General features: G+C 45.7%; 1 pseudogene; it reads left to right on the top strand.

The window, feature by feature from the left end:
* Positions 1-245,132: 245,132 nt before the first annotated feature.
* On the top strand, positions 245,133-245,466 carry LOC121269224 (annotated as a pseudogene).
* The last annotated feature ends 42,892 nt before the right edge of the window (positions 245,467-288,358 follow it).

The raw sequence follows: 288,358 nt of genomic DNA, 5'->3' as shown, positions 1-288,358 counted from the left end.
AGTGTGCTTGCAAAGTGTGCTAATTCAATGCCCCAGTTCCGTACACTTGCTTAGTGTGCTAGTTCAATTTACTAGCTCAGTGTGCTAGCTGAGTGTGCTAATTCAACGTACTAGCTCAGTGTGCTAGCTCAGTGTGCTAATTCAATGCACTAGCTCAGTGCGCTAGCTCAGTGTGCTAACTCAATGTGCTAGCTCAGTGTGCAAGCTCAGTGTGCTAATTCAATGTACTAGCTCTGTGCACTTGCTCAGTGTGCTAATTCAGTGTACTAGCTCAGTGCGCTAGCTCAGTGTGCTAATTCAATGTACTAGCTCAGCGTGCAATCTCATTGTGCTAATTCAATACACTAGCTCTGTGTGCTAATTCAATGTACCAACTCAGTGCACTTGCTCAGTGTGCTAATACAATGTACTAGCTCAGTGTGCTAATTCAATGTACCAGCTCAGTACGCTTGCTCAGTGTGTTAATTCAATGTACCAGCTCAGTGTGCTAGCTCAGTGTGCTTATTCAATGTACCAGCTCATTGTGCTAGCTCAGTGTGCTAATTCAATGTATCAACTCAGTGCACTTGCTCAGTGTGCTAATTCAATGTACTAGCTCAGTGTGCTAATTCAATGTACCAGCTCAGTATGCTAGCTCAGTGTGCTAATTCAATGTACCAGCTCAGTACGCTTGCTCAGTGTGTTAATTCAATGTACCAGCTCAGTGTGATAGCTCAGTGTGCTAATTCAATATACCAGCTCAGTGTGCTAGCTCAGTGTGCTAATTCAATGTATCAACTCAGTGCACTTGCTCAGTGTGCTAATTCAATATACTAGCTCAGTGTGCTAATTCAATGTACCAGCTCAGTATGCTAGCTCAGTGTGCTAATTCAATGTACCAGCTCAGTGTGCTAGCTCAGTTTGCTAATTCAATGTACTAGCTCAGTGCGCTAGCTCAGTGTGCTAATTCAATGTACCAGCGCAGTGTGCTTGCTCAGTGTGCTAATTCAATGCACAAGTTCCGTACACTTGCTTAGTGTGCTAGTTCAATGTACTAGCTCAGTGTGCTAGCTGAGTGTGCTAATTCAACGTACTAGCTCAGTGTGCTAGCTCAGTGTGCTAATTCAATGCACTAGTTCAGTGCGCTAGCTCAGTGTGCTAACTCAATGTGCTAGCTCAGTGTGCTAGCTCAGTGTGCTAATACAATGTACTAGCTCAGTGCGCTAGCTCAGTGTGCTTGCTCAGTGCGCTAGCTCAGTGTGCTAACTCAATGTACCAGCTCAGTATGCTAGCTCAGTGTGCTAATTCAATGTACCAGCTCAGTGTGCTAGCTCAGTTTGCTAATTCAATGTACTAGCTCAGTGCGCTAGCTCAGTGTGCTAATTCAATGTACCAGCGCAGTGTGCTTGCTCAGTGTGCTAATTCAATGCACAAGTTCCGTACGCTTGCTTAGTGTGCTAGTTCAATGTACTAGCTCAGTGTGCTAGCTGAGTGTGCTAATTCAATGTACCAGCTCAGTGCGCTAGCTCAGTGTGCCAATTCAATGTAATAGCTCAGTGTGCTAGCTCAGTGTGCTAATTCAATGTACTAGCTCAGTGTGCTAGCTCAGTGTGCTAATTCAATGTAATAGCTCAGCGTGCTAGCTCAGTGTGCTAATTCAATGTACTAGCTCAGTGCGCTAGCTCAGTGTGCTAATTCAATGTATCAGCTCAGTGCGCTAGCTCAGCGTGCTAGCTCATTATGCTAATTCAATATACTAGCTCAGTGTGCTAATTCAATGTACCAGTTCAGTGCACTTGCTCAGTGTGCTAATTCAATGTACTAGCTCAGTGCGCTAGCTCAGTGTGATAATTCAATGTACTAGCTCAGTGTGCTAGCTCAGTGTGCTAATTCAGTATACTAGCTCAGTGTGCTAGCTCAGTGTGCTAATTCAATGTACTAGCTCAGTGCGCTAGCTCAGTGTGCTAATTCCATGTACCAGCTCAGTGTGCTAGCTCAGTGTGCTAGCTCAGTGTGCTAGCTCAGTGCGCTAGCTCAGTGTGCTAACTCAATGTACTAGCTCAGTGTGCTAGCTCAGTGTGCTAATTCAGTGTACTAGCTCAGTGCACTTGCTCAGTGTGCTAATTCAATGTACTAGCTCAGTGTGCTAATTCAAAGTACCAGCTCAGTGCGCTAGCTCAGTGTGCTAATTCAATGTACTAGCTCAGTGCACTTGCTCAGTGTGGTGATTCAGTGTACTAGCTCAGTGCGCTAGCCCAGTGTGCTAATTCAATGCTCTAGCTCAGTGCACTTGCTCAGTGTGCTAACTCAATGTACTAGCTCAGCGTGCTAGCTCATTGTGTTAATTCAATATACTAGCTCTGTGTGCTAATTCAATGTACCAACTCAGTGCACTTGCTCAGTGTGCTAATTCAATGTACTAGCTCAGTGTGCTAAAACAATGTACCAGCTCAGTACGCTTGCTCAGTTTGTTAATTCAATGTACCAGCTCAGTGTGCTAGCTCAGTGTGCTAATTCAATGTACCAGCTCAGTGTGCTAGCTCAGTGCGCTAATTCAATGTATCAACTCAGTGCACTTGCTCAGTGGGCTAATTCAATGTACTAGCTCAGTGTGCTAATTCAATGTACCAGCTCAGTATGCTAGCTCAGTGTGCTAATTCAATGTACCAGCTCAGTACGCTTGCTCAGAGTGTTAATTCAATGTACCAGCTCAGTGTGCTAGCTCATTGTGCTAATTCAATATACCAGCTCAGTGTGCTAGCTCAGTGTGCTAATTCAATGTATCAACTCAGTGCAATTGCTCAGTGTGCTAATTCAATATACTAGCTCAGTGTGCTAATTCAATGTACTAGCTCAGTATGCTAGCTCAGTGTGCTAATTCAATGTACCAGCTCAGTGTGCTAGCTCAGTTTGCTAATTCAATGTACTAGCTCAGTGCGCTAGCTCAGTGTGCTAATTCAATGTACCAGCGCAGTGTGCTTGCTCAGTGTGCTAATTCAATGCCCCAGTTCCGTACGCTTGCTTAGTGTGCTAGTTCAATTTACTAGCTCAGTGTGCTAGCTGAGTGTGCTAATTCAACGTACTAGCTCAGTGTGCTAGCTCAGTGTGCTAATTCAATGCACTAGCTCAGTGCGCTAGCTCAGTGTGCTAACTCAATGTGCTAGCTCAGTGTGCAAGCTCAGTGTGCTAATTCAATGTACTAGCTCTGTGCACTTGCTCAGTGTGCTAATTCAGTGTACTAGCTCAGTGCGCTAGCTCAGTGTGCTAATTCAATGTACTAGCTCAGCGTGCAAGCTCATTGTGCTAATTCAATACACTAGCTCTGTGTGCTAATTCAATGTACCAACTCAGTGCACTTGCTCAGTGTGCTAATACAATGTACTAGCTCAGTGTGCTAATTCAATGTACCAGCTCAGTACGCTTGCTCAGTGTGTTAATTCAATGTACCAGCTCAGTGTGCTAGCTCAGTGTGCTTATTCAATGTACCAGCTCATTGTGCTAGCTCAGTGTGCTAATTCAATGTATCAACTCAGTGCACTTGCTCAGTGTGCTAATTCAATGTACTAGCTCAGTGTGCTAATTCAATGTACCAGCTCAGTATGCTAGCTCAGTGTGCTAATTCAATGTACCAGCTCAGTACGCTTGCTCAGTGTGTTAATTCAATGTACCAGCTCAGTGTGATAGCTCAGTGTGCTAATTCAATATACCAGCTCAGTGTGCTAGCTCAGTGTGCTAATTCAATGTATCAACTCAGTGCACTTGCTCAGTGTGCTAATTCAATATACTAGCTCAGTGTGCTAATTCAATGTACCAGCTCAGTATGCTAGCTCAGTGTGCTAATTCAATGTACCAGCTCAGTGTGCTAGCTCAGTTTGCTAATTCAATGTACTAGCTCAGTGCGCTAGCTCAGTGTGCTAATTCAATGTACCAGCGCAGTGTGCTTGCTCAGTGTGCTAATTCAATGCACAAGTTCCGTACACTTGCTTAGTGTGCTAGTTCAATGTACTAGCTCAGTGTGCTAGCTGAGTGTGCTAATTCAACGTACTAGCTCAGTGTGCTAGCTCAGTGTGCTAATTCAATGCACTAGCTCAGTGCGCTAGCTCAGTGTGCTAACTCAATGTGCTAGCTCAGTGTGCTAGCTCAGTGTGCTAATACAATGTACTAGCTCAGTGCGCTAGCTCAGTGTGCTTGCTCAGTGCGCTAGCTCAGTGTGCTAACTCAATGTACCAGCTCAGTATGCTAGCTCAGTGTGCTAATTCAATGTACCAGCTCAGTGTGCTAGCTCAGTTTGCTAATTCAATGTACTAGCTCAGTGCGCTAGCTCAGTGTGCTAATTCAATGTACCAGCGCAGTGTGCTTGCTCAGTGTGCTAATTCAATGCACAAGTTCCGTACGCTTGCTTAGTGTGCTAGTTCAATGTACTAGCTCAGTGTGCTAGCTGAGTGTGCTAATTCAATGTACCAGCTCAGTGCGCTAGCTCAGTGTGCCAATTCAATGTAATAGCTCAGTGTGCTAGCTCAGTGTGCTAATTCAATGTACTAGCTCAGTGTGCTAGCTCAATGTGCTAATTCAATGTAATAGCTCAGCGTGCTAGCTCAGTGTGCTAATTCAATGTACTAGCTCAGTGCGCTAGCTCAGTGTGCTAATTCAATGTATCAGCTCAGTGCGCTAGCTCAGCGTGCTAGCTCATTATGCTAATTCAATATACTAGCTCAGTGTGCTAATTCAATGTACCAGTTCAGTGCACTTGCTCAGTGTGCTAATTCAATGTACTAGCTCAGTGCGCTAGCTCAGTGTGATAATTCAATGTACTAGCTCAGTGTGCTAGCTCAGTGTGCTAATTCAGTATACTAGCTCAGTGTGCTAGCTCAGTGTGCTAATTCAATGTACTAGCTCAGTGCGCTAGCTCAGTGTGCTAATTCCATGTACCAGCTCAGTGTGCTAGCTCAGTGTGCTAGCTCAGTGTGCTAGCTCAGTGCGCTAGCTCAGTGTGCTAACTCAATGTACTAGCTCAGTGTGCTAGCTCAGTGTGCTAGCTCAGTGTGCTAACTCAAAGTACTAGCACAGTGTGCTAGCTCAGTGTGCTAGCTCAATGCACTAGCTCAGTGTGCTAACTCAATGTACTAGCTCAGTGCGCTAGCTCAGTGTGCTAATTCAATGTACTAGCTCAGTGCGCTAGCTCAGTGTGCTAGCTCAATGTGCTAGCTCTTTTCGCTTGCTCAGTGTGCTAACTCAATGTACTGGCTCAGTGCGCTAGCTCATTGTGCTAATTCAATGTACTAGCTCATTGCTCTCGCTCAGTGTGCTAGCTCAGTGCGCTTGCTCAGTGTGCTAATTCAATTTACTAGCTCAGTGTGCTAATTCAATGTACCAGCTCAGTGCGCTAGCTCATTGTACTAATTCAATGTACCAGCTCAGTACGCTTGCTCAGTGTGTTAATTCAATGTACCAGCTCAGTGTGCTAGCTCAGTGTGCTAATTCAATGTACTAGCTCAGTGCGCTAGCTCAGTGTGCTAATTCAATGTACCAGTTCAGTGTGCTTGCTCAATGTGCTAATTCAATGTACCAGTTCCGTTCGCTTGCTTAGTGTGCTAGTTCAATGTACTAGCTCAGTGCGCTAGCTCAGTGTGTTAATTCAATGTACTAGCTCGGTGCGCTAGCTCATTGTGCTAATTCAATATACTAGCTCAGTGTGCTAATTCAATGTACTAGCTCAGTTTGCTAGCTCAGTGTGTTAACTCAATGTACTAGCTCAGTGTGTTAGCTCATTGTGCTAATTCAATTTACCAGCTCAGTGCGCTAGCTCATTGTGCTAATACAATGTACAAGCTCAGTGCGCTAGCGCAGCGTGCTAATTCAATGTACCAGCTCAGTGCGCTAGCTCAGTGTGCTAATTCAATGTACCAGCTCAGTGCGCTAGCTCAGTGTGCTAATTCAATGTACTAGCTCAGTGTGCTAGCTCAGTGTGCTAATTCAATGTACTAGCTCAGTGCGCTAGCTCAGTGTGCTAATTCAATGTACCACTTCAGTGTACTTGCTCAGTGTACTAAATCAAAGTAACAGCTCAGTGCGCTAGCTCAGTGTGTTAATTCAATGTACCAGCTCAGTGCGCTAGCTCAGTGTGCTAATTCAAAGTACCAGCTCAGTGCGCTAGCTCAGAGTGCTAATTCAAAGTACCAGCACAGTCCGCTAACTCAGTGTGTTAATTCAATGTACTAGCTCAGTGTGCTAATTACATGTACTGCTCAGTGTGCTAATTCAATGTACTAGCTCAGTGTGCTAGCTCAGAGTGCTAATTCAATGTACTAGCTCAGTGCGCTAGCTCAGTGTGCTAATTCAATGTACCAGTTCAGTGTACTTGCTCAGTGTGCTAATTCAATGTACCAGCTCAGTGTGCTAGCTCAGTGTGCTAATTCAGTGTACTAGCTCAGTGTACTTGCTCAGTGTGCTAATTCAATGTACCAGCTCAGTGTGCTAGCTCAGTGTGCTAATTCAGTGTACTAGCTCGGTGCACTTGCTCAGTGTGCTAATTCAATGTACTAGCTCAGTGCACTTGCTCAGTGTGCTAATTCAATGTACTAGCTCAGTGTGCTCATTCAATGTACTACCTCAGTGTGCTAATTCAATGTACTAGCTCAGAGTGCTAGCTCAGTGTGCTAAGTCAATGTACTAGCTCAGTGTGCTATCTCATTGTGCTAATTCAATAAACTAGTTCAGTGTGCTAATTCAATGTACTAGCTCAGTGTGCTAATTCAATGTACTAGCTCAGTGTGCTAATTCAATGTACTAGCTCAGTGTGCTAGCTCAGTGTGCTAAGTCAATGTACTAGCTCAGAGTGCTAGCTCATTGTGCTAATTCAATAAAGTAGCTCAGTGTGCTAATTCAATGTACCAGCTCAGTGTGCTAGCTCAGCGTGCTAATTCAATGTACTAGCTCAGTGCGCTAGCTCAGTGTGCTAATTCAATGTACTAGCTCAGTGTGCTAGATCAGTGTGCTTGCTCAGTGCGCTAGCTCAGTGTGCTAACTCAATGTACCAGCTCAGTATGCTAGCTCAGTGTGCTAATTCAATGTACCAGCTCAGTGTGCTAGCTCAGTTTGCTAATTCAATGTACTAGCTCAGTGCGCTAGCTCAGTGTGCTAATTCAATGTACCAGCGCAGTGTGCTTGCTCAGTGTGCTAATTCAATGCACAAGTTCCGTACGCTTGCTTAGTGTGCTAGTTCAGTGTACTAGCTCAGTGTGCTAGCTGAGTGTGCTAATTCAATGTACCAGCTCAGTGCGCTAGCTCAGTGTGCCAATTCAATGTAATAGCTCAGTGTGCTAGCTCAGTGTGCTAATTCAATGTACTAGCTCTGTGTGCTAGCTCAGTGTGCTAATTCAATGTAATAGCTCAGCGTGCTAGCTCAGTGTGCTAATTCAATGTACTAGCTCAGTGCGCTAGCTCAGTGTGCTAATTTAATGTATCAGCTCAGTGCGCTAGCTCAGCGTGCTAGCTCATTATGCTAATTCAATATACCAGCTCAGTGTGCTAATTCAATGTACCAGTTCAGTGCACTTGCTCAGTGTGCTAATTCAATGTACTAGCTCAGTGCGCTAGCTCAGTGTGATAATTCAATGTACTAGCTCAGTGTGCTAGCTCAGTGTGCTAATTCAGTATACTAGCTCAGTGTGCTAGCTCAGTGTGCTAATTCAATGTACTAGCTCAGTGCGCTAGCTCAGTGTGCTAATTCCATGTACCAGCTCAGTGTGCTAGCTCAGTGTGCTAGCTCAGTGTGCTAGCTCAGTGCGCTAGCTCAGTGTGCTAACTCAATGTACTAGCTCAGTGTGCTAGCTCAGTGTGCTAGCTCAGTGTGCTAACTCAAAGTACTAGCACAGTGTGCTAGCTCAGTGTGCTAGCTCAATGCACTAGCTCAGTGTGCTAACTCAATGTACTAGCTCAGTGCGCTAGCTCAGTGTGCTAATTCAATGTACTAGCTCAGTGCGCTAGCTCAGTGTGCTAGCTCAATGTGCTAGCTCTTTTCGCTTGCTCAGTGTGCTAACTCAATGTACTGGCTCAGTGCGCTAGCTCATTGTGCTAATTCAATGTACTAGCTCATTGCTCTCGCTCAGTGTGCTAGCTCAGTGCGCTTGCTCAGTGTGCTAATTCAATTTACTAGCTCAGTGTGCTAATTCAATGTACCAGCTCAGTGCGCTAGCTCATTGTACTAATTCAATGTACCAGCTCAGTACGCTTGCTCAGTGTGTTAATTCAATGTACCAGCTCAGTGTGCTAGCTCAGTGTGCTAATTCAATGTACTAGCTCAGTGCGCTAGCTCAGTGTGCTAATTCAATGTACCAGTTCAGTGTGCTTGCTCAATGTGCTAATTCAATGTACCAGTTCCGTTCGCTTGCTTAGTGTGCTAGTTCAATGTACTAGCTCAGTGCGCTAGCTCAGTGTGTTAATTCAATGTACTAGCTCGGTGCGCTAGCTCATTGTGCTAATTCAATATACTAGCTCAGTGTGCTAATTCAATGTACTAGCTCAGTTTGCTAGCTCAGTGTGTTAACTCAATGTACTAGCTCAGTGTGTTAGCTCATTGTGCTAATTCAATTTACCAGCTCAGTGCGCTAGCTCATTGTGCTAATACAATGTACAAGCTCAGTGCGCTAGCGCAGCGTGCTAATTCAATGTACCAGCTCAGTGCGCTAGCTCAGTGTGCTAATTCAATGTACCAGCTCAGTGCGCTAGCTCAGTGTGCTAATTCAATGTACTAGCTCAGTGTGCTAGCTCAGTGTGCTAATTCAATGTACTAGCTCAGTGCGCTAGCTCAGTGTGCTAATTCAATGTACCACTTCAGTGTACTTGCTCAGTGTACTAAATCAAAGTAACAGCTCAGTGCGCTAGCTCAGTGTGTTAATTCAATGTACCAGCTCAGTGCGCTAGCTCAGTGTGCTAATTCAAAGTACCAGCACAGTGCGCTAGCTCAGAGTGCTAATTCAAAGTACCAGCACAGTCCGCTAACTCAGTGTGTTAATTCAATGTACTAGCTCAGTGTGCTAATTACATGTATTGCTCAGTGTGCTAATTCAATGTACTAGCTCAGTGTGCTAGCTCAGAGTGCTAATTCAATGTACTAGCTCAGTGCGCTAGCTCAGTGTGCTAATTCAATGTACCAGTTCAGTGTACTTGCTCAGTGTGCTAATTCAATGTACCAGCTCAGTGTGCTAGCTCAGTGTGCTAATTCAGTGTACTAGCTCAGTGTACTTGCTCAGTGTGCTAATTCAATGTACCAGCTCAGTGTGCTAGCTCAGTGTGCTAATTCAGTGTACTAGCTCGGTGCACTTGCTCAGTGTGCTAATTCAATGTACTAGCTCAGTGCACTTGCTCAGTGTGCTAATTCAATGTACTAGCTCAGTGTGCTCATTCAATGTACTACCTCAGTGTGCTAATTCAATGTACTAGCTCAGAGTGCTAGCTCAGTGTGCTAAGTCAATGTACTAGCTCAGTGTGCTATCTCATTGTGCTAATTCAATAAACTAGTTCAGTGTGCTAATTCAATGTACTAGCTCAGTGTGCTAATTCAATGTACTAGCTCAGTGTGCTAATTCAATGTACTAGCTCAGTGTGCTAGCTCAGTGTGCTAAGTCAATGTACTAGCTCAGTGTGCTAGCTCATTGTGCTAATTCAATAAACTAGCTCAGTGTGCTAATTCAATGTACTAGCTCAGTGTGCTAGCTCAGCGTGCTAATTCAATGTACTAGCTCAGTGCGCTAGCTCAGTGTGCTAATTCAATGTACTAGCTCAGTGTGCTAGATCATTGTGCTAATTCAATATACTAGCTCATTGTGCTAATTCAATGTACTAGCTCAGTGCGCTAATTCAATGTAATAGCTCAGTGTGCTAGCTCAGTGTGCTAATTCAATGTACTAGCTCAGTGCGCTAGCTCAGTGTGCTAATTCAATGTACTAGCTCAGTGTGCTAGATCATTGTGCTAATTCAATATACTAGCTCAGTGTGCTAATTCAATGTACTAGCTCAGTGTGCTAGCTCAGTGTGCTAATTCAATGTACTAGCTCAGTGTGCTAGATCATTGTGCTAATTCAATAAACTAGCTCTGTGTGCTAATTCAATGTACTAGCTCAGTGCACTTGCTCAGTGTGCTAATTCAAAGTACCAGCTCAGTGCAATTGCTCAGTGTGCTAATTCAATGTACTAGCTCAGTGCGCTAGCTCAGTGTGATAATTCAATGTACTAGCTCAGTGTGCTAGCTCAGTGTGCTAATTCAGTATACTAGCTCAGTGTGCTAGCTCAGTGTGCTAATTCAATGTACTAGCTCAGTGCGCTAGCTCAGTGTGCTAATTCCATGTACCAGCTCAGTGTGCTAGCTCAGTGTGCTAGCTCAGTGTGCTAGCTCAGTGCGCTAGCTCAGTGTGCTAACTCAATGTACTAGCTCAGTGTGCTAGCTCAGTGTGCTAGCTCAGTGTGCTAACTCAAAGTACTAGCACAGTGTGCTAGCTCAATGCACTAGCTCAGTGTGCTAACTCAATGTACTAGCTCAGTGCGCTAGCTCAGTGTGCTAATTCAATGTACTAGCTCAGTGTGCTCATTCAATGTACTACCTCAGTGTGCTAATTCAATGTACTAGCTCAGAGTGCTAGCTCAGTGTGCTAAGTCAATGTACTAGCTCAGTGTGCTATCTCATTGTGCTAATTCAATAAACTAGTTCAGTGTGCTAATTCAATGTACTAGCTCAGTGTGCTAATTCAATGTACTAGCTCAGTGTGCTAATTCAATGTACTAGCTCAGTGTGCTAGCTCAGTGTGCTAAGTCAATGTACTAGCTCAGTGTGCTAGCTCATTGTGCTAATTCAATAAACTAGCTCAGTGTGCTAATTCAATGTACTAGCTCAGTGTGCTAGCTCAGCGTGCTAATTCAATGTACTAGCTCAGTGCGCTAGCTCAGTGTGCTAATTCAATGTACTAGCTCAGTGTGCTAGATCATTGTGCTAATTCAATATACTAGCTCATTGTGCTAATTCAATGTACTAGCTCAGTGCGCTAATTCAATGTAATAGCTCAGTGTGCTAGCTCAGTGTGCTAATTCAATGTACTAGCTCAGTGCGCTAGCTCAGTGTGCTAATTCAATGTACTAGCTCAGTGTGCTAGATCATTGTGCTAATTCAATATACTAGCTCAGTGTGCTAATTCAATGTACTAGCTCAGTGTGCTAGCTCAGTGTGCTAATTCAATGTACTAGCTCAGTGTGCTAGATCATTGTGCTAATTCAATAAACTAGCTCTGTGTGCTAATTCAATGTACTAGCTCAGTGCACTTGCTCAGTGTGCTAATTCAAAGTACCAGCTCAGTGCAATTGCTCAGTGTGCTAATTCCATGTACCAGCTCAGTGTGCTAGCTCAGTGTGCTAGCTCAGTGTGCTAGCTCAGTGCGCTAGCTCAGTGTGCTAACTCAATGTACTAGCTCAGTGTGCTAGCTCAGTGTGCTAGCTCAGTGTGCTAACTCAAAGTACTAGCACAGTGTGCTAGCTCAGTGTGCTAGCTCAATGCACTAGCTCAGTGTGCTAACTCAATGTACTAGCTCAGTGCGCTAGCTCAGTGTGCTAATTCAATGTACTAGCTCAGTGCGCTAGCTCAGTGTGCTAGCTCAATGTGCTAGCTCTTTTCGCTTGCTCAGTGTGCTAACTCAATGTACTGGCTCAGTGCGCTAGCTCATTGTGCTAATTCAATGTACTAGCTCATTGCTCTCGCTCAGTGTGCTAGCTCAGTGCGCTTGCTCAGTGTGCTAATTCAATTTACTAGCTCAGTGTGCTAATTCAATGTACCAGCTCAGTGCGCTAGCTCATTGTACTAATTCAATGTACCAGCTCAGTACGCTTGCTCAGTGTGTTAATTCAATGTACCAGCTCAGTGTGCTAGCTCAGTGTGCTAATTCAATGTACTAGCTCAGTGCGCTAGCTCAGTGTGCTAATTCAATGTACCAGTTCAGTGTGCTTGCTCAATGTGCTAATTCAATGTACCAGTTCCGTTCGCTTGCTTAGTGTGCTAGTTCAATGTACTAGCTCAGTGCGCTAGCTCAGTGTGTTAATTCAATGTACTAGCTCGGTGCGCTAGCTCATTGTGCTAATTCAATATACTAGCTCAGTGTGCTAATTCAATGTACTAGCTCAGTTTGCTAGCTCAGTGTGTTAACTCAATGTACTAGCTCAGTGTGTTAGCTCATTGTGCTAATTCAATTTACCAGCTCAGTGCGCTAGCTCATTGTGCTAATACAATGTACAAGCTCAGTGCGCTAGCGCAGCGTGCTAATTCAATGTACCAGCTCAGTGCGCTAGCTCAGTGTGCTAATTCAATGTACCAGCTCAGTGCGCTAGCTCAGTGTGCTAATTCAATGTACTAGCTCAGTGTGCTAGCTCAGTGTGCTAATTCAATGTACTAGCTCAGTGCGCTAGCTCAGTGTGCTAATTCAATGTACCACTTCAGTGTACTTGCTCAGTGTACTAAATCAAAGTAACAGCTCAGTGCGCTAGCTCAGTGTGTTAATTCAATGTACCAGCTCAGTGCGCTAGCTCAGTGTGCTAATTCAAAGTACCAGCACAGTGCGCTAGCTCAGAGTGCTAATTCAAAGTACCAGCACAGTCCGCTAACTCAGTGTGTTAATTCAATGTACTAGCTCAGTGTGCTAATTACATGTATTGCTCAGTGTGCTAATTCAATGTACTAGCTCAGTGTGCTAGCTCAGAGTGCTAATTCAATGTACTAGCTCAGTGCGCTAGCTCAGTGTGCTAATTCAATGTACCAGTTCAGTGTACTTGCTCAGTGTGCTAATTCAATGTACCAGCTCAGTGTGCTAGCTCAGTGTGCTAATTCAGTGTACTAGCTCAGTGTACTTGCTCAGTGTGCTAATTCAATGTACCAGCTCAGTGTGCTAGCTCAGTGTGCTAATTCAGTGTACTAGCTCGGTGCACTTGCTCAGTGTGCTAATTCAATGTACTAGCTCAGTGCACTTGCTCAGTGTGCTAATTCAATGTACTAGCTCAGTGTGCTCATTCAATGTACTACCTCAGTGTGCTAATTCAATGTACTAGCTCAGAGTGCTAGCTCAGTGTGCTAAGTCAATGTACTAGCTCAGTGTGCTATCTCATTGTGCTAATTCAATAAACTAGTTCAGTGTGCTAATTCAATGTACTAGCTCAGTGTGCTAATTCAATGTACTAGCTCAGTGTGCTAATTCAATGTACTAGCTCAGTGTGCTAGCTCAGTGTGCTAAGTCAATGTACTAGCTCAGTGTGCTAGCTCATTGTGCTAATTCAATAAACTAGCTCAGTGTGCTAATTCAATGTACTAGCTCAGTGTGCTAGCTCAGCGTGCTAATTCAATGTACTAGCTCAGTGCGCTAGCTCAGTGTGCTAATTCAATGTACTAGCTCAGTGTGCTAGATCATTGTGCTAATTCAATATACTAGCTCATTGTGCTAATTCAATGTACTAGCTCAGTGCGCTAATTCAATGTAATAGCTCAGTGTGCTAGCTCAGTGTGCTAATTCAATGTACTAGCTCAGTGCGCTAGCTCAGTGTGCTAATTCAATGTACTAGCTCAGTGTGCTAGATCATTGTGCTAATTCAATATACTAGCTCAGTGTGCTAATTCCATGTACTAGCTCAGTGTGCTAGCTCAGTGTGCTAATTCAATGTACTAGCTCAGTGTGCTAGATCATTGTGCTAATTCAATAAACTAGCTCTGTGTGCTAATTCAATGTACTAGCTCAGTGCACTTGCTCAGTGTGCTAATTCAAAGTACCAGCTCAGTGCAATTGCTCAGTGTGCTAATTCAATGTACTAGCTCAGTGTGCTAGCTCAGCGTGCTAATTCAAAGTACCAGCTCAGTGTGCTAGCTCAGTGTGCTAATTCAATGTACCAGCTCAGTGTGCTAGCTCAGTGTGCCAGCTCAGTGCACTTGCTCAGTGTGCTAATTCAATGTACCAGCTCAGTGCGCTAGCTCAGTATGCTAATTCAGTGTACTCGCTCAGTGCGCTAGCTCAGTGTGCTAATTCAATGTACTAGCTCAGTGCGCCACCTCAGTGTGCTAATTCAATGTACTAACTCTGTGTGCTAACACAATGTACAAGCTCAGTGTGCTAGCTCAGTGTGCTAACTCAATGTACTAACTCAGTGCGCTAGCTCAGTGTGCTAATTCAATGTACCAGCTCAGTGCACTTGCTCAGTGTGCTAATTCAATGTACTAGCTCAGTGTGCTGGCCCAGTGTGCTAATTCAATGTACCAGCTCAGTGTGCTAGCTCAGTGTGCTAATTCAATGTACTAGCTCAGTGTGCTAGCTCAGTGTGCTAATTCACTGAACTAGCTCAGTGTGATAGCTCAGTGTGCTAATTCAATGTACTAGCTCAGTGTGCTAATTCAATGTACTAGCTCAGTGCACTAGCTCAGCGTGCAAGCTCAGTGCACTAGCTCAGTGTGCTAACTCAATGTACAAGCTCAGTGCGCTAGCTCAGTGTGCTAACTCAATGTGCTAGCTCAGTGCGCTAGCTCAGTGCGCTAGCTCAGAGTGGTAATTCAATGTACCAGCTCATTGTGCTAGCTCAGTGTGCTAATTCAATGTACTAGCTCAGTGTGCTAGCTCAGTGTGCTAATTCACTGTACTAGCTCAGTGTGCTAGCTCAGTTTCCTAATTAAATGTACTATCTCAGTGTGCTAGCTCAGTGTGCTAATTCAATGTACTAGCTCAGTGCACTTGCTCAGTGTGCTAATTCAATGTACGAGCTCAGTGTGCTAGCTCAGTGTGCTAATTCAATGTACTAGCTCAGTGCGCTAGCTCAGTGTGCTAGCTCAGTGCACTAGCTCAGTGTGCTAACTCAATGTACTAGCTCAGTGCGCTAGCTCAGTGTGCTAACTCAATGTGCTAGCTCAGTGCGCTAAATCAATGTACTAGCTCAGTGTGCTAGATCAGTGTGCTAGCTCCATGTGCTAGCTCAGTGTGCTAGCTCAGTGTGCTAGCTCGGTGCGCTAGCTCAGTGTGCTAACTCAATGTACTAGCTCAGTGCGCTAGCTCAGTGTGCTAATTCAATGTACTAGCTCAGTGCGCTAGCTCAGTGTGCTAATTCAATGTACTAGCTCAGTGCGCTAGCTCAGTGTGCTAATTCAATGTACCAGTTCAGTGTTCTTGCTCATTGTGCTAATTCAAAGTACCAGCTCAGTGAGCTAGCTCAGTGTGTAAATTCAATGTACCAGCTCAGTGCGCAAGCTCAGTGTGTTAATTCAATGTACCAGTTCAGTGTCCTTGCTCAGTGTGCTAATTCAATGTACCAGCTCAGTGTACTAGCTCAGTGTGCTAATTCAATATACCAACTCAGTGCACTTGCTCAGTGTGCTAATTCAATGTACTAGCTCAGTGTGCTAATTCAATGTACCAGCTCGGTATGCTAGCACAGTGTGCTAATTCAATGTACCAGCTCAGTGTGCTAGCTCAGTGTGCTAATTCAATGTACTAGCTCAGTGCGCTAGCTCAGTGTGCTAATTCAATGTACCAGCTCAGTGTGCTTGCTCAGTGTGCTAATTCAATGTACCAGTTCCGTACGCTTGCTTAGTGTGCTAGTTCAATGTACTAGCTCAGTGTGCTAGCTCAGTGTGCTAATTCAATGTACCAGCTCAGTGTGCTTGCTCAGTGTGCTAATTCAATGTACCAGTTCCGTACGCTTGCTTAGTGTGCTAGTTCAATGTACTAGCTCAGTGTGCTACCTCAGTGTGCTAATTCAATGTACTAGCTCAGTGCGCAAGCTCAGTGTGCTAATTCAATGCACCAGCTCATTGCGCTAGCTCAGTGTGCTAATTCAATGTACTAGCTCAGTGTGCTAGCTCAGTGTTCTAATTCAATGTACTAGCTCAGTGCGCTAGCTCAGTGTGCTAATTCAATGTACCAGTTCAGTGTACTTGCTCAGTGTTTTAATTCAAAGTACCAGCTCCGTGCGCTACCTCAGTGTGTTAATTCAATGTACCAGCTCAGTGCGCTAGCTCAGTGTGCTAATTCAAAGTACCACCTCAGTGCGCTAGCTCAGAGTGCTAATTCAATGTACTAGCTCAGTGTGCTAATTCAATGTACTAGCTCAGTGTGCTAATTCAATGTAGTAGCTCAGTGTGCTAGTTCAGTGTTCTAATTCAAAGTACCAGCTCAGTGCGCTAGCTCAGATTGCTAATTCAAAGTACCAGCACAGTGCGCTAGCTCAGTGTGTTAATTCAATGTACTAGCTCAGTGTGCTAATTCAATGTACTAGCTCAGTGTGCTAATTCAATGTACTAGCTCAGTTTGCTAGCTCAGTGTGCTAATTCAATGTACTAGCTCAGTGCGCTAGCTCAGTGTGCTAATTCAATGTACCAGTTCAGTGTACTTGCTCATTGTGCTAATTCAATGTACCAGCTCAGTGTGCTAATTCAGTGTACTAGCTCAGTGCACTTGCTCAGTGTGCTAATTCAATGTACTAGCTCAGTGTGCTAATTCAAAGTACCAGCTCAGTGCGCTAGCTCAGTGTGCTAATTCAATGTACTAGCTCAGTGCACTTGCTCAGTGTGATAATTCAGTGTACTAGCTCAGTGCACATGCTCAGTGTGCTAACTCAATGTACTAGCTCAGCGTGCTAGCTCATTGTGCTAATTCAATATACTAGCTCTGTGTGCTAATTCAATGTTCCAACTCAGTGCACTTGCTCAGTGTGCTAATTCAATGTACCAACTCAGTGCACTTGCTCAGTGTGCTGATTCAATGTACTAGCTCAGTGTGCTAATTCAATGTACCAGTTCAGTGCCCTTGCTCAGTGTGCTAATTCAATGTACCAGCTCAGTGTACTAGCTCAGTGCGCTAATTCAGTGTACTAGCTCAGTGCACTTGCTCAGTGTGCTAATTCAATGTACTAGCTCAGTGTGCTTATTCAAAGTAGCAGCTCAGTGCGCTAGCTCAGTTTGCTAATTCAATGTACTAGCTCAATGCACTTGCTCAGTGTGCTAATTCAATGTACTAGCTCAGTGTGCTAATTCAATAAACCAGCTCAGTACGCTTGCTCAGTGTGTTAATTCAATGTACCATCTCAGTGTGCTAGCTCAGTGTGCTAATTCAATATACCAACTCAGTGCACTTGCTCAGTGTGCTAATTCAATGTACTTTCTCAGTGTGCTAATTCAATGTACCAGCTCGGTATGCTAGCACAGTTTGCTAATTCAATGTACTAGCTCAGTGTGCTGGCTCAGTGTGCTAATTCAATGTACTAGCTCAGTGCGCTAGCTCAGTGTGCTAATTCAATGTACCAGCTCAGTGTGCTTGCTCAGTGTGCTAATTCAATGTACCAGTTCCGTACGCTTGCTTAGTGTGCTAGTTCAATGTACTAGCTCAGTGTGCTACCTCAGTGTGCTAATTCAATGTACTAGCTCAGTGCGCAAGCTCAGTGTGCTAATTCAATGCACCAGCTCATTGCGCTAGCTCAGTGTGCTAATTCAATGTACTAGCTCAGTGTGCTAGCTCAGTGTGCTAATTCAATGTACTAGCTCAGTGCGCTAGCTCAGTGTGCTAGCTCAGTGTGCTAATTCAATGTACTAGCTCAGTGCGCTAGCTCAGTGTGCTAATTCAATGTACCAGTTCAGTGTACTTGCTCAGTGTTTTAATTCAAAGTACCAGCTCCGTGCGCTACCTCAGTGTGTTAATTCAATGTACCAGCTCAGTGCGCTAGCTCAGTGTGCTAATTCAAAGTACCACCTCAGTGCGCTAGCTCAGAGTGCTAATTCAATGTACTAGCTCAGTGTGCTAATTCAGTGCACTAGCTCAGTGTGCTAATTCAATGTACTAGCTCAGTGTGCTAGTTCAGTGTGCTAATTCAAATTACCAGCTCAGTGCGCTAGCTCAGATTGCTAATTCAAAGTACCAGCACAGTGCGCTAGCTCAGTGTGTTAATTCAATGTACTAGCTCAGTGTGCTAATTCAATGTACTAGCTCAGTGTGCTAATTCAATGTACTAGCTCAGTTTGCTAGCTCAGTGTGCTAATTCAATGTACCAGTTCAGTGTACTTGCTCATTGTGCTAATTCAATGTACCAGCTCAGTGTGCTAATTCAGTGTACTAGCTCAGTGCACTTGCTCAGTGTGCTAATTCAATGTACTAGCTCAGTGTGCTAATTCAAAGTACCAGCTCAGTGCACTTGCTCAGTGTGCTAATTCAGTGTACTAGCTCAGTGCGCTAGCTCAGTGTGCTAATTCAATGTACTAGATCAGTGCACTTGCTCAGTGTGCTAACTCAATGTACTAGCTCAGCGTGCTAGCTCATTGTGCTAATTCAATATACTAGCTCTGTGTGCTAATTCAATGTACCAACTCAGTGCACTTGCTCAGTGTGCTAATTCAATGTACCAACTCAGTGCACTTGCTCAGTGTGCTGATTCAATGTACTAGCTCAGTGTGCTAATTCAATGTACCAGTTCAGTGCACTTGTTCAGTGTGCTAATTCAATGTACTAGCTCAGTGTGCTAATTCAATGTACCAGCTCAGTACGCTTGCTCAGTGTGCTAATTCAATGTACCAGCTCAGTGTGCTAGCTCAGTGTGCTAATTCAATGTACTAGCTCAGTGCGCAAGCTCAGCGTGCTAATTCAATGTACCAGCTCAGTGTGCTTGCTCAGTGTGCTAATTCAAAGTACCAGTTCCGTATGCTTGCTTAGTGTGCTAGTTCAATGTACTAGCTCAGTGCACTTGCACAGTGTGCTAATTCAGTGTACTAGCTCAGTGCGCTAGCTCAGTGTGTTAATTCAATGTACTAGCTCAGTGCACTTGCTCAGTGTGCTAACTCAATGTACTAGCTCAGCGTGCTAGCTCATTGTGCTAATTCAATATACTAGCTTTGTGTGCTAATTCAATGTACCAACTCAGTGCACTTGCTCAGTGTGCTAATTCAATGTACCAACTCAGTGCACTTGCTCAGTGTGCTGATTCAATGTACTAGCTCAGTGTGCTAATTCAATGTACAAGTTCAGTGCACTTGCTCAGTGTGCTAATTCAATGTACTAGCTCAGTGTGCTAATTCAATGTACCCGCTCAGTACGCTTGCTCAGTGTGTTATTTCAATGTACCAGATCAGTGTGCTAGCTCAGAGTGCTAAATCAATGTACCAGCTCAGTGTGCTAATTCAATGTACCAACTCAGTGCACTTGCTCAGTGTGCTAATTCAATGTACTAGCTCAGTGTGCTAATTCAATGTACCAGCTCAGTATGCTTGCTCAGTGTGCTAATTCAATGTACCAGCTCAGTGTGCTAGCTCAGTGTGCTAATTCAATGTACTAGCTCAGTGCGCAAGCTCAGCGTGCTAATTCAATGTACCAGCTGAGTGTGCTTGCTCAGTGTGCTAATTCAATGTACCAGTTCCGTACGCTTGCTTAGTGTGCTAGTTCAATGTACTAGCTCAGTGTGCTAGCTGAGTGTGCTAATTCAACATACTAGCTCAGTGTGCTAGCTCAGTGTGCTAATTCAATGTACTAGCTCAGTGTGCTAGCTCAGTGTGCTAACTCCATGTACTAGCTCAGTGTGCTAATTCAATGTACTAGCTCAGTGCGCTAATTCAATATACTAGCTCAGTGTGCTAGATCAGTGTGCTAATTCAATGTACTAGCTCAGTGCGCTAGCTCAGTGTGCTAATTCAATGTACCAGTTCAGTGTACTTGGTCAGTGTTTTAATTCTAAGTACCAGCTCCGTGCGCTAGCTCAGTGTGTTAATTCAATGTAACAGCTCAGTGCGCTAGCTCAGTGTGCTAATTCAAAGTACCAGCTCAGTGCGCTAGCTCAGAGTGCTAATTCAAAGTACCAGATCAGTGCGCTAGCTCAGTGTGTTAATACAATGTACTAGCTCAGTGTGCTAATTCAATGTACTAGCTCAGTGTGCTAATTCAATGTACTAGCTCAGTGTGCTAGTTCAGTGCGCTAATTCAATGTACTAGCTCAGTGCGCTAGCTCAGTTTGCTAATTCAGTGTACAAGCTCAGTGCACTTGCTCAGTGTGCTAATTCAATGTACTAGCTCAGTGTGCTAATTCAAAGTACCAGCTCAGTGCGCTCGCTCAGTGTGCTAACTCAATGTACTAGCTCAGTGCGCTAGCTCAGCGTGCTAACTCAATGTACTAGCTCAGTGCACTTGCTCAGTGTGCTAATTCAATGTACCAGCTCAGTGCGCTAGCTCAGTGTGCTAATTCAATGTAATAGCTCAGTGTGCTAATTAAATGTACCAGCTCAGTGCGCTAGCTCAGTGTGCTAATTCAATGTACTAGCTCAGTGCGCTAGCTCAGTGTGCTAATTCAATGTACCAGTTCAGTGTTCTTGCTCATTGTGCTAATTCAAAGTACCAGCTCAGTGAGCTAGCTCAGTGTGTAAATTCAATGTACCAGCTCAGTGCGCAAGCTCAGTGTGCTAATTCAATGTACCAGTTCAGTGTCCTTGCTCAGTGTGCTAATTCAATGTACCAGCTCAGTGTACTAGCTCAGTGTGCTAATTCAATATACCAACTCAGTGCACTTGCTCAGTGTGCTAATTCAATGTACTAGCTCAGTGTGCTAATTCAATGTACCAGCTCGGTATGCTAGCACAGTGTGCTAATTCAATGTACCAGCTCAGTGTGCTAGCTCAGTGTGCTAATTCAATGTACTAGCTCAGTGCGCTAGCTCAGTGTGCTAATTCAGTGTACAAGCTCAGTGCACTTGCTCAGTGTGCTAATTCAATGTACTAGCTCAGTGTGCTAATTCAAAGTACCAGCTCAGTGCGCTCGCTCAGTGTGCTAACTCAATGTACTAGCTCAGTGCGCTAGCTCAGCGTGCTAACTCAATGTACTAGCTCAGTGCACTTGCTCAGTGTGCTAATTCAATGTACCAGCTCAGTGCGCTAGCTCAGTGTGCTAATTCAATGTAATAGCTCAGTGTGCTAATTAAATGTACCAGCTCAGTGCGCTAGCTCAGTGTGCTAATTCAATGTACTAGCTCAGTGCGCTAGCTCAGTGTGCTAATTCAATGTACCAGTTCAGTGTTCTTGCTCATTGTGCTAATTCAAAGTACCAGCTCAGTGAGCTAGCTCAGTGTGTAAATTCAATGTACCAGCTCAGTGCGCAAGCTCAGTGTGCTAATTCAATGTACCAGTTCAGTGTCCTTGCTCAGTGTGCTAATTCAATGTACCAGCTCAGTGTACTAGCTCAGTGTGCTAATTCAATATACCAACTCAGTGCACTTGCTCAGTGTGCTAATTCAATGTACTAGCTCAGTGTGCTAATTCAATGTACCAGCTCGGTATGCTAGCACAGTGTGCTAATTCAATGTACCAGCTCAGTGCGCTAGCTCAGTGTGCTAATTCAATGTACTAGCTCAGTGCGCAAGCTCAGTGTGCTAATTCAATGTACCAGCTCAGTGTGCTTGCTCAGTGTGCTAATTCAATGTACCAGTTCCGTACGCTTGCTTAGTGTGCTAGTTCAATGTACTAGCTCAGTGTGCTAGCTGAGTGTGCTAATTCAACATACTAGCTCAGTGTGCTAATTCAATGTACTAGCTCAGTGTGCTAGCTCAGTGTGCTAACTCAATGTACTAGCTCAGTGTGCTAATTCAATGTACTAGCTCAGTGCGCTAATTCAATGTACTAGCTCAGCGTGCTAATTCAATGTACTAGCTCAGTGTGCTAGCTCAGTGTGTTAACTCAATGTACTAGCTCAGTGTGCTAGCTCATTGTGATAATTCAATGTACTAGCTCAGTGCGCTAGCTCAGTGTGTTAATTCAATGTGCTAGCTCAGTGTGCTTGCTCAGTGTGTTAACGCAATGTACTAGCTCAGTTTGCTAACTCATTGTGCTAATTCAATGTACTAGCTCAGTGCGCCAGCTCAGTGTGTTAATTCAATGTACTAGCTCAGTGTGCTAGCTCAGTTTGCTAACTCAATGTCCTAGCTCAGCGTGCTAGCTCATTGTGCTAATTCAATATACTAGCTCTGAGTGCTAATTCAATGTACCAACTCAGTGCACTTGCTCAGTGTGCTAATTCAATGTACCAACTCAGTGCACTTGCTCAGTGTGCTGATTCAATGTACTAGCTCAGTGTGCTAATTCAGTGTACCAGTTCAGTGCACTTGCTCAGTGTGCTAATTCGATGTACTAGCTCAGTGTGCTAATTCAATGTACCAGCTCAGTACGCTTGCTCAGTGTGTTAATTCAGTGTGCCAGATCAGTGTGCTAGCTCAGTGTGCTAATTCAATGTACCAGCTCAGTATGCTAGCTCAGTGTGCTAATTCAATGTACCAGCTCAGTGTGCTAGCACAGTGTGCTAATTCAATGTACTAGCTCAGTGCGCTAGCTCAGTGTGCTAATTCAATGTACCAGCTCAGTGTGCTTGCTCAGTGTGCTAATTCAATGTACCAGTTCCGTACGCTTGCTTACTGTGCTAGTTCAATGTACTAGCTCAGTGTGCTAGCTGAGTGTGCTAATTCAACGTACTAGCTCAGTGTGCTAGCTCAGTGTGCTAATTCAATGTACTAGCTCAGTGCGCTAGCTCAGTGTGTTAATTTAATGTACTAGCTTAGTGTGCTGGCTTAATTTGCTAACTCAATGTACTAGCTCAGCGTGCTAGCTCATAGTGCTAATTCAATATACTAGCTCTGTGTGCTAATTCAATGTACCAACTCAGTGCACTTGCTCAGTGTGCTAATTCAATGTACTAGCTCAATGCACTTGCTCAGTGTGCTAATTCAATGTACTAGCTCAGTGTGCTAATTCAATGTACCAGCTCAGTACCCTTGCTCAGTGTGTTAATTCAATGTACCAGCTCAGTGTGCTAGCTCAGTGTGCTAATTCAATATACCAACTCAGTGCACTTGCTCAGTATGCTAATTCAGTGTACTAGCTCAGTGTGCTAATTCAATGTACTAGATCAGTGTGCTAGCTCAGTGTGCTAATTCAATGTACTAGCTCAGTGCGCTAGCTCAGTGTGCTAATTCAATGTACCAGTTCAGTGTACTTGCTCAGTGTTTTAATTCAAAATACCAGCTCCGTGCGCTACCTCAGTGTGTTAATTCAATGTACCAGCTCAGTGCGCTAGCTCAGTGTGCTAATTCAAAGTACCACCTCAGTGCGCTAGCTCAGAGTGCTAATTCAATGTACTAGCTCAGTGTGCTAATTCAATGTACTAGCTCAGTGTGCTAATTCAATGTACTAGCTCAGTGTGCTAGTTCAGTGTGCTAATTCAAAGTACCAGCTCAGTGCGCTAGCTCAGATTGCTAATTCAAAGTACCAGCACAGTGCGCTAGCTCAGTGTGTTAATTCAATGTACTAGCTCAGTGTGCTAATTCAAAGTACTAGCAGAGTGTGCTAATTCAATGTACTAGCTCAGTTTGCTAGCTCAGTGTGCTAATTCAATGTACTAGCTCAGTGCGCTAGCTCAGTGTGCTAATTCAATGTACCAGTTCCGTGTACTTGCTCATTGTGCTAATTCAATGTACCAGCTCAGTGTGCTAATTCAGTGTACTAGCTCAGTGCACTTGCTCAGTGTGCCAATTCAATGTACTAGCTCAGTGTGCTAATTCAAAGTACCAGCTCAGTGCGCTAGCTCAGTGTGCTAATTCAATGTACTAGCTCAGTGCACTTGCTCAGTGTGCTAATTCAGTGTACTAGCTCAGTGCACTAGCTCAGTGTGCTAATTCAATGTACTAGCTCAGTGCACTTGCTCAGTGTGCTAACTCAATGTACTAGCTCAGCGTGCTAGCTCATTGTGCTAATTCAATATACTAGCTCTGTGTGCTAATTCAATGTACCAACTCAGTGCACTTGCTCAGTGTGCTAATTCAATGTACCAACTCAGTGCACTTGCTCAGTGTGCTAATTCAATTTACCAGTTCAGTGCACTTGCTCAGTGTGCTAATTCAATGTACTAGCTCAGTGTGCTAATTCAATGTACCAGCTCAGTACGCTTGCTCAGTGTGTTAATTCAATGTACCAGATCAGTGTGCTAGCTCAGTGTGCTAATTCAATGTACCAGCTCAGTGTGCTAGCTCTGTGTGCTAATTCAATGTACCAACTCAGTGCACTTGCTCAGTGTGCTAATTCAATGTACTAGCTCAGTGTGCCAAAACAATGTACCAGCTCAGTATGCTTGCTCAGTGTGCTAATTCAATGTACCAGCTCAGTGTGCTAGCTCAGTGTGCTAATTCAATGTACTAGCTCAGTGCGCAAGCTCAGAGTGCTAATTCAATGTACCAGCTCAGTGTGCTTGCTCAGTGTGCTAATTCAATGTACCAGTTCCGTACGCTTGCTTAGTGTGCTAGTTCAATGTACTAGCTCAGTGGGCTAGCTGAGTGTGCTAATTCAACATACTAGCTCAGTGTGCTAGCTCAGTGTGCTAATTCAATGTACTAGCTCAGTGTGCTAGCTCAGTGTGCTAACTCAATGTACTAGGTCAGTGTGCTAATTCAATGTACTAGCTCAGTGCGCTAATTCAATGTACTAGCTCAGTGTGCTAATTCAATGTACTAGCTCAGTGTGCTAGCTCAGTGTGTTAACTCAATGTACTAGCTCAGTGTGCTAGCTCATTGTGATAATTCAATGTACTAGCTCAGTGCGCTAGCTCAGTGTGTTTATTCAATGTGCTAGCTCATTGTGCTTGCTCAGTGTGTTAACTCAATGTACTAGCTCAGTGTGCTTACTCATTGTGCTAATTCAATGTACTAGCTCAGTGCGCTAGCTCAGTGTGTTAATTCAATGTACTAGCTTAGTGTGCTAGCTCAGTTTGCTAACTCAATGTACTAGCTCAGCGTGCTAGCTCATTGTGCCAATTGAATATACTAGCTCTGTGTGCTAATTCAATGTACCAACTCAGTGCACTTGCTCAGTGTGCTAATTCAATGTCCCAACTCAGTGCACTTGCTCAGTGTGCTGATTCAATGTACTAGCTCAGTGTGCTAATTCAATGTACCAGTTCAGTGCACTTGCTCAGTGTGCTAATTCAATGTACCAGCTCAGTACGCTTGCTCAGTGTGTTAATTCAATGTACCAGATCAGTGTGCTAGCTCAGTGTGCTAATTCAATGTACCAGCTCAGTGTGCTAGCTCACTGTGCTAATTCAATTTACTAGCTCAGTGCGCTAGCTCAGTGTGCTAATTCAATGTACCAGCTCAGTGTGCTAGCTCAGTGTGCTAATTCAATGTACCAACTCAGTGCACTTGCTCAGTGTGCTAATTCACTGTACTAGCTCAGTGTGCTAATTTAATGTACCAGCTCAGTATGCAATTCAATTTACCAGCTCAGTGTGCTAGCTCAGTGTGCTAATTCAATGTACTAGCTCAGTGCGCAAGCTCAGTGTGCTAATTCAATGTACCAGCTCAGTGTGCTTGCTCAGTGTGCTAATTCAATGTACCAGTTCCGTACGCTTGCTTACTGTGCTAGTGCAATGTACTAGCTCAGTGTGCTAGCTGAGTGTGCTAATTCAACATACTAGCTCAGTGTGCTAATTCAATGTACTAGCTCAGTGTGCTAGCTCAGTGTGCTAACTCAATGTACTAGCTCAGTGTGCTAATTCAATGTACTAGCTCAGTGCGCTAATTCAATGTACTAGCTCAGTGTGCTAATTCAATGTACTAGCACAGCGCGCTAGCTCAATGTACTAGCTCAGTGTGCTAGCTCAGTGTGTTAACTCAATGTACTAGCTCAGTGTGCTAGCTCATTGTGATAATTCAATGTACTAGCTCAGTGCGCTAGCTCAGTGTGTTAATTCAATGTGCTAGCTCAGTGTGCTTGCTCAGTGTGTTAACTCAATTTACTAGCTCAGTTTGCTAACTCATTGTGCTAATTCAATGTACTAGCTCAGTGCGCCAGCTCAGTGTGTTAATTCAATGTACTAGCTCAGTGTGCTAGCTCAGTTTGCTAACTCAATGTACTAGCTCAGCGTGCTAGCTCATTGTGCTAATTCAATATACTAGCTCTGTGTGCTAATTCAATGTACCAACTCAGTGCACTTGCTCAGTGTGCTAATTCAATGTACCAACTCAGTGCACTTGCTCAGTGTGCTGATTCAATGTACTAGCTCAGTGTGCTAATTCAATGTACCAGTTCAGTGCACTTGCTCAGTGTGCTAATTCAATGTACTAGCTCAGTGTGCTAATTCAATGTACCAGCTCAGTACGCTTACTCAGTGTGTTAATTCAGTGTGCCAGATCAGTGTGCTAGCTCAGTGTGCTAATTCAATGTACCAGCTCAGTGTGCTAGCTCAGTGTGCTAATTCAATGTATCAACTCAGTGCACTTGCTCAGTATACTATTTCAATGTACTAGCTCAGTGTGCTAATTCAATGTACCAGCTCAGTATGCTAGCTCAGTGTGCTAATTCAATGTACCAGCTCAGTGTGCTAGCACAGTGTGCTAATTCAATGTACTAGCTCAGAGCGCTAGCTCAGTGTGCTAATTCAATGTACCAGCTCAGTGTGCTTGCTCAGTGTGCTAATTCAATGTACCAGTTCCGTACGCTTGCTTAGTGTGCTAGTTCAATGTACTAGCTCAGTGTGCTAGCTGAGTGTGCTAATTCAACGTACTAGCTCAGTGTGCTAGCTCAGTGTGCTAATTCAAAATACTAGCTCAGTGCTCTAGCTCAGTGTGTTAATTTAATGTACTAGCTTAGTGTGCTAGCTTAATTTGCTAACTCAAGGTAATAGCTCAGCGTGCTAGCTCATAGTTCTAATTCAATATACTAGCTCTGTGTGCTAATTCAATGTACCAACTCAGTGCACTTGCTCAGTGTGCTAACTCAATGTACTAGGTCAGTGCGCTAGCTCAGTGTGCTAACTCAATGTACTAGCTCAGTGCACTTGCTCAGTTTGCTAACTCAATGTACTAGCTCAGCGTGCTAGCTCATTGTGCTAATTCAATATACTAGCTCTGTGTGCTAATGCAATGTACCAACTCAGTGCACTTGCTCAGTGTGCTGATTCAGTGTACTAGCTCAGTGTGCTAATTCAATGTACCAGTTCAGTGCACTTGCTCAGTGTGCTAATTCAATGTACTAGCTCAGTGTACTAATTCAATGTACCAGCTCAGTACGCTTGCTCAGTGTGTTAATTCAATGTACCAGATCAGTGTGCTAGCTCAGTGTGCTAATTCAATGTACCAGCTCAGTGTGCTAGCTCAGTGTGCTAATTCAATGTACCAACTCAGTGCACTTGCTCAGTGTTCTAATTCAATGTACCAGCTCAGTATGCTATCTCAGTGTGCTAATTCAATGTACTAGCTCAGTGTGCCAGCTCAGTGTGCTAATTCAATATACTAGCTCAGTGCGCAAACTCAGTGTGCTAATTCAATGTACCAGCTCAGTGTGCTTGCTCAGTGTGCTAATTCAATGTACCAGTTCCGTACGCTTGCTTAGTGTGCTAGTTCAATGTACTAGCTCAGTGTGCTAGCTCAGTGTGCTAATTCAATGTACTTGCTCAGTGTGCTAGCTCAGTGTGCTAACTCAATGTACTAGCTCAGTGTGCTAATTCAATGTACTAGCTCAGTGCGCTAATTCAATGTACTAGCTCAGTGTGCTAATTCAATGTACTAGCTCAGTGCGCTAATTCAATGTACTAGTTCAGTGTGCTAATTCAATGTACTAGCTCAGTGTGCTAGCTCAGTGTGTTAACTCAATGTACTAGCTCAGTGTGCTAGCTCATTGTGCTAATTCAATGCCCTAGCTCAGTGCGCTAGCTCAGTGTGTTATTTCAATGTACTAGCTCAGTGTGCTAGCTCAGCGTGCTAATTCAATGTACTAGCTCAGTGCGCTAGCTCAGTGTGCTAATTCAATGTACTAGCTCAGTGTGCTAGATCATTGTGCTAATTCAATATACTAGCTCATTGTGCTAATTCAATGTACTAGCTCAGTGCGCTAATTCAATGTAATAGCTCAGTGTGCTAGCTCAGTGTGCTAATTCAATGTACTAGCTCAGTGCGCTAGCTCAGTGTGCTAATTCAATGTACTAGCTCAGTGTGCTAGATCATTGTGCTAATTAAATATACTAGCTCAGTGTGCTAATTCAATGTACTAGCTCAGTGTGCTAGCTCAGTGTGCTAATTCAATGTACTAGCTCAGTGTGCTAGATCATTGTGCTAATTCAATAAACTAGCTCTGTGTGCTAATTCAATGTACTAGCTCAGTGCACTTGCTCAGTGTGCTAATTCAAAGTACCAGCTCAGTGCAATTGCTCAGTGTGCTAATTCAATGTACTAGCTCAGTGCGCTAGCTCAGTGTGATAATTCAATGTACTAGCTCAGTGTGCTAGCTCAGTGTGCTAATTCAGTATACTAGCTCAGTGTGCTAGCTCAGTGTGCTAATTCAATGTACTAGCTCAGTGCGCTAGCTCAGTGTGCTAATTCCATGTACCAGCTCAGTGTGCTAGCTCAGTGTGCTAGCTCAGTGTGCTAGCTCAGTGCGCTAGCTCAGTGTGCTAACTCAATGTACTAGCTCAGTGTGCTAGCTCAGTGTGCTAGCTCAGTGTGCTAACTCAAAGTACTAGCACAGTGTGCTAGCTCAGTGTGCTAGCTCAATGCACTAGCTCAGTGTGCTAACTCAATGTACTAGCTCAGTGCGCTAGCTCAGTGTGCTAATTCAATGTACTAGCTCAGTGCGCTAGCTCAGTGTGCTAGCTCAATGTGCTAGCTCTTTTCGCTTGCTCAGTGTGCTAACTCAATGTACTGGCTCAGTGCGCTAGCTCATTGTGCTAATTCAATGTACTAGCTCATTGCTCTCGCTCAGTGTGCTAGCTCAGTGCGCTTGCTCAGTGTGCTAATTCAATTTACTAGCTCAGTGTGCTAATTCAATGTACCAGCTCAGTGCGCTAGCTCATTGTACTAATTCAATGTACCAGCTCAGTACGCTTGCTCAGTGTGTTAATTCAATGTACCAGCTCAGTGTGCTAGCTCAGTGTGCTAATTCAATGTACTAGCTCAGTGCGCTAGCTCAGTGTGCTAATTCAATGTACCAGTTCAGTGTGCTTGCTCAATGTGCTAATTCAATGTACCAGTTCCGTTCGCTTGCTTAGTGTGCTAGTTCAATGTACTAGCTCAGTGCGCTAGCTCAGTGTGTTAATTCAATGTACTAGCTCGGTGCGCTAGCTCATTGTGCTAATTCAATATACTAGCTCAGTGTGCTAATTCAATGTACTAGCTCAGTTTGCTAGCTCAGTGTGTTAACTCAATGTACTAGCTCAGTGTGTTAGCTCATTGTGCTAATTCAATTTACCAGCTCAGTGCGCTAGCTCATTGTGCTAATACAATGTACAAGCTCAGTGCGCTAGCGCAGCGTGCTAATTCAATGTACCAGCTCAGTGCGCTAGCTCAGTGTGCTAATTCAATGTACCAGCTCAGTGCGCTAGCTCAGTGTGCTAATTCAATGTACTAGCTCAGTGTGCTAGCTCAGTGTGCTAATTCAATGTACTAGCTCAGTGCGCTAGCTCAGTGTGCTAATTCAATGTACCACTTCAGTGTACTTGCTCAGTGTACTAAATCAAAGTAACAGCTCAGTGCGCTAGCTCAGTGTGTTAATTCAATGTACCAGCTCAGTGCGCTAGCTCAGTGTGCTAATTCAAAGTACCAGCACAGTGCGCTAGCTCAGAGTGCTAATTCAAAGTACCAGCACAGTCCGCTAACTCAGTGTGTTAATTCAATGTACTAGCTCAGTGTGCTAATTACATGTATTGCTCAGTGTGCTAATTCAATGTACTAGCTCAGTGTGCTAGCTCAGAGTGCTAATTCAATGTACTAGCTCAGTGCGCTAGCTCAGTGTGCTAATTCAATGTACCAGTTCAGTGTACTTGCTCAGTGTGCTAATTCAATGTACCAGCTCAGTGTGCTAGCTCAGTGTGCTAATTCAGTGTACTAGCTCAGTGTACTTGCTCAGTGTGCTAATTCAATGTACCAGCTCAGTGTGCTAGCTCAGTGTGCTAATTCAGTGTACTAGCTCGGTGCACTTGCTCAGTGTGCTAATTCAATGTACTAGCTCAGTGCACTTGCTCAGTGTGCTAATTCAATGTACTAGCTCAGTGTGCTCATTCAATGTACTACCTCAGTGTGCTAATTCAATGTACTAGCTCAGAGTGCTAGCTCAGTGTGCTAAGTCAATGTACTAGCTCAGTGTGCTATCTCATTGTGCTAATTCAATAAACTAGTTCAGTGTGCTAATTCAATGTACTAGCTCAGTGTGCTAATTCAATGTACTAGCTCAGTGTGCTAATTCAATGTACTAGCTCAGTGTGCTAGCTCAGTGTGCTAAGTCAATGTACTAGCTCAGTGTGCTAGCTCATTGTGCTAATTCAATAAACTAGCTCAGTGTGCTAATTCAATGTACTAGCTCAGTGTGCTAGCTCAGCGTGCTAATTCAATGTACTAGCTCAGTGCGCTAGCTCAGTGTGCTAATTCAATGTACTAGCTCACTGTGCTAGATCATTGTGCTAATTCAATATACTAGCTCATTGTGCTAATTCAATGTACTAGCTCAGTGCGCTAATTCAATGTAATAGCTCAGTGTGCTAGCTCAGTGTGCTAATTCAATGTACTAGCTCAGTGCGCTAGCTCAGTGTGCTAATTCAATGTACTAGCTCAGTGTGCTAGATCATTGTGCTAATTCAATATACTAGCTCAGTGTGCTAATTCAATGTACTAGCTCAGTGTGCTAGCTCAGTGTGCTAATTCAATGTACTAGCTCAGTGTGCTAGATCATTGTGCTAATTCAATAAACTAGCTCTGTGTGCTAATTCAATGTACTAGCTCAGTGCACTTGCTCAGTGTGCTAATTCAACTTACCAGCTCAGTGCAATTGCTCAGTGTGCTAATTCAATGTACTAGCTCAGTGTGCTAGCTCAGTGTGCTAATTCAAAGTACCAGCTCAGTGTGCTAGCTCAGTGTGCTAATTCAATGTACCAGCTCAGTGTGCTAGCTCAGTGTGCCAGCTCAGTGCACTTGCTCAGTGTGCTAATTCAATGTACCAGCTCAGTGCGCTAGCTCAGTGTGCTAATTCAGTGTACTCGCTCAGTGCGCTAGCTCAGTGTGCTAATTCAATGTACTAGCTCAGTGCGCCACCTCAGTGTGCTAATTCAATGTACTAACTCTGTGTGCTAACACAATGTACAAGCTCAGTGTGCTAGCTCAGTGTGCTAACTCAATGTACTAACTCAGTGCGCTAGCTCAGTGTGCTAATTCAATGTACCAGCTCAGTGCACTTGCTCAGTGTGCTAATTCAATGTACTAGCTCAGTGTGCTGGCCCAGTGTGCTAATTCAATGTACCAGCTCAGTGTGCTAGCTCAGTGTGCTAATTCAATGTACTAGCTCAGTGTGCTAGCTCAGTGTGCTAATTCACTGAACTAGCTCAGTGTGATAGCTCAGTGTGCTAATTCAATGTACTAGCTCAGTGTGCTAATTCAATGTACTAGCTCAGTGCACTAGCTCAGCGTGCAAGCTCAGTGCACTAGCTCAGTGTGCTAACTCAATGTACAAGCTCAGTGCGCTAGCTCAGTGTGCTAACTCAATGTGCTAGCTCAGTGCGCTAGCTCAGTGCGCTAGCTCAGAGTGGTAATTCAATGTACCAGCTCATTGTGCTAGCTCAGTGTGCTAATTCAATGTACTAGCTCAGTGTGCTAGCTCAGTGTGCTAATTCACTGTACTAGCTCAGTGTGCTAGCTCAGTGTCCTAATTAAATGTACTATCTCAGTGTGCTAGCTCAGTGTGCTAATTCAATGTACTAGCTCAGTGCACTTGCTCAGTGTGCTAATTCAATGTACGAGCTCAGTGTGCTAGCTCAGTGTGCTAATTCAATGTACTAGCTCAGTGCGCTAGCTCAGTGTGCTAGCTCAGTGCACTAGCTCAGTGTGCTAACTCAATGTACTAGCTCAGTGCGCTAGCTCAGTGTGCTAACTCAATGTGCTAGCTCAGTGCGCTAAATCAATGTACTAGCTCAGTGTGCTAGATCAGTGTGCTAACTCCATGTGCTAGCTCAGTGTGCTAGCTCAGTGTGCTAGCTCGGTGCGCTAGCTCAGTGTGCTAACTCAATGTACTAGCTCAGTGCGCTAGCTCAGTGTGCTAATTCAATGTACTAGCTCAGTGCGCTAGCTCAGTGTGCTAATTCAATGTACTAGCTCAGTGCGCTAGCTCAGTGTGCTAATTCAATGTACCAGTTCAGTGTTCTTGCTCATTGTGCTAATTCAAAGTACCAGCTCAGTGAGCTAGCTCAGTGTGTAAATTCAATGTACCAGCTCAGTGCGCAAGCTCAGTGTGCTAATTCAATGTACCAGTTCAGTGTCCTTGCTCAGTGTGCTAATTCAATGTACCAGCTCAGTGTACTAGCTCAGTGTGCTAATTCAATATACCAACTCAGTGCACTTGCTCAGTGTGCTAATTCAATGTACTAGCTCAGTGTGCTAATTCAATGTACCAGCTCGGTATGCTAGCACAGTGTGCTAATTCAATGTACCAGCTCAGTGTGCTAGCTCAGTGTGCTAATTCAATGTACTAGCTCAGTGCGCTAGCTCAGTGTGCTAATTCAATGTACCAGCTCAGTGTGCTTGCTCAGTGTGCTAATTCAATGTACCAGTTCCGTACGCTTGCTTAGTGTGCTAGTTCAATGTACTAGCTCAGTGTGCTAGCTCAGTGTGCTAATTCAATGTACCAGCTCAGTGTGCTTGCTCAGTGTGCTAATTCAATGTACCAGTTCCGTACGCTTGCTTAGTGTGCTATTTCAATGTACTAGCTCAGTGTGCTACCTCAGTGTGCTAATTCAATGTACTAGCTCAGTGCGCAAGCTCAGTGTGCTAATTCAATGCACCAGCTCATTGCGCTAGCTCAGTGTGCTAATTCAATGTACTAGCTCAGTGTGCTAGCTCAGTGTTCTAATTCAATGTACTAGCTCAGTGCGCTAGCTCAGTGTGCTAATTCAATGTACCAGTTCAGTGTACTTGCTCAGTGTTTTAATTCAAAGTACCAGCTCCGTGCGCTACCTCAGTGTGTTAATTCAATGTACCAGCTCAGTGCGCTAGCTCAGTGTGCTAATTCAAAGTACCACCTCAGTGCGCTAGCTCAGAGTGCTAATTCAATGTACTAGCTCAGTGTGCTAATTCAATGTACTAGCTCAGTGTGCTAATTCAATGTACTAGCTCAGTGTGCTAGTTCAGTGTTCTAATTCAAAGTACCAGCTCAGTGCGCTAGCTCAGATTGCTAATTCAAAGTACCAGCACAGTGCGCTAGCTCAGTGTGTTAATTCAATGTACTAGATCAGTGTGCTAATTCAATGTACTAGCTCAGTGTGCTAATTCAATGTACTAGCTCAGTTTGCTAGCTCAGTGTGCTAATTCAATGTACTAGCTCAGTGCGCTAGCTCAGTGTGCTAATTCAATGTACCAGTTCAGTGTACTTGCTCATTGTGCTAATTCAATGTACCAGCTCAGTGTGCTAATTCAGTGTACTAGCTCAGTGCAATTGCTCAGTGTGCTAATTCAATGTACTAGCTCAGTGTGCTAATTCAAAGTACCAGCTCAGTGCGCTAGCTCAGTGTGCTAATTCAATGTACTAGCTCAGTGCACTTGCTCAGTGTGATAATTCAGTGTACTAGCTCAGTGCACATGCTCAGTGTGCTAACTCAATGTACTAGCTCAGCGTGCTAGCTCATTGTGCTAATTCAATATACTAGCTCTGTGTGCTAATTCAATGTTCCAACTCAGTGCACTTGCTCAGTGTGCTAATTCAATGTACCAACTCAGTGCACTTGCTCAGTGTGCTGATTCAATGTACTAGCTCAGTGTGCTAATTCAATGTACCAGTTCAGTGCCCTTGCTCAGTGTGCTAATTCAATGTACCAGCTCAGTGTACTAGCTCAGTGCGCTAATTCAGTGTACTAGCTCAGTGCACTTGCTCAGTGTGCTAATTCAATGTACTAGCTCAGTGTGCTTATTCAAAGTAGCAGCTCAGTGCGCTAGCTCAGTTTGCTAATTCAATGTACTAGCTCAATGCACTTGCTCAGTGTGCTAATTCAATGTACTAGCTCAGTGTGCTAATTCAATAAACCAGCTCAGTACGCTTGCTCAGTGTGTTAATTCAATGTACCAGCTCAGTGTGCTAGCTCAGTGTGCTAATTCAATATACCAACTCAGTGCACTTGCTCAGTGTGCTAATTCAATGTACTTTCTCAGTGTGCTAATTCAATGTACCAGCTCGGTATGCTAGCACAGTTTGCTAATTCAATGTACTAGCTCAGTGTGCTGGCTCAGTGTGCTAATTCAATGTACTAGCTCAGTGCGCTAGCTCAGTGTGCTAATTCAATGTACCAGCTCAGTGTGCTTGCTCAGTGTGCTAATTCAATGTACCAGTTCCGTACGCTTGCTTAGTGTGCTAGTTCAATGTACTAGCTCAGTGTGCTACCTCAGTGTGCTAATTCAATGTACTAGCTCAGTGCGCAAGCTCAGTGTGCTAATTCAATGCACCAGCTCATTGCGCTAGCTCAGTGTGCTAATTCAATGTACTAGCTCAGTGTGCTAGCTCAGTGTGCTAATTCAATGTACTAGCTCAGTGCGCTAGCTCAGTGTGCTAATTCAATGTACCAGTTCAGTGTACTTGCTCAGTGTTTTAATTCAAAGTACCAGCTCCGTGCGCTACCTCAGTGTGTTAATTCAATGTACCAGCTCAGTGCGCTAGCTCAGTGTGCTAATTCAAAGTACCACCTCAGTGCGCTAGCTCAGAGTGCTAATTCAATGTACTAGCTCAGTGTGCTAATTCAGTGCACTAGCTCAGTGTGCTAATTCAATGTACTAGCTCAGTGTGCTAGTTCAGTGTGCTAATTCAAATTACCAGCTCAGTGCGCTAGCTCAGATTGCTAATTCAAAGTACCAGCACAGTGCGCTAGCTCAGTGTGTTAATTCAATGTACTAGCTCAGTGTGCTAATTCAATGTACTAGCTCAGTGTGCTAATTCAATGTACTAGCTCAGTTTGCTAGCTCAGTGTGCTAATTCAATGTACCAGTTCAGTGTACTTGCTCATTGTGCTAATTCAATGTACCAGCTCAGTGTGCTAATTCAGTGTACTAGCTCAGTGCACTTGCTCAGTGTGCTAATTCAATGTACTAGCTCAGTGTGCTAATTCAAAGTACCAGCTCAGGGCGCTAGCTCAGTGTGCTAATTCAATGTACTAGCTCAGTGCACTTGCTCAGTGTGCTAATTCAGTGTACTAGCTCAGTGCGCTGGCTCAGTGTGCTAATTCAATGTACTAGATCAGTGCACTTGCTCAGTGTGCTAACTCAATGTACTAGCTCAGCGTGCTAGCTCATTGTGCTAATTCAATATACTAGCTCTGTGTGCTAATTCAATGTACTAGCTCAGTGTGCTAGCTCAGTGTGCTAATTCAATGTACTAGCTCAGTGTGCTAGATCATTGTGCTAATTCAATAAACTAGCTCTGTGTGCTAATTCAATGTACTAGCTCAGTGCACTTGCTCAGTGTGCTAATTCAAAGTACCAGCTCAGTGCAATTGCTCAGTGTGCTAATTCAATGTACTAGCTCAGTGCGCTAGCTCAGTGTGATAATTCAATGTACTAGCTCAGTGTGCTAGCTCAGTGTGCTAATTCAGTATACTAGCTCAGTGTGCTAGCTCAGTGTGCTAATTCAATGTACTAGCTCAGTGCGCTAGCTCAGTGTGCTAATTCCATGTACCAGCTCAGTGTGCTAGCTCAGTGTGCTAGCTCAGTGTGCTAGCTCAGTGCGCTAGCTCAGTGTGCTAACTCAATGTACTAGCTCAGTGTGCTAGCTCAGTGTGCTAGCTCAGTGTGCTAACTCAAAGTACTAGCACAGTGTGCTAGCTCAGTGTGCTAGCTCAATGCACTAGCTCAGTGTGCTAACTCAATGTACTAGCTCAGTGCGCTAGCTCAGTGTGCTAATTCAATGTACTAGCTCAGTGCGCTAGCTCAGTGTGCTAGCTCAATGTGCTAGCTCTTTTCGCTTGCTCAGTGTGCTAACTCAATGTACTGGCTCAGTGCGCTAGCTCATTGTGCTAATTCAATGTACTAGCTCATTGCTCTCGCTCAGTGTGCTAGCTCAGTGCGCTTGCTCAGTGTGCTAATTCAATTTACTAGCTCAGTGTGCTAATTCAATGTACCAGCTCAGTGCGCTAGCTCATTGTACTAATTCAATGTACCAGCTCAGTACGCTTGCTCAGTGTGTTAATTCAATGTACCAGCTCAGTGTGCTAGCTCAGTGTGCTAATTCAATGTACTAGCTCAGTGCGCTAGCTCAGTGTGCTAATTCAATGTACCAGTTCAGTGTGCTTGCTCAATGTGCTAATTCAATGTACCAGTTCCGTTCGCTTGCTTAGTGTGCTAGTTCAATGTACTAGCTCAGTGCGCTAGCTCAGTGTGTTAATTCAATGTACTAGCTCGGTGCGCTAGCTCATTGTGCTAATTCAATATACTAGCTCAGTGTGCTAATTCAATGTACTAGCTCAGTTTGCTAGCTCAGTGTGTTAACTCAATGTACTAGCTCAGTGTGTTAGCTCATTGTGCTAATTCAATTTACCAGCTCAGTGCGCTAGCTCATTGTGCTAATACAATGTACAAGCTCAGTGCGCTAGCGCAGCGTGCTAATTCAATGTACCAGCTCAGTGCGCTAGCTCAGTGTGCTAATTCAATGTACCAGCTCAGTGCGCTAGCTCAGTGTGCTAATTCAATGTACTAGCTCAGTGTGCTAGCTCAGTGTGCTAATTCAATGTACTAGCTCAGTGCGCTAGCTCAGTGTGCTAATTCAATGTACCACTTCAGTGTACTTGCTCAGTGTACTAAATCAAAGTAACAGCTCAGTGCGCTAGCTCAGTGTGTTAATTCAATGTACCAGCTCAGTGCGCTAGCTCAGTGTGCTAATTCAAAGTACCAGCACAGTGCGCTAGCTCAGAGTGCTAATTCAAAGTACCAGCACAGTCCGCTAACTCAGTGTGTTAATTCAATGTACTAGCTCAGTGTGCTAATTACATGTATTGCTCAGTGTGCTAATTCAATGTACTAGCTCAGTGTGCTAGCTCAGAGTGCTAATTCAATGTACTAGCTCAGTGCGCTAGCTCAGTGTGCTAATTCAATGTACCAGTTCAGTGTACTTGCTCAGTGTGCTAATTCAATGTACCAGCTCAGTGTGCTAGCTCAGTGTGCTAATTCAGTGTACTAGCTCAGTGTACTTGCTCAGTGTGCTAATTCAATGTACCAGCTCAGTGTGCTAGCTCAGTGTGCTAATTCAGTGTACTAGCTCGGTGCACTTGCTCAGTGTGCTAATTCAATGTACTAGCTCAGTGCACTTGCTCAGTGTGCTAATTCAATGTACTAGCTCAGTGTGCTCATTCAATGTACTACCTCAGTGTGCTAATTCAATGTACTAGCTCAGAGTGCTAGCTCAGTGTGCTAAGTCAATGTACTAGCTCAGTGTGCTATCTCATTGTGCTAATTCAATAAACTAGTTCAGTGTGCTAATTCAATGTACTAGCTCAGTGTGCTAATTCAATGTACTAGCTCAGTGTGCTAATTCAATGTACTAGCTCAGTGTGCTAGCTCAGTGTGCTAAGTCAATGTACTAGCTCAGTGTGCTAGCTCATTGTGCTAATTCAATAAACTAGCTCAGTGTGCTAATTCAATGTACTAGCTCAGTGTGCTAGCTCAGCGTGCTAATTCAATGTACTAGCTCAGTGCGCTAGCTCAGTGTGCTAATTCAATGTACTAGCTCACTGTGCTAGATCATTGTGCTAATTCAATATACTAGCTCATTGTGCTAATTCAATGTACTAGCTCAGTGCGCTAATTCAATGTAATAGCTCAGTGTGCTAGCTCAGTGTGCTAATTCAATGTACTAGCTCAGTGCGCTAGCTCAGTGTGCTAATTCAATGTACTAGCTCAGTGTGCTAGATCATTGTGCTAATTCAATATACTAGCTCAGTGTGCTAATTCCATGTACTAGCTCAGTGTGCTAGCTCAGTGTGCTAATTCAATGTACTAGCTCAGTGTGCTAGATCATTGTGCTAATTCAATAAACTAGCTCTGTGTGCTAATTCAATGTACTAGCTCAGTGCACTTGCTCAGTGTGCTAATTCAAAGTACCAGCTCAGTGCAATTGCTCAGTGTGCTAATTCAATGTACTAGCTCAGTGTGCTAGCTCAGCGTGCTAATTCAAAGTACCAGCTCAGTGTGCTAGCTCAGTGTGCTAATTCAATGTACCAGCTCAGTGTGCTAGCTCAGTGTGCCAGCTCAGTGCACTTGCTCAGTGTGCTAATTCAATGTACTAGCTCAGTGCGCCACCTCAGTGTGCTAATTCAATGTACTAACTCTGTGTGCTAACACAATGTACAAGCTCAGTGTGCTAGCTCAGTGTGCTAACTCAATGTACTAACTCAGTGCGCTAGCTCAGTGTGCTAATTCAATGTACCAGCTCAGTGCACTTGCTCAGTGTGCTAATTCAATGTACTAGCTCAGTGTGCTGGCCCAGTGTGCTAATTCAATGTACCAGCTCAGTGTGCTAGCTCAGTGTGCTAATTCAATGTACTAGCTCAGTGTGCTAGCTCAGTGTGCTAATTCACTGAACTAGCTCAGTGTGATAGCTCAGTGTGCTAATTCAATGTACTAGCTCAGTGTGCTAATTCAATGTACTAGCTCAGTGCACTAGCTCAGCGTGCAAGCTCAGTGCACTAGCTCAGTGTGCTAACTCAATGTACAAGCTCAGTGCGCTAGCTCAGTGTGCTAACTCAATGTGCTAGCTCAGTGCGCTAGCTCAGTGCGCTAGCTCAGAGTGGTAATTCAATGTACCAGCTCATTGTGCTAGCTCAGTGTGCTAATTCAATGTACTAGCTCAGTGTGCTAGCTCAGTGTGCTAATTCACTGTACTAGCTCAGTGTGCTAGCTCAGTGTCCTAATTAAATGTACTATCTCAGTGTGCTAGCTCAGTGTGCTAATTCAATGTACTAGCTCAGTGCACTTGCTCAGTGTGCTAATTCAATGTACGAGCTCAGTGTGCTAGCTCAGTGTGCTAATTCAATGTACTAGCTCAGTGCGCTAGCTCAGTGTGCTAGCTCAGTGCACTAGCTCAGTGTGCTAACTCAATGTACTAGCTCAGTGCGCTAGCTCAGTGTGCTAACTCAATGTGCTAGCTCAGTGCGCTAAATCAATGTACTAGCTCAGTGTGCTAGATCAGTGTGCTAACTCCATGTGCTAGCTCAGTGTGCTAGCTCAGTGTGCTAGCTCGGTGCGCTAGCTCAGTGTGCTAACTCAATGTACTAGCTCAGTGCGCTAGCTCAGTGTGCTAATTCAATGTACTAGCTCAGTGCGCTAGCTCAGTGTGCTAATTCAATGTACTAGCTCAGTGCGCTAGCTCAGTGTGCTAATTCAATGTACCAGTTCAGTGTTCTTGCTCATTGTGCTAATTCAAAGTACCAGCTCAGTGAGCTAGCTCAGTGTGTAAATTCAATGTACCAGCTCAGTGTGCAAGCTCAGTGTGCTAATTCAATGTACCAGTTCAGTGTCCTTGCTCAGTGTGCTAATTCAATGTACCAGCTCAGTGTACTAGCTCAGTGTGCTAATTCAATATACCAACTCAGTGCACTTGCTCAGTGTGCTAATTCAATGTACTAGCTCAGTGTGCTAATTCAATGTACCAGCTCGGTATGCTAGCACAGTGTGCTAATTCAATGTACCAGCTCAGTGTGCTAGCTCAGTGTGCTAATTCAATGTACTAGCTCAGTGCGCTAGCTCAGTGTGCTAATTCAATGTACCAGCTCAGTGTGCTTGCTCAGTGTGCTAATTCAATGTACCAGTTCCGTACGCTTGCTTAGTGTGCTAGTTCAATGTACTAGCTCAGTGTGCTAGCTCAGTGTGCTAATTCAATGTACCAGCTCAGTGTGCTTGCTCAGTGTGCTAATTCAATGTACCAGTTCCGTACGCTTGCTTAGTGTGCTATTTCAATGTACTAGCTCAGTGTGCTACCTCAGTGTGCTAATTCAATGTACTAGCTCAGTGCGCAAGCTCAGTGGGCTAATTCAATGCACCAGCTCATTGCGCTAGCTCAGTGTGCTAATTCAATGTACTAGCTCAGTGTGCTAGCTCAGTGTTCTAATTCAATGTACTAGCTCAGTGCGCTAGCTCAGTGTGCTAATTCAATGTACCAGTTCAGTGTACTTGCTCAGTGTTTTAATTCAAAGTACCAGCTCCGTGCGCTACCTCAGTGTGTTAATTCAATGTACCAGCTCAGTGCGCTAGCTCAGTGTGCTAATTCAAAGTACCACCTCAGTGCGCTAGCTCAGAGTGCTAATTCAATGTACTAGCTCAGTGTGCTAATTCAATGTACTAGCTCAGTGTGCTAATTCAATGTACTAGCTCAGTGTGCTAGTTCAGTGTTCTAATTCAAAGTACCAGCTCAGTGCGCTAGCTCAGATTGCTAATTCAAAGTACCAGCACAGTGCGCTAGCTCAGTGTGTTAATTCAATGTACTAGCTCAGTGTGCTAATTCAATGTACTAGCTCAGTGTGCTAATTCAATGTACTAGCTCAGTTTGCTAGCTCAGTGTGCTAATTCAATGTACTAGCTCAGTGCGCTAGCTCAGTGTGCTAATTCAATGTACCAGTTCAGTGTACTTGCTCATTGTGCTAATTCAATGTACCAGCTCAGTGTGCTAATTCAGTGTACTAGCTCAGTGCAATTGCTCAGTGTGCTAATTCAATGTACTAGCTCAGTGTGCTAATTCAAAGTACCAGCTCAGTGCGCTAGCTCAGTGTGCTAATTCAATGTACTAGCTCAGTGCACTTGCTCAGTGTGATAATTCAGTGTACTAGCTCAGTGCACATGCTCAGTGTGCTAACTCAATGTACTAGCTCAGCGTGCTAGCTCATTGTGCTAATTCAATATACTAGCTCTGTGTGCTAATTCAATGTTCCAACTCAGTGCACTTGCTCAGTGTGCTAATTCAATGTACCAACTCAGTGCACTTGCTCAGTGTGCTGATTCAATGTACTAGCTCAGTGTGCTAATTCAATGTACCAGTTCAGTGCCCTTGCTCAGTGTGCTAATTCAATGTACCAGCTCAGTGTACTAGCTCAGTGCGCTAATTCAGTGTACTAGCTCAGTGCACTTGCTCAGTGTGCTAATTCAATGTACTAGCTCAGTGTGCTTATTCAAAGTAGCAGCTCAGTGCGCTAGCTCAGTTTGCTAATTCAATGTACTAGCTCAATGCACTTGCTCAGTGTGCTAATTCAATGTACTAGCTCAGTGTGCTAATTCAATAAACCAGCTCAGTACGCTTGCTCAGTGTGTTAATTCAATGTACCAGCTCAGTGTGCTAGCTCAGTGTGCTAATTCAATATACCAACTCAGTGCACTTGCTCAGTGTGCTAATTCAATGTACTTTCTCAGTGTGCTAATTCAATGTACCAGCTCGGTATGCTAGCACAGTTTGCTAATTCAATGTACTAGCTCAGTGTGCTGGCTCAGTGTGCTAATTCAATGTACTAGCTCAGTGCGCTAGCTCAGTGTGCTAATTCAATGTACCAGCTCAGTGTGCTTGCTCAGTGTGCTAATTCAATGTACCAGTTCCGTACGCTTGCTTAGTGTGCTAGTTCAATGTACTAGCTCAGTGTGCTACCTCAGTGTGCTAATTCAATGTACTAGCTCAGTGCGCAAGCTCAGTGTGCTAATTCAATGCACCAGCTCATTGCGCTAGCTCAGTGTGCTAATTCAATGTACTAGCTCAGTGTGCTAGCTCAGTGTGCTAATTCAATGTACAAGCTCAGTGAGCTAGCTCAGTGTGCTAATTCAATGTACCAGTTCAGTGTACTTGCTCAGTGTTTTAATTCAAAGTACCAGCTCCGTGCGCTACCTCAGTGTGTTAATTCAATGTACCAGCTCAGTGCGCTAGCTCAGTGTGCTAATTCAAAGTACCACCTCAGTGCGCTAGCTCAGAGTGCTAATTCAATGTACTAGCTCAGTGTGCTAATTCAGTGCACTAGCTCAGTGTGCTAATTCAATGTACTAGCTCAGTGTGCTAGTTCAGTGTGCTAATTCAAATTACCAGCTCAGTGCGCTAGCTCAGATTGCTAATTCAAAGTACCAGCACAGTGCGCTAGCTCAGTGTGTTAATTCAATGTACTAGCTCAGTGTGCTAATTCAATGTACTAGCTCAGTGTGCTAATTCAATGTACTAGCTCAGTTTGCTAGCTCAGTGTGCTAATTCAATGTACCAGTTCAGTGTACGTGCTCATTGTGCTAATTCAATGTACCAGCTCAGTGTGCTAATTCAGTGTACTAGCTCAGTGCACTTGCTCAGTGTGCTAATTCAATGTACTAGCTCAGTGTGCTAATTCAAAGTACCAGCTCAGGGCGCTAGCTCAGTGTGCTAATTCAATGTACTAGCTCAGTGCACTTGCTCAGTGTGCTAATTCAGTGTACTAGCTCAGTGCGCTAGCTCAGTGTGCTAATTCAATGTACTAGATCAGTGCACTTGCTCAGTGTGCTAACTCAATGTACTAGCTCAGCGTGCTAGCTCATTGTGCTAATTCAATATACTAGCTCTGTGTGCTAATTCAATGTACCAACTCAGTGCACTTGCTCAGTGTGCTAATTCAATGTACCAACTCAGTGCACTTGCTCAGTGTGCTGATTCAATGTACTAGCTCAGTGTGCTAATTCAATGTACCAGTTCAGTGCACTTGTTCAGTGTGCTAATTCAATGTACTAGCTCAGTGTGCTAATTCAATGTACCAGCTCAGTACGCTTGCTCAGTGTGCTAATTCAATGTACCAGCTCAGTGTGCTAGCTCAGTGTGCTAATTCAATGTACTAGCTCAGTGAGCAAGCTCAGCGTGCTAATTCAATGTACCAGCTCAGTGTGCTTGCTCAGTGTGCTAATTCAAAGTACCAGTTCCGTATGCTTGCTTAGTGTGCTAGTTCAATGTACTAGCTCAGTGCACTTGCACAGTGTGCTAATTCAGTGTACTAGCTCAGTGCGCTAGCTCAGTGTGTTAATTCAATGTACTAGCTCAGTGCACTTGCTCAGTGTGCTAACTCAATGTACTAGCTCAGCGTGCTAGCTCATTGTGCTAATTCAATATACTAGCTTTGTGTGCTAATTCAATGTACCAACTCAGTGCACTTGCTCAGTGTGCTAATTCAATGTACCAACTCAGTGCACTTGCTCAGTGTGCTGATTCAATGTACTAGCTCAGTGTGCTAATTCAATGTACCAGTTCAGTGCACTTGCTCAGTGTGCTAATTCAATGTACTAGCTCAGTGTGCTAATTCAATGTACCCGCTCAGTACGCTTGCTCAGTGTGTTATTTCAATGTACCAGATCAGTGTGCTAGCTCAGAGTGCTAAATCAATGTACCAGCTCAGTGTGCTAATTCAATGTACCAACTCAGTGCACTTGCTCAGTGTGCTAATTCAATGTACTAGCTCAGTGTGCTAATTCAATGTACCAGCTCAGTATGCTTGCTCAGTGTGCTAATTCAATGTACCAGCTCAGTGTGCTAGCTCAGTGTGCTAATTCAATGTACTAGCTCAGTGCGCAAGCTCAGCGTGCTAATTCAATGTACCAGCTGAGTGTGCTTGCTCAGTGTGCTAATTCAATGTACCAGTTCCGTACGCTTGCTTAGTGTGCTAGTTCAATGTACTAGCTCAGTGTGCTAGCTGAGTGTGCTAATTCAACATACTAGCTCAGTGTGCTAGCTCAGTGTGCTAATTCAATGTACTAGCTCAGTGTGCTAGATCAGTGTGCTAACTCCATGTACTAGCTCAGTGTGCTAATTCAATGTACTAGCTCAGTGCGCTAATTCAATATACTAGCTCAGTGTGCTAGATCAGTGTGCTAATTCAATGTACTAGCTCAGTGCGCTAGCTCAGTGTGCTAATTCAATGTACCAGTTCAGTGTACTTGGTCAGTGTTTTAATTCTAAGTACCAGCTCCGTGCGCTAGCTCAGTGTGTTAATTCAATGTAACAGCTCAGTGCGCTAGCTCAGTGTGCTAATTCAAAGTACCAGCTCAGTGCGCTAGCTCAGAGTGCTAATTCAAAGTACCAGATCAGTGCGCTAGCTCAGTGTGTTAATACAATGTACTAGCTCAGTGTGCTAATTCAATGTACTAGCTCAGTGTGCTAATTCAATGTACTAGCTCAGTGTGCTAGTTCAGTGCGCTAATTCAATGTACTAGCTCAGTGCGCTAGCTCAGTGTGCTAATTCAGTGTACAAGCTCAGTGCACTTGCTCAGTGTGCTAATTCAATGTACTAGCTCAGTGTGCTAATTCAAAGTACCAGCTCAGTGCGCTCGCTCAGTGTGCTAACTCAATGTACTAGCTCAGTGCGCTAGCTCAGCGTGCTAACTCAATGTACTAGCTCAGTGCACTTGCTCAGTGTGCTAATTCAATGTACCAGCTCAGTGCGCTAGCTCAGTGTGCTAATTCAATGTAATAGCTCAGTGTGCTAATTAAATGTACCAGCTCAGTGCGCTAGCTCAGTGTGCTAATTCAATGTACTAGCTCAGTGCGCTAGCTCAGTGTGCTAATTCAATGTACCAGTTCAGTGTTCTTGCTCATTGTGCTAATTCAAAGTACCAGCTCAGTGAGCTAGCTCAGTGTGTAAATTCAATGTACCAGCTCAGTGCGCAAGCTCAGTGTGCTAATTCAATGTACCAGTTCAGTGTCCTTGCTCAGTGTGCTAATTCAATGTACCAGCTCAGTGTACTAGCTCAGTGTGCTAATTCAATATACCAACTCAGTGCACTTGCTCAGTGTGCTAATTCAATGTACTAGCTCAGTGTGCTAATTCAATGTACCAGCTCGGTATGCTAGCACAGTGTGCTAATTCAATGTACCAGCTCAGTGTGCTAGCTCAGTGTGCTAATTCAATGTACTAGCTCAGTGCGCTAGCTCAGTGTGCTAATTCAGTGTACAAGCTCAGTGCACTTGCTCAGTGTGCTAATTCAATGTACTAGCTCAGTGTGCTAATTCAAAGTACCAGCTCAGTGCGCTCGCTCAGTGTGCTAACTCAATGTACTAGCTCAGTGCGCTAGCTCAGCGTGCTATCTCAATGTACTAGCTCAGTGCACTTGCTCAGTGTGCTAATTCAATGTACCAGCTCAGTGCGCTAGCTCAGTGTGCTAATTCAATGTAATAGCTCAGTGTGCTAATTAAATGTACCAGCTCAGTGCGCTAGCTCAGTGTGCTAATTCAATGTACTAGCTCAGTGCGCTAGCTCAGTGTGCTAATTCAATGTACCAGTTCAGTGTTCTTGCTCATTGTGCTAATTCAAAGTACCAGCTCAGTGAGCTAGCTCAGTGTGTAAATTCAATGTACCAGCTCAGTGCGCAAGCTCAGTGTGCTAATTCAATGTACCAGTTCAGTGTCCTTGCTCAGTGTGCTAATTCAATGTACCAGCTCAGTGTACTAGCTCAGTGTGCTAATTCAATATACCAACTCAGTGCACTTGCTCAGTGTGCTAATTCAATGTACTAGCTCAGTGTGCTAATTCAATGTACCAGCTCGGTATGCTAGCACAGTGTGCTAATTCAATGTACCAGCTCAGTGCGCTAGCTCAGTGTGCTAATTCAATGTACTAGCTCAGTGCGCAAGCTCAGTGTGCTAATTCAATGTACCAGCTCAGTGTGCTTGCTCAGTGTGCTAATTCAATGTACCAGTTCCGTACGCTTGCTTAGTGTGCTAGTTCAATGTACTAGCTCAGTGTGCTAGCTGAGTGTGCTAATTCAACATACTAGCTCAGTGTGCTAATTCAATGTACTAGCTCAGTGTGCTAGCTCAGTGTGTTAACTCAATGTACTAGCTCAGTGTGCTAGCTCATTGTGATAATTCAATGTACTAGCTCAGTGCGCTAGCTCAGTGTGTTAATTCAATGTGCTAGCTCAGTGTGCTTGCTCAGTGTGTTAACGCAATGTACTAGCTCAGTTTGCTAACTCATTGTGCTAATTCAATGTACTAGCTCAGTGCGCCAGCTCAGTGTGTTAATTCAATGTACTAGCTCAGTGTGCTAGCTCAGTTTGCTAACTCAATGTCCTAGCTCAGCGTGCTAGCTCATTGTGCTAATTCAATATACTAGCTCTGAGTGCTAATTCAATGTACCAACTCAGTGCACTTGCTCAGTGTGCTAATTCAATGTACCAACTCAGTGCACTTGCTCAGTGTGCTGATTCAATGTACTAGCTCAGTGTGCTAATTCAGTGTACCAGTTCAGTGCACTTGCTCAGTGTGCTAATTCGATGTACTAGCTCAGTGTGCTAATTCAATGTACCAGCTCAGTACGCTTGCTCAGTGTGTTAATTCAGTGTGCCAGATCAGTGTGCTAGCTCAGTGTGCTAATTCAATGTACCAGCTCAGTATGCTAGCTCAGTGTGCTAATTCAATGTACCAGCTCAGTGTGCTAGCACAGTGTGCTAATTCAATGTACTAGCTCAGTGCGCTAGCTCAGTGTGCTAATTCAATGTACCAGCTCAGTGTGCTTGCTCAGTGTGCTAATTCAATGTACCAGTTCCGTACGCTTGCTTACTGTGCTAGTTCAATGTACTAGCTCAGTGTGCTAGCTGAGTGTGCTAATTCAACGTACTAGCTCAGTGTGCTAGCTCAGTGTGCTAATTCAATGTACTAGCTCAGTGCGCTAGCTCAGTGTGTTAATTTAATGTACTAGCTTAGTGTGCTGGCTTAATTTGCTAACTCAATGTACTAGCTCAGCGTGCTAGCTCATAGTGCTAATTCAATATACTAGCTCTGTGTGCTAATTCAATGTACCAACTCAGTGCACTTGCTCAGTGTGCTAATTCAATGTACTAGCTCAATGCACTTGCTCAGTGTGCTAATTCAATGTACTAGCTCAGTGTGCTAATTCAATGTACCAGCTCAGTACCCTTGCTCAGTGTGTTAATTCAATGTACCAGCTCAGTGTGCTAGCTCAGTGTGCTAATTCAATATACCAACTCAGTGCACTTGCTCAGTGTGCTAATTCAGTGTACTAGCTCAGTGTGCTAATTCAATGTACCAGCTCGGTATGCTAGCACAGGGTGCTAATTCAATGTACCAGCTCAGTGTGCTAGCTCAGTGTGCTAATTCAATGTACTAGCTCAGTGCGCTAGCTCAGTGTGCTAATTCAATGTACCAGCTCAGTGTGCTTGCTCAGTGTGCTAATTCAATGTACCAGTTCCGTACGCTTGCTTAGTGTGCTATTTCAATGTACTAGCTCAGTGTGCTACCTCAGTGTGCTAATTCAATGTACTAGCTCAGTGCGCAAGCTCAGTGTGCTAATTCAATGCACCAGCTCATTGCGCTAGCTCAGTGTGCTAATTCAATGTACTAGATCAGTGTGCTAGCTCAGTGTGCTAATTCAATGTACTAGCTCAGTGCGCTAGCTCAGTGTGCTAATTCAATGTACCAGTTCAGTGTACTTGCTCAGTGTTTTAATTCAAAATACCAGCTCCGTGCGCTACCTCAGTGTGTTAATTCAATGTACCAGCTCAGTGCGCTAGCTCAGTGTGCTAATTCAAAGTACCACCTCAGTGCGCTAGCTCAGAGTGCTAATTCAATGTACTAGCTCAGTGTGCTAATTCAATGTACTAGCTCAGTGTGCTAATTCAATGTACTAGCTCAGTGTGCTAGTTCAGTGTGCTAATTCAAAGTACCAGCTCAGTGCGCTAGCTCAGATTGCTAATTCAAAGTACCAGCACAGTGCGCTAGCTCAGTGTGTTAATTCAATGTACTAGCTCAGTGTGCTAATTCAAAGTACTAGCAGAGTGTGCTAATTCAATGTACTAGCTCAGTTTGCTAGCTCAGTGTGCTAATTCAATGTACTAGCTCAGTGCGCTAGCTCAGTGTGCTAATTCAATGTACCAGTTCCGTGTACTTGCTCATTGTGCTAATTCAATGTACCAGCTCAGTGTGCTAATTCAGTGTACTAGCTCAGTGCACTTGCTCAGTGTGCCAATTCAATGTACTAGCTCAGTGTGCTAATTCAAAGTACCAGCTCAGTGCGCTAGCTCAGTGTGCTAATTCAATGTACTAGCTCAGTGCACTTGCTCAGTGTGCTAATTCAGTGTACTAGCTCAGTGCACTAGCTCAGTGTGCTAATTCAATGTACTAGCTCAGTGCACTTGCTCAGTGTGCTAACTCAATGTACTAGCTCAGCGTGCTAGCTCATTGTGCTAATTCAATATACTAGCTCTGTGTGCTAATTCAATGTACCAACTCAGTGCACTTGCTCAGTGTGCTAATTCAATGTACCAACTCAGTGCACTTGCTCAGTGTGCTAATTCAATTTACCAGTTCAGTGCACTTGCTCAGTGTGCTAATTCAATGTACTAGCTCAGTGTGCTAATTCAATGTACCAGCTCAGTACGCTTGCTCAGTGTGTTAATTCAATGTACCAGATCAGTGTGCTAGCTCAGTGTGCTAATTCAATGTACCAGCTCAGTGTGCTAGCTCAGTGTGCTAATTCAATGTACCAACTCAGTGCACTTGCTCAGTGTGCTAATTCAATGTACTAGCTCAGTGTGCTAATACAATGTACCAGCTCAGTATGCTTGCTCAGTGTGCTAATTCAATGTACCAGCTCAGTGTGCTAACTCAGTGTGCTAATTCAATGTACTAGCTCAGTGCGCAAGCTCAGAGTGCTAATTCAATGTACCAGCTCAGTGTGCTTGCTCAGTGTGCTAATTCAATGTACCAGTTCCGTACGCTTGCTTAGTGTGCTAGTTCAATGTACTAGCTCAGTGTGCTAGCTGAGTGTGCTAATTCAACATACTAGCTCAGTGTGCTAGCTCAGTGTGCTAATTCAATGTACTAGCTCAGTGTGCTAGCTCAGTGTGCTAACTCAATGTACTAGGTCAGTGTGCTAATTCAATGTACTAGCTCAGTGCGCTAATTCAATGTACTAGCTCAGTGTGCTAATTCAATTTACTAGCTCAGTGTGCTAGCTCAGTGTGTTAACTCAATGTACTAGCTCAGTGTGCTAGCTCATTGTGATAATTCAATGTACTAGCTCAGTGCGCTAGCTCAGTGTGTTTATTCAATGTGCTAGCTCATTGTGCTTGCTCAGTGTGTTAACTCAATGTACTAGCTCAGTGTGCTTACTCATTGTGCTAATTCAATGTACTAGCTCAGTGCGCTAGCTCAGTGTGTTAATTCAATGTACTAGCTTAGTGTGCTAGCTCAGTTTGCTAACTCAATGTACTAGCTCAGCGTGCTAGCTCATTGTGCCAATTGAATATACTAGCTCTGTGTGCTAATTCAATGTACCAACTCAGTGCACTTGCTCAGTGTGCTAATTCAATGTCCCAACTCAGTGCACTTGCTCAGTGTGCTGATTCAATGTACTAGCTCAGTGTGCTAATTCAATGTACCAGTTCAGTGCACTTGCTCAGTGTGCTAATTCAATGTACCAGCTCAGTACGCTTGCTCAGTGTGTTAATTCAATGTACCAGATCAGTGTGCTAGCTCAGTGTGCTAATTCAATGTACCAGCTCAGTGTGCTAGCTCACTGTGCTAATTCAATTTACTAGCTCAGTGCGCTAGCTCAGTGTGCTAATTCAATGTACCAGCTCAGTGTGCTAGCTCAGTGTGCTAATTCAATGTACCAACTCAGTGCACTTGCTCAGTGTGCTAATTCACTGTACTAGCTCAGTGTGCTAATTTAATGTACCAGCTCAGTATGCAATTCAATTTACCAGCTCAGTGTGCTAGCTCAGTGTGCTAATTCAATGTACTAGCTCAGTGCGCAAGCTCAGTGTGCTAATTCAATGTACCAGCTCAGTGTGCTTGCTCAGTGTGCTAATTCAATGTACCAGTTCCGTACGCTTGCTTACTGTGCTAGTGCAATGTACTAGCTCAGTGTGCTAGCTGAGTGTGCTAATTCAACATACTAGCTCAGTGTGCTAATTCAATGTACTAGCTCAGTGTGCTAGCTCAGTGTGCTAACTCAATGTACTAGCTCAGTGTGCTAATTCAATGTACTAGCTCAGTGCGCTAATTCAATGTACTAGCTCAGTGTGCTAATTCAATGTACTAGCACAGCGCGCTAGCTCAATGTACTAGCTCAGTGTGCTAGCTCAGTGTGTTAACTCAATGTACTAGCTCAGTGTGCTAGCTCATTGTGATAATTCAATGTACTAGCTCAGTGCGCTAGCTCAGTGTGTTAATTCAATGTGCTAGCTCAGTGTGCTTGCTCAGTGTGTTAACTCAATTTACTAGCTCAGTTTGCTAACTCATTGTGCTAATTCAATGTACTAGCTCAGTGCGCCAGCTCAGTGTGTTAATTCAATGTACTAGCTCAGTGTGCTAGCTCAGTTTGCTAACTCAATGTACTAGCTCAGCGTGCTAGCTCATTGTGCTAATTCAATATACTAGCTCTGTGTGCTAATTCAATGTACCAACTCAGTGCACTTGCTCAGTGTGCTAATTCAATGTACCAACTCAGTGCACTTGCTCAGTGTGCTGATTCAATGTACTAGCTCAGTGTGCTAATTCAATGTACCAGTTCAGTGCACTTGCTCAGTGTGCTAATTCAATGTACTAGCTCAGTGTGCTAATTCAATGTACCAGCTCAGTACGCTTACTCAGTGTGTTAATTCAGTGTGCCAGATCAGTGTGCTAGCTCAGTGTGCTAATTCAATGTACCAGCTCAGTGTGCTAGCTCAGTGTGCTAATTCAATGTATCAACTCAGTGCACTTGCTCAGTGTACTAATTCAATGTACTAGCTCAGTGTGCTAATTCAATGTACCAGCTCAGTATGCTAGCTCAGTGTGCTAATTCAATGTACCAGCTCAGTGTGCTAGCACAGTGTGCTAATTCAATGTACTAGCTCAGAGCGCTAGCTCAGTGTGCTAATTCAATGTACCAGCTCAGTGTGCTTGCTCAGTGTGCTAATTCAATGTACCAGTTCCGTACGCTTGCTTAGTGTGCTAGTTCAATGTACTAGCTCAGTGTGCTAGCTGAGTGTGCTAATTCAACGTACTAGCTCAGTGTGCTAGCTCAGTGTGCTAATTCAAAATACTAGCTCAGTGCTCTAGCTCAGTGTGTTAATTTAATGTACTAGCTTAGTGTGCTAGCTTAATTTGCTAACTCAAGGTAATAGCTCAGCGTGCTAGCTCATAGTGCTAATTCAATATACTAGCTCTGTGTGCTAATTCAATGTACCAACTCAGTGCACTTGCTCAGTGTGCTAACTCAATGTACTAGGTCAGTGCGCTAGCTCAGTGTGCTAACTCAATGTACTAGCTCAGTGCACTTGCTCAGTTTGCTAACTCAATGTACTAGCTCAGCGTGCTAGCTCATTGTGCTAATTCAATATACTAGCTCTGTGTGCTAATGCAATGTACCAACTCAGTGCACTTGCTCAGTGTGCTGATTCAGTGTACTAGCTCAGTGTGCTAATTCAATGTACCAGTTCAGTGCACTTGCTCAGTGTGCTAATTCAATGTACTAGCTCAGTGTACTAATTCAATGTACCAGCTCAGTACGCTTGCTCAGTGTGTTAATTCAATGTACCAGATCAGTGTGCTAGCTCAGTGTGCTAATTCAATGTACCAGCTCAGTGTGCTAGCTCAGTGTGCTAATTCAATGTACCAACTCAGTGCACTTGCTCAGTGTTCTAATTCAATGTACCAGCTCAGTATGCTATCTCAGTGTGCTAATTCAATGTACTAGCTCAGTGTGCCAGCTCAGTGTGCTAATTCAATATACTAGCTCAGTGCGCAAACTCAGTGTGCTAATTCAATGTACCAGCTCAGTGTGCTTGCTCAGTGTGCTAATTCAATGTACCAGTTCCGTACGCTTGCTTAGTGTGCTAGTTCAATGTACTAGCTCAGTGTGCTAGCTCAGTGTGCTAATTCAATGTACTTGCTCAGTGTGCTAGCTCAGTGTGCTAACTCAATGTACTAGCTCAGTGTGCTAATTCAATGTACTAGCTCAGTGCGCTAATTCAATGTACTAGCTCAGTGTGCTAATTCAATGTACTAGCTCAGTGCGCTAATTCAATGTACTAGTTCAGTGTGCTAATTCAATGTACTAGCTCAGTGTGCTAGCTCAGTGTGTTAACTCAATGTACTAGCTCAGTGTGCTAGCTCATTGTGCTAATTCAATGCCCTAGCTCAGTGCGCTAGCTCAGTGTGTTATTTCAATGTACTAGCTCAGTGTGCTAGCTCAGTGTGCTAACTCAATGTACTAGCTCAGTGTGCTAGCTCATTGTGCTAATTCAATATACTAGCTCAGTGTGCTAATTCAATGTTCAGCTCAGTGCACTTGCTCAGAGTGCTAATTCAATGTACTAGCTCAGTGCGCTAGCTCAGTGTGCTAATTCAACGTACGAGCTCAGTGCACTAGCTCAGTGTGCTAATTCAATGTACTAGCTCAGTGTGCTAATTCAATGTACTAGCTAAGTGCGCTAGCTCAGAGTGCTAATTCAATGTACCAGCTCAGTGTGCTAGCTCAGTGTGCTAGCTCAGTGTGCTAACTCAATGTACTAGCTCAGTGCGCTAGCTGTGTGCTAGCTCTGTTTGCTAATTCAATGTACTAGCTCAATGCGCTAGCTCAGTGCGCTAGCTCAGTGCGCTAGCTCAGTGCGCTAATACAATATACTAGCTCAGTGTGCTAATTCAATGTACTAGCTCACTGCGCTAGCTCAGTGTGCTAATTCAATATATTAGCTCAGTGTGCTAATTCAAGGTATTAGCTCAGTGCGCTAGCTCATTGTGCTAATTCAATATACCAACTCAGTGTGCTAATTCAATGTAAAGCAGTGTGCTAGCTCAGTGTGTTAATTCAATGTACTAGCTCAGTGTGCCTGCTCAGTGTGCTAACTCAATGTACTAGCTCAGTGCGCTAGCTCATTGTGCTTATTCAATATACTAGCTCAGAGTGCTAATTCAATCTACTAGCTCAGTGTGCTAGCTCAGTGTGCTAAGTCAATGTAATGGCTTAGTGTGCTAGCTCATTGTGCTAATTCAATATACTAGCTCAGTGTGCTAATTCAATGTACTAGCTCAGTGTGCTAGCTCAGTGTGTTAATTCAATGTACTAGCTCAGTGCGCTAGCTCAGTGTGCTAATTCAATGTATTAGCTCAGTGTGCTAGCTCATTGTGCTAATTCAATATACTAGCTCAGTGTGCTAATTCAATGTACTAGCTCAGTGTGCTAGCTCAGTGTGTTAATCAATGTACTAGCTCAGTGTGCTAGCTCAGTGTGCTAACTCAATGTACTTGCTCAGTGTGCTAGCTCATTGTGCTAATTCAATATACTAGCTCAGTTTGCTAATTCAATGTTCTAGCTCAGTTTTCTAGCTCAGTGTGCTAACTTAATGTACTTGCTCAGTGTGCTACCTCATTTTGCTAATTCAATAAACTAGCTCAGTGTGCTAATTCAATGTACTAGCTCAGCGTGCTAGCTCAGTGTGCTAATTCAATGTACTAGCTCAGTGCGCTAGCTCAGTGTATTAACTCAATGTACTAGCTCAGTGTGCTAGCTCATTGTGCTAATTCAATATACTAGCTCAGTGTGCTAATTCAATGTACTAGCTCAGTGCGCTAGCTCAGTGTGCTAATTCAATGTACTAGCTCAGTGCGCTAGCTCAGTGTGCTAATTCAATGTACTTGCTCAGTGCGCTAGCTCAGTGTGCTAGCTCAGTGCACTAGCTCAGTGTGCTACCTCAATGTACTAGCTCAGTGCGCTAGCTCAGTGTGCTAATTCAATGTACTAGCTCAGTGCTCTAGCTCATTGTGCTAATTCAATGTACTAGCTCAGTGCGCTAGCTCAGTGTGCTAGCTCAGTGCACTGGATCAGTGTGCTAACTCAATGTGCTAGCTCAGTGCGCTAGCTCAGTGTGCTAGCTCAGTGTGCTAGCTCAGTGCGCTAGCTCAGTGTGCTAACTCAATGTACTAGCTCAGTGCGCTAGCTCAGTGTGCTAACTCAATGTACTAGCTCAGTCTGCTAATTCAATGTACTAGCTCAGTGTGCTAGCTCAGTGTGCTAATTCAATGTACTAGCTCAGTGCGCTAGCTCAGTGTGCAAACTCAATGTACTAGCTCAGTGCGCTAGCTTAGTGTGCCATCTCAATGTACTAGCTCAGTGCGCTAGCTCAGTGTGCTAGCTCAGTGTGCTAACTCAATGTACCAGCTCAGTGCGCTAGCTCAGTGTGCTAATTCAATGTACTAGCTCAGTGCACTTGCTCAGTGTGCTAATTCAATGTACTAGCTCTGTGCGCTAGCTCAGTGTGCTAATTCAATGTACTAGCTCAGTGCACTTGCTCAGTTTGCTAACTCAATGTACTAGCTCAGCGTGCTAGCTCATTGTGCTATTTCAATATACTTGCTCTGTGTGCTAATTCATTGTACCAACTCAGTGCACTTGCTCAGTGTGCTAATTCAATGTACCAACTCTGTGCACTTGCTCAGTGTGCTGATTCAATGTACTAGCTCAGTGTGCTAATTCAATGTACTAGCTCAGTGTGCTAATTCAATGTACCAGCTCAGTGCGCTTGCTCAGTGTGCTAGCTCAGTGTGCTAATTCAATGTACCAGTTCAGCGCACTTGCTCAGTGTGCTAATTCAATGTACTAGCTCAGTGTGCTAATTCAATGTACCAGCTCAGTACGCTTGCTCAGTGTGTTAATTCAATGTACCAGCTCAGTGTGCTAGCTCAGTGTGCTAATTCAATGTACCAGCTCAGTGTGCTAGCTCAGTGTGCTAATTCAATGTACCTACTCAGTGCACTTGCTCAGTGTGCTAATTCAATGTACTAGCTCAGTGTGCTAATTCAACGTACCAGCTCAGTATGCTAGCTCAGTGTGCTAATTCAATGTACTAGCTCAGTGCGCTAGCTCAGTGTGCTAATTCAATGTACCAGCTCAGTTTGCTTGCTCAGTGTGCTAATTCAATGTACCAGTTCAGTACGCTTGCTTAGTGTGCTAGTTCAATGTACTAGCTCAGTGTGCTAGCTGAGTGTGCTAATTCAACGTAGTAGTTCAGTGCGCTTGCTCAGTGTGCTAATTCAATTTAGTAGCTCAGTGTGCTAACTCAGTGTGCTAATTCAATGTACTAGCTCATTGTGCTAACTCAGTGTGCTAATTTAATGCACTAGCTCAGTGTACTAGCTGCTATGACCACAGGTGATCTTAATTGCTGCACAGACCAAATCTGAGAGGGAAACTTGGCTTAGGGGCCATACCCCTTTTTGGTATTCTGAAAATGAGAAGATGACATATCAACCTCAGTAGTAAGAGGTCCTGTAACACTTTTAGGATTTTCAAAATTAAAATATAAGCTTTATTAACAAGAATAAAAGTAAACTTAAGCACACAAGATTACAGCTGTACAATTCAGGGTAGTCTTATAAAACAATCCCCTAAAAAGACTCTCCACTTGGTCAAACCCACAAGTAAACACCTTCCCTTATAGAAGTTTAACTATAAAAAATCCAGTAATAACGGCCAGAGTAAGCTGCTGCAGCTTCAATAAAGGCACACCACATGACCTGTGACTCTCTTCCACTCTGCTGTGGAATCCAAACTTCAGAATAAAACTGAGATAAAAACAAAAAAACTGCGGATGCTGGAAATCCAAAACAAAAACAGAATTACCCGGAAAAACTCAGCAGGTCCGGCAGCATCGGCAGAGAAGAAAAGAGTTGACGTTTCGAGTCCTCATGACCCTTCGGCAGAACTTGGCTCAAGCTCTGTCGAAGGGTCATGAGGACTCGAAACGTCAACTCTTTTCTTCTCCGCCGATGCTGCCGGTCCTACTGAGTTTTTCCGGGTAATTCTGTTTTTGTTTCAGAATAAAACTGCTTGTTGCAGCCGAAGACTTTTCTGGCTTGAGTGCATGACTGATTCAAACCTTCATCCTCTCTAAGCCCAGAGCTAACAGCTCCCAATTCAGCTCCAGCTGTGACCAACAGCTCAAACAGCTACAGCACAACACCTCCAAACAACTCTCCACAGTACCTCTAAAATACCATTTTCACTTTCATCTCAGATTCCATTGTTTTCTCATACCTCTTTGAAACCTTTCAAATATAAAATCTTTCATGTCTCTATCTTGTCTTTGCTTTCGGGTCAATGAAATATAATATTCCTACTTCTATTTATCTATGGAACTCCTGCAAGATGTAAACATGTTTCTTGGTACCTCTGACTTCCCTTTGATATCCAAACTCTCCACTTATCTAAACATGTACATGTTATATCTAATCTATTCACTTGTACCTCAAAACTAACACCTCTACCCTTTTCATGTTTTACAACCCCTAGACAAACTGTCTCCTATTAATCACTGCCCAACTTAATTAAATTATACACACAGACACAGAGACATACACAGCCTTTTCACAGAATAACACAATATTCCACAAAAATATGAAAAAACCCATTTCTCACAAAGTCCATTGCACTTGCTCAGTGTACTAGCTCAGTGTGCAGCTCATTCTACTGGCTCAGTGAACAAGGTACTGCTCAGTGTACTAGCTCATCGTACAGCTCAGTGTACTAGCTCAGTTTATTAGCTCAGTGTACAAGTTCAGTGTACTAGCTCAGTGCAGTATCCTAGCACAATGTAGTATCCTAGCTCAGTTTAGTGTTCTAGCTCAGTGTACCGCTGCATATTAGCACAGTGTATTAGTTCAGTGTACTGCTCAGTATACTAGCACAACTTACAACAGTGTACGACTCAATGAACAAACCAGTGTACTTGCTCAGTGTACTAGCTCATCATACAGCTCAGTGTATAAACTTAGTGTACTAGTTCATTGTGCTAGCTCAGTGTACTAGCTCAGTGTACTAGCTCACTGCACTTGCTCAAGGTATCAGCTCGGTGTACTAGCTCATCGTATCAGCTCAGTGTACGAGCTCAGTGTGAAGCCCAGTGACCTACCTCAGTGTACTAGCTCAGTGTGCTAGCTCAGTGTGCAGCCCAGTGTACTAGCCCAGTATAATACCTCAGTGTCCTAGCTCAGTATAGTATCCTAGCTCATTGTAGTACCCTAGCTCAGGATGCTACCACAGTGTACTAATCAGTGTACTAGCTCAATGTACTAGTTGAGTGTACTGCTCAGTGTACTAGCTCATCATACAACACAGTGTACAGATCAGTGTGCTAGCTCAGTGCCATATCCTAGCACAATGTAGTGTCCTAGTTCAGTGTACTGCTCAGTATACTTGCAGATCGTATAGCAAAGTGTACAACTCAGTGTACAAACCAGTGTACTTGCTCAGTGCACTAACTCATCATATAGATCAGTGTATGAGCTTAGTATACTAGCTCAGTGTGCCAGCTCAGTGTACTAGCTCAGTGGGAAGCTCGGTATGCTAGCTCAGTGTACTAGTTCAGTGTACTTGCTCAGTGTACCAGCATGGTGTACTAGCTCAATGTGAAGCCCAGTGTACTAACTCAGTGTGCTATCTCAGTGTACTAGCTCATCGTACTAGCTCAGTGTGCTAGCTTAGTGTACTGGCTCAGTGTACTAGCTCATTGTACTAGCTCAGTGTGCTGGCTCAGTTACTAGCTCAGTGTACTAGCTCAGTGTGAAGCCCAGTGTACTAACTCAGTGTGCTAGCTCAATGTACTAGCTCATCGTACTAGCTCAGTGTGCCAGCTCATTGTGCTAGGTCAGTGTGCTGGCTCAGTGTACTAGCTCAGTGTGAAACCCAGTGTACTAACTCAGTGTACTAGCTCCGTGTACTAGCTTATTATACTAGCTCAAAGTGCTAGCTCAGTGTACTGGCTCAGTGTGCAGCCCAGTGTACTAGATTAATGCACTAGCTCAGTGAACAGCTCAGTGTACTAGCTCAGTATACTAGCTCAGTATACTAGCTCAGTGGATGAGCTCAGTGTACTAGCTCAGTGTGCAGCCTAGCCCAATGTAATACCTCAGTGTACTAGCTCAGTGTAGTAGCTCAGTGTGCAGTCCACTGTACAAGTCCAGTGTACTAGCTCAGTGTGCTAGATCAGTGTACTAGCTCAGTGTGCAGACCAGTGTACTAGCCCAATGTAACACCATAGTGTACTAGCTCAGTGTGGAAGCTCAGTGTACAAGCTCAGTGTGGTATCCTAGCTCTGTATACCAGCTCATTGTACTCGCTCAGTGCACTAGCTCAGTTTGTAGCTCAGTGTACCAGCCCATCGTACTGCTCAGTGTATTATCTCAGTGTACTGAGTGTACCAGCTCAGTGTACTAGCTCATCGTACATGTCAGTGTACTGCTCAGTGTACTAGATCAGTGTACTCGCTCATCATACTAACTCAGTGTACTAACTCAGTTTGCAGCTCAGTGTACCAGCCCATCATACTGCTCAGTGTATTACTTCATCGTACTAGCTCAGTGTGCTAGCTCATTGTGCTAGGTCAGTGTGCTGGCTCAGTGTACTAGCTCAGTGTGAAACCCAGTGTACTAACTCAGTGTACTAGCTCCGTGTACTAGCTTATTATACTAGCCCAAAGTGCTAGCTCAGTGTACTGGCTCAGTGTGCAGCCCAGTGTACTAGATTAATGCACTAGCTCAGTGAACAGCTCAGTGTACTAGCTCAGTATACTAGCTCAGTGGATGAGCTGAGTGTACCAGCTCAGTGTGCTAGCTCATCGTATAGCTCAGTGTACTAGATCATTGTGCAGCTCATTGTATTAGCTCAGTGTATTAGCTCATCGTACAGCTCAGTGTACTATATCAGTTTACAAGCTCAGTGTACTAGTTCAATGTGCTAGCTCAGTGTACTAGATCAGTGTGCAGATCAGTGTACTAGCACTTCAGACAGCAAAGTGTACGAATCCGTGTACTAGCTCAGAGTACTAGCTCAGTGTACTAGCTCAGAGCACCAGGTCAGTGTATCAGCTCAGTATGCAGCTCAGTGTACTGGCTCATTGTGCTGGTTCAGAGTACTTGCTCAGTGCACTTGCTCATCGTACTAGCTCAGTGTACTAGCTTAATGTACTAGCTTAGTGGACTACCTCAGTGTGCAGTTCAATGTATTAGGTTAATGTACTAGCTCATTGTACTCACTCAGTGCATTAGTTCACTTTGCAGTTCAGTGTACAAGCTCATTATACATCTCAGTGTATTATCTCAATGTACTATCTCAGTGTGCAGCTCAGTGTACTAGATCATTGTTTAGGTCAATATACTAGCTCAGTGTACCAGCTCAGGATCCTAGCTTAGTGTACTACCTCAGTGTGCAGCTCAGCGTACTAGCTCAATTTACTAGCTAAGTATACTAGGTCAGTGTGCAGCTCAGTGTACTAGCTCAGCGTAAAAGCTCAGTGTACAACCTCAATGTATATGCTCAGTGTAATAGCTCAGCGTAAAAGCTCAGTGTACAACCTCAATGTATATGCTCAGTGTACTAGCTCACTGTAATTCTCGGTGTATTAACTCAGTTCACTAGCTGTTTGCAACTCATTGTACTAGCTCATCATACAACTCAGCGTTCTAGCTCAGTGTACTAGCTCCATGTACTAGCTCAGTATACTAGCTCCGTGTATTAGCTCAATGTACTACTCAGTGAGCTAGCTCAGTTTACTAGTTCAGTGTACTAGCTCAGTGTGCTAGCTCATTGTACTAGCTCAGTGTACTAGCTCAGAGTACTACCTCAGTGTCGTGTACTACCTCAGTGTGCAGCTCAGCGTACTAGCTCAGTTTACTAGCTAAGTATACTAGGTCAGTGTGCAGCTCAGTGTACTAGCTCAGTATACAGCTCAATGCATATCTCATTGTACTGGCTCAGTTACTCGCTCAGTTAACCAGCTGTTTGCAGCTCATTGTACTAGCTTATCATACAACTCAGTGTACTAGTTCAGTGTACTTTTTCAGTGTACTATCTAGGTGTACTATTTAGTGTACAGCTCAATGTGCAGCTCAGTGTACCAGCTCAATGTACTAGCTCAGTGTACTAGCTCAGTGTACCATCTCAGTGTACTCTGTGCTGCACCTCTAGCCAAGCTGTTCCAGTACAGCTACAACACTGGCATCTACCCGGCTATGTGGAAAATTGCCCAGGTATGTCCTGTACACAAAAAGCAAGACAAATCCAATGTAGTCAGTAACTGCTCCATCAGTCTACTCTCGATGAACAGTAAAGTGATGGGAAGGAGTCATCAACAGTGCTATCAAGCGGCACTTGCTTAGCAATAACCTGCTCACTGATGCCCAGTTTGGGTTCCACTAGAACCACTCAGCTCCTGCCCTCATTGCAGCCTTGTTTCAAACATGGACAAAAGAGCTGAAATCCCGAGGTGAGGTGAGTGTGACTGCCCTTGACAACAAGGCCACATTTGACCGAATGCTGCATCAAGGAGCTCCAGAAAAACTGGAGTCAATGGGAATCAGGAGGAAAACGCTCTGCTGTTTGGAATCATACCTAGCAGAAAGGAAGATGGTGAGGTTATTGGAGGTCAGTCATCTAAGCTCCAAGACATCACTGCAGCAGTTCCTTGTGTTAGTGTTCTCAGCTAAACCATTTTCTGCTTCATCAATGACCTCCCTTCCATCATAAGGTCAGAAGTGAGGATATTCGCTGATGATTGCTCAATGTTCAGCACCGTTCGTGACTCCTCAGATACTGAAGCAGTCCATGTCCAAATGCAGCAAGACCTGGACAATATCCAGGCTTGGGCTGACAAGTGTCAAGTAACATTCGCATCACACAAGTGCCAGGCGATGACCATCTCCAACAAGAGAGAATTCAAGCATCGCCCCTTGACACTCAATGGCATTACCAGCACTGAATCCCCCACTATCAACATCCTGGGGCTTACCATTGATCAGAAACTGAACTGGACTAGTCATATAAATACTGTGGATACAAGGGCAGGTCAGAGGCTTGGAATTATGCAGTGAGTAACTCACCTCCTGACTCCCCAAAGCCTGTCCACCATCTACAAGGCACAAGGCAGGAGAGTGATGGAATATTCTCTACTTGCCTGGATGAGTGCAGCTCCCACAACACTCAAGAAGCTGGACACCATCCAGGACAAAGCAGCCTGCTTGATTAGCCACCACATCCACATACATTCAGTCCCTCCACCACTGACACACCGTAGCAGCAGTGTGTACCATCTACAAGATGCACTGCAGGAATTCATCAAGGCTCCTTCGACAGCACCTTCCAAACCCACGACTACTGCCACCTAGAAGGACAAGGGCAGCAGATAGATGGGAGCACCACCACCTGGAAGTTCCCCTCCAAGCCACTCACCATCCTGACTTGGAAATATATCGCTGTTCCTTCACTGTCGCTGGGTCAAAATCCTGGAATTCCCTCCCTAACAGCACTGTGGGTATACCTACACCACATGGACTGCAGCAGTTTAAGAAGGCAGCTCACCAACACCTTCTCAAGGGCAACTAGGGATGGGCAATAAATGTTGGCCCAGCCAGCATAGCCCACATCCTGTAAATGAATTTTAAAAACCTATCTCACCATGCCAGCTCAGTGTGCAGCTCAGTGTACTCGCTGATCATACAGCTCAGTGTACTATCTCAGTGTACCAGCTTAGTATTCAGCTCAGTGTTCAGCTCAGTGTAACTAGCTCAATGTACTAACGCAGTGTACAAGCTCTGTGTAAAGGCTCAGTGTACCAGCTCATAATACTTCTCAGAGTACCAGGTCAGTGTACTATCTCAGTGTACCAGCTGAGTATGCAGCTCAGTGTGCAGCTCAGTGTACTAACTCAGAGCACTAGTTCAGTGTACTAGCTGATCATACGGCTCAGTGTACTAGCTCAGTTTACTAGCTCATTATACAGCTCAGTGTACCGGCTCAGTGTACTGGCTCAGTGTACTAGCTCAGTGCACTGCTCAGAATACCAGCTCAGAATACTCACTGAGTGCACCAGCTGAGGGCACTAGCTCAGTGTAGCGTGCTAGCGCACTGTGCTAGCTCATTGTACAGCACAGTGTACCAGCTCAGTGCACTAGCTCAATATACTAGCTCAGAGTACTAGCTCAGTGTTTTGTTCTAGCTCAGTATACTGTACTCACTCAGTGTACAATCTCAGTGTACCAGATCAGTGTGCTAACTCAGTGCAGTGGTTCAATGTACTAGTCGAGTGTACTGCTCAATGTACTAGGTCATTGTAGGTCAGTGTATAGCTCAGTGTACAAATCAGTATACTAGCTCAGTGTTTTGGCCCAATGTGCAGTTCTGTGTACTAGATCAGTGTGCAGCCCAGTGTACTAGCCTATTGTACCAGCCCAGTGCAGTAGCTCAATGTACTAGCTCAGTGTACGTGGTCAGTTTAGTGTCCTAGCTCAGTGTAGTGGTCTACCTCAGTGTACTGTCCCAGCTCAGTGTGCAGTTCAGTTTACGGCTCAGTGTAGTAGCTCAGTGTACTAGCTTAGCCTGCTTGCTCAGTGTGAATTAGCTCATCATACAGCTCAGTATAATATCACAGTGTGCTGGCCTAGTTTAATAGCCCAGTGTACTATTCAGTCTACAAGCTCAGTCTACTAGCTCCGTGTACAAGCTCAGTGTACTATATCATCGTACTACTCACTGAACTAGCTCAGTGCACTAACTCAGTGTACTATCTCATTGTACAGCTCACTGAACTAGCTCAGTGCACTAGCTCATCATACAGCTCAGTATACTAGCTCACTGTACAAGCTCACTGTACAAGCTCAGTGTACTGCTCAATGTACTAGATCATCGTACTACTCAGTGTACTAGCCCAGTATTCTAGCTCAGTGTACAAGCTCAGTGTACTTGCTCAAGGGACTACCTCAGTGTAGCGAGCTAGCTCACTGTACAACTCAGTGTACTAGCACAATGTACTTGCCCAGTCTACTAGTCCTGTGTTCTAGATCAGTGTACGAGCTCAGTGTACTAGCTCATCGATGTCCTGGACCAAGGTCTCCATGGCGACTGCAATCCTGTCAGTGTTGACTTCAGTGTGTTGGCATGCCGGCGCTATCACCTCAGCCTGAAGGTGGATGGACTCCTCCCTTGTGTTTTGCAATCTCAGGAGTGCAGCGGACATCCCTTCCTGATGTTCCCAAGCTTGCCTTTGCAGTTCCAGCAACTGAGGTGTGACTGAGTCCAAAGGCTCCTCATCTGAATGGGACTCAGCAGATTTCTGGCCTCCAGCAGTCCTCCGAGTGCCTGTGAAGACCCTGCTGCCAACTGCTGTGGATCAGACAGTGTGGTGTGCTCAGCAGATTGTGACCATGAGGTGCTCTTAAGCTAGGTCACACCAAGGTGTGTGTCTCTGTGCTGGTGGATGGTGTGGGTGATGCTGTGATTCTTCAATGAGGGTGTCATCAGATTCTTCTTCTGAGATTTCTTCAGGTCTTGAGTCAAGTATCTGGTCTGTGGACCTCCTCAGCTGCTTTCCAGATGTACTTGTGAAAGCAAGGAGAGATAATTAGTGTATGGCAGGGAACTGCATCACAGGGGAATTCACTCACAGCATGATTGTCTGATGGATGATACACTGCTGGATCCTCTCTTGGTTGAGTAATGTCTACCTCACTGTCAGCACAGGAACGGTTCAGATCTTCACAGGTCACCTGGATGACTCTATTTTCAAAGTCTGTGAGGACCTTGATGTCGGGCATTCCTCCACCAGTCTGAGATCTCCCCCTCTTGTTGTGTGCCAGTTTGTTCTGCATGAATGCAGATGGAGACAGTGTAAGCAGGATGCCTGCCAGGCCAGATGAGAAGGATGCCTGGCATGTGTGGCTGGTGTGTGGTGCCATGGACAGGATGAGGACAATGAATTTGTGTGTGAGAGAGTGAACGGTGATGTCCCTTGAACTGGTAGTGAATGAGATCCCTGTGGATGGGTGATGGGTTTGTGAGTGTGTGATTTGAGAGTGATGAGAAGAGCGACTTACCCTGGCGGAACAGAGGAGATCATTCATCCTCTTTCGGCACTGGGTGGCTGTCCCCTTTCGCGTTGGCACTGACCACCGCTGCTACTGCCTCCCATGCGGGATTAGTGACCTAGCTTGCTGGTCTTTGCCCAGAGCCGGGGTAGAGGACATCGCAGCGGGCACCTACTGCATCCAGCAGGTGCCTGAGGGAGGTGTTGCTAAATCTGGGGGCAGCATGTTTCCTCCCTTTGGTGGCCATCAGTTCATACCAGCTTCCTATCCCTTGAAAAAGGCAGCCTTTAAATGTGGCTTCTGGTTTACTGAAGCCCTGAGGGGAAGTTGGGGTGGGTGAAGCAGAGGCTGCCCCACCAGCAACCCGGCATGTTTCCCCGGAATACATTATTGGCTAGGAGTGAATGGGATGATATGGCTTGAAAACCCACCATTGCGGACAGTGGGTAAAACATCCTTTTTCCCACCCGCTACCACACTTAGGGCAAATCTAGGATGATATTACCCTCAGTGTACTGCTCAATGTACTAGCTCTGTGTACTAGCCTAGTGTATTGCTCAGTGTAATAGTTCAGCCTACTAGCTCAGTGTACTAACCCAGTGTATTAGCTCAATGTACTAGCCCAGTGTACTGCTCAGTGTACGAGCTCAGTGTACTAGCTCATTTTACAGCTCAGCGTATTGCTGAGTGTACTAGCTCATTTTACAGCTCAGTGTACTAGTTCAGGGTATTGTGTGTTGCTGAGATAGTAGATGCATTGGTTTTAATTTTCCAAAATTCCCTAGATTCTGGAAAGTTCCCATCAGATTGGAACGTATCAAATGTAACTCCTCTATTCAAGAAAGGAGAGAGGCAGAAGTCATGAAACTACAGGTCAGTCAGCCTAACATCTGCCATAGGGAAAACACTGGAATCTTATTATTAAGGAGGTTATAGCAGAGAACTTAGAAAATCTGAAAGCAATCAGGCAGAGTCAACTTATCTTTGTAAAAGGAAAATCCTGCTTGACTAACTTATTAAAGCTCTTTGAGGAAATAATGAGCAAGGTGGATAAAGGGGAACCTGTAGATGTGCTGTACTTTGATCTCTAAAAAGCATTTTACAAGGTGCTGTATCAAAGGTTACCATTACAAAATAAGGGGATCATGGTTTAGGGGGTAATATATTAGCATGGCAGAGGATTGGCTAGTTAACAGGCAACAGGGAGAAGGGGTATATAGGTCACTTTAGGGGTGGCAGGAAATAACTGGTAGAGTGCCACGGCAATCAGTTCTAGGGCCTCGACTATTTACACTCTACATCAATGACTTGGATGAAAGGACCGACTGTATTGTTGCTAAGTTTGCTGATGACACAAAGGTAGGAGAGTAAGTTGTGAAGAGGACATAAGGAGTCTGCAAAGGCACTTAGGTAGGTTAAGTGAGTGGCAAAAATTTCACAGATGGTATATAATGTGGGAAAATGTGAACTTTTGTCCACTTTGGCAGGCAGATTAGAAAAGCAACATATTATTTAAATGGAGAGAGATTGCAGAACTCTGAGGTTCAGAGGGATCTGGGTGTCCTGGTACATGAATCAGGAAAAGTTAGTATGCAGGTACAGCAAGTGATTAGGAAAGCAAATGGAAAGTTATCATTTATTGTAAGGGGAATAGAATATAAAAATAAGGGAGTTTTGCTACAACTGTTGATGAGACTAAATCTGGAATACTATGTACTGTTTTGGTCTCTAAGTTTAAGAAAGCATATAATTGTGTTAGAAGCAGTTCAGAGAAGATTCACTTGTCTGATTCATGCAATCAAGGGATAGTCTTATGAGGAAAGCTTGAGCAGGTTGGGCTTACACTCATTGGAGTTTAGAAGATTAAGAGGTGACCTTACTGAAATATATAAGATCCTGAGGAGGCTTGACTGGGTGGATGCTGAAAGGATGTTTCCCCTTATGGGACCAAACTAGAACTGGGGTCACAGTTTAAAAGTAAGGGGTCTCCCATTTAAGATGGAGATGAGGAGATAATTTTTCTCTCTCAGAGGGTCGTTAGTCTGCGGAATTAAATTCCTAAAGGAGAGCAGGCCATTGAATATTTTAAGGCTGAGTTAGCTAGATACTTGACTGACAAGTGAGTCAAAGGGTATAGAGGTTAGACAGGAAAGTAGAGACCACAACCAGATCAGCTATGACCTTATTGAAGGGGGGAGCTGGCTCAAGGTGCCTACTCCTGCTCCTAATTCGTATGGTCTAATGTTCACACAGATCAATGTACTGCTCAATGTAATGCTCAAACATAGACAAAAGAGTTGAACCCAAGAGGTGAGGTGAGGGTGACTGTCCTTGACATCAAGGCAGTATTTGGCCAAAAGTAGCATTAAGGAGCCCTAGCTAAACTGGAGTCAATGGGAATCAGCAGGAAAACTCTCCACTGGTTTGAGTCATACCTAGCATAAAGGAAGATGGTTGTGGTTGTTGGGGGTCAATTATCTCAGTCCCAGGACATAGCAAAGGAGCTCCTCAGGGTAGTGTCCTAGGCCCAACCATCTTCAGCTGCTTCATCAGTGATCTTCCTTCCATCATAATGTCAGAAGTGGGGACAATTTCTGACGATTTCACAGTGCTCAGCTCCATTTGTAAGGCTTCAGATACTGACGCAGTTCATGTCCATTTGCAAAAAGACATGGACAAAATTCAGCCTTAGGCTGACAAGTGGCAAGTAACATTCACATCACATAAGTGCCAGGCGATGTCCATCTTCAACAAGAGTGAATCCAACCATCGCCCTTTGATGTTCAATAGCATTATCATCACTGAATCCCCCACTATCAACATCCTGGGGGTTACCATTGACCAGAAACTCAACTGGACTAGCCATATAAATACTGTGGCTACAAGAGCAGGACAGAGTCTGGGAATCCTGCAATGAGTAACTCACCTTCTGACTCCCCAAAGCCTGTCCACCATCTACAACGCATAAGTCAGGAATGTGATGGAAAACTCTCCACTTGCTTGAACAAGTGAAGCTCCAACAACATCCAGCCATCTGGATCAGCCCCCCATCCATCCACCACCTTAAGCACTCACTCCCTCCACCACCGATGCCTGTGGCAGCAGTGTATACCATCATTTTTTTTTATTCATTCATGGGATGTGGGCATCACTGTCTTGGCAACCTGGGACTCAAACCCTGGTATCCAGAGCATTACCCTGGGTCTCTGGATTACTAATCCAGTGACAACACCACTATGCCATCACCTCCCCAAGATGCACTGCAGGAATTCACCAAGGCTCCTTCAGCAACGTCCACCAAACCCACAACCGCTACCACCTGGAAAAACAAGAGCAGCAAACACATTGGAGCACCACCATCAGCAAGTTCCCCTCCAAGTCACACACCATCCTGACTTCAAACTATATTGCCATGCTTCACTATCACTGGGTCAAAAACTTGGAACTTCCTCCCTAACAGCACTGTGTGTGCACTTACACCACATGGACTGCAGTGCTTCAAGAAGGCGGCTCACCACCACCTTCTCAAGAGCAACTAGTGATGGGCAATAAATGTTGGCCTAGCCAAGGACACCCATGAATGAATAAATAAAAAAACAATACCTGCCGTTCTTATGACCACCTGTAACCCACAGCCCCCACCCCAGTCCCATAGTCCAAGTGTTCCTTATTTTATGCTCTAGGAGTTGCGGGGGTCAGTTAGCACAGTTGGCTGGTTTGTAATGTAGGGCGATGCTAACAGCGCTGGTTCAATTCCTGTGTTGGCTGAGGTCATCTGTGAAGGCCCCACCTTCTCAACCTTGTCTGAGGTGTGGAGACTGTCAGGTTAAACTCACCACCAGCCGTCTATCTCTAGTGAGAGAGTAGCCCATGGAAACCTTCTTTACACTAGGAGTTGGTCACTGTGGCTGGGGATCTCCTCTCATTGTCGGTGGTTCATGTCTTCCACAGCACAGCGACCCTCTCTACTTTACCAGATTTCTCATGCTCCCTCGCCTATTCTGCACTAATTATTTACACCGTCTCTAGAGCCATATTTTGTTTATATCCAGGCTCTATGGTCAGCTCCAGTTGTCTTACACCAGCATCACTTTTATCAATTAATCACTTCTGTCTTCACCTGATCTCTGACCTTTCTTTTTGTGTTTATTAGCCTGTCATCTTTCCCCCGGCTCTGCATTAATTGAAATTGTTCATTTCCAACACCTTCCAATTTTGATGAAAGGTCATTGGCCTCAAACATTGACCCTGTTTCTTTCTCCACAGATGCCGCTAGACTTGCTGAGTATTTCCAGCATTTTCTACTTTCTATATTTATTTCAGATTTCCAGCGATGGCAGCATTTTGCTTTTGTTTCAGCGGCTGCTCTGATGTCTGACAGAGAGAAGGCCAGGCTTTGAATAGGAAGGCCAACCCACCAGGAATATCCGGGAGTTTCCAGAAATCAAAGATTAATCTCCAGGAGACTGCTGGCCTGGAAACCCAGGAAAATAATCAAAGGAGCGTTGAAAATGAGTGTTTCATTTTTTAATTTGTTTTGAACACTTTCATACAAACGCACGAATTAGGAACAGGAGTAGGCCACTCAGCCCTTTGAGCCTGCTCCACCATTCAATGAGATTATGGCTGATCTGATTGTAACCGCTACCCCACATTCCTGCCTTCCCCCGATAACCTTTCACCCCCCTCTTGCTTATGAAAAATCTATCCACCTCTTTCTTAAAAATATTCAAAGACTCAGCTTCCACCAGCTTTTGAGGAAGAGAATTCCAAAGACTCACCACTCTCTGAGAGAAAAAATTTCTCCTCATCTCTATCGCAAATGGGTGACACCTTACTTTTAAATGATGACCCAGTGGTGTTTATTAGTAATTAAAATATTAGAAGATTGGGATAAAAATAGCTACTTGATAGGCAGTTAAGGATCATCCAAATGGAATCTGAGGCTGGAATTTTCCAGCCCCCCGCCCCCCCCACCAACCACGGCGGGTTCCCCCATGGCGGTGCCAACAAGCCATTGAAATCTCCATTCACATTGGCGCGAATGGAAGACCCTGCTGGCGTCAGGGCTCAAAAGTTCCAGCCTGTGGGCAGAATCAACCCAGATTTGCACTAAGCGCGGTTGTGGGTGGGTAAAACGATGTCTTACCCACCGGCCACGATGGCGGGTTTTCACACCGTATCATCCCAAACCCGACACATTACTTATGCATTCCCAGGAAACAAGCCGTTTCCATAGTGGGTGGACTCTCATTACCTCGCTGCACCATCACCTCGCCGCTTCAGTACACCGGGCACCATATTTAAAGTCCAGCTGCACACACACCTCTCAGTGCTTCCAGCCCACGACTGCTGTAGGGAAGATGCCCATGAAAGGCAAAAAGACTGCAGCCCCAGGATTAGCAACCTATCTGGATACCGTGGAGGTCCGCCTTGATGTCCTCTACCCCCACCCTGGCAAGAGGGTGAGCAATGGTGTGATCAACCAGGCTTGGGAGTCAGTGGCAGCTGAGGTCAACACCAACGCCCTTCAAAAGAGGACAGCCATCCAGAGCCACAAGAGGATGAATGATCTCCTCCATTCCGCTAGGGTAAGTCACTCTTCCCACACCTTCAACTCTCACACTCACAAACCCACTACACATTCACAGGGCCCTCACTCATGTCCAGTTCAAGGGACACAATCATTCACTCTCTCACTCACATCTTTATTGTCCTCATCCTGTACATGGGAACACACACCACCCACACATGGCAGCCATACTTATCATCTGGCCTGGTAGGCACCCTGCTTACACTCTCTCCATCTTTATTCATGCAGGTTTAGCTGCCACACAACAACAGGGAGAGGTCACAAAACGGTGGAGGAATTCCTGAAATCAAGGTCCCAATGGACTTCAAAAGCAGACCCATCCAGCTGGCTGGCAAGGATCTGGACCGTTCCTGTGCTGACAGTGAGGTCGGCGTTGCTCTACCAAGTGAGGATCCAGCAGTGCAACATCCATCAGACAACCATGCTGTGAGTGATGTGTCCTGTTTCACAGGCCCCTGCCATACACTAATTATCCCCCTTGCTTTCACAGGCACATCTGACAAACAGCCAACAGGGTCCATGACCCAGGGCCTCCAATCAAGTCCCAAAGAAACCTCTGAAGAGGAATCTGAAGACACCCTCCTTGAAGTCCCGTCACAGCGCTCACCTAAACCCTCCACCAGTGCAGAGACACACACCTCAGTGGGACCTAGCTTTAGAGTAGCCCTGGGATCACAATCTGGTGAGCACATTGTACTGTTTGATACACAGCAGGCAGCCCAGGGACTTCCCAGGCATCCAGCACTTGGAGGACTGCTGGAGGCCAGAATTTGCTGAGCCCAAGTCAGGCCAACTCTGAGCCTGGGCTTGGTCATGTCACAGTTGCTGGAGCTGCAAAGGCAAGCTCAGGAACCTCAGGAAGGGATGTCCGCTGCACTCCTCAGATTGCAAGGCACGATAGAGGAGTCCATCCACCTTTAGTCTGAGGTGATAGTGCCGACATGCCAATGCACTGAGGTCAAAACTGGTAGGATGGCGGCCGCCAAGGAGACCTTGGTTCAGGACATCACTCCTACACTGGTGCGCAGGCTGAACTCCATCATTGATGGCATAGTTGGTCTTCAACAGTGTCAATGCAAGAGGGGTGTTGGGCAGCTCAATCTCACTCCAGCTACCCTTTCTCCTGGACACGGGTGTTAGTCACTTATACATACTGTTCACTATTGTCAATAAATTCCCAAGAATGTCTCCCTGCTCCTTGTTCTGATGAGCAAGGTCAGATGTGAATCCTTTTTGCACAAGATAAAGGCAGGTGTCTTAGTCCAGGACCTCTTCCCTGTGCTTTGTGCAAGTTAACACAAATACCCACTTGACAGTGGAATTCTAAATGGCTTTTCCGCAACTTCAATTTTGTTACATAGCACACTTATGCACAAATGCTGGAGGCTTCATTAAGGCTATTCGCATACTCCTGTTAGTTCTACATGACCTTCTGACACATAGCCTTTCATTCTTCTTTATATATGTTGCTCTCTTTTTAATTTGTAAATTCTATTGTTCCATATAGTCTGAGGTCGCCGCACGTGTGTCATGAGCCACGTCCTCTGTGGGCAGCTCTTATCCCCAAGGAGCCATCCCTGCAGCTTTTGTGGACCCTGGAATACACCAGGGATCTGTGACCAACTGAGAATGCAGGAGTCACGCACAGTCCCTAGAAACCATGCAAGGACCTGCAGGATGCGTTTCTGATGGTCTCACACCAGCTGCCCATTCTGTGAATGGAAGCCCTTGCAATAGTTGACTGTTTGTTGTGATGGCGATCTGAGCACTGCACGAGTACAGTCATTGGCACCTTGCATCTGCAGGGAACCCAAGATCTGGGAAAATCCAATCGCTCTTGCATCCTGGCTGTCCTGGTCCCCCAGGAAAAATGTGAAGATGGCACCCATGACCTCATGGATGAGTTTGTGATGTTGTGACTTGGCAGATGATGTGTGCCAGGTGAACCAAATCCACAAGGGAAACTTGGTGCACTATCACAACGGTTTTGCAATTTGTATTTATTATGAGATGTGTGCACTGAATTCAGAAGTAATAAGTCCACCAAGACAGTTGGAGATTTTAAAAGTTAAATTAAAATACTTATTAACAAAATATAAAAGATTTCAAACCTTTTGACATAAGGCTACAATTACTTACTACTATAATTACTCTTAAAATTCCTAATTAACCTGATCTCCAGTTATACCCTCTTTAAGGCAACAGTCCAGAATAGATTTTAGATTTAAAACAGAACCAGCAAGTTAACACAAATACCCACTTGACAGTGGAATTCTAAATGGCTTTTCCGCAACTTCAATTTTGTTACATAGCACACTTATGCACAAATGCTGGAGGCTTCATTAAGGCTATTCACATACTCCTGTTAGTTCTACCTGACCTTCTGACACATAGCCTTTCATTCTTCTTTATATATGTTGCTCTCTTTTTAATTTGTAAATTCTATTGTTCCATATAGCTTTGAAAATGTTTCTTCCTCATAAAATAAAAACTTTCATGTTGCCAATATACTGTCATTAACCTTTGGGGAAAAATAACACATTCCTTGGCCTTGCTTACCTGGCAAGTTATAGACTTCCCTTTGAAAAGGTTTCCTTTGAAATCCAAATCTCTTCATTTATAAATATGCAGATTCCCTTGCACCTAACAGGCTAAGCCAGCACCCGTGTTTATTCATTAGCATGTCAAGCTCCTAGCTTCTTTTGATGATTTCAAACTTGCAATCTCCTTGACTCAAAATGTGATTAAATCACAAACAGACCCAGATATACATACCCCCATGAACCTACTGCACAATAAACCAGAAAAATGTTAAGAAAATTATTATACTTTCATCCCAGTGGGCTCAGGCTTCAGATTTCCCAAAAAGGTCACCTGTGGAGCCCTGAAAAGAGCCAGTGGTGTAGAAATCGAGCGTTTCTGTCACTTTCACTGCCACTGGCAATGGATGCCCTCCATGGCCCTGTGGTGCCAACTCCTGCAGCAGGTGCCAGATGTGACCGACCAGTTCCTGAAACAATGGCAGTCTTTGGTGGCACTGAGTCTCGGTCATCTGCGGGAAAGAAAGGCAGCGTCTATAGATCCTTGGGTGTCATTAAGCACTGACCAGTGACAGCTCGCTGTGGCTTTTCAGCGGCATGTGTGGGAGCCCCAGCTGTTCCTTATTCCTGAAGGTGCTGCTCCTCCCTCAGCTCAACCAGGCACCTCAGTCACTCTCCTCTGTCGTCTTTGCTTTCTGTACGCTACGAGGCATACAGCTAGTTCACTAGGCTTCAAGATCCTGATGTACTCCTCCTGCAGGGTGAAAGAGAGAAACACGTGGATTAGCATGGGTGTACTAAGAACCTGTCCTGGTTAAGTGTGAAGGCTCCTTAACACATCCTGGAGAGTGCTGGCCACTACTTGGAAGGCCAGAGTTTAGTGCGCTGCATGACTGCCCGAAACCCCACCCACTTCCGTTCCACTCCACCCAACTAATTGGCAGCAGCTTTGCCCACTGGACTGCATGCTGTGCTCTCAGCTCAGGCACAGGCATTCTCCTAACCCACTCTGCAAGGCTGCACTGTTAGCTTGAACCATGGGGGAGACTGGCCCAAACCGGGATGATGACATTGTAAGGGGTTGTGAGCACCTCCAGCAGTGACTGCTCCATGGCCAGCTTTAACAAGGGGATTGTATAACATGTGTAATCGTCCAATTGTTCTGCAGTCCACTAAAACGCTCATTCCTTGCAGTCTGTGTTCGAGGGGTGATAAGCTCTGGAGCACCGGGTGGCGATTTGTTGCCTCTGCATTGCTTGAGTGGACAGAGACGCTAGAAGCCCAACTCCAATCATATCAATGGCTGTGCCTGAACTGTCTCAGCTGCAGAGGAATGGTCACTTTATATCAGATGTCCCTAATGCGTGGCTGCTTCCCTTGCCCACCCCAAATGCTTCTGCGCTACCTTTGACCACAGGGCATCCCTAGCGCCCCCTGCACCCCCCCACCCCCCCCCCCCCCCCCCAAGTCACCTCAACCACAGGCCTCAAGCTTGAAGTTCAACAGGCGACCCTGGTGAGGGCTGAATACTGTGCACTTGCCTCCGAGGTCCCCTCAAAGTGCAACCCGCCAAGTGCACACCTTTCACATGCTGATGTGAAACACATCGGCTGGAAAGAATGCCAACGTGGACGGGCGATCAAGCTGGGTTAGGTAGGGGGAGAGGGGGAGCGATTCCGGTGGGCAGGCCAAAAATAATGTGCAGATGTATTACAATGAGGCTCCCGATGTCGGGAAACCGATCGCACTACTGAACATGACACCAAACTCACCTGATGTCAGCAGGCACAGAATATCCCGGCCTGAGAGTCTGTTTGCCTTTCAAAGTGGGCCAATATGATGAGAACGGACATTAGGCAGCCAATAGTGCAAGTGTGGAGACGACACAGTTGGAGACAGGAGGCCAGCCTCCAGCAATACATCCAACTTCAGTTAGCAACCATTGGTCCTGCAGAATAAGGTAAGACAGCCTAATTTGCATCTATCCTGTGACCCTAGACGAACCTGAAAATAACTGGTAATGAGACATATCACTGACTGAGTTACCAATCATCACCTCAAATATATAATACACAAAACATTATGAAAAATAGCAAAGTGAACCTTTATCTATGGAGAAGGCTGACTGATAGTCACAATACAGTAACAATCCTCAGATATGTACTGGGCTTAAATCAGATAAAATCAATGAAGTTTAAGGTTTTTTCATATCTTGGAAAAAAATGCCACTTATTTTGAGATGACATACTGCAAGACACTTTCACTTTAGTAGCTTTCAAAACCTACTGTAACCATGGCGATATATTTTTAGCAAAAAGAAGCAAACACAAGTAACCTTTTCCTCAGTCTTATTCCCTCACCATTTCTTTAATCCTTATTCCCTTGCCGGTTCCTCAGTCTTTGTCCCCTCGCACTCATTTTTAATTGCATATAAATGCAACCTTCCCTTTTCTCTCTTTCTTTTGCTTTCCCTCACCTCTTGCTGCTCTTCCTGTAGATTCTTGGGGAAGTTATTGTCCTCTGGTACCTCATCCAACTTGGCCTCATTCACTTCCAGGAGTAAACAGTGAAGATTGGGATGCTATTCTTTTGTGGGGACTTTGCAACTATGCCCAGTGCTGTCCTGAGCTACACACTTTCCAGCAATAATCACCCTTTGGCAGTGAGAAGCTGGAACCCTAGCTGCCTGTTTTACTGCACTATCATAATGGCCTGAGATAAACCAATTCAGCAGAGACTGAGGAACAAAGCTGGAGCCAGGGTAGGTGCCATTGTAGATCTAAAAATGTATAAAAGCAGCATGAATATATATTAACAATAAAATAAGAAAGGTAGGCAGGTGAATAAACCCAAAGGGTATTTGATATTTTTCACCTGTTCACGGTATGTGGGCATCATTGGCTAGGCCAGAATTTGGTGCCCATCCCTAGTTGCTCTTGAGAAGGTGGTGGAGAGCTGCCTTCTTGAACCGCCGCAGACCATGTGCTGTAGGTACACCCACAGTGCTGTTAGGGGGGAATTTGTGAAATGAGTTAGGAATTGGGCAGGAATAAAGAGCTTCGAGGCAATTGTATGTGTTTCTCAGGAGTGAATGTGCTGAGGAAGAGAGGTTGAAGTGAGCAAATAGAGCTTCATTTATCATGTGGGTTGATTTGAGCCTAAATCTGCAAAATACTGGAACATGCTCCCTCTCTATTGAACGTTCATGTTAGTGTCCAGTGTTGCACTCACCATTCTGTGGGACATGACTGAGCTTACAGGCTCAGCGGGCCCTCCCTTCTGTACAGTGTAAAGGACATTGTCCGAAATCACTCTCAGTGGGGATAGTTGAATTGTTGCAGGTGAACTCAAAGCCCTGTGAGGATTCTGCCAGCCAACACCCTGAGATGGACCCACATTTGCACAGTACTTACACAGCACTTTAGGCCCCTCATTTCCTTACTTTGACTGACTGTTCCCACCAATGCTCCACCCACTACATCCAGAATGCCAGACCCTTCCCACTTCACTTCTCCTCTAGTCTCACCTTCTGTTTTCCCTTGGATCCCTTTTCCACACCCCTATTCCCCCAACAGCCCCTCCACACTCCCCCACAGCTCCTCCCCGCCCCCACCCCAACCCTCACTCTTGCCAGTCCAGAGCTTCCTTGGAAGCTTCCATTCTGCTGCTCCTCTTTTTTGAGCCATAGAGTTAAACAAGAAAAACTATTGACCTAACAGACAACTGCACAAAGCTGACTGGCGTATGATACCTTTAAACGAACGTGAATGGGGTGCCACAAGTTTCTCGTGCGCTGTTGACTTTATCTTCTAGGTAGAATGTAATTTTAAAAGGTTTTGCAGAGTGCGTGGAAGAAAGCTTGAATACACATGGTAACCCAGGGGGAGGAACTTCAGAAGGAGAGTTCAAAACCCTGGGGGTGGATCCTCACGGAAAGCATCTGAGAGAAAGTGTCAGTTTTGGAGAAGGCTCCAAACTGAGTTCTTTGAGAGTGGAGATTAGAAACCCCGTGTGAAAGGCAGAGTTCAGTGACACTGGTTGGTTTACAGTGTGACAAGCGTCTGGGCAGGGGGTGTGGGGGGTGCTGCTGGGGGTGGGTTTGAAGAGAGATCCATAGCATCTGTCTGGGTTGGCATCTGTCACCTGGTTTCAGAGTATGGTGTGTCTGACCACAAGTTACCTATTGGTTTACATGGACTGTGTACTTTCTCTGAACATTAAAGTATAGATAAATTTTGTAACTTGTGTTATCCTTACAAATATGTATATATCTGTAAAGGTATAGTTGTGGGTAAAGGAGCATTGTTATATAGTTCATTTTTCCTTCTTTAATAAATGTTCTATTCTTTTGTTAAAAGTTTAGCAACTGACTCCTGTGACTCTGTTCAGTCATCACTCTCCATGTATTTAAGCAAAAAATAAAAGTTAGGATCTATCAAGCCAGGTTCCCTGAGACCTGGCTTGTCCAGTCGTGACATCAGCTAGGATCATAACATAATTTGTATCTAGAACTTGCTTAGCAAGAGCAAGGTTAACATTCTGTACTGTGAATTCTGCTACTCCATTTGAAGCAGGATGATACAGTGGAACTCTATTACATTTTGTCCCATTCAGTCTCATGAATTCTAAAAACTCTTCTGAACAAAACTGAAATCTATTGGCGCACTCAATTTCTTTTGGGAACTAATAAGCAGCAAACAAACTATGCAAAATATCCAGCATCGGAAACTCCTCAACCCACGTTGAATGGCTATCACAATGAATAGCTATTGCTGTTCAAGTTCTGCAACACTTGTGTGCAGCCGCTGTCACACTCTAGCTGGTCATTTCCATGGTCGCAAAGGTACCAATGGCAGCTTCTTTTCTAATGTTTGACATGCTCTACAGTGTTTCACTGCATCCTTATCTAACCCTGGCCACCAAAGATAACTTCTTGCTATATGAGCTTGTCAAGCTCATCCCCGAGTATTTATCATGAAGATTACATAGCAACTGCAATCTGTACCTTACAGGAATTACAAACCTTTGTCCCCACAGAGAACGATCTTTATCAACTGACAACTCATAAATAAAAAAAAATGGCCTGATTTCTAAATCCAGTATCTGTGGTAGTCACCATTTGCAATATTGTGGTATAACCTTTGCCAACATAGGGTCCCTGTGGGTTGTTATGCCAATGTCATCTGCTGTGACTGTCAACTCATCTATGTATGAAAGGAAAAATACTTTTGTTTTTATTTGTTCACGAGATGTGGGCATTGCTAGCTAGGCTAGCATTTATTGTCCATCCCTAATTGTCCTTAAGAAGGTGGTGGTGAGCTACCTTCTTAAACCGCTGCAGTCCATCTTCCCCGTCAGGCTGTACCTGTGACGGGAATGGTAATCTAGGCATCGCATTGGGACTTCAATGATCTTCTGAGCGTCTGTACTTAATGTTATACTGATCTGATAAGCAGACGAAATCAAAGCCCATGTTTGCATTCGGGCTGCAGCTAAGGTGGGTGCTGGAGAATTCAGGTTCAAAATAGTCGTCCGTGACTTATGATCATGTTTGATATTGAAACTATGACCATACAAGCATTTCTGAAATCTTCATACTCCAAAATTCAAAGACAATGCCTCACGTTCTGTGAATAATTTCGCTCACTGGCAAGCAGAGTAGGCAAGACAAATGCAATTAGTCTCCCCTCACCATTACCCAACACATGAGATATCACAGCATCTATTCCATATGGAGAGGCATCACATGCTTACTTAATCTTCTTGGACACATTATAATGCACAAGCATTGTACCATCTCCCAACTTACCTCTGTATAACTGGACTGCCTTGTCACACTCCCCTGTCCAATTGCACGGAACACCCTTCCTCTGGAGTCCATTCAATGGATGCAATAAAGTTGCCAAACTTGGTAAGAATTTACTGTAGTAATTCACTAGGCCCAAAAAGGATCCGAGCTCAGAGAGATTCTCAGGACACGGAACATTTCTTATTGCTTGAACTTTACTTTTGGAAAGGTGTAACCCATCTTTGTCTAACCTGTAACCCAAATACTCCACAGAATTTTGAAACTCTGCACGTTAATGTCATGCAAATAGCACACCATTCCCTGAATTCCTTGCAAAATTTGGTTCATCACCCTTTGGAAAATTCCCAGAGCTGAAGAAACACCAAATGGCAGCCTATGAAACTGAAATAGACCATGTGTGTATCAATAGTCAATATGGCTCAGACCAGGCTTGTCCAACGTATGGCCCATGGGCTGGATGCGGACCCCAAAGCCCCTCCATGTGGCCCCCAGAGCCAGCTTTTAAAATTCCAGTCAAACAGGTGAGTTTCAATGTAAGATTCTGCGTGGAGCTGCTCCTCCAATTAAAGGCTGTTTCTCGCCCAACGTAATGAACCTATCAGAGCAATTAAGGGAGAGGAACAGCCTCTGGTTGGAGGAGCAGCGAAGGCTGGGGTTGGCGAGTGTGCTGAATGCTGCCAGACGAGAGAAGTGAATGTATGGCGGGACTGGAGTCCGGGGACCCCAGCAACAGCAGGACTGGAGTCCGGGGACCCCAGCAACAGCAGGACTGGAGTCCGGGGACCCCAGCAACAGCAGGACTGGAGTCCAGGGCTGAGCAACGGTGAGACTGGAGTCCGGGGAGACAAACAGCTACGGGACTGGAGTCCGGGGAGCCGAGCAAAGTGGGTGGCTGGAATCTGGGGAAACAAGTAACAGTGGACCTGGGGAGGATGAGGTTTTGGTGGGCCTGGGGAAGAGATGGTGCCGTGGTGAGTATGTGGGAGAGAGAGTGTGTGTGTGTGTTTGGGAGTGAGAGTGAGTGACTGAGTGTGGTTAAGTGAGGTATCCTGTCCCTTTAAGAGAATACAAGTGTACTCATCATGTAACAATACTGACGAATCACTGTACAGCACAGACAACTGGGGACTGGAAGTCTAGTTCTGGAGGTTTCTGAGTGAGCATTTATGATCAGGTGCTGTGCCCTATGTCTCAATAAGCCAACACTTTTTATCCTTACATCAGTCTCTCCCCTTTGTTGATTGTAAGCAGCAATTGAGGAGAACATAGGAACGCATGCAGTTAGAGTTCGGTTGACCAAGGAACTAATTTACCCGAGACATTAAACTGAGTGTGTGTGTGGAAGTGAGAGTGAGTGACTGAATATGTTTATGGGAGTGGGAGCGAGTGACTGAATGTATGTGTGGAGTGAGACTGAGTACTGTGTGTGTGGGAGTGAGAGTGAGTGAATGAGCATGTGTGTGAGTGGGAGTGGGAGTGAGAGTGAGTGACTGTGATGTGTGTGTGTGTGTGTGTAAGGGAGTGAGAGTGATACTGAGGGTGTGGTAATGAGGGTGATTGACTGAGTGTGAGTGGGGTGGAGGAAGGGTAGTGTGAGTCTGCCTTACTCTCAGTCTCAGGTTTCTCACTTACCCTCACCACACACACACACACACACACACACACACATATACTCTCACATTGGATGAGGGTGAGTGAGTGAGCATCCTGAGACTGGGAGTGAGGCTGGCACACACACTCTGACCCTCTCACACTGTGGGTATTTTTATTAATTACTCTTATATAACTAAACAATTTATTGCTATGACGTTGCTGTACTTTTGCTCAGCAATTGTTTTTTTCCTTAAAACTTCAACTTTTTTTGAAGTTCTGTTTATTGTTCTGCCAAACCTCAACTTTCCAAAATTTGGTCATCTGCCCCTTTAGTGAGAAAAATATGCAAATGGGAACCCAGAGCAAAAAGATTGGATAAGCCTGGCTTCGACTCATTTTCTAACTCAAGTTGCAGATGGACATTTTTCAGGTCTAACTTTGAAAAGGTCTGGCCTCCTGGCAATATTGTGAACAGATCCTCCACATTTGGAAAAGTATTGGCCTGATTACATTGCAGTACCTGTTACTTTATAATCACTTAAACTACCATCTGACTTTGGTACTACCACAATGGGAGTAGCTCAAATACTCTGTTCAACTTTAGAGTTTAAAGGCCAGAACTTCTGAGGAGTAGCAGTCAGAGTCAGATTGTCACTTGGCTCCCTCTCGCTTACTCCAAAATGCAGCTACTCCTTTCCCAATGGACTTTCTGGCCTGGGCTGGGTGAGGAAGGTGCAGTGCAGTGATTTCCCAAAGCCTTGTGTCGAGGGCAGGAGAGTCGGGGGGAAGGAAGTCACGTACCCCCCTTTTTTTTACAGCATTAGCTGCATTAAAGCAGGTAAGTTTAAAGGTCCCAGCCATTTTGAGAAGCCAATGAGAAGGTAAGTGGGTAGGATGGGAGGGCAGGGGTCAGATGGTGGAGAAGCGTGGGGTGGCTTGGGGAGGTGTTGGTTGGTCAGTGGGTTGGGAAGGTAGTCAGGGGATGGGAGGTCTGAGGTGTGGGGGGTAGTCAGTGGGTGTGGGGTGTAGTCAGGGGGTTGGGAGAGTAGACAGTTATGTGGGGGGGGTAATCAGTTATGTGGGGGTGTTAGTTGATGGGGATAATTGGGTAGTTGGAGGGGTGGTCAGGAGATCGGGGGAGGTGTGGGGGGTGGGGATCAGTACAATAGTTAGAAGTGGTTTTAATTCTTCTAACTTCTCCTGGGTAACTATTCTGCTAAGACAGTCGAAACCATCCAAAGTCTCTGGTTTAAATCAGAGTATCAGGTTATTCCCAGTGCAGGGTAATTCCCCATCGGAAATCTGAACTTCCCGGGCAATTGCTGTACAGTCCTTGCACAGGGGCCTCTGGAGTTTCCCCAGCTCCTCTTCTGGAAACCTCCTGGGTACAGCTCTCTGGAGATCGGAAGTTATGAGCCAATGTTCTCAGCCTCAAGTCTTTCAGCTCTTGCTCTACTTACTCCCTTAGGATTGGACGAGGCCTGCAGTAAACTGGTCATGCATTCCTCTGGACCCACGCATTGGCCTTATATCCTTGAATCAGTTGGCTGGTTTCACTAAACACCTTGAGAGTACTTTACAATCACATCATCTTGCGTCACAAATTTCATTTCTATGTATAAAAGCTTGTTGCAGTTTAACTTAAGTGCTGTTAACCAGTTTCTTCCAAACAAGGCTGGTTTCTCACACTTCAGCACAATGATGGACAATTTTGTACATCGCTCCTTGTATGTGACTGGAGCCGACACATGCCTATTATGGGGATTGTCTCTCTGCCTTAAGTCCGTAAATCCACGAGTGATTTTTCTAGCTGATGCTGACTCAATTTTTGTTGACATAGTGACTCAGGAAGCACGCTAACTGAAGCACGCATGTCAACCCCCATGGTTACTGGAGCTCCATACATCGTTACTTGAACTACAATGCCCTGTGAATTTCCACTGGACATCAGTGTGCTTTGGATCCAATGGGTCTCAACCAACCCCTCATTTGGCCTGGTCTGTTCAAAAACCGTATGCGGCAACTGCCATTTCCTCCAGCCAGCATTTTTCCATTTACATTCTTCTGACAGGCTTTGGCAAGATCACCCTCCTTCTTGCAGCTGGAGCTCTCAGCCTTCACAAATGGACAATTATGTGTGCAATGTTGGTCTTAGCACCAGTAAGAGGCCTCATTAGCACCTCTGCTACTACTAACTGCTGCCGTTAGGGCCTTTGGCTTACTCAGCTGCTGTTTATTTACTTCAGCAGATGACTGGTGGTGGTTAACTCTGACTTCTCTCAAGTCACGTTCCACCATGTTTATGAACAATGCTGTTTGGCAAGCCATGTTGAAAGTTAACTTTGGCAATGTCAGCAACTTACTGAGAATGCATTCACTTTTTAAAATGCACACAAATCTGCCCTGCAATGCTCTCTCTTGAAATTCTCCAAAATTACAATGGATGGGACAGCTTTATCAAAGCCACGATAAAGTCTCCAGTGCCCTCACTGGGCAACTGATTTTCAGATCCAAACCGATAGTTTTCAGCAATCTCCAATGGCTTGGGACTGTAGCGCTGCTCAAGCTTACACAAAATATTCACCATGTCTTTTGGCTTAGCAGAGTGTGTAAATCCTTAAGCATTTCATACACTCCTGGGCTTGCTTCAGTCAGAAATATCGTCCTTTTCCTTTCCATACTGTTGGATTAACAGGCAGATTATCAGCATCTTTCGAGGATATTATTAGTAGCAATAAACATTTCGAGCCACTCCACAAAGCACTGAAAGGCTCTCGTTCATGACTATACTCTCCCAGTTGTCCAATAATACCTGTTGATGCAGCCATCTTCAAAGGTCAGTCCTCCCACGTGTGCAAACAGCTTTTTCTCTAAGACTGGATTTTTAAGCCTATTTCAGAGCAGAATAAAAAACTCACTTCCTTTGCTAGAAGCTTCTGCAACCCAAATTTATTCACCTAGAGAATCGGTGATCCTATCCTCATCGGCGCATGGAGCGCATTTAGCAATCACAGTTAGTTTCCAAGAAATGTGCAAGTCAGAATACAATAACGCTAGTACTGTCCCAACACTGTACAAGCATTCTGGTCTATCATTTCCGCCCGCTGTGAATTCAGCATACAATGCATCTTTTTCTCCTTACACATTGGGCCCTGATCCATTTAGGCTGCATAGATATCAATTTGCATTATTAGAATATAAGAAACGTAAGAAATAGGAGCAGGGGTAAACCAGACAGCCTGTCAAGGCTGCTCCATTGTTCAACACAATCATAGCTGTTCATTGGGCTTTAGTAACACTTTTCTGCCTGTTATGTTCCTTCTCTGTTGCTTTGTTCAGCAAACAAAGCCTATCTACTAGTGAATGAGTTGATAAACAAGATACTGCAGATGCAAAGACCAATGCTAGATGAAGAAAAAATAAAAACAAAAAACTGCGGATGCTGGAAATCCAAAACAAAAACAGAAACAGAAATACCTGGAAAAACTCAGCAGGTCTGGCAGCATCAGCAGAGAAGAGCCCAGTTGACTTTTCGAGTCCTTATGACCCTTCAACAGAACTAAGTAAAAATAGGAAAGGGGTGAAATATAAACTGGTTTAAGGGGGTTACGTGCTGTTTATTTATACAAGTCACAGAGCACTAACGCAATGTCTGCTTCTCCAACCAGACCCTATTCTAAACTACTGATTAACATTGTAGCCCGCGCTACACAGCCATTGGGTAATACAGTCACGTGGTCAATCTGCTCACAATCTCTTAAGGGTGTATTGCACCTAAGATTACCACACTTCCCACTCTCCATATTCCTTGATTCCCTGAGACGCCAAAGATCTGTCTATCTCCGTATTAAATATATTCAATGATGGAGCATCCATAATCCTCTGGGAAATTCCAAAGATTCCCAACAACCCTTTGAGTAAAGAAATTTCTCCTTGTCTCAGTGCTAAATGGTCAGCCCCCTCTTCCTGAAACTGTGCTCTGGTATTCTAGATGCCTCAGCCAGAAGAAACAAACTCTGGGGTCTACCCTTCCAAACCCCTTCAGAATCCTGTATGTTTCAATGAGATCACCTCTCATTCTTCCAAATTCCAGATAACAATTTACTCAGCCTCGCATCATAGGAACCTATCTAGTAAATGTTCTTTGAACTGCCTCAAATGCAAATATATCCTTCCTTAAATATGGAGACCAAAGGGGCATACAGTACATCAGGAGGTATCTCACTGAAGCCCTGTACAATTGTAATAAGATTTCCTTACTCTTGCACTCCAATACCCCTGTAATCAAGGCCAACATACCATTTGCCTCTTGATTGCTTGTAGTACCTGCATGCTAACTTTTTGTGTTCCTTGTACGAGTATACCCAAGATCCTCTTAACATCAACATTTACAAATTTCATGCACTTTCAAAAATATTCTGCTTTCTTATTCTTACTTTAAGTCAATAACCTCACATTTTCCCACATTATACTCCATCAGCCAACTTGTTGCCTGTTATGTTTCCTCCTCTACTTTAACCAGGCAGGACTGGTAAACAACACCATGAGTGATTTTATTTAAGATTATAGTAGAGCTCTTACTAAGATGTATTGCTTGGTGAACTACACATTCCAACACAGCTTTTTTTATTCATTGGATCTGGGCATTACCCTTGCTCTGCTGAGAGGGCATTTGAGAGTCAACCACATTGCTGTGGGTCTGGAGTCACATGTAGGCCAGACCAGGTAAGGGCAGCAGATTTCCTTTCCTGCAGGACATTAGTGAACCAGTTGAGTTTTTACAACAATTGATTCTTGATCATCATTTAGACTTTCAATTCCAAATTTTTATTGAATTCAAATTCCACCATCTGTCATGGTGGGATTTGAACACAGGATCACCCAGAGTATTACCCTGGGTCTCTAGATTACTAGTCTAGCAACAATACCACCGCACCATTGCCTCCTCAAGGAGTATTATATGACATATAACATCATATCCTGTCTGATGATGTATACAGATTATGAACATACCCATTTAAAGGTATACTACAACATTCTTTTTTCCAAAGATGAGATTGCACACTGATGCTAAATAAACACTATTTACAATGCATTGTGAATTTACCACTTTACAAGTTGCTGAAACTAATGCAACCTGATTTGGTCACCATGAAACTTCTCTGAGTCTTGATTTGTAGCTGTGTTGTTTTTTTGCACCATGACATTGTGCTGGTTGTCTCACCATGATCTTGCACAGTGTTACATTGAGATCTCACCTTTGAGTGTGTTCTATTTGCAATAAGATTGCTGGATGTTGCATAATTGGATACCTCCCTGAGCTGATATTGATTTCTGTGCTATGTCATTTCATTTGGTGTTACTATTTCAGATGATCCTGGATCTCGACAAACCTTAGTTATTTCAGCTGGAAGCCAGCTTCACTCTGTTGGATGTGAAGTTTGAACATGTTGTCCTACATTCAAACTTGGGAACTCTTTACCTGCATGTTAGGCATGCATATCCTTCATCCTCTCCTGTTTTGCCACTAACCCAGTAATGCGTCTTGTACAGTTGGAAAACTGGAGAGGTGGTGGCTTAGATGAGTCATTCAAACTTGCCTCCCAAACACATGCTCAGCTGATGAAGGGAAAGTTGCACTCAGCAGTGCTGCCCTTACACGTAACATTGCAACTTCGAAATCTTGTTTCATTTCTCGTCACTCAATGCTTAAGGATTTAACAGTACGAACCATGTGTTCAGCTAGACCATTGACCAAGGATAATGTGCTAAGGACATAATGTGATCAATGCACCACTTCAATGCCGACACTTGTTTCGAAATGGCTTACCCATGTACTGAGGACGGTTGTCTGAGACAATCTCTTCCTGCATCCCAAACAGACTGAACATGGCACTCAATGTACTGGCAAAGGGTGTGCTTGATGTCTGGTGTACTTGTTGAATTATCGGATACTTGGAAAAATTGCCCATTATTAATAGAATATCATCACTTTAAACAATCGATAGGTCAGTAGCAATTCTGGTCCATGGGTGTGATAGAGTTTCATGAGTATCAGTGGTTCCTTCTGCTGGCTAAGCTGGCGTGCCTGATGTGTCTCGCCCCTCCTCACAGTCTTCTCTATATGTCTGCTGATCCTTGGCCAGTTTCTCTTGCCAAATGTCTAGCACACCTAATGCCCACGTGAGTTTGCTGCAACTGTGTCAGAATGTCTAGTCAGTGTGGCACAGATATTAGAACGTGTCTACCCATGAATATTATGCCGCGGGATAGTCCTAATTAATCTTGGCAGGCCAAGAATGTTCTTACAGTTTCCTGGGCTTTTCATATGGTATTAGGGCCAACTTTTGATAACGGTTTTCCTTATTACCTGGAGTACTGGGTACATGGATGACTCTCCTTGCAATTGTTGACATTTGTGTTGTTCAAAACTCATCAAATCGACTTGTAGTATATCTTCAACTTCTTTATCTATTAAGTCGACTTAATGAAATGTCCATATTCTTTGGCAACATGCTCAAGGAGACAGGAGTAACCTTATGGATAATTCTGTCCTGCTCCGTTTTGTCCAGTTTGACTCTTGGTACGTGTTGGTTATTAATGCTACATTTTCTTGGAGGATCTACAGTTGGAATTGCATCCCCGTTAGGTGTAAAGCTGTATCACCTTTTAAACTGCTGGTTATATATCCAACCAATATTTGGATTTCAACTTGAGGTCTGACTCATTGGTATCGTTCTTGATATCTGGTATCTCCACTGTACCTTGCTGATTCCATGAATAGGAATGAGCTTATGGCTCCACATACTAGTAGGTCTGCTATAGCTAGGCTTGTGTACCAATGAGATCAAAGACTGTGATAACCATGCTAATTGATTATAGCTGCATTTCAGTGTTATCATACCAATAAAATGAATTACCATTCCATTAAATGCAGTGAGCTTAGCTGTAGTTGTACCATTGTCTTCTAATGTTGAAGGTACATGTCCTGAGGGGAAGAATGTTGACACTCGCCCCGGTGTTAATTTTCACCTTCAATGTTTTAATTTTTAAAAATTCATTCATGGGATGTAGACTTTGCTGGCTAGGCCAACATTTATTGCTCATCACTAATTGCCCTTGAGAAGGTGGTGGTGAGCTGCCTTCTTGAACTGCTGCAGTCCATGTGGTGCAGGTACACCCACAGTGCTGTTAGGGAGGGAATTCCAGGATTTTGACCCAGTGACAATGAAGGAACGGCGATATATTTTCTAGTCAGGATGGTGAGTGGTTTGGAGTGGAACTTTCAGGTGGTGGTGTTCCCATTTATCTGCGGCCCTTGTCTTTCTAGATGATAGTGGTCATGGGTTTGGAAGGTGCTGTCTAAGGAGCCTTGGCATGTTTCTGCAGTGCATCTTGTAGATTGTACACACTGCTGCTACTGTTTGTCGGTGATGGAGGGAGTGAATATTTGTGGATGGGGTGCCAATCAAGCGGGTTGCTTTGTCAAGCTTCTTGAGTGTTTTGGGAGCCGCACTCATCCAGGCAAGATGAGAGTATCCCATCACACTTCTGACTTGTGCCTTGTAGATTGTGGACAGGCTTTGGGGAGCCAGGTGGTGAGTTACTCGTCGCACAATTCCTAGCCTCTGGCCTGCTCTTGTAGTCACAGTATTTATATGGCCAGCCCAATTCAGTTTCTGGCCAATGGTAACTGCCAGGATGTTGATAGTGGGGGATTCAGTGATGATTATGCCATTGAATGTCAAGGGACGATGGATGGAGGTGGTCAGTGTGGCGCGAATGTTACTTGCCACTTGTTGTCCAGATCTTAGTCCATTTGGACATGGACTGCTTCAGTATCTGAGGAGTCGCGAATGGTGCTGAACATTGTGCAATCATCAGCCAACATCCCCATTTCTGACCTTATGATGAAAGGAAAGTTATTGATGAAGCAGCTGAATATTGTTGGGTCAATATTCTTAGGGCGCTCAATACTGATGGTTGCACATGTTTGCAGTGGTGTGGTTCATCTATGGACCTGGCATTGTTTACAATACGGAACGCTTGCATGCTTTCCTTTTTAGTAGTTTGATCATCACTATTTTTTATTGTGTCTGCTTTGTTGGTGACCTCTTCTAAGCATTTGTTTGTATACCTGGCTTATTCTCTTTTGCTGTGTGCTGTAAATGTGGTCTGAGTTGTGGCTTGGCATGACTTCTCACCAACCATTCTGAATTGGAGTTTTTTAAATCAGCATGCCCAATGCCCTCTTAATAGCGAACACCTTACACTGGTCCTAGTTTGCTGGATAGCTTCTTTGGTGGGTGAAGAAGTCCACATTTCCACATGGCTTGTTCAGTTTTGGCATCTTGGCCAATGCACCAACAGCTGAGACTGCACCTAATGCTTGCAAACTCTGGCGGCCTGCAAGGATAGTTTCGTATTTATGCCCATCTTTTAATAAACTTCAATGCTAGGACATTTTGACTTTTCTATAAGGTCTATTTCAAAAGCTTCAATGGTGTTGATGCTATTACCAGATCTGAAATTCCTTCAGACAACTCAGCTTCAGTCCTATTTGGCTCTGCCGCGACTGACAAATTGGTCGATGGACTCTTTGCGTTGTTGCCTATACACCATGAATTCCAATGTATGCAACTTTGAACCTGACTTTCAGAAGTAGTTGGGCTTCTAGTGTGATCCATATTTTCTTAGGGTCTTTTTGATCATCTTCAGATAAGCCTGAGGTATTTAGCCTGTGAAGGCCTTCATTTCCAATAACTATTTTAACTTTGATGCTTGTTTATCTGGTTCTGACACAGCCAAATCAAGAAACTACAGCTCTTTTCTTAATTCAGAAAGTATGAATTCGGAAATAATGTCCACTGCTTTAGAATTCATGCACCGGACTTTTACTGACATTTTGCTGATGTTCTCGGGATTTTCCATGATTTTCTAGATAGGATGATGTTTTCCTGCTTTTCTCCACATCACGCTTTCAATGTATTGCAGATCTGGCTGCCTGCAGTACTCTTTGTTTCCACACCCTGTTACTGGACTCTATGGCACTGCAGATCTGCATCACCATTACTGCTCTGTGCATTTTTTCAGATCCCACCCATAAAGCAGTGTTTTGGCATGAACAGCACAATGGCACCTCAAATAGCTGTAATGGTGTTTTACAGCCTTTTGTAAACCTTCCCTGGAATCGACCTGCATTGGCCTAATCGAAATCACTGATTGCATTCCTGCACTACTGATCAGGTAGTCTTTAGTTGTTCAGTGTCCCCAACTGATAAATTCCTGTCGATAGTGCTTCACCTCTCAGAGCTCTGTTGGTACTGTGCTAATCTCATAAACTGCTGGTGTTGTCCCAAGTTGAATCTGGAGCCTTCCCAACATTTCTTGCTTTTTTGAGGTTCCCAACTTTGAAGAGCTGCAGGTGATCTCTTATTTTTGAACTTGATGCACTATTACTGTGCTCCATATGGCAATCTTCGCTGTGTAGAAGCTTGGAAAAAAAAGAGAAGAGTTGGAAGTTGCTGTGCCTGTGGAACTTCAATTCTTCCAGATATTCAAAATTACAACAGCTCCCACCTCCATGTGCATGGTGTATCTTAAAAGCTGAAAATCTTCAAATTCTCACCAGCTGCCACCATGTGGTGTTTCATTCTATCCCTTAACACAAACTCGCCAATCACTCAGGTAGGGCTGGTAAACCATGTTGTGAGCTCTTTTATTTGAAGGTTACAGTAGATATACACATTTCTGGGATGCTTTAACTAACACCTCCTGCTTGGTCCATAAACACTTTCTGACTCAGTGTCATGTGCATTATGACATCATGTCCTGGCTGATGTGGGAGACAGATTATGGACATATCCACTTAAAGGTGTACAACATTGCCCACTTACTCAAACTATCCATATGTCTTCCGGCTTCTTTGTATCCTCCCCACAGCTTACATTCCCACCTAGCTTCATCTTGTTGGCAACCTGTGAACTTGTGCTACTTATGGTTTTGACAGGGTAAATAAGGAGAAACTGTTTCAACTGGTGGGAGGGTCAGTAAGCAAAGAGCACAGTTTTCAAATAAAGAACCGGCAGGGGGAATTAGGACATTTTTTTTGTTTGCTGTGAGCTTTTTTATGATCTAAATGCAAATTCAATTGCAACTGTGAAAAGAAAAAGATGTATGCTTGAAAAAGAAAGAAACGTGGGGCTCTGTGCAAAGAACGCGGAGGCTGGGATTAGTCAGATAACTCTTGCAAAGGCTCAGCATAGCGATGGTGGGCCTCCTTCTGTGCTTTGATGATACACTGGTTTCTCACTGCTGCCAGTAATGGCATAACTACAATGTAACTAGGCAGTAATATCAGCAGGGCAATCCCAGCATGGGAGTCGAACAAACAAATCCATTTAAGTGAGTTTTTATTTTTTTCAGCTCAATTTTAAATTTAGCAATAGTGTTATTTCACATTTTACTGCATTCAGTGTTTGACATGAGGGTTGCGGAATGTACTCCCCTAAGTGTAACTCTTCTCTTAAAATGAATAGATTGTACTCATGCAGAGTACAAACCGTACAAGGTTGCAGAATGTTCTTAAATTCATAGCAATTGTGCCTTTCCTTGGAGGCCCCTACTCCCAAAATCCATCTGATCCCTGCTTTTAGTCAAAAGATGTTCTCAAATGGTTTAAATCAGCCCCAATGCCGTAAAGAGAAAAGAAACTGAAACAAAATCAACTCAGTCATGGCTCACATTAAATAATAAATGTGAAATACTGCGGATGCTAGAAATCTGGCATAACTGACAATGCTGGTAATACTCAGCAGGACTGGCAGAATCTGTGGACGGAGAAATAGAGTTAAGGGGGGCAGGGGGGCTTGACTGTGTAGTGGGCTGTTCCCAACGTGTGTGCCACATCCGCTCTCTCGCTTTTCATTGCTCCCTCGTCAATTAAAATGAAAGTTTTGGTTACAATTAAAATTTAAAATGCTGGTGGTGGGCACGGGAGACATGGAGGGCAGAGCTTTCCAGTGGTGAAACCTGTCGCCAGCAGACAATAGAAAAAAGCTGCCTGCTCAATCAGGGAGGCTCTGCATCATGGCCAAAGCTTTCCTGTCCAACTCCATTTCCATTAACTTAAGAATTGAGAGCACAAAGGTGGCATGGGCATTTTTCAAAATTGAATTTCATTAGTAAATAATTCACATTACATTGGTTTCACTTTATTCATGTGTACATCATCATTATTCATTGAAACTATCTTAGTCAGGGAGCTAAATGTACTGGCACGCCTCCTGATTGGCACGCACTGATGGTTACAGGGGAGTTAGGGACATTTCCTTTATTGTGGAAGGAACAGTGTTGTGTTTTTTATTCACTCTTTATCGAACGTTCATGTTAGTGTCCAGTGTTGTACTCACCACTCTGTGGGACTTGGCTGAGCTTGCAGGCTCAGCAGGCCCTCCTTTCTATGCATTGTAAAGGACATTGTCTGTGCTCACTCTCAGCAGGGTCAATTGAAATGTTGCAGGTGAACTCAAAGCCCTGTAAGGATTCTTGCCAGCCAGCACCCTGAGATGGACCCACATTTGGACAATAATGACACCACTTCTTATGCCACTAATTTTCTTACTTCGATTGGCTGTACCTACCACCCCTCGTCCCACCATACCCAGCATGCCAGGCCCTTCCCACTTCACTCCTCCAAGCTCCCAACTCCATCCTTTGTCTTCTCTTGGATCCTTCTTCCACTGCTCCGTGCCCACGACACCAGTCCATAACCCACCCCATCACCACTGACTCACCCAAGGGTGGTCCCAAGCCTCCACGCAAGCTGCCATTTTCTTGCTCCCCTCCCTCGTGCCGTAGAGATAAACAAAGAAAATCATTGACCTTACCCACAACTGCACAAAGCCAACTGGTTTATGCCACTTTCAAAAATTGTGAACCAGGTGCCACAATATTCTTTTGTATCACTGACTTTCTCTTGAAGGTAGGACGTCATTTTAAAAAGTTGCGCAGTAATGAGTATTCACGGCATGCAAATGTATTGCAAGTATGAACCTGCCACAGGCTGGTTTGAGGCTTGAGACTCCACAAAAATGCTGCTGGCTTTATCTCTGCATCTCAAGCCGCTGTCAAGGAATGGAGATTTTTCCTTCTGCCTAATTAAATCATAACACACTATGTTCCCTTGTGGGCTCCATAAAATCCCACACACCATCCTCCCCCCCTCGCCCCAAAAAATGTTTCTTTCATCACTGACAGTTCTAACAAAAGGTCTTCGACCTGAAGCGTTAACTTTGCTTTTCACTCCCCTGTTGTTGCGTGTTTGCAGCATTTTCTGTTTTTATTTTACATTAGATAAAGTCACCAAGAACAGGTGCTTACAACTGGCTTTGCAATATTCAAAAACTTTATTTGAGAACTTGTCGAGTGTGTAGGGTAAGTGATACCGAACTCATTAACAGTGGTCCTAGGCTAAACAGGGATTGAGGTTTCAACTCCCCTGTCACATCAGTGGCAGATGGAATATGAAAACCCCTTCATTAGTGCTGCTTTTTAACTCCCAGGTGAATCATTATCTTCTGCTAATAGGCCTCGGATGAGGTTAAGCTCGCTGAAACTTCACAGCATTGTAATTAATGGGCAGGACAATCTGCCATGAATCATACAGATAACATGCACAAAAGGGGACTATTTTTAGAATCCACTTCTGCATGCAGATAAGCCCAGTGATGACATGGTACTGAAGGAAATGCTTACAGTACAATGGAAAAAGGGAATATTAATGTACAGGCATAATATACATGATAATAAGAATATTTTTAGGAACATGAAAAGGCCAAAGTCACTCTTTTTATAATTGGTTTCAGCTCTACCTACTGACTCACGGTGTTCAATTCCTTCTCTCTCCAGAAAGCATAACTCTCTCCAGCCAAATGGCCAAGAGTCTACAGGTGGGATTTTCTGTGCCCACTGGCGTCGGGGGTGTTTGGTGGTGTGAGTGGACAATATGGCGAGAAGGCCAAAAATCGGTTTCACAGCGCCGTGAAACCAGTTTGCAATCGTCCACTCAGCCCGTCCATGGCGGGCTGTGTTTCCCACCATCGGACATCGGGAACCTCACTGTAATACGTTTGCATATTATTATAAGCCCAGCTCACTGGAATCACCACCCCTACCCCCCCCCCACCCACCCCCACCAGCCACGCTGGATTGTCTGCCCATGTCAGCGTGATTGCACGCCGATGTGTTTCACAGCAGCATATAGAGGACGTGCAGTTGGCGGCTGCACTTTGAGGACCACTCGGAGGTGAGTGCGCAGTAACATTGCTCAGTGCTCACCTGGGTCGCCTGTTGGACTTCAAGGTTGAGGTGCATTGGGGCAAGGGCCACAGTGCGGTTAAGGTGACTTGTTGCGGGGGGAAGGAGGATAAGGGGTGCCCTGTGGTTGAAGTGACTTGGGGTGAGAGGTTTGAAGGGCTGCCCTGTAGTTGAGGTGGCCTGGGGGTGGGGGCAAGGGCTGCCATGCAGTTGAAGGTAGTGCACAAACATGTCCAGGGTGGGTGGGTAGAGAAGCAGCCACACATTAGGGAAACCTTTTATAAAGGGACCATTCCTCTACAGCTGAGACAGTTCGGATGCAGCCACGTTGAAGTGCGTGGAGTCAGGCCTCTAGCTTATCTGCCCACACAAACAACATAGAGGCATGGAAGTGCCGCCAAGTGCTCCAGAGCTTTTCACCCCTTGGGCACAGACTGCAAACTAATGAGTATTTTAGTGGACTGCAGAACAATTCAATGATTGGGCACACTGCATAATCTCCTCACTAAAACTGGCCATGCAGCAGTCACTGCTGGAGGTGATCACAGCCCCTTGTAATGTCATCATCCCGGTTTGGACCAGTCTCCCCCATGGTTCAAGCTAACAGTGCAGCCTTGCAGTGTGGGTTAGGAGAACGCCTGTGCCTGAGCTGAGAGCACAACATGCAGTCCAATCGGTCAGGTGGAGTGGGGCAGAGGTGGCTGGAGTTTCCGTCAGTGATGCATCGCACTAAACTCTGGCTATCTAAGTGGTAATTGTCCGGGAAGCATTAAGGGGTGTTCAGACTTAACCAAGAGAGGCTTTTAGTACACCCATGCTAACCCACGCGTCTCTCTCTCTTCATTCTGCAGGAGGAGTACATCAGGAACATAGGACCTATTGAACTAGCTGTTTGCCTCGTTGCGTGCAGAGAGTGGAGATTGCTTGGAAGAGAGCGACGGAGGTGCCTGGCTGTGCAGAGGGAGCAGCACCCTCAAGAAGAAGGGGCGGCTGAGGCTCCTGCACTTGTCACTGGAGAGCCACATTGAGCTGTCGCTGGTCACTTCCTGAAGATGACCAAGACCCAGTGTCGCCGAAGACTGCGCATGTCTAGGGAACTAGTCAGTCACATCTGCCAGCTGCTGCAGGATCTGGCACCACAGGGACATGGAGGGCATCCACTGCCATTGGCCATGAAAGTGACAGTGCTCAATGTTTACCTCTGTGGGGTATTCCAAGCCTCCACCCACAATTGCATCACGAGATAAACAACTTTGTGCATTTCACCTGGGACCAGGAAAGACAGGATGCAAGAGAGTTTGGTTCTGCCCAGATCTCGGCTTTCCCACAGGTACAGGTGTGATCGACTGCACTCCCATGGCGCTCAGATCTCTGTAGCAACAAGCGGTCAACTACATCAACCACAAGGGCTTCCATTTGCTGAATTTGCAGCTGGTGTACAACCACCACACACACATCCTCTGGATGTGCACATGGTTTCCAGGGAGTGTTCATGACTCATACATCCTTAGCAGGTCACAGATCCCTGACATCTTCCAGGGTCCACAGAGGCTGCAGGGATGGCTTCTCAGGGACAAGGGCCACCCACAGAGGATGTGGCTGATGACATCCGTGCGGTGGCCTCAGACTGCAGCAGAGTGAAGGTACAAAGAAGCTCATGCTGCAACTCGCAGCTTTGTGGAGCAAACCATTGGGACGTTGAAAATGAGGTTCTGTGGCTTGGACTGGTCTGGTGGAGTCCTGCAATATAGTCCACAGACAGTCCCACACATCGTCGTCGCCTGCTACACTCTTTGCAGCCTGGCACAACAACAAGGAGAGGAGCTGGCTGAGGAGGGGATGGAGGAGCTCGAGGTCTCCTCCGATGAGGAGGACGCTGACAGGGATGAGGGTGAGGAGGTCCTTGAAGGCGGCGATGACGGGGCTGAGGCTATCACATGAGCCTGATGAGGCAGGTGCGCTCAGGAGTCCCTCAAAGCTGCTAGATTTGTGGAGGATGATGACAACATGCAGTGAAGAGACACTATAGATCCTCACATCGCATCTGTGAACATTTGACTTCAGTCTGGCTTATGGCATCACGAATACCCTCTGTGAGAATGCTCCTGTCATGGGGACACAGCAGAGGCCCGAATAGTTGCTTGATTCCAGGAGGATGATGATGACATGCAGTGAGGAGACTCCATAGATCTTCTCATAACCTTTGAGAATGTCTGACTCATGTCTGGCTGAGGGCAGCTCACTTGCGCTCGGTGATCAGGGTCATATCATAGAGACGCAGACATGAAACCTAAAAGCACCTGATCCTTTGTCAGCCTTCAGCACCTGACTCCTTCAGGAGCACAGCATCACTGGTCACTGATGCTGAAGAGATGGGGGGCCAGCCCCACCTTAACGGTGCTGAGAGCACAGAGAAAGAATGACGGAACTCTGTGATGCCTGCCCACGACATTCTGGCAGCAATGACCAGCACCACCGAGGTGCAGGCATCAGTATGTTTCCAGGGAGTGTGAGGCCGGACCATAACTTTGGTCTGATGGCTGCACCAAGCACAGGGAAGAGGCCCTAGACTGAGACACCTGCCTTTATTTTGTGCAGGAACCGAGGTTTCACACCTGAGTGACACGAACACTGCTCAACAGACTAAGAAGCCATAGGCAGGGAGACATTCTTGGGAGTTTATTTACAAAAGTGAACATTATGTACAAGTGATTAACACACGTGCCCAGGCTCTTCAGCTTGGCCTAAATAGCCAAGTGGTTATGGTACTGGGCTTGTAACCCCAAGATCAAGAGTTCAAATCTCACAATGGCAAACTATGAAACAATGTAACTTCATCTGAATAGGGACAGATGGAAACGTGTTTGTACTCGAAAGAGTTATATCTTCTTGTTTCCATGTTTGGTGGGCACCGCGGGGACTGGGGTGTTTTGTTGACCCCTTTAATCACATTTTGATTTAAAGTTTGTAAGCTTCATTTAAACTTTGCTCTTGGTTTTACAGCTGACCTGAATTAGGGGCTGTGCCTGATTTATTCCAATTTTGTTAATTTAGTTTAATTGTTTTGACTCTATAAGAGTTACATCTTCTTGTTTCCGTGCTCGGTGGGCACCGCGGGGACTGGGGTGTTTTATTGACCCCTTTAATCACATTTTGGTTTAATGTTTGTAAGGTTCCTTTAAACTTTGTCCTTGGTTTTCCAGCTTACCTGACTTAGGGGCTGTGCTTGATTTATCCTTTATTTTGTTACTTTAGTTTAATTGTTTTAACTCTAAAAGAGTTACATCTTCTTGGTCATAAACCAGCTGATCGCTGCCATGTTGTGGTATCGGCTGGTCACTTTGACCCCTCCCCCGGATTTTGTCAAAAAAATCCAGAGAATGTTAGTCAACTTCTTCTGGGATAAAAGATTGCACTGGGTCGCTGCTGAGGTTCTGAGCCTCCCGCTTAGGGAGGGTGGTCAGGCGCTAGTATGCTTACGCACACAGGTGGCGACTTTCCGCCTTCAGACCCTGCAGCGATACCTTTACGTCGAGCCTCCTCCTAGATGGTGTGCCCTGATGACGTATTTCTTCCGTCAGGTGCACGGCCTGAATTATGACGTGCAGCTCCTGTTTATAGAGCAGATGGGCCTCGGTGGCTCCTTGCAGGCGTTGCCCATCTTTTACCAGGACCTGATCAAAGTCTGGAATATGGTCGCCTCGCGATGCAGCTCTCCCCCGTCAGGACTAGCGGCTATCGTCAGAGAGCCGCTGCTCAGGAATCCGCCCCTCCGTCCTTTTCAGTGGTTGGCGGAGAGGAGGGCTGTGGCCGCAGGGGTGACCAGGATCGGGGACGTGCTGGGTGGCGGAGGACTGGGCTGGATGCTCCCGCAGGAGTTGGCGCGTCGTGCGTCTGTGAGTGTCCAGGTCGTAGCCGTTGCCATCCAAGACCTGAGAACGGTCGTGCTCGGACCCGACGTTATTTTGGGTCTTGAGGTGGCCCAGGTGCGCGGTGGTCTTCCGTCTGAACGTTCCCCTGTTCGGACAGAATTCCACATTGGCCCCAAGCCCCAAACCCTCCCTCGGGTGCTGGTGCCCCGCAATATGAGCCGCCTCGGGGACATGCCCTCTGTGCCATTTGGCACGGCAAAGAGGAGCTTTTTGTACGGACTGCTGCTGCACACCTTCCATTTTCTAGCCCTTGTCCGCCGCCCGGACACGCCCTGGCGTGCCTTGTTGCCGTCCGGCGGCGGAGGCCCCCGATGGGAGGCCCTCTACAGAGGTGACCTCCCCCTTTCTATCGAGGACCTGGGTTGGAGGGTGTTGCATGCAGCAGTCCCTTATAATCGGAGAATTCATAGGTTCACGGACTCTCAGGACACGTGCCCTTTTTGTGGTCTTGTGGAGTCTGTAGACCATGCATATATAGGGTGTTGTAGGCTGCACTCCCTTTTTAGTTATTTTAAAAAACCTTTTATTAATGTTTTGTTTGCACTTCAGCCCCACGCTCCTGATCTACGGACACCCGGTACGGAAGGGGGTGCTGGGAAGGAGGAGGACCTCCTCATGAACCTGCTCCTGGGCCTGGCCAAGTTGGCCATTAACAGGTCCAGGCAGCGGGCGATCGACGGGGGAGTCCCGCCCGATTGTTTGTCCCTCTTCCGCGGCTACGTTCGTGGCCGGATGTCCTTGGAGAGGGAGCACGCGGTGTCTGCCGGCACTCTCGAGGCCTTCCATGCCCGGTGGGCACCGCGGGGACTGGGGTGCTTTATTGACCCCTTTAATCACATTTTGGTTTAAAGTCTGTAAGTTTCCTTTAAACTTTGTCCTTGGTTTTACAGATGACCTGACCTAGGGGCTGTACTTGATTTGTCCTTCATTTTGTTAATTTAGTATAATTGGCTTAACTTCAAAAGAGTTACATCTTCTGTACTTTCCTAACCCTGCCGCTATGTCTTGGTGCTCCCCGGACGTCTACAATGGAGGTGGAGGCAGCCTGCTGACTGTTACACCATGTCTGTGATGACCTTGGTGGGCATCTTCTGGAGGACTGTATCCTGGTTAGCCCTGCCTGTTTTCAAAGTCCTGCTGTGTGGCAATCACACCCTCCTTGGCCTGTGGAGCTGAAGCTGCTGAGGTCACCGGAAGAGGGAAGATGGATGGCCGGACTCTTCCGGATTCACCTGGGCCGATGGCCCCGGGGTGTGAATCTGCTGAACCCCCATTCCCATCAGTGCCCAAGCGCCCAGGCTGACTCCTTGAGGAGAAGGTGTAGTTGGAGTGGGTTCGAGCTGCCCTGCACCCCTCTCATGTACACACTGTTGGAGGCCAACTATGGCATCAGCGATGGAGTTCAGCCCATGCAGCAGAGCAGGATCAATGCCCTGGAACAAGTTCTCTATTGCAGCCACTGTCCTGCCGATGTTGACCTCAGTTCATTGGCATGCCAACGCTATCACCTCAGACTGAAGGTGGACGGACTCCCCCATCGTTCCTTGCAATCTGAGGAGTGCAGCGGACATCCCTTCCCGATGTTCCCGAGCTCGCCTTTGCAGCTCCAGCAACTGTGACACGACTGTCCAGAGGCTCCTCATCTGACTTGGACACAGCAAATTCTGGCCCCCAGCAGTCCTCTGAGTGCCAGAGACCTGGGAAGTTCCTGCTGCCGCCTGCTGTGGATCAGAAAGTTTGATGTGCTTACCAGTTTGTGATCCCGAGACTACTCTAAAGCTAGGTCCAAGGTGTGTGCCTCTGAGCTGGTGGAGGGTGTGGGTGAGCGCTGTGATGGGACCTCAATGAAGGTTTCATCAGATTCCTCTTCAGAGGCTTCTTCAAGGCTTGATTGGAGGCCCTGGGTCATGGACCCTGTCAGCTGTTTGGCAGATGTGCCTGTGAAAGAAAGAAGAGATAATTAGTGTATGGCAGGGGCCTGTGAAACAGGACACATCACTCACAGCATGGTTGTCTGATGGATGTTGCACTGCTGGACCCTCACTTGGCTGAGCACCTCCAACCTCACCATCAGCACAGGACTGGTCCAGATCCTCGCCGGCCAGCTGGATTGTTCTATTTTCAAAGTCCACGAGGACCTTGATTTCAGGCATTCCTCCACCAGTCTGCGATCTCTCCTCTTGTTGTGTGCCAGCTTATCCTGCATGAATAGAGATGTACAGTGTAAGCAGATCACCGCCAGACCAGATGATAAGTATGCCTGGCATGTGTAGGTGGTGAGCAGTCCCATTGAGGGGATGAGGATAATGAAGGTGTGTGTGAGAGAGTGAATGGTGATGTCCCTTGAACTGGCAGTGATTGAGGGCCCTATGGACACATGCTGGGTTTGTGAGTGTATGAGTTGAGAGTGATGAGAAGAGTGACTTACCTTGGCAAAACGGAAGCGATCATTTATCCTTTTTCAGCACTGGGTAGCTGTCATCTTTTGCAGGGCATTGGCACTGACCATCGCTGCCACCGCTGCCAATGCTTGGGAGGTGGGCCAGAGTGGGGGTAGAGGACATCATAGGGGTAGACGACATCAGGGTGGGCCTCCACTGCATTCAAACGGCACTTGAGGGATGCGTCATTAGACCTGGGGACTGCAGTCTTCTTGCCTTTCAGGATCATGTCTTCGTGCAGCAATCCTGGGCTGGAAGCACTGAGGTGTGGGCATGGTTGCACTTTAAACATGGCACCTGGCTGATGAAGTGACAAGGGGATGGCATGGTGCGCAAATGAAAGCCTGTCTGCCATGGAAAGGTGTTTCCTGGGAATGCATAATTAATGTGATGGGATTGGGAGGGTATGGCGTGAAAAGCCACCATTGCAGCCGACGGGTAAAATTTTGTTTCTCCTGCTCACTGCTGCGCTTAATACAAACCAGGGATGATTCCACCCAATATTCCTCCAGCCACAATCCTAGCGGTTAAATGTCTTAGGACATTAAGAGACACTATATAAATGCAAGCTGCTGTTGTTGATATCCTATTGGTCTCTTTCAACACTCAGTTTGTGGGGCTCAGTGGAAGAACACCTATCTTAAAGCAAGTACCAGGCCAGGTATATCCCCTGTGCCCGGCCTGTCCAGGGTGGTAGCAGACAGGTGGGTATTTCCCAAGCAAACCATACCAACGCCCACCCCTTGTCAGCTCAAACTGAGCAAGGGGGCTGATTTCCAATGTTTTTCACTCTCCTGGCACTTACCGTACGCACCACATGTCAGGCTCAACCAAGTCTATTAGCTGTCATCATTATGCCAGGTCCCCTTCCAGGATCATGAACATGAACTCCCGGCCCTGGCACTTGCTTCATTGGAGGTGGGCAATGGGAGACTGGCAGAATCCAGCTAGAATTACGGCCCTACCATGAAGCTTGACAAAACCCAGCCCACGATCTGTCACCATTAATATTAATGAACAGGAAAAGCAGGCAGTATCGGTGGGTATGTGTTCCCCATTGACTATTCAACTGGCAGGAAAGCAAACCCCACCATCCTAAAAGTCCCGGCCCATATTTTTGAAAGTTTTAATTGAGATATATAGGCCTCAAAATGCTGCTCTGTCGCACTTAGTTTTTTATTGCCATGAGTGCCTCTTTGCTTCCAAAATGGCATCTGCAGTGCAAGCACACACTTCTGGCGCTAACCAAATTGGCTGCCATTTTGGTGAAGACATTAGCATATGTTCAGGGAGAATCTACCGGAAATATGCAGAGCAGTCAGAATATGATGTTGATTTGATGCCAACACTGCCATTTAGAAGCTCAAAACTTCAGCTAACATCCTCCCTTAACATCGTACAACTGAACAAATATTTCATAATAAGAATAATCTCTCACCAGCCACATATAAAGCGATTGTCAAGTACTTTCTCATTAGTTGCTAGTTGATTTCTTGTCAGAAAGAAGCAGGCGGAGGGAAGCGTAAGGCTTCAACAGGATTGCAGGCTTCCCCGTGGTGCAGGGTGCCATTGGCTACATGTACTTCACTTTGTGAATGCAACATGTCAGCTCTAAGATGTAACAACAGCAGGAAGGGATTCCACACCCTCAACGTCGAGCTGACTTGTGACCACATTCAACAATGGTCAATGTTGGTATCCTGCAGCTGTCTACTGTGCCATCTGCTTTTGAACCACCACCACAAACTAACGACAAGGGTATCCTTTGAGAACATGACTCATGACTCCAGTGTGTAACCTGCACGCACAGGGGCAATATGAATACAACAAAAGCCATGCTGACATATGAAATGTGATAGCACAGGTCATTGTGTTAATTGCATGTTAATTATATTATTAAGGTTAAAGATACATGGGTGAAAGACAGTTTTAATTAAGTACCTAGAGCACATATAAATGGAGACTGCTGAAACACTGGGTGTTTGTGAGGAAGGAAGTAGACATATGTAATGTTGTATTCCATAAATAAATCTAATAACAAGTAAAAGATTGGGGTCTAGTTTCCTACTTCATAATCTGGCTTTGGAGTAATTTAACATGGCAGCACAGGCTGGTTATCTAAAGGTGAAGATTAGAAACTAAGGCCAGTATTTTCCAGCCCCTCATGCCAGTGGGATCTTCTGGCCCCACCAATGTGAACAGAGATTTCAATGGCTCACCAGCCCCACCACAGGAGATATCCACCATGGGGTAGGGGCTGGAAAATTCAGGCCAAAGACGTTTTATTCACACAGAGGATTGTGATTTGAGTTACTTTTGTGAAGTATGGTTTAAAGTTAATGTAAATTGTCAGGGTTTGATTTCCATCAATGTCCTCTGAATCCAAACCTTGTGACCAATGGAAAAATGAAGTGGATATGTGGACATGGGCCACGTCATTACTGTGATGAGAAAGCAAGGTATGGCTTTGGCATTGTCATTTCTGAACAGAAGAAAGATCAGAAGCATCTTTGCAAACTGATGAAGCTTTGGAACTTGGTGGCACTTTCACCGCGCTAAATGGGATAGATTTCCAACAGGTCAACAACTCAAGATTGGGCATCCATGAGGCACTGTGGGCCATCAGAAGCAGCAGAATTATACTCAAGCACAATCTGTAACTTCATAGCCTGGCATATTCCCCACTCTACCATTACCATTAAGCCAGGGGATCAACCCTGGTTCAATGAAGAGTGCAGGAGGGCTTTTCAGGAGCAGCACCAGGCGTAGCTAAAAATGAGATGTCAGTCTGGTGAAGCTATAACACAGAACTACTTGTGTGCCAGAAAACATAAGCAGCAAGTGATAGACAGAGCTAAGTGATCCCACAACCAACGGGTCAGATCTAAGCTCTACAGTTCTGCCACATCCAGTTGTGAATAGAGATGGACAATTAAACAACTCACTGGAGGAGGATGCTCCAAAAATATCCCCATTCTTAATGACGGAGGAGCCCAGCACATCAGTGCAAAAGATAAGGCTGAAGCATTTGCAAAAATCTTCAGCTAGAAGTGCCAACTGGATGATTCATCTCGGTTTCCTCCAGAGGTCCCCAGCATCACAGGTGCCAGTTTTCAGCCAATTCAATTAATTCCAAGTGATATCAAGAAACAGCTGAAGGCACTGGATACTGCAAAGGCTATGGGTCTTGACAATAGTGCGGCAATAGTGCTGAAGACTTCTACTCCAGAACTTGCTGCACCCCCAGTCAAGCCTGCCCAGTACAGCTACAACACCGGCATCTACCCAGCTATGTGGAAAATTCCCCAGGTATGTCCTGTACACTAAAAGCAGGACAAACCCAACCTAGGCAATTACTGCCCCATCATTCTACTCTCAGTCATCAGTAAAGTAATGGAAGAGGTCATCAACAATGCTATCAAGCAACATTTGCTTAGCAATAACCTTCTCACTGACGCCCAGTTTGGGTTCCGCCAGGGCCACTCAGCTCCTGACCTCATTACAGCCTTGGTTCAAACATGGACAAAAGAGCTGAACTTCCAAGGTTAGGTGAGAGTGACTGCCCTTGACATCAAAGCCACATTTGACAGAGTGTGACATCAAGGAGCCCTAGCAAAACTGGAGTCAATGGGAATCAGGAGGAAAACTCTCCACTGGTTGGAGTCATACCTAGCACAAAGGAAGATAATTGTAGTTGTTGGGGGTCAGTCAGCTCAGCCCAAGGACATTGCTGCAGGAGTTCCTCAGGGAACTTGGCCCAACCATCTTCAGCTACTTCATCAATGACCTTCCTGACATCATAAGGTCAGAAGTGGGGATGTTCGCTGATGATTGCACAATGTTCAGCACCATTTGTGACTCCTCAGATACTGAAGCAGTCCATATCGAAATGCGGCAAGACCTGAATATCCAGGCTTGGGCTGACAAGTGGCAAGTAACATTCGCGCCACACAAGTGTCAGGCAATGACCATCTCCAACAAGAGAGAATCTAACCATCACCCCTTGACATTCAATGGCAATACCATCACTGCATCCCCCACTATCAACATCCTGAGGGTTACCATTGACTGGAAACTGAACTGGACCAGCCATATAAATACTATGGCTACAAGAGCAGGTCAGAGGCTAGGAATCGTGCAATGAGTAACTCACCTCCTGACTCGCCAAAGCCTGTCCACCATCTTCAAGGCACAAGTCAGGAGTGTGATGTAATACTCCCCATTTGCCTGGATGAGTGCAGCTCCCACAAAACTCAAGAAGCTTGACACCATCCAGGACAAAGCAGCCTGCTTGATTGGCATCACATCCACAAACATTCACTCCCTCCACAACGACACATGATGGCAGCAGTGTGTGCTATTTACAAGATGCACTGCAGAAATTCATCAAGGCTCCTTAGACAGCACCTTCCAAACCTATGACCACCACCATCTAGAAGGACAAGGGCAGCAGATAGATGGGAACACCGCCACCTGGAAGTTCCCTTCCGAGTCACTCGCCATCCTGACTTGGAAATATATCACCGTTCCTTCACTGTCGCTGGGTCAAAATCCAGGAACTCCCTCCCTAACAGCACTGTGGGCGTATCTACATCACTTGGACTGCAGTGGTTCAAGACGATAGCTCACCACCACCTTCTTAAGGGCAAATAGGGATGGGCAATAAATGCTGGTTTAGTCAGTGATGCCCATGAATGAATAAATAAAAAATCTTCTATTAAACTCTATGGGTAAAATTTACAATGACTACAAGGTATGGTCAGACTTTGATAGATTCCAAAAGACGAGCAGCCATTCCATTGAGAAATATATCATTGACTTTAATAATAAAGCAGTAATTGTAGTCAATTTTATGTGGCCTGTCCAACCTTATGGTTAGCGGATGGGGCAATTGACCAAGCGGCCTTTACATTTTTGACGAAACCTCATCCAAGGGCAGGATGAAATCTCCTTGGGGAAATAAAATAAAAAGAAATATTTGGGGACAGCATTTTTATGAGGTCTGATGCTTGATTGTGCTGCCTGGGCATTTTCTGCAGCTGTTTTGTGTTATATTTTATGATTTGGAGGCCTGTAGCTCACTGCGGCTGCTGTCTGCCTTCAGGGAGATCAGTGGAAGTGCTCACCAGCACCCGCGGTGATGTCGGCGCCTGCCCCCCAGCCCGGCAGCGCTGAGCTTTTCAGCACAAAATCACCCTTTTACCCGAACACTTCCGAGCCCTCCAATCATGTGCATCTGACAAGCGCAAAATGCAGCCCGATATAAACGATTGCAGAAATTAAATTTAGAAATTCCTTGTTCAGCCCTCACATTCAAACTGTTGGATTGTGGCTAAGGTGTAACACATGGATAGGCTCCTGGTCTTAACAGGAGTTAGATTCTCAGGGAGATACACAGGACAGGGTATTGGCTGACAGACCGGAAACAGAGAGAGTGGGAATAAATGGGTCTTTTTCCGGATGGCAGTTGGTGGCTAGTGGTGTACCACAGGGATCAGTGCTTGGGCCCCAGCTATTCACAATATATATAAATATCTTGGATGAGGGAGCCAAATGTAATATTTCTAAGTTTGTTGACGACACAAAACTGGGCAGAGGTGAAGAGGATGCAAGGAGGCTCCAGGGCAATTTAGACAAGTTGTGTGTGTGTGGGCATACACATGGCAGATGCAGTATAATGTGGATAAATGTGAAGTTATTCACTTCAGTGTGAAAAACAGAAAGGCAGAGTATTATTTAAATGGTGATATATTGGGAAATGTGGATGTACAAAGGGATCTGGGTGTCCTTGTACACCAGTCAATGAAAATAAACAGGCAGGTGCAGCAAGCAATTAGGAAGGCAAATGGTATGTTGGCCTTCATTGCAAGAGGATTTGAGTTCAGAAATAGGGATGTCTTACTGCAGTTATGCAAGGCCTTGATGAGGCCACACCTGGAGTATTGCATGCAGTTTTGGTCTCCCTACCTAAGAAAGGATATACTTACCATAGAGGGAGAGCAGTGAAGATTCACTAGGCTGATACTGGGGATGGCAGAACTGATGTATGAGGAGAGGTTGGTTTGACAGAGTTTAGAAGAATGAGAGGGGATCTGATTGAAATGTATAAAATTCTAACAGGGCTAGACAGCCTGGATGCAGGAAGGATGTTTCCCCTGGTTGGGGAGTTTAGAACCAGAGGCCACTGTCTCAAGATATGGGGCAGGCCATTTAGGACTGAGATGAGGAAAAATATCTTCACTCAGAGGGTGGTCAACCTGTGGAATTCTCCACCACAGAAGGCTGTGGCACTGAATATATTCAAGAAAGAAATTGATGAATTTTTGTATATTAGGGCATCAAGGGGTATGAAGAGAAAGCAGGAATATTGTGTTGAGATAGAGGATCAGCCATGATCATATTGAATGGCGGAACAGACTCGAAGGGCCGAATGGCCTACACCTACTCCTAGTTTCTATGTTTCTATTGTGCTTGTCAGGCGGGCGCGCGCCTGACTCGAACAAGTGTAAAATGACACATGATGGCGCGGGCGAGTGTCCCAACTTCATTGTGCACTCGCACGATATTTCAGTCAGTGAGCGGGAGTTGGCAGCCCGCCCACAATTAACAGGCCTGTTAAGGCTATTAAAGCACTAATTAAATGAAATTTTTTGCTGCCCATTCAACCTCACGGGCAGTGAAAAATCGGCATCAATTGACCTTTTAATGGCCTTAACTGGCCTTTTAATTAATGGCAGGTGCGGCTCTAGCACCCGCGCACACACTGAGTGAAATATCACGTAAGTGCGCAATGATATGGGGACACTCGCCCAACATCATCACACACTATTTTATGCTCGAGCACGTCAGGCATGGGCCTGCACACCAAGTGAAAAATTCTGCCCCTTATATCTATTCCCCAAAATTCCTTTACCTACTCTTGCATCTGCTGGACTTCATTCCCAATTCCCATTAAATAGAGATAAAAACAAAAATAAAAACAAAAAAACTGCGGATGCTGGAAATCCAAAACAAAAACAGAATTACCTGGAAAAACTCAGCAGGTCTGGCAGCATCGGCGGAGAAGAAAAGAGTTGACGTTTCGAGTCCTCTTGACCCTTCGACAGAACTTGAGTTCGAGTCCAGGAAAGAGCTGAAATATAAGCTGGTTTAAGGTGTGTGTGTGGGGGGCGGAGAGATAGAGAGACAGAGAGGTGGAGGAGGTTGGTGTGGTTGTAGGGACAAACAAGCAGTGATAGAAGCAGATCATCAAAAGATGTCAACGACAATAGTACAATAGAACACATAGGTGTTAAAGTTAAAGTTGGTGATATTATCTAAACGAATGTGCTAATTAAGAATGGATGGTAGGGCACTCAAGGTATAGTTCTAGTGGGGTTTTTTTTAATAATGGAAATAGGTGGGAAAAGGAAAATCTTTATAATTTATTGGAAAAAAAAAGAAGGGGGAAACAGAAAGGGGGTGGGGATGGGGGAGGGAGCTCACGACCTAAAGTTGTTGAATTCAATATTCAGTCCGGAAGGCTGTAAAGTCCCTAGTCAGAAGATGAGGTGTTGTTCCTCCAGTTTGCGTTGGGCTTCACTGGAACAATGCAGCAAACCATTACAAACCCACCGACTCCCACAGCTATCTCGACTACAGCTCCTCACACCCCACTTCCTGTAAGGACTCCATCCCATTCTCTCAGTTCCTTCGCCTCCGTCGCATCTGTTCCGATGATGCTACATTCAAAAACAGTTCCTCTGACATGTCCTCCTTCTTCCTTAACCGAGGTTTTCCACCCACGGTCGTTGACAGGGCCCTCAACCGTGTCCGGCCCATCTCCCGCGCATCCGCCCTCACTCCTTCTCCTCCCTCCCAGAAACATGATAGGGTCCCCCTTGTCCTCACTTATCACCCCACCAGCCTCCGCATTCAAAGGATCATCCTCCGCCATTTCCGCCAACTCCAGCATGATGCCACCACCAAACACATCTTCCCTTCACCCCCCTTATCGGCATTCCGTAGGGATCGCTCCCTCCGGGACACCCTGGTCCACTCCTCCATCACCCCCTACTCCTTAACCCCCTCCTATGGCACAACCCCTTGCCCACGCAAAAGATGCAACACCTGCCCCTTCACTTCCTCTCTCCTCACCGTCCAAGGACCCAAACACTCCTTTCAAGTGAAGCAGCATTTCACTTGCATTTCCCCCAACTTAGTCTACTGCATTCGTTGCTCCCAATGTGGTCTCCTCTACATTGGAGAGACCAAACGTAAGCTGGGCGACCGCTTTGCAGAACACCTGCGGTCTGTCCGCAAGAATGACCCAAACCTCCCTGTCGCTTGCCATTTTAACACTCCACCCTGCTCTCTTGCCCACATGTCTGTCCTTGGCTTGCTGCATTGTTCCAGTGAAGCCCAACGCAAACTGGAGGAACAACACCTCATCTTCCGACTAGGGACTTTACAGCCTTCCGGACTGAATATTGAATTCAACAACTTTAGGTCGTGAGCTCCCTCCCCCATCCCCACCCCCTTTCCCCCTTCTTTTTTTTTTCCAATAAATTATAAAGATTTTCCTTTTCCCACCTATTTCCATTATTAAAAAAAAAACCCACTAGAGCTATACCTTGAGTGCCCTACCATCCATTCTTAATTAGCACACTCGTTTAGATAATATCACCAACTTTAACTTTAACACCTATGTGTTCTATTGTACTATTGTCGTTGACATCTTTTGATGATCTGCTTCTATCACTGCTTGTTTGTCCCTACAACCACACCAACCCCCTCCACCTCTCTGTCTCTCTATCTCTCCACCCCCCACATACACACCTTAAACCAGCTTATATTTCAGCTCTTTCCTGGACTCGAACTCAAGTTCTGTCAAAGGGTCATGAGGACTCGAAACGTCAACTCTTTTCTTCTCCGTCGATGCTGCCAGACCTGCTGAGTTTTTCCAGGTAATTCTGTTTTTGTTTCCCATTAAATAGATTCTATTTCATGTTGAGTCCTGTAGAAATTTCACCGCCCAATAAAATGTCCTCCTTTTTAAAACAGAATTCACACATTCCGAATTGATTCCAAGCATTAACACGTTTTGTCTGTTCTTTTCTTTTAGATGTTGTTTTACTACTTAAGCAACCCACTAAATTATACGGATGTTTTACTAATTATCTCAAATTCAAACAGTAGTGTTGTTGTGCTGAGATATTGTAAATTTATTCCTCTACAATTACCTTATTTCTTAACATTAAACAAACTACCTGAACCGTTTTTTTAAAATCCTTTTAAATTCCACGGACATTTTGCTTTAGGCGTTTATAATACCACTTCATATGAATTTCATTTAATCCATGAATTCCAAATCCATGTGCTTGGTGGTTTTGAAATGTCTGATATTCATTGCTTACAATGCTTATATCGGGTCTCTCATTCTCAAGCACTCTATTGCAGGAAATAACAGACAACAAAAATCTCTGAAATAGCTGAGCCTTTAATTCAAATTGTCACCACATTTGATGTCTATAGATAAGTTCCCGAATTCTTGAAACTGCTGGAAATGTTGTTACACTTGCAGTGTTGGACACCATCGTTAACTGTTTCCAAACCAAAGCCAAAATGTCCAACCTGCTCAAAGCCAAATGTGTTAATTCCAAAATAACAGTTGAAATAACAGTTGTGTAGTGAGCTAAACTCATAGCAGAAAGGGTTAACTGTCTCTGCTAGTTTGAAAAGGGGGATGGGGCAAAGGTGCTCAGATGCACTTAATTGCATCACCACTATTTTTTTAAAGACAGTTCTCCAAGCCCATGTGTGCACACCAGCTCAAATTGGTTTCTTCTGAATAAAGAATAAAGGCCCTGAGTGCAAAATCGATTAGAACATAAACTCCCAATTGTTCCCATTTTTTTTTAGCTTTCATAAAGAATTTTTAATCCAAGAATAATCCAATCATCATCTTGAATTAAGATCCCAAATTCCAATTTACACTTCAAGCCTTGAAAACTACATGACTGGTTACATGTCTGAATTTGTATCCAGATTAGAATTCCCATGTGTTTTCCCACTATTATGAGAGTTTTCATTGTGGCCACCAATGAATGTTCAGTTTCATAACCTATCTATATCCATCTGCAACCTCCTCATGTCTTCTTCACAACATGCTTTCTTACCTATCTTTATGTCATCTGCAAATTTAGCTACCATGTCTTCACTCCCCTCATCTAAGTCATTGATGTAAACCATAGAAAGTTGAGGCCCCAGTACAGACCCCTGTGGGACTCCGCTCATCACATCCTGCCAATCTGAAAAGACCCATTATGCATATTCTCTGCTTTCTGCCAGCCAGCCAACCTTCTTTCCATGCTAATATGTTACCCCCTACAACATGCGCCTTTATTTTCCGTAATAATCTTTGATGTGGCACTTTATCAAATGCCTTCTGGAAATCCAAATACAGCACTTCTACAGTCTCCCCTTCATCTGCTGCACATGTAACTCCTTCAAAAAACTTCAATAAATTGCTTAATCATGATTTTCCTTGCACAAAACCATGCTGACTCTTCCCATTGTCTTGATCTCTTCTCTAAGTGCTCAGCTATAACCTCCTTAATGATCGATTCTAATAACTTGCCCAAGGCAATTGGCTTATAGTTGCCTGTTTTCTGTCTGCCTTCCTCCCTTCTTGAATAGAGGGGTTATATTTGCTATTTTCAAATGTGATGGAACCTTTCCAGAATCTAGCAAATTTTGGAAAATTAACACCAGCGCATTGCCTACCTCATTAGCCACCTCTTGTAAGACCCTAGGATATAGTCCAAAGGGACCTGGAGGCTTGCCAGCCCCCAGCTCCATCAATCTACTAAGTGACATTCCCCTCGTGATTTCAATTTCACCAAGCTGTTTTCTTCTGTTCACCACCCGATTGCAGCTATTACTGGAATGTTTTTTGTATCCTCTATATTGAACACAGAAGCAAAATATTTGTTCATTTCTTCCGCCATTTCCTTATTATCTACTATTAACTTCCCACTTTCACCCTCTAGAGGACCAAGACTCACTTTACTTACTCTTTTCCTTTTTAAATACCTGTAGAAACTCTTGCTATCTGTTTTTACATTTCTAGCTAGCTTCCTCTCATACTCTAATTTCTTTGTCCTGCTTAACCTTTTAGCCATTCTCTTCCATTCTTTATATTCTGTCCAATCGTCTGTCCTGCCACTCATCTTTGTGGAGTTGTATGCTTTTTCCTTAAGTTTGATGCTTTCCTTAACTTCTTTAGTTAACCATGGATGGTAGGTCCTCCCCTTAGAATTTTTCTTTATAGTAGGAATGTACTTATTCTCAATACTCTGAAATATGCCCTTAAATGTCTGCCACTGCTTCTCTATTGATCTATCCTCTAGCCTAGTTTCCCAGTTCACTTCAGCTAACTCAGCTTTCATCCCCACATAGTTGCCCTTATTTAATTTTAAGTTACTAGTCTTAGACCCACTCTTCTCCCTTTGAAGCTACATGTAAAATTCAATCATATTGTGGTCACTGCTACCTAGTGGTGCCTTTACTCTAAGGTCAATAATTAATCCTGTCACATTACACAATACCAAGTCTAATATAATCTGTTCTCTGTTTGGTTTCAGAATATGCTTGAGCAGATGTGCTTGGGACACAAATGCAAGTCGCTGTTCTTAAGATTATGGTGTAAATTGATGTCTATGTGAATATTCTCTAACTGATGAAGGTACAATAGCAATAATAATAAACTTGTAGTGCAAATGCTTTTTTAGAGTGGTGACTGTTGTTATGCAGCCAAACAGAGCAGGCTTTATGTGACGGCCAGGGCTGGAGCTTCCACGCTCAGCTATCAGACAGGGAATCTGTTTTATTAGGAGTGGTTGAGGAAGGAGTGACGGCCGGAACACAAGAAGAACGTTCTCTTTAAATATGTCATGGCAGGAGGTGGGGCCAGAAATACAGCGAGCATTCAAAACTCCATTGACTTCAGCAGGACTGGAAAATCCAGCCAGCAGAGGCCGTAAAACTCCAAACCATGGGCAGGATTTTGCCCTGAGGGTGGAGGGGCGGGGGGGTGGTGGTGGTGGTGGTGGTGCTCGGCGAGTGCGGGCGGGGGCAGTCAGGATACCGACCGCCACCCGCAATTGGCACCGCACCGCGATTTTATACCGGTGAAGGCCCACCCAGCGTGATAGGTGAGGTGCAGCTGCTCAGCGCTGCCTGTGCGGGCGGGGGTGGGGAGGGCGACCAGCCCAGTGTGAACCTCGCGCATGCGCATGGTAGCGTGCTCCAATCTCCCCGGGGCTCGGAGCTGACTCAGGGAGATGAAGCACTGCTTAAAAAAACTAATAAAGAAAATAAAAATGTCACAAAACATCTCCTCTCCTGCGAATCTGTCAAGTGAGCAGGGACATGTTTTTAATTCAAATGCAAAATTTTTATTTCATTTTTATTTGCTTTAGGAAACCTCATCCCGCCCGTGGTTGTGCTTTCCGAAAAAGTGCGAAAGCCACTTGGCCTTTTCACCTGGCTGTAAGGTTGGACGGGCAGCACAAATTTGAATTGAATTACCTTTTTAATGGCTTTAACAGGCCTTTTAATTGTCAGCGGGCGTGCTGTCAACTCCGGCGCGTGCCCACCAAGCGAAATATCGTGGGACTAAGGGATGACACCTGGACACTCACCTGACATCATTGTGCGTCAGTTTACGCTCAGCCGGGTCAGGTACGCGCCCACCCACCGAGCTGAATATTCTGCCCCATGATTCTAACTCTTCCTGAGGCTGTCTTGTCATCATTCAAACAGCACAACTGGTTAAGGATGTAAAAGTTACACATTGAATTAGTATCCAGCATTACACATGACCAGCAAACACCACCTTGGATTGTCAGACTTTTATTACACCTCCTACAGCATCTATAAAAACAATAAGGAACTCTGAGCATTCAGAAGCATTCAGATAAGACCTCCTTGTCTTTAACTGTAATAACGAGTCTGGCATATACAGGGTTAATATGAGACTGAGTACAATATTGCCCACACAGTGTTGTAAGATGGCACGTGACCCAGAGCTAGGGTCAATGAGCTGTTGAGCAGAGATGTGTTAAGATCTAGACATGGGGTTATCTCCTTACCTGTACCCTTTACTGTATATATGTATATGGTTACAAGTAGCTAATAAAGTTTTCCTGTTAACATACAGAATACAAAGACTTCCTTAACAGACATGTTCTGTAACCAACTCCATTACAACATTAACCTCCTCTTTTGTACCATTTCCCTTCCAATTGGACCAAGACTGTTGCAGGTGGTTCAATACCTTCTCTCGCCAAACACCATTTTAATAGTTTTCCAGCTTAGATTAAGGCTACCATACAGAAGCTCAGAATAAAAACAGAAAGTATTAGAAACACCCAGTAAGTCGGGCAGCATCTTCTGAAGGAAAGTTAACTCTGTTTCTCTCTCCACAAATGCTATCAGATCTGCTGAGTGTTTCCATCATTTTCTGTTTTTATTTCAGGTCTCCAGCTTCTGCAGTATTCTGATTTTAATACACAGAAACTCAGAATAATATTGACACTGAGAGATTGTTTCCACTGGCTGGAGAATCTGAAACACGGGGGGCACATTCTCAGGACAAGGGGCTGATCATTTAGGACTGAGATGAGAAGAAATTATTTCACTCAAAGGGTTGTGAGTCTTTGGAATTCTTTACCCTAGAGGGTTATGGATGCTCCATCATTGAATACATTTGAGGCTGGGATAGAGAGGTTAGTGGCCTCTCAGGGAATTAAGGGATATAGGGAGTGGATGGGAAAATGGAGTTGAAGCCCAAGGTCAGCCATGATCGGATTGAACGGCAGAGCAGTCTCGATACACTGTGTGGTCTGCTCCTGCTCCTATTCTTCTGATCTTGTGCGTGTTGGATTTGTTCGATCCTTCTACAATTTTGCTGAACTGAAGTGTCAGTGTCAAGCAGCAACTCGCATGTTAAACATACTTTGGAGACTGCTTTGAATCTTACAGGCCAGTCTGCCATTTTCCTGTGTGGCTTTAAACTGCTGTAAAAATGATTGAGGCCCTTCATCTCATAGTCTCATCAAGATCTTTGCAGTTGCTGAGCAGGCTTCTCCTTAATAATTATCTTCATTGTCACTCTCCATTCCTTCAAAACATGTCACATTAATTGCAAGTTCTATTCACATTGGGTCTCAAGAGCAACTATGCTGTCACTAATTAATCTTTTCACCTAATTTTCTTGGACTAGCAACAAAATTGCAACATTTAATAATTTAATTACTTATATTTGCTAACAAAGAGACAGCAATATTTTGAGATTCAGTTTGGATGGTATACTTAGAATAAGACAAGTGTATGCAAATGGATCTTACTGTCAAGATGGAGTTCCCTGTTGTTGAAACAGCATTTTATTTTGTGTAATTTTGTGCTCTCCTCTCCTGGAGGGAGTATCACTTGCCAGTATTAGATCCTAGAGGCATTGCACTCTTGCCTGTGAGTCAGAATGTTGCGAGTACAAATTCCACTCCAGAAAATTGAGCACCTTATCCATATTGCCACTCCATTGCTGTACTGAGGGAGCACTGCATTGTCCTTTGGATGAGATGACAACAGCAACTTATATTTATATAGCACCTTATAACGAAACCTTCCCAAGGCACTTCACAACAGCAATGCAAAACAAAGTATGACACTGAGCCACATAGAGAGATATTAGGCCAGATGACCAAAAGGCTGGTTAAAGAGGTAGGTTTTGAGGAGTGCCTAAAAGGAGGAAAGCAAAATAGAAAGGCAGAGAGTTGTGGGGAGGGAATCCCAGAGCTTAAGGCCTAGGCAACTGAAGGCATGGCCACCAGTGGTGGAGCAGTTATAATTGGGAGGCCAGAATTAGAGGATTGGAATGAAAGTCCTTGATATAAGGCTCCATCTGCCCTCTCAGGTAGGTGTATAAAATTCCATGATACCATTTTGAAGAAGAGCAGTGGAATTCTCCCCAGTGCCTTAACTAATAGTTATCCTTTAATCAACATCATTAAATACAAAACGGTCTGGTCATAATCGTATCACTGATAGCGGGGTCTTGCTGTGCACTAATTGGCTGCTGTGACTACAACTGTGACTACACTTCAAATTACTTTATTGTCTGCAAGTGCAGGAACTTTGGTTATTTTCCCTTCCCTAACCCATGGCATCAGGAACAATGGTAATATCTTAAACAAAAATAAAAATACCTGGAAAAACTCAGCAGGTCTGGCAGCATCTGCAGAAAGGAACACAGTTAACGTTTCGAGTCCATATGACTCTTTAACAGAACTAAGTAAAAATAGAAAAGAGGTGAAATATAAGCTGGTTTAAAGGGGGTGGGGATGGGGGTAGAGCTGGATAGAGGGCCAGTGATAGGTGGAGATAACCAAACGATGTCATAAACAAAAGGACAAAGAGGTGTTGAAGGTGGTGATATTATCTAAGGAATGTGCTAATTAAGAGTAGAAAGCAGGACAAGCAAGGTGCAGATAGCCCTAGTGGGGGTGGGGTGGGGTGAAGTGGAGGAATCAAAATAGGCTAAAAGGTAGAGATAAAACAATGGATGGAAATACATTTAAAAATAATGGAAATAGGTGGGAAAAGAAAAATCTATATAAATTATTGGAAAAAGGAGGGGATCGGAAAGGGTGTGGGTTGGAGGAGAGAGTTCATGATCTAAAATTGTTGAACTCGATATTCAGTCCAGAAGGCTGTAAAGTGCCTAGTCGGAAGATGAGGTGCTGTTCCTCCAGTTTGCGTTGAGCTTCACTGGAACAATGCAGCAAGCCAAGAACAGACATGTGGGCAAGAGAGCAGGGTGGTGTGTTGAAATGGGAGGTCTGGGTCATGCTTGCGGACAGACTGAAGGTGTTCTGCAAAGTAGTCACCCAGTCTGCGTTTGGTAATATCTTTATCTCCTTACTCCAACTCCTTCTTATGACAGGTAGTTCCCATTGCAGACTATGGGACGAGCGAACTTGATTTTACATTTTAGCTAGTGCCATTCATTAACCTCCAATGATACTGACAATGTACTTAGGGCCAATAACAAATTTCTCTGAGGCTTCCAAGAGATTTCTGAGGACTGATTGAACACCCTTTAGCATCATCTGGAGAGTTCAGAAGCCCTGAGATTCAAACATGTAAGCACAGTGTTAGGAAAATGACTATCTGAGAATAATGACATATCTGAGTCAGCAGTGAAGAATAAATTAAGCTTAAAATCCAACCCCTGATAATTTCAAAGGACTGCAACCTACTCAGCATTCAATGCACAGGTAAATATAATGATACACAGATGATTGAGATTAGTTTGTCTGGTTTCTATTGTAACTAGATCTCATTTTTGACAGACTAATTCATTCAATTAATCTCAAATACATTTTGTCCCATGTTTTGTGGCTGATGCAGTTTATTGAATATTTGAGAGAGTACAGAGTTCAGAGAGGTGGGTGTGCATGTTAGAACCATCACTGGAAATAATGTTATAATGAACAACATGTGCCATATAATTCATTTGTTAATTCACTTCAGGTAATGACAGACTTCAGGTGAAAGTTAATTCTATAATGCTACCATTGGAAAACCATGACCAAGGAGAGCATAGGAGAATATTGTCCAACCTGCACTCCCTGTTAGTACAAGTATCCTGTTCTTGCTGATCTGCATTGGTTCCTAGTCCGACAACACATCAATTTTAAAATTCTCTTCCCAGATTACAGATTCCTCCATTACCTCACCCACCAATCCTTCAAAATCACTATCCCACTAGTTCTGACCACTATCCAATATTCACCATCCTAGAGCAGTTTCTCCCGGGACAGAGGCAGGGAGGGGCAGGAGAAACAAAGACCAGAGAGTGGATAAATAAAGCCTGAGGATTGACACCTACAGCACTCGCCTTCGGGGAGAGAGGTGGAGACAAAAAACAGGAGCGCCCTGAGTTTGAGAAAAAGTGAACAGTGGCATCACAGGAAAGCCTAACGTTAACTGGCTGGTGAGTATTGCTGCTTAGGGACTGAATCTAAACAACCAGGAGTTTAACAAACACTGTAAATATTATTAACAAGTAATAAGTAAGTAGGTGAGTCTTTTCTTCCATTTTTAAGTAAGTTCTGTTACCACTAGTAAGGTTTATTCATATCAGTAAAGTTTATTAGTATTAGTAAGCTTTATTCATATTTGGTAAGGTTTATTACCAGTAGTAAGGTTTGTTAGCAGTAACAAGGTGATAAGTATTGGAATGGCAGGGCTGCTGCAACCTCAAATGTGCACACCCTGTGCTATGTGGTAACTCCTGGATGCTTACTGTGGCCTGGACAACCATTTGTACAGGAAGTGTCGTCAATGGGAACTGCTTGAGCTCCAGGTTTCAGAACTTGAGCAGCAGCTGGCGTCATTGCAGTGCATCCATGATGTTGAGAGCTTCAAGGCTAGCACACTTAAAGATGTGGTTTTCCTGCAACTTGAGATTATGCAAGAAGAGAGGGAATGAGTGACCACCAGCCAAAAAGGAAGAGGCAAGTAGTACAGTAGCCCCTTGAAAGCATCCCACTTTCCAACCAGTAGCTCTGAACACTGATGAGAGTGGTCATTCATCTGGGGTCCAGAGCCAAGTCCATGGCACCACAGGTGACTCAGCTGTACAGGAGTGGGGAGGGGTGTTGGAAGGGGTGAGGGGTACAAGGAAGACTGGAAGAGTAATAGTGATGCATTATTCAGTAGCTAGGGGATTAGATGGGAGTTTCTGTGGCCATGGACATGAATCCAGGATGGTGTGTTGCCTTCCTGGTGCCAGAGTGAAGGATGTCACTGAGCGGTTGTAGAGCACCCTGAGAGGGGATGGTGAACAGCCAGCAGCCGTGGATCACATTGGGTTGAGCAACATAGGCAGAATGTGGGATGTGGTTCTGCAGTCAGAATTTAGGGAGATAGGTAGGAAATTAGCAAGCAGGATCTCAAAATTAGTCACCTCTGTATTACTCCCAGTATCCTATGCGATAAAAGAAATAGGAGAATAAATGTGTGGCTGGAAAGGTGGTGCAGGAGGGAGGGATTTAGATTCTTGAGACATTGGGACTGGCCCTAGGGGAGATGAGACCTGTACTGGTTAGGTTTGCACCCAAATAGAGCCAGGACTGAGTTCCTAGCTGTATTTAGGTCAAGTGCTATGAGGGAGGATTTGCTAGGGCGATTGGGGAGGATTTAAATTAACTTGGCAGGGTTGTGGGAACCAGGAAGAAATATCAGAGGGAATACCAAGGTGCGCAATATACTGGGAGAGATGGCAATAGAATAGGGGATAGTAAGTTAATAGGTGGGGTCAGAATACAGGACAAAGTAATAAAGTCGAAATCAGGGTTAATGTGCATGTGTATGAATGCATGGAGTGTGATAAATAAGACTGGTGAGTTACAGGCATAGATTGCCATGTGGAAAAATGATATTGTGGCTATAACAGAGATCTGGCTCAAAGAAGGGCAGGACTGGGTGTTAAGTATTTCTAGATACAAGGTGTTCAATAAAGATGAGAAAGGAGGAGAAGGGAGAGGGGTGGTGGTCTTGACTAAGGAGAGCATTTCAGTTCTGGAGAAAGAGGGTGCCCCAGAGGTTCAAGGACAGAATCTATTTGGCTAAAGCTAAGGAACAAAAAAGGTGCAATTACATCACTCGGTGTAGCCCATAGGCCACCAACCAGTGGGAAAGATGTAGAGGAACAAACACAAAAGGAAATTACAAAGAGGTGCAAAAATGATAGAGTACTTATAATGGAGAAATTTAATTACTAAAATATAGACTGGGATATTAGTAGTTAAAGGGCTGAGAGGGACAAGAGTTCCTAGAGTGTGTTAAGGGAAATTTTCTACAGCAGTATGTTTCCAGTCCAATGAGAGGGGAGGCACTTCTAGACCTGGTTCTTGGGAATGAGGTGGGCCAAGTGGATCAAATATCAGTGGGAGAACATTTAGGGGACAGTGATCATTGTATCATAAGGTTTAGGTTGTCTATAGAAAAGGACAAGGAACAATCCAGAGTAAGGATAATTAACTGGGGAAAACCAACTTCAATGAGAGTAAGAACCATAGAACCATAGAAAAGTTACAGCACAGAAGGAGGCCATCCAGCTCATCTTGTCCATGCCAGCCCGAGGACACCTTCCTGCACCCGGCCCATAGCCCTGCAGTTTATAGCACTTAAGGTGCAGATCCAGGTACTTTTTAAAAGAGTTTAGAGTTTCTGCCTCTACCACCAACTTGGGCAGCAAATTCCAGACACCCACTACTCTCTGCATAAAAAAGTTCTTCCTCATGTCCCCCCTACACCTTCTGCCATTTATCTTGAATCTATGTCCCCTGGTTCTAGAATTCCCCACCACGGGAAACAATTTTATCTTGTCCACTCTATCTATTCTCCTCATAATTTTGTACACCTCAATCAAGTCATCTCTCAACCTTCTCTGTTCTAAGGAAAATAACCCCAACCTATCCAATCTCTCCTCGTGGCTACACTTTTCTAACTCTGGCAACATTCTTGTAAGCCTTCTCTGCACTCTCTCCAGAGCTATTACATCCTTCCTGTAATGTGGTGACCAGAACTGCACACAATACTCCAGTTGTGGCCTCATCAGTGTTTTATACAATTCCAACATCATATCCTTACTTTTATATTCTATACCTCTGCCAATGAAGGAGAGCATTCCATATGCTTTCTTTACAACCTTGTCTACTTGAACTGCTGCCTTCAGGGACCTGTGCACTTGTACGTCAAGATCTCTCACTTCATCTACCCCTCTTAGTATATTCCCATTTATTGTGTAATCCCTGTAACTGTTTGACCTCCCTAAATGTATGACCTCACACTTCTCTATGTTAAAAGCCATCGGCCACTTTACTGCCCACTCCACCAACCCATCTATATTGTTTTGGAGATTATGGCTATCCTCTACACTATCCACTACTCGACCAATCTTTGTGTCATCTGCAAATTTCCCAATCGTGTCCCCCGCGTTCACGTCCAAATCGTTAATATATAACACAAACAGCAAGGGTCTCAACACTGAGCCCTGTGGAACATCACTTGAGACAACTTTCCATTCACAATGGCATCCATCGACCATTACCCTTTGTTTCCTGTTACAAAGCCAACCTTTTATCCAGTTTGCCACATTACCCTGAATCCCATGGGCTTTTACTTTCCTGACCAATCTGCCATGTGGGACCTTGTCAAATGCCTTGCTAAAGTCCATGTACACAGCATCCACTGCACTACCTTCATCAACCCTTTTTGTCACTTCCTCAAAGAATTCAATCAAATTTGTGAGGCAAGACCATGCTGACCATCCTTGACTAGTCCATGCCTTTCCACATGACAGTTAATCCTATCTCTCAGGATTGATTCTACTAATTTGCTCACCACCGATGTAAGACTAACTGGCCTATAATTGTTTGGCATTTCCTTTGATCCCTTTTTAAACAATGGAACTACATTTGCATTTCTCCAGTTCTCCAGTACCTCCCCTGTATCTAGTGGAACAGATCTGGGCTGAATAAATTGGAATCAAAGGTTTGCGGGAAAAGTGTTAGTTGAATAATGGGCTACCTTCAAAGAAGAGAGAATTCAGGCACAAGTCAAGGTATATTCCCTCAAAAGAGAAAGGTAGGGCAAACAAATCCAAAGCTTCCTGGCTGACAAAAGAGATAGAAATTAAAATAAAGAAGGAAGGATGTGCTTAAGACAGGTGTCAGGTAAAAATACAATTAAGAACCAGGCTGAATATAGAAGGTTCAGAGGGGACGTGAAAAAGCAAATGCGAGAAGCAAAAAGGGAGGATGAAAAGAGACTGGCATCTAACATAAAAGGGAATCCCAAAGTCTTCTAATGTCATATAAAAGGGTGGTAAAATGAAGAGTAGAGCTGATTAGGGACCAAAAGAGGGATTTATAAATGGAGGCAGAAGGCATAGCTGATGTATTAAATGAATACTTGGCATCTTCCTTTACCAAGTAACAAGGTGTTGCCCAGGCGATAGTGAAAGAAGAGGTAATCTGGACACTCAGAGGGCTTAAAATTGATAAGGAGGAGGTATTGGATAGGCTGTTGATAAGGAACCAGGACCAATGAGATGCATCCAAGGATACTGAGGAAAGTGAGAGTGGAAATTGAAGAGACACTGGCCATAATTTTTCAGTCTTTCTTAGACTCAGGGTGGTGCCAGACAACTGGAAAATTGGAAATGTTACACCATTGTTCAAAAAGGGTGTAAGGATAAGCCCAGCAGCTACACGGTAATCAGTTTAATTTCAGTGGTGAGGAAACTTCTAGAAGGAATGGCCCAGATCTTCTGGCCTCTGAATAGTCATACCCGGAGATACCCTGGAAGATGCTCTGGGGCTGCCACAGAAGTTCCAATGCAAGGACTTCACAGGAATTGCTCCTTGGGAATTTCCCAACTTCCAATAGACAATTCCCCTGCACCTGAAACCCACCGAAACTCTGAGTTACAGTCAGAGACTTCGAATGGTTCTGACCTACTTGACAGAATAGTTACCCAGGAAACATTAGAAGGATTAAAACCAGTTATAACCTCTGGGTAACTATACCCTGACTTCCCACTAGACCCTCTGACTTCCCTCCCCCCCACAACGACCCAACTCCCGTGGCCCGCCGACTACCCTGACCACCCCCCCCCCAACTAACCCCCTACCTCCCAACTAGCCCCCACCCTTGAATACCACCAACCCAGGGTGCAGGGTTACGGGGAGAAGTCAGGAGGATAGCACTAAGTGAATTGCTTATTTGGAGATCCGGTGCAGATACAATGAGCTGAATGGCTCCCTCCTGCACTGGAACAATTCTCTGATTCTGTGATGTCCACCCAGCTTAAAAAATATTTTTTTTAATTCCTAACTTCCTCTTTGAACCAATCTCCACTGATTCATATTTGGTCCTGATTTCCAAATGTTTGAATTTTAAAATTCTTCCCCTAGCCTACTCCAAATCCTTGTGCCTCAATGCACACATCAATATATTCCTGCACCCCTGAACTCACCATTCCTCTGACTCCAGCCACTTGTGCTCCCGCGCACACTCCCCACCTGTCACCCCCGAAACCCCTGCCCTTTTTTGTCCTACCATTGATGGCCATATATACCCATATCTACCTCAGGCCCACTCTCTGGAACTCATTCCCCAAACCCTTTCTAACTCTCCCTAACTCCCCACTGTTTAGTAAAACCAACCTTCAAGCTCATCTCCTTAACCAGGCTTTCTTAAACCTCCCCTCCTTTGGGTGTTTGTAGCACTTTTCTGCTTTAAAGCTGATAGAAAAATACAAGTAATTGTTGGTGGTGTTAGCAAGACTTTGGTTTTACAGGAAGAAAGGAATGACAGGATGTAATACCTAATACACCAACAAAATCTGGGAATTCCTATGGTAAGAACACTAGTGGACGTATTCATCTAAATTCACCTAAACTGTATTAACTCAATTTGTTGATGTTCAACAAGTGAGTCCAAAAAATCTTCAGCCATTGGTCCCAATTACCGACAGCAGTGTTTTAAAATCAAAGCAGGCAGGATTGCAGACTGCAACCTCCAAAATTCTGGGAGGGATCTGGTTATTTGACTGATCCAGTGTCTGCAAACAGTAATAATTGTTCGTCACAAAACTGTCCATTGGGCTCAGCTCCCTGCACTGTTACTAAAAATAACAGGTTTCAATCCTGCGGAGACACGGTCACACCATTACTGACAGGGGGGATCTTCAGTGTTGGCTGGTTTGATCTCAGAGAACAGCAAGGGAGTTTAAATCCCAGAGCCAAGCTTAAATTAGCAATGGTGAAAAACCTTCTCATTACTGAGATAGTTCAGGGCCTGGAGGGAATTCAGCGCCAAAGAAATTGACATTAGCTCAGTAAACTAGTCTGAGACATTGATTTTAAAGCAATTAAGGAAATGCCACTGCAATCCTCATAGCAGCTATGTCTTTTTGTTGGATAGCGATGGGCAGAAAAATGAGAATAGAAAGCCTGGCTGAAGAAATTAAAGAGCTGTCTGACTGTGTCTGATACCTCAGGCAGTGAGGAGTCAGAAATTTGAGGAAGGCTTGTGTCAGGTTCCTTTACATAAATTTAAGAAGCACCAGAGCATCATGTGAGCTTCATTCCATTCAGTTGCTGCAAAAACGTAGTGAATCCAGACTACAACTTCAGTTATTACTGTAAGGCGCCATTGAATATTCACCAGGCGAAAAGTTGTCAATTAAGTGTTAAAGCCCGAGCAGACCTCGTAGCAAAGTAGATCGAATTGTATCTTATGTCACCTCAGAGTTAACTCCTGATTTAGGTTGCATTCACACTGTGAGTGCAGTGTTGGCATGAAGCAAGATAATTCAGTACTGTTGTAAAGTTGTGGTATAAATACAACCCTTTCATACTAGATATTTGTGTAAATGAGTGATACTATCATGATATTAGAACTATCAGCCACCACTGTCTTATCCATCCATGCATCACATTAAACTCCACTCCTTTCTGACCAAGCTAGCCACACAATCCTGCTCCATCTGCTCAGCCAGCTGTTGCCTGACAATTAGCGACCTCCACCCTGTTCCTCCACCACATTATCCACATATACACAGCCCTTTATAGATTGGTTACTATGTATCTTTAATTGGCATCTGACCACATACATAGCAGGTCTCTCTCTCTCGCCATCTTTGTGCATATATGAGATGTGTGTGTGTGTGTGTGTGTGTGAAAGAAAGACTTGCATTTGTATAGCACGTTTCAAGACCACCAAAGTACTTTTCACTTAATAAAGTACTGGCACTGTTGTAATATAGGAAACAAGACAGCCAATTCGCACACAGCAAGCTCCCAAAACAGAAATGTGATAATGACTAGGTAATCTGTTTTTATGATATTGATTGAGGGATAAATATCAGCCACGACACCAGGGGCAATTTACGCCCATTAAGACAGACGAGTGTTTTGGAGTGGGACTTCAACTGGAGACTCAGTCACCAGCTGAGACACTTTATCTGCCATGTGAACAATGCGTGGGTGGGTAATATAAATTCACTTAAAAATCATCAGATGTACTAAAAATGTCAAAGAGTTTTATACATGTATAATGTATATACATTATCACTCACTTCAGAGTCAATTCAAATGTCTTTTAAGGAGAAGTTACATTCTAGAAAAGTGTGTTTTCAATGTTATGCTTCATTCAAAGTCACATGGTCAAGTGCTGCTATAGCACAAGGCACAATAAAAATGCAATGTTTTATATTGAAAATGCTACAAACAATGGTTGTTGTCACAGTGGTTGTAGTCTGTACATTTGTAATGGTTGTGTGACTGTTCCATGGAGTGATGGTCATTCCACTGATCTGTGGAATGATGCTTATTCTTGAGTAGAAGATAAGCAGATGGTTACTGAAACAACAATGAGACATTTACTTTATTTTTGTATGTTTTTCATGCTTCACATCAGTAAAAATCCCCCAGGACTCAAGCCCAGCACTGTGATAAACATCACAGCAATTCAAAACGGATTTTTAAAATGAGCATGCAGATTATTTAGTACACTACATAAAATGTGTGGCAGAGATAGATGGGATGAAAGGAATGAGTATACAGGGAGCTGCTTTAATAATCAACCAAGGCCCCAGATGTTACTACAAGCCATCACTTCTCCAATTATATTTCTGGTTTGTTGAAAACTTCATTTTGAACCTCAAACTTAAAGCCAGCCCAGTTTTAACCTCTTTGCTTGAATGTTCTTGTTTCCTCTACTCAAGACATTGGCCTGAACTTTCATCCTTGAGATGGGTAATCCCATCTCAGCCTGTCTGCCTCAGGAGAAAGGGCCAGCAAACACAGCATCTTCATTGCTGAGGTTGTGTGTGGGTGGGGGAGTTGGGGGGGGGAGGGCACGGGAAGGTGTGGTGGTGAGGTGGGGGGTGGTTACAAGCTGGAGTCAGTCCAGCTGACCCAGGAGAAAGTTCGGAGGCAGCCGCAGGGGCTGCCGGGTCTGGGGGTGGCCTGTTTAAAGGCCCCGCCTTGGTGCCGTGGGACTTTGTCACAGTTAAAACCAAAGCTCAAAGGCTCTCCAGCCCTCACCCCTCACACCCCCTCACCTACCCTGTGCTCTCCACACCCCATACCACCTCATGCCCCTCATCAACCCCTATGGCTCTTCAAACCCGTTATGCCAAGCTATGCTCTCCACCCACCCCAGATGGCTCCCATAGCCCAATGACAAGCTCTGCCCTCCCACCCACACCACCCCCACCCCCCCCCCCCCACTTCATGACTCCTAATACCCCAATGCGAAGCTATGGCACTGCCATGCCCGTTGACCCACTATACACTCTATAGAACCATGGCCTGGAGCTGCCGTACATTGTGTGTTGATTGACACCTTCTGTCAGAGGCAGGGATGAAGGGAAGGAGTGGGGAGTAAAGGAGGGAGGTGGATACCTCCAAGGGGCATAGGTGGTGGACAGCTGCAAGCTCCTGATTTCAAAACTGCATCCTCCTGTAAGCCTTTCTAGGATGCCAAGGCAATGGTGTCTCTAAAGAGTCTCGAGGGCAATGGAGGCAAGCTGAATAGTGTCCGAGGGAGGCCTCTCGCACATGGCTGTCACCATCCCAGTCAATGGGCAATATATCCACACACTGTCATGTATGAATGGGAGGAACACTCCAGGATGCCCTTCACCTGGAAGGGGTGGGATGGGGATGCCATGTCTAGACAAAAGCACAGGATTTATCAGCTTTGAGGCTCAGAGATGGAGGATAAGATACAAAGAATATGTTCATTAGATTGATCACTGCAATTCTTTCACAGGTCCATTGAGGCCTGGATGATGCAGGCTCCAGGCAATGCTGCTTTTCTAGTTCTGTCGAAGGGTCATGAGGACTCGAAACGTCAACTCTTTTCTTCTCCGCCGATGCTGCCAGACCTGCTGAGTCTTTCCAGATAATTCTATTTTTGTTTTGGATTTCCAGCATCCGCAGTTTTTTTGTTTTTATTAATGCTGCTTTTCTACTGGCTGTCATCCAGATGAGGGGGAACCGGCACCAATTAACTCAGGGGCCGGAGGAACAATGGCCTGAGCATGCAGCAAGAGGCAACGGAGCCTCAAGAAGATCAGGATACTGGTGATGAGGGTTCATTGTGACGGCAAGCATTGGCCCAACCACCGGTATATCACAGTGGGTGCAGATACCTATAGATGAGTGAAAGGCAATGCTGGTGGTGCCTTAGGATGACCTAGAATGCAGATGCTCACATCTGCAAGCTTCTCCATGAATACCTGCTTCTTCAAGGACTTGGAGGCAATCCCATGCTGGCAACATGAAAGATCACCACCACCCTAAACTTCTTCACCAGTGGCTCCTTCCAGGGCTCCAACAGGGATCTGTGTGACATCTCCCAGTCAGTGAATGCACAAGTGCATCCAAAAAGTGACAGATGCCTTCTTCAATTGAGCTCACCAATTTGTCAGATTCTGCTTGGATCCTAAGAGCCAGAGCATTGGGTTTTGCAGCATTTGCAAGATTACAAGTGTAAGGGGCTATTGACTGCACACATGCAGCCTTGAGAGCTCCCTGGCATCAGCCAGACAGATTCATCAATAGGAAAGATTTCCACACTTTGAATGTGTAGCTGATATGTGATCATAGAAGACAAATCCTGCATGTTTGTGCTCGTTTCTCAGACACCTCTCTCGATGTTTACATTCTGAACCACTCCTAGGTGCCACAAGTCTTTGCAGGACCTTGGGCGATTGCAGGGCATATCCCCAGAAGACCCAGCTAATGATGTCAGGTTACTGTCCGCAAAGTGCTGCCAAGGAGAGCTACAATGTCAATCAGGCATCCACAGGGCTACCACTGAATGGACAATAGGCCTCCTAAAGATAAGGTTCAGATGTTTGGACCGCTCAGGCAAGGGTCTCCAATAATCCACACATAGAGTGTTCTGTATCAATGTTGTCTGCTGTGTCCTGCACAACCTTGCGTTAAAAGGAGAGATGTGTTGGCCGAGAGAGACATGGAGGACCGAGATGTCTCCTCTGACAATGAGGACGATGAAGGGGATGATGATGACGAGGGCCAGGATTTTTCAGAGGAACATGCAGAGGCCTTGCAAGGGCAGACAAGCCTGTGACAATTTAATAGCTAACAGATTCCAGGCCGAGCAAGCAGCAGAAACTGTTCCTTCACTATGTAGTTTTCAGTCCTCTGCTGGCTGGCAGGACTATAACCCACAAGTTACTTTGCTGTCATGTACCTTGATTTATAACAGCTGAATTAAGTGGTATTGAATGTCAGGCCTGCTGGTGGTGTGATCCTTTCCATGTGCCAAGCTGGGCTGCTATACAGAGTCCTTACACCAAATGTGAGCATCAGAATCTGCACAGCACTTCATTCTCCCATGGCCTCAGGCACCTGTAAGTAGAAATGAAATTTTTCCCATGCCCTCACAAAGTCCGTGTGCATGGCACATTGAAAGCAACGTGAAACCTTACGTTGGTGAGGGTGCACTCATATCACCCTCACATCTGCTCCCAAAGAGAGGTCTCTCAGGTGGAACCAGAAGCAAGCAAGGAAAGAACAGCATGAGTAGACCTTTAAGATTGCTCCTCCATGCAGCTTGAGCAGGGAAGATCTTGTCACTGGTGCCCGATCGCCACTCGCCCAAAGTAACCCCATATCCCTTGACATCTTTACCATCCTGAAAAGTATCCCTTGGGATGTTGTTGGTAACAGAACGTGTTTGTTAATGAAGTCTTCGTAGTCTTCTGTATGTTAACTACAAGTCTTTATTAACTGCTTGTAACTATGTACAGAAAGGCCTAGACGTTTACAGCACAGGAGGAGGCTATTTGGCCCTTTGTGGCTGCGCCGGTGAACAAAGATCTGACTACACTAATCCCATTTTCCAGCGTTTGGCTCATAGCCCTGGAGGCTATGGCAACGCAAGTGAATATCTAAATACTATTTACATGTTACGAGAGTTTCTGAATCAATCACCCTTTCAGGCAGTGAGTTCCAGATTCCCAAAATCCTCTGGGTGAAAAATTTCTCAACTCCCCTTTTAGCCTTCTACTGCTTATCTTAAATTTATGCCCCTGGTTATTGACCCCCTCCACTAATGGAAAATGTGCCTTCCTATCTACCCTAAATATGCCCCTCATGATCTGATACACCTCTGTCAGGTCCCCTCTCAACCTTCGCTGCTCCATGGAAAACAACCCTGGCCTATCCAATCTTTCCTCCCAGCTCAGGCCCTCCAGCCCAGGTAGCATCCTGGTAAATCTCCTCTGCACCCTCTCCAGAACAATCACATCCTTCATATAATGTGGTGACCAGAACTGCACACAGTACTCCAGTTGTGGCCTAACCAACATTTTATACAGTTCCAGCATAACCTCCCTGCTCTTGTGTTTTATGCCTCAGCTAATAAAGGCAAATATCCCACATGCCTTCTTAACCACCTTATCTACCTGCCCTGATACCCTCAGAGATCTGTGGGTATGCACACCAAGCTCCCTCTGATCTTCAGTACTTTCCAGGGTCCTACCATTGATAGTGTAATCCCTTGCCATGTTAGCCCTCCCAAGTGCATTACCTCACACTTTCCAGGTTGAATTCCATTTGCCACTGCTCTGCCCTCCTGACCAGTCCATTGATATCCTGCTGCAGTTTACAGCTGTCCTCCTCACTGTTTACCACCCAATCAATTTTCGTGTCATCCGTGAACTTCTTGTCCATATCCCCTACACTTAAGTCCAAAGTATTTATGTACACCACAAACAGCAAGGGCCTCAGCACGGAGCCCTGTGGAACTCCACCGGAAACAGGCTTCCAGTCACAGAAACATCCCTCTACCATCACCCTCTGCTTCCTGCCTCTCAGCCAATTTTGGATCCAAAGTGCCACTTTGCCTCAGATCCCATGGGCTCTCACTTTCTTGACCGGTCTGCCATGAGGGATTTTATCAAAAGCCTTGCTAAAATCCATGTAGAACACATTAGATACATTACCCTCATCAATACTCCTGGTTACTTCCTCAAAAAATTCGATTTAATTTGTCAAACACGACCTTCCCTTAACAAATCCATACTGACTATCCCTGATTAATCTGTGTCTCTTCAAGTGCATATCTATTCTGTCCCTCAGAATCGTTGCAGTAAATTCCCTGCCACTGAGACTAACTGGCCTGTAATTTCCTCGTCTATCCCTTCCTCCCTTTTTTAATGATGGGACAACGTTAGCAGCCCCCCAGTCCTCTGGCACCTCACCAGTGTCCAGAGCAGATTTGAAAATTACTGTAAAGGGTCCAGACCTGGAGCTATCTCCACCTTAGGTCTTATCACATCACTGGCCAACACCAAACTGACCGTAGTTCTAAGTTATGTCACTTCTTACATCATTGTGGGGGTGGTACTGTTCTTCGCCCCACATTAACCCTGTATGTACCAAACCCTTCTTCTACAGTATTGAAGTAACTTTGGACTCTACTCAGTGACAGTTCCTCAGTCGCACTATGGGGTGTTGAGGACCAATTGCAGAGATTCCTACAAACATCAGTCATAGATAGCCTTGGTAATACAGTGAGACTGTGTTCCATCATTTTGGACGCCACAACCAAGTTAAATATCTTCCCTGCATGGACATTGCAGAGTCCTGTAAGAGTCCTTAATGCTTCACAGATATAGCCTCTCAACCCTCTGCATCGTCCGAAACACAGGCCCATTCTACTGTCTCTCACCTGATGGGATAATACGCCAGTGCTTCAATGATGTCTGGTGCACTTTGGTTGCAATCCCTTCATGCCAGGTTTATTCCTACCCTTGATAAGGAGACGAGCAGGCCAAACAATTCTCCATGTGAGGCCTCACAAAGGCTGCAGTCAACTGAGCACACCCCTCTTTAATCCTACGTTCAATCCCTCTTGCAGTCAAGGCTAACTTGCCCATTGACTTCACTGCACGCTCTGTGCAGACATCATTCTCAAACCTCCGAACCTGGTGAGCTGCAAGTAATGGATTGCATGATGCAGGCCCAGGTCACACACTTACAAATGATGGCCAGTGCTTAAGCATCCTCATGTTGTAATATCCAGTGATCAGAGTGTTGATAATGTGAGAGAAGTGAATCTATAGGAGGACATTATTGGACTCTGATTGGGAACCTAGCTCAACAACTTTAAATGCTCAAGACCATTGAAGCAAACAGTGCAAGTGAACATATATCATGACACTAGGAAGTTCTGAGGAACAAAGGAACCCTGGCGTGTGTGTCCATAAATCTCTGAAGGCGGAGGGGCATGTCAGTGGGCTTGTGAAAAAAGCATATGGGACACTTGCCTTTATCAATTGAGGCATAGATTACAAAAGTAGGGAGGTCATGTTGGAGTTGTATAGGACATAAGTGAGGCCACAGCTGAAATACTGTGTGCAGTTCTGGTCACCACATTATAGGAAGGATGTGATTGCACTGGAGGGGGTGCAGAGGAGATTCACCAGGATGTTGCCTGGGATGAAACATTTAAGTTATGAAGAGAGGTTTTATAGACTTGGGTTGTTTCTGTTGGAGCAGAGAAGACTGAGGGGTGACCTGATCGGGGTGTACAAGATTATGAGGGGCTTGGACAGGGTGGATAGGGAGCAGCTGTTCCCCTTTGTTGAAGGGTCTGTCACGAGGGGGCATAAGTTCAAGGTGAAGGTCCGGAGGTTTAGGGGGGATGTGAGGAAAAGTTTTTTCACCCAGAGGGTGGTGACGGTCTGGAATGCGCTGCCTGAAAGGGTGGTGGAGGCGGGTTGCCTCACATCCTTTAAAAAGTATTGGATGAGCACTTGGCACGTCATAACATTCAAGGATATGGGCCAAGTTCTGGTAAATGGGATTAGGTAGGTAGGTCAGGTGTTTCTCACGTGTCGGTGCAGACTCGATGGGCCGAAGGGCCTCTTCTGCACTGTGATTCTGTGACTGTGATATATTTACAAGTGCCGAAAGTCTGCCCAATAGTTAGACACCCATGCCCCTGTGGGCCTTCAAATCTTCTTTACCTTTCTTTTCCTATCACTACGTCTAGGTGCAACCCCAACATCCACAGCTGAGGTGGAGGCAGCCTGCTGACTGCTATACCGTGTTGACTGCGAGGAATTTGGATTAGGCCTGGAGAGCTCCAGCCTGCTAAGGATCTCAAGCTCAAGTGTAAGTGCATTCTCCTCAGCCTAACCTGTTGGAGGTGATGAGGTCACTGGCACAGGGGAGGTTGAGTGGCAAGACACCTGGGGTACCTTTCTCGCACTCCTCCTCCCTGTTGGTGCACAATGGCACCTCCCTGACTCTTTAAGGAGATCGGGCACCTGGAAGGAGTTTGAGTTATCTCATCCCCCTCTTGCCTAGCCACTATTGCAATGTACCCATGGCTAGAGCAGCCACTGTGTGTCCTGCTGAGCCTCGATGTCCAAGGTAGCCACCACCCTTTGCCTGGAGGCAGCCAAGCGCTCACATACTAGAGCCATGACATCGGGCAGAATGTGGACGGACTCCTCCAGCCTTCGGTCCAGTCTGCGCATGGCCTCTGGCATCTCTGCCTGATGATCCACTGCCTGTCTCTGCATCTCCATCAGGTCTCTTATGGCTGGGTCCAGAGGCTCGTCATCTGCATGGGGGTGAGCAGGGGCCTGGTCTCCAGCAGTCCTCCTAGTGTCAGAGACCTCGGCTGTCACTTCCTCCATCAGCTGTGGACCTGTGCCTGTGATATACTCACCAGATCGTGAGCCCTGGCCTAATCTAGAACTTGCACCCGCCGAGGTGAATGGTCTCTGCGCTGGTGGATGGCGCAGACGAATGCAGTGACAATGTATCCTCTAAGGATTCTGAGGCATCCTCCTCAGAGGTGGAGGTGGAGATGGAGCTGTGGGTGGGCTGCCTTTTCCTCTGCTTTTCTTGCTGGTACCTGGGATGGAGAAGAGAAAGATATAGTAGATGCCAAAACTGGCTCCCTTATTAAAACAATGTCTCACTCTGACAACTGTAGACAGGAGGCATCCTCACTGACTTCCTTGGGGAGGCCTGTCTTGCCTTTGTATAATGGATGTGCTAGGCCAAGTATCTTATGAAAAGGGGCTGTAACCTGACTCAGGTAGTCACCCCAAACCAGTTTATTTGCACTATGTACAATATATATGAGGTGGGTTACTGAGTAGGCACATCTCCCCTCAGAGCTGCCCATCTGCTGTACAGAGTCTCGAGCAGATGACTGCTGATGTCACAGATACATCATAATCTACATCACTTATTAGCATATCTATCCTATTAACTCATTACACTATAGTGCTTAGTGCAGCCATGGTCCCATTCCTACCCTGCAATTTCTGCAGCATTCTCTTGAAATGTGGTCAGGATTCAAACATCTGGAATGCCATTGTCGGTCATGACCCACCCCTTCCTGTTGTGCGTGTCCTTGTCCTGCAGACAGAGAGAAGGATTGAGTGTCATCTCAATGGGTGTATGAGCAGTTTAGGAGCATGCATGCCTATGGCAGCTCCTGAGCTCTCCCCAGTAAGTTATTAACAAGCACCATGTCCTTCAACCAATATAACATTGAGAGCATGAAGTGGCTGCCACACACTTAGTGCACATGTCCCATATCTGCTGCTGAATCCTGCAACTCAAACTCCTGTCTGACATCCCTGTGCACTTGCACACTTACACTGCTTGATACCATTATGGCTGTCACTTTGCATTGAGTGTACAGTGCTACTTACGCTGGCAGAGTGCTGGAGATTGTTCATGCTTTTTCTACACTGCTGGGCAGTTCTCTTGTGGGCCCCATGGCTGCTAACCTCCACTGCCAGCTTCATCCAGGCCGCCGTGGTCAGACAGGAGGGCTCCCTGCTGCCATCCCGAGAAACAGGTCCCCCCACCTCTCCTGGATGGCCTGGAGGTGAATCTGCAGGGAGGCATTGCTGAACTGTGAGGCTGCATGTTATCTGCTCTGGGACATCATGAGGGATTCGCAATCTGAAGCTCCTGGCTTCCAGAGTGTGAATGGCTACACCGGCGCCCTTTAAACATGATGTCAGGATCTTCAACCCCTGGAGATAAGGGCCGGGATGGCGATTTCATGCCCACCCCTGCTGTGAGGTTCACTGTGCTTCTCGCACATACATATGTAATAAGCTAAACAGCACAGGATCATGCATAGACAACCATCCTGCTCCCAAGCGGAAGTCACTCTCATTTCCACTCCTGCCACCCAATTTAGACGCCAGGATGGAAGGTACTGCCCCAGGGTTCACAGCACCGCTGAGGGACCAGGGACCATGAATCTTTAAAAACTTAGCCGGGCTCCATGAAAATTGCAGAGAAATAGGAGATGCCAATCTCCACAATGGAGCTGGCTAGGTCGAGAGTGCCGCGTGTGGGCTTTTAACAGGAACCAGCCCGCATCCTTTAGAGGAACCCCCTGAAATCAGAGAGCTCAGGAATCCAGGAATCAGGACCCGTCCGCCATTTCTAAAAGGTTGCTGAGTCCTCCCAATACAGTTAAATTTCAGCTCATTGACACTCGTTGGTTTGCAAACCCATAGTCCCTCATCAGGGGAATAATGATTTAATGTTATCAGTTGGGCTCGCAATGTGGCTCACTTATGCTTGCTAGAAGCCACATATATTCACACACAGGGCTCTGGCCTTTTACAGACAAAAGGAACATGTCCACACATTGCACCTTTGTTGACTAAACAAAAGCTTAGGCAACAGTCACTTCCTGATTCATTCCCCAGTGTTGTCCAGAGTCGGCCTGCCTAGTTTGAATATGAACAAAGCTGGGCAGTTAACTGTTCCATGCTGCATTTTCCATGGCAATGCCTCCACCAACCAGAGTCCACTTGCCAGCCAATAAGCAGTCCCTTCACATAAATTGTTGTTCTCCCATTCTGGTTGGAAAATTCTTGCGAGCTATCCTAGGTGTGTACAAGATGGAAAGCATGTCTTTCTTCAGCAATACTCAAGCTCTACCAAACAACCATCTCCTTCCCTTCTTCAAAATAGTTCTGTGGATTCTTGAATGTCGACCTGAGCAAGTAGATAGGGCCTCAATTTAACATCTGAACCGAAAGGCAGCACCACCAACAATGCAGCGCCCCTTCAGTACTGCACTGGAGTGTCAGTCTAGATTAAGTACTACAAGTCTCCTAAGTGGGTTTTGAACCCTTAGCTTCCTGACACAAAATCAAGAGAGCAACCCACCAAGTAGCCTGGTTGAATGTTAAATGGAAAAGTGACATTTATCCCAAAAAGTGTTCTTACTGAAAAACAACAAACAGCAACAAATCAGACTGGGGGGGGTGGTGGGGGGTGTTAAAATTCAAAATATGCCTGGGAACTGCAACAGAATGCAAAAGGTAATTAGTAGAATGTTAGAGAAGTCTGGGGAAAGCACATCAACAAAATAATAAGCAGGTGCATCTGAAAATATAGAAGAGAAATGATTCAATGTTCTGTTCATAAAGGTAATTAGGTTTGGTCTTTGTCTCATATTCAGAGACTAAATTCTACATAAATCCCAGACACTCAGAAATGAATTGTCACATTGCAGCTCATCAGCCCTGCAATTTTTGTTTCTTCTGGAATGTTGGAACAGGTAAGTTTTAGGAATATTGCATTTCATTAATTAATGGAAAGATTTTCTTGCAGTGAAAGTCTCATGAGATGAAAAAACAAATGATTGTTCGCACAAAGTAAAGTATGGCAGATACCGGGGTGGGAAGGGAGTGATGCCCAATTTAATTTGAGTTAGGGGCATGTTTCAATGCGCAAATGGCCACACCTAGTCTTTTTTAAAGGAAACTTGAATTTCCCTCTGTACTCCTGACCCTCCTGACCATTTTCCTCTGGTCATTTTGTGGGTCAGGAATGCCTAGTGTACAAAACGCATGCCCACCCCTGCTGAGGTTGGGAATCCCCATTTCAAATGGGAGACAAAAATCAGATTTCCTCCCATTTTTGTCGGGTGGTCCGGAGTTTTGGAAGACCACGCCTGGTTTGACAGTTCCTGAAGAAAATGGAAAGCCTGCTGAGGCATCAGAAACATTCTATAAAGTAAGCGTGAAGTGTTTTCACACCTTCAAATGTCAGTATTAGGTGCAGTGTTGTATAGTAAAATGTGTTTCTAATGCAGTGATTCATCATAGGACTCTGTCCTGTAAAGTTAAATTGACCCTTACACTGACCTGCCTTTTGTATCCAGTCGCAGGCAGTACCGTAACGCAGAGAAAAATGTATTAAAATGTTCTGTCAGCCTGTGCTGTCGCCTTTTCTACTGGCTGATTAAGAAAAAAGTTTTGGCACAAAAAATATCTAATGACTTTACATCGATTTATCAGTACTCTCTGCTTTGAAATAGGAATGAGCACCTCCTTTCCTTTCCAGAGAGTTGTCCTAATGTTGGACAGCAGTGGTCATTATCAAAACTTGGCTGTGTTTGACGTGCTAATGAATATCAGCACAGTAGTTGTCCCATTCACCTGGGAATTTTTTAAATTATTTTTTATTTATGCTGGGGCCAGCATTTATTGCCCTTGCTCAGAGGGCATTTAGAAGTCAGCCATATTGCTGTGGGTCTGGAGTCACATGTAGGCCAGTAAATTTCCTTCCCTAAAGGGCATTAGTGAACTAGGTGGGTTTTTACAACAATTGACAATGGTTTCATGGTCATCATCAGAGTTTTTATTCCAGGTTTATTCCCCCCACCATTGAATTCAAATTTGGTGGGACTTGAACCCAGGTTCTCTTGAATATTAGTCCAGTGACAATACCATTATAACTCTGCCTCCCCTAAATGAATGATACTTTACGTTGATGTGGTTTCTGATTTGTTGACTCAAGCTAATAGGATTACAAGTATTACAATGTTTTTTCACGTTGCTGTAGTGCAATTTTTATCGTGTTATCAATGATATGGAGGTTTTTATTAGATGGTGAGGGATTCATTTATTTCCCAAGGAATGTAAGTTAATTTTTATTAATATTGCATGGAGCCTGAGGATTGTATATAGCCCACACTGGGTGAATGTCTATGGAGGATACATAGTGGGTATTGGGGGTGGTTTGAGTGACATAGATGATTTGCGGAGGTATGGAAGACATTTGGGGACTTAGGGGTGGCATGAGTGGCATGGTTGATCTTAGTGCTGGCATGGGGGTGAGGGAGATGAGGGGCGAGGTTTAGGAAGCCTTTAAACACTGTTGGGAGCTGTGATTCTGTGTTGGAGAATGGGACATTCTAATGTCTCACCTCTGCACTCGCACCGCCCTTACACTGGCCCACAAACCTGCTGCCTGCGTGAAAAGACAAAAATGGCATGTGAAATCACGCATGTACTGGGAGAGTCGTTTGCGGGCTGTGAGAGTGTGCAGGCCCGAGCCTAGAGGAAGAAATCAAAAATAGAAACAAAAAATGCTGGAAAGTCAGGCAGCATCTGTGGAAAGAGAAGCAAGAGTTAACGCTCCAGACTGATGACTCTTTGTCCGAACCTAGTATCACATTGTCAAAATCAGTAGTTTTAGTCCTGGGAAATGGGGGGAGATTCCAAGATGTTAGCAAAATTGTGCAGCTGGCAGGAAGGTGTTGGGTGGTTGGGGGGGTGGGGTAGGGGCAGTTGGGTTTTAGGGGGGGCAGACCGGGGCGCTGTGTTGGGGGAGATGCAGGGTGGGAGGGCCTGGAGGGAGTGGATAGACCACAGGAACATAGGAGCAGGAAGAGGCCAGTTAATCCCTCAAGCCTCTTCTACCATTCAATTAACTCCCAGTTGACCAACAACCGAAGATAAAAAGCAAAATACTGCGGCTGCTGGAAATCCGAAACAAAAAACAAAAATACCTTGAAAAACTCAGCAGGTCTGACAGTATCTGCGGAGAGGAACAACAACCTAACTGCATATAGCCACTTTCATCCCATATCCTTTAATGGCGTTAGTCAACAAAAATCTATTGACCTCACATTTAAAATAAAACAATTGATTTGGAATCAATTGCTGTTTGTGGAAGAGAGTTCCAGACTTCTACCACCCTTTGTGTGTTGTTACAACCAGGTGACAAGGAGCGAACTGGCTCCCTTTATTCATCCCCCTTGCTGGATCACGACAAAGATTTTTAAAATTTTCTATTCACCGTATATACTGTTTCCAATACAAATGTATTTACCTTTTGATAAGGAGCCAATCAGACCAGGTTTCTTGAATCAAATAAAGAGTAAGTTTATTAGTTAGTAAACCCAAGAAAAAATAATTAAAGACACACCCAAACACAGATATCAGAAGTAGGAAAGTTAAAAGTTAAAGGAATATACAATGAGTACTTTGTTTGTTCTTGAGGTATGGTTTGTTGAATGTTATGGCCATTGAAGTTAGCTGGTTTCCTTTAAAATCCTGGGGCTGAATTGAAGTTCAGGTAACTATACTTTGCTAGAGACAATATTAGCTCCAGAGAGAGAGAGAAAGAGAGTTTGCTTACTGCTTCTTTCAGCAGTTTTTCCAGATGATTTCAATGACCTCTCTCTGTTTCTGGTTTGGCAAAACCAATCCTTAACCCTCCTGCTGTATATTCCAGGAACAGAATTCATGCCTTAACATGTCTTGCAGCCATTGTTGTAGAACTATAATCACATTTTTGATCTTTCATCTCAGAAAATGTTGACACCTTTCAAGATAGTAGAAACCAACAGGAGATGGGATTATTGTGTCCTCGACTGGGGTGGGGGGGGGGGGGGGGGGCCGGGGGCGCGGGGTGTGGTGGTTGGGGGGGTGTTGAGTGTCTGTTGGGTGTTTTTGGCTGGTTAGCAGTTCCCACTGTCTTGAGAGAATTACAGCTGATTAAAGTCCAGCACTTTGCATTTTTAATGCCTTCCTCTCAAGAGTCCTTTTTTGAAGTGAACTTTGACGCCCGCGGCATGAAATTCCACGCAACATGTCAAGGCAGGTCTGCAACGCAATCCACATACGAACTTTCCAGAAAAGTGGCCAACTTACGATACCAGACATCAGGTGGTGGTAGCCATTTTTGGTCAATGTCTTTTCTTGTATTTTTTAAAAAACAGCTCCTGAAAGGCCTGGCTCTAATGTTGTGGCTATGCCCCTTGTCCTAGATTCCCCAACTAGCAGAAATAGTTTCTCTCCATCCAATAGTTTTCTTGAAAACTTTGCTCAAATCACCCCTTAAACTTATAAATTGTCAGTTGGTACAAAATGCAGCTGCCAATTGTGGGCTCGAGTTGTGACGAGATGAAAATGGCAGGAGCATCTCACATACCACCTTTCTCACCTTTCTCAGCCTAGCAACACTGGGCCTTGGGAACTCTAATGTATCCTTGGTGTCCCGTATAGGGGAGTGTTAAACTTTAAAGCACTGCAATCCTGGGTGGTCTGATCAGCCTGGCTAGCGATAAGACAATGCCAAATGTTAGACTCGCTGGCCAACACCCTCACCGGAGAACATTTATCAGCGAATTACATCAGGAACACGCCAAAGTTACAGTTATGCTCCTGAGCCCAGGTAGGCTCGTGGGCACAGGCCTAGGGTCATAGAAGTCCTGTTCTCTTGAAGTTGCGCTATAGGCTGAGAGGAAAACTGACACTCTGCATGTTTGGTTTCATACATAATCAGAATGGTTTTTCAAAAGAGCAGGTTAACTATTCCACTTGAAATAGTGACATATAAGGAAAGGCCTTGTGATGGCAGTGGGTAGTGTCCCTGCCTCTGAGCCAGTAGTTCTGGGTTCAAATCCCACTCCAGGATTTAATAGCCAAGGAAGGTGTATTCATAACACAGGTGAATAGCTCCCAACGTAAATGGGCAGGCAGTAAGAGTGGGAGAGATTCCTGGTCAGCCATGTGATGGAAAAAAAATTGGAGTTACTGTCCATAGCTCCAGGCTACAACCTGTATGTTACCACAGCAACTCAGACTCCTTGAGAATCAGTTGGCTTGATGTGGATCAAATTGGTGCCAGTGGGGTAAATTTGGGACCTGTCTCCTTGGCCTACCTGTGGGCTGGACCTGCCTTCAGACAGGGAACTGAAGAAGTGACATATCAAAAAAACCTCACTGTGTTTTTGGATGCTCTTAACACAAAGCAGCTTGAGGGAAGTTTCGCCCCTTTACCTTTTAAACTATACTAACAAGATGTATATAAACCACCCTTACATATCCCTTTATATCCAGAGCATCTCCAGAAATGGCTTCTGTACCCACCCCGACACTGTTACCTCTGGGATCTCCCAAGGAGCTGTCCTTGATCTCCCCCTCTCAGTGTTCCACATATTGCAGGGTGCAATGAGATTGATAATCACCCTGGGTTGCTCATGTTGCTCAGAGCTGTAGCTGCCACTTTGATAATGGCCTCTGTTCATTTTAACCCCATAAAGAGCAACACACCAGAAGGAGTGGGTAACTATAAAAGAAGCACACCTGTAATTAACTCAAAATTCCTGAAAAACACAGCAACTTATCTGCACACTCAAAGGGCCAGATACTTCTTTCAGGCTCGTACACCGCACCATGTATTTCTTTGGCCTTCTCCAATCTGGCTGACCACAGTCCAACAGGGAATGAGGGAGCACTTCCTGCCTGTCATACTGGGGCCTAGTAGGCCTGCTGCTTCTCGTGGTTCCTCGTAAAGTGCCATTAGCTTCAACAAAGTTTTTTCAAAACAAACAAAACATAATGGCAGGTTGCTCAAATACATAAACATATTTTGTCATGAAGGTGATTTTGACTCTATGGAAGAGTGGCGATTAGCTGATAGTGAGTTGATAACCTGTTTTAATCTCCCCCTGTTTATTTCTATTGAAGTCAATGAGGAGAGATATAAAACAGGGTGGCCAACTTGCTTTTGCTCATTCTCCATCATTGCACGAAGACAAAATTACTCCCTTAATTATTTTTTAAAAGGGGTCCTGATATTGACTAGAGAGTTTTAACTCTTCCTGTCAGGACAACATTCATCTGCAGCTGGAGTCAGTCCCATCATATTAATGGACGAGACTTTCAAATGGTAATTATGCTCAGTTCAGTTCCCTCAAGTGAATAGTGATTAAAACACTAATTGCTGAACAAACCATTACTTCCAAAATGCTGAATTAAATCTCGTGTCTACAAGAGGACACTGAATCAATTGAATTCTGAGGCATTTTTAATTTCAAACTGTGCTACCCCCAGCAGCTGTCTCAGTGTTAAGTTGTGATTAATTTTTTGTGCTCAACCAATTGAAGGATATTTTGTTAAATAATGGCAGATTGCTGCGTGCAGTGCCTCACTGGGAGGTGCCTGAAGTCTTGGAGCTTGACCTCCCCTTGCTGTCCTGCAAATGGTTTTGGAGGTTTGAGGTAATGGGGAGTAGACTGGACCTCAACTAGGAAACTCATCTCTTGTGGCTGAGTGCTGAGATTCAGAGGGTGGGGTTGGGTGGGGGGTGGGGGATGGGCACAGGGGTGGGGGAAATGCATATGAATCTGTGAGGGGAGGGGGACCACACATTTAAACAGTTAGACCAGTCCCAGACACACAACTCCCCGTCACACCTGTGGTACATTTAACAGCGCAGAATGGAGCTCTTCACTATCTCACCCAGAGCTAGCCCCATGTGTTTTGTCATGTGTTTGGAGACTAGTCGGAGATCTTTGAGGCTTGTCTATTCTCCCGAAGGAAGTTGCTTAAGGCTGTAGCTTGTTAAAACCATGTCTCTTTATTTGCAGCTGCTAAGAACTCATTGAACAGAATTTTCCCGTTGGCTTTCGGGGTGGGCCCCACACGCTCCTGTGACGCGCGGTGATGTCGGGCAAGCGTCCTGATGTCACTGTGCACCATCGTGACATTTCGTTAGGTGGGTGCACATTGATGTCCGATGCGCGCCCACCATTAATTAACGGGCCACTTAAGGCCCTTGAGGCGCCAATCGACAGCGAATTTTTGGTACCCGTGCAACCTTCGGATCGGCTCACGGGCACAATGGGCAGGCAGGTAGGACACATTTGTATAAACGGCTGGGTAAGAAGGCTCAGTGGGGTCGTGAGTGTGCTCTGTCAAATATTGTTTTTCAAAGTTACTGATACTTGCCTGTGTGATGTTCAATACTTCAAAACACTGACCAGCTGCTTGGTCTGCTCACAATCTTCGGGTCTGCACTTTGCAGTGAGGAATCTTTTTTGGGCCTGCCTGTTTCAGGAAGCCTTCCCTTAGCCTGGGAATGGGAGCTGAACTCTCCACTGGAGGCACCTTCTCTGAGGAGGAAGGGAGGGCTAGAAGCGGGAGGAGGCCAGAAGTGCACATTCAGATTCCAGGGGAGCTACCTTTGGGAGGACAGGCGCAGGCACAAGGGGCGCAGGGCCAAGAGGTAGTCCAAGGCAGAAGGGGTCACAGAAGACGCCACTATCCTGCTGCCAGGGTATACAGACAGCGAAGCAGCTACCTCAGTATGTCTGAGGTGCAGTGCCGAAGGAGGCTCCGTCTCTCAAGGGAGACAGACAACTATATCTGTCAGATGATTGGCCCTGAGATCTCTCCTAACCGTGTGGGTGGACATCCCATGCCAGCGGCTCTGAAGGTCACAGCTGCCCTCAACTTCTATGCCTCTGGCTCCTTCCAGGGGTTGGTGGGTGATCTTTGTGGTGTCTCCCAATCAGCTACCCACACTTGTGTCAAGCAGTTTACAGACGCTCTGTTCAGACGTGCATTGACCTTCATCCACTTCCGCTGCGACCAGGCAAGTCAGACACAGTGAGCCAGAGGCTTCGCAGCCATTGCTGGCTTCCCCCGTGTCCAGGGTGCTATAGACTGTACACATGTGGCCATCAAGGTGTCAGCAGGTGAGCCCGGTGCCTTCGTCAACAGGAAGGGCTTCCACTCCATGAACGTGCAGATAGTGTGTGATCACAGGATGCTGATTTTACAAGTCTGTGCAAGGTACCCAGGCAGCTCCCACGACGCCTACATCCTCAGACACTCCCAGGTGCCGGAGCCCTTCAGTGCTCCAGCTCGGCTGGATGGATGGCTGCTGGGTGACAAAGGCTATCCCCTCAGAAGGTGGCTCATGATGCCTCTCCGCCATCCAAGAACAGAAGCTAAGCAGTGGTACAATAGGAGCGACAACTCCACAAGGGCTGTGGTGGAGAGAGCCATTGGTCTTCACAAGATGCGCTTCTGATGCCTGGACTGCTCAGGGGGCACACTCCAGTACCCCCCAGATCGTGTCTCGGTGATAGTGGTTGCATGCTGCACTCTGCACAATCTTGCGCTGGAAAGGCGGGACGCAGTGGACGATGAAGATGTCTGTGCAGTAGCTGCGGCTGCACACAATGAGTCCAGCAGTGAGTCCGAGGATGAGTACGCACAGGGAAATGCTGAGGGGGTAGACGCTGACTCGGGCATACTCCAGGGAGGCAGGGACACCCGGGAGGTTTTAATTCAATGAACCTTCAGCTAGCACACCACAGGTGGACCTCCAGGACAAGCCTGGGCTGTAGGCTCCATACTCGATACCTGAGTGCAGAATCTGCCTGGTTAGGAACATTAACCGAGGGCCTTGTTAATAAAGCTGAATGTCCAACAAAACACTCCTAACATTTTTAGAAACCATCCACCTGCAAAAGAAAAGAGGAGCCCTCAGCCATGGTGACATGTCTGAATTTAATGTTACAAGCAAAGAAACTTTAGGAAACAAAATGACAAAGGTGTTCAAAATCATAGCAGCTCATAAAGACCTCATTGCGGGGCCAACACAAAAGCACCAGTGATAAACCCGTGGTGTGCCTAAGGTGCCTTATGTTTACTTTTTCGGGTGCCACGTCTTGGTGCTGCCCCCTCGCTGGGAGTGGCATCTGAGACAGCCTGCTGACTCTGCTGTCGATCGACCTGCTGTCCTCTGTGCTCCACGTGCTTGTGCCTCCTTGCTATGGAAGGTTAGACTGTGTGGTGCCTAATGTAGGCAGCATATGGCCAAGGAGAGGGAGCGTGGAGAACAGGCCTAGCATCTTTGTGTGAGTTTGCGGCAGCAGAGGGGTGAGGAGGTACTGGAGCGCTGTAATGTCCGGTTGGGATGAGCCGTCCGCAAAGAGAGTCCAGGTACAAGAAGCACTAATCAATGCTCTTCTCTCCTTTTCAGGAGAAGAATGCTCATAATGCTGCCAAGTGGGTGAGGACTGGCAGAGGGCTGGCACAGTTAGCGATTCTCAGCCACTACCAATAGGAGGCCCTAGATTTGGAGAGGCGCCATGTGCCCAGGTCCACCAGTGTTGGTGAGGCTGGGGTGCCACAGGCAGGTGTGTTTGCCCAGCAGTGAGGTCAGCATGGTTCTCCCAGCAGCCATGACCCTGCTGAATGTTCAGTGATTGAAGTTTGCAACATTGCTTGACCATTGCTTATGGAAGGATGAGCGCATAAAGATCCGAGGGACAGGGATGCACATTGACATTGACGTTAACTGCTCCAATGTCCTTGTTCTTCCTTTCAGCAACAGTGGAGCAGGGCTGGGAGGAGGAGCAGCAGAGGCCCCCTCTCACACCTGAGGGGCCTGAAGTCTCACCAGCGTCACACCATCTCTGCCAGGCAGGCACCAGTGCAGATACTAGCAACTCAGTGGGAATTAGAATATCGGCTAGTGTTGCGGGGCACAGCGGTGAGGGCACTCCACAGCTGCTGGAGGAGTTGGCAGAGACAGAGAGTGCCCATGGCGCCAGCAGTCGGAGGACTGCAGGGGACCAGGCACATGCTCAGTCGGTGCCTGATGATGTGTCTCTGGAGTCGTCTGTACTGCAGCAACTGCAGGAAATGTGGCCGGGTGTGCGGGAGCATCTGGGAGTGTTACATGAGGCTATGCTTGGCTTGGTGTTTGTGGTGGAGTAGTCCACGCAGATGATCGCCGAAGCAATGAGCCACATGTCTGAACACCATGCATCCTCCATGGAGAGAGTGGTGACTCTTGTGGAGAGGCTCCTCCAGGAGACTTTGACCTGTCCTGGAGTTCCAGCATTGCGCCCAGATGCTGCTCCTCCAGGTTTCCCCCAAAACAGTCATGTGGGTCTCAGCTGCGGGGGCAGAACCCATCTCTTCACCACTCTCTCAGGGTGACATCAGCAGGGCAATATCTGCTGGCCCACCCAGAGAAGGACACATGCTGGCAATGATTCAATGCAGTCACTACACTCAGAGTTGAGAAGGGGGAGGTGCCGGGGGGAAAGCCTACCCACTGGGTTAAGTGACCAATGCCAACATGATACCCACCCTTCCTGAGCACAATAGGTCATTGAAGCGCTTGTGACACTGGATCCAGGTTCACTGCACCTTGCCGTGGGAGCTCAACACTTCCGCAACCTCCTCCCAGGCACGTTTCGTCACGTGTGGGGGGGGGCCTCCTCCTCCCATCCTGGGGTACGAGGGCCTCCTGCCATGTTGCCACCTCCTCGAGGAGGGCAACAAGGCAATCATTGGATAAACGAGGGGCACAGTGCCCTCCTGCGCTACCCTCCTGCCTGGCCTGCTCACCGGCAGAGCCCTGGGGAGTCCTCCCACTGGCCGTGATTCACAGCCTTTGAAAGGCTGCAGCAGCTTTTTAAAGCAGGCCGCAGGGTCGCTATTGGACCTGATGGTCATTGCAGACCCGCCGCCCACTCCCGCTGTCCTCGGGAGCCGCGATTCACACTGGGTAGGCCTTAATTGGCTCACCCGTGTAAAATGGCGGCGAGGACCAGATTGTGGGCAGGGACCTGGTCTGCACCCATCTGTGCCTGTTCCTGTTCTGCCCCCACCTCCATCAGCCAGAAAATTCTGCCCATTGGGAACTCTGCAGGAGGCTGGAACTTCTCCTTCCTCCAGGTCTGTTGTTCAAACATGTGATGTTACATCAGCATCATGTGCTCCTGATGTTAACCCTTTACTCTACACCAAGCACTCCCAACTCAGGTATGAATGGCCAGACTCAGAGAAGAGGTCTCTCTGCTCAGCCCTGTGATTTAATCAACTAACCAATACTGTGAATCCCCCAGTTAACTCAATTACTGCCTCATCTCTTCCAATATCTTCCCATACGGTGATTACAAGATCGTACAATCGATTCAGACATGGGAGACAATCTAGCACATCTATCCAAAGCAAAAGACCGATACCACCCCTCTCCAACAGGCTGTCCAATTTCCAAATTTCCAAGTCCAATTTCCTACCCAGGCAACATTCCAAGAATTGTCCACTCTTTGCGTGCATGAACTTTTCCTGACATCTGTTCTAGCAAAACAAATGCCCTCAGGAGATAATTGAGGACATGGCAGTGAAAGAGGTCAGATCAAAGGCTAAGTGGAACAACATGCCTTCTCCCTGTCCTCTAACCATGTGTGAATCGATCAATCGATTGTACTGAATGGATTATCTCACTCTGAGTCTAAAGGCCAATGGTTACTATTTTGGTGTTACACTGGCTGTAGAATTTGTTTGCATAGCACCCATATCAATGGAGCAATGGGTGCTGCTTTGTGTCCAATATTGCAATCACACCATGCAAATGCACCTCTGGTGTGGGTCACATCAGACTCCATGTTTGGTTGGTCATTAATGTGGACAAAGGGAGTGTGTTGAGTAGGAAAATCATGTAACGTTCATTTGATTCCAGCAATGCCATTTTCAACCTCAACGCTCAAGTTAATGTTTGCTCTTGACCTCACATAGCTAAACACACATTCAGCAGCAGTGAGGACAGCCCTGCTAGCACTATTTAAAGAGAACATTAATAATTTCAGGTTAACGGCTGATTGATATCGGCATGTGATTTCGTGGTTAGTATAGAATTAGGTGGAGCAGGCACACAGCTTCACCAGGATTGCAGGTTTCTCCACTTTGCGGGTGCTGCATATAAATTCTGCAATGTACTGCAACCGAAAGGGGTTTCACTCCCTCAGTGCCTAGCTGGTAAACAACCATACTCCATGCTTCATGCAGATCAATGCCTGCTATCCAGGCACAGTCAAGATGCCTTTATTCGGTGCTGCCTGCTCCACCATCAGCTGTTGAGCTACCACATCAAACCAGAGGGTGTTTAATGGGCAACAAGTACTATCCATTGTCCACCTGGTTCATGACTCAGGTGCGCGACCCATACACACACACGAAAACAGCATGAATATAGAGCCATGCTGCCACACAAAAGTCATCGAGCAGACCATTGGGATGCTTAAGCAACACTCCTGCTGCCTAGACCACTCTAGGGGAGCCCAGGGAGTCTCACTGCTGTCCATTTTATCCTTTAACAACCTCACCATCAGGTGAATACAGCCCTGGCCACCAGGTATACAGTGAGCAGATACGAAGGAGGAAGAAGAGGACGACGAGGCAACCAGCACAGTCCTTTCTGGCCGGGTTGTTTGTGAATGGCTCATCCAAATGCAGTGCCGGTGAACACAAGCCCAGTTCCCCCATCACCAACAGTTCCACACTTCACCTTCCCCCTGTCACCGGCCATCACTATATCCTCTTGACCACAATGATGAAATAAAGGCCACTATAAAACACATCAAATTTATCAATCAAACCATCCAATATTCCATTCAAATGTCAAGTAATTACCCTTTTTGGCTTTCCTCTGGGTGCCTTTGACTGTCCTTGTTCTCCTACAACCTGGTCCCCAGTGACCGGAGACTGGCTGGTGGAAGGATGCTGACTTTCACCGGGGAGACTACAGATGGCCTTGCAGAATGACCTGGTGCACCTCTGGATTTTGAGGGCCCAGTTTTTGACTGCACCAGCTTGGCATGAGAGGCAGCAGTCTGCACTGGCTGATGAACAGGCATAAGCAAGTGTATCGGTGGGATAGTGGGAGGACAAATACTGTCAGCCTGAGGGAGGAAAGCAGCTTCATGCTCCACAGAACCACTGCCCCTCCCCTGGAGCAGTGCCTCAATGATCCTAATAATGTGTTACAGGACAGATTGCCGGTCTGCTGTAAGAACCTGCAAGCCCCTTTGGGCGTTGGTATCCACCAGCTATGATGGCAGCAGCCTGAACAAGCTGAGCTTGCATGATTTTAGCCTGAGTTTCCACTGTGGCGTTCAATGATTACCTGGATTCTAGTTGTGCTGCAATAGAAGCTGAGACATGGGCCATCAGACTTTACATCATGGTTGGGCTCATCTGTTTGGGAATGGAGTTGTCTGCCTTTCCTACACCATAAAAGATGGGCACCAAGCTCTGTGCAAAACCATGTGGAAATTTGGTGGCAGGCTCTTCCATGTTCCTTAACACTAAAATTTGCAAGATTCCTGACAGGCCTACCCATGTTCCAAGGATTTCTGTGTGCATACCCCCCATCTCCTTTCTGTAAGCCATTCCATCAAGATCCTCATCTGACTCCCCAGTAGCTGAACTCACGTTTGTCCTCACCCTCTGGTGAGCCAACATCTGCACCAACATCTCCCTCTGCCCGAGCTGCAGGTCATTCATGCCCAGGGCCTCACTGCGTGCAGAATGCACCTCGAAGTTACCCTCTAAAGTCCGTGCACTGCCAATAACTGAGCTGGTGGCTGCAAGTATGAGGATGAGGACATTGTTTTTCCGTCATTAGTCTCTTCTTTCCCTCCCACATCTTATCCTGCACCATTATCTAGAGAGACTGCAGTTTTTGGATAAGAGGAAGTTACAAGAGTCGGGTTGTAGTGAAAGTAGGGAGGGGTAGTAAGAGGTGCATGTTTTGAATCCACTTTAAAAAGTATCTCATTGACTTTGGGACATCCTGAGGTCAGGAAAGATGCTATATAAATGCAGGTTGTTTTTGTTAATGTGAATTAATAGTGGAGAAACCCCACTGACTGTGTCTCCAGCTGATATACTATGTCCTGATAGACAAGGGTCACCACTGACAACACAAAGGGGGACAATGCTGCTGTAAGGTATCATCATAGTGGTGTCAGAAGATGGGTTTAAAACTGAGTTGAGTGGAGTTCAATGCTTAAGTTGCTGAGCAACGTAAATACGAGTAACAATGTACAGTCAGAGTGACACAGCTAGCAGAGCTGGATATTTCAGAGCTCTACGTTGAAGTGCTGTGGTTGTACTACACTTATTACATTTCAGTTTCAAAAATGGAACAATCCGGACATGAAAAGCATTGAAGAAAATTGTGTTTATTGTAAATGAAAGGTGCTGGAGCCAAAATTAATGAAAATAACATGAGTGCATAATAAATGGAGCTGGTTATAGCAGAATCAGAAGCAAGAAATATTATTGAGGTTTACTGCTCCTTACCTCGAGGATCGTGCATATGATTCATTTCATACTCTTCTCAATGCCTTCAATTCCAAGGTCCTCCTCCTATGTTAACCTGACATGGGCATATATTGCCATTCCTTCATCATCGTTTGGTCAAAGTCCTGGAACTCCCTTCTTAACAGCGAGTGTACTTACTGTCAGAAAGAGATATTAATGTATGTAATGTTATTGGATTTTTTTTTTAAATAGAGGTTTAGTCTGTGTGTGTGTGTTAATTGGATTGAAGCCAGCTAGCCTGGGTGCTTTGATGTATAGTAGTTTTGAAATGTAAACAGAGGTAGAGGGTACATTTGCATTTTGTTGAATAGAGCATTCAAGAGTGGGAGTGAAAACTTGCACCTAGCTAGGAGACACCAAGCAATGTTTATATTATTAATAAAATTGGGACTATGAAAGGGGTTCAAAGGGCCTGGTAATACAATGAAAATTTGTATTCAAAGGGAAAGGCTGGGTATAACAGAAAGGAGTTTGTGTGTGCAGCTCAGAGGCATGTTAGATCTCAGCCTGTAAGCCTACAACTGTCTGCAAAGGAATACAATGAAAGGAACCTCATTTTGAATTCATAAGGTGAAAATGCTTTGACTGGTGTCTGGTTAAGTCTATTGGTTATTGTTGGCTTAGTGGAGATTAATTTAGGAATTTGTTAAAAGTTATGATAACAGTAATTTGTAGCCATGTGTATGTGTTTAATTTGTTGTAAATTAATAAATGTTTAATTTAGTTTGAGATAAAAACCTCTTGAGACCTGGTGGTCTTATTCCTGAATTTAGAGCTGCAACTCAAAACATACCAATTGAAAATATAGATTATGATAGTTGTTTATAATTTCCCTCTGCGTTTTTAAATAACTTGGCCTTTACCAAACAGCTGTGTCATTACACTATACCACATGAACTACAGTGGTTCAAGAAGGCGGCTCACCTTCTCAAGGGCAATTAGGGATGGACAATAAATACTGGCCCAGCCAACAATGCCCACATTCTGTGAAAGAATATATATATATTTTTAAACCTATCATTCCCATTGCCCCTTACTCCCCCAAGTCAGTATTTTGTTCTATTTTAAGTACCTTGGGGTTGGTATTGATTTTGGACATGGGTTGAAAGTTGGCAACTCAGGTCACTCGCCCATTATACACTCAACCCCAATTTTCCTCTACGTTGAAGTCAATTAATTCTGCACCATGGCGTCTGTGATAATAGATTCTACAGCTCCAACAATCCCTTTCCATAATGACTATTGTGTTCTCAATTCACTTTTAATGGTCCAGTGAGAGAGGAAAAAAAAACACATCAGTAAGATTAAGGGCATTGAAAGTGTGGCCTGCACTTCCCCAAAGAGTTATAAATATACAATCATTCAAGATGTTTCATATGTAGGCTGATTTTGGGAAAGTAAAGGTGCTAAAGATAATGGGTGAGGTCTTGGACTAAAAAGGGTTGTCATGGTAACAGAATGGCAGAGTAGATTCAATAGATCAAATGTCAACTCTGATGTTCCGCATCTGGTTTCAAAATAATTGTCTGGGAACCCATAGTTGACTGTAGTTCATGGATATGAAACTGTCCTGGATTCCCACACCCACAGAAAATGTCTCTGTCAACAGCCACTCCAGCTCAAAGTCAGTGAGCCTGACTGCGAGCTACAGACACCCCAAAATGAAAGGGAAGACTTTCTGGATAATTTTATCCAGAACACATCACACCCCAGAGGAAAACAGAGTTCCAAGGAATGGGAAGGTGTAACTGATAGGGAGCTGATAGCAGGGACTTAGGAGAGGTTAAGAAGGAAGTTCTGTAGACCAACAGGCCTGAGATACTGGCTACCTGTGGGAACAAAGGGAAAGACGGTGGGGAGGACAGGCACAATGCAGACCAAGGCACCATGGCTCAGAGTGCCGTCCAAGGTTGGGGGATGGGGGGAGGATTGGCGATGGGATGGGGAAGACCAGCATAGAAAGTAGTAATATGGGATTCTATAATTAGGAGTTTACATAGCATCCTCTGCAACCATGAAGGAGAACCTAGAGGGTATGTTGCCTACCAGCAACAAAGCTAAGGGATATCTGCATATCTCAAGTATTTGGAAAGAGAAGGGGATAATCCAGTTGTTATGATCCATGTTGGAACAAACACCATAGATAGGAACAGCAAGGAGCCCTGCTGAGGGAATATCAGGAGTTAGGAACTAAATTAAAAAGCAGGACTTCGAGGATAATGATCCCTGGATTATTGTCTGAGCCATGTGCAAATTGGTCTAGAAGCAAACTGATCATGAGAATTAACTAGCAGATAAAGGATTGGTGTGGGAAAGAGGGGTTCCTTTTCATGGGACACTAGCACCAGTCCTTAGACAGGAAGGAGATGCACCCATGGACCAGGTTCCACCTGAACTGGGATTGGACCTGTCTCCTAGTGGAATGGATAAGTAGGGAGGTGACAAAGTCTTTAAGCCAATAAGCGTAGGTGGGGGCGAAGGGGGGGAGGGGGGAGTGGTGGTCATCGGGGGGATGGACGAAAATTGAACCAAACATAAATATAAATGAAGCAAGAAAGGAGAACATAGGACACACCAGACTAAAAGAGGAAGATAAATTACTGGGGAATAACTAGAGTTATAGAACAGGAATGTAAAGGGATAGTTAAAAATAGGAGTGGAACTGCTATTGAAAATGAGCTCAACTGTCCATCCAGCAATTGCGCACAGTGTCCATAATAAAACAAGAGATACGGGGGCAATAGTGGACTTCAAGGAACCAGAGATAGTAGGGATTGCTGATACAGGGCTACAGAAAAATCAGGACTGGGTACCAAACATTGCAGGGTGTAACATGTTTCGAAAAGAAAGAGAAGGAAATGTGGATAAAAACAGAAAGTGCTGGAAATACTCAGCAGGTCTGGCAGCACCTGTAGAGAGTTAACAAAGTTTCAGGGCCATCAGCAGCAGTAGAATTGTACTCAACCACAATCTGTAACCTCATGGCCTGGCATATCCCCCACGCTACCATCACCACCAAGCCAGGTTCAAAGAAGAGTGCAGGAGGGCATGCCATGAGTAGCACCAGGCCTAACTAAAAATGAGGTGTCAACCTGGTGAAGCTACAACACAGGACTACTTGCATGCCAGACAGCAGAAGCAGCATGTGGTACACAGAGCCAAGCGACCCCACAACCAACAGATCGGATCTAAGCTCTGCAGTCCTACCACATCCAGTCTTGAATGGTGGGCAATTAAACAACTCACTGGAGAAGGAGGCTCCAAAAAATATTCCCATCTTCAATGACATGAGAGCCCAGTACATCAGTGAAAAAGACAAGAATGAAGAATTTGCAATCATCTTCAACCAGATGTGCCAAGTCGGTGATTCATCTCAGCCTTCTCCTGAGGTCTCCAGAACTTACCATGCCCCTAGCCAAGCCATTCCAGTACATCTACAACACCAGCAAATAACCTGCAATGTGGAAAATTGCCCATCTATATCCCGTCCACAAAAAAAAACTATGCTAGATAGCAATTTGGTCTTAAGATAAAATGCCCTTTCTTCCAGGAGTTTTCAAACTAACCAAAAATATCTCAGAAAGAACACATACCTTATTTTATAACAGACTATCTTAGAGTCTCCTCTGTTAGAGTTCGAACCTTATAATTAAGAATTCTAGAAGATATATAGGATTCATGAGGTTTACAGAATGAGACTTTAACCTGTTTAATGGTTAGTATAATATTTATTATAAATTTAAATCTTGGATTACATTATAATATTGTTTTGAATACTGCAAGGTGTACATACAAGATAAACTCATTCATCTAAAAGCACTAACTTCAAATCTCAAATCCACTTAAGAATGGAAATAGTTAAGATATCCAAACAAATAACAGACTAGTTTTATACTTATAATCTGAAGTATAAAGCATAGCATCTTTGTTGATTGGCTGGGATTTTCCAGCCCTGTTGTGGCAGGATCCACGTGGGAAATTCAGCAGCCTAGCCAAAAGTCCATTGAAATTTAGCGGGATCAGATGACCCCAGCGCCAGAAAATCCCACCCTAATTGTTTACCTCAGTTTCTAATGTAAAAAAAACTGTTGCCTTAAGAGTAAAATCCTTATTATGTGTTATATTTCTACATCAATCTGCCTGAGTATGCTTGAGAATCAAAACGTGATAAGCTGAGATGCAATACACCTTTAAGAGACTGTGAGCAGATTGACCACATGACTCTATTATTCAATCGCTGTGTAGTGTGGGCTACAATGTTAATCAGTAGTTTAGAATAGGGTCTGGTTGGAAAAGCAGACATTGTGTTCGTGCTGTGTTACTTGTGTTAATAAGCAGCATGTGCTTCATCTTACTTTGGTCTCTGTATCTGCAGTATCTTGTTTGCCAACTCACCCACCGGTAGATAGGCGTGCAACTGTGTTCACGGGCAAAGCGACCTGACAGAAGGAACACAATAACTCCCGACAAGGCAAAACACAACCAGTCAACAACACCAAGGAAAGCCCCGAAAATTCCACTTAAGTGAATCAGCTGTACCTTGCAGGGCGATTGTAAGTACAGCCCTCAACATAGATATTGAAGCTGTCTCCCTCCAGTATGGCCACAGTTTGGCTGTATCAAATCCTTTAATAAGATCACCAATGACTGGTCACATTATATTGAATACTTTGCACTCTTCTTTTTGGCCTGTGGCATATCGGGGGAGGAGAAGAGGCAAGCGATCCTCTTATTGACATATGGCAGTAAAACATACGGCCTAATTCGTAGTCTAGTGGCACCCAATGCCTCTGGTTCCAAGAGCTTTGATGAGTTGGTGAGACTTGTGAAAAGTCACTTTCAGCCGAAATCTTCAATAACAACACAGCATTTTAAATTTAATTTGAGGTGTCACACCCCTGGAGAGACAGTCACCTGCTGTGTAGCAACCTTGAAACAACTGTCAGAGCACTGTGAGTTTTGGACATTGATTAAGGACATGTTAAGAGACCGATTAGTATGTGGGATTAATGAAGATGCCATTCAAAAAAGGCTGTTGTCAGAAATGAATTTAGATTTCAACAAGGTGCTGGAGTTGGTGCTTGCAGTCGAGAGCGCAGTCAGGGATTCAGAAGCAATCAAGGGAGCACAACTTGGCGCCGTCCATCATGTCGAGAGGGAAGAACCAGTTAGAGATGGCGCGGAAGTGCAGGGCTCCGCAGAAAAGCGGGAAACTACAAAACAGGAAGCTGAGCATACCGTGTTGAATTTAGCCTTGCCCAACAATCTGATTTTGAGAACCTTCCTGACAGTTGCCCTTCATATTGTTGAACTTGGAGGGAAGGGGCAGCAGGAGTGCATGCGATTAGGCCTGAAAGAGACTGTAAGCATTTCCATTGGAGTCTATACCACATGTAGAAGGAACTCCACTTGGTTTGGAAGTATCTGTAGGATGCGTTGAACCTGAGAGAGTTGAAGAGACAAACTTACAGGTTCCTACTGGAGATAACTCCAGAGGGAAGCCTCAGATAAACCATCCAAAGTCGTGGAACTACAACATTCAACACATTTGAAGAAGCATCCAGAGAGAGTGAATTTGTAAATAGTTTATTTATGTAAATAGTTGATATATTGTAAAGATTGTAAATTGTATTTTCGAGTAAAGGCGATGGATTAAGAGAATGTGAGCAGATTGACCATGTGACTGTATTACCCAATTGCTGTGTAGTGCAGGCCACAATGTTGATCAGTAGTTTAGTCCTTTTGTCTATGACATCTTTTGGCAATCTCCACCTATCACTGGCCCTCTATCCAGCTCTAGCTGTCCCACCCCCGCTTAAACCAGCTTGTATATCACCTCTCTTCTATTTTTCCTTAGTTCTGTTGAAGAGTCATATGGACTCGAAACATTAACTCTGTTCCTCTCCACAGATGCTGCCAGACCTGCTGAGTTTTTTCAGGTATTTTTATTTTTGTTTAGAATAGGGTCTGGTTGGAGAAGCACACATTGTGTTAGCGCTCTGTTACTTATGTAAATAAACAGCATATGCTTCATCTTACATTGGTCTCTGCATCAGCATTATATTGTTTGCCAACTCACCCATCAGTAGATAAGCATGCAACTGTGTTCGCAAACAAAGAGACCTGACAGAAGGAACATAACAAAACATCAGCTTTAGCCTGTTTCCCTGTCTGAAAAGGTCTTTTCTCAAGGCCTCTTGTCTGGAAAGTAACTCCACGTCTATGAAAGCCATATGTTTTTCTCATAGAAGGCTTTTAGCTATATTTTGTTTGAGTTAAATTTTTAACCCTTTCATGGACTGAATCAATTCCTTAACATGGGAACACCACCATCTGTAAGTTCCCCTTCAACCACTCACCATCCTGACTTGGAAATATATCACTGTTCCTTCACTGCCTCTGGGTCAAAATCCTGGAAATCCCTCCATAACAGCACTGTAGGTATACCTACTTTCCATGGAACTGCAGCAGTTCAAGAGGGAAGCTCACCACCGGCTTCTCAAGGGTTATTAGAGATGGGCAACAAATGCTAACAATGCCAGCAACATCCTAAACAGGAGTGCAGGCGAGCTCGCAGGCCCTAGCTCCTCTATCCTCCTGAAAATTTTGGACATCAAGAATGGAGGCAGGATAACATGACATTGGTGCCATTTATTTGGCTGGTCATTTCTGTTCCAACGTGCTCCTGACGATGAAAATCTAGTGCTGGGGTAACCAGTCAGAATGGTAGAGTAGGGAAGTGGGGTCCTGTAGGTTTCAGTGCTTGGACCACTATTGTTCTCAATTTGTATTAGCAATACAATTTGGAATGAAAAACACAATTTCCAAATTTGCAAATTAAACCAAATTGTGGGGAGAGATGTATTGGGGGTGGATGGTCAACACTGAGGAGGACTGCAATTATGTATCATGTATGCTTGGCTGAGAGTCCAGACAGCCATTAGGCTTGATGAAATGCCAGACATCAGAGAAAATGTTGTTTGATTGACAGCTCAGGTTTTTCTGATCTCTGCTGTCAATTTCACAATGTTTGTTTACACAAGTTAGGTGGTTTCAAGACTTTGTGGATTTTGTTAATAATACCTTAATGGATCTGGATGATTGATACTTTTATTAGCTGGCATTGAAATGACTTATTTTCAACATAGGAGGAAGTTATAAGTACATTTCTTTTATTAAAAGCCTTTTTTCTTACATGTACCATTGCCACTGTAGGGTTAATTGGTTCCATTTCAATAGATTGGATCTATATTTTCTGGAATTTAGAAGAATAAGAGGTGTACAGTGGGTCAATGGGCATGCAAGTGCCATAGCCTGACATGGAGGGTATGATGGGGCATGGGGGGGTGGGTGAAAGGGCAGAGCTTGGCATAACAGGCATGAAGAGCCGTGGGGGTCGGTGGAAGGGCAGCCTTGGCATGGGGACATAACGACCCATTGACGGGGGTGCGGTAGGGGGCATGAGGTGGCATGCATAGGTTATGGGGAGTGTGTGGGGGTGAGGGGTGAGAGCTGGAGGACCTCTGGGTTTTTATTTTAACTGAGATGAAGTCCCATGGCACCGAAGCAGGTCTTTTAAACAGCCCACCTCTGCAACCGCCAGCCACTGTGCCTGCCTCCAAAGTTTTCCTTGGGGTCAGCTGGCCCAACTCCAGCCAGCACCCGCGCCCTGCCCCGGCAATGAAGATCCCGCCTTTGCTCGCACTTTCTCCTGAGGCAGATCGAGCAAGCCGGGGACGTTCCCTGCTCCTGCTACCCGCCTCGATGGACTAAAATCCAGAGTGGCTTCACTTGTGGGGATGAGCAAAACTAGGGACCATCAATATAAAATGGTTAGCGAGGACTGAAAAGGGGAATTCAGAAGAAAACTGTTCACCCAGAGAGGGGTGAGAACGCAGCACTCACTACCACAGGGAATGGTAGGAGTGAATAGTACAGAGGTATTTATGGAAAGCTAGGCAAGCATATGAGGAGAAGGGAAAAGAGGGTTACAGTAATAGAGTTAAATGAGGATGAATGGAAGGAGGCTTGAGTGGAGCAGAAAATGAACTGGTTGGGCCAAATGGCCTGTTTCCATGCTTTATGTCCTATGTAATCCTATGTAAAAAAAAAAACAGAGAGGTCAGCCTGGAATTAAGTACAATATTGAACTCGTACAGGTTTGAGAAATTCCTGGGGGGGTGTTACTAACATGCATGATGAATAAAGAAGTGTGCAGGAGAATCACAGGCGTTCTGGCAATACTTGAATGAAGCAAGTCATTGTAACTGCGCAGATCAAAGGTGGAATAAGGTGTGTTGTCAGTTTACTTTTTGATCTTTGTAGTGTCAGAGCATAGCATTGCTCACTTCACAAGTAACTGCCCATACCTTATGTGATGGTGCAGTTGGAAAGGACTGTCCTCACAATGTGTAAAACCACCAGTGGAACTAATAAAGGAGAGACTGAAGGATAAGAGCAGAACAGAGGAAAGAAGAAAGATAAATAAAAAGGCAGGAAAACAAAATGAAGTAACTCGATAGCAAGGAAAATAGGGCAAAAGCACTAAAAGAAAATAGAGAATAGACAGAAATATAGAAAGAAATGCATTCATTGAGCAAACCCATGTTTAGTTTTGTTTTAAATCTGAATAATTCTCTCTTAATAAGTCATGATGCAAGGACCTACAAACCTCGATGGCAATGTAAGCTGTGAGGAGCACACAAAGAGACTGCAAAGGAAAATTGACAGATTTAGTGATTGGCAGGAAAGTGGCAGATGGAGTATAATGGGCAGAAGTGTGAAGTTATCCACTTCGTTGGGAAGAATAGAAAAGCAGAATCTTTTTTAAAAGGTGAGTGACCAGGAGATGTTGGCTTTCAGATGAAATGGGGTGTCCTTGTACAGGAACCACAGAATGTTAACATGCAGACAATGAGGAAGGCAAATTGTTTTATGGCCTTGATTACATAGGTGTCGGAGCGCAATAGTAAGGAAGTTGTGTTGCAATTATATAGAGGTTTGGTGAAACCACAAGTGGAGGATTGTGCACACTTTGGTTTCCTTACAAAGGAAGGATATGCTTGCCTTAGGGGGTACAACAAATGCTTACTGGATTGATTTCTTGGCTAAAAGGCTGGCCTATGAAGAGAGATTGAGCAGACTGGATCTATATTTTCTGGAATTTAGAAGAATGAGAGGTGGTCTTTAGAAGCGTATAAAATTCTTCGAGGGTTTGACAGGGTAGATGCTGAGAGGCTATCTTCCCTCAGGGTGATGGATTGGTCGTTTATGACCATGAGAGGGAGAAATGTTTTCACTCAGGTGGTTGGGAATCATTGGGATCCTCTACCCCTAGAGATCAGTGGATAAACAGTCAATGAGTATATTTAAGACTGAGATCAATAGATTTTTGGGCACGAAGACATCAAGCGATACGGGGATGGGGCAGGAAAGTGGGGTTGTTATAAAACTTCAGACCTGATCTTATTGAATGGCACGGCAGGCTCGAGGAGCTGTGTTGCCTATCCCTGCACATATTGCCAATGTTGTTTTTGTGGTAATCTGAGGTGTAATACACCTTTAAGAGAATGTGAGCAGATTGAGCATGTGACTGTAAGACCCGATAGCTGTGCAGCGCGGGCTACCGTGTTAATGTTAGTCTGGAGTAGGGTCTGGTTGGAGAAGCGCACATCATGTTATCATTCTGTTGTTTGTGTAAATAAATATCATGTGCTTCATTTCATAATAACCTCTGCATTTGCAGTGTATTGTAATCGACTCACCTGCTGATAGATAAGAGTGTAAATTGTTCATGAGCAAAGTAAAACATAGCGACGAGGCAAATCATGGTCAGTCAATGCCACCAAGGAAAGCCGCGAAAACTCAACTGTAGTGAGCCAGCCGTGCCTCGCGGGCCAATTGTAAGTACGTTACAATTGTAAACCCTCATCATAATCTTCAAAACTATCGCCCTTCAGAATGCCACAATTTGGCTGCCTCGAACCATTTGACCAGACCACCGATGGCTGGTCACATTATATTAAACGCTTTACGCTTTTCTTTTTGGCCAATGACATATCGGGGGACAAGAAGAGGCGGGCATTCCTCTTATCGACATGCGGCAGTAAAACATATGGCCTAATTCATAGCTTAACGGCACCCAATGCACCAGATTCCAGGAGTTTTGATGAGTTGGTGAATCTTGTAAAAAGTCACTTTCAGCCTAAATCCTCGATAACAATGCAGCATTTTAAATTTAATTTGAGGTGTTGCACCCCTGGAGAGACAGTTGCTTGCTATGTAGCAGCCTTGAAACAACTGTCAGAGCACTGTGAGCTCGGGATGCTGATTAATGACATGTTAAGAGACCGATTAGTGTGTAAGATTAATGAAGACGCCATTCAAAAAAGGTTGTTGTCAGAGATGAATTTAGGTTTCAACTAGGCGCTGGAGTTGGCGCTTGCACTGGAGAGCACAGTCAGGGGTTCAGAAGCAATCAAGGGAGCACAAAACGGCACCATCCTTCATGTCAGGATTAGAAATGGCACAGAAACACTGGGCTCTGCGGAAAGGCAGGAAACAACCACCACTAACAAACCAGCAAAAAGCAGTGGGTTAATGGATAAAAACCACAAACATCATCGCAGAATTAGAACCAGACAGTCGACAAACCAATGACAATTTAAAAGAACCGAGTGTTTCTACTGTCATCACAATGGGCACATGATGCAATATTGTAAAGGAAGATTGAGGCTAAATTTCAAACAAAAAGGCAGAAGTCGCGAAATTTATATGATGGAGGAGCCAGAAGAAACAGAGTCAGATATTTACTCACTACACAACTTAAAAATGGGTAAAACAGAGCCAATCTATGTGACAGTAGACGTCAACAGAAAATCCATTCAAATGGAGGTGGATACAGGCGTATCCACCACAGTCATAGGGGAACACACGTTTCAGTATCTGAATAGAGGAGGCCACTCACTAAAACTGGAAAACTCAGATGCCAGACTAAAGGCATATACTGATGAAAATATACAAGTAAAGGGTATATGCAAGGCTCCAGTATAATATGGAAGCCAGTCTGCTAATCTACCTCTGATAGTGGTAGCAGGGGAGGGTCCAACTCTACTTGCTCGGAACTGACTTAAGGAAATAAAGCTGGAGTGGACTGAGAATGAGAGATCTGTAAGAATTATTACAGAAATATGCCCCTGTGTTCAGGGAAGAGCTCAGAAAAATTCAGGGGAAAGATTGGAGAAGTTGAGAATGTTTTCCTTGGAGAGAAGAAGGCTAAGAGGAGACTTGATAGAAGTTTTCAAAATCATGAGGGGTCCAGACAGAATAAATAGGGAGAAGCTGTTCCCGCTCGTAAACAGATCGAGAACCAGAGGCACGGTTTTAAAATGTTTTGCAAAAGAAGCAAATACGAGGTGAGATAAAGCTTTTACACACAGTGAGTAGTTAGGGTTTGGAATGCACTGCCTGGAAGAGTGGTGGAGACAGGTTCAACTGAGACATTCAAGAGGGCATTGGATGATTATTTTAACAGAAATAATGTACAGGGTTACGGGGAAATACAGGAGATTGGCACTAAGTTAAAATGCTTAGAGCGCTGGTGCAGACATGACGGGCTGAATGGCCTCCTTTTAACACTAACAATTCTGTGATTCTGTGATATATCGGTTCAATGCCGGATAACCAGGAGACATATAGATCACCTCAGGAAAAGGGAAACAGATCTACAAGAAAAGATGTGCGAAACATTCCCATTGGAGTCTACACCACAGATAGAAGGAACTCCTCTTGCTTTGGAAGCACCTGTAGAACCCATTCAGCCTGAGAGAGTTGAAGAGGCAAACTTACAGGTTCCTACTGGGGAGCCTAGTGGACAGATGGCTCCTGAGAAGGAGACCTCAGATAAACCATCTGAAGTCGTAGGACTGCAACGGTTGACACGTTTGAAAAAGCCTCCTGAGAGAATAAATTTGTAAATAGTGCATTTTTTGTAAATAGTTAATATATTGTAAAATGTACTTTCAAGTAAAGGGGGAGGGATGTGATAATCTGAGGTGTGATACACCTTGAAGGGAATGTGAGCAGATTGACCACATGACTGTAAGACCCAATAGCTGTGCAGCGCGGGCTGCCATGTTAATGTTAGCCTAGAGTAGTGTCTGGTTGGAGAAGCTGACATCATGTTAGTGTTCTGTTGTCTGTGTAAATAAATAGTATGTGCTTCATTTTATAATGGCCCCTGCATCTGCCGTATATTCTAATTGATTCAACTGCCGACAGATAAACGTGCAACCGGTGCACGAGCAAAGCGACCCCAAAGCAAAACATAACAGCTATGAATCCACTTTTGGGGCAGAATTTTGCCCTTGATGGGCGTGCAGGCCCCACCAGCTCGGCAGCGGGCAGGCAGCCAATCGCTGCCGCCAAACGGACCCCGCCGCCATTTTGAATGCGCTTCCTGTGCGGGGGGTGGGGGGGGTGCGGGGCGATTCCCCAACTATCAGAGTACACTCATTCGCCCATGCAAGCGAAAGAGCACACATCTCCCTGAGACTAAGTGCTGTCTCAGGGAGAGCGCTGAAAGTTTTATAAACTTAAAAAATAGAAAAATAAAAAAATGATTAACATGTCACACAAGATGGGACATGTTAATCCATATCACATAAAGTTTATTAAAGTTTTTTAGAACAGACATGAAACTTCATCCCGCCAGTGGATGAGGTTTCATGCTTTATCAGTAGCCCGCTGGGGCTCCTGGCCTACCCGCCAGCCTTTAATTGGCTTAGTTATCCTGTCAATGGCCTCAATTGGCCATTGACAGGTCGGTGGGCGGACAGCTGATTTCACTGTCCGCCCGCCTTTCTCAATATTTAAATGGGGTGGGCCCTGTGGTCTCCGCCCCCAACTCGCCGACGGAAAAATTCTGGCCTTGATTAAACAGTTAAACCATCATTTCGCCCATTTCAGGCAGCACAGCAATTGAATAATTAAATCTAACAGCAACCTGCAGAAAAAAAACTCATCGAAACCTGAAACATCAGCTCTCTGCCATAATGAGCTTTTTGCTCCTTGTTCTTCCCAAAATTGAAGGAATCTTCCAACATCAATCTTCCACACAAACTCCACTAATTATCTTTCCCTCAGCTCAGTCAAGCTTGTGTTGTTTCCTCAACTTCTGAAACTCTGTAACAAATCACAGCTGTCAGGCTTCTCTATCTTCTTGTTTATGATTCTGCAGAGCGCCATTTGGAAGATTAAAATACACTCCTCTAGAATGTGTACTACACCTGAGACTGCCTCGTAATTCAGGTCAACTTTCAGAGAAATTGCGATCGCTCCCACCTGCCTCTTTACAAAGATCCAAAGAGCACAATGATAGCTGAAGATCAAAACCAGGGAATACACGGCTTCACGTGGAAAGAAAATTGGTGATCTTGCTAAAAGTCGAGCATGCAGAACGATATATTTGTGCACCTTCATTGCCTCATTGACTGCTCCACTCATTGAGTATAAATGAGCTGATATCAAGCCACTTCTTTAGAATATAGTTCACTCCCACCACAAACGTAATATACATGATCAGGAGTAAGCACACAGAAATGACAATAGAGGTCATTCAAACCAGTTTATCCTCCAACTGTGCTAATAGAAAGGAGAAAGACTTGTATTTATACTGTCCCTTACATGACCACAAGACATCCCAAGGCATTTTACAGCTATTAAGTACTTTTGAAGTGTAGTCACTGCTGTAATGCAGGAAACACAGCAGCCAATTTACGCTCAGCAGCTTCCCACAAATTGTAATGGGATAAATGATCAAATAATGTGTTTTAGTGATCTTGGCTGAGGGATAAACATTGAATTGTTCACCCTGTTCTTTGAAATAGCACCACAGGATTTTCATATACATCTGAGAGGGTGTTCATTTCACATCACACCCAGAAGATAGCACCTCCAGTCCTCTGCCTGGATTTTGTGCTCAAGTCCCTGGACTGGGATTTGAACCCATGACCTCCTGACTTTGAGGCCATCCTAATTCCACATGCCTAACCATTTTCGATATTGCTTCTACCATCTAGCTAATCTATTCTCAAATGCTGACATGATCTCTACTTAAGTCATTAGCTCTGGTAGCAAATTCCACAGACCCCCTCTATTAAAAACGTTCCTGCTGCTCTCTGTCCTGAATCTCTTTAAATTAATCTTATATCTATGCCCCCTCTGTTCTAATGAAAACAGCTCCAATTTTCAAGTCTTTCATCATGTCTGTTATCCTCATACAGTGAAGTTCTGCCATTTGCGAGGGTTACGTTCCCGCAAAAACTCACAAATGACAAAATGGCAAACGACAAACAATGGGAATCAATTAGTAAGGCCAAAATTTGACATGTATAAAGGATCAAAGGCAATAAAAACAATGCTCTTAATAAATTTAAAGAGATATTTACTGGAGAAATTGTTTAATAAAACAAGAGCAATGTAGAATTTGTCACACGTACAGTACTTTATTTGAGAGTGGGTTGGACTGTGATCAGGTGTTAAACTGCGGTGACAAGGAATACCCACATACACCCAAACAACGGCAGACAATACAGGTGCATTGCCTACTGCAATGCTACCTACTGCAGGAAATACATCACAAACACCTTCAGTTTGGTCAAATTTCATTCTTTTTTCTTTACTCGGCATGTAAGATGGCTTCTATTTTTTAAAAGTTTAAAACCGCGGAGAAGCAAATTTGGGCCCACAGTGGGCGATTTGGGGTACAAAGAATTTACGCAGAAATGTGAATGAGTGAAAGAGGAAGTCGGGAACGGCAGGATTTTACTGTACCTACCAGGTGACATCCTAGTGAATCCACCCAGTGCCCTCTGTGTTGCCAAAATGTTGTTCCTACAGTGTCCAAGGGCAAAATGGAGGAAATCGTGTCAAGAGGGGTTAGAGTTGCCAACTGTATTCCTGCAGGCTTAATTCCATGGCACCCCACCTCCTCCTCACATCACTGGTCATCCAACATGTCCATTCTCATGGCCCATCAGCTTTACACACTAATTAGAAACCGAGCAGACTCTTAATGATTCAGATTCTAATCTGTAAAGCAATCCTTTCTCCCAACTTCAGTATTGTTATAAATAATCAATGAAAATATTCAACAAAAATAGTAGAAAAAGGCACACGATTTTAATGCCCTTCTGACCTTACTCCTAGGTTGCTCACAGCAGTATCCAGGGCATCAATCATCAATTCCTGGGGACTCCAGGCCAATCCTGGAGGGTTGGCAACTCCAGGAGGAATGTATGCTTTAATATAAATTAATGTAAGACTGAGTAGTTCCCCTTGCGGTGCGGGTGCAAACTCAAAATTTATCCCAAGCAACTGAAATAAGGACAGAAACATTTAAAAGGCAGAATATGCAAGCTCTTAGAAAATATCCCAATGTGTGTCAGCTCCCTCCAGTCTGCTGCAAGCTCAGGGGAATGGGCCTCACTGCACTGTGTGAAGTTTTACATATCACATATCACCCACTCCATGGCCTTGCTGAGTAGGGATCACCAGTTTTTGGACAGTCTAGTCTATCTAATGCCCAGCCACTGGAAAATTGGTTTGAGATTAGCCAGCAGAGAAAGAAATTTCATCCAATTACACACAGCTGCATTTGAGGTATGGGAGCATCATGTTAGTCCAGTACTGCTCATAATATAGTCCAAGGCCCACATTCACCTTACTTGTAGCCTTTTGAGTCTCCATTCATGGCCTTGCCAGATGTGAGATGTTGCCTGAGCTGGGGATAGGTGCAACTGAATGCTATTAAGAGGGAGAATTATTCAAGTTCCTTTGCTTAAGTGAAAGGGTCTTATTAACATAGGGCAGAACCGACCCCGATTTGCACGTAGTGCAGTAGGGGGCGAGAAAAGGGAACGTTTACCCGCTGGCCGCAATGGCAGGTTTTCACTCTGTATCATCCCATTCCCGCCTCATTAATCATGCATTCCTGGGAAACAGGCCAGGTCGCTGGTGGGGCATCCTCTGATTCACCCACTCCGCTGCCACTTCAGGCCTTCAGTAAACTGGGCACCATATTGAAAGGCCACTCTTGCACAGAGCTAGCACTCTTCAAGCGATAGGAAGTTGCTGGGAACTGATAGCTGTCAAAGAGAGGAAACACGTTGCCCCCACCTTTAGTGACGTCTCCCTTGAGTGCCTGATGGATGCAGTGGAGGCCTACAGTGATGTTCTCAACCCCGATCTGGGTGAAGATCAGCAAGTAGGGTTGTGCTGGGTTGTGGTGGCAGTGGTGGTCAGCACTAACACCCTGTGAAAGAGGACAGTCACCCAGTGCAGAAAGAGGGTGAACGATCTCCTTCGTTCCACTAGGCTAAGTCACTCTTCTCATCGCTCTCAAATCACACACTCACAAACCCATCACACATCCACTGGGCCCTCACTCACTGCCATTTCAAGGGACATCACCATTCACTCTCTCACCCACACTCCAGCGGATCTGCCCCACGGAACGTGTCCTCATCCCACCCAATGTGCCACTTTTTAAAAAAATTCATTCACAGGACGTGGGCATTGCTGACTAGGGCAACATTTATTGCCCATCCCTAATTGACCTTGAGAAGGTGGTGGTGAGCTGCCTTCTTGAACCGCTGCAGTCGATGTGGTGTAGGTACACCCACAGTGCTGTTAGGGTGAAACTTCCAGGATTTTGACCCAGTGACAGTGAAGGAAAGGCAATATATTTCCAAGTCAGGAGAGTGAGTGGCTTGGAGGGAAACTTCCAGGTGATGGTGTTCCCTAGTACCTTCTGCCCTTGTCCTTCTAGATGGTAGTAATCGTGGGTTTGGAAGGTGCTGCCTGAGGAGCATTGGTGAGTTTCTGCAGTGCATCTTGTAGACACTGCTGTCTCTGCACATCGATGATGGAGGGAGTGAAGGTTTGTGGGGGTGGTGCCAATCAAGCGGGCTGTTTTGTCCTAGGTGGTGTCAAGTTTCTTGAGTGTCGTGGGAGCTGCACTCATTCAGGCAAGTGGAGAGTGTTCCATCACACTCCTGACTTATGCGTTGTAGATGATGGGCAGGCTTTGAGGGGGGTCAAGAGGTGAATCACTTGCTGCAGGATTCCTAGCCTCTGACCTGCTCTTGTTCAGTTTCCAGTCTTGTTCCGTTTCTGGTCGATTGTAACCACTAGGATGTTGATAGTGGGGTATTCAGCTATGATAATGCCATTGAATGTCATGGGGCATTGGTTAGATTATCTGTTGTTGGAGATGGTCATTACCTGGCATTGCCTGGCACTTGCCACTTGTCAGCCCAAGCCTGGATATTGTCCAGGTCTTACTGCATTTGGACAGCACACATTATTATCTGGTCTAGCAGGTGTCCTGCTTCCATTCCTTTCATCTGTATTCATGCAGGACAAGCTGACACACAACTAAAGGGAGAGGTCGCAATCTATGGAGGAATCCCTGAAACCAAGGTCCTCGCTGATTTTGAAAATAGAGCTATCCAGCTGGCCAGCGCGGATCTGGACCAGCCCAGTGCTGATGGTGAGGTCAGTGGTGCTCAACAAAGTGAGAGCCCAGCAGTGCGACATCCATCAGACACCCACGCTGTGAGTGAGTTCCCCTGTTCCGTAGTCCCCTGCCATGTACTAATTATCTCTCCTTGCTTTCACAGGCACATCTGGGAAACAGCCAAGGGGGCCCATGAGCCAGGTCCAGGACTCAGACCCAAAGTCACCTCAGAAGAGGAATCTTATGACACCCTCATTGAAGACCCATCACCCTCACCAGCGCAGAGACACACCTCAGTAGGACTAGCTTTAGACTAGCCTCAGGATCACAATCTGGTGAGAATATCGTACTGAATCGTCTGATCCACAGCAAGCAGCAGCAGTGACTTGCCAGGTGTCCAGCACTTGGAGGACTGCTGGAGGCCAGAACATTGCTGAGTCCAAGGCCTTTGAACTTGGTCATGCCTCAGTTGCTAGAGCTGCAAAGGCAAGCTCGGGAATATCAGGAAGGGATGTCCGCTGCAATCTTCAGATTGCAAGGCACGATGGAGGAGTCCATTTGTTTTCAGTCTGAGGTGATGAGGTGATAGCACCAGCATACCAACACACCGAGATCAACATTGATAGGATGGTGGCCGCCATGCAGACCTTGGTCCAGGACATCAGTCCTGCACTGATGTGCGGGCTGAACTCTATTGCTGACACCATAATTGGCCTCCAACAGTGTGTACACGAGAGGGGTGCAGGGCAGTTCGATCTCACTCTAGCTTCCCTTCTCCTCAAGAAGTCAGCCAGGGGCCCTCGGGCACCCATGGGTAAGAGCGTCAGCAGATGTACCCCCCAGGGTCATCCACCCAAGTGACTCCGGTCTCAAAATTTGTCCAGAAACTTTAAAGGATTGTGGTCTGTGAAGGCATTTGTTTCTGATGAATTGTTTGCAACATAAATCTCAAAATGCTGCAATGCTAACACCAAACACAAAGTCTCCTTTTCAGTCATTGAGTATCTTCTCTGTTGTACATTGAACTTCCGTAAAAAATACCCTATTGAGTTTTCAATTCCAGTGTCATCTTCTTGTAACAGGACAGCCCCAATGCCTATACCACTTGCATCAAAGACCAACTTAAATTGCTTGGCGCAATTGAGTACGGCCAAAACTGGTGTTGCAGTTAATACAGTTTTCAAGCTGTCAAATGCTATCTGACATTCCCGTGTCCATTGAAATGTCTTGTTCTTTTTTAATATTTCAGTCAAGGGAGCTACAATTTGGTATAAATTTCAGGTAAAGCCCACTCATGCCCAGAAATCTCCAAACTTCTCATTTTGTTGCAGATAGAGGGAAATCCACGCTAGCCTTGACTTTCACATCTCTCAGAGCCACCTTACCATGTCCAATGGTATGGCCTAGATACGTAACTTGTACTTTTGCAAAGTCACTTTTAGCCAAGTTCACCACCAAGTTAGCTTCTTGTACTCTTCCAGATGTTTAAATGCTCTTCCGACGTTTGACTGACAACTGTCAAGTCGTCAACATAAACAGCACAATTTCACAGAACTTCAACTCCTTTGTTTGTCAGTCTTTGAAATGTTAGAGGTGCATTTTTCATACCAAATGGCATGACTTTAAACTGATATAATCCATCAGGCATCACAAAAGTCGCTATCTCCCTTGCTCTTTCCAATAACAATACGTGCTAATAATCTCTTATCAAGTCAATCTTTATAAATTTTGATTGTCCCACTTTCTCAATGCAATTTTCCAACCATGGTATAGGATAGGAATCCACTTTTATCGCCGCATTCACCTTTTGATAGTCTACACGCAGTCTTTGTGTTCCATCTGGTTTCGGTACCAGAACAATAGGCGAACTCCAGTTACTGCAACTAGATCCACTGATGTTATTTTGAAGCATGAATTCAACTTCTTTCTGTACTTGTGATAACTTTGCCAGTTTTAATCTATATGGATGTTGCCTTATCAAAGATGAAACTCCTACACACACATTATGTATAGCTAACTTTGTCCTCCCCAGCTTATTCCCACAAATAGCTTTGTGTGACTGCAATAGCTTCTCCAAATCATTTTGACACTTGTCTGGAAGGTAGCTCAATATTACATTTAAATTTTCAAGTACTGTCTCATTATCCAATTTGATTAGGGGAAAATCAAATTCATAATCCTGCATTTCTAGCTCTTTTTCTTCATCTACCACCACTAACACCTCATTTTAGTCCTCTTCCCTGTCAAAGTACTTTTTAAGCATATTTTCATGACACACTCTCTACTCCTTTCTTTTATCTGGAGTATTTATAAAATAATTTACTTTAGTCAGTTTTTTTTTTCAAACCTGTGAGACACACTAAACCTTGTATTTCAAGAGTCACCCAGTACTGGTAACTGAACTGCCACTTTTCTCCCAGCAACAAAACCATGAGCTTGAGCTGTAGCTCTCCTGTCTGCCTTCACTTTCATCACTTGCTGTGATATCTTTAAATGTTCTCTAGCTAACTCGCATGCTCTGTCCAATCTTTCTTTGAAGTTTGATACATAATCCAGCAGAATAGTTTCTGAATTTTGACCCACCAATTTTCTCATGAATCATTTTCTGGGCTCCTCTTACCTTATGACCATAAAATAGTTCTAAAACCAATTGATGCTTTAGGAGCATCCTTCATAGCAAATAACAGGAATGGAATTCCCCCACCTCAATCCTGTGGATAATTCTGACTGTACTCTGTCATCATAGTTTTTAATATTTGATGCCATCTTCCCAAAGCTCCTTGTGACTCAGGATGGTAAGCTATTGACTTAAACTGTTTTATCCCCAAAATGTTCATTACTTCCTTAGACAGCTGTGTCACAAATACACAAACATTATTATTGACCTGGATTGCAAATAGATGTAGTCAAATTCTGTAGAACATGTCACATATGCCAGGTGATAGGGAAATCACAAGTAGTGATTAAGCCGGCACATTTAATTCTAATTCCAGCATTTGAAGAACCTTTTACTAGGGTCATGATTGATTGTGTAGGATGCCTCCTTAAGGCTAAAAGTGGAAATCAGTACTTACTGGCAATAATGGATGTGTCTACAAGATTTCCTGAAGCAATATCTTTGAGAAGTATTACAACAAAGAAAATTGTGGAAGATTTGACTAAATTTTTTACAAGTTATGGTTTACCTAAAGAAATACAATCAGATCAGGGTTCAAATTTTGTGTCACAGCTGTCTAAGGAAGTAATGAACATTTTGGGGATAAAACAGTTTAAGTCGACTGGTTTTAGAACTATTTTATGGTCATAAGGCAAGAGGAGCTTAGAAATTGATTCATGAGAAAATTGGTGGGTCAAAATTCAAACACATCCTTCCGGGATAGAGAATTCCAAAGATTCACAAACCTTTTAAGTGAAGACATTTCTCCCCATCTCAGTCCTAAATGATGGAGCCCTTATCTTAAGACTGAGCCCCCGTGTTCTAGATTCTCCAGTCAGGGTAAGTAACCTCGCAGTGGCTACCTTGTCAAACCCCTTCAGAATCTTGAATGTTTCAATGAGACCATCTCTCATTCTTCTAAGCTCCAGAGAGTTATTGCTCAATTTACTCGGCTTCTCATCATAGGGCAACCCTTTCGTCCCAGGAACCAATATTGAGCGCTTGTACCACCACCGAGGCAAGTGTATCCTTTCTTCGATATTGAGACCAATGCTGCACAAAGTATTCCAGGTGTGGTCTCAGCAAAGCCCTGCACTATTGTAACAAGACTTCCCTGTTCATGTATTTCTTCTTGAATGGCTGCAGTCACTGTGGTGAAGATATTTCGACACTCCTGTTAAACAGGGGATTCCAGATATCGATGCAGCACCATAAAGGAGTGGTGATATGCATTCAAGTGAAGATGGTGTGTGATTTACTGGGGAACTTGATTGTGATGGTCTCGCTCCATGTACCTGCAGCTGTTGTCCTTCTAGATGAAGGAGGTTGCAGGTTTTGAAGATGCTGTCAAAGATACCCTGGTGAGTTGATGTTGTGCATTCTGTAGATTATACTCACTGCAGCCACAGAATGCCAGTGGTGGATGGAATGGGTGTTGAAACTGGTTAGGACTGCACTAGCCCATTTCATCACTTAGTTCCCCAATCAGTCATTAGGAAGAATCCTTCAACTTCTAAGGCAACAATACTGCAGTAGTTCTATGATTTATCACAGTCCCATTACACAGGGGAAAACAGTGACAGGTATTTGATTCATTTCTGTGTTTCATACTGACTGGGAGATATCAATACTCTGAATTTAAAAATGTATGCAGTACAAAACAGGGGACAGGCATTGATTAAATTTAATTGATGAATAAATATTTAATGGTAAACGCTAACTGTGGTGTCAAATGACAGAAGGAGGCAGCGATTACTGGTCGGAGTCAAAGTGTGAGATTTTTCTGTGGCTCAGCCATATGTCCAGAGGTTCCCTTGTGCCAAAGCCATATACATGATTAAGAGAAAGAAAAAAGACTTGCATTTATATAACGCCTTTAATAACTTCAGGAGGTTTCCAAGTATTTTACAGCCAATGAAGTATTTCTGAAGTGTCGTCACCGTTGTAATGTAGAAAACCACGGTCAAGTGTGTCACAATAATAAAAGCAAAATACTGCAGCTGCTGGAAATCCGAAATAAAAACAGAAAATGCTGGAAAAGCTCAGCCAATCTGGCTGCATCTGTGGAGAGAGAAACAGAGTTAATGACCTGAATTTGCAGCTCAGTGGGTGTGATTGGCAGGCCCAGGAGAGCAGTCAGGAAACGGAGTGCCGACCAAGATTGGCCCCTGACCGCGATTTCACACTGGCTGGCCAATTAACAGCCAGCATGTAACACATGTTGAAATGCTCAACGTTGCTGGGGTGGGGAGCGAAAGGAGAGCAGGCGATGATATTTCCGCGGGCGTGGGTGAGCGCTGAGAGAAAGCTCCCTGAAGGCGGAGAGATGTCTGAGGGAGTAGCAGACCCTGAAAACCAAGAAATAAAGTTTTGAAAATGAGGAAAAAAATGTCCAATCATCACAATCAGGCACCTGAATACATAAATGATTAAAATTCTGTCCACAGATTTTTATTTTTATTTTACGTAATAACGGAAACCTCATCCTGCCCTTGGATGAGGCTTGATGAAAAATGTAAAGGCCGCCTGGCTGTAGGGTTGGACAGACCATGAAAAATCGGAGACAATTGCACCATTGGCTTAATGGTCCTCTTCATTGTCGGCGGGTGTGCTTCTGACTTTTGCCCGTGTCTCACCTAGTGAAATATCGCTCGAGCGCAGGATGACATCAGGACGCTCGCCCGACTCTTCTCGCGCGATTTGATGCCCAGTCAGGTCTGGCACGTGCCCGCCTGCGAGAAGTACAATTCTGCCCAATGGTTTGAGTCTGTATGACTCTTCTTCCTTTACGTCATGCTTCAATCTGAATTTGCTGTCCTATTCTGTATCTAATCCTTGAAATACATATTTAAATATTTGCAGTTAAGGGGAAGCTAGGTAAGTTCTTGAGCGAGAAGGGAATAGAGGGCTATGCTAATATGGTGAGGTAAAGCAGAGTTGGAGGAAGTTCATGTGCAGCATGAACACTGGCATGAGCCAGATGGGCTGAATGGCCTATTTCTGTACTGTGAATACTTTTTAATCATTCATGGGATGTGTGCATCACCACAAGGCCAGCACTTATTGCCCATCCCTAACTGCCTTTGAGAAGGTGGTGGTGAGCTGCCTTCTTGAACCGCTGAAGTCCCCGTGGTGTAGGTACACCCACGGTGCTGTTAGGATGGGAGCTCCCGAGACTTTGACAGTGTCAGAGAAGGAACAGGGATATCATTCCAAGTCAGGATGATGTTGTGTGACTTGAGAAGGAGAACTTGATGGGGTGGTGTTCACATGAAGTGAGAGTGACTGCCCTTAACATCAAGGCCACATTTGATTGAGTGTGGCATTAAGGAGCCTTCTCAAAACTGGAGTCAATGGGAATCAGGGGGAAAACTCTCCACTGGTTGGAGTCATACCTAGCTCAAAGCAAGATGGTTGTGGTTGTTGGAGGTCAGTCATCTCAGCTCCAGGACATTGCTACATGAGTCCCTTAGGGTAGCGTCCTCGGCCCAACCAGCTTCAGCTGCTTCATCAATTGCCTCCCTTCCATTATACGGTCAGAAGTGTGGATGTCACCGATTATTGCACAATGTTCAACACTATTCACGACTCTTCAGATACTGAAGCAGTCCATGTCCAAATGCAGCAAGACCTGGACTATTTCCAGGCTTGAGCTGACAAGTGGCAAATAACATTTGTGCCACACAAGTGCCAGGCAGTGACCATCTCCAACAAGACAGAATCTAACCATCAGCCTTGACATTCAATGGCATTACCATCACTGAATCCCCCATTATCAACTTTCTGGGGGTTACCATTGACCAGAAACTGAACTGGACTAGCCATATAAATACTGTGGGTACGAGAGCAGGTCAGAGGCTAGGAATCGTGTGACAAGTAATTCACCTCCTGACACCCCAAAGCCTGTCCACCATCTACAAGACACAAGTCGGGAGTGTGATGGAATACTCCCCAAGACTCCTTAGCCAGCACCTTCCAAACCCATGACCACTACCATCTAGAAGATCAAGGGCAAGGAGATAGATGGGAACACCACTACCTGGAAGTTGACTTTCAAGTCACTCACCATCTTGACTTGGAAATATATCGCCGTTCCTTCACTGTTGCTGGGTCAAAACCCTGGAACTCCCTTCCTAACAGCACTGTGGGTGTACCTACACCCAAGAAGGCAGCTCACTACCACCTTCTCAAGGGCAACTAGGGATAGGCAATAAATGCTGGTCCAGCCAGCGAAGCCCAAATCCCGTGAATGAATAAAAAAAAAATGCATTTTCTGCCCTTGTCCTTCCAGGTGGTAGAAGTCGTGGATTTGGAAGGTAATGTCGACTGAGCTTGGCGAGTTGTTGCAGTGCAGTGTGGAAGGAGTGAATGTTTAAAATGGTGGCTGGGGTGCCAGTCAAGAAGACTGCTTTGTCTTGAATAGTGATAAGCTTCTTGAGTCTTGTGGGAGCTGCACTCATGCAGGCAAGTGGAGAGTATTCCATTGCACTCCTGACTTTTGCCTTGTAAATGGCGAACAGGCTTTGAGGAGTCAGAAGGTGAGTTAGTCTCTGCACAATTCCCAGCCTCTGACCTGCTGTTGTAGTCACAGTACTTACATGGCTGATCAGTTATATTTCTAGACAATGGTAACCCCCAGGATATTAATAATGGGGAATTCGGTGATGGTAATGCCACTGAATGTCAAGGGGAGATGGTTAGATCCTCTTTTGTTGGAGATGGTTATTGCTGTCACTTACAAGGCACAAATCTTACTTATCAGCCCAAACTCGAATGTTGTCCAGGTCTTGCTGCAAGTAGGCATGGACTGCTTCCGCATCTGAGGGGTTGCCAATGGTACTGAACATTGTGCAATCATCAGTGAACAGCTCCACTTCTGACCTTATGATGGAAGGAAGGTCATTGATGAAGCAACAGAAAATGGTCAGGCCTAGGACACTACCCTGAGGAACTCCTGCAGTGATGTCCTGGAGCTGAGACAATTGGACTCGAACAATCACAACCAACTTCTTTTGTGTTAGGTCTGACTCCAGCCAGTGGAGAGTTTCTCCCTGATTCTCATTGACTTCAATTTTTGTTCTGAGGAGAGGTACAACGCTGCTCACAGCTCCACACACTCCCTTATAGAGCAGACCATTGGACTTCTGAAGATGGGTTTCAGATGCTGGGCCCGCTCAGGTGGTTCACTCCAAAACACTCCCAACATCTCCTGCATCATCGCAGTGTGTGGCACCCTTCACAATCTGGCTATGCAAAGAGGTGACCCCCCTCCCCCACCCTCCCCCTGCCAGAGGATGACCTGGAGGAGGATGAAAGCTCATCAGAGGATGAAGATCAGGAACCTCGTGAGGCTGCTGAGGGTCAGTATGAGCGAGATCACACTATGGAAGAAGGAAGACATGGGAGCCATGCTCGTGACACGTTAATTACTGACAGGTTCCAGGAAGAGTAAAGTCACGTGAGGGAATATGGCCACATCTCTCCTAGCCCTCAGTGTCATTTTCTTTCAACTCAAGGGATGTCCACCCATTTGCAGCAAGAACGAGTCCCACATTCACACTTGCACATTCTGGCCTCATGAATCGCCAGACCATGATCTTTGCTTTGGTCCATTGGGCCCTGTGAGTGAGATCACGCTGGGAACTGAGAGTCCACTTAGGAACAAGAGCAATGCGAGTGAAGACTTGAGGCCCTTGCTGCCAACTAATGATGCAAACACTGACTGAGATGTGGACGTGCCTAGGGATCTCCTCCTCCCGGGCATGTCTTCTCTTCTGCCACTACCACTGAGGAGACACAAATGCTGCTAGATTATCAATGCTGATGAGCTGCCCTCACTCAATTGGCTTCTTTGAGGAAGAAGAGTTAGAAACATTTACATCACACATTTCCAATAGAGATTTAAGCACATCTCCCTGACATCACACAAGGGGTGTGAATATTAGTTCAACTGAGGATGAGATCACAGGGATGTGAGTCTCACAGTGGGACACTATCACTGAGCGGGAGGAAGGCTAAATCTCAAAATAAGAGGATTCCAAAGTACAAAATCACAACGCCTTCAGTTGACAGGAACATTCACATAACCATCAAATGTATTCACAAAAGTGCAATGTATTTACATGTCCAGCACACCCATGACCCAAAAGTGACATCAATTTTTTTTAACTTTCCTAACTCGAGCGCTAGGCCTGGGTGCAGCCCCGATATCCGCAGCAGAGGTGGAGGCAGCTGCTGACTGCTACGTCCTGATGTCTGTGATGACCTTGGCAGACATCCTCTGGTGACCCATGACCTGGAAGGCCCAGCCCTAATAAGGGCCACCTGCTTAGGGGCAGAAGCGTCCTTGGTGGCCTGAGCAGCTGGAGTGGATGGGGTCACAGGCAGAGAGGGCTGTGAGCGGCTGCACACCCTTGGATTGCCCTGAGAGGAGGCCCCCAGGGTGTCCGGCTGACACTCAACCTCCTTGTGGGTGCCCGAGGACCCCACCCTGACTCCTGCATGTGATGGTGCACCTGGAGGGAGGTCAAGGTGCCTCATCCCCATGTTGCCTACATCCTGTTCATGCCCACGAGGGTGTGTGGCCATGGAGTGCAGGGTTGAGCGTAAATCCAGCAAGACCTGCTCGACCACGGTCTCCATAGTGATCACCAGCTTTCTTATGGTGACCTCGAGGTGATCGCATGTTGGAGCCATGATATCAGACTGAACACAGATGGTCTCCTCCATTGTTTGCTCCAGTCTGCTAAGTGACTGCTGAATCTCTGCCTGATGTTCCACCGCCTTTCGTTGCATCTCCAGCATAGATTTTGCCTCCGCTTCCAGAGCCTCATCATCTTACTCTTGCCGAGCGAGGGGCTGGTCTCCAGCAGCCCTCCGAGTGTCGGAGACCTGGGCCGTCCCTGCCTCTGACTGCTGCAGGGGGCGTATCATTGAGGTGTTCCCCAGAAAGTGAGCCCGAGCCTAATCTACAGTTGTGTCCCACCGACGTGTGTCTCTGAGCTGGTGGAGGGTGTGTGTGGGCGCTGTGATGGTTCTTCCAAAGCTGCCTCTTTGGATGAAGTCTGGGGGCTCACACTGGTGCTGGACTGGCTTGGGGGCCTTGATCTGCTGGTGCCTAGAAAATAAAAAATAGAATTTTAGCTTGTGTGCATGAGTTAGATAAGACTGCGTGTGACTCACTGTGAATGTCACGATTTGATAAAGTGATGGAGCTGTGATCCATACGAGGTTGGTGGGAAAAGCTGATCTCCCCTTCCCCACAGGAGTGATCCCTGTCCTCCCCAGCCAGCTCGGCTGCAACCCCCTCAAACTCAGTCGGCTGTCCCTCCCCGGTTCTTGATCTCTTGTGCCTGTTGTGTGTCAGCTTGTCCTGTATGAAGAAGAAAGTAAGACGTGTGATGAGCAGGGAGGGAGCAGAGGTTGGGTGAGATGCATGTCCCCTGTGTGTGGTGAGCTCTCCCCAGAAGGGTCAGAGGATGGAGTGTGAGCAACATGATCGATGGGATGGTGGTGAGGTGAAAGTCTTGGTGAAAGAATAAGGTGTTGATTTGTGTTGTGTTGTGACTCACGGTTGTGTAAGACCCCTGGAGAGAGTAGCCCTTAGACTGCATGATGCCATGAAGAGATATTCGAGGGTGTTGAATGATGAGTTACCCTGGCAGAGCCGATAAGAGCATTCACTCTCTTCCTGCACTGGATGGCATTTGTGGCACAGGCGCCAGCCGCAGTGACCGGCTCCGCAACGGTCTCCCAGGCTGGAGGGGTGAGGCTGCTGTGCCTCCTGCAGCTATCGCTGGGATAGAGCGACTTGCCTGTGTAGCTGCAGCCCTCTGATTAAGGTCTGGAGGACCTGGTGCGTGAAGCAGGATGCTGCCTTCCTGTTCAGGCTCTCGGCCTTTCTCTTATGGTTTGCAGGCATCTCTGGTGGGTTGGAGAGATTGAGACTGTGCGTTGAACTGGCCTCCGCCCGGACCTTCAAAGCCACAATCTGATGGCGAGCAGACGCCAGGTCATTTTGGACCGATATGCGCCTCTGCATAATTAGTGAGGCTCCAATTGCAGAATCGGGCACAAGTTGCCACCATGACGGACAGCGGGCTGAGCGCTGACGAAACTGTCCGCCACCATTTAGGTCAGAGTTTTGCCCTCGTCGATCAGGCTCAGCAGGGGCGAGCGGGAGTAGTCGGGAAGCCGACTGCCACCCGCGATCAGGCTGTGACTGCAATTTCACAGCCAATTAAAGTCCACCCAGCGTGAAATGCGCGCTGCAGTGCTGCCAGTGTGGGGCGTGGAGGAGAGCGGCACAGAGCTACCTCAGGGAGCTGAAGATTTAAAAATAAAGCAATTTAATACGTTAAAAAACATATCCCTTCATGTGGCTCTGTCACGTGAGCAGAGACATGTTATTAATGAAATGTAAACATTTTTATTTAATTTTTATTTACTGTTGGACATCTCATCCAACCCGTATATGAGGTTTCCTAAAAAATCCAAAGGCCACTTGGCCTTTTTGTCTGACCGCCAGCCAGAAGGTTGGACGGGCAGTGAAAAGTTTAATGACCTTAACAGGCCTTTTAATTCCCTGCGCGCGCCCGCTGACTGAAATATCGCGATGATGTCGGGACGCTCGCCCAGCGCCATTGTGCATCATTTCAGGTTTGTTCAGGTTGGGCCCACCCGATGAGCGAAAAATTCTGGCCTCAGTTTGATTATGGGACAATCCCGCCCGTGGGGAGATGCAACAGCCAATTTTTGCACAGAGGTCCCATAAACAGCAAGTGAAATAAATGGCCAGTTAATCTGTTTCTGGCACTGTTGACTGAGAGGGAAACATTGATCAGGTCACTGGGACAATTTGGGATCTTCGCTATCCACCCAAAGCGGCAGTCTGCACTTTGGAAGACTGTCTCGCTCAAAAAGACAGAGAGAGAAAACAGGGAACTACAGGTCAGTTAGCCTGACAAGAGTCAGCGGGAAACCGCTGGAATCTGTTATTCACAATGCAGTTAGTAAAACATATTATGATTAGAACAAGTCAACATGGTGTTACAAAAGGGAAATCCTGTTTGACAAGTTTATTAAAGTGTTTTGAGGATGTGAATAGTAGGGTAGATAAAGGGGAATCAATAGATGTAGTATACTTAGATTGCCAAAAGACATTTGATAAGGTGCCACACAAAATGTTAATAGGCAAGATAAGGGCTCATGGAATCTGGGGTAATATTTTAGCGTGGATAGAGGATTGGATAATGGGTAGAAAGTAGAGAATGGGTCTGTCTGGAAGTTAGAAGAATGAGGGGTGATCTCATTGTAACATTCAAAATTATGAAGTGGCTTGACAGGCTGTTCCTCCTAGCTGAGGGACCTAGAACAATGGGTATTCACTGAATCACAGTGCAGAAGAGGCCCTTCGGCCCATCGAGTCTGCACCGAAATGTGAGAAACACCTGACCTACTACCTACCTAATCCCATCTACCAGCACTTGGTCCATAGCCTTGAATGTTATGATGTGCCAAGTGCTCATCCAGGTACTTTTTAAAGGATATGAGGCAACCCACCTCCACCACCCTTCCAGGCAGCGCATTCCAGACTGTCACCACACTCTGGGTAAAAAATTTTACCTCACATCCCCCCTTAACCTCCTGCCCCTCACCTTGAACTTATGCCGCCTTGTGACTGACCCTTCAACTAAGGGGAACAGCTGCTCCCTATCCACCCTGACCATACCCCTCATAATCTTGTACACCTCGGTCAGGTCGCCCCTCAGTCTTCACTGCTCCAACGAAAACAACCCAAGTCTATCCAACCTCTCTTCATAACTTAAATGTTTCATCCCAGGCAACATCCTGGTGAATCTCCTCTGCACCCCCTCCAATGCAATCACATCCTTCCTATAATGTGGCAACCAGAACTGCACACAGTTATTCAGCTATGGCCTCACCAAAGTTCTATATAACTCCAACATGACCTCCCTACTTTTGTAATCTATGCCTCGATTAATAAAGGCAAGTGTCCCATATGCTTTTTCACCACCCCACTAACATGCCCCTCCGCCTTCAGAGATCTATGGACACACAGGCCAAGGTCCCTTTGTTCCTCAGGACTTCCTAGTGCCATGCGATTCATTGAATACTTCCTTGTCAAATTACTCCTTCCAAAGAGTATCACCTCACACTTTTCAAGGTTAAATTCCACCTGCCACTTATCTGCCCATTTGACCATCCCGTCTATATCTTCTTGTAGCCCAAGACACTCAATCTCACTGTTAATCACCCGGCCAATCCTTGTGTCATCCGCAAATTTACTAATCCTACCCCCCACATAGTCATCTATGTTGTTTATATAAATGACAAATAATAGGGGACCCAGTACAGGTCCCTGTGGTACGCCACTGGACACTGGCTTCCTGTCACTAAAGCATCCTTCTGTCATCACCCTCTGCCTCCTACAACTAAGCCAATTTTGAATCCACCTTATCAAATTACCCTGTATCCCATGAGCATTTGCCTTCTTTATAAATCTCCCATGTGGGACCTTGTCAAAGGCTTTGCTGAAATCCATATAAACTACATCAACTGCACTACCCTCATCTACACACCTGGTCACCTCCTCAAAAAATTCAATCACATTTGTTAGGCATAACCTCCCTCTGACAAAGCCATGCTGACTATCCCTGATCAAACCTTGCCTCTCCAAGTGGAGATAGATACTCTTCTTCAGAACTTTCTCCAATAGTTTCCCTACCACTGACATGAGACTCACTGGCCTGTAATTCCCTGGCTAATCTCTACAACCCTTCTTAAATAGCAGAACCACATTAGCTGTTCGCCAGTCTTCTGGCACCTCCCCCGTGACTAGAGAGGAATTAAAAATTTGGGTCAGAGCCCCTGTGATCTCCTCCCTTGCCTCCCTCAGCAGTCTGGGACACAAATCATCTGGACCTGGAGATTTGTCCACTTTTAAGCCTGCCAACACCTCCAATACCTTGTCACTCCCGATATTAATTTGCTTAAGAACCTCGCAGTCTCTCTCCCTGAGTTCCATACCTTCATTCTCATTCTCTTGGGTGAAGATGGACGTGAAGTATTCATTCAACACTCTAGTGATGTCCTCTGGCTCCACCCATAGATTGCCCCCTTGGTGCCTTACGGGCCCTAATCTTTCCCTGGTTATCCTCTTCCCATTGATATACTTATAGAATATCTTGGGATTTTCCCTACTTTTACCAGCCAGAGCTTTCTCATATCCCCTCTTTGCTCTCCTAATTGCTTTCTTAAGCTCCACCCTGCACTTTCTGTACTCCACTAATGCCTCTGCTGATTTGCTTCCCATGTACCTGCTAAAAGCCTCTCTTTTCCTTCTCATCAAACCTGAATATCTCTGTTCATCCATAGTTCTCTGGGCTTGTTACTCCTTCCTACCACCCTAGAGGGAACATGTTGAGCCTGTACCCTCCCCATTTCCTTTTTGAACACACCCCACTGTTCCTCTGTAGATTTCCCCACAAGTAACTGTTCCCAGTCTACCTTGGCCAGATCCTGCTTTATTTTACTAAAATCCACTCTCCCCCGATCCAAAACATTTTTTGCAACTTGTCTATTTCTTTGTTCACAACAAACTTAAACTGTACCATGTTGTGGTTGCTATCACTAAAATGCTCCCCCACCACCACCTCAGCCACCTGTCCAGCTTCATTCCCCAGAATTAGGTCCAGCAATGCACTGTCCCTTGTTGGACCCTCTACATATTGACCTAAAACGTTCTCCTGTACACATTTCAAGAAATCCACTCCATTCAAGCCCTTAACACTATGTCTATCCCAATTAATGTTGGGAAAGTTGAAATCACCTAATATAATTACCCTATGGTTATTGTTTTTACATACCTCCACAAATTGTGCACATACTTGCTCCTCAATTTCCTGTTGAATATCTGGGGGTCTAGAATAAACATCTAATAATGTGGTTGCCCCTTTTTTATTCCTAGGCTCTACCCATAAAGCTTCATTCGATGTCCCCTCCAAGATATCATCTCTCCTTACTGCAGTAACTGACTCGTTAACTAATAATGCAACGCCTCCTTCTCTTTTACCCACTTCCCTGTCTCGCCTGAAGATTCTATATCCCAGAATGTTGAGCTGCCAATCCTGCCCTTCCCTCAACCACACATCAGTGATGGCTACTATATCACAATTCCACGTGTCAATCCTCACCCTTAACTCATCCGTTTTACCTGTAATTCTCCTGGCATTAAAATAGAGTCCATCCAGCCTTGCTTTACTCCCTTGAAGCTCTTTGCAGCTGTACTCCCTCTGACTTGATTGTTTTACTGTATTATGATGTGTCCCTATTCTGCTAATATTCTGTGTCCCCTCCCCCTGCTGAATTAGTTTAAACTCCTCCCAACAGCACTAGCAAACCCGCCCGCAAGGATGTTAGTCCCGCTCTGGTTCAGATGTAGACCATCCCGTTTGTAGAGATCCCACCTTCCCCAGAAACGGTCCCAGTGATCCAGGAATCTAAAACCCTCCCTCCTGCACCAACTCTGAAGCCATGTATTGATCTGTGCTATTCTCCTGTTTCTGAGCTCACTAGCACATGGCACTGGGAGTAATCCAGAGATTACAACCCAAGAAGTCTCGCTTTTTAGTCTGCTTCCTAACTCCTTGATTTCTTGATGCAAGACCTCATCCCTCTTTCTACCCCTATGTCATTGGTACCAACATGTGCCATGATCTCTGCATTATCGCCCTCCCACTTCAGGATGCCCTGCAGCCATTCAGTGACATCCCGGACGCTAGCACCAGGGAAGCAACATACCTTACTGGAGTCATGTTGACCGCCACAGTAGTGCCTATCTGTGCCTGACTATAGAATCCCCTATTACTATTGCTCTTCCTCCCTTCCTCCCCTCCTGTCCAGACAGGCTTGTGGTGCCAGAAGCTTGGCTCTGTCTGCACTCCCTGGAGGAACCTGCGACCTCATCAGCCTCCAAAACAGAATACTGATTTGCGAGCGGGTCCCCAGGGAACTCCTGAACTACCTGCCTGTTTCTCTTGGACTGCCTGGTGGTCACCCATTCCCTTCCTTCCTCAAGTCCCTTCATCTGCAGTGTGACCACCTCTCTAAACGTGTTTCAGGATAAGGGGCCAATCATTTAGGACTGAGATAAGGAGAAATTTCTTCACTCAAAGGGCTGTGAATCTTTGGAATTCTCTCTCGCTGTGGATGCTCTATTGTTGAATATATTTAAGGTGACAATTGACAGATTTTTAGTCTCTCAGAAAGGGGAGTGGGGAGAAAGTGGTGTTGAGGCACAAGATTAGCAATGACTACATTGAAAGGCGGAGCAGGCTCAATGGGCTGTATGGTCTTCTCCTGCTCTTATTTCATATGGATTTATGTTCTATGATGGCTGCAATCCTTTAGTAATGAACTAAAATGTCAATCTAGATGATGTGCTCACGTCACGATATTGGATTTGAACACACGACCTCCTGACCCAGAGGCAAATGTGTTACCAGCAATCCCAGAATTCAATTAGAACATATGAAAGCATTGCGCATGGAAAAGTGATTTGACTTCTCAAAGTTGCTGCTTACACAGAGCATGTAGGATACACTTTACCAAATATAATCCACTTTATCCCTTTACCCACAGAGTGATTAGAGTGTGGAACATCTTACAACATGGAGTAGTTAAGTGATTAAGGACATTTAGGGCTGAATTTCCCTCCCCCACGTCGGTGGGGTGGCGGGGGGGGGGTGGGTTCTGCGTGGCTGGGTGGGAGTGTGCGCGACCCCAATCAGCACCCTCGATCGAGTGCCTGTCGCCATTTTACGTGGGCCGGCCAATTAAGGCCCTCCCAGTGTGACGCACGCCCGGAAGTGCTGTGCGCTCCCTGTGCGGGTGGGGGAGGGGGATTTACTGAGTCGGGTTTCTGCGCGTGAAAGGTTGCAGAAATCTCCCTGGCACCGAGGTGACTCAACGAAATTAGTTTAAGTTGTGGAAAGTTCAATAAAGGTGCAAATAAATTTTAAGGACATGTTCCCTTGTGTGAAACTGTCACATGAGCTGGGACATGTCTATTCATTTTTTCAAAGAATGTTATTTAATTAACAAACCCTTCATGAAACCTCATCCCGCCCGTGGATGAGGTTTCATGAAAAATGCGAAGGCCGCCTGGGCTCTTTGCCTGCCCGACAACCTTAAGGTTGGACGGGCAGCATTCTTAACAACTTTAATTACTTTGATAATGGCCTTAATAGGCCTTTGATAGCTCAGTGGGCACCAATGCAGCTGCACACTCGCCGAACTTACAATCTAAATGAAGCGCGGTGATGTCTGGACGCCGGCCTGACATTACCGCGCATCATTTTATGCTTCGGCAAGCAGGCCCCGCCTCTGCTCACCAACAGGGAAATTCTTCCCTTAGAACAGAATGAGGCTGAGTCAACACGGCTTTGTGATAGGGAAATAGTGTTTGATAAATTTATTAGAGTCCTTTGAGGGTGTAACAAGTAGGGTGAATAAAGAGGAACCGTAGATGTGGCGTATTTGGATTTCCAAGAGGCATTTGATAAGGTGCCACTAGATAAGAATTCATGGTATTGGGGGTGATATATTAGCATAGATGGAGGATTGGGTAACTAACAGGAAATATGGGATCAAGATAAATCAACGTTTTCAGGTTGGCAAACTGTAACAGTGGAGTGCCACAGGGATCAGAGCTGGGGCCTCAACTAGTTACGATCTATATTGTTGACTTGGATGCTGAGGCCGGCTGTATTATAGCCAAGTTTGCTGATGATACAAAGATAGGTAAGAAAACAAGTTGCGAGGAGGATACACAGGCCCAAATTTTCTTCCAGTCAGAAGGGCTTTAACTAAAATGGCAATGGAGGGCTGAATCCGGAAGTCAGGCCTCCTTAGCCAGCTCACGCCATTTTCACAGGGGGGGGAGGGCGGGGTTGGGGTGGAATTCACACAGGCGGGTTTCCCGAAGGCAGTGGCACATATTTAAGTGCAGCTGTCTTCACCGGGAAGCAATTTTCATCTGCCAGAGTTCCAGGACATGATTTGTGGACTTTACACTTTTGTGGAAAAGGTGCAAACCTGCCAGGGTGCTTTGGAGAGGTCACGTACCCCTTTGGAGGCCACCGGTATCCTTCTGAAAACCTTTAAAATTTTTAACTAAGTGTCGCAGACCTGCAAGAAAATCAAACACAGGTTCGTGGCTGGCACCCAGGGACTTGGAGAGTGGGTCCTGCGGCCTTTGAGGGGTAGATCTTTTTGCCCCTCATGACTCAGGCACCCAGGTGGGAGGAAGGAGCCTGTGTCAGAGAAGTGGAAGAGTGTGCTTTGTGCTAAAGAAGGTACAAAATGGGGAAGGCACCTTTTCACAGTTGCGCCATAGATGCACGTGATCGAGAGCTACCTGCGGCCAGAGGGAGGGGCAAGACAACGAGCTGGAGACAGGAGGAGGACAACTCAGTTTCACACTGAGGTAACCGTCTAGAGACCGTATGTGCCATATTTGGATACGACAGAGGGCCAATGCAGAAGATGGCTCAGACTGACCTGGGAATTGGTAACTGACATATGTGTAATGATGTTAGATAAGCTGGTACCTCAACCTGTTGATCCACATGCCCTGCCTATGGCTCTGCAGATCATAGTTGCCCTGAATTTTTATGCTGCCGGATCTTTCCCTGAGTCAGCCAGAGGCCTCTGCAGCATCTCCCAGTCAGCCGCCCACAGGGGCATCAAGTCACAGGTGCCCACTTTGCATGACTTTGCAAATCCTTCCACTCCCTGAATGTGTAGGTGGTGTGTGACTGCAGCAAACTGTTCCTGCATGTATATGTGCACAGTGCCCTGGAAGCTGCCCCAACTCTTTTATTCTGAGCAATTCGCAACTGCCTCAGCTTTTCCAAACACCAACACAGGTCCTTCTGGGGGATCAGGCATATCCCGAAAGGAAGTGGCTAATAACTGCTTTAGGCAGCCACAAATTGAGACTGGAGGCTACAAACGACAGCCACATGCTGACACACAATACCATAGAGCAGGCTATCGGCATCTTGAAGATGCAGTTTTAGTGCCTTGACCATTTTGGAGGAGTTCTATAGGTTTTCCAGAATAGTAGACTTGTGCTGCTCGCTCCACAATATGGTGCAGTGGAGGGGTCGGCAGCTAGAGGGGCAGAAGCCACCCCGAGAGTTAGAACATTGGAGGAGGAGAAAATCTCCTGTCTCTGTGCATCCAACTCGGGAGCAAAAGTTCAAGCCAAAGAGTCAACAATGGGATGTGGATAGGTTAAGTGAATGGCAGAAAATTGGTAAATAGAGTGGAAAAAGAATGTGAAATTATCAACTTTGGCAGAAAGAAAAGAAAAGCAGAATATTACTTATATATTGCTGAAAGAAGGTACCAGGTGTGATGAGGTATGATGCCAGGTATGTAGGCCGTACATCCCAATGGCTGGGGGATCGTATCAAACATCACATCCCTTTGGCTGTTCACCACAAGCAAAGTACAGACCGTAATAAAGCAGCCTGTGCTTGCAAAACTCAAACACATTGTCCAATATTAGATGTGATTCCTCAATTGGACAACACTTGCTAAGCAATCCTGATTGTGCTAAGAATTACACTAACAACCAATTTAAGGTTACCAGTCAGGCTCACAATGTGGCTCACTTATGCGCTCTAGAAGCTACATATATTCACACACAGGGCCCTGTCCTTTGCAAGTAAACATATCCACACAATATGCCTTTTTCAACTAAACAAAAGCTTCAGGTACAGCCATTTCCTGGTTCATTCCCCATGGCAGAGTCGACCTGCTTGTTTTCAATTTAAAACTTGGCAGTTAACTACTCCCTGATGCATTGTCCATGGTAACGCCTCTACCAATCACAGTACACTTGCCAACCAATCAGCATTCTCTTTTCATGCAGTATAAATTGTTGTTCCCTTTAAGATTTGGTATTCTTGCGAGTCTGCCCTGATTCGTGCAAGATGAAAACATTCCGCAGCATGTCTCATTTTTTTAGCAACACTCAAGCTCGGTACTACCAAGCGACTATTATTTAAATGGAGAGGGATTGCAGAATGCTGCAGTACAGAGGGGTCTGGGTGTCCTTGTACATGAACACAAAAAGCCAGCATGCAGGTACAGGAAGTAATTAGGAAGGCAAATGGAATGTTGACCTTTATTATCAGAGAGGTGGATAAAAGTAGGGAAGCCTTGCCGCAACTGTGCAGGGCATGGATGCACCACACCTAGAGTAGTGTACAGTTTTGGTCTCCTCAGTTAAGGAGGGACATATTTGCATAGGAATCAGTTCACAGAAGGTTCACAAGGCTGATTCATGGGATGAAGGGTTTGTCTTATGAGGAAAGGTTGAACAGGTTGTGCCTATATTCACTTGAGATTAGAAGAATGCAAGGTGATCTTATTGAAACATATAAGATCCTCAAGGGGGTTTGACAGGGCAGATGCTGAGTGGATCTTTCCCTTCATGGGGTAATCTGGAACTGGGGGCACAGTTTAAAAATAAGGGGTCTCCCATTGAAGATGGAGATGTGGAGGAATTTCTTCTCTCAGGGGGTCATTAGTCTTTAGAATTCTCTTTCACAGAGAGCAGTGGAAACTGGGCCATTGAATATAAACAAAGCTGAGTTAGTCAGATTTTTGATCTACAATGGAGTCAGGGTAATGGGGAACAGGCAAGAAAGTGGAGTTAAGGCCACAATCAGATCAGCCATGATCTTGTTGAATGATGGAACATGCTTGATGGGCTGAATGGCCTACTCCAGTTCCTATTTCTTTTGTTCTTATTGCGATCTTATGAATTGCATAAATGCATTTAAGGGAAAGCTAGATATGCACATGAGAGAGAAAGGAATAAAAAGATACATTGTTACAGATAGATTAAGATGGAGAAGGCTCATACGGAGCATAGACCAAATAGATTGAATGGCTTGTTTCTGCACTTAATGTCTCTGTAATTCCACAAACAATTCACTGCATCATTTACAATCTACACTGTCATGACCTCCTGAAATCTCTCACCATCCAGAGGGTAAATCAAGCAAAGGTCTAACCTCATACAGGACACACCCCTCATCCTGTTGCTTTTCTTGGTTTGACAGCTCAATGGAACATAGGAGCAGGAGTAGGCCATTCGGCCCGTCGAGCCTGCTCTGCCATTCAATTTGATCATGGCTGATCATCTACTTCAACGCCACTTTCCCGTGCTATTTCTATATCCCTTGATTAGTCTGCAGAAAACTATTGATTTCCATTTTCAACATGCTCAATGATTGAGCTTCCACAGCCCTCTGGGGTAGAGAATTCCAAAGATTCACCACTGTCTCAGTGAAGAAATCCCTCCTCATCTCAGTTTTAAATGGCCTACCCCTTATTCTGAGTTTATGTCCCCTGGTTTTAGACTCACCAGCCAGGGGATACATCTTCTCTACATTCACACTGTCACGCTCTGTAAGAATTTTGTAAGTTTCAATGAGATCACCCCTCATTCTTCAAAATATAGACCCAGTCTTCCCAGTCGCTCCCCATAAGACAATCCCACCATCCCAGGGATTAATGTAGTGAACCTCTATTGCAGTCTCTCTTTGGCAAGTATATCCCTCCTTAGATGAGATGACTAAAACTGTGCACAATACTCTAGGTGAGGTCTCACTAAGGCTCTACACAACTGCAGCAAGACATCTTTACTCCTGTACTCAAATGACCTTGCGATGAAGGGCAACATGCCATTTGCTTTCCTAATTGCTTACTACATCCGCATGCTAATTTTCAGTGACTCATGAACAAGGACACCTGGGTGCCTTTGGACACTCGCACTTCGCAACCTCTCACCATTTAAGAAATATTCTGCCTTTCTGTTTTTTTCTCCCAAAGTGAATAGCTTCACACTTATTCACATTCCATTCCATCTGTCATGTTCTAGCTCATTCACTTAGCCTGTCCAAGTCCTCCTGAAGCCTCCTTGCATCCTTCTCACAACTTAAGTTCCCATCCAGTTTGATGTCATCAGCAAATTTGGAAATATTAAAATTGGGCCTCACATCCAAACCATTTATATAGATTGTGAACAGCTGTGGACCTGGCTCTGATCCTTGTGGTACCCCACTAGTAGCAGCCTGCCCTCCTGAGAATGACCCATTTATTCCTACTCTGTTTTTTGTCTGTTAACCAATTCTCAATCCATACCAGTATATTTCCCCAGTCCCATGCATTCTAGTTTTATTTCCTAACCTCCTGTGAGGGATCTTATCAAATGCCTTCTGAAACATAAATACACTACATTCAATGGTTCTCCTGCATCTATGCTACAAGTAACATCCTCAAAAGATTCCAACATGTTTGTCAAACATGATTTCCCTTTCATAAATCCATGGTGACTCTGCCCAATTTTAACATTCTTTTCTAAATGTCCAGTTATAACATCCTTTATAATAGATTCTAACATTTTCCCTGCTACCAACATCAGACTAACAAGCCTGTAGCTCCCATTCTCTCTCTTGCTCCCTTCTTAAACAGTGAGGATATATTTGCTACTTTCCAGTCAGCAGAAATCTTTCCAGAAGCAATTCAATTTTGAAAGATAACCGCCAATGCATCCATTATCTCTGTTGCCACCTCCTTCAACACTCTGGGATGAAACTCATCTGGTCCAGGGGATTTATCAACCTTCATTCCAGTTAACTTTTCAAGTACTATCTTTTTACTAATGCTAATTTCCTTTTGTTTCACAGTTTCACCAGTCCCTTGGTCACCTAGTATCTCTGGGAGATTTTCAGTAGATTCTTCAGTGAAGACAGACCCACAGTAACTGTTCTGTTTCTCCACCATTTTCCTGTTCTCTGCAATAAATTCTCCTGTACCCACCTGTATTGGAGGCCCACATTTGTCCTTGCTCATCTTTTCCTTTTCACATACCTAAAGAAGCTTTTTCAGTCTGCCTTTATATTCCTCGTTTGCACTCATATTCTCTTTTCCCTTTCATTATCAGTTTCTTGGTCCTCCTTTGCTGGGTTCTAAATTGCTCCCAATCCCTAGGCTTACCACTTTTTTCTGGCATCTTTATAAGCCTCTTCCTTTGATCTAATGCAATCTTTGACTTATTTTGTTAACCACGGCTGATTTAATTTTCCCTTTGGGTGTTTGTGTCTTAGGAATGGATATCTGCTGTAGACTGTCTCAGGACATAAGGAACCATTATGACTTACAAAATATTTGGCCATCTTCATCTGGACTTAGTTCTGTGAACTCCAAACCGCATCCTAAATACAATTCCCATCCAGTTGTTCATTCACTACATTTGCTGAAAGTCCATCCCACATTGTCCAAGTACACCACAGGAAACAAAAAACCGTACTGTTAAATTTAACTTCAGATTTGTTGCAGAAACAGAAAATGCTGGAAGTACTCAGAAGGTTCGGCAGTGTCTGTGGAGAGAGAAACAGAAATAATATTTCAGGTCAATGACTTCTCATCAGAGCTGATGAAAGGTCATCAACCCACAATGTTAACTCTGTTTCTCTCTCCACAGATACTGTCAAACATGCTGCCTGCTTCCGGCTTTTTTTTTTTGTTTTTGTTTCAGTCGCCAACACTTTAATTCTTTTTCTTTTAATATGAAATAGCCTCCCTGCAATTTCCATTATTCATTTCCTCAGCAGTTTAGAAACCTGCATCATATCCCAAAGGAATTTGTACAACAGAGTCCTCATTACCTACTCTGAGAGCAGATTGAAAGCCGATAATGAAAGGGACCCATCAGAACTGAAGTCTCATTGCTCAGGAAAGCTAATGCATAGTGTGAGAAGATTAGTGATGTGAATTGAACAGAAAATGAAGTGAACTCAAAGAAGAGAGTTGGAGCTCGCTGGAAGAATTTACATCCTTAGGCATGGAATAATACAGAAACTGAATTAATGAGAGAGAAAGTTGACTATCATCTCTTCACTGAAGTACTCTAAGCAGAAAGACAGTTAATGGAAACAACAGGCATTGTCTGAAAGCAATGATAAGAACATACATAAGAAATAGGAGCAGGAGTAGGCCATTCGATTCCTCAAGCCTGCCTCCCCATTCAATTAGATCATGGCTGATCTGCCCCGGGCCTCAACTCCTCTTTCGTGCCAGGTCCTCACATGATACAGTATGAGCATTAATAATTGGATCTCTAGCTCAGCTGGTGCTACAGTTATATATCAATTTGAGTACAATTTAAAGATCTTTCCTCAGCAATCAATTGTATCAATTAGCTAATCAGTTTGAAGTTGTCTGCTGAGTGAGCACAGCTGATGGAGTGTAGTTAAAAGACCCCGCATCTGCTGACTGCTCCCATGTATATTCTTAAACCTCCACAAAGTTACATCTTTACAGTCAATCTCCAAGTACCATGGAAAAAGTTCAGGTTACGAACTTTACTACTGTCAGCCACTACTACTTCAAGAGAATTGAAGCTTCAAACCTCCGCCGTTTCCCAGTTCCTTGTTCAGTTCCTAAATCCCACCCTTTTAATAACTTCTCCTTTTAACAGCAAAGGACAAAGAAAAGTACAGCACAGGAATAGGCCCTTCGGCCCTCCAAGCCTGCGCCGATCATGTTGCCTGTCAGACTAAAACATTTTGCAATTCCGGGGTCAGTATCCCCCCATTCCCATCCTATTTATGTATTTGTCAAGCTGCCTCTTAAACACCACTATCGTACCTACTTCCAACACCTCCTCTGGCAGCGAATTCCAGACACTCACTACCCTCTGTGTACCGTCCGCACATCTCCTCTAAATTTTTCTCCTCTCACCTTAAATCTATGTCCCCTAGTAATTGACACTTCCACCCTGGAAATAAGCTTCTGACTATCTACTCTGTCCATGCCACTCATAATTTTGTAAACTTCTATCAAGTCGCCCCTCAATCTCCGTCGCTCTAGTGAGAACAACCCGAGTTTCTCCAACCTCTCCTCATAGCTAATAACCTCCAGACCTGGCAACATCCTGGTGAACCTCATCTGCACCCTCTCCAATGCCTCCGTATCCTTCTGATAATATGGCGACCAGAATTGCACGCAATATTCCAAGTGTGGCCTAATTAAGGTTCTATACAGCTGCAGCATGACTTCCCAGCTTTTATACTCAATGCCCCTGCCGATGAAGGCAAGCATGCCATATGCCTTCCTGACTACCTTATCCACCTGCATTGCCACTTTCAGTGACCTGTGGACCTGTACACCCAGATCCCTCTGCCCGTCGATGCGCTTAAGTGTTCTGCCATTTACTTTGGATTAAACTGAATACGGTTTGCACAAATAAGCCAGCTGGAAGGGGCAATTGAAAAATTGATTTTGTAACTGTGAATAGAAATTTCTTTGATCAGCATCGTGGATTGTGTGGTGTTCACTAAACTTGTGCTGGATTTGATCCCCAGTTTCCCCTGAAAGTCTGGATTTGCTTTAACTTTGGAGAGGGTTACCTCATTACTTGTTTTCAGGCTGCCGCAGAACTTGGAATTGCTGACAACTGGCCAAACATTATAGTTCACTCACTTAGAAAGGTATTTACTCCTGGCAAAGGTGCTTATTGATCTTCAGTTTAATGGGATGGTTTGTCATTTGAGGTGTGAGCACAATTCATTAAAAAGGAGGAAATAAGAGTAAAACAATCACCAGACATTTAGAATAAACCTAGTAAGGGAACTATTAGTACAGAATCCAGCTCTATTGCATCTAAATTGCAGTAATGGGTAGAATCCACTTTCTTTTCATTCATTCTTGGGATGTTGCTGCAATCTAGAAAATTGAAGAAACTCACTGGGGAATTAATCTGTCCTGGTTGCTAACACAAAACCAGTGCCAGCTGGTTGATTACAATGAAAATTGGGCAGGGTATAAATCAAGCTGCTGATACTTCATCACATACTTTGTGTCACTACCTAAGGTGGATTTATATACAGTGAAAGGCCACTGTTATAGCACAAACTGCCACAGAGGCATAGACATCCTCAAAAGCAGCTAGAACAAGCTTTCAACAAACAAATGCTGGAAATACACAGATCTGCCAGCATCCGTGGAGAGAGCAACAGAGTTAATGGTTCAGATCGGATGACCTTTCATCAGAACTTGAAAATGTTAGAGATGTTACAGGTTTTAAGCAAGTGCAGAAGCAACTTTCCCTGAACCCTGTGCATGTTCGGGTCCTTGAATGTTTAGTGCATCCCAACACTGAACATGCTGCTGAATGGCTGCACACCACAGCAATGGGCCCAGGCTCATGGGGCTGGCACAAGTTAAAGGGAAGGTCATTGATGGAGCAGTTTAAATGGATGGGCCTAGGACATTACCCTGAGGAACTCCTGCAGCAATGTCCTGGGTCTGAGATGATTGACTTCCAACAACTACAACTATCTTCCTTTGTGATGAGTGTTGGAAGAAAGAAAGATTTGCTACAGTGAAGATTTCTTTACAATGCCTTTACAACTTCTTCACAAGAATTCCTTAACATTATAAACTTCCAACAAATAGCTTACTCCACAGTATACCAAAAAACTTTTTATTTTGTTCCATAATTACACATATTGTATTGTAAAGATACATATAAACAGTGACATATTGTATTATAAAATTAAAGATTTAGCCAGAGCAAAATCCAGGACATGTAACAAGTGGGATTTGAAAGATTTAAACATCATAACTTAGAATCTGCATTAGCTCCTACACACTTTCTTTAAACTCTGACCAGAACACCAATAATTATATAGTTTTTGGCCATACTCTTTTCATGGTCAAAGGTAGTGAAGATACACTAAAGTTTCCTTTAGCAATATGTTGGCCAGCTTGTATCTCTATTTTGTACCAGAATTTTCAAGTTTTCTGTTGTGACTGCAAACCAATACTCCGGTGGTCCTTCCTTCTTCACATGTGGATGTATATTAATCAGACTATGTGATACAACTGACTTTCACATAGCGTTTCTCAGCTTTAATACAGGAGAACATGGGTTTTTTCTTAATCTTCAGAGGGAGGTCATGCCTAATAAATGTGATTGAATGTTTTGAGGAGGTGACCAGGTGTGTAGATGATGATAGTGCAGTTGATGTAGTTTATATGGATTTCAGCAAAGCCTTTGACAAGGTCCCACATGGGAGACTTATAAAGAAGGCAAATGCACATGGGATACAGGGTAATTTGGTAAGGTGGATTCAAAATTAGCTTAGCTGAAGGAGACAGAGGGTGATGACAGAAGGATGCTTTAGTGACTGGAAGCCAGTGTCCAGTGGCGTACCACAGGGATCTGTGCTGGGTCCCCTATTATTTGTCATTTATATAAACAACATAGATGACTATGTGAAGGGTAGGATTAGTAAGTTTGCGGATGACACAAAGATTGGCCGGGTTAACACTGAGGTTGAGTGCCTTGGGCTACAGGTTAAATGGGCAGATAAGTGGCAGGTGGAATTTAACCCTGAAAAGTCAGAGGTGGTACACTTTGGAAGGAGTAATTTGACAAGGAAGAATTTAATGAGCAGCATGACACTAGGAAGTTCTGAGGAACGAAGGGATCTTGGCCTGTGTGTCCATAGATCTCTGAAGGTAGAGGGGCATGTTAGTGGGATGGTGAAAAAGGCATATGGGACACTTGCCTTTATCAATTGAGGCATAGATTACAAAAGTAGGGAGGTCATGTTGGAGTTGTATAGAACCTTGGTGAGGCCACAGCTGGAGTACTGTGTGCAGTTCTGGTTGCCACATTATAGGAAGGATGTGATTGCACTGGAGGGGGTGCAGAGGAGATTCACCAGGATGTTGCCTGGGATGAAACATTTAAGTTATGAAGAGAGGTTGCATAGACTTGGGTTATTTTCGTTGGAGCAGAGAAGACTGAGGGGTGACCTGATTGAGGTGTACAAGATTATGAGGGGCATGGACAGGGTGGATAGGGAGCAGCTGTTCCCCTTAGTTGAAGAGTCAGTTATGAGGGGGGATAAGTTCAAGGTGAGGGGCAGGAGGTTTAGGGGGGGATGTGAAGAAAAACCTTTTTACCCAGAGGGTGGTGACAGTCTCACATCCTTTAAAAAGTACCTGGATGAGCACTTGGCATGTCATAACATTGAAGGCTATGGGCCAAGTGCTGGAAAATGGGATTAGGTAGGTAGGTCAGGTGTTTCTCACATGTTGGTGCAGACTCGATGGGCCGAAGGGCCTCTTCTGCACTGCGATTCTGTGATTCTCTTCTGTTAATGGAAACATACCTTCAATGGGCCCTTTAAATGTGTGATGGGAGCTGTGTATGTCTGATTGCCAACCAGCTTCAAAATGATCTTCCTCAGCCACTTCCTCCATAACAGACTTTGGGCGGAATCATCCCAGATTTGCACTAAGTGCAGTGGTGGGCATAAAAAAGGACGTTTTATCTGCCGGCCGCAATGGTGGCTTTTCACTCCGATCATCCCATTCCCACCTCATTCATTATGCATTCCTGGGAGACACACCGGGTCGCTGAAGAGGCAGCCTCTGATTCACCTGTCCCGCCATCACCTTAGGGCTTCAGTAAACCGGGCGCCATATTTAAAGTACATCCCTGCACAGAGCTAGTTCTCTTTAAGGGGTAAGAAGCTGCTGGATACTGATGGCCACCAAATGGAGGAAACATGCTGCCCCCAGACTAGCGACGCCTCCCTCAAGCACCTACTGGACGCAGTGGATGCCGCAGTGAAGTCCTCTAACCCCTCTCTGGATGAAGACCAGGAAGCAAGGTCACCAATCCAGCATGGGAGACGGTGGCAGTGATGCTCAGCACCAATGCCCTGCAAAAGTGGACAACCACCCAATGCAGGAAGAGGATGAATGATCTCATCCGTTTCCCCAGGGTAAATCACCCTTTCCATCATTCCTACCTCACACACTTACAAACCCATCACACATTCACAGGGGTCTCACATCTCAAGGGGCAACACCACTAACCCGCGCACACACCCTCACATCTCCATCAGGCTCATATCCGCTGGAGCTCGTGTACTCATCCCATCCATGGCTCCACACACCACACAAACATTCCACTCAGTGCCATGTGTCCTGCTCACAATCTCTCCATCTGTTTCCATGCAGGAGAAACTGGCTGACAACAGCAGGAAGAGGTCCTAGATAGGGGTGGAGTGACCCACATTAGGCCCCTCACTCACTTTGAGGAACAAGGCATCACGCTGACTAGTGTGGATGTGGACTATGCCTGGAATGAATGTGAGATTGACAGCAAACACTCACATGAGGATTCTGCACCACATCATCCCTCCCTCAACGCAACTGTGAGTGCTCACAGTGACTCTGCTGCCAGGCACTAATTATCTCTACTTTGGTTCACAGGGAGCTCTGCCAAGTGACCGACACTCTCAGCCAGCCAGTCCCTCAGCTCCATCCAGGTCCTCACCTCCAGCCAAGAGGACACTTCCTCCATTGAAGAGCTGGAAATAAGCAGCCTGGAAGACCCATCACAGCGCTTACCCACACCCTGCACCAGCGCAGAGATAAACACCTTAGTGGGACCTAGATCTGGAGCAGGCTCGGGTTCACAATCTGGTGGTCACCGCACAGACACGTGTCCATAACAGGAAGAGGCAGGTTCAGCCGAGCTCCCCGGCACTCGGAGGAATGCTGGGGAAGAGGCATCTGTGAAGTCATCAGATGATGAGCCTTTGAATTCAACCTTCCAATTCATCATGGTGAGTCAGCGGAAGGCAGGGGAACATCATGCAGAGCTTCTCAAAGCCCTCAACAGAGTGTCACACAAGTCAGAGGAGTATATCCGCCTGCTCTCTGATGCAGTGATGCCCACATGTGCACTCTCCATGGGAAGGATGTCGGACACCATGGAGACCCTGGCCTAGCAGCATGCGGAGATGTGTGCAGACCTGCACTCCATCGCCGGAGCCATGGGCGAGTTCCTGCAGTGGCAACACAAGAGCAAAACGGGGCACCTGGATGTCCCTCCAGGTGTTCCTTCCCCTCAAGGAATCAAGCCAGGAACCTCAGGCGCCCGAAGGAAGGAGGAACAGCAGCTGGATACAGCTGGGTCATCTACTCAGGACTCCCAGAGCTGTCCACCCCCTCTGAGTCCCCATTGCCTGTGACCTCCTCAACCCCATCCCCTGTCACTGCAGAGGGAGCAGCTGGCCCACAGGAGGACAGGCAAAGCAAGCTGGGGCCTCCTAGGCCTTGGCTCTCCAGAGGACCTACGCCGAAGTCATCAGAGGCAACAGGGCCAACCATTGTAGAGGCTGTCTCCACCTGTGCTGTGGATGTCAGGACAGCACCTAGAAATCTAAGGTCTAGGAATATTAGGAATTTCTGATCACAAATCCTTGCATGGGTGAACACATTTTGTCACTTTATAATCAGGAAATATATTCACTTTTACTGAATAATGTGTAATGGTGTCTTTCAGTTTCATTTACAGGCTTCATAAGTCCTCCCCCTTCATTCCTGCCCCCAGTAGCAGTTCAACTGCTCACAGCCAGCCCACAGGTGATCCTGGAGGGAGAAGCGTGTGTGTGTGTGTGTGTGTGTGTGTGTGGGTGGCAGGGTCTTTTGGAGCCTTGTGCAAGCACTCTCCCAAACATGCGGATCCTTTCCCCATCACTCTCATCTCAATGTCCTGAGTATTTTCAATGCTGCTTGCTGGGGTTCACTTTCAGATGACCATCTGAGATGACCGGCATCTCCACCCACCCACTGATCGGACTCCCATGCAGTACCTGTGCCCATCCAACATGTGGCTCCCCTCACTTTCAATTTCAGGAGCATGGTGGTTGTAAAGTTGTAAAGTATGTTTCCAGCTCCTTGTCCTTTCCCCCATCACTGTTGACCCCCTGGCATCACCTTCCATCTCCCCACCATCACCTACCAACCAGAACCCTTTTCTTTCCAGGATGTCCAAGTGAACATGCACGTTCCCTATCTTCTCGAGAATCCCACCTCCATCCAGTTTGACCTCCCCAACATCTTCCTTCCCACCCCAAGGGTCTGTGTCTGCCTTTGAGTCCCCACAAACCACCCTCGCCATTCCTTCTACTCCTGTCATCGCACACCCACCCTCCCACCCTAACGCCTCACTCTGCCCTCTCTCACACTCACCATTCCCTCCTACCTCACCCACCCTCTGTTAGCTCCCCAAGAGGCAGCCATCGACTCCACAGACCCCTCCCTTGGACCCCTGTACTCCTTCCACCCCCGCCCAACCTCACCACCACCCCCCCGATACCATTGTTCCTCCCTCCCAACATAACCTTCCCCGATACACCTTCCCCCCACCCCCCACCCTCCCAGTAAACCTCCCTCTCCCAGTCAAACCTAGACCTTCCTCTCCCACCCCCTCAACAATCATCCATAGCAGCCCATGGCCAGACCCCTGATATCTCAAAGCAGACCCAGATATCAACGTTGACATTCTTTGAGCTGCTTCACGGCCATGTCCATATAAATCCACCCAGCATGCAATGCATGTTCCTCCAGGGTCCAGTAGCTGTTGGGCTCCAGCATCTTCTGCTCCTCAGATGTCTGCGATCTGAGCAAGACCCTGACAATAAATCCCAACTTTGGCATGCCACACTTGTCAAGAAGTATTCTGGGCTGGCATGTTTTCCCACCAATGTGCCCAGATGAGCCAGCGTGGGGGAATCATTCCATCGAGCAGGGCTGATAATTATGTACAGATGTATTAAAATGTTATTCCTGACATGCAGCAGCGAACAAGGCAACCCACCATTGACAGGTGGAGCAGATGGTCGCAAACTGGTTTCACTGCCGTGAAATCAATTTTTGGCCTTCTCACCATGTTGTCCGCTCATGCCCACCATGATGCCTGATGCCAATGCGGACGGAAAATTCCGGCCTTTCTCTTTTCATTGTTTTGATCAACACCAGGTGAATTAACCTGCATGGAGGGGGTTTTCCTCTCTTCACCCAAGTCATTTTCTATTTGATCCAAGAGATGTTCCACAATCTTCTGCATACATTCATATTCTTCCCATTTATGTTCCTTTCATAATTTCATGTCTAGTTTCTTATTTTCTAATTCTTTTTTAAGCCGATTAATCTTTTCATTCAGCTCAGCAACGACTTTGGTGAGTTTAGTTGTCTTTCTTTCAGAGTTATCTATGGAACACTTCCACAAGCTTAACAGCTTCATGTGGGCATTCAGTTCATGTCGGAGTCTTTCTTGACTGAATGATCACTGACTGCTCCTTAGACTCTTTCAATCCACTCACTGGAACCTCAATCTGTTTTATAAAATTTTCTTTATCTGCTTTTAAAGTCTGAATTTGCCCTTCCATTTCACACGTATCCTCTTTCATGCTCTTCAGATCACATCCAAGTTCAAGAACCTCATTGCTCTTTTCGTGATGAAGTTCCAACTGTTCATCAGTTTTGGTTTTTAACTCTGCATTCAACCAACTGTTCTGATTCATCAGCAATTCATTTTTCAGTGCAAGGCATTTTCCATGCTATTTCATGGAGGCTTCTGACACTTGAAATTCATCAAGTTTTAATTGACAATCTGTCTTTGTTGAATTTGCTTCTATAATTTTATCATTTAGACGTTTCAAATCCTCATTCAAGTGTTCTATTTCCTGTGACTGACACTGCGGGATTACCATCAGTTCTCGTTTCTCATTAGCAAACTCATCTTTCTTGCATGAAAGTTGGTTCTGTACACAAATCAGTTTTTCCTTAGCAGATCCTAAACCCTCATGTAGCCTTTGACATTTCTGCATTTCTGATACTAACTTTTTTGGTCCTGGGCTAGTGATTTTTTCACTTCATCCTGTCTAGCCTTGCGAGCTTGGCCTCTAGCTACTGTGTAATCGGGGAGCAGTCCAGATATTCCTCCTTCAAAATCTCTCTTTCTCTCACCTCAACTGGAGGTCTCGAAACTCCCGGAGATGCCAAATCATTACCCAGTATAAAGTCTATCCCTTCCATTGATAAACTAGTAAGATTTGCCACTATAACAAATCTTTTTTTTAAGCCATTTTGTAAAATGACTTTACACCAGGAACAGGGTTCATAAGTTCCACAAATATGCCCTATTAATACTTTCTCTTTCAACAAACCACCTGGAGCACAAATTGTATCATTAGCCACCATCAATGATTGATTTGTCCCAGTAGCTCTCAAGATATTAATTTGTTTACTTGTTTTGTCAGAGGGGTAAGTGAACACTGCCCCCTTCAAGACAAAACCTCTCTAACCTTCATCAACATGCCTCATGTCAACAGTATTTAAGGAAGAGAAAACTCCTGGTACAGGTACCATCTTTTCTGAAGACTCCTTAAGTGTTCCTATTACTGACACTAATTTACCATTCAGCTTTCAACAATTTGCTTTTACACGCTCCATCTTATGGTGAAAAAAACATACTACTTTCTATACATCATCTTTCTTCTCTACACTATCATTTTTAATGATTTAAACCGTAGGGCAGAATTTTTAGCTCGGCATGTGAGCACGTGCCCGACTCGCTCGAGCGTACAGTAGCGCATGATGACATCAGGCCAGCATCCCGACATCATCCCCTGCTCCTGTTATACCTTGGTCGGCGCACGCATGCAAAAGTCAGAAGCGGGCCCGGCGACAGTTAAGTGGGCAGTTAAGCCCATTAAAGTTCCAATTGACCCCGATTTTTCATGGTCCATCCAACCTTATGGTTGGTGGATGGACAAATTTGCCAGTTGGACTTTGCATTTTTGGTGAAACCTAATCCAAGGGTGGGATGAGGTTTCCGTTATTAAATAAAAGAATTAAAAATGCATGGATAGAATTTTCATCATGTATATGTTCAGGTGACTGATTCTGATGAGTGGACATCTTTTTCAGATTTTTGAAATCTTTATTTATTGGATTTAAATTCTTCAGCTCCCTGGAGCAGCTCTCTGCCTTCAGGGAGCTTCCATTCCATGCTCCCTCATGCCCGTGCTTATGTCAGCGCCCGTCCTCCTCCCGCCCCCACCCCAGCAGCGCTGAGCATTTCAGCATGTGTTTCAGGCTTCCAGCCAACGTGAAATCGTGGTTGGGGGCCGATCGCGGCTGGCGGGTCCATTCTCTGGCCGCTCCTGGGCCTGCCGATCGCACCCACGCATGGACCTAAAAATCCAGCCCCATGTAACCTAAGCCTTTCCTTAGCCAGGTCATACTGTTCAATTTCTTCCTCTCTCTGGAATTCAAGTTCATGCTTTCACATCTCTCTTTCATTTGCTTCTTTTTCAAGCTCAAGCTGTTTTCATTTCTCTATCTCTTTCAATCTCAAGCTGCTTCATCTGCAATTGAGTTTCAGCTAATTCAGCTGAATTACCATCTGGATTAACTTTTCCTTTTTCCAATCCCAGATGCTCTGCTATTACCTCAGTTCTGTCCACTTTTTTAGCCCCGGCTTTTAACTCTTCAAACTTTTCCGCTAATTCAAGTAACCTAGCTTTGGTTATTTGTTACAAATCGCTCAGGGAAAAATCTTCCCCCTCTGGAAAAGTTGTAGCAATTGACAAAGCCATTTTTCAATCAGCTCGGTAAAATTCAGCGTGGAAATCTTATCAACTTTAACCTCAGGGAGTATGAGCACTTGTATTTGTCTGTGGAATCAAAATCCCGCAAGAGCCCCCAATTTATGTTAGAATCCTTAGCCAGACCCTCAAGTTTTTGATTAGATTCAGTGAGGGACTAATAATGTTTTGTTTAAACCAGACAAAGTTTGAGATCCAAGATACTTACTAAAGTGAAAAAAGCCACAGGATTGCATTGGTTTTGAACAAACAAAAATAAACTTTACTATTCAAGGTCAGAAAGATAAAACAATTTACAATATCTATCTTATCCTCTAACATTCAGGGTAAGTATGAGGTACATATCAATTAACAAGCCAACTATGATCGAAAACACCACACTACACAGTAAATGGCAGCTGCGACCATGACAGTCCATGGATTTTTCAACAACACACCCAGACAATAACACTGTGAGTCAACTAATCTCACTGAAACTCTGTATCTCTCATGAGGGACCCCAGTCTTCACCTTCGAAGATTTAACCTTGGAATTCTTGCCAAAAGTCACTCCAACTTGGGCAATATCGACAATGGCCCACTTCGCAGGGTTTCACTCTTGCCTCCCAAGATTCCGTTCCCCTGGATTCCTGAGTATATATCCAAGCACCAACTCACAATTATAACTTCAGCTCTTCAGCCATGCTGAGCGTAACTCTTCTGCACCATAGGGGAACTTTTGCCCCAGTGACCACAGCACTGAGTCACCAACTTTGGATTGCCTTCGTGGATCTTCCAGGCTTCTCTAGAGCCCTCTTCAATTTCCAGAGTTGGACAGCATCAACAACAGTGCACCTCGCAGGGTTTCAATCTCATCTCCCAAGATTCCATTCCCTGGATTCCCGGGTATACACTCAAACACCAACTCGCAAATACAAGTCCAGTTCTTCGGCCGAGCCAAAAAGAACACTCCAGAGGGGTACCTTTGCCCCAACAGCCTACAGCAAAGAGTCATCAACTTTTAGTTGCCTTCTTCACTTAAAGTCCGCTCTCCACAACCCTTTTCCTGTTTGGAGCCTGTTTCTTTATTTCTCCCTTTTAAACTGAATTGGGAACTTCCCTGTCCTTGTCCTCTCTCTAGCACTCTTCTTTTGGGACCTCTCCCTGTCCCCTCTCCCTCTGGGCTCACAGAACATAAAAATTGCAGAACTGCCTCCAGTCTGCTCATGCGCAAAAGCTCCAAGGTCTATCCGGAGTTGAAGTTACCGAGCCCCACTCTCAACCAGGTAAATATAGTTTCCAAAACATTCATAAGACTCCAACCAGTTGAGAGTTTTCCCCCTAAATCCCACTGACTTTAATATTATTAAGGCTGCTTGATGTCGCATACAGTCAAATTATTTTTTATTACTCACGGGTTGTGGGCTTCGCTGGCTGGGCCAGCGTTTATTGCCCATCCCTAATTGCCCTTGAGAAGGTGGTGGTGAGCTGCCTTCTTGAACAGCTGTAGTCCATGTGGTGTAGGTACACCCACAGTGCTGGAGGATACCTGCCATAGTGCTGCTACATTGATGTCAAGGCCAATCACTCTCACCTCACTCCTCAACCGATTAAAATAACATGGCATGTGAAGTCAAATGATAGGGCAATGAGACGTGGGATTGTAATTTGACTAATAGGTCTGATTATTATTAGTCACATCATTAAGTGCATGAAAACCTGAAAAGGGATTTGACCTTTTTGAGATTCTAAAAGAACTAGATGAGGTAGACCACAACAAGCATTTTCTCCAGATCCAGAACAGTCGAACCAGAGGACGCGGCCTGAACTTGAAGTGGGTTATATTAAAACTCATCTGGGAAAGATTATTTCAGTCAATGAGTGGTCAGTCCATGGAACAGACTCCCGAAGGCGATGGTGGAAGCAGTTAATTAAAATTAGGTATATTTCTTTCAGAAAATAGTATTTTCACATACAGCACATGAGTAGTTTGAGGCACGATGTCTGGAATTCTCCCATCCTGTCCACCGTGGATTATGTGGTGGGCGGGAGCGGAGCAGAGAATCCAGCAGCAGGCAAAAGATCACAAACCCACCATCGTAAAAACAAGTCGCAATTCTCCTGACGGTGTGTTTGTGGCTGGTCGGTTATCCCACAATCGCCATTTGCATTCATTAACATGTCATGAATGCTGATTAAAACAGCTGCTCGCCGGAATCTTGCCATGCTTTCCAATCTTGCATCACGCCAGCGGGAAACTACTTCAGCTTCAAGTCCATTTGACAAAGGGCGACGTGCACAAGTCAGACCTCAGTTCACTGGTAACTTCGGAGTGAGTGAACATACCTGCCATAGCGCTGTGCCAGTCTTGTTGCAATGAACGTTGCTCTGTTGGGGTTGTAGGGTTGGTCTGCTCCTTCCCTTTGCTTTCATTGTCCCGAGGAACACCACAGTGCTGTGGTCCTCATGCAGGTCTCCTTTCAGAGATTAGCATTTAAACCGGGGGGCGAGCTGTGAGGTGAAGGTCGGGATGATGAACACCATGGGGGCAGCGGGGAGGGAAGGCAGTGGAATGGCAGTGAGGGGGAAGGGCGAACACGATGGGGGCCTTTCTGGGGTCGACCTCTAACCTCTTGTTGCCGCAGGAGTCTGCTTAGAAAGAAAGGAGGAATGCCTCCTTGTGATGAAAGCCACTGAAAGCCAATGGCTTCATTAGCGCTGTTAAAGGGCTGCTCAGAACTCAGTGGCTTCACATCACAGTTGCTGCACCTCGTATAACACATCAGAATGTAGAATTTTGGAATGCAGGCAATAGTGAAGGAGGAACAGTTGTATCATATATGGCTTTCCATTGATGAAGGCCTGTCATATGTTCACCCGATGTGACACTCCTAATGGGCCAAAGTGCATCCACTCATTGACCATGAGCAACTGATTGGTTATTAAAATGCCACACCAGAGATTGGAGCACAGAGCTAGGTTGGGTCACGCATCTCACTGAAACTTTAGCATCCCACACAGGGCTCAAGGTGTTACATATCTGTGATGCCATCTTGGTCACCTCGATGTGTGCACCAGTGTCTCAGGGACAAGGCAGCATCAGCCACCATGCAAGTAGGGCAGGAAAAACTATGGACCCTTACAGTCTCCAAACGTTTCATCTTCTGAGCGTTGCTTTCTTGCCCCTTTAATCATTAATATATTCAATGTTTCCTTTCAGAGTGAAGGTAAAAGTAGCTATGGATCCAGGGCTCAATGTTTCCTTTGTCAGGCTCTGAATGCAATGGAGGAGGTGAAGGAAGGAGAGGCAACTCCATGCGAACCTCCAGCAGGAGAGACATGGTCAGGCAAAGCCTGAGCATGAACAGGAAGGTCAGGAAAAGAGACCCGGACAATGGGGTGACTCACCAGACCTAGGTTTTATCACCCAAGAGTCTCAAATTTACAAATGAGTGAGAGGCAATGCTGTGCACATCTGTGCTTGTCCTGAAATCTGGTACATCATATATGCCACATTCTTTGTGAAGACCTGACTCCACATGGAGTTGGAGGGTATCCCCTGCCAGTGGCTTTGAAAGTGACTGCAGCGCTCAACTTCTTGGCCTCTGGTTCTTTCCAAGGATCAACAGGCAACCTGTGTGGCATCTCTCAGTCCGCAACACATCGATGCATAAAGGAGGTCACAGATGCCCTTTACAGGAAGGCCCATCATTATGTCAGGTTTGCTTGGATGGACATAGCCAGGCTGTGAGATTCACCAGCTTCACTGCCATCTCAGGCATCCCAAGAGTGCAGGGTGCAATAGACTGCACCCATGTAGCTATACCGGCTCCATGGCAGCAGCCCGTAATGTTTATAAACCGCAAGGGCTATCATTCCACCAATGTATAACTGGTGTACGATTGCTGGAAGCACATACTGTATGTTTGTGCCTGGTCTCCTGGGGGTTTCCATGGCTCCTACATCCTGAGTTACTCCCAGGTGACTGAGATTTTCAAGGGGCCATTACGTCTGCAGGGATGGCTGCTTGGGGGTAAGGGGTACCCATTGAAACACTGGCTGATGACACCGGTGCATCGCCCTCAGAATCGTTCTGAGGAGAGGTACAACGCTGCTCACAGCTCCATACACTCCCTTATAGAGCAGACCGTTGGGCTTCTGAAGATACATTTCAGATGCTTGGCCCGCTCAGGTGGTTCACTCCAAAACACTCCCAACATCTCCCACATCATCGCAGTGTGTGGCACCCTTCACAATCGGGCTATGCAAAGTGGAAACCCCCTGACAGAGGATGACCTGGAGGAGGAGAGAGCTCATTGGAGGATGAAGCTCTGGAGGCCCAGGAACCTCAGGAGGCTGTTGAGGGCCAGTATGAGTGTGATCACACTATGGAGGAAGGAATACGTGGGAGACGTGCCTGTGACACATTAATCGCTGACAGGTTCCAGAGAAGGTAAAGTCAAGCGATGGAATATGGCCACATCTCTCCTAGTCCTAAGTGCCATTTTCTTTCAACTCAAGGGACGTCCACCCACTTGCTGCATTCACGCTTGTCTCATGACTCGCGGGGTATGATCTTTGCTTTGGTCCATGGGGCCCTATGCCTGCTACTTTCCGTGCCCACTGGCATTGGGCATGTCGGTGGCATGAGCAGACAACATGGTGAGAAGGCCAAAAGTCAGTTTCACAACAGTTTGCGATCGTTCGCTCCATCTGTCGATGGTGGGCTAGGTTCCCCGCCATCCGACATTGGGAGCCTCATTGTAATATATCTGCATATCATTATAAAGTCAGCCCGCCGGAATCATTCCCCGCCCAGCACCCACCCCCCTACCGCTGCTGGATCACCCGCTCACGTCGGAGTGATTGCACGCCAACGTACTTCACAACATCATATAAAAGGTGTGCACTTGGCAGGCTGCACTTTGAGGGGAACCCAGAGGTGAATGTACAGTAACATTGTGGAGTGCATGCCCAGGGCGCCTGTTGGACTTCAAGGCTGATGCGTGTTGAGAGGGAGGGGGACAAGTGCTGTTCTGCAGCTGAGGCAACTTGAGGGAGGTGGGGGGACAACAGCTGACTTCCGGTTGAGGTGACTGGGTTGGGGGGAGGGGTGTGGTGGTAAAGGCTGCCCTGCGGGTGAAGGTAGCATGGGGGGGGGGTGGTGGTGGGCGAGGGAAGTGGCCATACATTAAGGAAACCCTGTATAAAGTGACCATTGCTCTGCAGCTGAGACAGTTCAGGCACAGGCACATTGACATGACTGGATTTGGGCCTCTAGCTTCACAGCAACGCAGAGGCACCAAAGTGCCGCCAAGTGCTCCACAGCTTTTCACACCTCAGGCACAGACTGTAAACTAATGAGCATTTCTGTGGACTGCAGAACAGTTGGCTGACTGGGCACATTGTACAATCTCCTTGCTAAAGCTGGCCGTGAAGCAGTCACTGGTGGAGGTGCTCAGGTTTGGACCAGTCTCCCCCCTGGTTCAAGCTAACAGTGCAGCCTTGCAGTGCGGGTTAGGAGAATGCCTGTGCCTGAGCTGAGAGCACAGCCTGCAGACCAATGGGCAAAGCTGCTGCCAACCTTTCAGCTTGTGTGAGGCGGAGGTGGGTGAGGTTTCAGGCAGCCATGCAGCGCACTAAACTCTGGCCGTCCAAGTGGTGGCCAGCACTCTCCGGGAAGCATTAAGGAGCCTTCAGACTTAACCAACACAGGTTCTTGGTACAACCATGCTAACCCATACATCTCTCTCTTTCATCCTGCAGGAGGAATACATCAGGATCATGGAGCCTGGTGACCTAGGTATATGCCTCCTGGCATACAGAGAACAAAGATGACAGAGAAGAGGGTGACAGAGGCACCTGGCCATGCAGAGAGAGGAGCAGCACCCTCAGGAAGAAGGGACAACTGGGGGTCCTACACACGCCACTGAAGAGCCACAGTGAGCTGTCACTGGTCAGTGTCTAGCGACACCCAGAGTCTGTAGGATTTGGCGCCACAGAGACATGGCCGGCATCCACTGCCAGTGGCCGTAAAAGTGACAGTGGTGCTCAATTTCTACACCAGTGGCTCCTTTCAGGGCTCCACAGGTGACCTCTGTGGGATATTACAAGACTCCAGCCAAAAATGTATCAATGAGGTCATGGATGCCATCTTTGCGAGGGCACAGAGCTTTGTGCATTTTGCCCAGGACCAGGACAACCAGGATGCAAGAGCGATTGGATTTGCCCAGATCTTGGGTTTCCCACAGGTGCAGGGTGCCATTGACTGCACTCACAAGGTGCTCAGAGCTCCATGGCAACACATGGTGGACCATGTCAACCGCAAGACATTCCATTTGCTGAATGTGCAGCTTGTGTGAAACCACCACAAATGCATCCTGCAGGTCTGCACATGGTTTCCAGGGGGTGTGCATGACTCCTATATTTTCAGTCGGTCTCAGATCCCTGATGTCTTCCAGGGTCCACAGAGGCTTCAAGGTTGTCTCCTCGGGGACAAGGGCTACCCACAGAGGCCGTGGCTGATGACACCCGTGCAGTGGCCTCAGACTGCAGCAGAATGAAGGTAAAACGAGTCTCATGTTGGGAAGGAGGAGGACCTCCTCATGAACCTGCTCCTGGGCCTGGCCAAGTTGGCCATTAACAGGTCCAGGCAGCGGGCGATCGACGGGGGAGTGCCGCCCGATTGTTTATCCCTCTTCCGCGGCTACGTTCGCGGCCGGATGTCCCTGGAGAGGGAGCACGCGGTGTCTGTCGGCACTCTCGAGGCCTTCCGTGCTCGGTGGGCACCGCGGGGACTGGGGTGTTTTATCGACCCCTTTAATCACATTTTGGTTTAATATTTGTAAGTTTCCTTTAAACTTTGTCCTTGGTTTTACAGCTGAACTGACTTGGGGGCTGTGCTTGGTTTATCCTAATTTTGTTAATTTAGTTTAATTGTTTTAACTCCAAAAGAGTTACATCTTCTTAACCATCCTAAACCTGCTGCTACATCTTGGTGCTCCCCGAACATCCACAGTGGAGGTGGAGGCAGCCCGCTGACTGCATTGCCCTGTCTGTGATGACCTTCGGGGGCATCCTGTGGAGGGCCGAGACCTGGAGGGCCCCAGCCTGCTTTTGGGTCCTGCTGCATGGCAGTGGCATCTTTCTCAGCCTGTGGAGCTGGAGCTGCTGAGGTCATAGGAAGAGGGGATTCGGATGGGCTGGACAGTTCCGGAGTCACCTGGGGCGGGTGTGGCGGGGGGGGGGGGGGGGGCGGGGGGGGGGTGGGGGTGGAAGGTGGCCCTACTCCCTTTGGATGCCAAGGGCCCCTGGCTGACTCCTTGAGGAGATGGGGACATTGGAGTGAGATCGAGCTGCCCCAGACCCCTCTCATACACACACTATTGGAGGTTAACTATGGCGTCAGCGATGGAATTCAACCCATGCAGCAGTGCAGGAGCAACATCCTGGACCAAAGCCTCCATGGCGGCCTCCATCCTACCAGTGTTGACCTCAGTGTGTTGGCATGCCGACGCTATCACCTCAGCCTGAAGATGGAGGAACTCTTCCATCATGCCTTGCAATCTGTGGAGTGCAGCAGACATCCCTTCCTGCTGTTCTCTAGTTTGCAGCTCCAGCAACTGTGACATGGCCAAGTCCAGAGGCTCGTCGTTTGACTCGGACTCAGCAAATTTCTGGACTTGAGCAGATCTCCGAATGCTGTGGACCTGGGAAGTCCCTGCCGCTGCCGGCTGTGGATCGGACAGTGCGATGTGCTCACCAGGTTGTGATCCCGAGGCTAATCTAAAGCTAGGTCCCACTGAGGTGTGTGTCTCTGCACTAGTGAAGGGTATGTGTGACGCTGTGACAGGACTTCAGGGAGGGTGCCTTCAGATTCTTATTCAGACGTTTCTTCGGGGCTTGATTGGAGGACCTGAGTCATGGATTCTCTGGGCCATTTGGCAGATGTGCCAAGGAGAGATAATTAGTGTATGGCAGGGGCCTGTGAAACAGGACACATCACTCACAGCATGGTTGTCTGATGGATGTTGCAGTGCTGGATCCTCACTTGGTAGAGCAGCGCCGACATCACCATCAGCACAGGACCTGTCCAGATCCTCACTGGCCAGCTGGATGGCTCTGTTTTCAAAGTCCATGAGGACCTTGATTTCAAGCATTCCTCCACCGATCTTCAATCTCTCCTTTTGTTGTGTGCGAGCTTCTCCTCCATGCATAGCGTTGGAGAGAGTATAAGTAGGATGCCTGCCGGGCCAGATGATATGGCTGTCCTGTGTGGGTGGTGAGTGGTCCCATGGATGGGATGAGGTGTTTGTGAAAGGGTGAATGGTGATGCCCCTTGAACCAGCAGTAAGTGGATGTGTGATGGGTTTGTGAGTTTGTAAGTTGAGAGTGATGAGAAGAGTGATTTATCCTGGCGGAATGGAGGATATCATTCATCTTCTTTTGGCACTGGGTGACTGGGCAAGTGGCTGAAGTAGCAGTGGGTGACCATTTTGGAGATAGTGACCATAATACAGTTAGATTTAGCATCATTATGGAAAAGGACTGAAAGTTCTAAATTGGGGAAGGACAAATTTTATGAAGCTGAGAGGTGAGCTGGTGAGAGTGGACCGGTTGCAGCTACTTGAAGGGAAATCAGTAACAGACCAGTGGGAGGCATTCAAAAATCAAGATTCTCTAGGCACAGTGTATGCATATCCTCACAAAGAAAGAGGGTGGCACTGACAAATCTAGAACCCCTTGGTTATATAGAAGCACACATGGTAAGATAAAGCAGAAAAAAAAGCTCAGACAGTCACAAAAATATAAATACTATAGAAAGCCGAGAGGAGTATAGAAAATGCAGGAGCGAATTAAAAATGAAATCAGCAAAGCAAATATATGATATGAAAGGATATTGGCCACTAAAATCAAGGAAAACCCAAAGGTGTTTTACCAGCACGTTAAGAGCAAGCGGATAACTAAAGAAAGGGTAGGGCCTTTCTACAGCAATGTACAACTTAACTTATGCATTGATGCAGGAGATGTGAGCAGGGTTTTTAATAAATACTTTGGGCAGAATATTGACCACTGCTGCCACTGCCACCCAAGCCAGATTAGTGAGCTTATTGCCCATCCTGCGGCAGGGCGAGGTTAGAGGACATCACAATGAGCCTCCATTGCGTCCAACTAGTGCTCGAGGGAGGCATCATTGAGCCTGGGGGCTGCAGTCTTTTTGCCTTTCAGGGCCATGTCTTCTTTGCAACAGCCCTGGGCTGGAAGCACCAAGAGGTGTACGCACAGCTGGAATTCAGATATGGCACCTGGCGTGATGAAGAGGCGAGGTGATGGCATGGCGGGCGAATGAGAGCCTGTCCGCCATGGAAATGGCGTGTTTCCCGGGAATGCATGCTCAATGTGGCAGGATTGGGATGGTATAGCATGAACAGCAGCTAGTGCGGCTGATGGGTAAAACATGGTTTTACCTGCCCGCTACTGCACTTGGTGCAAATCTGGGACGTTCCACCCAGTGAGTTAGCTGAGCCTGGGAACTGAGAGTCAACTTAGGAACAAGAGTGATGCAAGAGAAGACCTGAAACATTTGCCGCCACCTACTGATGCGAGCACTGCTGTGACTGGGATGTGAACATGCCGAGGGATCTCCTCCTCCTGGGCATGTCTTCTCTTCTGCCACTACCACTGAGGAGACACAAATGCTGCTACAATGTCAATATCGATGAGCTGCCCTCACTCATTTGGCTTCTTTGAGGAAGAAGAGTTAGAAACACTGACATCACACATTTCCAATAAAGATTTAAGCACATCTCCCTGACATCACACAAGGGGTGTGGATATTAGTTCAACTGAGGTTGAGATCACAGGGATGTGAGTCTCACAGTGGGACACTATCACTGAGCGGGAGGAAGGCTAAATCTCAAAATAAGAGGGTATAAAATCACAACGCCTTCAGTTGACAGGAACACTCACATAACCATCAAATGTATTCACAAAAGTGCAATGTATTTACATGTCCAGCACATCCATGACCCAAAAGTGACATCAATTTTTCTTAACTTTCCTAACTCGAGCGCTAGGCCTGGGTGCAGCCCCGATATCCGCAGCAGAGGATGTCCTGATGTCTGTGATGACCTTGGCAGACGTCCTCTGGTGACCCGTGGCCTGGAGGGCCCCAGCCTAAGGGTCACTTGCTCAGGGTCAGAAGTGCCCTTGGTGGCCTGAGAAGCTGGAGTGGATGGGGTCACAGGCAGGGGGTGCTGTGAGCAGCTACACACTTGTCCTGAGAGGAAGCCCCCAGGATGTCCGGCTGATGCTCATCCTCCTTGTGGGTGCCTAAGGGCCCCGCCCTGACTCCTTGGTGCACCTGCAGGGAGGTCAAGGTGCCTCATCTCCATGTTGCCTACATCCTGCTGGTGCCCAGCAGGGTGTGTGGCCATGGGTGCAGGGCCGAGTGCAAATCTGGCAACACCTGCTGGACCAAGGTCTCCATGGTGGTCACCAGCCTTCCCATGGTGACCTTGAGGTACTCGCATGTTGGAGCCATGATATCAGACAGAACACAGACGGTCTCCTCCATCGTTCATTCTGGTCTGCTGAGTGACTACTGAATCTCTGCCTGATGTTCTGCCACCTGTGTTGTATCTCCAGCATAGATTTTGCAGCCACTTCCAGAGGCTTATCATCTGACTTGGACCAATGGGTGGCCAGTGTCCAGCAGCCCTCTGAGCACCAGACACCTGGGCTGTCCCTGTCTCCCAGACAGGGCTGCAGGGCTGTGTCAGTGAGGTATTCTCCAGAAAGTGAGCCCGAGCCTAATCTACAGCTGTGTCCCACCGACGTGTGTGGAGAGTGTGTGTGAGTGCCGTGATGGTTACTCCGGAGCTTCCTCTTCAGATGATGTCCAGGGGCTTGTTATGGTGGTGTTGGACTGGCTTGGGGTCCTTGATCTGCTGGTGCCTAGAAAGTAGAAAATAGAGCTTTAGTTAATGAGCATGAGCTAGATAAGACTGCACGTGACTCACTGTGAGAGTCAGGTTTGATGAAGTGATGGAACTATGATCCGGATCAGGTTGCTGGGAGAGACTGATCTCCCCTCCCCCACAGGAGCGATCCCTGTCTTCCCCAGCCAGCTCAGCTGCAACCTCCTCAAACTCAATGTGGGCAACGATGTCGTCCGTCCCTCCCTCAGTCTGCGATCTCTCGCTCCATTGGTTGCCAGTTTGACCTGTATGAAGAAGAAAGAAAGACAAGTGATGAGAAGGGAGGGAGCAGAGGTTGGGTGGGATGCATGTCCCCTGTGTGTGGTGAGCCCTCTCCAGAAGAGCCAGAGGATGGAGTGTGAGCAATATGATCGATGGGATGGTGGTGATGTGAAAGTCTCAGTGAGAGAACGAGTGTTGATATGTGTCCCTGGCTATTAGTTGTGTGAGACCCCTGAAGAGAGTAGCTGTTACAGCACATGGTGCCATGATGGGAGTTTGATATTGGAGGATGTTGAAGGATGACTTACCCTGGTGGAGTAGATGAGGCCATTCATCCTATTCCTGCACTGGGTGGCATTTCGGGCCCGGTTGCCACCTACGCTGACCTGCCCCGTGATGACCTCCCAGGCTGGAGAGATGAAGCTGCTGTGGTTCCTGCAGCCATCCCTGGGATAGAGCGCATGCCTGTGCGCCTCAAGGCCTGGAGGGTCTGGTACGTAATGCCGTGTGCTGTTTTCCTGTTCAGGATCTCGGCCTTCCTCTTCCGGCTGCCAGACATCGCTGGTGGACGGCAGAGAGTGAGATTATGTGGTGGACTGGCCTCTGAATATGGCGCCAGGATCTTTGAACCCACCAGCTGACAGCGGCTACAAGAGTCAACTCCCGACCCACCAGCTGATTCGGGCTGACACACACCTTTGCATAATTAATGAGGCTTCAAGCACAGAATTGGGCGCAGGTTCCTGCTATTCTGGACAGTGGGGTGGGTGCTATAGAAACCACCCACTTAGTCTCATATATGGAAAATTCTGCCCAATACATGGTATGTGCTCAGGAGCAACAGGTGCCTTTGGACCTCTGGTTGTCAAAGCTGCAGTCACTAAGTGGGGAGCTCCCTCATATCATGTCTTGGTCTGTTACAGGCTTATTGATAAAGACTGATTGCTACAGCCAGTCAACTATTCCATCATCATTGAATCATATTGCAAGCAGAATAGCCGGTAATCTAGATTGGCTTTGGTCTTTTTCTGTCTAGCAATTCCTGTGTTCCTGCTCACTGAAGACTCAGATTTAATAGTTTTGGGGAAATTTCGGAGAAAACCTCTCTCCTGTAAACATAGAAACATAGAAAATGGAGTAAGTGTTAGGCCATTCGGCCCTTTGAGCCTGCCCCGTCATTCAACAGGATCATGGCTGATCCCCTACCTCAACACCATATTCCCACTCTCTCCTTTGAATTTTAACACGTTGCCATATATTTGTAATGATTTGAAAATTGGATATTTCAATTTTTTCTTATTAAAAAAGCCAAGAATTCTGATTAGTTTTATTCACTGGTAGCCATTCTTGTGAGTAAGTTTGTTTCCTTTTATTTTATAAATTCCATAACTGCTTTCCAACAATGGAAGCCGGTGATCAAATATGGGAAGAGAATAAAATTGCTAACAATAAACAGGATATTCAAACTCTGTCTTCCTAACCAAAGGAACACTGCAGTGAGGACAGTAGGCACAACATTAAGAACTGGAGATACTCTTGTGTCTCAACTGCTGGCTGGTCTGGGAGTGCCCCATGAAGAATCCTGGACTTTTTGATGTGGCCTTTTTGCTGCCTACATTTAAGGAGGATGGAGAGAGACCTAGGGAATGGGAACTGTCAGGATGACACTTGGTGACAGGGAGGTTAGAGTTCCATGGAGACTCTTACCTTAGCAGAGAGGTCAGTGACTAGGGGGCATAATTTAAAGCGATTGGTAGAAGGATTAGAGGGAAGATGAGGAAAAGATTTTTCACTTAGAGGGTGGTAGGGGGTGTGGAACTCACTGTCTGAAATGGTAGTAGAGGCAGAAACCCTCAACCTGTTCAAAAGCTGTCTGGATATGCACCTCAAGTGCTGTAACCTGCAGGGCTACAGAACAAATACTGGAAAGTGGGAATAGGCTGGGTGGCTTGTTTATTGGCCAGCACAGACATGATGGGCCAAGTGACCCCTTTCTGTGCCTAAACTTTCTATGATTTCCCAGGAACTGTCAGCTTAATATAGGATTGACACCCTGGATTAGTAAAATGAATGCTTGGTAAAAGAGCGTGATGGATTAAAATTATGGACAGCAAATGCAGAGGGACTGATGCACAGTCAATACAATCAAGAAACAGTTACAAGTTTTTTATTACTTCATACTGCATTGAGATTTTTTTATTTTCAAAGGACAGCTAACACAAACTAACATAGAGATGGTTAATAATGTAAAAGACTGTAGGGTGGACCTTGAGATAGAACCATAGAACCATAGAAAAGTTACAGTACAGAAGGAGACCATTCAGCCCATCTTGTCCATGCCAGCCCGAGAACACCCAGGTGCCCTTCCTAATCCCACCGTCCTGTACTCGGCTCATAGCCCAGCAGCTTATAACACTTAAGGTGCAGGTCCAAGTACTTTCTAAAAGAAGTTAGAGTTTCTGCCTCTATCACCAACTTGGGCAGTGAATTCCAGACACCCACTACCCTCTGCGTAAAAAAATTCTTCCTCATGTCCCCCCTACACCTTCTGTCACTTATCTTGAATCTATGTCCCCTGGTTCTAGAATTCTCCACCAAGGGAAACAATTTTATCCTGTCCACTCTATCTATTCCACTCATAATTTTGTACACCTCAATTAAGTCACCTCTCAGCCTTCTTTGTTCTAAAGAAAATAACCCCAACCTATCCAATCTCTCCTCGTAGCTGCACTTTTCTAACCCTGGCAATATTCTTGTAAGCCTTTTCTGCACTCTCTCCAGAGCTATTACATCCTTCCTGTAATGTGGTGACCAGAACTGCACACAATACTCCAGTTGTGGCCTCACCAGTGTTTTATACAATTCCAACATTATATCCTTACCTTGTATAAGTAAGATGTGAGAGAAATGCCAGCAAACTGCTCTTCCATAGCAAAGAACAAAGATATAAAAACACAGGCTTATAATGATTTTAGGAGATTGCAAGTATATGTCGTTGATGAAAAATTAACACCCTCATCTCCTGAATCAGAGGGGACTGATCATTCTGAGTTGAGTTGCACTTCCTGGAACAAAGCAATATAGCATCTTTATCTGAAAGACTGTGCTGTCTTAATGTCAATAAAATTCTTTAGATTTAATGAAGTATCTACTGTGTCTCAATTGATTCCACCTTCCAGATTCCACACAGATAACCAATTCTCCAACCAATAAATGTTGAATAGTTGCATTACAAATTGTTAACAATTACAGTGGTGTTTATGGGTGCTTTGTGCAATGAGCATAACAAGAATAAACTAGTTTATTTCGCTCAAGTACTCCTGTTGGATAAAGGAAACAAAAATGTGCTTCTGACCAATGATACAATCTGATCTTTATATCAGTGCTTCACTGTGACCCCATTTTGAGACTTCACACTTGGTATGAGCCCAGAGTGAAAGTTGGGGGTGGGGTTGGGGGGTGGGGGTAGGTAGTGTTGTTGAGCAGGGTGGGGGTGAAAACAGCAGCGATGCAGACACAAAAAATAACTAAGGCACCTACCATTCTGCAGGGTCTTGTTGGTGACAGCAATGCGGCCTCAGACAGCCACTCCCACAGACAAAAAATATCATGCAGCACCCGGGGGTGCCTCGCTGCTGTCCCAAGGGGCTGTCAAAGCTGGGGTTCCCACACCACAGCTGCTGTGGCGCTTGGGATCCCAACTGTTGACCTCACGTCACTGGGTGCTGCAGCCCAGATTTTGGGAGCCCCTGCTTTATGTAAATATAATTTAAATTCTGATATAGCTGATGCAGATATCGTTGATGATGTATTTTTTCTATATTGGATGGCATCAGTGCATTTTTCATAACCGTTTGTCCAAACCAGCCTTTCATGCAACCGCAAAGCAAATTGCCTACGTGACCATAGGGGGCTTGCGCTCCCACTACATGAAGTCCTTTGCTGGAAGTACTAATTCATAGTATGTTCTTTTATTCTTTTATGAGGGTCGCTGACTGGGCCAGCATTTGTTGCTCATTCCTAATTGCCCTTGAGAATGTGGTTGTGCAAACTGCCTTCTTGAACCGCTGCAGTCCATGTGGTGTAGGACACCCACAGTGATGGTAGGAAGGAAGTTCCAAGATTTTGACCCAGCAGCAGTGAAGGAACAGTGATATAGTTCTACGTCAGGATGGTGTATGGCTTGGAGCGGGACTTGCAGGTGGTGGTGTTTCTATATGCCTGCTGCCAATTTTCAATACATTAGAAGGAGCTTGTCTTTTAAGATAAGCTTGTTCATTCTTGATGGGCTCAGCCAGTAGATGCCAAAACACAGGGGAGTGTGACAATTGGTTCTTGTGGTAGCTGCAGGGACTTTAGGGAGATGACTCATCCTCATGGATAATCCAGATGAAATTACTTTAGACATCGTTGATTGATGTGACCATAAGAGTGTGACAAGTTTTAGATCTACCTTGGATACAGCAGTTGTGCTCCCCTACTTTTCCTGATCTAATTATATGATAGCTAAATCCAGAAGTGCTTTAATAGGCCCTCTTTCTGAGATGTGTTCAATATTATGGGCCAGATTTTCATGGAGTTGGGAAGACTCGGTGGACCTTTAAAAATAATAGGCAGGATCCCAATGCAGAAGCCCCTCCCACATTTCCGACAGATCCAATTTTTGCCAGCAGTGGGTAGGGGAATGAATCACACAAACAGAGACCAGAGCTCAGTAGGGGAATTTGAACTTACTGCTCAGTTCAAATAGACTCCATTTTGGCTATTGCAAGGCCCTTGACCCAGAGTGTGGAAGTAACGAATTGATGGGGTTGATATAAACACTCTTGAAGGGCAGATAATGTCAAGTGTTACAATCTTAAGTTTATAAAAATTCTCTACTCTTTAAACATGAAAAAATAGGCTTAAGCTGTCAGTAAGAATTTTTAAAAAAAGCCTTTGCTGGACTACTTTGACAGGCCATCTGCTGCAGGTTAAAAAATTACCACCTGTTCATACAGTTTCAGTTGGCATCACCTCCAGGTTAGTACTATGTTGTTATGAATGCTTGGCTGAGTTTCAAAGTTTTCTCAGCAGTGTATTCTGAGTTCACAGTTTGACAGTTTAAAGAGACTTTTGTTTCTGAAGTGTAGCCACACTTTATGTAGTCTTATATCCATTATGTTCCAGCCACACCTACTACATGCTTTGAAGTTGCGTAAGGATTTCTCTTTAAGTCTCAGCTGGACTCTTCCTTGGGGCAGAATTTTCAGGTTGGCAAGTGAAAGTATTAAACCACATTCCCTGCCATCCTTTATCAAAATGCCTTATTTGCTTTTAGCATGAATTTCTTTCTTTCTAATTCAATATCTGACCTCCAGCTTGTAAAAGACCACCTTTGGATCGTAAAGATACTAGGTCAGACCATCTGTATCACCTGGCCCTTCATTTCAGGCCTCTGACTTGCTAAACCTCTTCTCCACCTGTTAAAATTCCTCCAGTGCCACCTCTTTTGCGACCTTCATGTACGATGAATCAAGTATGTTAAATATATAACTAATATCAGCTTAATCACAACCAGGGCATGGGAGATAATCCGAATCCACGGGTGTATTTGCACACTTGAGCCCCAATTCCACTACCACTATGTAGAGGAATCTATTTGCTCAATATCCTCTTTTAAGGCTGTAACCTGTTGCTGCAGTGTATAGTACGTTCTATATATCTGCTGAGCCTGTCTCCGAATCGTGGTTAGGTGCTCTGGTCATAAGGGAATTTTGTCGGAGAACTGGTTCAAATACTGTGTTGGGTTATCCTTAAGATTTTCCATAACCTGAATAGTAGCCGTTCCTCTCTTGTATATTTTGACCAGTTCCACCTTCCCCACTCTTACCAGCACCTGTGGGTGTAGACACACTGAATGATTATGGATGGGACACATCCAGTTGCTCCCGTACTGGATCTTTTGCTGCCATGTGGTAATATAATATCTTCCATTCCCCATACATGCAACATGAGTCGGTTCTTTTGCAGCCCATATAGTTTCTGTACAATTTGCTGCTGCTTTAAATCCGCACCTAGTTTCTTTCGTCTCCTATATTGGATGTGTGCTTACTACCGCGGTGGCCTCTATACTACATCCTTCTAATGTGGTGCTAGCTATATTCCCTTCAATGTCTACTGCATATGGCGGAATGTCATGATATCTAATATAGAAATCCCCCGTATCACCCCAATATTTTCTACTCCATATAATGTTCTGCCGGGTGTTGACATAGGTATAACAGGTATCACTAAGAAAACACCTATTAGCATATTATTATTCACCATACATTCAGCATTCATTCTATATACATGTGTTAAACCTCTGAGCTGGCAACCAGTCAATTCATGATCCTTATGTGATGAAAGTTTAAATAAATGTTCATTAGTTACCACAAAGGAGCCACTCATTCATTAATTTGTCTTAAATTCTCTCAGGTTTGTTCCAGTGCCCAGGACCCATAGGTGCTGCAAACATCATTTCTGCTTGCTTCATCTGAAATATTTTTCCCTATCCCAATCAGTTCATTGATAGTCCCTGCGTGACTTTCGAGCACGGTAGCCAGGCTTTGGCTTAACCGTGTCATGTCCTGGTCTGTATTTAATTGGGTGTTGTAAATTCCCTGTCCCTGTTCTAAAATTTCCTTAAGCTTGGAGCTCGAGGTCCGGACCTTCTGGTCAACAGTTGCTAGGTCAATAGAGTTAGCCATTGCTGTCCCTGTATTAGATATCGTAGCAGTGTCATTTATCAGGCTGCGCTTAACTCAGTTCCCTCCCAGGCCTGGAGGTATAACCATTGATCGCATCCCGCCATTGAACTGAACCACTTCAGTCATCAACTGACCCGTCAGAGCCGTATAAAGTGCACGAGTATGGACTGAGCACCATTGGGGCAGGGATATGCCGGATATGTTCAAGACTACGGGTACCAGCTCATGATATATGTTATTGTACAAGACTTTATTATAATTAACCAGTACGAGGCAGTTCATTGTACCTGGACTCATAACCGGACAAGGTGGGTCGGTTGGTGTGGGTTGAGGGGCTTCAATTGCCTCTGCTCAGACTGTTGATACTGCCGTGGGAAGTGGCTGGGTAGTGATACTAATCTTCCCTCTAGGGTGTATCTCCCATGTCCATCTACCATCGCTATTTCCCCAAGTCAGTACATCGTTATCCTCTGGGCGACAAATTTGGAATTTTTAAGTGGGAATGAGCAACCATCGATGCATACAATGTCAAACATGTGACATAAACATAACTCTCTGTTTCACAGACAAAATCCAACCTCCCTGCCCAATCCTTATGCTTAAAACACACAGCAGTTAAATTTGCAAACTTAACATAAGAGCCAGTTTTCCTGAACAGTCCCCACCAACCGCCCGTGCGTGTCATATCCCTGACACTTCCACGCCTGATCTGAAGCAAACCCTTACTACAATTCAAGTTCACTTGTTCTCCCACTGTTGCATTTAGCATTCCCCATTGTGTATCGCATCCGGCACTGTCCATGCTGTACCAAAGTCCCTCCTGTGATGCGGGACAAGCAGTGATGATCCCTGAACTTGTTGCCAGTATCGCCATGCCTACGAATGTTGACATTGCAATTAACATTCTGTGAACTTAAGCAGATTACGGTCCTAATCATCACCAGTCGGTTCTTGAGTCAGTTAAGAAGCAGTTAAGAAAACGCTTCATTTGTGACCAATGCTCCCAGCGTCCCTTTCCCCTAAAGTCCACGCACACACATGTATCGCTGGTCATGGTTACCTCATACGGTCCGATCCACTTGGGTGCAAACCCAGATTTATTGGGAGCCACTTTAACCATTACCTTCTCCCCTATGCTCGGCACTTCGGCTTGCTCTGACCTAACTTCTACTTCCAAGTCCCGTATGATCTGCTGATCCCTAGCCTCCAGCCTTAGCCCATGAAGCTGCCTCTCCAGCTTCTAGACAAATTGCTTCAGTCTCTCTCTCTCTCTCCCTGTCTGTCTGTCTGTCTCTCTCTCTCTCTCTCTTCCTGTCAGTCTGTCTGTCTGTCTGTGTCTCTCTCTCTCTCTCTCTCTGTCTCTCTTCCTCATAACATTTTACACATGCAATAGCTACCATCTTATCTTGTTCAGGTTGCCTGGAGAGAGTTTACAGTCCAATAAAGTATTCTCATAACAGTTTTAAAACAGAAATCAGGCATTGACATGTTTTGTTTCCTTATCTTCTTCTCAAACAACATTTTATTGTCTCAAAAGTAACCTACTAAATTGTGTCTGACCCATTTCTTTTAGAATGATCCCAGATTCATTAACTCGGCCAAAAATTGGATTTCTGCCAAACTTTGTCAAGGTCTTGAGCTTAACTTTATATTTTGGGAACAGACTGTCAATTACAAAAAGCTGCAAGCATTTGAATTAGTGTCAACTGTTGTCAAATCTTCTTGAAATAAAAATTCCCTTTTGAGAACTTTATCAGGAACCAAAATTGAAGTTTTTAAATTTTGTAAGAATTGTAATTTACACTATCAAAATTAAACTGCCTCTTTCTCATGTGTATTGATTTGTATCCAGATTAAAGGTCCAATATGTTTATCGACACATTCTTTATCTTGGATATCATCCTCGTTATTCGAAAGTAACCTTCTAAATTACACTGCACTTTACATCTCAAGGTTGTCCCAAATTCAAATTACAGTGCTGTTGGGATGCAGATTACCTTTCATATTTAAATAATTTCTTCAAAAGAAACCCCTGTTTATCCAATGGAACCAACCAGACCATGTGTTTATGTCTTTTGGTTTTCCTAGAATCCTTTTGAATTTCAGGTATTTTTTTCCTCAGAATTTTAGAATTCTAACTCGTATGAGTTAATGTAACTTGTATGTGTCAATCCCAGTCAGCTTGGAAACTGGTGATGCTAGTCTGTAAGGGGGTGGTTCATCTTAAACAAATGTAAACCCTGTTTTATCTGTACAATATGTTCAGATTGTGATTTTTGCCAGAAATCTCAACTCAAACCTTTTACTCAAAACTTTGGAATGTTTGAGTATACTTTTCCTTTAATCTAATAAGGGGCTTTCAACTCTAAAGTGCTGAACTACACACAAATGACAATTTAAGGAAGGAAACACATTAAAGCTCACATACAAATGCTTCCTTGCGCACAAGCACATGTATGTATTTATGTTCCTATAATATTGAACATAACGACTTAAAACTCTCATACTCTAAACAAAACTTCAAGTAGCAGTGGGGAGAATAAAGGGATCTTGGAGGCTCCACCTATAGGGACAATTAAACTGACTGAAACTCACATTTCCTCTGCTCCTGCATGTCACTGCTCATTAACTCCCCTAGGGCGACCCCTTTTCTCTCTCTCTCTCTCTCTTCAGCACATACAGCTCTTGTAACTTAGATCAATTCATTTTTTTTAAGTTACAAAAATTCAGTAGGGGACCTTTCGGATACCAATCATCTTTCCACATATTCCCATTCTCTGTTGTTCTGCTATGAACCTTCTGATGGAGTCCACGGCACTTTCCTGTTTTCCTAATAGCATTCTGTTCTTATATTCCCATCTGTCTCTGCGCAGTTAGTTTGCGCGACTCTGAACTTAATTACTTGCAGTCTATTTGTTTTCCTCAGGGGTCTGGCCTCTGCGCAGCTTCAACTATGGTTTTATTTCAAACCGTAACCCAACAGCGTGGCTCCACCTCCTCTCACGATAGTGTTCTGGCCTCCCAACGTAGCTCCGCCTCCTACCGTGGCGCCTCCTGTCCCGAGTCCTCCTGCCGATTATTTTGATTCTCGACCAGACTGTTCTTGGGTAGGCTTACTGCACTAACTACGGGTGATAAATAAAGTATACTCACCCACTTTTCAGAGGCACCTTGAGGATCCGATCTGAGTAGCCTGCCGACTACACCAAGCTGTAGTGGTAGCTTTGACAAACAGGCCAGAGGAGGCTCAGGTACATGTTACGATCATTTATTCAAGCAATTGCAAGGACAGAGCCATCTCGAGCAGCTTGGGGTAGCACTCTGCTAAATTACAAGTGTTCAGCATATTTATACATTACTGGTCACTTACAAGAAGATTGTTCCAATTCCAATCTTGTCAACATATAGGTACACACATCCCCCTGCACCCAGGCAGAGCTTTCTCCCCCAATCTAAGCTGGAACCACCTGGCCTTTCCTTATCTGTTGCAGAGCACACTATATTATTTTCAACCTTTGTCTCCAGTCTGGCTCCCAAGGCCTTTCTGTTGTTTGCAGGCCCTAAGGCTGTACAAGGTTCATCTGGTAACCTTTAACTGTTAATGTGCTTGGTAGCACTGACTGCCTGGAAATTCCAAGTAATTCATTCCCTTTCAATAAATTCTTACTGCATTTCCCCTAACACAACCAAGAACAGAGGCCAAGCAGCAGTACAATAGGAGCCATGCCTCCACAAGGGCTTTGGTGGAGAGAACCATCTCAAGATGCGTTTCCAATGCCTGGACCGTTCAGGGGGCGCACTCCAGTACTCCCGAGATCGTGTGTCACTGATAATGGTTGCTTGCTGTGTTCTCCACAATCTGGCGCTGGAAAGGGGTGACGCAATGGAGGGAGAAGGTGTAGACACAGTTGCTCCGGCTACACATAATGAGGCCAGTAGTGAGTCCGAGGATGAGCACGCACTGGAGAATGCTGAGGGGGGTAGGCATTGTCGCGAGCATCCTCCAGGGAGACAGGGACACCCGGGAGGCTTTAATCCAATAAAACTTCAGCAAGCACACCACAGATGGACCTCCAACACCAGCCATGACTGCAGGCTCCATGCTCGATACCTGAGAGCACCATCTACCTGGTTAGGAGCATTAACTATGTGCCTTGTCAATAAAGCTCAATGACAAACAAGTCACTCGTAACTTCATGGATGCCCGTGCACCTGCCGGAAAAAGGAATCACCCTGAGCCTTGTCCACATGTAAACATTTAATGAATTAACAAAAAAAAGCAGAAAAGAAACTGAATGCAAAGGTGTTATGCATCATATCAACTTGTCATCAACTAATAGCGGGGCAACATAAAACCACCAGTGAGAAGCCTGTGGTGTGCCTAAGGTGCCTTAAGTTTATGTTTCTGGGTGCTATACCTATGTGCTCCCCCATCACTGGCACTGGCATCTGAGACAGCCTGCTCACTCTGCCTCAATTACCTTGGCAGGTGTCCTCTGGCCCGTGGAGCCTTTGATGGCCCGGCCTGGGAGGGAGCGGCCAGTTCCATGGCTGGCATCTCCCCAGTTGCTGCAGCCTCATCAGATCCCACGGTCACTGGCAGAGGGGCGGAGGAGCTGCTACCCTCATCCGGTGCGCCCTGAGAGGAGCCCGCAGAGACAGCAGGCAACCGCTGCACCAACGTGAGGTCACCAGACCTCCCTGCTCACCGCTGATGGATGGGCACCGAGCTGGGATACTTGGTGCCCAATCCATACCCCACACTGGCACTGACCAGCTGAGGTCAATGCCGATGCGAGGTCTTGCAGGTCCGAGCGCAACCCCAGGAAGCCCTGATTGTTGTCCTGGAGGAGCCTCACCATGAGAGTCGCCACTCTCTCCATGGAGGAAGCATAGTGCTCAGCCATGAGGCTCATTGCATTGGTGATGCTCCGCATGGACTCCTCAAACGTGGGCACCATGCCAAGCATTGCCTTATGTATCTCCGCCAGATCCTCCTGCATACCCTGCAGCACTTCCAGCATCTGCTGCCTCACAGACGACTCCAGAGGCACATCATCAGCCACCGACCAAGCATGTGCCTGGTCCCCAGCAGTCCTCCAACTGCCAGCTCCATGGGCACTCTGTCTCTGCCCACACCTCAAGTGAGTGTGAAGTGCCCTCACCGCTGTGCCCCGGGACAGTAGCCGATGATCTAATTCCTACCGAGTGCTAGTATCTGTGCTGGTGCCTGCCTGGCAGAGATGGTGTGATGCTGGTGAGTCCATTTGTTCAGGGCCCTCGGGTGTCAGAGGTGGCCCCTCTGCCTCCTCCTCCTGGCCCCACTCCGGTCATGCTGAAAGGAAGGACAAGGACATTTGATTAGTTAATGTAGAGACAATGTCAATGTGCATGCCTGGCCCCCAGATCCGTATGCACTCATCCTTCCATAATCAGTGGTCAACCCATGTTGGAAGCCTCAATCACTGAACATTCACCAGCGGGATGGCTGCTGGGGCACACATGGTGATCTCAATGCACGCCAACCTTAGCTCCCCATGGCACCCCAACCTCATCACACTGGTGGACCTGGGCGCATGGCGTGTCTTTAGCTCCATCGCCTCCTGCTCGTATCTGGTAATTATGGCCAACTGGGTCAGGCCTCCACCAGTCTGCATCCACTCGGCAGCGTTGTGTGCGGTGTTCTCCTGAAAAGGAGAGAGGAGCATTGATTAGTCCACCCGGTACCTGGATTCCCATCGCACCCCTGCCACCCCAACCCGAGTGGGACATTGCAGGGCTCCAGTGAATCGTCACCCCGCAGCTGCCACGCACTCACCAAGAAGCCAGGGCTGGCCTCCCCCTCTTGCCCACATACTGCCTCCATCACATTTGGCAACACACGGTCTAACCTTGCAAAGAAAAGACGCACAAGCACATGGAACGCCAAGGGCAGCAGATGGGTAGGTGCCCCGCCACCTGGAAGCTCCCCTCCCAGCATGTCAGCAGCCTGACTTTGACATGTTTTGCAGTTCCAGCACTGTGCAGAGGTGCAGATCCTTGAGGTAGCCCCCAAAGCAATACTGGGTGTCAGTCTAACACATGCTGCGGGTGCAGAACCCATCTCAGCACCACCCTCTCAGGGTGAACTAGGCATGGGCACTATCTGCTGGCCCACCCAGCGAGGGATACATGCAGTGAATGGTTCAATGCTGTAAGTGCACTCAGTTGCGGGGTTGGGTGCTGGGGGGGAAAGCCTACCTGCTGTGTTAAGGAACCTTTGCCAACATGGTACTCACCCTCCCCGAGCACAAGAGGTCGTTGAATCGATTGCGGCACTGGACCCACGAGCGTCACATCACGATATGGGAGCTGACTATCTCTGCCACCTCCTCCCAGGCACGTTCGGTCAGGTGGAGCCTCCTCCTCTTGTCCCTCAGATCGAGGACATCCCGCCGTGCGGCCACGTCCTCCAGGAGGGCAGCTAGGCACTCATCGGAAAACCGAGGGGCACACTGCCCCACTGCCCTGGCCTGCTCTCCAGCAGCGATTTGGGGAGCCCCTCTGTTGGCCATGATGAACAGCCTTCGCAAGGCTGCCTGCGCGCTAAGTGAACAGGCTGCTGGGTCACCATTGGACGATCACTGCCCACACCCACGTTTCACGCTGGGCGGGCATTAATTGGCAGAGCTGATCTCGGGCAGCGATCAGCTTCCTGCCTGCCCGTGCTGGCTCCAGAACAGTTCACCCGACAGGAAGGACATTCTCCCCATGGGCTTCGCCCTGCAGTCCTTTGCTCAGAACCCAATTGCCACGTGTCCCACATAATAGCTGCACCGGTAGAAGGGTAAGAGATGACTCGATCTAAACACTTTAAGACCCTGAGGGATCTTAACAGGGTGGATATGGAGAGAATGTTTCCTCTTGTGGGAGAATCTAGAACTAGGGACACAGTTTAAAAATAAGTGGTTGCTCATTTAAGACAGAGGTGAGGAGAAATATTTTCTCTCAGAGCGTCGTCAGTCTTTGGATCTCTCTTCCTCAAAAGGCAGTGGAAGTAGAGTCTGAATATTTTTAAGGCAGAACTGGATAGATTCTTGATTAACAAGGGGGTGAAAGGTTATCGGGCGTAGGTGGGAGGTTAGTCAGATCAGCCATGACCCTATTGAATGGCAGAGCAGACTTGAAGGGCTGAGTGGCCTACTCTTGCTTCCAATTCGCATGTAATTATCCCCTCCATAATTAGTGTGAATATTTGTTGATGAATTGGGAAGAGATGATGAATTATTTAACCTCCTAGATAACTGGAATGAAGCAATTGATCCTTAAAATAGACAGTTAGCTGTGATATTCACAAACTGTCTTATCTGGCTTGAATACACATTGTCAACGCCTTCCGTCTGCGCCATTTCTATTTAAACCTTTGCAGATTAATTTTATTTTGAACAGTTAAACATCACCTCAACCCAGAATCCTTTCCATGAAGAAATAAGAATGATCAAAAATCCCAAAAGGTAACAGAGGATCCGAAAGATGCCAGTAACATTTGGTGAACAGTCACCTTTCTCACAGTTGCTGTATATTGTCTGCACTCCCTGCTGCTGCAAGCTCTGGTTTAAACCATCACGTAATCGCAGAACATTTGCTTATTAAACTTAAACCTCAGTGACTGCCCAATCAATTTACAAAACCAAACTATAGTCCCTGAGCTCTACCCACTTCTACTCAAGACCCACTCAGATGTACATCGCCAATAGTTGCTGTCCATTTTGAACTTAGCAAGAAATAGTAAAGTGAGTTTCGAACTCACTTTGTATCTCATGTTGGTCTTGAATCTGATGCTAAGGATGACAGAGAACTTTGGAATTCTTTTCCCATCAACCAAAGTCACAATCTCTCCCAACTTTACGAAGCCTGGAGATGCACTAAAACAAATCGGAGAGGAACGTTATCCATGTCTCGAAATGGAAAACAGTAAGAAATTGTCTCAGCCTAAGGCTTCCAAGTGTGAACATGCTCGAAGAGAGTTGGAATAAAATGTTGCTCATGTGCGAATAGAAATGAAACATCCATCAAAGCTGAAAACCTGTTCCCACCATGGATTCAATAAGTCTGGCAACCCTTAAAATGTGTTTCAAGCTAATTGAAGCCATCTGCTTTTCCTACTGTCACAGAGAAATAGAAGTGGTTTGAAAAAGATCTTCAAGCTTGGACCATGGTGGGCCCATTAACTGGCTCAGTCAGCAAACTGGTGATTAGCAGCTTGCAACCTCTACAGGCTGAACATAATTGCTGAGGTGTTTTTTCCACAGTTAATGGTTTAATCTGCGCTGCTTTAGAATATCAGGGCTCTCTGCATTTGATTATTTACTGATTACAAATGCAGTCTTTAACGCATTTTCTAAATGAATAATCTTTAAAGCATTCTGTTTCTATTTGCATCTTTTCTTCAGGAAGCTATACTCTCGCTGCTCTCTGTCAGCCCCCTCACAAGGTCTCCTGTCTATGAGGTGGGTGGGACCTTACTGCTGTAGCTCAGTGGGTAGCACTCTTGCCTCTCAGTCTGCAGGCCATGGGCTCAGGACCCCCTCTCAGAAGACACTGCCTCTGCTGGGCATCCATAACAGCTCAGGGAAGACTAGTAACCTGCCTTCAGTAACTAGTATCTTCAGTGACAGATGACCCCATCTTACCTTCTGCATTAGTGACAATAAAACCAGGGACTGAATTTTATGTGGGGTGGGAGGTTGCATACCACTTGACACCCGCTCCCCCCCCCCTCCCACCACTGTTGAGAGTGGTGACCAAGCTGGCACTTTTGAGGGAGTTGATTCACAAACACTTCTTGGGTGGAAACTTTTAAGTTTATTTACAAGGTACTCAGCAGCTACGACATGTGTGCTTTCAACTCCAACTCTATCTCTATACTATTAACTACTGAAGTAGCCCGCACTACTCTCCTATTGGTTACTATAGATCATGTGGTCTTCCTTAACAAGCATTATTCTTAAAGGTACATTACATACTAAGTAAGACCATAATTACTACACCCTCCACACACCACCTCCACCCCCCACCCCCTGCCAACTTCCCTGAAGAAATGTCAATGCCACACCGACCGACTTTCAACAAGGCCGCCCCACAGCCATAACACACTGCCGGCGGGATTAATAAGGTGAGAGTGGAGTTTCCAACCTTCAGCAGAGTGGCCGGCAGCTCTAGCAGTCCCAGCAAGTGCCAGAGCTCAATAGCGGGCACTGCTGAGACTGAAAAATAGGCACCAGGATGAAGAAAACATGGGCCTCAGATTGAGGTAAGTCGAGGCTATTGGGTAGCCTAGGGAGGGGACCGAGGGGGGCGGAGGGGGTGGGTTATGAGGCCATTTGGGGATGAGCAAAGCGGAAGTATAGCCCTGAATGCACACAGGTCACCCCCTCCCTCCCCCGAGGATGTAACCCCCTTTCCTTCCCACCATTTAACCCGTTCAGTTAACAGAACAGCCAATCCACTCCCACCTGTATGGGCAGCATAATATTGGGGTCAATTGATTTGTTAACAAACTCGGTTGCCCATTAATTATAGTTTTTAAATGGTTGGCAGGCTGCCAATTTCATCCCTACTAATAGAGACCAGGTTGGGTGTGGGCGGGAAGGTGGTGGGCTAGCCACCTGACATATTTTTATGTGCCCCCCCCCCCCACTGGCTCCAAGCCAAAAACACATCCGGCCGAAGGGGATGATGGAGGGGTGGCATAAAATCCAGTCCCAGGTCATTGCATAACTCACTGGGCCTAATGAATCATCTTAGATTCAATGGCGATAATTGGAGAAAGAATTCCCGGCTTTTCCACTATAATTTAAGCAGGAGGAATCCCAGAAACCCACTTAATGCCATTTATACTGATTCTCATTTCTCGTCCACCAATGCTTTTGGGGAAATGAAAGGAAAAATCCACATGGGAATTTCCCCATATGTTTATACAGCACCTCATTGCATCTATCAGAAGTGTCGCAAAAAATAAAATAGAATAATACAGAAAATAAGACTCAAATAGTGGAAGAGAACTAGAAGAGCAAATACGTAGACAGGTTGCTGAGAGCAGAAACACCAGGGCAGTAATCTTCGGGGACTTCAACTACCCGAATATCAATTGGGATACGAACGGTGTGAAGGTCACAGTGGGCACAAAATTCTTGAACTGCATTCAAGAGAACTTTTTTAGCCAGTACGTAACAAGTCCAACGAGAGGGGGTGCAATTCTAGATTTAGTCTTAGGAAATGAAGCTGGGCAAGTGGATGATGTAGCAGTGGGGGACCATTTTGGAGAAAGTGATCATAATATAGTTAGATTTAGCATCATTATGGAAAAGGGCAAAGATAGAACAGGAATGAAAATTCTAAATTGAGGGAAGACAAACTTTACGAAGCTCGGAGGTGAGCTGGTGATGGTGGACTGAATACAGCTATTAGAAGGAATAGCAGTGTCAAATCAGTGGGAGGCATTCAAAAACACAGTTTAGACATGTCCCCACATAGAGGAATGGTGGTACTGCCAAATCTGGAGCCCCTGGTTATCCAGAGGCATACAGGCCAAGATACAGCAGAAAAAGAAAGCTTATGACAGTCACAAAAGACTTAATACTGTAGAAAGCCTAGAGACATATAGAAAGTACAAAAGTGAAAATGGAAATTAGAAAAGCAAAGAGAGGAAACGATAAAAAATGGCAAGTAAAATCAAAGAAAACCCAAAGATGTTTTACTGATACATTAAGAGCAAGAGTAAAACTAAGGAAAGGGTAGGGCCTATCAGAAATGTATATGGTAACTCGTGCTCTAATAATAAAGATGTGGGCAGGGTTCTCAATGAGTACTTTATCTCCATCTTCACTAAGGAGAAGGATGATGCAGACATTCTAGTCAATGAGGAGGAATGTGAAACATTAGATACAACAAGCAAAATGAGAGGGGAAGTACTGGGGTGACTAACATCCTTCAATATGGATAAGTCACCAGGGCCGGGTGCACTGTATCCCAGGCTGTTAAAGGAAGCCAGGGAGGAAATAACAGATGCTCTGAGGATCATTTTACAATTCTCACTAGATAAACGCAAGGTACCAGAGGATTGGAAGCCTGCAAATGTTGTACTATTATTTTAAAAGGGTGCAGGGATAGGCCAGAAAATTATAAATCGGTCAATCTGACTTTAGTGTTGGCAAAATTATTGGAAACAATTCTGAGAGGCAGGATAAACCTAGAAAGGCACGGATAGTCAGCATGCTGTGTTAGGGAAAGACCATGTCTTACTAACTTAATAGAATTTTTTGAGGAAGTAACAAGGAGGATCGATGAGGGTAGTGCAGTGGATGTTGTCTACATGGATTTTAGGAAGGCATTTGGCAAGGTCCCAAATGGCAGACTGGTCATAAAAATGAGGTCCCATGGGATACAGGGGAAGCTGTCAACTTAGATCCAAAATTGGCTCAGTTTAAGGAAACAAAGGGTAATGGCCGATGGAAATGGAAATGCAAATGGAAAACAGTCTCAGTGTTACAGCCTTTGCTGTTTGTTGTATCTTTGGACATAAATGTGGAAGGTATGATTAGGAAATTTAAAGATGACACAAAAACTGGCTGTGTAGTTGATAGTGAAGAGGGTAGCTGTTGTCTTCAGAATGATGTCAATGGTCTGGTTGAGTGGGCAGAAAAGTGGCAAATGGAATTCAATCTTTGAAAAGTATGAAGTAATGCATTTGGGGAGGGCATACAAAACAAGGGAATACTCAATAAACTGGAGGACATTGAAAAGGGTTGAGGAAATGAGAGACCTTGGAGTGCATGCCCACAGCTCCCTGAAGATGGCAGGACAGGTGGATAAGGTGGTAAAGAAAGTATATGGAATACTTTCCTTTACTGGGTGAGGTATTGAATACAAAAGCAGGGATGTAATGATGGAACTGTATAAAAGGCTGGTTAGACCACAGATGGAATTTTGTGTACAGTGCTGGTCACCACATTACAGGAAGGACATAATTGTTCTGGAGAAAAAGATTTACAAGAATGTTACCAGGGCTTGAAAATTGCTGTAACAATGAGAAAAGATTGGATAGACTAGGGTTGTTTTCCTTAGAACAGAGGGTTGAAGGGTGACCTAATTGAGGTGTATAAAATTATGAGGGGCCTAGATAGGGTAGACAGTAAAGACTTGATTCCCCTAGCTGAGGGGCCAATTACCAGGGGGCGTAGATTTAAGGTGATTGGTAGAAGGATTAGACGGGACATGAGGAAAGATTTTTTCATCCAGGGGTTGGTGGGTATCTGGAATTCATGGCCTGAGTTGGTGGTTGAAGCTGAAACGCTCAACTCATTTAGGAGATACCTGGATCTGCTCCTGAAGTGCTGTAACCTGCAAGGCTATGGACCAGCTGCTGGAAAGTGGGGTTAAGATGAGCGGCTAGTTTCTTTTCCATCTTTTTCTTGCCGGCACAGACATCATGGGCTGAATGGCCTCTTTCTGCGCTGTAACTTTTCTATGGTTTGATGGTTCATGGTGTAGGAGGTAGCATATTAACATAGATAAAGGTTTGGTAACAGGAAGCATCGAGAGTCGGGATAAATGGATCTTTTACGAGTCAGCAAGCTGTAACTGGTGGAGTGTCACCAGGATTAGCACTGAGACCCCAACTATTTACAATCTACATACGTACAAACATATGAATTACGAGCAGGAGTAGACCACTCGGCCCCTCGAGCCTGCTCCGCCATTTAATAAGATCATGGCTGATCTGATTGTAACCTCAACCCCACATTCCTGCCTACCCCTGATAACCTTTCACCCCCTTGTTAATCAAGAATCTATTTAGCTCTGCCTTAAAAATGTCTGAAGCCTCTGCTTCCACCACCTTTTGAGGAAGAGAGTGCCAAAGACTCACAACCCTTTGAGAGAAAAAAATTCTCCTGATTTCTGTCTTAAATGAGTGACCCCTTTTTTTCAAACAGTGACCCCTAGTTCTAGATTCTCCCACAAGAGAAAACATAATTCTCCACATTGATCCTTTCAAGGCCCCCTCAGGATCTTAAAGGTTTCAATTGTCACCTCTTACTCTTCTAAACTCCAGTGGATACAAGCCTAACCTGTCCAACCTTTCTTCATAAGACATCCTGCCCATTCCAGGTATTAGTCTAGTAAACCTTCTTTGAACAGCTTCTAACACATTTACATCCTTCCTTAAATAAGGAGACCAATACTATACACAATACTCCAGATGTGGTCTCACCAATGCCCTGTACAACTGAAGCATAACCTCCCTACTTTTGTAATCAATACCCGTCACAATAAACGATAATATCCTATTAGCTTTCCTAACAGAATCCACATCAATGACTTGGTTTGGTTGCTAAATTTGTCGATGAGACCAAAACAAGCAGGAAAGTAAGTTGTCAAGAGGAGATAAGCCTCTACAAAGGGATATAGATAGGTTAGGGAGTGGGCAAAAACTTGGCAAGTGGAATACAATGTGCAAAAGTGAACTTGTCCACTTTGGCAAGAAGAGTATAAAAGCAGCATGCTATTTAAATGGAGAAAGATTGCAGAACTCGGTGGTCCAGGGGGATCTGGGTGTCCTGGTATATGAGTCACAAACAGTTAGTCTGCAGGGACAGCAAGTGGTTAGGAAGGCAAATGAAATGTTGGGCCTGAATTTTAGCCTCGGTGGGCGGGAGCGATTGGCAGGCCCCGACCGGTCGGAAAATGGGCCGTCACCTGTGATCAGACCCCAGCCGCGATTGCGTGCTGACTGGCCAATTAAGGCCCGCCCAGCATGAAACGCGTCTTCCCAATGGGCGGAAAGGGCCAAGCGGGGGCGGGGGTGGGAGACTGTCGGGCACCGGGTCCAATGGCAACCCAGCGGGCACAGGCAGCTCCTTGAAGGCTGCCAGGGAAGAACATCTTCTGCGTTCTGAACACTGAAGTTATGGCCTCTAGTGCGGCTGGAGACACCAGGTGGGAGGGCAGGGTGGGTGGGCACTCGGCACCCCCCAGTTTTCAGCTGAGTGCCTCGTGGTCCTCCTGGAGGAGTGGCTGCCAGGGGGTCTCCCTTGTTCATAGAGATGGAAGGAGGAGGCCACCGCACCTAACAAGAGTTTTGGAGGATGTAGCAGCCCAGGTCAGCAGCCACGACATTGTGCAGCGCCTCAAAAGGCTTAATGACCTTCTGTGCTCAGCAAGAGTGAGTATCGTGTTGGTATGGATCAGTGTGGAGAAGTGTTAAGGGCTGGCCATCCACCCATGGAGCTCAGGGATGTTAGAGCCTGAGTACCCACTGTTAATAATGCCGGAGCTGGCCAAGGGGGTGAGTCCTGGCTGCTCGGACTGAGATTCTTGTGACTCGAGGTCCACCACTCGGATGTGCCCTGCAAGGTGTTCCTCAGCTAGGGTTGGCCAGGCTGCAATGGTGCTGCAGGTAGAGAGGGGACTAATCAATGCTCCTCTGTCCTTTCAGGAGAAGGTGACCCATAACAACATTGAGAGATCACAGACAGGCAGAGGCTCACCCAAACCTCCTAATCCTATCCAGACTCGAGCAGTTCACCTTGGAGCTGGAGAGGTGCCACACACCTCGGTCAGCTGGTCGTGGAGACGCTGGGGTGTCAGACGAAGGTACGAGTGCAGTGCACAGAGGTGAGAATTTTGAATGGTGCAAAATTTCTTGTGTAGTCTCATCATTAATAGGAGCCTCAAAACTGGAGTCCCCATTGATCACTGAAAGACGATGGCACCAGGATGCAGATCTCCATTGTCTCACCAGGGTGCCTGGCATGCACAGTGACAGTGTGATGACTTAAACTAATGACATGTCCTTGCTCTCCCTTAGATTCTCCAGCACGCACTCAATAACAGGACCATGAAGAGCCAACCCTGATGCCAGGGGACCGCCGGACTTCACATGCATCTGCATCACACCCGCTTTCTGAACCAGGCACCAGCGCAGATACCAGCACCTCAGTGGCACTAGATCCTTGACTAGAATGTCGGAGAGCAGCGGTGAGGGCACTTGACACTCACTTGAGGAGCGGGCAGAGGCAGAGAGAGATCAGGGCGTTGGCAGTCGGAGAACTGCTGGAGCTCAGGATGATGCTCAGTCGAAGGCTGATGATGAGCCTCTGGAGTCGTCCATTAAGTAGCAGATACTGGATGTCCAGCGGGATGTGCGGGAGGATCTGGTGGAGATGCATGAGGGTAGGTGTGTCATGGTCTCTGTTGTGGAGGAGTCCATGCGGAGTATAAGCACTGAGTTGACCCAAGACAAGATGTAGCACTCACAAAGATAAGTTTAAGGCATCATGAGCACAAGGGGGACTAGTCACAGGTGATCTTCTGTAATGTTTTGTGTATGTTTACTGGTCTGGGAATGAAGACCAGAGAAGGTTATGTAAATTATTTTGGATTGTCTAATTTCTTTTTGTTTTTGCTGTAATGGCCTGAGTATGCTTCGCTGTTTTATTTTATAGGTGCAGGGTACGCCGGTATGTAATGCTGGGCGTGAGAGGCTCTAACCTTTATTGCACAGGCACTGAGTGGACTTTGGGTTCAAATGAAAGGGTGATTTCGGACACCCAGGATGGAGGCAGCAGCCCTGGCCTGAGGTGGAAGCAGATCTTTGGCGGCCGAGCCGAAGGAGTTTTGGATCAAGGTGTCCCTGGAGTTCTTGCCTCCCTGAAAGATACAGAGGTCTGTCTCCATGCCCTCAGCATTCTCCTCACCGTACCCCTCTTCTGACTCATAAATTGATTCATCTTCTGTGGTCTGTGGAGCTGCATCAGGATCCTCTGCCTCTAGGAGTCCACCATTGCCAGTGGTTGTGGAGAGCTGAGCATGTAACCATTATCAGTGACCCCCACTCTGGGGGGTATTGCATTGCTCCCCCGAACGGTCCAGGCATCGGAAGCACATCTTCAGAAGATCTATGGTTCTCTCTATCACTGCCCTTGTGGAGGCGTGACTCCTATTATAACACTGCTCTTCCTCTGTTCTTGGATGGCGGAGAGGCGTCATAAGCCACCTTTTCAATGGATAGCCCTTGTCACCCAGCAGCCACCCATCCAGTCGGGCTGGAGCACCGAAGAGCCTCAGCACCTGGGAGTGTCTCAGGATATAAACGTCATGGGAGCTGCCAGGGTACCTTGCACAGACTTGCAGAATCTGCGCCTTTTAGTCACAAACTATCTGGATGTTCATCGAGTTGATGAAGGCACCCGGCTGACCCGCTGGCACCTTGATGGCCATATGTGTACAGTCTAAAGCACCCTGGACACGGGGGAACCCAGCAATCACTGCAAAGCCTCTGGCTCGCTCAGCCTGGCTGGTCTCGTCTGTACGGAAATGAATGAAAGTCAATACCCACCTGAACAGAGCTTCTGTCACCAGCTTGTTGCAACTGTGGACAGCTGATTGGGAGACTCCACAAAGATCCCCCACTGACCCCTGGAAAGGGCCAGAGGCATAGAAGTTGAGGGTCACTGTGACCTTCAGAGCCACTGGCATGGGGTGTCCACCCACACAGTTGGAGCTGATCTCAGGCCCAATCATCTGACAAATGGAGGTCACAGTCTCCCTGGAGAGGTGGAGCCTCCTTTGGCATTGAACCTCGGACATATTGAGGTAGCTGCATCGCCACCTGTAAACCCTGGCAGCAGGATAGTGACGTCTCCTGTGGCCCTTTCTGCCTTGGACTACCTGCTGGCCCTGCGCCCCTTGTGCCTGCGCCTCTCCTCCCACAGGTCCCTCCCCAGGAAGCTGCAGTGGGACACCTGGCCTCTTCTCCCTTCTGCCCCTCTCTTCCTCCTCAGAGGAGGTGCCTCCAGCAGAGACCACATTCCCCATTGCCAGGGTTACAGAAGACTGTCTGATATCTGGAAGTGTCCACACGGTCAAAATCCCCTGGGAGCCTTGGCGACACCAATGAGTCCTGAAATGAAGCCTGGAAATGCTAAGACTGAAGCTCAGGACAGAGATGAAGCTGTCAAGTTCAAATAAGCAACCAGCAGCAAACTATCTCCTAAACTCCTCACTGCTCACACTGGCAATGCTGCTGACCCTTTTTATCCTGCCCTTGGATAAGGTTTTGCAAAATGTGGCTTACCCACCTGCCCGTTTTGCCCATGTGACAAGCGCAAACTCACAATGTAAAATCAGGATCAATTTGGTTTTTAATGGCCTTAAGTAGCCTTTTAATTGATGGCGGGTGCGAGTCCAACACCTGCGCACCCGCCGACCTGAAGATTGTGCATATGTGGGACAATGTCGGGACGCTCGCCCAACATATTCTCACGCAATTTTATGCCCGATCGGGTCTGGCACGCGCCTGCCCACGAGGTGTAAAATTCTGCCCTTGGTGTTTATTGCAAGCGGAATGGAATATAAAGCTAGGGACGTTTTACTGCAGTGAGGTGAGGCCACACCTGGAGTGCTGCTGTGTACAGTTTTATTCTCCTTATTTGAAACAGGATATAGTTGCATGAGAAACAGTCCAGAGAAGGTTCTCTAGACTCATTCCTGGGATGAGGGACTTATCTTATGAAGAAAGGTTGAACAGGTTGGGCCTATGCCCATTGGAGTTTAGAAGAATGAGAGGTGATCTTATTGAAACACATAAAATCCTGAGGGGACTTGATAGGGTAGACATGGGGAGAATGTTTCCTCTTGGGTGAGCGGACAAGAACTAGGGGACACAGTTTAAAAATAAGAGGTCTCCCCTTTAAGATGCAGGTTGGGAGAATTTTTTTCTCTCTGAGGATTGTTAGTCTGTGAAATTCTCTTCCCAAGAAAGCAGTGGCGGCTGGGTCATTGAATATACCCAAGGCTGAGCTGGATGGTTTTTTGATAGACAAGGGAGTCAAGGGTTATGGGGGATAGACAGGGAAATGGAGTTGAGACCACAACCAGATCAGCCATGATCTTATCAAAGGGCCGAATGGCCTACTTCCTCTCCTAAATACTACCCTGTCAAGTTCCCTCAGTATTTTAGACATTTCAATAAGATCACCTCTCATTCTTCTAGACTGCAATGGGCATAGGCCCAACCCGTTCAGCCTTTCCTCATAAGATAAGCCCCTCATCCCAGGAATGAGTCGAGTGAACTTTCTCTGGACTGTTTCTCATGCAACTATATCCTGTTTCAAATAAGGAGAGTAAAACTGCACACAGCAGCACTCCAGATGTGGCCTCACCAAGACCATGTACAGCTGCAGTAAAACATCCCTAGTTTTATGTTCCATTCCCTAAAGCATACAAATTCAGGGAATTAATTTTGAAGAGTACAATCATTACTGTGGTCTGGACAAATGTGGCAGCCACTTTGTGCACAACTAAATTTTACAAGTGGCATTTAGAGCTGGACAGGCAGTTAAGAACAAGCGAACTTCTGATGTGTCACAGTATTGGAATCCTGATCAATAATCTTAGAGGCTAAACACAGCCTTGAGTAACCTTTTAATGTTTAGTTCGCCAAGTTGAGTTTTGCAACCCCAGGTATCTGGTGGGGCGAAGGGACAACAGATAAGTAAAGAAACACAAGAGCGACTTTCTGTTGGACCCAGTGCCCTTAGGCTTTTGGGCTAAAGGATCTGGGTTGCATGCTTAAATCGGGGTGACCAAGTTGGTACAGAGACAGAGAACATCAGGGGAGGGCATTTTTCCCTCATCGGGCAGGCACGGTGGGGGCAGCTGGGAAGCCAACTGCCACCTGCTATCGGGGCCGGACCGCCAATTCGGGGCCACCCAGTGTGAAACACGAGCGGCAGCACTCAGCGCTCAGCACTGCCTATGTAGCGGGGGCAGGTGGGTGAGCACAAACTTTGTGCATGTGCGCGAGAGAGAGCACTTGAAAATCTCCTGGGGCATGGAGCTGCCTCACGGAGATGAACAGTTTACAACATAAAAAATAAAGGTTGATAAAATGTTTTAAAACGCGTCTCCTCATGTGACTCAGTCACATGAGCAGGGACATGGCATTACTTAAATTTTAAATTTTTATTTTATTTTTATTTACTATTGGAAACCTCATCCCACCTGTGGATGAGGTTTCCTAAAAAATGCAAATGCTGCTTGGCCTTTTTGCCAGCCCGCTAACCGTAAGGTGACAGAGTCACATGAGAGGACATGTTTTATGACAATTTTATTTTGTTCATTACTTTTTTTAAACAGCGGTTCATCTCCCTGAGTCAGCTCCGTGCCTCAGGGGGGTTGAAGCGCTCTTTCCTGAGCACGCGCAGAGTTCGCACGTTCGCCCTCCTCCCCCCAGCTCGCACAGGCAGCACTGAGCACTGCCACTCACGTTCCACGCTGGGTGGGCATCAATTGACCCACCTGCCTAAAATCACAGTGCGGTGCTAATTGTGGGCAGCGGTCAGCTTCCTGACTACCCCCGCCCAGCACCCCTGCCAAGGGCAAAATTCTGCCTGTGGTGTTTATTTACAAACTAAGCTGTGCTGCTCTGCTTGTGTGCTCACAGCATTAAATTCTGTCTTCACTCATCGATAACTAACTCAAGACTTTCTCACATACAGGTAGCCCGCGCTACCTCCAAGTGGGTATTAAGACCACATGACCTTACATTACAATACTTGTGTTAAAGGCATATTACTTATCAGGTTACTACACCCTCACTGCTTATCATCTGTTCACATTAACAGCACTCAGCAGCTTTCAATCATCAAATGGGGATTGTCTTTCCATTGTTAAACCATAAACGTTGCTGTATAGAACCTTGGTTAGGCCACACTTGGAATATTGCGTGCAATTCTGGTCGCCACATTACCAGAAGGATATGGAGACATTGGAGCAGGTGCAGAGGAGGTTTACCAGGATGCTGCCTGGTCTGGGGGTTATTAGCTATGAGGAGAGGTTGGAGAAACTCGGATTGTTTTCACTAGAGCGAAGGAGATTGAGGGGCGACCTGATAGAAGTTTACAAAATTATGAGTGAAAAGAAAAAAAGAAAAAAAAAACAATTACTAGGGGACATAGATTTAAGGTGAGAGGAGAAAACTATAGAGGAGATGTGTGGGGCAAATTTTTTACACAGAGGGTAGTGAGTGTCTGGAATTCGCTGCCAGAGGAGGTGGTGGAAGCAGGTACGATAGTGGTGTTTAAGAGGCAGCTTGACAAATACATGAATAGGATGGGAATAGAGGGATACGGACCCCGGAAGTGCAAAATGTTTTAGTTGACGGGCAATATGATCGGCGCAGGCTTGGAGGGCCGAAGGGCCTGTTCCTGTGCTGTACTTTTCTTTGTTCTTTGTTCTTTGTTCAAAGCCTTTGATAGGTACATAGGAGCAGGAGGAGACCACTCAACTGCTCCAACCTGTAAAGCCATTCAAGTAGATGACGGCTGAGCTGTGTCTGTAACTGCCTTGGTCACACAACCCTTAATACCCTTACCTAACAAGTACCAGATTTGGAATTTTCAGTTGACCTTTAACCTCAACCGCTTTTTGAGGACACAGGGTGAGGTTTCTGCGACCTTTCCTGTGAGGAGACACTTCATGTCAACACGGCTGAACAGCTGAGCTCTCATTGTAAGGTTATGCCCCCTTGTGCTGGATCCACCAACCAAATAAAGGTTTTTCTCTATCTAAATTATAAAATCCAGTACTCATCTTAAACGCCTCAATTAGTCCCCCCCCTTAATCGCTGACATTGAAGGGACAAGCCTAGTCTACGCAACCTGGCCCCATAAATTAACCCTTTTAGTTCCAGTATTATCTTTGACAGTTAGCAATCATGCAAATTCCAAAGGGCATTCAGTACTCGGAGGGCTTAATCTGTGTTATTTCCAATCAGTGAATCTGCACTGCAAGCCCCTCCAATGTCAACTTATCCTTCCTGAAGTGCAGTACCCAAAATTGAAAGCAGCACACGCTAAACAAGGTCTTGCTGTTCCATTGGTTAGCTTCCTAGAAGATAATTAAATGTATAAAATATCGTGATAATGTAAGCGTAAGTAGGCTGTTTAACTTGGATTGTGAGCTGGAGGGCATGATCGAGCAGTTAGCAGCTAGCATTCCGTTCAGTGTGAATTCCATGTAATGACACAGGAGTGAATTTACATAGAAAATGGTTGAAATCAGGGGCCCTGCAATGAATCAAGACTTGAGAACAATTTCACAAGTTCTCCATACATCACAGAATCATAGAATCAAAGAATAGTTACAGCACAGTTGGAGGTCACTTGGCCCATCGTAACTGTGCTGGCTCTCTGATGGAGCAATTTGCCTTGTGCCACTCACCCCACCTTCTTCCCATAGCCCTGCATATTCTTCCTTTCCAGATAATAATCCAACTCCATCTTGAAGGCCTCGATTGAACCTACCTCCACCACGCTCTCAGGCCGTGCAATCCAGATCCCAACCACTCGCTGCACAAGTAAGTTTTTCCTCAAGAATCCATCACTTCTTTTTTCAAATTGCCTTAAAATTATCCAACATCAATGGAAAAATTAAACAAAAAACAACAGCACCTTTATTCTGGTAAAACATCCCAAGGCGCTTCACACATGAGGAGATTTAAGCACAGGTGGCCAAATGTTTTATTAAGTAGCATCTTAAAGGAGGAGACAGAGAGGTAGAGCGGTGGAGAGGTTTAGGGAGGGAATTCTTTTGGGACCCCCGGGTTAATATCTGTGTAAAATAACTCACACACAGGGTGGAATTTTCCCAGATTTGCACTAAGTGCGGTAGAGGGTGGGTAAAACGACATTTGACCCACCAGCCGCGATGGCGGGTTTTCACTCCATATTATCCCAAACCCACCTCGTTGTTTATGCATTCCCGGGAAACGTGCCGTTTCCATGGTGGGCGGACTCTCATCTGCCCTCTCCCCATCGCCCCACCGTTGCATCACACCGACCACCATGTTTAAAAGGAAGTCGCCAGCACACTGCTCATCACTACCAGCTCACCACCGCTACCTGGGAGACATGGTCAGCAAAGGAAAAAAGACCACAGCCCCTCCCCAGTTTAATGATGAGTCCCTTGAGCGACCGCTGGATGTTGTGGAGGCCGCCGGGATGTCCTGTACCACCCCCCCAACCCCCCACCCCCACTCTGGCCGCAGGATGGGCAGCAACATGACCAATCTGGCTTGGGAGGCAGTGGTCAGCGCCGATACCCCTCAGAAGAGGACAGCCACCCAGTGCCGCAAGAGGATGAATGGTCTCCTCCGTTCTGCCAGGTTAAGTCACTCTCAACTCACACACTCACAAACCCAACACACATCCACAGGGCCCTCACTCACTGCCAGTTCAAGGGACATCACAATTCACTCTTTCGCACACACTGTCATTGTCCTTATCCCATCCATGGGACCACTCACCACCAGCACAGGCCAGGTAGAGTTATCATCTGGCGCCTGCTTACACTTTCTCATCTCTATTCATGCAGGACAAGCTGGCACACAACATGAGGGAGAGGTTGCAGATCAGTTGCCCAAAATCAAGGTCCTCATGGACTTTGAAAACAGAGTCATCCAGCTGGCCGGCGAGGATCTGGACCGGTCCTGTGCTGACAGTGAGGTCTGTGTTGCTCTACCAAGTGAGGATCCAGTAGTGCAACATCCATCAGACAACCATGCTGTGAGTGATGTGTCCTGTTTCACAGGCCCCTGCCATGCACTAATTATCTCTCCTTGCTTCGCAGGCACATCTGCCAAACAGCCGACAGGGTCCATGACCCAGGGCCTCCAATCAAGTCCCGAAGAAACCTCTGAAGAGGAATCTGAAGGCACCCTCCTGGAAGTTCCATCATAGCACTCACCCACACCCTCCACCAGTGCAGAGACACACACCTTGGTGGGGTCTAGCTCTAGAAGAGGTACAGGATTACATACTGGTGAGCACAGTGCATAGTCTGATCCACAGCAGGCAGCGGCAAGGTCTTCCCAGGTCCCCGGCATTCGGGGGGCTGCTGGAAGCTAGGAACCTGTTGAGTCTGAGTCAGATGTTGAGCCTCTGGACTCAGTCATTTCACAGTTGCTAGAGCTGCAAAAGCAAGCTCTGGAACATCAGGAAGGGATGTCTGCTACACACCTCAGATTGCAAAGCACGATGGAGGAATCCATCCACCTTCGGGCTGAGGTGATAGCGTCGGCATGCCAACACGCTAAGGTCAACACTGGTAGGATGGCAGCTGCTATGGAGAACTTGATCCAGAACGTCTCTTCTACTCTGCTGCGTAGGCCATAGTTGACTTCCAACAGTGTGTATGCGAGAGGGGTGCCGGGCAGCTTGATCTCACTCCAGTTACCCTTTCCGCTCATGGAGTCAGCCAGGGGCCTTCGGGCACCCATAGGGAGGAGGATCAGCAGGTGCACACGCCAGGGTCATCCACCCATGTGACTCTGGGAGTGTCCAGCCTGTCTGAATCCCCTCTCCTTATGACCTCTGCAGCTCCAGCTTCACAGGCCGAGGAGGGTGCAACTGCCACACAACAGGACCCTGAAAGCAGACTGGGGCCCATCAAGTCTCAGCCCTCCAGAGTACACCCACTAAAGTCATCACCGACAGGGTGTCGCAGTCAGCAGGCTGCCTCCACCTCCTCTGTGGATGTCCGGGGAGCACCAAGACGTAGCGGCAGGGTTAGGAAAGTTAAGAAAAAGTAGTTGCACAGCCTGGGCATGGGTATTGATCACTTGTACATACTGTTCACTATTGCCAATAAACTCCCATGAATGTCTCCCTGCCTATGGCTCCTTGTTCTGATGAGCAGTGTTCATGTCACTCAGATGTGAAACCTTTCTGCACAAGATAAAGGCAGGTGTCTCAGTCCAGGACCTCTTCCCTGTGCTCTGTGCAGCCTTCAGACCACAGTGATGGCCCAACCTCACACTCCCTGGAAACATTACGATGTCTGCACCTCGGCGGTGCTGGTCATTGCTGCCAGAATGTAGTGGGCAGGCGCCACAGAGTTCTCTCATTCTCTCTGTGTGCTCTCAGCACCTTTAAGGTGGGGCTGACCCCCATCACACCAGCGTCTGCAACAATTGATGCTGTGCACCAGCTCCTGAATGCCTCAGCTGGTGAAGGCAGACACGGCATCGGATGCGTCTAAAATTTCATGCCTGCATCTCTGCGATGGCCCTGATCACAGAGTGCAAGCGAGCTGTCCTCGGCCAGACAGGAGTCAGACATTCACAGAGGCCATATGAAGATGAATGGAGTGTCCTCACTGCATGTTGTCATCATCCTCCTGTGATTGAGTGGCTATTGGGGCCTCCACTGCATCTCCATGACAGGAGCATTCTCACAGAGGGTATTGGTGCTGAGATAAGCCAGACTGGAGCCAAACGTTCATAACTACAATGTGAGGATCTATGGGAACACCTTGCCACATGTCGTCATCATCCTCCACAAATCTGGCCCCCCGAGTGTGCCTACCTCATCTAGCCAGTGCGAGAGCTTCATCCTCGTCATTGTCACAACCGAGGGCCCCTCACCCTCATCACTGTCAGCATCCTTCTCATTGGAGGAGACCTCCAACTGTTCCATTTTCTCCTCAGCCAGCTCCTCTCCCTGTTGCAGCGCCAGGTTGCAAAGGGCGCAGCAGGTGACGATGATGTGTGACACCCTCTGTATTACAGGGCACTGCCACACTGGTCCAAGCACTGGAACCTCACCTTCACCATCCTGATGATCTGCTCCACCAAGTTGCAAGCTGCTGCATGAGCTTCATTATAGCGTCGCTCTGCTGCAGTCTCAGGCCGCTGCATGGGTGTCATCAGCCACGGCCTCTGCGGGTAGCCCTTGTCCCCAAGGAGCCAATCCTGCAGCCTCTAAGGACCCTGGAAGACTGCAGGGATCTGCAAGTGACTCAGGATGTAGGCACCGTGCACACTCTGGAAACTGTGTGCACATCTGCAGGATGCGTTTCTGGTGGTCGCACACCAGCTGCACGTTCAGTGAGTGGAAAGCCTTGTGGTTGATAAAGTTCACCAATTGTAGCGACAGAGACCTGAGCACCATGTATGTGCAGTCAATTGCACCCTGCACCTGTGGGAATCCCGAGATCAGGGCGAATCCAAAGGCCCTTGTATCCTGGCTGTCCTGGTCCTGGGTGAATGCACCAAGCTGTGTGCCCTTCAGAAGATGGCATCTGTGTCCTCATGAACGGTTTTGTGGGTGGAGGCTTGTGAGGTCCCACAGAGATCACCTGTGGAGCCCTGAAAGGAGCCACTGGCATAGAAATTGAGCCCCATGATCACTTTCACAGCCACTGGCAGTGGATGCCCTCCATGTCCCCTTGGCGCCAAATCCTGGAGTAAGTGGCAGATGTAAGCCACCAGGTCACTAAACACGTGCAATCATTGGTGCCACTGGTTCTCAGTCATCTGCAGGAATAGCAGGCGGTATCTAAAGACCCTGGATGATGCTAGGCACCAACCAGCCACGGCTCGCTTTTGTTCCTGGGCAGTGTGTGTGGGAGATCAGCAGCCCCTTCTTCATGAGGTTGCTGCTCCTGCTTTTGTGCAGCCAGGAGCCTCTGTTGCTCTCCCCTCCATCTTCTTCGCTCTCTGTAGGCCGCCAGGCATACGTCTAGGTCACCAGGATCCATGATCCTGGCATCGTCCTCCTGCAGCATGAAAGAGAGAGAGGGAGGCATGGTCAGCATGGCTGTACTTAGCATTCTTTCCTGGCCCTGTGTGACCGCCCCTTAACGCTTCCCAGGAAGTGCTGGCCCCCCCCTCAGATGGCCAGAGAGGAGTGAACAGCATGGCTGCCCTGTCAACCTGTGACATGGGGGACACTGGTCCAAACTGGGATGCTGAGATTGTAAAGGGCTGTGAGCGTCTCCAGCAGTGACTGCTACATGGCCAGTGTTGGCGAGGAGATTGTACAACGTGTGCAGTCCAACTGCTCCGCGGTCCAGTAAAGTGGTCGCAGACTCACAATTTGTGGTGGGGGGTAGGGTCTGGAGAGCTTGATGGCACATTGGTGTCTCCACATTGCCTGCATGAACAGGCAGGCTAGGAGCCCGACCCCGATCATATCACTGTGGCTGCGCCTGAACTGTCTCAGTTGCAGAGAGATGGTCAGTTTATACAGGGGTCCCGACTGTGTGGCCACTTCCCTCGCCTACCCTGCCCCCCTACTTCGAATGTTTGTGCACTGAGTCCAACGCCAGGGCAGCAGTTGCCCCTGGACAACCCAACCCCGAATACAGTGACTCCGAGGCAGGACGGCACTTCACCCAGGCCCCCCAATGCCCCCAATGCCCCTGAAGCCTCCAAAGCAGCTGTGAGCTGTGGAAAACGATGCTGGTAACTCACCTCATTTCCCCCAAAGTGAAGGCCACCAAGTGTATGTTGCCGGTGTGCCATTGTGAAGCACATTAGTGTGCTTTCCCACCGACGTGGACGGCCGATCTGGTGGGAGTCCAGAGCCTGGAGGGGTGGCCTTTCAATGAGATACTGTATTACAGTGAGCTCCCCATCGACCATTGGCAGGAAACGGGCTGAGCAGACGATCGCACCCTGCCTTCCCAACGTCATGAACCAGATTGCGCCATGTTGTCCACACCCACTACCTATCACGCCCACTGCCAGCAGGCTCGGAAAATTCCACCTAGAGTATGAGGAAGGTCAGTGTGTGTGAACGTGAAGTTACCAATTGGGCTTTTACCTTAAAAAGTGGTTACATTGGGAATCAACACTGAAGAATAATAATTGGAAGTATTGACATTTGAAACCAGTTTTAAGTTCCATTTAACGTGGTGGATATAACCTTTTGTACAATTGAACTGGTTGCAGTATTCAGGATTTGTCTGTTAAATGAGGTTGCCCATTTCTCCAGCCTAAGAATAACGTTCTGTATAATCCATGTGACAAGTTGTACATGGTTTGTGGAATTAGGACTGAGGAGCTGGTTGTCCATTTCTCATTCTCTGCTGCTTTCTGTCATGTCACAGTCACACAGGCTCAATTAGTTTCAAATTCCGTGTTTCCAAATCAGGAAGATTTTACCAATCAGTTTTCCCGGAGCAGCCTTTGCATGGTGAGGGTTAGAGGGCAGCATGGTCTGAACCATTATCCAGACAGAGAATGGTTTGAGGCAGAAATAAAATACTGCAGATGCTGGAAATGTGAAATAAAAACAGAAAATGCTAGAAAAACTCAGCAGGACTGGCAGCATCTGTGGAGAGAGAAACACTATACCCAATGAGCTATCCATGGAAGACCTGATGACAGCAGCATGGTCATTGACCTTTCACCCATGTTTCTCTCTATTCAATCACCAAGGCTGTGTAAGGCACAGGTTCACAATTGAGCTCAGAGTCCCTGTGGCAATGGTCTATGTCCTTAGAGCCCAAACCACACAGGAACCACTGCAGATAGTCTGTGAATCAACACCCTGTGGGCTTTTCTCTTTGCCATCTACAGATAGTTGACTGGTATAAACTCCAGTGATGGCAGGGATAGGAAAGCAGCCCTGTTTTACAAACAGGCCCCCTCAGTTCTGCATATTATCCATCAGATGCAAAGTGCACCTCTGGACAGTAGGTTCTTACTCTGTCTCTGACACTGCAGCTGTTCACTCATCATCAGCATTAGCCAGTGTTTCTCCTCAATCCACCTCACAAAACCCCCTCAGGATGGGAGTGGGAGCTTTGCAGGGTTAAGTGAGGGATGCTGCACACTGTACCTTTTCAACTTCCTTGTCCTAACCGGATAACTGGTAAGTATCTTCTGGCACACGGAGAGAATAACAAATACAACTTTTGCAATCATGTTTTCAACACAGTCTTCAAGATCCAGCCTTCTGCTGGGGGCTGAAGTCTGCTTCAGTGAGTGAGTGGCCTCCTCCTGAGGTCCCCAGCATCGCAGATGTCAGCCTTTAGCCAATTTGACTCACTCCACATGATATCAAGAAAAGGCTGAAGGCACTGGATACTGCAAAGGTTGTCCCTGACAACATTGCAGCAGGAGTATTGAAGACTTGTACTCTAGAATTAGTCACGTGCTGAGCCAAGGCATTCCAATAAAGCTACAAAACTAGCATCATCGGGAGCTGGATGATGGTACTTCTCTCTTTTATCGGTGGAGAGGTTCGTAAAGGTCACTTTGAAGTAGGAATATATGTCTGTTCAAAATGTGGGCATGAATTGTTTTCAACCCAAGCTAAATACAACCATTCCTCACCATGGCCGCCTTTTACTGAAACTATTCATCCAGACAGCTTATCGAAAAGAAAGGATGGTAGAAACACCCTAAAGATTTCTTGTAGAAAGTGTGGCAATGGACTTGGTCACGAGCTCCTCAAAGATGATGCAAGGCCAGTCAAGTCTCTGAGTATTCAGCAGCTCGTTGAAGTTTGTTTCCACAGTCAATGGACCTCTTGAGGAAAAATAAGGTGAGCGTGGAACTGCTTTTTTATTGATCAACTGGAATTTGTAATGTTCTTTAAAACACCAAGAAACTAAACATATCGAAGAATTGCTGTTTCTTCTGGGAAAAGCAACAAAGGAGTCCTTGGTATTGTTTTTGGTGTTTAGTCATTAGATGAAGTTTTCTGGATAAACTCTCCCTTGAACGTCCAGAAAATCGACACTTACATGATTAAACTGACAAAAATACTCGCTGTGCTAAGTAAGTTGAATTTGATTTTTAAATGATATCTAATCTTTTGAAAATGTCAAGGCAAGCACATTATGGGAGTTGGGTAACATTTGCAGCAGCTCGTTTCCTCTGGGAAAAAAAAAGGAGAGTGCGGGAGGAGGACCCTGGAACGGGCAGTCAGCAGCACCTAGAGGACCTAGTCTATCTTGAGGATCCAGCATCTAGTCTATACACAAGGAGTAAGAGTAAAATAACAGCAAGGGTCCATATTCTATTTAGATACATCTGGAGAGCTCAGTCCCGTGATTTGCACATCCTGCGCTATGTGGGAAATTCTGGATGCTCCTGGCGGTCTGGATGACCACGTCTGCAGGAGGTGCCTCCAACTGGAGCTACTGGAGCTCTGGGCTTTGAAGCTTGAGCGGCAGCTGGGGACACTATGGTGCATTCACGAGGCTGAGGGGTTCACGGATAGCACGTTTCAGGACGTGGTCACCCTGCAGCCTAAGGAAGTGCAAGCAGAGAGGGAATGGGTGACCGCCAGACAGAAGAAGGGGGCCAGGCAGGTAGTGAGGGAATCCTCCGAGTGCATCTCACCCACAAACTGTTTTTCAGCCTTGGAAAACAATGAGAGTGACGGTTCCTCTTTGGAGGCCATCCAGAGCCAAGATCATGGCACCGTGGGTGGTCCAGCTGCTCAAGAGGGGAGGAAGAAGTGTGGAAGGGCAATGGTGGTAGGGGATTCATTAGTGAGGGGAATAGACGGGCGCTTATGTGGCCGTAGACATGACTCCAGGATGATATGTTGCCTCCCGGGTGCCAGGGTCAAGCATGTGATGGAACGGCTGCAGGACATTCTGAAGGGTGAGGGTGAACAGCCAGAGGTCATGGTCCATGTTGTGACCAATGTCATAGGAAGCAAGAGAAATGAGGTCCTGCCCTTTAGGGAGTTATGTAGGAAATTGAAAAGCAGGACTTCAAAGATAATAATCTCCAGATTACTCCCAGTGCCACGCAGTAGTGAGTATAGGAACAAAAGGATAGAGCAGATGAATGTGTGGCTGGAGAGATGGTGCAGGAGGGAGAGCTTTAGATTCCTGGGGCATTAATACTGTTTCTGGGGGAGGGGGGACCTGTACAAGTTCGACGGGTTACATCTGAACAGGAACGGGACCAACATCCTCGCGGGGAAGTTTGCCAATGCTGTTGGGGTGGATTTAAACTAAATTGGTAGGGGAATGGGATCCTGAAAAGTAGTTCAGAGGGGAGAGAAGCTGAGATGGAATTAGAAGTTAAAACACTAGTGAGAGAGATTGGAAGGCAGAGGAAACATAGGCTAGATAAGAAAGAAGTGAGTTTAGCAAGACTAAATGGAATACATTTTAATGCAAGGAGCCTGAGGAATAAGACAGAGGAGCTGAGGGCACAGACTGGCATGTGGGAGTATAATATCATAACAATAACTGAGATTTGGCTATAAGAATGGCAGGATTGGCAGCTCAACATTCCTGGTTATAGGGTATACATACAAGATAGAGAGGGGGATAGAAGAGGAGGGGGGTCATAATATTGATCAGGGAATCAATTATAGCAGTAAGGAGGGATGATATCTTAGAAGGCTCATCAAATGAGGCCATATGGGTAGAAGTAAAAACCACAAAAGGGGCAAACACACTGTTGGGTATGTACTATAGGCCCCCAAACAGTTAGGGGGAGATAGAGGATCAAATATGTAATCAAATTTCAGAGAAGTATGGGAATAATAAAGCAGTAATAGTAGGGGATTTTAACTGCCCAAATATTAACTGGGATAGTTTGCGTGTGCAAGGTAGGGAGGGGGCAAAGTTCTTAAGTTGCAACCAGGAGAACTTTTTTAGCCAGTACGGAGAAAGCCCAACAAGGGAGGGGGCACTTCTGGACCTAATATTCAAAAATGATCCTGGGCAGGTGGAAGTCGTATCAGTAGGGGAGCATTTTGGAGATAGTGACCATAACTCAGTTAGATTTAGGATAGTTATGGAAAAGGAGAAGGCTGGGCCGGCAAATAAAAATTCTAATTTGGGGAAAGGCTAATTTTACTAAGGTGAGATACGATTTGGCCCAAGTGGACTGGGAGCAGCTACTTGTAGATAAAACTGTGTCAGAGCATTGGGAGGTATTCAAGGAGGAAATAGCGAGAAGTATGGACAAATATGTTCCCATAAAGACAAAGTGGGGGAGGCGGTGTCCAGAGCACCCTGGATGTCAAGGGATATGAAGGTTAGGGTTAAGAAAAAAAGAGAAGCTTATGGCAGATACTGAGGGCCGATACAGCAGAGTCCCTAGAGGAATATAAAAAGTGCAGGGGGAACTTAAAAAGAAAAATTAGGAAAGCTAAGAGAGTGCATGAGAAAGCAGTGATGGGTAGAATAAAGGAAAACCCAAAGAGTATTTATAAATATATAAAGAGCAAGAGAATAACTAGGCAAAGAGTAGGGCCAATTAGGGACAATAGAGGTAACCTTTGTGTGGACTTTGAAGACGTGGGTGCAGTCCTCAATGCATATTTTGCGTCGGTCTTCACAATGGAAAAGGACAACACAGGTATAGACGTCAGGGTGGAGGACTGTGGAATATTAGAGGAAATAAGCATAGAGAGAGAGGAGGTACTAGCGGGTTTAGCAGCCTTAAATGTGGATAATTCCGTAGACCCGGCTGAGATGTATCCCAGGCTGTTGAGGGAGGCAACGGAAGAGATATCAGGGGCCCTGACAGTAATTTTCAAATCTTCTCTGGCCACAGGTGAGGTGCCAGAGGACTGGAGGATGGCTAACATTGTCCCATTATTAAAAAAGGGAGGAAGGGATAGACCAGGAAATTACAGGCCAATCAGTCTAACCTCGGTGGTGGGGAAGTTGCTAGAAAGAATTCTGAGGGACAGAATATATCTGGAGAGACACAGATCAATCAGGGATAGTCAGCATGGATTTGTTAAGGGAAAGTTGTGTTTGACAAATTTAATTGAATTTCTTGAGGAGGTAACCAGGAGTGTTGATGAGGGTAATGCATTTGATGTGGTCTACATGGACTTTAGCAATGCTTTTGATAAGGTCCCTCATGGCAGACTGCACAAGGAAGTAAGACCCCATGGGATCCAAGGCAAAGTGGCACATTGGATCCAAAATTGGCTGAGAGGCAGGAAGCAGAGGGTGATGGTAGAGGGATGTTTCTGTGACTGGAAGCCTGTTTCCGGTGGAGTTCCGCAAGGTTCGGTGCTGGGGCCCTTGCTGTTTGTGGTGGACATAAATGATTTGGACTTAAGTGTGGGGGGTATGATCAAGAAGTTCACAGATGACATGAAAATTGTTAGGGTGGTAAATATTGAAGAGGATAGTCATAAACTGCAGGAGGATATCAATGGACTGGTCAGGTAGGCAGAGCAGTGGCAAATGGAATTCAACCCGGAAAAGTGTGAGATAATGCACTTGGGGAGGGCTAACAAGGCAAGGGATTACACCATGAATGGTAGGCCCCTGGAAAGTACTAAAAATCAGAGGGACCTTAGCGTGCATACCCAGAGATCCCTGAAGGCAGCAGGGCAGGTGGATAAGGTGATTAAGAAGGCATATGGGACACTTGCCTTTATTAGTTGAGGCATGGAAGACAAAAGCAGAGAGGTTATGCTGGAACTGTATAAAATGCTCATTAGGCCACAACTGGAGTACTGCGTGTAGTTCTGGTCACCACATTATAGGAAGGATGTGTTTGCACTGGAGAGGGTGCAGAGGAGATTTACCAGCATGTTGCCTGGGCTGGAGGGTCTGAGCTATGAGGAAAGATTGGATGGGCTTGGGTTGTTTTCTATGGAGCAGCGAAGGTTGAGAGGGGACCTGATGGAGGTATATAAGATTATGAGGGGCTTAGATAGGATGGATAGGAAGGTACCTTTTCCATTAATAGAGGGATAAATAAACAGGGTGCACAGATTTAAGGTAAGAGGTAAAAGGCTAAGATGGGAGTTGAGGAGAAACGTTTTCGCCCAGAGGTGGTGGGTGTCTGGAACTCAGTGCTTGAAAGGGTGGTTGAGTCAGGAACTCTCGTAACATTTAAGAAATACTTAGGTATTCACCTGCATTGCCATAGCCTCCAGGGCTATGGGCCAAGTGCTGGAAATTGGGATTAGTGACGTCAGATCTTTGTTGACCAGCGTGGACATGATAGGCTGAATGGCCTCCTTCTGTGCTGTAAACGTCTTTGAGTCTTTGAGCCTACAATGTGTAAAATTGCACAAGTACATCCTGTCCACAAAAAAGCAGGACAAATCCAATCCAGCCATTTACTGTCCCACCAGTCTACTCTCGATCATCAGCAAAGTGATGAAAAGTGCCGTCGATAGTGCTGTCAAGTGACACTTACTCTACAATAACCTGCTAACCGATGCTCAGTTTGGGTTCCGCCAGGGTCACTCTGCTCCAGACCTCATTGCTCCCTTTGTCCAAGCATGAACAAGAGAGCTAAATTCCCGAAGTGAAGTGAGAGCATCTGCCTATGACATCAAGGCAGCATTTGACCGTGTGGCATCAAGGAGCCCGAGTAAAATTGAAGTCAATGGGAATGAAAACTTGCCACTGATTGGAGTCGTTCCTAGAACAAAGGCAGACACATGTGGTTGTTGAAGGCCAATCTTCCCAATGAAAGGACACTACTGCAGGAGTTCCACAGGGTAGCGTCCTAGACCCAACCATCTTCAGCTTCCCCCCAACATAAAGTGGGGATATTTACTGATGATTGCACAGTGTTCAGTGCCATTTGTGACTCCTCAGATTCTGAAGTAGTCCATGTCCACATGAATGAGACCTGGACAATATTCAGTTTTGGGTTGATATATGTCAAGTCACATTCGTGCCACACAAGTGCCAGGCAATGACCATCTCCAACAAGAGAGAATTTAACCACCCCCCCTTGACATTCAACAGCATTGTCATCGCTGAATCCCCCACTATCAACATCCTGGGTCTGTGGCTGCAAGAGCAGGTCAGAGGCTGGGAATTCTGCAGAGGGTAGCTCATCCCCTGATTCCATAAGGCCTGTCTATTGTCTACAAGGCACAAGTCAGGAATGTGACGGAATACCCTCCAGTTGCCTGGATGAGTGCAGTTCCAACAATACTCAAGAAGCTCGAAACCATCCAGGAAAAAAACAGCCCACTTGATTGGCGCCCTCTCTAATACCTTAAACATTCACTCCCTCGATCACCGTGCACAGTGACAGGAGTGCGCACCATCTACAAGATGCACATTGCACCTCACCAAGGCTCTTCCAACAGCATTTTCCATTGCACAACTGCAACAATTAGAAGGACAAGAGCAGCAGACACATAGGAACACAATCACCTGCAAGTTCCTCTCCAAGTCACACATCATTCTGACTTGGAAACATATCGCCGTTCCTTCACTGTCGCTGGATCAACCTCCTGGAACTCCCTCCCTAACAGCACTGTGGGTGTACCTACACCACATGGACTGCAGCAGTTCAAGAATTTGACTCAATGCTATCTTCTCAAGGGTAGTTAGGGATAGGCAACAAATGCCGGCCCGGCCAGCAACACTGACATCCCATAAATGAATAAAAAATATGTGAATTGAATGAGAAGAAAGAGCAGCCTGAAGTGGGGAACAAGGAGCACATTTCCTCTTCTCCAACCTCCTCGCGCCCTGATTTCCAGGCAAGCTCTTCAAAGGGGTTAAAAGATAAAGGTCAGGGACCCCTCACTTCCCAGGTTCATCTTCTACCTCTTGTTATGCAAAGTCTTTTCCTTCAAGCAGCCTTGAATGAGTTGACAGATTTAAATTTGTCAGGATGATATACGCGTGTATTCTAATAACAGTACACATCTCGAGCTAAACGACCACCATGTCTTTGTAAAGAAACTATTGGGAGAAAAAAATCATTTGAAGGAATTTTATTTTAACTTCCAATTTTCCAACAGTTTGGTTACTGCTACTTCACTCATCCTGCCCAATTTCACCCTTTCATTTGTTAAATCAATATTTTTTAGAGTTTTTTTTTGTCTGTGTGTTTGTGTAAGTGAGCAGCTGTGGAGGTGACCCTTCGTTGTCTGGAGATTGTAACATTTCGAGTACAGAATTTGCCAAGGGTTGATACAGTCGATCCTGCCTGGGAATGGGGGCAGAACCCTGTGAGGAGATATCACAGGTCACCCATCAGTCCAAGGGTCAGTGGGCAGCAGCTAGTGTGAACAGTGAGTTGGGAGCACACGCACAGGGAGGTTGGCTCCATGCAGCTGAAGTACTGTCGGTAGCTCCATGCTACTGAGGGGCTGGGACTCTGAGAAGGCTTCGGATCCATTGGTAGCTCTTTGCTGCTGCAGATTGGATCTCTGGAAGTCCAGAAGCAGTTGTTGGCAGCAGCTTGGTTAAGAAGCTGTGACCTTGCCTATGTTTAGACTTTGGAGTAGCCTGGCCAACACTGGGGAGAGGGGGGAATGGTGGGGGAGCGTCTTGGTAGGAGGTAAACTCAGCTGGAAAAGAAGCCAAAGAGGGAGTAGATCCGAGAGAAATCAAGAATAGTATGCCTTTTGGGTTAAGGTTGTACCCGTGGAACTCAGAGAGTAGAGCTGCTCTCAGGCGGGGAACAGACTGGGTCTTGGAATGAGCAGAGCTAAAATTTTGTTAGGAAGACAGGGGGTGGAATCATCCTAGCTTTGCACTTCGTGTGGTAGTGGGTGGGAAAAACGACATTTCACCCGCCAGCCACAATGGCGGCTTCTCACTCCGTATCGTCCCAAACCCGCCACATTCCCAGGAAACATGCCAGTTCGATGGCGGGCGGGATCTCACCACGCCATCACCTCGCCGCTTCCTCATGCCAGGCGTCACATTGAAAGTGCAGCCGCGCGCAAACCTCCAGTGCTTCCAGCCCACGATTACTGCACAGAAGACAGGGTGGACCCGAAAGGCAAAAAGACTGCAGCCCCAGTAACATGTCCCTCAAGCACCTTCTAGATGCCGTGGAGGCCCACCATGCTCTGCCCCTGCTCTTGCTACATGATGGGCAGCAACATCACCAATCCAGCATGGGATGCGCTGGTCAGCGCCAATGCTCTGCAAAAGAGGACAGCCACCCAGTGCTGCTACAGGATGAAAGGTCTCATCTGTTCCACCAGCGTAACTCACTCTTCTCATCACTCTCAGCTCACACACTCACAAACCCATCACACATCCACAGGGATCTCACACCTCAAGGGACAACACCACTAACTCTCACACACACCCTCCCATCTCCGTCAGGCTCATATCCTCTGGAGCTCACATCCTCATCCTGTCCATGGCTCCACTCACCACACAAACATTCCACACACTGCCTGCTCACACTCTCTCCAACTGTTTCCATGCAGGAGAAGCCTGTTCACATCAACAGGGAGAGGCCATAGACCCAGGGTGGAGTGACCCATATTAGGCTCCTCACTCACTTTGAGGAGTGTGCCATCGTGCTGACTGGAGGACATAGACCATGCCTGTGGTGACAGCAATGAACACTTACGTGAGGATCCTACACCACCTCATTCCTCCCTCAACGCAACTGCGAGTGCTCTCTCTCCTGCTTTTGACTCTGCTGCCAGGCACTAATTATCTCTACTTTGGTTCACAGGGAGCTCTGCCAAGTGACCAACACCCTCAGCCAGCCAGTCCCTCAGCTCCATCCAGATCTGCGCCTCCAGCTAAGAGGACACCTCCTCCATTGAAGAGCTGGAAATAAACAGCCTGGAAGACCCAACTCTTACCCACACCCTCCACCAATGCAGAGACACACACCTTGGTGGGACATAGATCTAGAGAAGGCTCGAGTTCACAATCTGGTGATCACCGCATGGACACATGTCCGCAGCAGGAAGAGGCAGGTTCAGCCGGAGGCTGAAGGAGGCACTCGGAGGACTGCTGAGGAAGAGGCATTTGTGAGGTCCAAGTCAGATGGCGAACATCTGGATTCAATCTTCTAGCTCATCGTGGAGAGTCAGCAGAACATCACACAGAGCTGCCTCCATGGGAAGGATGGTGGACACCATGGACGCCCTGGTCCAGCAGAACGCAGAGATGCGTGCAGACCTGCACTCCATCACGGTGGCCATGGGTGAATTCCTGCAGTGGCAACGTGAGAGGGAAACGGGGCACCTCGACGTCCTTCCAGATGCTCCTTCCCCTCAAGGGTTCAGCCTGGGACCCTCGGGCACCTGAAGGGAGGAGGAGCTGGACACCCCTGGTTCATCCACTCAGGAATCTCAGAGGCTCCTCTGAGTCCCCTTGCCTGTGAGCCCCTCAACCTCACCCTCTGCTACTGCAAAGGGAGCAGCTGGCCAACGGGTGATTCCGGAGGGAGAAGCAAGTGTGTGTGGTAGGGCCTTTCCGAGCCTCATGCAAGCTCTGTCCCAAGCATGTGGATCATTCCCGTATCACACTCAGCTAATGTCCTGAGCATTTTCAATGCTGTCTCCTGGGGTTCGCTTTCAGTTGACCATCTGAGAGGAACTGCTTCTCCGCCCACCCACTGACCACACTCCCACCCACCACGACTCTTGTTTCACGTTTGATTTAAACAGTATGGTGGTGCTACAGTATTCCCCCATCCTTTCCCCTCCCCCAGTCACCCATTTCCTTTCTCCCATCAATGTTGACCCCCCGGCATCACTTTCCACATCCCATCTGTGACCTACCATCCACAACCCTTTTCTTTCGGGGATATCCAGGCGAACGTACACATCCCTTCCTTCCAGAAAATCCCATCCCAGTCCACAGTAACCTCCCCGACCTCCTCCTTCTCACCCCATGGTCTGTGTCTGCCTCCGAGTCCCAACCAACCACACTACCACCTCACTCTGCCCTCAGTATTCTCACCATTCCCTCATGCCATGCTCACCCTCAGTTCGTTCCCAGGAAGCAGTCATGGACTCATCGGAGCCCTCCCTTGCACATTCACCTGGACATTCCCCCCTCTGGAGCCCTTCTCACCTTGGAACCGCTCCTCTCTTAGAACTCTTCCCCACCTCCCCCACCGCAATTCCTTTCCCACCAGAACCCCTTTACCCTTTGTAACCCCTTGGAACACCCGGGCTCCCTGGAACCCCTCACCCCCATCCCTACAGAACCCATTCCCCCTATGGAACCCCTCTACTGCTAGACTACCCCAGCCCTTAGTCCTTCATCACTATCCCACCCCGGACTCCCCCCTGCTTAGTCCTTCCCCTGTCCTGACTCTTTCAGACACTCTTACTTCATCTGCCACCCTTAGTCCTTCCTCCAGCCTTATTTCTTCCTCCAGCTTTACTCCTTCCACCTACCTGACTCCTTCAGACACCCTTACTTCTTCCTCCCCCCAGACTCCCTCCCCTCTCCATTCTCCTTCCTCCCCCCAGACTCCTTCCCCTCTCCAGACTCCTTCCTACCCTTGGACTCCCTTCCCTCTCTTCACTCCTTCCTCCCCCTGGATTCCCTCCCCTAAAGGCACTCCTTCCTCCTCCTGGTCTCCCTCTCCTCTCTGCACTCCTTCCCCCCTCTGAGCTCCTTCCCTTAAGCTTTCCACTCCCCCTTACACCTACCTCTCCAGTGCTGTCTTCTGTCCCGTTACCCTCTTCGGTCCCTGTACTCCCTTCACCACATCACACTTGTCAAGAAGTGTTCTGCACTGGCCCGTTTTCCTGCCAACTTGGGCAGACAATCCGGCGTGGGAGGATGATTCTGGCAGGCTGGACTTATAATGATACGCAGATGTATTACAATGAGGTTCCTGACACCCGGTGGAGGGAAATACGGCCCACCATCGACGAGCTGAGCGGACGATCACAAACTAGTTTCACGACGTCATGAAACAGATTTTTGGCCTTTTCACCATATTGTCCATTCACACCACCGAACAGACTCAATGCCAGTGGGCACAGAAAATTGTACTGAGAACCTTTAAAGAATTTTTGTGGCTTACAGCGATGACTGATGTCTGGGCGGGTTGCTGAGAAATTCAGGGAACCCGCCTTGGTAGTGTCTGCCATTTAATTTGTGGGGTGTCCAACCACAGTTTGCCTGTTAATTCATGTTTACCTCATGTTAATTCTGGATGTTAGAGTATGAGATAGATAATGTTGACTGTTTGCTTTTCTGACTTTTGAATAGTAAAGTTTCTTCTGTTTATTTATAACTGTGGAAGCCTGTGGCTCTATTCTCTTAGTAAGTAACTGGGATTTCAAATTCTGTCTATTTTAAAAATGTTTCTGGCCCCTAACCAGATCATAACAAATTTGGGGGTCTCGTCTGGGATTGTAACAAAATTTGGTGTGTGGTCTGTATGAAGAGACTAACACAGATGCTACTGTACAGATTATTGGCACCTGGTAATAATTCCACACACCACCATTTCAACAGAGGCAATAAACTGTTCATTCATTGGAAATAGCCGGGCAAGATGTGCAACAATATGCTGTCCCTCATTTCCAAGCAGTTCTCTATCTCCATTCTCATTTAGCTGACATGTAAGGGGTCATTTTGACTTGAATGGGTCAGCATGGTATTGATGGGATTGGATAGGTCACCCAATTGACACCCATTTATATCCATTTTACAGAGCACCCATTTTACACCTGACCAGTTTGCACCCCACCCATTTAAATCCCACCCATTTTACAGTCACCTATTTCACATCCTGCCCAACTTGTACCCCACCCAATTTATACTTTGCCTGATTTACGCCCTTTATATTTTACAACCCATCATTTACACTCCCACCCATTTGCACTCTGCCCACTCATACCCACCCATTTACACACCACCATTTACACCACACCCATTTACACTCTGCCCACTTACATCCCATCCATTTATACACCAACAATGTACACTCCACTCATTTCCACTCCACCTACTTGCATCCCATCCATTTAAGCCCTCATCTATTTACACTCCTCCCATTTATACTCCACCCACTTACACCCCATCCATTGACTTTCGTGAATAGTAACATCAGGTTGGTGGTAAAGCAGATGGCTGCTTCAATTTACAGCTCCCTCGGCCTCAGGAGCCAGAATCATTGCTTTCCATACCGGCCTCAAGAGATTTTGTTAAGATGAGAACAGATGGAGAAAAGAAAAATCAGAAACAAGGCCGCAGGCTAGTCAGTGCCAAGCAGTCAGTGAAATGCATCCTGTTCCAGAGCATCCCTACAACATCAGGGGGTATTCATCTAAGTGCAGCAATCTCATCCATGTCAGGTGCATGAAGAACCAGAGGTCCCTCTAAGGCTTTGTTGTTCAGGATGAAAATGGCAGGATTTTAGTTCAGTAAACAGGAAGTGTTTACGGTATATGCATAATGTAACAGCCTTCTCATTAACGAGCTGCATCCCTTCTTCAAGTGTGACAGATGGGTATTATTAATAGTGATTTACTGAGGAATATTTTGTGCTGCGGGCTGGTTCTCTCTCTTCATTCAGCTTTGGGATAAGATTTCAGGCCAGTGGGGCCATTGGACTTTATGTATTTATGTCTATTTTCTCAAATTAACAGGGATCCCTCTTTTTCATTAATGTCAACAAATGAAACAATGAAAGAATGTGCATTTTTATAGCACCCTTGACATCATCAGGGAGTTCCAAGGTGCATTACATCCAATGAAGAAATTTTGAAGGGCAGTCACAGTTGCAACATAGGAAATGCAGTAGCCAATCATTACACAGTAAGGTCCCACAAACAACAGTGACCTGACAAACTATTTTAATGGCCTGCTGATTGAGGGATAAATGTTGGCTGTGATACCAGTGAAAAATCCCCTGTTTCTTAAGCCAAAAAGTGCCACATGGTTTCTTTTCATCTTCCTGAGAGGGCAGATGCAGCCTCAGTTTAATGTCTGATCCAAAAGATGGCACCTCTGACGGTGCAGCACTCCCTCAGCACTGCACAGGAGTTTCAGCCTGGATTGGGTCCTCGAGTCTTTGGAATGGAGCCTGAGCCTAGAACCTCCTGACTGAGAAGTGAGAGTGCAACTACTGAGACCCCACTGACACCTGAAGGGAAGTATATCTAGTCTCACTTTGTTCCATGAAAAGGGTCATTTAAATAACCTCGAATAACCTCACCCAAGTTCTATGTTGACAAAAATCTTCAGCACAAAACCTTCCATCATTCAGCATGAACCAATAAGAAATTGCAAAAGGAAGGAAGAATGGGTTTGCATTTATATTCACATTCCTAGGGTGTCTCAAAGAGTTGCACAGACAATTACATACTCTTGAAGTTTAATCACTTTTGTTAAGTAAACAATATAAGAAATCGAGGTCTCACAAGGTAGTTTGACATTATTTGAATTGACCAGATTTTACGGACCAGAATACCTTGCAAGGTGAAAAGGTTTTTCGAAGTATAATCAAAGCTGCTGGTTGCTGCAAGTGTTTTCACAGATAAGAGAAGACTGGAACAGGCAGAAACGTCTCCGAATGCTACAGGGAAACAAATAACAGGTTAAGGTTCAGCCTAGGGGCTTACAGACCATTCACAGGAACTAAACCAACAAACCATACTTCAAATCTGTGTTGGATCTTTTAGCCATTATGAACAGGCCATTAACAGGCCTTATCAGCAACTTTAGCCATAAGTAACTGATAAAAGGCAAATACGAACAAGGAGGCTTTTAAAGCAGGAAGGTCGAGGATGGTATTCAGGAGAACTGGCCCTGAGAAACATAAAAAGATGAGAAAGGCAGCCCTGAGCATGCTGTACATGCAAAGGCTATAGTAGGCCATTGAAGGTAGAAGAATAACTTGAGGATGGGCTTTCACCCCATGGTTTAAACAAAGAACTTGACACATCGTCGGACATTTCATATTAAGAAGGGCTGTTATAGGATAATAAGGTCTTGTCAATATAACGTTCAACTCCACCCCTGAAAAGATGTATAAAAGATGCTGTAAAAGATAACCAGCACTTGAGTTGGAAAGGTGTGACCTGACCAGCCATCCTAAAGACCCACAACCAATGAAAACCTGATTATTTTGCAGGTGATTGTGCATATTTTACTCTTGTAATGTTATTGGTGCATTGCTTGAATTGTAATTTTAGTGAAGTAACTCATTAAACGGAGCTCAGGGGCAGAAATTTTCATTGAGCGGGTGGGCACACGCCCAGCCCATTTCCAGCATAAAATAGCGCGTGATGGCATCATATGAGCCGAAGTCATTGCGCACTCACGAGATATTTCAGTCGGCGGGTGTGTGGGGGAGTCAGAGCCGCACCCGCCATCAATTAAGAGGCCAGTTAAGGCCATTAAAAAGGCAAATGATGCCGATTTTACGTTGCCTGCGTGATTTCCCGCTTGTCACATGGGCATAGCAGGCAGGTGGCCAGCCGACAATTTGCAAAACCTCACCCACGGGCGGGATGAGGTTTCCTAAAGCAAACAAAATAAAAGAAGATAAAAATTTTAATAATTAATTAATAACATGTCCCTGCTCCATGTGACAGAGTCACATGGGGGGACATGTTTTCTAACATTTTAAATTTCTTTATTTTTTTTAAAGCTCCCTGAGGCAGCTCTGTGCCTCGCCCTCCTCCCCCGCAACACAGGCAGGGCTGAGCGCTACCGCTCATATTTCACACTGCGTGGGCTTTAATTGACCCGCCAGGGTGCAATCGCCTTCCGGCCTCGATCGCGGGAGGCGGTCAGCTTCCCGACCACCCCCGCCTGCTCCCCCGCCAAGCCCACCCAACAAGGGTAAGATTCTGCCCAAGATAATTGCTGACACGTAAAGTCCTTTACTTCAGTAAAAATCTAACTAAAATTCTCTTCTATCATTCCTGCACTAATCTACTCTGGGTCTGCTGTGGTAGACAAGGTTTCATGTAAAGCCTTTCAGAAAAGCAATGCGTTATATGGATAATTCCTTCGGTTTTCTCTAGCATGTTACACCTGAAACAGGACTGTCAATAAGTGTTATGCTTGGTGACTTTGATATGAAACACCCAATTTGCAGCAATTAATTCACACATGGATTCTCGACAAAAACAAATTTGCAGCTAAATTTGCTCTCTGAGCTGCTGTGGTTCAATAGGCTCATTGACATCCCAGCAGATAAATTCTCCCACATGGCTGTGAGTAACATAGAGAGGAAGAGCATGCATTTATACAAACCTCTCCATGACATCAGGATGCTCCATAGCTTGTAAAGCACCTTTGCGGGTGTAGCCAATATTCTAATGTAGGAAGCAGCGCAGCCAAATTGCACATGAGAAGATCCCACAAGCAGCAATGAGATAAATGATTGGATAATGTGCTTAATACTGCTGGTTGGGGGGTAAATATTGACCAGAGAGCTAGGAGAACTTCTTTAGCTCTTTCGATAGTTCTGTGGGATGCTTAATGTTTAACTAAGAGGGCAGGCTGGGCCTCGATTTGACAATTTATTTGAAAGATGACACCTCTGCATGGGCAGCACTCCCTCAGTACCGTACTGAAGTGTTATGCCAGATTATTGCTTGAGTCTCTAGAAGAGAGCTTCAACACATACCTTCCCATTCAGTGGGGATGGTGATCCATCTGAGTCAAGGCTGACACATGTGTGGATTAATGGGCTGCAGGTTTGCTGCCTCATTGCTGCTCCATTATCCATCCCAGCCAGCGGGTTTCAGACATGACGACCAACATCACCTACTCTTTATATAGGTTGGGAAAAAAATTGTGCAGAATTTTAATTCCTGCTGATGACATATAGACCTCTGCCATGGGCTGTGTGTGTGTGTTAATGTCAAGGATTAAAATAAAGCTAAAGCCTTCTTTAAAATAGTGAAAGGAAGGAATTTCATACACATCCATTTAAACCTGTTAATTGAGATTATCCACAAAATTTCACCCTATTAGAATTTGTTGCTCTGCAAATAGTTCTTCAGAAGCCATTGGGTAGAGTTCCTTATAATAGAATTATTAGCCAAATTAAATCTCCAGAAACTAAAGTGGCAGCATGGATATGAAACTTAGTAAGGTACAGAGGGAAAGAGCGGTGGTGAACAGTTGTTTCTCAGGCTGGAGGGGAGTGTACAGTAGTGTCCCCTAGGGGTGGGTATGAGGATCACTGCTCTTTTTGCTAAATTTTGGATATACATGACAGGTCCACAGTTTGCAAATGACGGAGATCTCAGGAGTGCACTAAACAGTGAGGATGATAGTAAAAGACTTCAGGGAATTCAGCAGGTTGGTGAAGTGGGAAGACACGTGGCAGATGAAATTTAATGCATAAAAGTGTGAAATGATGCATTTTTGTAGGAAGAATGAGGAGAAGCAATGTGAACTACATTGTATAATTTTATAGGGATTGCAGGAACAGAGGGAACTGGGGCTGAAAGTGGCAGGACATGTTGTAAAGGCTGTTAATTAGGTGTACAGGCCTTTGTCTGCTTTCAGCACCTGAGCCCTTTAGGAACATAGCATCAGTGATTGCAGATGCTGAAAGGATGGGGGCCAGCCCCACTTTAAAGAAGCTGAGAGCACACAGGGAAAATGGCAGAACCCTGATCCATTCCTCCATCACCCCCAACATCTCAACCCCCTCCCATGGCACCTTCCCATACAATCGCAGAAGTGCAACACCTACCTCTTTACTTCTCCCATCCTCACCGTCCAAGGGCCCAAACACTTCTTTCAAGTGAAGCAGCATTTCACTTGCACTTCCCTCAATTTAGTCTACTGCACTCACTGCTCCCAATGCGATCTCCTCTACATCGGGGAGACCAAACGCAGACTGGGTGACCGCTTTGCGGAACATCTTCGGTCTGACTGCAAGCATGACCCAGACCTCCCTGTCACTTGCCATTTCAGCATACCACCCTGCTCTCATGGCCACACATCCACCCTTCGCCTGCTGCATTGTTCTAGTGAAGACTAGTGCAAACTGGAGGAACAGCACCTCATCTTCAGATTAGGCACTTTACAGCTTTCTGGACTTAACATTGAGTTCAACAACTTCAGATTATGAACCCTCTCCTCCATCCTCACCCCCTTTTTGATCTCCTTTCTTCAATTATTAATTTTTTATTTTTTATGTATATATATTTTTTCCCCACCTATTTTTATTATCATTATTATTTTAAAAATTTATTTCCATTCATTGTTTTATCCCCACCTTTTAGCCTATTTCGATCTTTTCTCCCACACCATCCCCTCCCCCCACCCCACCCCCACTAGGGCCATCTGTCATTTGCTCATCCTGCTTTCTACTCTTAATGTTACCATTAGCACCTCCTTTAGCCAGTGTCACCACCATCAACACCCCTTCAACCTTCTGTTTGTGACACCTTTCGCAATCTCTCCTTTGCCTCCACCTATCACTGACCCTCTATCCAGCTTCACCTGTTCCTCCCCACCCCCTGTTAAACAGTATATATTTCACTACATTTTTACTTCTCTTTAGTTCTGAAGGAGAGTCATACAGACTCGTAATGTTAACTCTGTCTTTCTCTCCACAGATGCTGTCAGACCTGCTGAGCAATTTTTGTTTTTGATACAAACCTTAGGTTTTATTAATAGAGATATAGGATGTTAAACCTGATAAACCACAAAAATGGGATCAGGGATCATGCTGAGCGATCAACTGTTCCAGTTGGCTGTGCTGCAGTTCAGAAGTGCTGTGGAAGATTGAACACTAGCTGACTATGTTAGTGATCATACTGCACCAGGATTTTTAGACACTGCCCTGGAGGTCCTGGTGATGAGGCGGAATGGAGGAGAGACCTCCTATATCCTCAGCGAGAGGCAGGACACCCTCCAGATACATGCTCAGAAGGCTATGGGAGGAGATAGTGGCAGAGGTCAATGTCAGGAAGGTAGCTGTGGGATCCTGGATGTGGTGTCCGAGGAAGTTTAATGGTCTCACAAGTTGCCAAGGTCAGTGAGTATAGCTTCAAATGTTATACCCTCGCAACTACATGACCAGACTCATCTAATTCTCAATTCATCGCCCATCTGCAAACAGACTCCGTCAATCAGGACTCAACCCTATAATTTATATGCTTTACCTCACCCTCTCACACTGTTATAAACCTCACACCTACAACTTACAGCTCACACACACTAATTGCAGCTATTCAATCATGAAAGCCTTATCACCCAAATATATTGCAGGACACTCACTGACACTCTTTCTCACAAGAGAAGATGATGCATAACAGCCGGCAGCAGGAAGCAACTGAAGGAGGAAAACACACCTTCAGGTTTTAACTTCCATGGAGGTGACAGTGCTGACCATCACAGAGAAAAGCCTCACTAAGGCTGTGGTCACTGGCAGCAAGAAGTGACTCATAACGAGGGTATCCAATACCTAACCTCTCTCTCACATCCCACTTCTCCCTCATCCATCAACGTCTGACTGAGAAACTCCAGATGGTGTAAACCTGCTCATCTTACTTTCTCCTCTCCCCTCTCCATCGCAACAAACTCTTGTCTCTTTTTCCTTTCAGCTATTCAAGACCTGGAATCACCGGTGGAGGAAGAGGAAGAAAACTATGAAGATGAATTAACATCATTACTCAATCATCACAGTCACAGTCACAGTCAGATGCTGACAGTGCACATAATATGGAGGAGGGATCTGCAAAGGATGAGACAGGGTGTCCTGGAATCAGGGCTGGGTAAAGGATAACATATGTGCCAGCTCATCAAAAGGGTGAGATTACATATAGTTCTGCTGCAGAGGACTCAAATGATGACTGTATGAGTCCAACTACAGAAAATGGCTATTGGTGTGCACAACAAAATACTTAATGCAGTGGGGAGCCTGCCAGAAAGAGTGCTTTCAATGTCAAGGAGTATTGAGGTGTCCAGCACCAATTTAATATTGAGCTTTCAGCCCATTCTTTTCAACATGGAATGAATGGTCACCTCCATCAACATACCCGTGGAACCTACCATGACACAGCATCTGGTGACCAATATCTCAGCTTCCATTGCAGCACCAGCAGCAGCCACTCAATATCTGAGTGCTGGAGTGGAAATTCGGACTGCAGCCATCATACCTCTGGACTAAAGTGCGTGAGGGGTGTAAGGGAGAGGTAGCGCCTCTCACAGGTAGGCTCACCGCACTCTTGAATGGTTCACCCTGTACTGGCCCTCACCTTCACCCAGTTCTCACCTGTGGCTCCATGTAGCTGTTAGTATGTGACAGCGGCCCGGTAAACTGCTTCAATGGTGGCTCAAACCAGGTGAGGGTAACCATCGGGTGTCCCACCCTCGGCGCCTCATGGACTTGACCCACCTGGTGTGTGATGACTGATTCCGGTGGCTGGGTGGATGAAACCAATCTAAGGTCCAATGTTGTTGAAGGCGGGCTCAGCTCCGTGTTGTGGAACGTGTAGAGCTCAACAGGACACAGAAGACATCCTGGTCACTCCCCACATCTGGATCTACCTCCACTCATCCAGGCCCGTCTTGCCACTGGAACAAGATAGATCAGGATGAGAGGGTGAGGCTGACAATGCCGAACTCTCCCACCCTATAATCCAATTCATCCTCAAGTCTTGGTCATCAACTTTCTATCATCTGTCATCTACCATCCATCTGTCACAGGTCCTGTGGTGATGGGTGATTGGTGTAGCAGCAGGTGTGAATTCACTGGGAGCTGATACCATGAACCTGCACACAGGCGGCTCAGGCCATAGGGTCACTTTTCACTGGAAAGAAGCAGAAGAGGAACTCTGCAGCTCCCTGAGCGACTGAGCAGCCCTTTTCAGAACACAGGTCATTACTGGCACATGGAACTTGCATACCCTCATGGATAATATTGGCAGACCTGAGAGAAGAGCTGCGCTTGCCTGTAGAGAGCTGGCTGGGTAACAAGATCCAAATTGTTGCCCTTAGTGAGACTCATTGACCTGGGGAGTGTCAGCTCAAGGAAATTGATGCAAGTTGCATGTTAATTTGGAGTGGCCATGGAAAGGAAGAATGGCGCAAAGCTGATTAAGTTTTTCTGTCATTAACCAAAATGTTAATAAGTTGATTTGCCTTCCCAAAGGTTTTAATGATTGTCTGATGGTGCTTAAACTCTCCCTGCATGGCAACAAGAAACTATCATCAGTGTGTATGCCCCTACCATCACCGACTCTGATGAAGTCAGGGATAAATTCTGTGATGCCCTCCACTCATTGAATGCTACCGTAGCAAAGTCAGACAGGCTAATCATCCTTGGCGACTTCAACACAAGAGTTGGTGCAGATCACCAGGCGTGAGAAAAGGTTATCAGAAAATACAGAGTTGGCAGTTATAACACCAATGGCCTCCTCTTGCTGAAAATGTGTGTTGAGCATGAACTCTCAATCAGCAACACAATTTTTTTGCTTTCCTAATTGCAACAAGATGTCTTGGATACACTCCCATTCCATGCATTGGCATTTAATCAGCTATGCCATCAGCAGGCAGAGGGGCAGGCAGGATGTATGAGTAACAAAAGCCATGTGCAGCATGTGCAGCGCTGACTGCTGGGCCGACCACCGCCTTAACATTTCAAAGCTAAACATCAAGGTCAATCCTCCGAGGCGCCCCTAGGGTATGAAGATCCAGAAGTGTCTCAATGCCTCAAGGCACAATCAGGCAGTCATGAAGGAATCATTATCAGCGAAGCTCGAGACTTGCCTGTGTATAGTGAAAATGGGCACTCACTGCATTGAGGATGATTGGGCAATCTTCAAGGATATAGTGAACTCTCCTGCTTTCGAGACGCTTGGCTCTACCCGTCGTAGGCAGAGAGCTTGATTCAATGAAAACAATGAGGTGATCCAGAAATTTTCTCTCTCTCTCTCTGTCTTCATGTACCATGCCCTGAGAGGGTGTTGGTGACCTTGGACTTCATGTTAATGTTACTCTAGAGGCACGGATCATCTTCACTGCTGGTGCATTCATCCGGTTTGCAAAGCACTTTGGGATGATCATTCTTTGTCTCCCTTGGATTCTTTTACCATCAATCTTTCGCATAAGAGTCAGGCTTTCTAAACCATTTCTTATGATGTGCCCAAGAAATTTCAACTATCTCTTCCTGATATTGGTCAGCAGAGTTCCTTTGGTCTCATATTTTACTAGCACCTCTTCATTGGTAGTGTGACTTGTCCAAGATATTTTCATTATTCGCCTCAAAAACCGTAACTCAGCAGCCTTAATTCCCTGCATTACCTCACTGATGTCCAACACTCACTTCCGTATGTCAAAACTGATATGGTGTAGCATTTCAGGGTTCCCAACTTTGTTTCCATGGCTAATTTTGCATTGGTCATAATCTTATTCATTTTTTGAAATGCACCTTTGGCCATTGAAATCCTTCTTCATATTTCTTGGTTACACTTTCCATCCAATGTTAACTTACTTCCTAGGTAACAAAATTTGTTTACATGCTTGATTGTTTCATTCTTCACGGTGATCTTGCATTCTGGTATGATTTTTATTTTTGTTTTGGACATGATAAGACTTTCTTGTTTCCAGAAACTACTGGATGATAAGTCAACTACTCAATGACAAGTCATCACTATTCTAGCATGACGCTTACCAAAACATCCGCTGAACTGTCCAATGCAAATTCAAAGAAAGATGCAAGACAATTGTCTGAATCAGAAAGCAGGTGAACTTCAGTCACTTGCAGGCCACAAGGACTGGAAGGGATTCTATGATGCTCTGAAGTCTGGCTATGGGTCCCCGTCTACTGGTTTATCACCAGTCTACTGGTTTATCACCAGTCTACTGGTTTATCACCAGTCCTCGAGCCAGCAGGTCAAAACTGCTCAAAGGTCCAAATCCTAGAAAGACGGGCAGAGCACTTTAACCACATCCTCAATCAGACTTCACCCATCAGTGAAGGAGCAATCAACAGGCTGTGCAGGTTACCATCAACTGCTCTCTTGATGACCCTCCCACATTGTTTGAAGTGACCAATGCAATCAAAATCTGAGCTGTGGTCTACAAGGCTGGAGGTCAATACCTGGCCACAAAGCTCACTGAACTCTTTCAGTCTATGTGGGGGCAAGGAAACCTCCCACAAGACTACAAAGAAGTCTCCATTGTTGGTCTCTACAAGCAGAAAGAAATTTGTCAATCTTGCAACAATCATTGAAGAATCTCACTTCTGTCCATCACTGGCAACAGCTTTGTCTTTGAACCACTTAGAACTACTCAGAAAAGGTGAAGGAATCTTTTTTGTTATTTATTCATAGAACGTGGGCATCACTGACTAGGCCAGTATTTACTGCCCATTCCTAATTGCTTTTGAAAAGGTAGTGGTGAGCTAACTACTTGAACTGCTATGGTCCATGTGGTGTAGGTACATGCACAGTGCTGTTAGGAAGGGAGTTCCAGGATTTTGACCCAGCGACAGTGAAGGAACCATGATATATTTCCAAGTCATGATAATGAGTAGCTTGGAGGAGAACTTCCAGATGGTGGTAATCCCATGTGTCTGCTGCTCTTGTCTTTCCAGATGGTAGCAGTCGTAGGTTTGAAAGGTGCTGTCTAAGGAGCCTTGGTGAGTTCTTGAAGTGAATTTTGTAGATGGCACACACTGCTGCCACTATGTGACAGTGATGGAGGGAGTGAATATTTGTGGATGAGGTGAAAATCAAGTGGGCTGCTTTCTTCTGCATAGTGTCAAGCTTCTTGAGTTTTGTTGGAGCTGCACTCATCCAGGCAAGTACAGAGTATTCCATCATGCTCCTGACTTGTGCCTTGTAGATGGTGGACAGGCTTTGGGGAGTCAGGAGATGAGTTACTTGCCACAGGATTCCTAGCCTCTGGCCTGCTCTTGTAGCCACAGTATTTATATAGTGAGTCCAGTTCAGTTTCTAGTCAATGGTAACCCACAGGATGTTGATAGTGGGGGATTCAGTGATGGTAATGCCATTGAATGTCAGGGGGAGATGGTTAGATTCTCTCTTGTTGGAGATGGTCATTGCCTGGCACTTGTGAATTGTCAGCCCAAGACTGGATATTGTCCAGGTCTTGCTGCATTTGGACATGGATTGCTTCAGTATCTGAGGAGTCACAAATGGTGTTGAACATTGTGCAATCATCAGTGAACATCCCCACTTCTGACCTTATGATGGAAGGAAGGTTATTGATGAAGCAGCTGAAGATGGCTGGGCCGAGGACACTACCCTGAGGAACTCCTGCAATGATGTCCTGGAACTGATGTGATGGACCTCCAAGAGACACACCATTCTCCTATGTGCTAGTATGACTCCAACCAGTGGAAAGTTTTCCCCTGTTTCCCATTGACTCCAGTTTTGCTATGGCTGCTTGATGCTACACTTAGTCAAATGCTGCCTTGGTGTCAAGGGCAGAGACTCTCACCTCACCTCTGGGGTTCAGCTCTTTTGTCCACATTTGAACCAAGGCTGTAATGAGGTCAGGAGCTGAGTGACTCTACCAGAACCCAAACTGGATATCAGTGAGCAGGTTATTGATTGGCAAGTGCTGCTTGATAGCACAGTTGACAACCTCTTCCATCACTTTACTGATGACTAAGAGGAAATTTATGGGCCAGTAATTGGCCAGGTTGGATTTGTCCTACTTTTTGTGTACAGGGCAATTTTCCACATTGCTGGGTAGATGCCAGAGTTGTAAGTATACTGGAACAACTTGGCTAGGTGTGCGACAAGCTCTGCAGAACAAATCTTCAATACTATTGTTGGAATATTGTCAGGGCCCATAGCCTTTTCAGTATCCACTGCCTTCAGCCGTTTCTTGATATCATGTGGAGCAAATCAAATTGGCTAAAGACTGGCATCTGTGATGCTGGGGACCTCCGGAGGAGGCTGAGATGGACAATGCGTTCCTCACTTTCGGCTGAAGATTGTAGTAAATTCTTCAGCTTTATCTTTTGCACTGATGTGTTGAACTTCCCCATCATTGAGGATGGGGATATTTGTGGAGCCTCCTCCTCTAGTGAGTTGTTTAATTGTCCACCACCATTCACAACTGGATGTGACAGGGATGCAGAGCTTAGATCTGATCTGTTTGTTGTGTAGTCACTTATTTCTGCCTATCACTTGCTGTTTGGCATGCAAGTAAGCCTGTGTTGTAGCTTCTCCCAGGTTGACACCTCATTTTACATATGCCTGGTGCTAAGTTGTTAATATAGGTTGTAAATAACTGAGACCCTAGCACTGATCCTTGAGATACTCCACTTGTCTCAGTCTGCCAACTTGAAAATGCACTTGTATGTTAACCATTCCTCCATTCACCCTAATAAATTACCCTCATCTCCATGACCTCTTATCTTACGTGGTGCCTTATAGAATGTCTTTTGGAAATCCAAATATGCTACAATGATTATTTCCCCTTTACCTCACCAACAGGTTCCAGTATTTTCCCAACAATTGGCTAACTGGCCTATAGATTTACTCTATCCCTCATTGCTCAAATAGCAGCATTATATTTGCTAATTACTGGGACTACTTTAGAAACTAGGGAATTTTGGAAAGTCATAGCCAGCACATCCACTACCTCTGCAGCTATCTCTTTTAGAACCCTTGGATGTTATCCATCAGGTCCTGAGGATTTGTTGTATTTTAGCCCTTATGTTTCTCCAATGCTTTTTCTCTGCTGATATTTATTACTTTAAATTCTACAATTGTTTTAGTTCCTTGGTTACCTTCCATTTCTGGTATGTAACTTGTGTTTTCTACTGTGAAGATAGATAGACATAAAATATTTGTTCGATGTCTCTGCCATTTCCTGATTCCCTATGATAATTTCTCCTGTCTCTGCCTTTAAGGAACCAATGTAAGGGGAGATTGGTCAGATTGTCTCTTGTTGGAGATGACCATTGCCTGTCACTTGTGTGGCATGAATGTTATCCAGGCCTTTCTGCATATGGACATGGACTACTTCAGTATCTGAGGTGTATGAATGGTACTGAACATGTGCAATTATCTGTGAAAATCCCCACCTCTCACTTTCTAATGGAGGGAAGGTCATTGATGAAGCAACTGTAGATGGTTGGGCCTAGAACACTACCCTGTGGAACTCCTGCAGCAATGTCCAGAGGCTGAGATGATTGGCCCCCAACAAACACAACCTTCTTCCTCTGTGCTAGGTATGGCTCCAGCTGTTGTGTTTTGATCACCTGCCTGAAAGCCTTCTTATGTGGCTTGATGCCAATTTCTGTCTGATCCCTCACCAATCACCCTGGATCCTATGCCAATCACACAAAATCCTACACCAATCACCCAGAGTCCTTCACTATTCTCCCAGAGTCCCCCATCAATCAGAATCCTTCACCAATCTCTTCCAAATTTTCATCAATCTATCACTATTCCTGTGTGTCCCTGGCATCCTTTACTAAGGGCCCTGATGGTGGCTTTTAAGACTCAGAATCAATGATAGGTCCAGTCAATGCTGTGTCAAAGTATTGCAGCAAAACCTTTCCCCATTGCTCACCTGAGACAAATGTCCCATTGGGCACCCACCTCCACTATGTAAATTCTCTAACCTCATGATTAGGAAGGGGGTCATTGCCACGAAAAGAACCCTCCAGGAATTTTTGTGCTTCTGCTAAGCCAAGAGAAGTGGGGAAGAGCCTAGGGAAAACAGGAGCCAATCAATAACTATTCCAATTCTGGAGTGGATAAAGTGGGCAAGTTAGATCACAGCACTTAACAAATAAAATATTTTCTAATTCAATGGCTGGCTCAAAGTTGCAATCTTCTTTTAATCACTGGAGAGAAATGAAGTTAGATTTTCCTCCTCAAACCCGCCTGAAATCCACCACCATAGGACCAGAGATTGGGGAAAATGCCACCTGTGAAGCGGATCAGCACTTCCCTATCCTCATCTGTATCCACCCACCCCACTGGTCAGGACTGCAGCTGACCTTCCTTCCCTATCTTCCAAATGCAAATGGTAGTTGAGCTTGACCCAGGCTGTCCCAGTTACCAGCACATTCCTTGGTCACAATGAGCAGAATGCCAATAGACCTTAGGAAGAAATGCTAATGGTCCACTGGATCTCCCAGTGAAGGGAGAGGCATTGTCTAGTTGGTCCCCTCTTAATCTTCCTTTGCAGGCCTCTGTATCTGCCATGGACTACCTAAGCAGTGTTATGGCACAGCAGGTGGTAAATGCCAAGCTGCTCAAATCCCAGAGGGAAACTTGAAACAATTGCCACAACTGTTTTGCAATTTGTATTTTATTTTGAGATGCCTGCCTTGAATTTAGCAGCAATAAGTCCACCAAGACTTTTTACAAAACTAAGTTAAACATTTATTGATAAAGGAAAAGATTTTACATAGGTCTACAAATGACTACTATAGTAGCTCCTAAATCCCCTAATTCACTTGGCTCCCAGTTGCACTTCTGTTAAGGCAACAGTAAAAACAAATAGATTTAAACAGACCCAGGCAAAGTACAAAATACCCTGGACAGTGATTCAAAGTGAGCTTTCTTAGCTTTGGTTCCTGTAGACAGCAACTTGATGCACAGAGGCTGGAGGATTTTCATTCTTGTCTTAGATCTTAGGATGCCTTCCCCCTTACATATAACATATATGTTTTTACAACTTTACTTTGATCATGATATAAATCTTATCATAGCACTAATTTTATCAGTAACATTTGGGAAAAATAAACACACTGGCATAGCATCTTATGGCTAGGTGTAACATCTTACCATCTCTTTGAAATTCATACCAACCTAATTTATCTAAAAATGAAAATGTTCCTCACACCTCCCATTCAAAAACTTCAACCATGTTTACGCATTTAGCATTTCAAACTTAATTGCTTGTTGATAACTCAAAGCCTCCAGACCAGCTGTCTCCAATTCAATTAAATCTCCCCATACATACATCCGGAGGGAAACTAATCCAAACCCCACTATTAACCTACCTTTACAATAAATCATAATAATATTATGAAAATTATTATATTTTCATGACAGCGGCCAATGTGCCAAGCCTCAGGACTCTTCAGCCCTTTTCAATGCCCAGCTGCCTTATCTGGGGCTGCAGAGCGTGCACTAGAGAACTCCCCTCATGTCTGAGAGTTTCCTTTCAGGAGTTGACCATGCAGCAGAGATAACTATCCCCCATACCCAATGCCCACCCAGATCTAGGGAAATAGGACAAGATTGGGACAGATGCGTGTGGGGCTCTTGCCAAAATGGAAATGCACCTTAGAGCCAGTCTACTTGGATTCTGTACAGGCTTCATACAACAACAACATGAATACCCATCCCTACTTGGCCTTGAGAAGGTGGTGGTGAGCTGCTTACTTGGACTGCTGCAGTCCTTGTGGAGTAGGTATAACAATTGTGCTGTTAGGAAGGCATGTGCTGAGACAAGGTGGCAATGAGTGACATTAGGGAGGTGGAAATATTCAGTGGGACAACCTAGGTGGACTGAATGGTGTTTTTACATCCATGATCTCAAAGGTATTCATTTATAATAGATCAGAAAAGTGAATTCCATTTACACTTGAAGCTGGCTTCCTGAGAATGTAGGTAAGTAGACAATTATAGAATTCATTTGTAATTTGTTATTGAGGTTTTATTTCCAGTCTGGTTTGGCTGTAACAGATTTAAACAGCATGTTCCTCCTACAATTGAATATTATCTCTCAAGCTGACAAACACTAATAGCTTTTAGCTTGCTGATTTGTAAGCCTGTAAAGGCTGCTTCCCACTCACATGCTTCAGTTTATTTGCCTCTTTCAATATCATAAGTGTTAATGTTTTTAAGTATAAAGTTTCTTTAAAAAAATGACTCATCTCAAACTGTGAATCTTTATCGGTTACACGTTGTCCCATTAGTGACAGATGCGTTGGAAATGAATTCTCCTCCAGTTGCTATGAGGGTGTCACTATGTTTAATGAAATAAATGGTGAGAAGTTTGTTGTTAAACAGTGGAAATATGAATGTTACATGAATGTTCGTTGCTAACATCCCATAGACAATGTTGTCTTTTTATCTGTGACATTCGAAAGATGTGAGCTGCTCACTTTGAGTTCCAAAGTTTGCAAAGTGACTTCTTTTTAAAACTAATTTGCTGTTTTAATTCATCTTCCTTCTCCATAGATGCTGAACTCACAGGCTCCTCTCCGATGTCTTGCTTAATGTTCCATTTCTCATGTGGATCCTTGGGCATTAAGGCTGGGATTGTTCACTGCCCCATCCTCACACACTACCCCACCCAGAGCACTGGAGCACCCGTCCAAGTGGAAAATCCCAATCTGACGTCTGTCAGACCATGTGACCGTGGGGATCTCAAGCTGATTCCATTCCTACTGCATATTCAGGGCAGGCACACGACAGGGGATAACTGGATAGTGATCTCAAACAGGAAAATGAACTGACTACCCCCCTTCCTCAAAATTCCCAATCCTGTCAGGAACTCTGAGTTGATGAGATAAGCACTGAGCAGAAACTAAAACTGTTTTCTTCTGTAAGGGTTATACTTGAGGGGTCATCCTGTCTATTCTTAGCCATCATATTCACCATTGCCTTTGAGTCAGCTGGAGGTTTTGGCTTTAAGACCTTGTCCAGGAACTGGAGCACATAATCCAGCCTTACACCACACTCCAGTGCTGAGGGAGTGGTGCATTGTCGAAGATCCTGTCTTTCAGATGAAGAGTTTAAACCAGGCCTCACCTGGCCTTTCATGTAAATGCAAAAGATCCCATGGCAACAAAAAGAATTGCATTCATATAGTGCCTTTCACAACCTCAGGACATCCCAAAGCACTTTACAGCCAATTAAGTTATTTTGAGTTGTAGCCATTTTGCAATGTTCTTTTTATTCATTCACGGGATGTGGGCTTTGCTGGCTGGGCCGGCATTTATTGCCCATCCCTAGTTGCCCTTGGGAAGATGGTGGCAAGCTGCCTTCTTGAACCACTGCAACCCATGTGGCATAGGTACACCCACAGTGCTGCAAGGGAGAGAGTTCCAGGATTTTGACTCAGCAACAGTGAAGGAAAGGCGATATATTTCCAAGACAGGAGGATGAGTGACTTGGAGGGGAACTTCTAGGTTGTGGTGTTCCCATCTATCTGTTGCCGATGTCCTTCTAGAGGTAGTGGTCATGGGTTTGGAAGGTGCTGTATAAGGAGCCTTGGTGAATTCCTGTAGTGCATCTTGTAGATGGTACACACTGATGCTACTGTGTGTCGGTGGTGGGTGGAGTGAATATTTGTGGATGTGGTGCCAATCAAGTGGGCTGCTTTGTCCTGGATGGTGTCAAGCTTCATGAATGTTGTAGGAATGTTGCCTGCACTGATCCAGGCAAGTGGGGAGTATTCCATCACACCCCTGACTTGTGCCTTGTAGATGGTGGACAGGCTTTGGAAAGTCAGGAGGTGAGTTACTTGTTGCACGATTCCTAGCCTCTGACCTGCTCTTGTAGCCACAGTATTTATGTGGCTAGTCCAGTTCAGTTTCTGGTCAATGGTAACCCCAAGGATATTAATAGTGAGGGATTCAGTGAATGCCATTGAACGTCAAGGGGCAATGGTTGGATTCTCTCTTGTTGGAGATGGTCATTGCCAGGCACTTGTGTGGCATGAAAGTTACTTGCTACTTGTCAGCCCAAGCCTGGATATTGTCCAGGTCTTGCTGCATTTGGACATGGACTGATTCAGTTTCTGATGAGTCGCGAATAGTGCTGAACATTGTGCAATCATCAGCGAACATCCCCAATTCTGACATTATGGTGGAAGGAAGGTCATTGATGAAGCAGCTGAAGATGGCTGCGCTGAGGACACTACCCTGAAGAACACCTGCAGTGATGTCCTGAAGCTGAGATGATTGACCTCCAACAACCACAACCATCTTCCTTTGTGCCAGGTATGACTCCAACCAGCGGGGAGTTTTCCCCCGATTCCTATTGACTTCAGTTTTGCTAGGGCTCCTTGATGCCACACTCGGCCAAATGCGGCCTTGATGTCAAGGGCAGTCACTCTCACCTCACCTCTGGAGTTCAGCTCTTTTGTCCATGTTTGAACCAAGGCTGTAGTGAGGTCAGGAGCTGAGTGGCCCTGGCAGAACCCAAACTGAGTGCCAGTGAGCAAGTTATTGCTAAGCATCTGCCACCTGATATCTCTGTTGATGTACAAAAAGCAAAAAGGTTTTACCCAGTGTTCTGGCGATTAGTTATCCATCAACAGAGAGCAGATTATCTCTTTTCTGCTTGTTGGATCTTACTGCGCACAAATTAACTGCTGCACTACCTGCATTGTAACAGTGTCTTATTAAGATCCCAGCTGAGGTTACCCTAGACAAGCCTGATCCCAGAATAGAACCCAGCTTAATAGATCCTAACTTTTAATTTCTTTGTTTAGATATGTAGAGAGGGGCTACTGAACAGAGTCACCGGAGTCAGCTCATGAACTTTTAACAAAAGCCTAAAACATTTATTAAACAAGAAATGATGAACTATATTACAACACTCATTCAACCACAACTATATCTTTACAGATATATCCAGAACTGTAAGGGTAACACAAGTTATAAAAAAAAACTATCTTATACTCTAATGTTCACAGTAAAAATACAAAGTCCATGTAAACCTGCGGTCAGACACACCACACTCTGAAACCAAATGGCAGATGCCACCTCTACAGGTGCTATGGTTTTCTCCTTAGCTCCCCCCAGATGCTTGTGACACAGTGAGCCAACCGGTCTCACTGCACTCCGTCTTCCACACGAGGGCTTTCAATCTCCACTCTCTAAGGCCTCGCTTTGGAATCTTCTTCCAGACCAATGCTTGCTCTCAGATGCCTTCCACAAGGGTTCACCTTCAGGATTTCAAGCTCTACTTCTGATGTTCCTCTTCCCTGGGTCACCACAAGCATTCAAGCTGTCTTCCATGCACTCTCTCTCACTGATTCAGCCGTCAACAGTATACCACTGCTTCACACGCCCATAGAAAAGAGTTACGGCCCTCCGGTTATCTCTTTGGACCTTCTGGCCTCTTCTCAAGCCTTTATCACTTTAAGCTTGAAACTTTAAACTTGAAGCTTGGAGCCTTTCTCTGCCCCTTACTCTTAACTTCACTTAACTGGACCTTTTCCAGGTTCCTGTCCTTCCTTTGACTAGAAGGTCCTCTTGGGACTTCCTCCTGTTCCACTCCCCTGGATTTTGGGTCTTTGTCTTAGCTTGGGACTGTCTACCTGTCCCCTTTGCTCCAGTTTCTCTATCAGCTACTTTCAACCAATTTTAGCTTCTGTTTCTCAGCAGTCTTCAAACTGCACTCAAAGCTGCTGTTTCTTTAGTGTTTCTGTGTCTCTGTGCTAGGCAACAGTCCAGTTCTTCTAATCCTGTTTGTTTAACTTCTTAAGTCATAAACTCTCATTAGAAATGCAGGCACCTTTTTAAAGTGGAACTAAAACTCAATTTGACCTTTCTTAACACACAGATACAGAAAGACAAATCAAAATTAAATAATAAAGCTAAAACTCATTCCTAACACCCAAAGATACCAACACAGCTCACCCAGACTAGCTCCACTTCGTAACAGTTTACACTTCGAAGGTAGTTCATGTGCTGGTTTTGAACTTTTTTCAATGTCCTGAGGTTGTGAAAGATGTTACATAAATTCAAGTTCTGTCTCTTTTCTAATTCCAATTTAGGATTTACCTGCCAATAAGATAACAGCCCTAAAAAATAGTCATTTCTAAACCTCCAAACCCACAAAATTCATACAGGACAAATCCTTGAATGGGGAAAATGAGTGTGGAAATTCAGGCACACCTGTTGGAAATTTAATGATTTCCCTTGCTAAACTCTCAAACAAGCCTACATCTCTACATTTCCATGTCATGTCATACCGAGCACCTCAGCGCTGCACAGAGGTAAAGATACAAGCATGAATTGGGAGCCTTGTCATTCACCTCTTCCAAGGTATTCACTCGTCAAGCCATTGTAACATAAACATGGTCACTTACTGACACCTAGGATGGGCTTCAGGTTGGGTATGTGGCACGTATCTGTGACTCCCCGTGCCCATATCAATGCACCAACATATTGACTTTGGGTTGCCATGTCATGCTGTCCAATGGGAAAATGTTGAATGTGCAGGCAGCATTGATAAATGAAGAGGTGTAGAATTATATTCAAATCAGGTCCAAGCACTTCTGCTCACAAAACTCAGAGGTGCATTAAGTTGCAGTGCAAATAGAAAGGGGCAAGGCATTTGCTCACCTAAATCTACAATCCACGTGTGCCAAGGCCTGCTCCCCGGGTGCAGCATAGACATCCCTGTGCTGCAAACGGAAAACAAATTCAGGAAATTTGATCCGATTGATCATTATAGCAGACCTGTAAAGATCCTCAGCTCAAACATGTCTGGATTCTGCAGCAGAAAACTTTCCTGGATTTGTTCTTAATGTCAGCGCTCATCAGAACTGGAGCAAATTACCTCCAGTGATGCTTCTGTAATTTGTGAACTGTAGACAATTTTGAATTATTAAAATTTCTCATTTACAGTCACCTCATTCAACTTATGAATTAATGTCCCTTCTAATTTGATCACTGTGCAGCTATGTATAATAATTCTAGACAGCTTTGTACCTGACTATTGTCTACTCCAATTTTACCTGCAGCGGGAGAGGATGGGGTGGGGTAAGCTGGATGCCATGTGGTCAGGCCGCCCAGTAAAAGCTGGCAGCTTCCTTGTAGACCGGGGAATGGCGTCCTGCTCTGGCACCTTGTACCCAAAGGAGGGCCTCAATGGTATGTGTGGGCTGCACCTGCATGGTGAAGGGCTGCCCACTAACCCACGCCACCCCACCCCACGTACCCCCTCCCCACCACTGGTAAAATGCAAACCCAGGTGCGGGGGGGCCCTTAATTGGCCAGTTGGGCCATCTGCCATCTTCCCCACCACTAGCAAAATGGATAACAGCAGGAAGCCAATGGGCGTGATACTCCTCCCCCCTCCTCACCTTCCCTCACCCTGCAGGCATCCACCCTCACCTCTCAGATCGTGCCCAAGACCTGTCAAGTCCAGCCAGTTAACTCTCTTTCTCTCTCCACAGACCCTGCCGGACTTGCTGAGTACTTCTGACATTTTCTGTTCTTGTCTTTTTACACGGCTCAGTTTCAAAGTTTGGCTGATAACACTCCTGTAAAACACCTTGGGATATTTTACTGTATTACTGGTGGGGTATAAATGTTGTTGGGTCAACATCTCATCCAGAACAGTCTGCTGCATCCCTTCAGATAGGAGGAACCAACCAGCCATCCTTGTACAATGTTTATGATCTCAGAGTTACCTAAAATTCTTCACAGCCAATTAATTCCTTTTGAATTGTTGTCACTGTTGTTTTGCAGGTGAATGGAGCAGATAATTTATGCACAGCAAGGTCCACAAAAAGCAACGAGGTGAGTGACCAGATAATCATTGTAATTCATCAACTGGGAAGCATTCTAGGACAACAAAGAGGACTTACAAAATGCTTTTTTTATTCGTTCATGGGATGTGGTCATCGCTGGCTAGGAGAGCATTTATTGCCCACCCTTAATTGCCTTTGTTCAGAGGGCATTTAAGAGTCAAGCACATTGCTGAGGGTCTGGAGTCATATGTAGGCCAGACCAGGTAAGGACAGCAGGAATGTTATAAGCCTAAGTTTTTTCCGTCTTTTACACCTGCCTGAACAGGCAGACAGGACCCAATTTAAGCATCTTTCTCCAAACAGTGGTCCAGACTTTCATTTTTGGGTTGGGATCATGACATCGGAATAATTTCCGGGTCACGACCTCAGACAGCATCGGTGTGGCGTGGATGCTGCAATTTTTGATTGAAAGGCCAATTAGAGGTCACAGACACATTCACCACCCAATGAAGGATGATGAATGGTCTCTGGAAGCTGGGGGTCCAATAGGAGACAGTCCAGCACTGAAGAAGCTCCTGCCTGCTGAAGCAGGTAAGGGACAGAGAGAGAGAGAGAGAGGACATCAAGTTGAGGCCCCCTTTCAACACTTTTTACAAGTCTTAAGTAGCCACTGCGATCCCCTCCCAGCATGGCCCATGAGCATAGCAGTGGCCATGTAGGTATGGCAGCTGTGGGAGGTGGGGGGACCATGGTGGGACCCTCATATTGATCCTGGAGTTCTGGTACCCTGCCTCTGGGAGGCCACCTCCAGGCATCTGCCCAACTCTAGAAGCTGTGCTGGGCCTGCAGAACGAAATTATTCTCAGCCTCTCATCATTGGCCTTAATAGGCCTTTTAATTATCTTAACAAGCTACTCACTTCATGAGGACAAGTAGTCTTCATGTTGCCCGAGTTGCCCGAGAGAGGTCTGGGTAATGCTTGCGGTCACACCCCGCTTCCTGTAAGGACTCCATCCCATTCTCTCAGTTCCTTCGCCTCCGTCGCATCTGTTCTGATGATGCCACTTTCAAAAACAGTTCCTCTGACATGTCCTCTTTCTTCCTTAACCGAGGTTTTCCACCCACGGTAGTTGACAGGGCCCTCAACTGTGTCCGGCCCATCTCCCGTGCATCCGCCCTCACACCTTCTCCTCCCTCCCAGAAACATGATAGGGTCCCCCTTGTCCTCACTTATCACCCCACCAACCTCCGCATTCAAAGGATCATCCTCCGCCATTTCCGCCAACTCCAGCATGATGCCACCACCAAACACATCTTCCCTTCACCCCACCCCCGGCGGCATTCCGTAGGGATCGCTCCCTCCGGGACACCCTGGTACACTCCTCCATCACCCCCTACTCCTCAACCCCCACCTATGGCACCACCCCATGCCCACGCAAAAGATATAACACCTGCCCCTTCACTTCCTCTCTCCTCACCGTTCAAGGGCCCAAACACTCCTTTGAAGTGAAGCAGCACTTGCACTTCCCTCAACTTATTCTACTGCATTCGTTGCTCCCAATGCGGTTTCCTCTAAATTGGAGAGACCAAACGCAGACTGAGTGACCACTTTGCAGAACACCTGCGGTCTGTCCGCAAGAATGACCCAAACCTCCCTGTCGCTTGCCATTTTAACACTCCACCCTGCTCTCTTGCCCACATGTCTGTCCTTGGCTTGCTGCACTGTTCCAGTGAAGCCCAACGTAAACTGGAGGAACAGCACCTCACCTTCCAATTAGGCACTTTACAGCCTTCCGGACTGAATATTGAGTTTAACAATTTTAGATCTTGAACTCCTTCCTCCATCCCCACTCCCTTTCCGTTTCTTCCCCCTCCTTTTTGTTTTTTCCAATAATTTATATAGATTTTTCTTTTCCCACCTATTTCGCTTATTTTTAAATATATTTCCACTCATTGTTTATCTCTACCTTTTATGCCTTTTTAGTATTATTTCACCCCACCCCCACTAGATCTCTGTACCTTGTCTGTCCTGCTCTCTACTCTTAATTAGCACATTTCTTTAGATAATATCACCACCTTCAACACCTCTTCGTTCTTTTGTCTGTGACATCTTTTGTTATCTCCACCTATTACTGACTGCTTGTCCTAACAAACCCCCCTCCCCAACCCCCCAGCCAGCTTATATTTCACCTCTTTCCTATTTTTACTTAGTTCTGTTGGAGGGTCATGAGGACTCGAAACGACAACTGTGCTCTTCTCCACTGATGCTGCCAGACCTGCTGAGTTTTTCCAAATATTTCTGTTTCTGTTTTTGTTTTGGATTTCCAGCATCCTCAGTTTTTTGTTTTTATTTTTGTTTTTATTTTCTTGCACCTCAAACTTAACACCTCTATCTTTTTCATGTCTCAAACTTCCTAGACAACCTGACTCCCATCAATTTCTTGCCCAGCTTAATTAAATGATATACACACACTCTCACACACACACACACACACACACACACACAGACACACACAAACACACACACACACACACACACACACACTCACACACACACACAGAAACCCAGTCGGCTTTATAGAATGACACAATATTCCCCAAAAATATTAAAAAGATATTATCCATTCTCACACTAGATTACTCTCATATTCTATTTTCTCCCTTTTTATCAACTTTTTGGTGGTCATTTGCTGGTTTCTAAAACATTCCCAATCCTCAGACTTGCTACTGTTTTTACAATATTGTGAGCCTCTTCTTTAAAATTAATACTATCCTTAACTCCCTGAGCGAGCCACAGATGGGTCTTTCTTGCTTGATTTTTGTTTTCCATGGGATGTATTTTTGTTGAATATTTTTGAATTGCTTCTTTATTTGTTTCCCACTGTTTATTTACCTCCATACATTTTAGTTTATTTATCCAATTAACCTTAGCCAGTTCTCCCAAAATACCCATGCAATTGGCTTTGTTTAAGTTTAAGATTCTTGTTTGTGATTGGAATATCAAATTTAACATGGAATTCAGTGGTGTTATGGTCATTATTTCCAGAGGGTCATTTACTATGACATTACTAATTAACTCTACTTCATTACTCAATACTAGATCTAAGATATTTTTATCCCTAATTTGTTCCACAATGCTTTTGCTCTGGGAAACTGTCACAAAAACATTCTACAAACTCATCTTCTAGACTACTCTTGTCAGTTTGATTGTCCCAGTCTATATGAAGTTCAAAGCTGCCACAATTATTATATTTTTATTATTATATGTTTCCGGGACTGTCACTGACCTTATCTCTTCTGGAGATCTTCCTCCCACAGCTTCCAACCTGATAGTCGTCCAACCTCGGACGGCCCGCTTCTACCTCCTACCCAAAATCCACAAACAGAACTGTCCCGGTAGACCAATCGTGTCAGCCTGTTCCTGCCCCACGGAACTCATTTCTCGTTATCTTGAGTCCCTTTTCTCTCCCCTTGTCCAGTCCCTTCCCACCTACATCCGTGATTTCTCTGACACCTTACGTCACATCAACAATTTCCAGTTCCCTGGCCCCAGCCGCTTCCTCTTCACCATGGACGTCCAATCCCGCTACACCTCCATCCCCCACCAGGATGGTCTGAGGGCCCTTAGCTTCTTCCTCGAACAGAGGCCCGAACAATCCCCATCCACCACTACTCTCCTCCGTCTGGCTGAACTTGTTCTCACACTGAACAATTTCTCCTTCAACTCCTCTCACTTCCTCCAAATAAAAGGTGTGGCTATGGGTACCTGCATGGGCCCCCGCTATGCCTGTCTCTTTATGGGGTATGTGGAACATTCCTTGTTCCAGTCCTACTCCGGCCCCCTCCCACAACTCTTTCTCCGGTACATCGATGATTACTTCAGTGCTGCTTCATGCTCTCGTCGGGACTTGAAAAAATTTATTAAGTTTGCTTCCATTCTCCACCCCTCCATCATTTTCACATGGTCCATCTCTGACACTTCCCTTCCCTTCCTTGACTTCTCTGTCTCAATTTCTGGTGATAGACTGTCCACCAATATCCATTACAAACCCACCGACTCCCACAGCTACCTCGACTACAGCTCCTCACACCCCGCTTCCTGTAAGGACTCCATCCCATTCTCTCAGTTCCTTCACCTCCGTTGCATCTGTTCTGATGATGCTACCTTCAAAAACAGTTCCTCTGACATGTCCTCCTTCTTCCTTAACCGAGGTTTTCCACCCACGGTCGTTGACAGGGCCCTCAACCGTGTCCGGCCCATCTCCCGCGCATCCGCCCTCACGCCTTCTCCTCCCTCCCAGAAACATGATAGGGTCCCCCTTGTCCTTACTTATCAGCCCACCAGCCTCCGCATTCAAAGGATCATCCTCTGCCATTTCCGCCAACTCCAGCATGATGCCACCACCAAACACATCTTACCCTCATCCCCTCGGCGGCATTCCGTAGGGATCGTTCCCTCCGGGACACCCTGGTCCACTCCTCCATCCCCACTTCTCCTCAACCCCTACCTATGGCACCGCCCCATGCCCACGCAAGAGATATAACCACCTGCCCCTACACTTCCTCTCTCCTCACCGTCCAAGGGCCCAAACACTCCTTTCAAGTGAAGCAGCATTTCACTTGCATTTCCCCCAACTTAGTCTACTGCATTCGTTGCTCCCAATGCGGTCTCCTCTACATTGGAGAGACCAAACATAAACTGGGCGACCGCTTTGCAGAACACCTGCGATCTGTCTGCAAGAAAGACCCAAACCTCCCTGTCGCTTGCCATTTTAACACTCCACCCTGCTCTCTTGCCCACATGTCTGCCCTTGGCTTGCTGCATTGTTCCAGTGAAGCCCAACGCAAACTGGAGGAACAGCACCTCTTCTTCTGACTAGGCACTTTACAGCCTTCCGGACTGAATATTGAATTCAACAACTTTAGATCTTGAACTCCCTCCTCCATCCCCACCCCTTTTCCGTCTCTTCCCCCTTCCTTTTGTCTTTTCCAATAATTTATATAGATTTTTCTTTTCCCACCTATTTCCATTATTTTTAAATCTTGTATGCCCTGCTAGTCTTTCCACCCCACCCCCACTAGAGCTGTACCTTGAATGCCCTGCCATCCATTCTTAATTAGCACATTCGTTTAGATAATATTACCACTTTCAACACCTCTTTGTTCCTTTGTCTGTGACAGTTTTTGATTATCTGCTCCTTTCACTGCTTGCTGGTCCCTACAACCACACCACCCACCCACCCCCACTTCTCTTACCCCACCCCCCCCACCCCCACCTTCAACCAGCTTATATTTCACCCCTCTCCTAATATTCAATCAGTTCTGTTGAAGGGTCATGAGGACTCAAAACGTCAACTCTTTTCTTCTCCGCCGATGCTGCCAGACTTGCTGAGTTTTTCCAGGTAATTCTGTTTTTGTTTTGGATTTCCAGCATCCGCAGTTTTTTGTTTTTATACAATTATTATATTTCCTTAGTTACAATAATTTCTTGTTTAACCCTCTGCCCAGTATTACAACTATTCTAAGGCAGCCTATGAACTACTCCCATCAGCGTTTTCTGACTCTTGCTATTCCTAATCTCCACACATACTGATTCTACTTCATGATCTTCTGAGGCCAGATCCTTTCTCACTAATGCCATTTTGCTCCCCCTCCTCCTTTGCCATTCTGTCTGTCTTTCCTAAATATCGTGTACACTGGAATATTTATTTCCCAACCATGATCACTTTGTAACCATGTCTCTAATGTGATTAGATCTAAATCATTTACCTCTATTTGTGCCACTCGTTCATCTATCTTATTGAAGATGCTTTTTGCATTCAGATAAAAAACGCTTAATTTCATTTTTTACTTCTATTCCCTGCAATTACTTTATTCACTGATGTACAATTTTTGTTCAACTCTCTGTCCCTTCCTGTCCCATTCTCCTTGTCTTTACCCATATCGCTATATTGTTCTGATGCCTTGATCTTTCTCTTTGGATTTCTAAACCTCCCTTCACCTGAACCTTCCCCCGACTCTGTTACTTTAAAGCCTTGACCATTGCCCTAGTTATATGACTGGCCAGGACACCGCTCCCCAGCCTGCTTCAAGTGGAGCCCATACCAACAGAATAGCTCACTCGTCACCGAGTACAGAGAACAGTGCCCCATGAATTGAAACCCCTTCTTCCCAGCCATTCTTTGAGCTACGTGTTTAATTCTCTAACCTGTTTTACCCTATACCAATTGGCATCTGGCTCAGGTAACAATCTAGAGATGATTACCTTTGATGTTCTGCATTTTAATTTGGACCCTAACTCCTCAAGCTCTCTTGGAAATCACCCCAACAGTTTGGGTTTGATTCCCATTCTGGCTAAGGTAGATTTGGAACTAACCTCCTTGTCCCACCCTTGAACGTGGCAAAGTGACACTGACAAAAACTGCCAAGAAAACAGCTCAGAATGAAGTGTCGGCAGACAATGAGTGAAGGGCCTGTCTTTGGGCAGAGCACGCATGAATGTTTAAATGAATATTCTCCTTGTGCATAGAAGATGAAGAGCTGATCTATATAAGGTGTTTACTATAATTAAAGAATTTGATAGAGGCAATAGAGAGTAACTATTTCCTCAGGTGCGAGAGTTCAGAAGAATGGGGCATAAACTTAACATTAGAGATCGACTAGTCAGGGATGATGTCAGGAAGGCATCTTCAGATAAGGGGTTCTGGAATTGTAAACCTTTCTCCCCCAAAAAGCTGTTGGTGCTGGATGTCAATTGAAAACTTCAAAATTGAGATTGATAGATATTTGTTGGGCCCAGGTATTAAGGGTTACAGAACCAAGATGAGTAGATACAGGGCGAGATTTTACAGGCCCACTGGCCTTGGGTGTCATGGTGGGCATGAGCAGAAAAAATGGCGGGAAGCCCAAAAATCAGTTTCACGCTGTCCTGAAACACATTTGTAATTGTCTGCTCCACCCGTCAATGGAGGGCCGCATTTCCCAACGTTCATTGTGATATGTTTGCATATCATTATAAGTCCAGCTCGCAACCCCCCACCCCCCACACCCCTCACCACCACCCCCCCCTCACCCCCCTCACCCCCCTCACCCCCCACGCTGGATCACCTGGACACCGGCGTGATTGCACAACAACTTGTTTCACAACAACATTTTTAAGGTGTGCAGTTGGCGAGCTGCACTTTGAGGGGAACTCGGAGGTGAGTGCACAGTAACGTTGAGCAGTGCCAGTGAGGGTCACCTATTGGACCTCAAGGTTGAAGTGCCATGTATTCAGGTGAGGGCACAGGCAAGTTGCCTTTTACAGGCTGGCTGACGTTACAGTGCTGGGGCAAGGGCTGTCCTGCAGTTGTGGTGAGTGAGGGGGGCAATGGCAGTACTCCGGTTGAGGTGAGTTATAGGGGGATGGGGTGCAAGGGCAGCGCTCTGGTTGATGGCAGTGCTCAAGCGTGTGCATGGTGGGGGGGTGGCGGTGGTAGTGGGCAGGGAAGTGACCATGCATTAGGGAAACCTTCTATAAAGTGACCATTCCTCCGCAGCTAAGACAGTTCAGGCACAACCAGATTGATATGCTTGGAGTTGGGCCTATAGCTCATCTGCCCAGTTAAGCAACACAGAGGGCAGAATTTCACCCTTGTCAGGCAGGCTCAGCGGGGGCAACTGGGAAGCCAACCATCGCCCACAATTGGAGCCAGTAGGCGGTTTCACACCGGCTGTCCCAGTAAGGCCCACCCAGCGTGAAACGCGAGCAGCAGTGCTCAGCGCTGCCTCTGCAGGCTGGGTGAAGAAGTGCGAGTGGGTCGAGCGCAGCCTTCGCCAGTGCGCGCTTCAGATTTTGAAGAAACATTTAATAAATGTTATAAAACATGTCCCCCCTCATGTGACTATCACATGAGCAGGGATATGTTACTAATTAAATTTTAAATTTTTTATTTTATTTTTATTTGCTTTTTGAAAACCTCATCCCGCCCATGGGCGAGGTTTCCAAAAAAGTGCAAAGGCCGCTTGGTCTTTTCGCCTGCCCGCCAACCGTAAGGTGGGATGGGCAGTGAAAAATTTATTTTAATTAACTTCTAATGGCCTTAATAGGCTTTTTAATTGTCGGTGGGCGTGCTGCCAACTCTGGTGTGCGCCTGCCAACCGAAATATAGCACGGGTGCTCGATGGCGTCAGGATGCTCACCCGACATCATCGCCCGTCACTTTACACTCGGCTGAGTCGGGTGCAAGCCCACCCAACCAGCTAAAAATTTTGCCCAAAGGCCTGAAGGTGCCACCAAATGCTCCAGAGCTTTTCACCCCTTGGGTACAGACTGCAAACCAATGAGCATTTTAATGTATTGCAGAACAATTGGATGATTGGGCATGTTGTACAATCCCCTTGCTAAAGCTGGCCAAGGACCAGTCACTGCTGGAGGTGCTCACAGCCCCTTGCAATGTCATCATTCAGTTTTGGACCAGGCTCCCCCATGGTTCAAGTTAACAGTGCAGCCTTGCAGTGTGGGTTAGGAGAATGCCTGCGTCTGAGCTGAGAGCACAGCCTGCAGTCCAATGGGCAAAGCTGCTGCCAATCAGTCAGGTGGAGTGGGGCGAAGGTGGGTGAGGTTTCAGGCAGCCCTGCAGAGCAGTAAGCTCTGGCCATCTAAGTGGTGGCCAGCACCCTCTGGGATGCATTAAGGAGCCTTCAGACTTAACCAAGAGAAGTTTTTAATACACCCATGCAACCCACACGACTGCCTCTTTCATCCTGCAGGAAGAGTACGTCAGAAGCTTGGAGCCTGGTAACCCAGCTGTTTGCCTTGTGGCTTACACAGAGCAGAGACAATGGAGAGAGCTTCAGAGACTGCGCAGAGGCAGGAAAGCAACCTCAGGAAGAAGGGACGGCTGGGGTTCCCACACATGCCACCCAAGAGCCACAATGAGCCATCGCTGGTCGCTGCCTCGCTAGACACAGAGTCTATAGACACCGCCTTTCATTCCTGCAGATGACTGAGAATGAGTGTCACCGAAGACTGTGCATGTCCAGGGAATTGATAGGTCACATCTGCCACCTGCAGCAGGATTTAGCGCCACAGAGAAATGGAGGGCATCCACTACCAGTGACCGTGAAAGTGACTGTGGCGCTTAATTTCTATGCCAGTGGTTCCTTTCAGGGCTCCACAGGTGACCTCTGTGGGATATTACAAGCCACCAACCACAAATGCATCCATGAGGTCATGGATGCCATCTTTGCGAGGGCACAGAGCTTTGTGCATTTTGCCCAGAACCAGGACAACCAGGATGCAAGAACAATTGGATTTGCCCAGATCTCGGGTTTCCCATAGGTGCAGGGTGCCATCGACTGCACTCATGTGCTGCTCAGATCAATATGTCAACAGCAAGGGCTTCCGCTTGCTGAATGTTCAGCTGGTGTGTGACCACCACAAATGCATCCTGCAGGTCTGCACACATTCCCCTGGCAGCGTCCACGACTCCCACATCTCAGTCAGTCACAGATCCCTGACGTCTTTCAGGGTCCACGGAGGCTGCAGGGATGGCTCCTCGAGGACAAGGGCTCCCCGCAGAGGACGTGGCTGATGACACCCATAAGGTGACCTCAGACTGCAGCAGAGAGAAGGTACAACGAAGCTCATGCTGCAACTCGTACCTTGGTGGAGCAGACCATCGGAATGTTTCCAGGGCCTGGACCAGTCTGGCGGGGCCCTGCAATACTGTCCACAGAGGGAGTCACATATCGTCTTCACCTACTGCGCCCTTCACAATCTGTCACTGCAATGGGGTGAGGAGCTGGCTGAGGAGGAGCTGCGCGTCGTCTCTGATGAGGAGAAATTATTTTTTTTCATTTACTCATGGGATGGAGAGGTTGCTGGTTAGGCCAGCACTTATTTCCCATCCTTAATTGCCCTTGGTTAGAGTCAACCACATTACTGTGGGTCTGGAGTCACAGGTAGGCCAGACCAGGTAAGAACGGCAGATTTCATTCCCTAAAGGACATTAATGAACAGATGGAATTTTTATGACAATTGGCAATGGTTTCGTGGTCATCAACAAGTCTTTATTCCGGATTTTTATTGAATTCAAATTTCACCATCGACCATGGTGGGATTCCAACCAGGGTCCCCAGAGAATTAACCTGGGTCTCTGGAATATCAACACAGTGACAATACCACTATGCCACTCCCTTCCCTAAGATGTCAACGGGTTGAGGGTGAGAGGTCCTCAAAGGCGGGATGCTGGTGATGAGGCCCTCGCACTGGCCAGACAAGGCAGGCATACTCAGGAGGCCCTCATAGCTGCTAGGTTCATGGAGGATGATGACGACATGTAGCAAAGAGACACCATAGATCCTCACATTGCATCTGTGAACGT

The sequence above is a fragment of the Carcharodon carcharias genome, chromosome 23 (assembly GCF_017639515.1).
Source record: "Carcharodon carcharias isolate sCarCar2 chromosome 23, sCarCar2.pri, whole genome shotgun sequence".
NCBI lineage: Eukaryota > Metazoa > Chordata > Chondrichthyes > Lamniformes > Lamnidae > Carcharodon > Carcharodon carcharias.
The sequence above is the reverse complement of the archived record's forward strand: the minus strand, read 5'-3'. Positions and strand labels throughout refer to the sequence as shown.